Genomic DNA, 288,358 nt, shown 5'->3' with positions numbered 1-288,358 from the left:
TTGCGTTGACCTAGAGCACCCCAGTAAAATGTTTAGTGAATCTTGCTGTACAGTATCAAACTTTTCTCATGTAACAACTTAGAGGCAGAAGTTGCTGGGTCAACTTCATTAGACATTATTTTTGTAATAAGACCAATTCATCTTTGCACAGTGAGGTGCTGAACTACGTACAAGGTGATCTGTTGCTTTTTTCTGGTCAGCAAATACACCTGACCACAGACATTTAGATTAGTGAGCACAGCCAGAGCAGCTAACTACAAGTAAAACTGAGGTACTTCAGATGACAACATTAGGGACCAAGACCATTAACCAACCCAACAAACCTCCCTGATCACTGCGTTTAACCAAAATGTGATTTTTTTTTTTTTAAAACACATTATAATACATTATAATACAAAATGTTAAGAAAAAAATCATGTAAAAGACAATAAACATAAGACAAGCAAAACTGTGTGTACATAAAATAAAAGTAGATAAAAATCCAAATAAAATATATATTAAAATCTAAGTCATTTCATGTTACTGTGCCTTGTTGCTTCATTAATAATAGTTGAGTGCACCGCTGGGGGCGGGGGGAGATGGTGGGGGAGCCCAAATAAGAGCACAGCAAAAAGCCAACATTTGGGGGTATATTTACTAAACTGCGGGTTTGAAAAAAATGGAGAGTTGCCAGTAGCAACCAATCAGATTCTAGCTGTTATCTTGTAGAATGCACTAAATAAATGATAACTAAAATCTGATTGGTTGCCATGGGCAATATCTCCACTGTTTCAAACCCGCAGTTTAGTAAATATACCCCTTGGAGAGAAAAAGCACAAGATATTCCTACTCAAGTTGTCAAAGTAGATAACTTTTAGTTGGTTTGAACAGCTTCATAACATTAGTCTGTACAGTTACGTCTAAGGACTCCAAGTATAAACCCCATTTCTTATGGAACTTTTCTTCCCTTTCTTCAATATCAGGAAGGGTGGCCCTCCTGTTTAGGTATAGCATGCAGTAAGTCAGTTTGAGAAGTGGTGGAGACAAGGATGTTCATTGCTGCATGATCAAATGTTTGGGCAACAGTGACAATCACTGTCAATAAAGGGTATATCACATTTGACAGTAGATTACTTTCCAATTATCAAAATTGGCTAGTAAAAGGACCTCTATATTTTTAGTAACATGGGCACAAAAAGTTGTGTTGATAAAAGTGATAACTTTATTCCAAAATTTTGTGATTTTTCGGCAAGTTATGCATAAAATCCACCTGCTACTACTTAAAGTTAGGGCACATCCCTGTCTCCTCCCCAGCCAAATGTCGGTGTGAAATTTGGATATATAAGCCCTTTTAAGTATCTAAAGATTGGCCGCTTGTAGCCATGAGAGGTAAGAGATTTCCATGTAGATTCAAAGCATTTTTAAAAAGGATCATGGCAAGTCAAAAGTGAAACATCTTCATCAGCATGTACTGCATATAAATATTGTATCCAAAATGTATTGGATCTCAAAAAGTCAAGTAGAGAATCTAATTTATCTGTGGATTTTGGCATTAAGTCAGTTGCAAGTCATGAAGAAATATAACAATGCAACTGTAGAAACATGTAGAAGTATTAGGAATGTCGAACATCTCCCAAAACTGAAAACTATACAGATTGTCGCCTGGATCAAACACATCTTTTATGGCCGAACTACAGAGGCCTGAGTGTTCAGTTAAGCTAATGCTAGGCTGGCCACTATATGGAGTTTACACAGAAATAATGCATTTGTAAAACAACAATACTGAAGGCATAACAGAAGGCGTCCCTTCATCTTTCAAGTGTGCCCAGCCAGTCCAACCTAACCCTGACACCTCTGGTGCACAATCGTGGCCCTGCCCCCTATGAAAAGGGGTTTTTAAATGACGCCACAGGAATTGACAGAATAATCTTGTACAAGTATGGAGGTCAAATTTAGTGAGGGTGAGTGGGAAAATCTGAAGGGGATAGGACAATTTAGGAAAGATTACACTTTTGATTACAGCGTTGCCACCAAAAGTGATAAAGACAAGTTTGTCCAATTTAACAAGAGTAACAATTTTATAGATGTGATTGGGGGATAATTACATTTATATAGTTTGTAGATCCTAGCGGGGATATAGATTCCCAGGTATTTAATTTTTGGGTTAAAGAAATAGTAAACTGGGAGGTCATTTCTGGACTATGTAAAATATAATCAGTTGCCGAAAGGGGCATCAATTCAGATTTGCTGAGATTGATCTTATTAACTGCAAAAAAACCCATGCATGAATGAGATAAAAAAATAGCTGGAAAAGACTTTTTTTGGATCAAAAACCATAAGGAGAATGTTGTCTGCGAAGAATGTGAGTCTATTCTTGCATCCTCACAGACGAATAGCTTGAAAGGTCAGATTATCTGTTAGGGCCACAGTGTTGGGACTCTGATCCTAATTTGTAACTGGCCTGCAGTACCTCTATGCTACCAGAGGTGCTGCTGTTTTGCGCTGAACATTTCCACTTCTCCTGCAGAAGTTAGGCTGTGCACACGCTACAGACAATTTCTCCCGATGCAATTTCGTTAACGATTTTACCAATATCTGAAAGCCCCAATCAGCATGCCGATTCATGTGTACACGATATACACATTTTACAAGATTTACCTTCAGATCTGTGCTCTTTATCTGTCATAACTATCATCCCAAAAGATCGTGACTTTGTAAACTTTATGTAGATCTGCCTACACTGCTGGTCGTGAGTGAATACACACTGCAGAATTGGAACATTTATAAAATCAAATCAAATGATACGATGTACTTTGGAACAATAATTGTTGGAGCATACATACTAATGCGATATCAGGCTGAACAGTTGTTTATCATGTGATTGGCCCAATAATCAGCTAAAAAACCTGTAGTGTTTACTCAACCTTAACCTTCTTCCCTGATCACCACCTGCACCTGTTCCACTGCCTTATATACCCACCCCAAACATTGCACCTTGCAGTTCATTAATTGTTTGCTGCTGTTCCTGTCAGTACTCCTGTGCTATTGTGCCTGTTGTGACCTGTGTTCAAGAAAAAGGACACTCCGTTTGCAGTAACTATCAATACTTTCCATTGCCAATAAGATTAGAGCCTGTAGATTGCACGCTCCTGCTTTTGAACTAGGGTCCCTACTATGTTGGACCATGAACTCAATGGTTGGTCACCCTGAGACCATATCTGAAATTCTTCAATTTCAAATGCTTCAAATTGACATACTACAACTCCGCTCTCAATTACCACAGGTGTATATATAGTATTACAAGAGTTGCTTAAAAAGCTTCCGATTTCCATCCTGTGTGGCTAATGCTCAAATACCAGTTCTGGAGCAACAAAATCCTTTATCAGAGAAAACGTGTTGACCGCAGTACATCCTTTACTTTTTCATAAAGACTCTAATGGTAATGCATCAGTTCTTATACCTGTGGTACCTGCCACTGAGTACTCCTAACTGGCAGGCCACCCAAGTCCCTCTTTGTCTGAATAGAATCCCACACACAGAAAGGTCAGCCATCTATTTCTCTAATGTTCCAGCCCAGAACATTTCCTTGTGCAATGCCCACTGCGCAGACCCAAGTCACCTCCCAATTACCCCAAGGGTTTTGGACTCTGAAAGCCATTGTATCTTGGGATTGTTTTCTAAACCCGCTTTAAACACCCTGTCCTTCCAGCCTGCTTTAGAGAGGGCCCTGTCCCTCCAGCTTGCTCTAGAGAGGGCCCTGTCCCTCCAGATTGCCCAGTCAGAGATGCCTTATAGTACATACAGTCAGAGATGCCTTACTGTACCATCCAGTCAGAGACACCTTACCATACAATTCCGCCAGAAACTCCTTACTGTACTGTTCAGTCAGAGACACCTTACAATACTGTTCATCCAGAGATGCCTCATGGCTCTATCTGGTAAAAGGTGCCTCAAAGTGCTGTTCGGTCAGAGGTGCCTCATAGTGCTGTACATTCCGAGCTGTGTGCCATGTCCATGCCTTCTGCTGAGTTGCGGTGCTAAAAGAGTTTTGCCCATCACAAATCTTTGCATTGCTTGAGGAAACTTCTTTTCTTGTGACCACATCTGATCATGAGGTCCTTTTAGGAAAGAACAAGTGAAAAAAGAAGAAGGATGAAAAAAGCCTGAATTTTGAGACTTTGGGTGCATCTGACATCCGCTCCGTAAATGGGGACTATATTAGGACTCTGATCCTAATTTGTATCTGACCTGCAGTACCTCTATGCTGCCAGAGGTGCTGCTGTTTTAGGTTAGTACTCTGATCTTAATTTGTGTCTGTCCTGTAGTACCTCTATGTTACCAGAGGTGCTGCTGTTTTGCCACTGGACATTTTAACCTCACCTACAGGAATTAAATTCCTTCCCTGATCATCACCTGCACCTGTTCCACTGCCTTATATACCAATCCCAAAATATTTCTCTTACAGTTCATAAATTGTTTGCTGCTTCTGGTCGCTGTCATTACTCCTGTTTTGTTGTGCCTATTGTTCTCTTGATTATCTGACTTCTGCCTGTTCCATTGTTTTGCCCCTTTGTGTTTGACCCAAGACCCCAGCTTCGTTTGACCTTTCTTCTGCGTACTAGTAACATTGTGGATCTTCCGGCTTCTGAACCATGGCTTGCTTGACCCTCTTTTGCCTGATTTTCCTGTTGATCATCTGGTGCCTCCTGTCAACCCTTACCTCCTGGTAACCTGCATCTGCATGTCCCCATTTGTGCCTGATGTCAAATGCCTCATGCCTCCCGACTAAGCTGGTATTCAGTCTCCTTGTGCCTGTAATGCATATGTATACCTGGACAATAGTTGCTGCTGAACCTGGTAACCTGCATCTGCACTTCACCATTTGTACCTGATATCTAGTGTCTCCCTATACCTACACTCCATCTACTACACCTGGACACCAGTATCTGCTGCTCCAGTGGTTAAAACAGGTAATTCAGTCTTCTTCTACATGCACTCCCTCTGTTATACTAGATGCCAGAATTACCAAATCTTTAACTCCTGTTTGAACCAGTATACCTTTTTTTATCGTTTCCTGATTCTGCCAAATTCTTTCTTGTTGCTTACTACCAGCTGCCGTGAGCTTCCCTCTCCATCAACCCCTGCCTGTCTGACTCTGAGTTCTGAATTACATCTCACAAGCATTACCTGTTGTGCCTATGGACTTGTGATACCTATATTAACATTGACTGCATTTTGATATTACCTGTGTGACCTGTGTTTAAAATAGACATTCCAGGCCTGAGTCATTAAGGATAGCACATCATAAAAAAGTAGTAACTTTGCACCTGGACAAAACCATATTGCATTGGAGGGGAGGTAAATTTAAAATGTGGTGACATATGTATAGTTTGGTTAAATATTTCAGTGTAAAAATAAAGCTATCAAGTATTTGTGTCCTAGATAAATAAGCAGTCATTATTTGTGTTATGTGCAAAAAAATAAACTAATTTGCACCCCTTGAAATTTATGGTTTGTCCTAGAAAATATTTATTCCATTTTTTGCCTTACTTTCCTTAAGGACTCAGGCCCTCCGTTTGCAGTAATTACAATACTTTCTATTGCATTCATACTGGGAGCTTGAACACACCATTAAAAGTTCAAGGACTACTGTAAACAGAAAAAGGGGAAAGCGGGCACCTCTGTCTCTCCATAGTGAATGGAGAAGTCCATGTCCATTGGCCAATACACGGGTAGTGGATGAAGTATAACTGATATTTAGAAAATTCATATAATCTTCCGGGAGGGTCTCAAGGTCAATCTCCTTTTAGGCATCAAGAGATAGTAGCAAGGTAGAATCATCCATTCCAGAAACCTTGAAAGCCTAGAGAAGCGTTACAACTTTCCTCACATTAATAATCAAGTGTCTCCCCCAAATAAACACTGTTTGATCATTGGCAATGATGTTAGGTAACAATACTTTTATTCCCTCCGCAATGATTTTAGTAAATAATTTAATCTAGAAGGGAAATTGATCGATACGACAACGGCAATTAAGGGTTCCTACTGGGTTTGGGGAGTACCTTAATTACATCAGTGTTAAAGTGAGCTGGGAGTTGGTTCTCAAAATATCGGTGACTTGTTTTTGTAGAATCCTATAGAACTCACCGCCGAATCAGTCAGGGTCTGGAGCCTTAATTGATTTCAAGATTTTAATTACCCTAAGAAAGCTTTCAGTGGTAATGGGTAAAGTTAGAGATTCAGCCTGTAATCTCATAATAGGTAAAGTGACCAAATCCCAGAAGGACTGTTGAAGATCATAATCTATTCAATCCTGTTTATTATCATAGAAATCCCATTAAATATTAATTATGGCAGTACCTGAAAGATGTAACACTACCTGCCCATCCAACAAGGGTATGATAGCTGCATTTTACCTACTACCATTTAATAAGAGTAATCTGCCGGATTTATTACTGAATATATAAATTGTAAATCTCCGTGCCATTATTTGTTTACTCCATTGATGTTGTATTACATTATCAAAGTAAAGTTTCTTGCTAAATGAAAAGATTTATTCTGAGGCATGGGTCACAATTTAAATTTTGTAAAAGTTTAGCTCAATTCCCGTTGGGCAACTAAATATGCTTCCATTTGAGTCTTCTTATATTTAGACATGAAGGAAATTCTATCCCCCCTAATAACGGCCTTAGCCATTTGCAAAAAAGTAGCCGCTCATCTGTATGTTGTTGATTATCAAGTACATAAGTAGCACAAACACCTCCAGCATTCTGCAAAATTGAAGCGAATTGGAAAGACTAGTGGGAAATCTCCATTGCTGATGACCATGATACTGGGTCTGTCCCTCCTGAGTCAACCCTATCAAGGCACTGTCAGAGATTCTTATAGGTTGAATGTCATTTTAACTACACGAGAATGGGAGACAAAAAATAATCTAGGCATGATAATGTATTGTGAGCTGCCGAAAGACGAAAGAGAGAAGAAGAGAAGAGAAGAAAAATATTAGCACTCAAGTAGTGACCCAGTAAAGGAGAAGAGCGGGATGGAATCATGTAAAACATGAAAATTAAACATTAAACATAAAACATACGATCTATCTAAGGACAGGGACAAGACCCAATCAAGACCATATAATGGCATGAGAAGTGAAAAGTACATAAACAGAAATTGAATAGACATGGCAGAAACTTAGGAGGCATAACAGTAGCAAAAACACAATATCAAACATCAAAGAGATGAAAGTGAAAGATCAAGAAAAGGTATATCTACATGACTGGATGTCAGTTGAGAATAACAGGATCCAAGAGAAAACATAGGATCAGGCAAAGGAATGTCCATCCAGGAATCAGTTCAGGGTGGAGGAAGAATCTCTGATTACATGTCAGCGTCTGCATTAAATGCCTGAGCATCATTCACTGTCATGAAATCTTATTGATCATTGTCATCAAAAATCTGCAGGTGTGCAGGATACAAGAGACACTAGGGAGAATACCTTCTTGACTTTGTGACTTCCGCATAGTAGTTCATAAAAACTAGAAGCCAGCGATCCTCCCAAATAATTCTAGGAATCTTTTTTGCAAAGGCAGTCTTGTAGGCATAGTTAAAAATGGCTGCTCACGGTATGTTTCTCATGTTATCTCTCATTGGACAGAGTAGATACACCCTCTCAATCTCAATGGAATATATGTCTCCTTTGATTCACAATAGCTTAGGCAGATTACTGGGCAAGAATGGTAGCAAGACTGAGCCTTTATTAGTTTCTGGAAAACCATTTAGGTGAAGATTATTTCTCCATGATCAATTTTCCAAACCATTCAATTTATTTAACATTTGTTGTTGAGTTTCGAGTAAGGAGGCAATGACACTCTTCTGCTGTTCCAGTTCATGCAGATTTTCTCCTATGTGTAATTAACCTGCACTTGCTAAGCATTTTGAGAGATTATGTAACCGCTTATGCATCAGCAATCAACCCCGCTCACAAGATCAGAGGGTAAATATATCAAGCTGGGAGTTTCCAGCGGGTTTGAAAAGTGAAGATGTTGCCTATAGCAACCAATCAGATTTTAGTTAGCATTTATTTAGCATTGTACAAAATAGTTTGTTAGTATCTGACAAGCTACTATAGGCAACATCTCCACTTTTCAATCCCCCAGGAAACATGCAGATTGATACATTTACCCCCTGTTTTTTTATTTCCTGGATAGCTGCCATGAGCGTGGTCACTTTCTAATGAATAAACGATTTCATAGTTTCCGTAATTGCTCAGATGGGTTCTTTGGATGTAGACTGAGAAGATACTAAATTTTCTTCCAAAACATTATAAAAGTCTAGGAAGTCTTTGTCTTGAGTCTTTCCGGATGTAAAGTTGGAATGATCACCACGTTTACATTCTCCTTTGGCACGTTGGACCTTTGAAGGAGTTAGGTTGTTAACAAACTTGTCCATCTTGAATATGGTTGTAACAATACTGGTGGTATTATCTGAAGCCCAATAGCCTAGTAGATATCCAGTGAGTAGTCAGACGTTCAGTACACAAAAGGGTAGTCAGATGTTTGTCGGGTCGGTACACAAGCGGGTAGTCAGGCGTTTGCCGGGTCGGTACACAAGCAGGTATTCACAGATGCAAGGAAGTGTAGCAAGTAGCAAGAGCTGAGCAAGCTGAATACTAAAGCACATGTCTGATCTGATCCTATTATAGGCCCAAACAGGAAACAGGATCCAAGATGGTTTCTTCTTGATGCAATTCTGGCCATCTTGGATAAGGGCAAATCTAAAGGCTTTACAAATACAGAGACCTCTAGTGGTCGGAGGTGCAAATATCAGAGTAATTCCTTACAATGGCATAGACTGATATGGACATATCAAGTCATAGGTATTGCATATCAATCCCAGCAATAGTAGGATGGGTAGAGTGAGTATCCTGGATAAGTACATTGCAAAAGTTGTGAGCAAACAAGATATAGTATAGCAATCTGCTTTAGGATGACACTTCACAGTCACAGTGTGAATTTCAAATTCTTAAATTCTGCAGATGAGCAGGGTACAGTGTTCAGTGTAAAAGTTGTATTGCAGAAGTTATGATCTGTTGCTGACACTGGTAATGTATGATATACACAGTATAATAACAGTACAGGGGTTAATGAAAAATGAAAAGCACAGCTGTCTATGTGACCATATATGTCTACTGCAATCTATATGGCTCTGATTGGAATCAGAAAGAGGCAATAATTTACTTGGGGTGGTACATTACAGATGGGTGCTGTCACGATCTGCCTCCGGCTGCTCTGCAGCATCTTTCACATGGATGCTGCTTGCCTCCTGCAGCTCCTGTCTGCCAAGATCTATATGGACTTTGCCATTATATGTATCCAGCTTGCAGTATCACTGTTCCACCAAAGGAGCCAATGTGATGCTTGAAATCTTATGGTAATTGCTAGAGTTCAGCTCATTACTCTGAGATGCTTAATACCTGTTTCTAGGCTTTAAAAGACTGACTGTCCCAGCAGTTTTTGCCAGTTCATTGGTTGCCATTACCTCTGCTAATTTTTCTGTGTGTTATCCTTGATTGATCTCCTGGTATTAACCTCTGCTTGTCCCTCCATTTTTGCTCCACTTCCTGTGACCCCTGACTCAGCATTGTTGTGACTTAATACGTGCTTCTTCCTGGTGTCGTGGTGGACCATCTGGCTTTGATCCCAGGCTTGATTGAGTCTTCTGTGTCACTGTATCTGCAGTGCATTGCTCCCCACTATCTGGCTCCCGTGTCTGATCCAGTCTCCAGGTTGTCTGCCCTCCTAAACTCCCGAGTACACCGCCCTGCAGATCACTACACTTTCGCTGTCCGTGACTCCTCCGATGCCTCGTGTCTCCTGAAAAACCTGAGCCCTGACATCCGTGAGTTATCTGGTACCTTGTGTCTCCTGAGTTTCCTGAGTCCTGACACCCGTGACTCTTCCTGTGCCTCAAGCCGCCTACCGTGACTTATCCGGGGCATCGTGCCTCTTGAGTTGTCCAGGTATCTTGACAATCTTGATTTAACCTGCTTCTTCAGCTTCAGAATCAGACATGTCATCCGGCCTCTCAGCACTGACTCTTTGAACTATATTATTGTCCATTCTCTGCATCTGTGGCTTACTGAATTATCTTTGCTATTACTGCCATACCGTGATGACTTGCACTTACCACTTTATCATTTATTGCATCCTGAAACCTGTGTAACCTCTGTTAAATAAAAACCACTTTGTTCCACTTATGCGCTCTCAGTGGTCTTTATACTGGGGATCCTGACAGGTGCACTGAGTGTGTAGAGGTAAAGCAGAATATTACCCCAGACTGTGCAGGTGTGTTATGGGGTCTCTGGAGTGCTGTTCTAGAGACAGAACACTGTTTCAGTTATTTTGGTCTGTGAAGCCTCAGCCATGGACATCATTCCAAGGTCTTGAAAGGGGAGACAGACAGGGAAGATCTTCTGAAACCCGAAAGATACTGGTAGCCACATGGCACAGATACACGCACCAAGCAAAGGCTCTGGGGGAAAGGAGAGCAGGCGGCAGGATTGCCTCAAGGTCGATATAGTAGGTGATGGTCTGCTTTGTTGGAGCAGCAACACCTCTGTTCATTCATGAGCAAGTTGGTGACCCATGTTTAGTCAAATAAGATCCTGCATGGTAAGCACTGGGGCTCCTATGAACAACATCCAGCCAACTTGACTCCAGCCATACCTCCCCAAAATTTGAATATTTTTATATGTTATTATGCTTCCTTAAGGCTCCTGACTTCTCAGTAAAAGCTACAAATAATTATATTTTGGACTTCTGGGGAAATTAATCTTACCTTACTTTAACACCGGAACACTTGTTTAGAGCAGAACCACCATGCTAATGTGAAACGCCTACTGGTCTGGTGTTTGGCGGTCACTTACTTGGGAACCATGATGTCTGGTGGTAAGCCACTCACTGTTGCTTTCCTCTTCTGCTCTGGCTATGGTGTGGTTGGGCAACCATGAACAGACCTCTTCAATACATCCCAAAAGCCATGGACTCTTCCTCACTTGATATAACACTTACTCAACCAGAGTACTCCATCTAGCTCTTTCTGTGGGACTTCTTTCCTCCAGAGCAGCCTGCTACTTAGATGCAGTGACTGCCCACTCTTGTTATCAGGGTACTTTGCAAGGTGTCTCCCCTAAAGGAGAAATCCTCCCCTAATTCAACTCTTTCTAGCTAGCTGCCTCTGCAGCAACCCCTCTCACAGTATGGGGGTTGTTACAAGGTGGCTCTACACAGGTACATCTCCCATATCACATGTGGCTTCTAGCTAATCACACTCACCCCTTCCAAGAGTTTCTCTCTCCATCCATGCCTCTCCTCCAGGCAAACTTTTCCAGAAACATTTAATAATAATAATAATAATAATAATAATAATAATAATGTTATTTTATTTCCTCACTGTTGTTAGGGTCTCTCTCCCTCTTCCCTATATGCGGCACCCATACACTAATACACATTCACAATTTCAACACTGATACCCCCTGTGTGCAAACTCTAGCCCTCTTTATGCGGCTTGTACAAAATTGGGGCCTGTAACCCTCTCACACACCTTCTCAGGGGCACTTAATAAATTGGGCTCTTTTTATATTTCCACTTACTGGGGACTGTTAAGCTGCATCTTTATAGACTCTGATCAGTGAATTGTATACTTTAAAGAAAAGGTGGATTTTAAAGGAAGGTTTACAGCTTTGCAGGCAGGCGGCTATCTGATAGTGTGAGGGAGGGGTGGCACAGGAGAAATCTTGGAGGTGGAAGTGGGAGGTAGTTACCAGAGACAAGCTGGGAGATGGATAGGGTTAGAGATGTAGGAAGGGTGAGGGAGCTTTGTAGGTGAGTGTGAGGACTTTGAATTGGATTTTCTAAGGGACAAGGAGAGGGGGCCAGTTTAGGGTTTGGCAAAAAGGCAAAGCAGAAGTGGACCAGGCAGAGAGGAAATTCAATGTGAGCATATTTAAAGAAAGAGGTGCCGGTGGAGATTGAGAGGTTAAAGAAGTGGGTGAGGAGGATCCAGGAGTTGGGGGAGTGAGAGCAGAGGAGGTGAGAGGTAATGAGACCCAGTTGGCAAGAAAAGGAGAATGAAAAGAGCATGTACTTTGAAGAAGAACACAGGGAGTGACTGAAGGTAATAAGGGAGGAAAAGTCAGCTGCAGCGCAGGAGGAGGGGAGGAGGGCAGAAGAATTGAAGTGAGAAAGAGGTAGAGGGTGTTAAGAGACTTGAAGAGGGATTGACTAGAAAGAGAGAGGGCAGAGCTGTAGGATGAAAGAATGAATATGAAGTGGAAGAAGTCAGTAAGGGAGTGAGATTTCCTCCATTGGCATTCAGTGATGCAAGAACATTTTTTAGGAACCAGGTTTACTTGGAGTGCCAAGGCTTAGGTTTGAAGCTTCAGAGGTTGACCATAATGGCAGGGACTGCAAAATCAGGGGAGGAAGTGAGGGTGTGGTTAGAGAAAGAATGCTTGGTTGGGACATTCCAGAGTAGATAATAGGGAGATGAGTGTTTCTATGAAGGAAGAGAACATTTCAAGTTTGAAAATATTGAGACTATGCTTAGTGAGGGAGGATTTGGAAGAAAGGAGGGTGCAGAAGGCAAGGACAAGTTAAAGTAGAGGAAGTGGTGTCCAAAGAATGAGATGGGTGTATAAGAGTAGAGGTGGGAAAAGACGAGATCAAGTGAGGGAACAAGACATGGAAATGAATTGAGTAGAAGAGAAAGATGTGATGGACATTGAAGGATGAGAAAGAAAGAGAGAGCTTAGGGAGAATGACACAGAATGTCACAAGTTGACTTCAGCCTTCTGCCACTGTCTGAGTTTTGGAGGGGTGATTGTGAATCAGGAAACCCCTCTCAGATGATTGGTCTAAGAAGAAGAATTTTGACCTGCACCATGGTTACATTCTGGAAAACCTCATATTCTGTGGATACAGCCGTTCCTCTCCAATTGCGAAGGTCATATTGAAGTAAGGAGGGTCTGCTCCCTTGAGCACCAATTGGCTGAGACTAAACCAGGGGATAGATCTTGTGCTATGTTAATTAGGCCCAGGGTTGGCACAGAGTTTGGGCCTTAAACTGATAATCCGACTGAACCTACCCGTTCACTGCTGGGCTCTCTATAATGGTCTGCTGTGATGTTCTGGCATATTCAGGCATTAAGACACAACCAGATAGCAGCAAAGCGAGTTTGGAATGTTGAGCCCTCGCTAGGTCTACATGTTCAAGGCATGACAGCTGGTGGTATATGCAGAAACAGGGAGTTGGAGAGGCACAATATGACTCATTTTGTTCCTTCGGTGCTCCGGGGACAATGGTGCAAAAGACACACAAATATGGGTGCGGAGGACCCTGATCTTTAGGGGTGGTAGATGGGTCTATTCAGGAGCTCCGTAGGATGCATGTCATCCTTAGATCCCTTCCCCAAGCTATGTGGGTGACAGTCTAGTAGTGAACCAGAGTGCAGCTGAATAATTTTGATTTGTTGCCAGTTTATCAATCTCAACAGTGTTCCCATGCAGTTAAAAATCCGGCCCAGGGTGTGATCCAGAGAAGCCGAACACCCCCACTTGTAAACTGGTCACCAGATTAAATTTTCTAGTTCCATAGTAACCTGGTAACCGGATTTTGTCAAGCCCTGGTATACATTCTTGTGATGTTTCTCTTTATAATGTCATTTCATTAGATTTGTATTGTTTTTATTTTAGCCTTTCTATATATGTCCACCATTCCTGGATGGAGGTATGGTGGACAGGTTATCTGTGTAATAATTTTTATGGCTCCATGTTATGTAAATGTTAAGAGTTTTGCTAAAACAATATAATTGCAATATAATATATCAGTGGCATAAATACTCGTAATTATAGCTGTAAAATATATTGTTATCTTTAAAAGTTTCTGGTGTCACTTGCAATCAAAGATAACAATGTCTTTCACTACTGTGTTTAAGTTATCTAATCTATAGTTAAAAAATAATATTATAGTAGTTAAAAAACAGTTTTTTATACCTAATTTTATGAGCATATATTTACATAATATATTCATAATAGTAATACTTGTAAAAATACACCAATTTGGCCTATGTTCTAATTACAATTCCGGGCACATTGTAAGATACACTGTTCAGTAGAGTCCATCTAATATGTAGCTGAAACCAAAGAAATTCTTCATTGGAGTGGACACTCTCTGCAAATGGACAGACTACATAACTATGATGACATCAGTAGGTTTGAAATGTACAGTGTGAAAAAAATTATTGGGGAGAATTCTATGGATCAAGCAAACTCTTTAAAATTCATCCAATACTAGATTTATATTTGGGGGTAATTATCCATTACACATATTTACTATTGCAAAATATAGCATTGAAGCCTAAATACTTATGCTAATTAATATGAATGATATTAAAAATAACTGTATTATTTTGTTTATTACAGCTTGGTGTTATATAAAAAGTATGCTACATAGTCTCTTTGCAAGTATACAATACAGCGAGATAGTTTAGGACATAATAAAATATAGAAAACGCAAGGTCAGGTCACATAGATAACAGATAAGGGGGTAAATGTATCTCATAGTGCGGGTTGTACAAGTCGCCGGAAATCGTCGAGATGACAGCTTAAATTTAAAGCGGCGCTGCCTTGTAAAGGGAAACTTCCCTTTACAAGGCAGCGCCGCTTTAAATTTAAGCTGTCATCTCGCCGATTTCCGGCGACTTGTACAACCCGCACTATGATACGTTTACCCCAAGATATAAGTATGTTAGCTATAAATGACATTTTTGGAAAACATTAACAGGTTAATTTTATACCTGTTATAATGTTATAATGACTAATGTTAAACATACATTTGTGAGTACACTTGTAGGCTAATAAGGACTTGTGGTGCTATTTTTTTTCTCAGAAAACACCTATTCACTTTATCTTTGGCCATGAGGACATCCTACATTATTTAAAATATTGCTTCTGACCCTATTCATTGTAAATAGTCATTTTTTGTGGAATTACTTTACATTTCATTGTGAATAATTAAAACTGCTGTTAAATTTTACAAGAGACATCAGAGGGACATCAGGCTACTATCCACAATGTACCATACTTGCCAACCTTTTAAGAGGTCTTTCCAGGAGATCCCAGACAGGGGGGAGTGGTGGGGGGCAGGAGGGGCGGGACGCAGTGAATTGCGGTCAATCACGTCATTTTGGCCCCGCCCCCACAACAAAATGCCGTTTTTGTCGTGGGGGGCAGGGCCAAAATGAAACGATTCACCATGGATCGCGTCATTTTGATGGCAAGAGGCCGTTTGTGGGATATTTGCCTGCCCTCCCGGGAATCTACCCGAGACATTCCGGGAGAGTTGGCAAATATGCAATGTACAGAAAATGATAAAGAGAAGAAAAGTAGTATATGTGTATATATATATATATATATATATATATATATATATATATATATATACATATATATATAGATATATATATATATATTTATAGAAAAAGGGAGTAGTCGCGCACAATAGTTTAGTATTTAAGAGTATGATTCAAAGATGCTTTGGATGAAATTAATGTGTATGCCTGCCAGACTGTTAGAATTTTCGGACATTTCAGAGCCTGATTCCCAAACATTCAGGATCATCCAGATTAGGTCTCATGACATACACCCAGAATAAAACAGAATAACCAGAGATAATGTTTTATCTTTTTAGCAAAACAGTGCACACCATTCCCACTCCAGTGTGCAACTGCGTACCAAATAAAAATGTGCACAAGCTTATCTGTATATGATTCAGTAGTCTGTCTAATATCCGCTGCTCCTTGTACCCAAACATCAGTTGTGTACCTCTCTTTTCTTTCTTGTTGGATATTTGGTTTATAACATATAGGTTAAGAAGACCTAAACTGAGCAATGATTTTTTTTAGGAGATGCAGATTCTAACAGCTTCAATTTTGATTTCAGCTTATTTCTTTCAAAGAAGTACGAAAGCCACTGATCCATTTCACATATCAGGAATTGGGATGGTGGCTCCCTTTTTCTGCATCTCTAGCCATTTTCCAGTGACACCATCTGGCTTATTGGAATTGGCTGCCACCTGCACATTGCAAAGTGTAAGTTAAGACTGTAGACATATATATATATATATATATATATATATATATATATATATATATATATATATATATATAAATATATATAGTATCTATATCATATATATACAGAAGACAAGTGACATTTCCAATCCTTGCTGATGGGCTTATTTACATTACATGTACTGCAATTGGCCTGATTCTCCAGGTAGTGTAAGTTATTTAGTAGTAGAGTGAGCAGCCTGCTACTCCGCAATCAGTTCCTTCCTTCTCCATCCTGAAATTCATTGTGTGAGGAAAAAAAGCTATAAAAATGCTCACTGAAAGCTTCAAGGATCTATTGCTCTAGGTACATGCCCAGTAGTGCCTATATGTTAAGGTCATGCAGAAATTAACAATTTCCAAGAAATCCTTATGTATTCAAATGTTTTGCCTAAAACAACTCGCTACAGCTGTTGTTTAAATATTTAAAAAATATAATTCTATAAAAACGCAATTAAAATAATACCTGCAAAGCAAAGTTTGTGAGATCCCCAATATTGAGATAAGGTTTTAAGTGTTATAATGATAACAAATACGCCGAAAGTTAAATAAAGGATTGATTACTTAGTGAATCATAAGTAACAATTTCAATGAACAATCTCTAGTTTATTAGATGAATAAAAATATCCAATTCAACAAATAGACCTGCACATATTAAAGTCTAACCAACAGTTAGTGGATTATTGGATTCATTTAAGGGGACATTATAATTGTAAAAATTATAAATATATATGCTTATTAAGTGTACAATTATAGTTAAAGGACAGCAATACATGCCTAATTTACTGGTCTTAATGCATTGGACCTGACTGGGTGTGAACTTCTTAACTTTGAACCAGATTGGATGGAACATGTACACTATGAACCACACTTGATCACCAGTTTAATTTCAGGAGTGCAATGTAAATGTTCCCCTCTTTACTTTTTCTGTATGCTGCAATACTGAATGCAGAGAACAATTATGTCAGACCAGAGGCCACACCACATTTTCAGACACAGTTTAACTTTGCCTCATTGTACCCCAACTGTTATTCATATCTTTCATCTTGTATGGCTTAAGTTTTCCCCCTAAATGTGGCTGTTTTCCTAAGACTATTTCTTGCTCCTTTTTAACTAGTAATTTTAGTAATTTACTTGCCAACTTTGCATCAGCCCCCAAATATTCAATAATGTGTAGTTTTCTATTTTCCATCCAGAAGTGAGTACTGCATTTATCTATGTTTCATCCTTGTCAATGCAAAAGGACCCTTTCAATTTGTTGTTCATATCAATTGTTAAAAAGTTAGATATTTATCTGACAACATTGTTGTGTATAGAGTATCATTACTTATGATTTTATTAGCTATAGACTAGTATTGTTAATTGTGGCTGTTGTTTTATTGCATGGTGTGACTTGCGTAAAATGTTTTCATATGGATGGGCGTTAAGTGAATGTTTTGTTGTCCTTTACCAAATTCAAACCTCTACTTGGTTTGTCTTCATTAAAAAATGATCCCATTCAGGGGCAAATGCAGGATTTGTAGAGGGGGTTTCCACACCACGCCACCAGTGGGCATGACCAGCATGCATTGGGACATTGCTATAATTATAGACAGTGCTTGGCTGCTCTCCAACTCTTCCTATCCCCATAATATACATAGGCATTGCTGCGTGGACTACTGTTAGGTGCACGCAGCTCTCCTTTTTCAAGCAGAGCCATGTGAAGCAGGGGCAGGGTCCAGACACCTCAATTATACAGTGCCCCAGGCTTGGAGGGGGGTTTCCAAGCACTAGGAAACCCCCTCGGTTTGCCTATGTGATATAAATTGTTACATTGTGTCAATTTCTGACATTCACACAAATTGTTGTGCTCACGTATGGTCACTGCATGTGTTTCCACAGTATAGTATGGCAGTTAGTGCAAAATCTGCTGATTCAATTTGGGCACAGTGTGACCATTTTTCCCCTTTTCTCCAAGGTATTATGTTACTGCTCAAAGTCTAGTAAACACTACATCTATGTGTTCAATTTGTCTTTTGTTATTTCATTTTTCTTTAATAAAAATAAAGTCAGAATACTATTAGTAAAACATGTGTGTTTGTATGTGTGTGTGTGTTTCTTTGCTTATATTTAGGTACTGTACAGTGCAATGATGCAGGTGAGGCTTTGTGCCTGTTTTGGTACTACAAGTTGCAGCAAAGTCTTGCCAGGACCATTGTACTTCATCACACAACAGGATGTGGTGAGGGGGTAATAACACAAGGACAACAGAAATGGTACACAGAATATTTAATCTAAATTTAATATAGGAATATTTCACGTCTGGGGTTTGCCCCTATCTTCACACCATAATAGTCAATATAATCAGTTTTAATACCTTTGTTGCAACATTCAAGTAGTAGATGCATAGAAAATTCTATCAATCATTGTGCTGTATATCTTAATGTCCAGGTAACACCTGGTCATACCATAGTAGGAGTACATGTCCAGAATGACTCTTAACACACTTTTTCATGAACATCTGTATTGAAACCCACCCTTTCCCCAATAGTGTCTGAGTATCCAACTAATTACAATTAATGTAGCACACCAGTTATATTGATATAATGCATATAGTACATTACGTGTTTTGATCCTTATGCATGCCACAAGTTCTCAGGGCTGTGAGCCCATTGTAGACCTCCAGTAATGATGCATCTGCTGGACTATACAGGTATATGGAAATATGAACTTTAAAGAAAATGCCTTCATATTTCATGTTTTGGGAAATCTGTGTGCCACTTCTTACTGAGGGGGCAAAAGCATTATCAGGGTTGTGAATTACATTTACCTGGGAACAGGTGTAGTCACATGTCTTTGGGAAAGGTATGTCATATTGTTATAATTCCATAATGTATGTGTAGGAAATTATGACCGGTTTATTGACCGGGGAGTTATGTCTCTGGGATTCTGGGATATATCTGAGAAACGTTAAGACAGATCAAAACTTAGGAATAGTTTTGAACAAACCCTAAATGACACCCAGGGGAAATTGTCACACTCACCTTAGCATCCACACTGCCCCTGTGAATGCCGTCCCATTTGATTTTTCTTAAAAACCTGTGTTGAGAAGGGACAAATTGTCAGTCTTTTGGGAAATCATTCATCAATGATAAGCTGTTCATGTTCAAGCCAATTTCCCTTGGCGCAGAATATACCACTATCTGTAAGTTATACTCTGAATTAAATCCCTTTATTTTAAATCTGTTTTGCTCTTCTATGTATGTTAGTTGTTTATTAATTGTTTTTATAACTTGTAAGCATTGTACTTTTTATATATTAAATCTAAAAATTAATAAGTGATGTCCTTGTTGCTCTAAACAAATTCACTGTCTGTTTAGAGGAGAGAGCTTGCTTAACTCTTTAGATACCAGTGTGTGAAGTGTTAACAGTTTAGCTACCAGAGCATAGAGTGTGCACAATTGGTTAATTAAGTCATAGGTTTGCTACGGGCCTTATACGTAGCTAGTGGCAGTTGCGGAGAAGCATGTGCCTGTGTTGGGAATGGGACCAGGTAAATCTGTATTCTGAGAAAATGGTGAGTGTGAGATTTAGGCTGGAACCCTGTGTGTTCCCTTACAGTAAGCTTCCAAGTCACGAGTGAGCAGAGTGCGGTTTGTGACTAGTAAACGTAGTTAGGAGAGGTTTCTTGACAAAATAGAGGTGATATATTGTTTGACTTTGGGAGTATGTGATACAGTATTAAATCAGGAAGTGGCTAGGGGTGACTATTCCTGACAATATAGTACTGTAAAGTAAACTTGTGGAAAGGAAATAAGCACTGCCTGATAGCGAAATACTGTGCTGTACAAAAATAAGTAACATTCCCCAATTACCATGCAAAATTTACAAAAGTGACACATGTCCCAATGTCCCTTTATGATTAATCTAAGACATGAATCAGGCTTGATTGAACAGCATTTTAGAAGAATAACAGAAAATGAATGAAGATGTTCCTAAAGTGGCAGTAGGACTTGGAAGCAGTAGGACTTGGAAGTAGCATTTTCACATTGTATATTTTCAGGTGGAACCACAATCTCAAAAACTAGTCACAGATTAATGTCCAGACCTGAGCCAGACGGCCAGTGCAAAGCAATACTAATAAATCATTGCAAAATGGATCTAATTATAACTGCTGTAGTGATTACTTTTTGATCCGCTTTGCATATATACATATATATTATATTATATCTGGAATTTGAGTCTAATATTCAGAAAAAGTGTATTTTTCTGTATTTTTTTTATTTTCTCCTGATCTAACTATCAAGTGAAAAAATATTTATTTAAATACATTACCAAATTAATCTTCTGAAAAAGAAACATGTATTGCATATTGAGTTAGAAGCAAAATTTTATTCAAAAGAGAATACAGCAGAAAAATGCAAAACCTGTTCAAGCTGTTATCGTACAAAGAAATTTTGGTCATTAAGGGTTTAATGCAGCCTACATGTGACCTAATTGAAATAATGCCATACTATATTTCATATGTGTCCTAGCTGATTTGTTAAACATAGTCAAACAGGCGCATTAATCATAATGTCTGATCGGAAATGTGTAAAGAGGAGCAGATGAATACATTAAATTAGAGAGGAGCATGAGGTCATTAAAGGTCAGGTCTTTCATCCTGTTATAATTGACATACTGCAGGCTGCACTGCATACTAGCACTGCATGCATTGGTTCTTAGGTTCCACTGTAAAAGGTCACATTCAGTTCCAGTAAAATCTCTACTGACTTACACTACGTGGGTAAAGTAACAAAACAGTGGACAAAGTGGGCTGATATACTGTGGTATGCCATACCGCCACTGCTCATACCGCCTTCATTGTAAAACTATCAAGTTCCTTTCACATAGTTTTTCTTACCGCCACTTCTAAATTTCCACTTCGACCACTGTAGCAAAATATTTCAATAGTGATATAATTTAAAACAATACATCGTAATCCAATTCAGAAAAATACTATGGCTGCCAAAGGTCTGTAAGCAGAAATGGCAACACTTTTATGTTCACATATGAGTATCCATGCACTAGAGTAGAGTGTAGAGCAGTTGGGCAGGCAAAGTTATAAAATTGAAAGAGGAGGGTGGTAGCAGTGTTCAACAAAGTGACATTCAGGAGAGATCCATTGATAATTCTCATTGCAGAAAAATACAAATAATAGTGCTTACAGGGTTGATGTAATTCTGCAGTCCAATTCTACTGTGTTATATAGGTAATACACATAAAGGAGAGCTTCTGTGTTAAATCTCATCGCAGAAAAATACAAATAACAGTGCTTACAGGGTTGATGTAATTCTGCAGTCCAAATCTACTGTGTTATATAGGTAACACAAACAGGAAAGCTGCGTTGCTAATTGTCATTGCTGAAATACAAATACAAGTCCTTGCAGACTTTTCTTCTGAATTTGCACCAAAAAGGGTACGGTGTTATATACACCCAAAGACAAGAGCTCCATTGCTCAATTGCAAATTGTCATTGCTGAAATACAAATACTAGTCCTTGCAGGCTTTTCTTCTGAATTTGCACCAAAAAGGGTACGGTGTTATATACACCCAAAGACAAGAGCTCCATTGCACCATTGCTTATTGTCATTGCTGAAATACAAATACTAGGCCTGGCAGGCTTTTCTTCTAAATTTGCAGACAAAGTGTACGGTGTTATCAAAATGGATTCACAGCAGTACACAGAAGAGCAGGAGCACCAAGCAGCTGCTGCCACCAGTCATGTTGATAGTAATCCCTGTACGTCATCTGGTAAAGCCTATGTAAAAGTACATAGTGTATTTAAGTCAGGCAAACAAAAATGAAAAAAAAACACCTTTTACCTTAGAGCTGGAATCCAGGCAAAGTTATCTGCAGAAAAAACTAAAATTGCCAACATGCCATTCTACACATGCAGTGGCAAAGAATTACAATGGCTCTTTTTAGTGCATTGTCTGGCACCCGGGATTGGTGTGGGTCTTATAAAAGCATGCATCCCGGGGGGGGAGTCAGTGGTCGTTGCCATGTATTAGCTGTAGAATTACCTCACTTATACAAGAAACAGGTGGAGCGATCAAATGAACCATAACTGGTTTCATGATCAAAGGACAATTCCATCTTGCCCCACTTTTCTTTTCTGCCACTGTTGTGTGCCAATGTGTCCTAGATGTGCTAGGAACTGCCGTGTGTTTGAGTCATTGCTCTGTCGCTTAGCCTCCAGGCAGGTCGCTGCAGTATTTGTCCGAAAATGTATGAAAATAATAATGTCACCTGTGAAAATTGACTGCAAATTACTTTAAATTAGTGTTAGTGAGGTTAATAATAATGTAGGATCAAAAAAAGAGCAAAATTATGTGATTTTAGCATCTTTTAGCAATTTTTAAAAAAAAATACAGATCCAAAACCAAAACCAAAACGCACGAGGGTGGTTTTGCCAAAACCAAAACCAAAACACAAAGCTAATTCAGCTCCAAAACCAAAACCACTTCACGGTGGTCAGTGAGCATCTCTATTTCTTTATCACTCCTTAAAAATTTTTTAGACAAAGTTCTTTGCTTTTTCAAAGTATGTGGTGCATTCCTTAAATTAGATCTATTTGTAAGGCTTGCCTGCGTGGCTCCTCCTTTAAGTTGCCTCCTATGAAACAGGCATTGACTGAAGCAGAATGCAGCTCAGATAGGGCTTTTAAAATGAATTATTGATCCCAGTGCCGTAACTAGACATCTTGGTGCCCTGGGCGAGACAAGGCACCGGCGCCCCCCATCTAAGTGGGAGTGGCATTTGACAAGTGGGTGTGGCAAACATAATGTGTGGGTGTGGCTAGCACTTTACTGAAACAATTCTTATATATATATATATATATATATATATATATATATATATAATATGACCATTTAAAGTATGCAAAAAATATGTAGCGATAGGTATTCTAATTTTTATGCACTTAATATTGAAATAAGAGCAGCAAAACTGTGTCTTAAGGAATTGTAGACTGTAAGCCCCAATGGGGCAGGGAGTGATGAGAGGGAGTGATGAGAGAGAGAGGGAGGGAGGGAGAGATAGATAGATAGATAGAGTTCTGTTGCCCTTTACAATTGTTAATTTATAAAGCAGCAAAGATGCTGAAAACAAGCTTAAAGAGATCATGAAATACTGGTTTGCTATCGCTCATGTGAATACTGAAAACAAAACACTGAGGTGTTCTTTTAAAACTACAGACAAGGATAAAGGGCAACAAGAAAGACTGAATGGTGCATTTATATTTGGCATCTCCACATTAAATCACTTTAGCGTAGTTAAAATAAGGATTTGTGTAGTTGGTTTGCGCTATAAATCCAAAGAGACCATCTTTGTTTTCAGACTGCACGAGTGTCCATTAAAATGATCCCCTCTCTCTTTTTTTATACAGAATGCATCTGGCATTAAGGCAGGGGTCTCAGCAAGAGAAACGGTGGGATTATTGTACAATTATAACAGTAAATAACTAAAGAAAAGTAAGCACTTAGGAAAAAAAATTCAAAGTGTGTTTCCAACTTAAAATGACTATCCCCTGTTTCGTACGTGCCGATCTATGTTTACGAGTATATTCCTTTGTCTTTCTTACGTCCATCTGTGTTTTCAGTCTTTTATAGTATCCAGTCTGTGGGTCTGCGAGAAAGAAGAGCTTGGTGCTTCTGCCCACAGTGGAACGCAAACTTGCGTTCCAAATGATGAACTTCCTGTCGGTGGAATGCACATGCGTTCCACTGCGGAACTTAAGGGCAGAAGCACCAAGCTCTTGTAAGTTAGTCTCTCTCTCTTCAAGGTATGGAGGCAGGTACCGGGCGGCAGCTGCGCCCTCTTGGCCTTGCGCCCTGGGCAACGGCACCGCCTGCACCACCCTCGTTACGGCCCTGTGTGGGGGAGAATACGCCTAGCACTTTACAAGTACTGGACTGGTCTCCAATCCTGTACAACTTTCTCGTACCTGTTCTTGTAGTTTGACCACATGGAGCTGCTGCTGTTATCTTCCGCTCACTTGCTGCTTGGCCGGATCCTGCTGGGGCCCTGTTTGGAAAAATATTTTTAATATTCACCACAAGGAAAGGAAAGCAAAGCAACAAGTGAATAGTCCAGGCCTCCTTCCTCTCACCAGCCCTGACATTAAATAAAAGTACCCATGTTTTATAATCAGGTCACCTTCTCGAAATTACATTAAAAAAGGCATATTTCCTGTCTTACCAACCAACATTAAATTAAGAGCACTCCCATTTCACAAATAGGCCCTATTCAACACCAACTCTGTTCCACAATCAATTAAAACACACCCTAAAATCCCCAGTAATAAATTAAATTAATACCCCCCACCACCACAATCATCCCACAAGTATAAGAATAGCTCCACCAATAAATTAATAACCCTATTTCCCATTAAATTTATAGTCACCAATAAATGAATAGTCCTACTCCTGTTAAATTAATAGACACACAGGCTGAGGGGGGGGGGCATGGGGAAGAGGAGACACACAGGCCGAGGTGGGGGGGCAGGGGGAAGAGGAGACACACAGGCTGGGCTGAGGGGGGGGCAGGGGGAAGAGGAGACACACAGGCTGAGAGGGGGGCAGGGGGAAGAGGAGACACACAGGCTGAGGGGGGGGGCAGGGGGAAGAGGAGACACACAGGCTGAGGGGGGGGGGCAGGGGGAAGAGGAGACACACAGGCTGAGGGGGGGAGACACACACTGGCTCAGGGGGAGGGAGACACACACTGGCTCAGGGGGGGAGACACACACTGGCTCAGGGGGGGGACACACACTGGCTCAGGGGGGGGGACACACACTGGCTCAGGGGGGGACACACACTGGCTCAGGGGGGGGAGACACACAATGGCTCAGGGGGGGAGACACACACTGGCTTCAGGGGGGGGAGACACACACTGGCTCAGGGGGGGAGACACACACACACAGGCTGAGGGGGAGACACACACACACACACACACAGGCTGAGGGGGAGACACACACACAGGCTGAGGCGGAGAGAGAGAGATTCAAATACAAAGAGAGAGACAGGGTAAGAAACACATGCTGATTATTACTTACCTACATAGCTGGAGTACAGGCTGGTGTAAAATGCAACAGAAGCTTGTGGGCTGTCCAGGGGGCAGAGGGTCCACTGCTGAGCAGTCACAATACTTGTAGCAGGCAGCTTGCTGTGCTGGACAAGCTGAAGGGCTGACCACGGGGGAGGGGCGCCTCTTTCAGCTTGCTGTCACTCAACAAAAAGTGGGCGGGCAGATCGGCTTCTTGTTGGAGCGTCCTGTGTTGAACTGCACAGGAGCTCCCTAGTGTATTTTGACTGTAAGGTGGCAATAGAGGCTGGAGTGCCTCCCTCCAACCTCCCCGCACTGCTTATATCGCGATCTGCAGCGCTGACTCTGCATCAGCCCCAGATGTGTACCTGGGGCTGTGACTTGTTTAATAACAGGGGGGGCTGTGGTGCCCCCCTAGACTTTGCGCCCTGGGCGGCCGCACCACCCTCGCTACGGCTCTGATTGATCCCAACGAAGTATAGACAAAAAACGAAAAAATGTACAAGATGCTTTTATGCTCTGTCAAGCATCCTTTCAGCATCGTCCCCAAATAACTTTGTGAATGGCCCTTAAAAATTGTGTAGATTTAACAATCACTGATTTCTCCAAGTTCTGTTAAGTGAGTTGAATCAAATATAATCTATTTATTCTTTGGATTATTTAAGATAAAGTTACCAAACAAGTGTATAACCTATTGGTTTGGCTGTTTGATTTGCTGATATTTTATTGACCAAGCTGGTAAAAGTGAACATAAATGTAGGATATTTATCCTCATAATCAAATGGTATGAAAAGAGGCACAGTTTATGGCCTAAACATGCATTAAGTATGTAATCTTCTTTGTGCTTTTATTTCACACTGATGCCTATGGCTTTAGAATTATCTAAGTGCTGTTCATACACTATCATATTTTGCAAACACATACAAAACTAATAGATATTTTAAGTTTAACATTTTAATTTACGGTTTACTGTATAGCTTTATGACAAGACACATTGTAGCATTTGCTTATGTGCTGCTTAAAAGAGAAAAAACGTTTTATTTGGATTTACCTTGTAATCAGCAAGGTAAATTAAACCATGGATGTTGGTAACATAAAATTACACCTTTGGTTGATACAAAAGACTACGGTACAGGCACAAAGCTGAAACACAAGCATAGAAGGTAATAACGGGGGCCATTTATTAATTAACAGGGTTAATTATCATCTGTCATTGCAAAAATGACAGATGATTTTTCGTAAACATTTATTAAAAAATCATCCCGGGACAGTGCGTCTGATGGGAGGCTGTCTCGGAGATGATTTCACTTACCCTAAAACTCTGCATGTTTGACCTAAGGTGGAGGGAAGAGCAGATAAGCTGCGGTGAGGGATGCAAAGATCCCTCTTCTGCAATGTTCTCTGCATAGGATTCAATGACAAAGTTAGCCATTGCGGACAAGTTAAAAAGCTTAGCTTTTTGGAACTTGATAAAATTGCCCAAACTGCAGTCCCCATTGACTATTACAGAGACTGAGTTTTTTTTGGAGACTACATTTTTTTTGCTTAATGCAGCAGATATCTCCTGCGTTAGGCTTTTCTTAAATAACAATTTTACTTAACAATGCCTAAACCATATGGAAAAAACAGTCTCTGTATGGTTTAGGGCTTCATAAATAGGTCCCAAAGCGAGGTTACAATCCAAAAACCAGATTAGGTAGTATAGAGCACACACAAAGGTGATGATTCACTTGGATGCCACATGATGATTTTCTGCAATCAAAACAACATATTCAAGGATGTTACTAAGTTAAAATTGTTTATTTTTACTACATAAATGAAATGTGTAATTATAGACTGAAATACTTTTTTTTAGCAATACTCAGTATATGAGAATCAGTTGTCCCAACACATTACAAGCGGTGGTTGAAATGGGCTGGCAAACAATGGTGTGCCAAACAGCTACTTCTCCTACTGCCTTCATTGTAAAATTATTAAATTTCATTAATTTACATTTTTCGTACGTCCACTTCTAAATAGCCACTTTAACCACTGATTATAAGTATATGAATCAAATAAATACATTTCCTAAATTTCATCTTCTCTAATATAAGCAAGGTCAATTTGAAGAAGCCTTCAACACTGAACTATTATTTAATTACCATGTCTGAAATATTTAAATTTCCATAATGTTTATGAACTATGTATTGTGGTTTTCACATGTTGTTAGGTGAGGCAATAACAGTGAATACAAAAGTGTCTCTACTGGAGAGATTCTCTGTCTTATAAAATAAACTAGAAGTTTAATTTGCATTTGACGAATATTAATAATAGAATGGCTTGGTAAAATATTCCTAACACCCTGATTCTGACTATACCCAAGGTTTATAGAATGCAGAAAGGTTGTACCTGTATGATATTGTATTTTGGTCAAACAAAAGTAGGTAAAAGCTATAGTTAAAAATAATATAAATATATTTTGTCTGTGCTACACTACAGCATCTTCTCCATAGATGCTGCTTTGCATTCTGCAGATCCTGACTGCAAAGGGTTAACTCCTCATTGTTGTGCATGGATCCCAGTCACCTGTCTTTCCCTGCCACCTGAGCCAGATCTTCAAGTTTCTCTGCAATTGCTGATCTCTTTGGTAAACTCCTGTGCTCTGATCCTGACTGACTCCCTGATCATCTCACGTGCCTGGCATCCTACTATGAGCATTCCAGCTAAGCTGAATATCCGTGCTACCTGTGCCTTCTTACTATGTCGCGCTTCACTGTGTACTGCTCGTGAAGACAAAACTGTGTGCACCTAACAGTAGTGCATACAGTATTGTCTGTGTATTTATCTAAAATGATAACCACGCTACATCATAGGGGGTTACCCTGTCTAAAGTGCCCAGGCCCCCCAGAGCCTTAATCCAGCTTTGAGCCTGGGCATAAAAAATATATATAATTAAGCAACACTAAAATAGCCTCTTTGTATATAGATAAATATATATTGTACCAAAAACCACCCTTTAAGGATGGGCCGCTACTTATGGGCCAGTGTTGTGTGCTTGTCCGCTGAGTGGGGTCCCCCTGCCATAGTGGCAAACTGCCCCTAGGCTTATCAGCAGTGGGCTGAATTCCCTAGGGGGATTGGGCCTGCAAAAAAAAATGTGGGCCCTTCCTACGTATAACTAGCCCCATGCTGAAATGCACTTCACTTTACCCAGACCACTGGTGCAATGGGTGTTGAGTAATTGTACCAAAAATACGTAAGATAAGCCATTTTGCCAAAGGTGCACTAGAGGTCACAGTATGCCCAGATCTAGGCAAATCACAGCCTGGATTTTCTGAAATCAAAATTATTTTGGGCAAAATTATTCTGAGCAGTCATAGATAGACAAATATTCTTCCCTTCTCTACATGTGTTTGGTAGGTGTTTTCAATGTCATTTGTTCCCTGTTTTTGTGCTCTGTATTACATAACAATCGCAATCTACCTATCACGTTTGTTAGGGAATAAACATATTTTCATAAGCAGTGCATATTATCTCTTTATATGCACTGACAAAGGAAAATAAATGGCTCTTCCCTAGAGCGTCAGTTTTATTATTGCCACAGTCATTTGCTTTCATCCTCTATTTATTAATGTTTATTTGAGAAAGAAAGTGACATTTTCAAATATGTCAAAAAATATGTGTTATAATGGTTCATTTAGAAAAAGAATCTGCTGCACTAAAAACTGCTTAGTGATATCATGTACCTATTTGTTTTCAAGTTGTGCATTATTTTGTCACATACAGTGATACAAAAGGGCAGCAGCTGTGAAACAGAAATATATATATTTTTTTTTATTGAAAGCCTGGGAACGTGCAATCAAAAATCCAAAAGTGTCCAAAAAAGGTGCAAAACCATAAAAAAGTGCACTAAGGGATGCGGAACTTGGCCCTTGCTTTAAAAAAGAAAGGGCTCTGGTCCCCGAACCCCAGAACCAAAAAGTCCCTTAGGGGGCAAGGATCTTCAGACCGCCTTCGCTGCAAGGCTAGGGGGTCCCTTTAGCCCCTGGGATCCACCAAAGCTTCACCCAGGGCTCAACAACTAGTCCACCCCCAAAGGGGAGGACCTTTGAGTGGTTTCAGAGGGACTGGAGCCTCAGGGCCGCACAGTTCCCCCTAGATCTTCTCGGGGACAGGAGCCCAAAAGGGCCTACCGGCACCCCAAAAAAAATCCATGAAACGTGAAAACATAAAAGTGAAAGTGACAAAAGTGGAGAAAAATAAATAGTGCCGAGTGGATACAGTCCCAGCCTAATGGCTGGGCTGGTTGTGAAAATTTTCTCGCCCAGCCAAAAGGCCAGGGCAAAGAATGTAGCGAGTGCTTAAAAGAAAGTGGTCAAAGTGCATGGGTGCCAACAAAATCACGTGATATCTGTTTCAAGGCCTTCTAGCCCCTGATTTATGGCACCCCCGTGGTCGCCACTCCCAGAGGCACATTTGTCCCAGGCTTTCAAAGCAGCATACCAGGCCCCTGGCCAGAGGACCAAGCGCAGCTCTGCCACAACTGCACTTGATGTTAGCCAAAAGGCAGAGAAGCGTGAAACAGAAATATATATACATTTACAGTCAAGTCACTGCATAAATTCCTTTTTTGGTGGTAATATGTACCTAGATGTATGCTGAAGCACATTCACTTGTGGATATAATGGTATTTACAGAGAGGCAAGGATTTGTCACTTGGAGGAGTTGGGGTGTCTCTTGCTAGCCACAGTGGTGCACCTAGTTTTTCAAAGTAGTTGTCAGGCGCCGTCTCCGCACTGACACTAGCAGGGGGGCGCTATCTCTGCTCACCTGTCTGCAGCCAGCATGTGTTACCGCCAAAATCTCCCTAACCCTATCAGGAGGCACCTTAGGGTATATAAAGCAGCCTCTGACACATGTCTAGTGCCAGAGTATTTGGTCTTCAGCCTTGCTCCAGCATTTGTTCCTGTGTTGCTGTTACTTGGATTCTGACCCGGATTGTTCCTGACTTCTCCTTCGGTTCCTGATTCTGGCTTAGACTGATATTTGGTATTGACCCGGCTTTCTGACCATTCTCCTGCTTTTGATTTGGCTATATCCGTTCCTCTGGTTGTGACCCGGCTTGTTGACTACTCTTCTATCCTGCATCCTGGTAGGTTGTCACGGCTGCCTCAATTGTTACCTCGCCAGCTGACTGATACTGAGGGCCGTGACCTGCGCGTCGCTTGCAGCAAAGTCCATACCTCCTTGCGGGGGTTCCTGGTGAAAACCAGGGGCGTGTTAGACTCCGCGCCTCAGTACTCAATAGCACCAACTGCTGGCAGGTATCATCAATTTCACAGAGTAATTCTGACAGTATACTCTGGCCATGTCAAATGCCGAATGCACCGGTGACCTCCTGCAGCACCTGACTCGCCGAGTTGATCAACAAGAGGTTAATCAGACTCAGCTCCTGCAGTGCCTTCAGGGATTGGCTACACACATGGATATCCTCCAGAGAACCCCGACTCCGCACAGAGTATATGTTGCTCCCATACCTCCCGCTGTCGGCTCTCCTGCTTCAGCTGCACCTAATCCTACTGGAGAGATTCACATCCCACCTCCCGACAAATTCGGTGGTGATCCGAGAAAGTGCAGAGGGTTTCTCAACCAATGTGCTATCCAGTTCGCACTATCACCAGGAAATTTTTCTTCAGAACAAGCCAAGGTGGCATATTGTCATGGGCACTAGGAGTTTTACCCAGAATTCACCAGGTGGAATTTCACTTTACCAAAGGCACGGAGTCTAACACAGTGGCTGGTCTTCTCCAGGAACTCCCGCAAGGGAGTAGGGTTTTAGTGGCTGCCACTGTGCAGGTCGCGGCCCTCTGGGAAGTGTGGTGAATATACGGAACTGTACAACTGAATAGGAAAGGGAATGTCAATGATATAAATGCAGAGTCTCTGAACAATGGAAACAATGGTAACACGGTAGACTGATGAGCAGTAATAAAAGGAGGAGAAAGTTCCAAAGTGCATTAGCACACAGATAGCATACAGCAGACAAATATATGACAACTGGATAAAGTCTATGGAAGGACCAATCAATAATGCAGCAGGAGAGTCAGCGACTCGCAGCTATACTTCAGAGGCACTATAGGCTTTTAGTCCTAATAACAGGTACCATGCAAAATAGTAGAGTAAGCTGCTCCTGACATATGTTCCCGCTGGTAAATGTAAAGACTTGTGCAGATGCTGGTATAATACTAGATAGAGTGGAGCGCTCTGCGGCGAGCAAGTTGTACCACTAATATGGAGAGAAGACTTGTCCGGGTGCAGGTATGTTACAAGGTAGCGTGAAGTGGTCTGCGGCTAGCAAGTTGTACCACTGATATGGAGAGAAGACTTGTCCGGGTGCAGGTATGTTACAAGGTAGCGTGAAGTGGTCTGCGGCTAGCAAGTTGTACCACTGATATGGAGAGAAGACTTGTCCGGGTGCAGGTATGTTATAAGGTAGCGTGAAGTGTTCTGCGGCTAGCAAGTTGTACCACTGATATGGAGAGACGACTTGTCCAGGTGCAGGTATGTTATCAGGTAGCGTAGAGTGGTCTGCGACTAGCAAGTTGTACCACTATATGGAGAGAAGGCTTGTCCAGGTGCAGGTGTGTAACAAGGTAGCGTGGAGTGGTCTGTGGCTGACAAGTTGTACCACGATATGGAGAGAAGGCTTGTCCAGGTGCAGATGTGTAACAAGGTAGCGTGGAGTGGTCTGTGGCTGACAAGTTGTACCACGATATGGAGAGAAGGCTTGTCCAGGTGCAGGTATGTAACAAGGCAACGTAGAGTGGTCTGCGGCTGGCAAGTTGTACCACGATATGGAGAGAAGGCTTGTCCAGGCGCAGGTATGTTACACAGCAAACAGAGAGCACGAGTAGAAACCGGAAACACCTCGGAGTCACAAGGGAATGACAACCAAAGAACAGGCAATGGTAATAGAGTAACAGGTGCCTTAAGTAGTGAGAGGTGATTGATTGACCAATGAGACAATGAGCAAGGTTTTAACAGTTCGTGGCTTCTGCACATGCGCAATCCTTGGTCAAGATGGCGGATGGCTGCGGCGGCGAACAGGCGCCGGCAAGAGAGAGAGAGACCCATATCCCAAACCAGAGGCACTAACCGTCCGGTGAGTGACAGTACCCTCCCTTTTAAAGGTGGGCACAGAACACTTGGAACCGGGTTTGCCCGGATATTTGGTATAAAACTTTTTTAGAAGTGCTGGAGCATTAGGGTCATCCACACGTATCCAAGAGCGCTCCTCCGGACCAAAGCCTTTCCAATGCACCAAAAAACGAAGAACTCCTCTAGAAATTTTAGAATCAAGTGTATTAGTAATCTCAAACTCCTCCTCTTGTTGAACTTGAACGGGGCGAGGTGCTGAAGAAGGAACAGAGAATCGGTTGATGATAAGAGGCTTGAGTAATGAAACGTGGAAAGAGTTGGAGATACGAAGGTTCTTAGGCAATAACAGCTTAAAACAAACAGGATTTATCACCTGAATGATTTTATATGGACCAATAAAACGTGGAGCAAACTTCATAGAAGGAACCTTTAGGCAAATATTCTTGGTAGAGAGCCATACACGATTTCCAATTTTGAGTGCTGGAATAGCTCGCCTCTATTTATCGGCAAAGAATTTATATCTCGAAGATGCCTTCTTCAGAGAGGATTTAACCTGAGCCCAAATGGATTTAAACTTTTGACATAATACATTAACAGCAGGAACTTGGGTGGGAGGGAGGGAAGGAAATTCTGGGAGAGACGGATGGTGACCGTATACCACAAAGAATGGTGTTTTAGAAGATGATTCATAATACATGTTATTATGGGCAAAATCAGCCCATGGAAGCAAGTCTACCCAATTGTCCTGATTGGCTGAAGAAAAAATTCTAATGAAAGTCTCTAGGTCTTGGTTGACTCTCTCGGTCTGTCCATTCGATTGAGGATGGTATGAGGATGATAATGACAATCGAATAATTAAGGTCTTGCAAAGGGCTCGCCAAAATCTGGAGACAAACTGTACTCCTCTATCCAAAACAATTTCAGACGGACATCCATGAAGTCGAAATATTTCTTTGATAAAATGATCAGCCAATGTAAAGGAAGAAGGTAACCCTATCAAAGGGATGAAATGAGCCATCTTAGAGAATCTATTGACTACCACCCAAATGGTATTACATTTTTTGCTGAGAGGAAGATCAGTAAAAAAATCCATACTTATATGGGTCCATGATTTGGAAGGGATAGGTAGTGGTTGAAGTTTTCCCGCCGGTGTTCTACTGGAAGACCTAAATTGGGAACAAACATCACAAGCGGCTACAAACTCCTTGACATCTTTCCTAATAGATGGCCACTAGTAACTCCGAGAGAGAATCTCTAATGTTTTTCATACTCCAGAATGCCCAGCAAAACGAGAGGAATGATACCATGACAGAATCTTTTTTCGAAGAAGTGGTGGCACATAGGTTTTTCCAAACGGTAGAACATTAGTGGAAGAAGCAGCTAAACTCACACATTTAGGATCAAGTATAGGACGATCAAAACAATCTTCAATATCGGAGGAAGGAGCAACCACCCGAGACAATGCATCCGCTTTTTTATTCTTGGAAGCAGGTTTGAAGGTTATATTTAAATCAAAACGAGAAAAAAAGTGACCATCTTGCTTGTCGGAGGTTCATACATTGAGCTGACTGCAGATAGAGAAGATTTTTGTGGTGAGTAAATATAGTCACGGGGTGACGAGCACCCTCCAGCAGGTATCTCCATTCCTCCAAAGCCACTTTTATGGCCAATAGCTCCTTATCCCCGATAGTATAATTCTTCTCAGCAGGTAATAGACTTCGAGAATAAAAAGCACAAGGATGGAATTTCTTTTGTACCGATCTCTGAGATAGAATGGCCCCTAGTCCAACATTAGAGGCATCCACCTCCAGGAAGAATGGAAGAGTCACATCAGGTTGTCGAACAATAGGAGGAGTTGAGAACGCCTTCTTGAGGAACTGAAATGCTTGAAGAGCCTCAGGAGGCCATTGCTTGGTATTAGCAGCCTTATGGGTAAGAGCCACTATAGAAGAGACAATGGAAGAAAATCTTTGAATGAAACGTTGATAATAGTTAGCAAATCCTAAAAAGCATTGAATAGCTCTGAGTATAGTTGGCTGGGGCCAATGTAAAACTGCATTCACTTTCTCCGGATCCATTTCTAGGCCTACTCCAGACACAATATATCCTAAGAAAGGAATCTGGGATAATTCAAAGGAACATTTCTCCATCTTACAAAATAGTAAATTTCTCCGAAGTCTAGAAAGAACCTCTGCCACGTGCTGTCGATGAGATGATGAAATATCTTGAGAAAATATCAATATGTCTTCTAGGTAGACAAACATATAACAAGTCCCGGAAAATCTTATTCACAAATCCCTGGAAGACAGCTGGGGCATTACATAACCCAAATGGCATGACAAAATATTCATAGTGTCCATCCCTGGTGTTAAAAGCTGTCTTCCATTCATCTCCGGCCTTAATCCGAATTAAGTTGTAAGCACCACGAAAATCCAGCTTGGTGAATATCCGATCTCCCTTGATGCGGTCAAAAAGTTCAGTAATTAACGGAATAGGGTAACGTTTTTTGATGGTTATGGCATTCAGACCTCGATAATCTATACAAGGCCTTAATGACCCGTCCTTCTTCTTAACGAAAAAGAAACCCGCTCCAGCGGGGAAAATGGACGGCCGAATAAACCCACGATGGAGATTTTCCTTGACATAGTCGGACATCGCTTGAGTCTCTGGTAACGAGAGAGGGTAAACACGACCCCTTGGAGGATTTTTACCAGGTTGTAAGTCTATTGGACAATCCCAAGCCCGATGAGGCGGAAGACGTTCTGACTGGGCTTTATCAAATACATCAGCAAATGAAGCATACTGTGGAGGAAGACCAGGCAAACAAGGTGCTATAGAGGATTTATTTATTTTCACGGGAACAACTTGAGTCAGACATCTATGATGACAAGCTGGACCCCAGGAAATAACTTGCGGAATGTTACAATCAATTTGTGGAGAATGGAGTTGAAGCCACGGAAGGCCAAGTACAATAGGACTAGTGGTAACAGGGAGAATCAAAAAAGAAATTTGCTCTTGGTGTAAGACCCCGATTTGAAGGGTTAAAGGAATAGTACGTTGAGTAATAATTCCATTTATAATTCGTGAACTATCTATGACCGTGATGGCAATAGCTGTTTTTAAAGGAGTCACTGGTAAGGACCACTGACACACTAGGGAACTTGAAATAAAACTTCCAGCGGCTCCAGAGTCCAGAAGTGCTTGAGTTGTAAAAGACCTAGTGAAAGTAGAAATAGTAACAGCAAACAAACATGTTTTAGAATCCATATGACATGGAGAGGATTCCAGGGACCCCAACCTTACCTCTCCAGAACAGGTTAGGGCCTCGCGTTTCCTGACTTTTTAGGACAAAAGTTCAGCATATGATTAGGATCAGCACAATAGATACAGAGTTTATTCTTTAATCGTCGTTTCCTCTCCTCTGGAGTCAATCTAGCACGTCCCACCTCCATGGGTACTATTGGTGGTGAGGAATGATGAAATCGGGATGCCAAGCGGACAGGTATTTTAGATAAAGACTCCCTTTCAGAATTTCTTTCTCGGAATCTTATGTCCACTCGGTTACACCCAGATATCAAAGCATCCAAAGAAGAAGGTAACTCTTGTGAGGCCAGTACATCTTTAATTTTGTCAGCAAGGCCCTGCCAGAAGGCAGCTATCAATGCCTCATTGTTCCATTGGAGTTCAGAGGCAAGTGTGCGGAATTGGATTACACACTGTGCTACTGAACGAGATCCTTGGCGTAATCGAAGAATGCTAGAGGCAGCAGATATAACACGACCAGGTTCATCAAAAATTCTTCGGAAAGTAGAAATAAACATGGCACTATCCTCCAATAGAGGGTGATCTCTTTCCCTCAGAGGGGAGGCCCATGCCAGAGCCTGTCCAGAAAACAAAGAAATTAGATAGGCCACTTTAGAACGATGAGCAGGGAAATTTTGAGGTTGGAGCTCGAAATGAATGGAGCACTGATTGAGAAAGCCCCTACAAGCTTTCGGTTCTCCATCAAATTTTGAAGGAGTAGGCAGGTGTAGAGCAGAAGCAGTAGATGCCTGGGATGGCACTGGGAGCGAAGAAGACACTGGATGATTAACAGTAGAGAATACATTTTTCACAGGGTCTCCCCGAGAAACTAGAGACTGGAAACATTGAAGTAATTGTTTCTGACAAACATCTTGTTGTTCAATCTGAGTAACCAAGTGCTGCAACATGTCCTTAGCTGTTGGTTCCGATCCTGGGTCTGTCATGTCCTGTTCTTACTGTCACAGGCACTAGGAGATTTACCCAGAATTCACCAGGTGGAATTTCACTTTACCAAAGGCACGGAGTCTAACACAGTGGCTGGTCTTCTCCAGGAACTCCCGCAAGGGAGTAGGGTTTTAGTGGCTGCCACTGTGCAGGTCGCGGCCCTCTGGGAAGTGTGTTGAATATACGGAACTGTACAACTGAATAGGAAAGGGAATGTCAATGATAAACAATGGTAACACGGTAGATTGATGAGCAGTAATAAAAGGAGGAGAAAGTTCCAAAGTGCATTAGCACACAGATAGCATACAGCAGACCAATATATGACTACTGGATAAAGTCTATGGAAGGACCAATCAATAATGCAGCAGGAGAGTCAGCGACTCGCAGCTATACTTCAGAGGCACTATAGGCTTTTAGACCTAATAACAGGTACCATGCAAAATAGTAGGGTAAGCTGCTCCTGACATAAGTGTTCCCGCTGGTAAATGTAAAGACTTGTGCAGATGCTGGTATAATACTAGATAGCGTGGAGCAGTCTGCGGATAGCAAGTTGTACCACTAATATGGAGAGAAGACTTGTCCGGGTGCAGGTATGTTACAAGGTAGCGTGAAGTGGTCTGTGGCTAGCAAGTTGTACCACTGATATGGAGAGAAGACTTGTCCGGGTGCAGGTATGTTATAAGGTAGCGTGAAGTGGTCTGCGGCTAGCAAGTTGTACCACTGATATGGAGAGACGACTTGTCCAGGTGCAGGTATGTTATCAGGTAGCGTAAAGTGGTCTGCGACTAGCAAGTTGTACCACGATATGGAGAGAAGGCTTGCCCAGGTGCAGGTATGTAACAAGGTAGCGTGGAGTGGTCTGCGGCTGGCAAGTTGTACCACGATATGGAGAGAAGGCTTGCCCAGGTGCAGGTATGTAACAAGGTAGCGTGGAGTGGTCTGCGGCTGGCAAGTTGTACCACGATATGGAGAGAAGGCTTGTCCAGGTGCAGGTATGTAACAAGGTAGCGTGGAGTGGTCTGCAGCTGGCAAGTTGTACCACGATATGGAGAGAAGGCTTGTCCAGGTGCAGGTATGTAACAAGGTAGCGTGGAGTGGTCTGCGGCTGGCAAGTTGTACCACGATATGGAGAGAAGGCTTGTCCAGGCGCAGGTATGTTCCACAGCAAACAGAGAGCACGAGTAGAAACCGGAAACACCTCGGAGTCACAAGGGAATGAGAACCAAAGAACAGGCAATGGTAATAGAGTAACAGGTGCCTTAAGTAGTGAGAGGTGATTGATTAACTAATGAGACTATGAGCAAGGTTTTAACAGTTCATGGTTTCTGCACATGCGCAATCCTTGGTCAAGATGGCGGACGGCCGCGGCGCCGAACAGGCGCCGGCAAGAGAGAGAGAGACCCATGTCCCAAACCAGAGGCACTAACCATCTGGTGAGTGACACGTATATTATTTCGCTACTCACGGATCAAGGGCTTGCCTGGGCCTCTCCTCTCTGGGAGCATGATGACCCCCTGTTACAAAATTCGTCTTCCTTCATACAAACCTTCAGAAAAGTATTCGATGAGCCTGGTCGAGTTGCTTCTGCAGCCTTCAGCATTCCAAAGCTACGTCAGGGAAACCTTCCCGTGGGTCAGTACGCGGTTCAGTTCAGGACTCTCGCCTCAGAACTAAACTGGAATAATGAGGCCCTTGTAGCTTCCTTCTGGCAGGGGCTGACAGATCGGATCAAGGACGAGTTGGTCTCCAGGGATTTACCAGCTACCCTAGATGATCTGATCTCCTTATGCATCAAGGTCAATATCTGGTTTCTGGAGCGTAATCAGGAACGTGAACAATCTCACCGGGCTAGTTCACGCTTGGCTCCCACTTTTCAGAACCCACCAATTCTGCCTGAGGAGCCCATGCAGATCGGGCTTTCTCGCCTAACTGTGGAAGAACGGGAATGAAGGGTTAAAAACCATCTATGCCTCAACTGCGCTGACCCTCTCACATTCTATCACAGTGTCCCAAGAGACCGTGAAACGCCAGATCCTAGTCGGTGCCGGGAAGGCCGGTCTAGGGCTGAGTAGATCTTCCCCCAATTCTCCAGACAAAACTGACGTTTTGATGCCCATCATCATCCATGCTTTTCAGGGTCTGGTCTCCCTTCAGGCCTTCGTGGATTCGGGGACAGCTGGAAACTTTATTTCTGCATCCTTTGCAGCTAACCTTCATCTACCCCTGGAATCATTATTGCAACCCTTGGTTCTGACAGCGTTGGATGGTAACAGAGTGGCCAATGGATCTATCTCTCAGGCCACCCAGCCGATCCATCTGCAAGTTGGTCTCCTCCATTTTGAATTTATCTCATTTCTAGTCCTTCCACAGACTGTTAATCCAGGAATATTAGGACTACCCTGGTTAAGGGACCATTCACCCCAATTTGATTGGCAACGTGCTCAAGTTACTTCCTGGGGTCTGCTCTGCGCTGATCGATGCCTCAAGACCCTGCCTATTAGGAGTCACGATCTCACACCCAGTCTTGGGTCGCCATCTGAATACGCTGCTTTCGTGGATGTCTTCAGTAAAACTGCCGCTGAGACGCTTCCACCCCACCGTCCTTGTGATTGTGCCATTAAACTTATTCCTGGAGAGAAAATTCCTCGTGGTAGAAAGTACTTTCTTTCCCTTCCTGAGACTCGAGACATGACCGAGTATGTATCTGAAAACCTTGAACGAGGATTTATTAGAAAATCTTCCTCACCTGCCGGCACAGGATTTTTTTTTGTAAAGAAGAAGGATGGTTCTCTAAGACCATGCATCGACTACAGACTGCTCAATGCCATTACCGTGAAGAACAGGTACCCCATACCCCTGGTTCTGAGTTATTCGATCGGATCAAAGGTGCCACAATTTTCACCAAATTAGACCTCAGGGGCGCCTATAATTTGATTAGGATTCGTGAGGGCGATGAATGAAAGACTGCTTTTAACACTCGGAATGGCCACTATGAATACCTGGTGATGCCTTTTGGCCTTTGCAATGCCCCAGCGGTCTTCCAGGAGTTCATTAATGACATCTTCCGAGACCTACTCTATCTCTCAGTCGTTGTCTATCTGGACGACATACTTATATTCTCCAGGGACTTAGAATGCCATCGAGGTCACGTCAAGAAGGTTCTCTCTCGACTACGTTCCAACCACATTTACTGCAAGCTGGAGAAGTGTGTCTTTGAAGCATCTCAGGTCCACTTCCTGGGATATATTGTGTCCGGTGCTGGTCTTTCCATGGATCCTGGGAAAGTGGCTGCCATTCTCAATTTTCCACAACCATTGGGTCTCAAGGCTATCCAACGTTTATTATTATCGGCACTTTATCTAGGACTTCTCGACTCTCATTTCTCCCATTACTGCTCTCACCCGCAAGGGAGCAGCAAAATCATGGTCTGCCGAAGGCCTCATTGCCTTTCAGTCATTAAAGAGGGCATTCTCCTCCGCCCCTATTTTGCTACAACCTGACTTGTCTCGGCCGTTCTTTGTTGAAGTTGATGCATCCTCCATTGGCATAGGAGCCATTCTTTCACAGAAAGATTCTGATGGAAAGTTTCATCCCTTTGGTTTCTGCTCCAGAAGATTTTCCCCCAGTGAATTAAACTACGGTATCGGGGATAAAGAATTATTGGCCATCAAAACAGCACTAGAGGAGTGGAGACATTTGCTTGAGGGAGCTGAGCATCCTGTTACTGTCTACACGGACCACAAGAACTTAACGTACTTGCAAACAGCTCAGTGTCTGAACCCACGTCAGGCCCGCTGGTCCTTGTTTTTTGCCTGTTTTAATCTCATTTTGACCTTTCGACCTGGGGTAAGGAATATCAGGGCAGATGCTCTCTCCCGGTCATTTGTTGATAGAGATCTTCAAAAAGCCCCCACCCCCAGAACCATCTTGGACCCTACTACCATTGTGGCCCTCACTAGAACCTCAACCAATGTTCCTCCTCGGGGTCGCTCCTTTCTCTTTTCCAGGCTTCGGCCTAAGGCTCTCAACTGGGCCCATGATTCTCTGTTTGCCGGGCAAGCGGGTGTCAGAAGACCTTCTCGTTGATTTCTAGGCATTATTGGTGGCCCTCTATCCGGGCGGACGTTAAGGCCTATGTTGCCGCTTGTGGAATCTGTGCCAGACACAAGACAACTAGGCAGTCTCCTTCAGGACCCTTGGTACCACTTCCTATTCCAGAGAGACAGTGGACTAGTATTTCTATGGATTTCGTCACCAATTTACCAGCTAGCCATGTATTCAATACTATCTGGGTGGTAGTGGATAGATTTTCCAAGTTGGCACATTTCATACCTCTCAAGGGACTTCCTTCGGCTTCTATCCTTGCTAACCTCTTCATCAAGGAGATTTTCCGTCTTCTCGGCTGTCCCCAGCATATTATCTCGGATAGAGGAGTACAGTTTGTGTCCAAGTTCTGGAGATCATTCTGCAAAGAGTTGGGGGTCAATCTAAAATTTTCCTCAGGGTACCACCCTCAAACCAACGGCCAAATGGAGAGGGTCAACCAAGACTTGGAACAATTTCTCAGGACCTACTCTCCGGGTAATCAGGTTGAATGGAGTCGTTTCTTGTGTTGGGCAGAATTTGCTCATAATAACCAGGTGCATGTATCTACTGATTCGTCTCCATTTTTTCTTACCTTCACCCTCTCCTTCCTGAACTTTCCCAACCTGGTTTAGCGCTTCCGGCCGTGCAGAATCTCATTCAGGACTTTTCTCAAATATGGTCTCAGGGGAAGTCCAAAATATTGGAATCATCCCAACGCTACAAGGCTAGTGCAGATCGTCACCGTAGACCAGTTCCCAGACTTCGAGTTGGGAACAAAGTGTGGTTATCCACAAGGAATTTAAGACTGCGAGTTCCCACCATGAAGCTCGCACCCAGTTATATAGGACCTTTTCAAATCACTCAAGTTATAAATCCCGTGACATTCAAACTCCTTCTTCCTCCACCACTTAAGATTCACAATGTGTTTCATATTGCTCTACTTAAACCCCTCGTTCTCAACAGATTTGTCAAAAGAACCACACCCCCGGTCCCAGTAAAGACTGATCATGGGGAGGAATATGAGATCAGTCAGATTCTGGATTTCCGGATCTCCAGGGGTCGCCACCAATATCTTGTTGACTGGAAGGGTTATGGTCCCGAGGAGAGATCTTGGATCGATGTACAAGAGATACCTGCCCCTCGCTTATTGGCCAAATTCAAGAAGGAGAGAGAGGCGACCTTGCAAGCCCTGAAAAAGAAGAAAGGGGAGAGTACTGTCAGGCGCCGTCTCCGCACTGACACTTGGTGCAGGAGACAGACGCCTCCATCTTCTCAGCAACCACGTCCCGTTGCCTAGCAGCGGGACGCTATCTCTGCTCACCTGTCTGCAGCCAGCATGTTTTACCGCCAAAATCTCCCTAACCCTATCAGGAGGCACCTTAGGGTATATAAAGCAGCCTCTGACACATGTCTAGTGCCAGAGTATTTGGTCTTCAGCCTTGCTCCAGCATTTGTTCCTGTGTTGCTGTTACTTGGATTCTGACCCGGCTTGTTCCTGACTTCTCCTTCGGTTCCTGATTCTGGCTTAGACCGATATTTTGTATTGACCCGGCTTCCTGAGCATTCTCCTGCTTTTGATTTGGCTATATCCGTTCCTCTGGTTGTGACCCGGCTTGTTGACTGATCTTTTATCCTGCATCCTGGTGGGCTGTCACCGCTGTCTCAATTGTTACCTCGCCAGCTAACTGATACTGAGGGCCGCGACCTGCGCGTCCCTTGCAGCAAAGTCCATACCTCCTTGCGGGGGTTCCTGGTGAAAACCAGGGGCGTGTTAGACTCTGCGCCTCAGTACTCAGTAGCGCCAACTGCTGGCAGGTATCATCAATTCCACAATAGTTCTGACAGTAATTCTGACAGTAGTGCAAAAATGAAATTTTGCAGAATATTAATTTGAGGTGTAGGGGTGCAATAGGCACAGTTTTAGGAATGTTACTTGCTGTTCAGAGAGAAGCACAACCATTTCCACTCTTCAAAATGGACTTATTGTACTAGCTTGGGTTTGGTACTATATGTCAGTCTTAGCCATAGTACAATAAGGACATATTAATGCTCCTTACGTATTATGTAGAGTAGGAAGCAATGCAGATACACCTATAGAAGGCATCTCTGTTGTGGGTGAGTGCAGGTGTGCCCCTACCTTAGAAAACCAAAGCAACCATAGTGCTGACAGGTTAATATTGTCAAAATTGAGGAGCCAAAAAGTATAGCCTCCCCCTAAGAAAAAATTACCAGAAGTAGCACTAGGGTTTTCCAGAAAGATCTGGTGGCATTATAGTAGGGAAATCCACAATGCGGGGTCCCCATGCTTATAGAGACAACCAGAAAGCATAATTTTGAGTGTTGTGCACTACAGTAATCAGCATACCAAGGCCACCAATAAATGGTGGGCATGCTGGTGGCGGTAATATTACATGCAGCAGCATACCCATGGTTGCCAGGGAATCATCATCATCAGCTATTTATATAGCGCCACTAATTTCACAGTGCTGTACAGAGAACGCACTCACATCAGTCACTGCCTTGGAGCTTACAGTCTAAATACACAAACACAGACTAAGAAAGACTAAGGTCAATTTTAATATCAGCCAATTAACCTGACTGAGCACCTAGAGGAAACCCGCGCAAACACAGGGAGAACATATAATGCCATGGTCTGGAATAGAACTCATGACCCCAGTGCTGTGAGGCAGAAGTACTAACCACTAAGCCACCATTATGTCCCAGGGAATATAGGCACTTGTTGAACCACAAGTGCCAGCATGTCCTGGCACCTAGATCCCGCTGTAGTGTTCCAGGGAGCAATGGAAATAAAACACACACACACGCTGTAAAAATATTTTAATTGAAATAAATAGACCATCTGAATGGACTGCTTATTGAGGAAGCATTGATGAGTTAAGATAAGCTGCTTGTTATCTATCTGTACACACATCAACTTTTTTTATATGTTGTGAAAGTTTATATTTAATATATTACACTGTAGGCTTGGCTTTTTCCTGTTTGTATTCTTCCCTGTTTAAGTTTTTTTTCCATATATCCAATCACGGAAAAGAATCAACTAAGACTCAAAGAGTTTTCAGATAAGCCTGTTCTTCTCATTACTTGGTACGCTGCTAATTTGCACTTGTTTATTTAAGCATATACAGGGCCTGAGTCCAGAGCCGTAACTTAGAATTCTATGCTTGTTTTGTGCGTATCGTTTGCAAAAATCACGCTGAGCATGTTTAGAACCAGACGATATGTAACAAAATGCAGCCAGGTCCAAGTCAGCTTTGAGCGCGCAAATGACACTTACTACAGCCAAAAATTTAGGGGGGTGAACAGGGTGGGGAATGGGTAGTTTCACATAGGCATAATACAATAAGGGCGTTCCATGCAACTACATCCAAGTCAAACTCGGGCACACACAGAAGTGCGCTGGTTTTCTACCGTATATCTCTTACTCCAACTGGGTGGGTAGTTTACGTTCCGAATACTAGTGCTGACGGCTGAGTATGCACGCGAAAAGATATGTTTGCATTCAGGAGCAACTGTAAAAATGTATTTTATGTACAGTAGACATTAAGGACAGCCTAATAAATGTTCCTTCAAGGGAAAAAAAGATATAATTATTATTTTTATATTGTTAACATTTCCATATATAATCATAAATTACTATATTAATGTCAGTTAAAATTAATTGCTTAATATTTTTCTGAGATTTTATATTCCACATAAGTATTGTGCGCGTCCTGCAGTGTCTGGTTTAGTAGAGCAAAGTAAACCTACAACCATAGTCAACACCACAAGTATCTTTACATCCACTCCTTGCTGACGTTGGAAGTTTGCAGTGCTGATTTACGTGCAGTTTAACACAATCACATGATGCACTCAGTATGCGTGCCTCAATGACTCAGGCTCAGAGACTGATCTCTCTGTGTCATCTTGATTTAATTCAGCTATCTGGGGTTTGTCTTAAGTGAGTAATGTCCATTCCTCATACAGATTAGGGTCTCAGGAGATGTGCAATTGCTTATCAACGTCAATTGGTTGGAAAAAAGAATACACTAATCAGCTGCACTACCTCCTGTAAAATGTGCATATTTTAATGGCTGTGAGCTTTACTCATGAATGTGCTCTATTATGAACACAAGTATTATTTATGAAGAGTACATCTAGACTGGTGCTATTTGTATCACAAGTATGGTCAGTTTTATGTAGTAATAAAGCCTTGCATGAAGGAATATTTTAGACTACATCTCTTTCTGTCAGTTTCAACAATTTGATTGCAGTTTGCATATACTAGGAAGGAAATGTGTCAATGCTCAGTAAAATGTTAATTTACAGTATATTTCTAAAACTTCCAATAATCCTATGGCATATTGCATCCTTCAACATACCAGAAAATGAAGCAATCCAATAATGTTCTGCAATGCCTTAGGACTTTTGGGACAAACACGGGACATTAATAATAAAATGGTGCATGCTTTGCATAATTGAGAAAGTAAACATTATATATATATATATATATATATATATATATATATATATATAAATTAGTTTTTTGCTCTGATAAAAAAACACACTTCCCTGCTAACTGCTTGTGTAGTCCTACAAGTAGTCAGTTTTCACATCCCATTCAGTATTTACTTTTCCATGTATTCATAGACATACTGTATGTACATACGTCAACAGAATTTGTTATGGGATTTTTATTATGGAGACCATTTATTCTGGAGGTCACATTGGTACATATGATGTTATTATACATTCATGGTAAAGAGATCTAACACACTGCAAGTCACTTTTTAACTATATATATATATATATATATATATATATATATATATATATATATGAATATTTGTGATACTATTTATTATGGTTTCTAGCTTAATAAATAATTTTTTTCTTTTTATTTTAATATTTGTTGTTTAACTTTGGCTCATTCTCTTTTTTATTGTTTTTTATATTTGATGGTCTTCATACATTGGGGCATATTCAATTAGGATTCGTGCCTGCGATTACGCGTGGCTGCATGGGTCCAGGTACCGCAACATTGCGGGTGCACACGGAAATCCGCAATGTTGCGGTACCGTAACGACACTTTACACGTGCAACCTCATATAATCGCGGGCATGAATCCTAATTGAACATAACCCAAAGTCTTACAGACAATTCCTGAACGTGCATGATAGGCAGCCACAAACAGGCATATGCTAGTTATAGATTTGAGCACCAAGAACCAGGATCACTTTGGTAGCACAAATATACCTGATAGCCAAATGTCAAGAGATCCAGTCTTTCCATGCTTGGATTCAGTCACCAAGTCACCTCTAACTCCACTAGGGCCTGTAAACATTGTATAGGATCGTTGGCAGGCATCACACTCATTTGCAGGATTTTCATCTTCTGAATTAATTTATTTTGGGATACTGCATAAAAAACCTTGCTAAATTCTAAGTTTATCTTTTTCTTTTTTATATATTCTATTAAGTTCCTTAATATTGATGGGAAACTCACAGATTTATAGTTATCATATTCTTCCCTACTGAAATCTACCTTTTTTTGTAGTGGAGCTATAGTTGGCATTCTACAATCACTTGGAGTTATACTTGTCTGCAACAATTGGTGATCTCTTCTGGTTCCTTCCTTAAAGAGCATTTGCAAGTACCAAACAGTAAAATAGGTCATGGGCATTTAAATATAATCATGTAAAGAGCAGTATATAATGCACAGGGCAACTATGGTTGCATAAATCAGCAGATAATGGTGTAAGGTGTCAGTTGCATACAATTAGGCCCCTCAAAGCATTATGGGCCACATCCCCTGTAATTATATCCCTAATTACCTACAATAATAATTCCCTCCTTTCCCATCTGCATTTCATTACTGCTTGTAAAATGTTGCATTGTTTGAGTTACATATATGCCATATATTCAAATAGTTCTCTTGGATAAGGAAAGTCTCAGAAAAGCTTCAAGCCCTCAGTATATTGTGGGTCAAATACTGTGGCTCTTTTAGTGTGAAAGCAACAGCCAAGTCTCGTGTAGCTTATGAGACATAGGTAAATTATAGTTTATATATAGCCTTTAATGTGTTGAGCTCTTATTAGATAAAATAGAACCAATGTAGCATTGAAATCAGTTTGTCAGTAACAGAACTTAGCAGTTTAGTGTATTATCCACAAGTGATTAAGACAGTTGTAGAAGTACTGTTGTCCTTGCCTTTTGTTGTTGTTGTTGTTGTTGTTGTTGTTGTTGTTGTTGCAGAGACCAGCTGTGAATGATGTAAAAGTCATTTTAAGTGAGAATTTTGGAGACAGCATCTGTTGTTACTTCCTGCTCCTTAAAAAAGTGTATACATAAAAAACAAAATCTATATAGTTATTATTCTTTATATTTATACATATTATTTTTGCATTACACATGTTTATTTTCAATCTTTAACTTGTAATCTTTAACAAGCACGTACTGCACTGAAAATTAAATTGGCATGTTACATTTAAATTGTGTTTTAAAAGTGCAATCTACATTTGCTCTCAGGACAAACCAAATATGACTTTGTTTAGACAAGACCAGGAAGCGTGACCTGTTCATCATGTTGTCTGGGATGGCTGTGAAACCAGATTGACTTTTCTTGCTTACATCACTTCCTTTGATTTCGCTTGGTGTGATTCACTGTGTCTTACAAAAATCATTCAGGCAAATGCTGTGGTTTAGACGTTGCAACTGTAAAAAAACAGTGAGTATCTGATTGGGAATATGTGAAACAAACCTAGAATTACCTTCTTACTCTTTTACACATCTGGCACATAATTGGGATGTCACAACTTTCATGCCTGCAGAGAATACTGTATACAGTTCAGGATTGTTTAAACCTGTAAAACAAAATAGCACACAAGGTAAAATTACACAAATGTATGGACCATATTCTTTTTTAGCATTTTACAGTTTATTTTTATTCAGTTCTGTAATACATCAGTATATTGTTATCCAAATGTGAAATGTTTGTATTGTGACAATGGGATGCATTTGATTTACTTTTTTGGTAATATTTGGTTCATAGAGGTGTTTGCTTTTCAATGAGTATTCTGCAAAGCTAGGACAATATAATAGCATCAGATTTGTCAATGGAGCACAATGTTGTATACGTGTGTAAATGGTCCTTTTAATACTAACTAATGAGAAGATATAGCAAGTCCTGAAAACCAAGGACCTTTGTGTTTTGGTAATATAAAATATAGAATAGAAATTGGTGGGCTATAGCACCAAATTATATTACTGTGTGAAAACCTGAGCACAGATAGAGAACAGATCGCAGGTTATAGTGAGCCGAATATAAATCACAGCAAATCAAGAAATAGGTGTTACAAAAATGTGTTTAGTATATGTTTTTTTGATTTAACAACTATTCAAAATGTCTTATGCTTCTGTTTGCCCATTTGTTCGGTGCCATTTAAAAGATAGAACCGATTATTTTCATGATTACATGAGTGTCAGCCTTTGAGATTTAGCATTTTAAATATGCCTTATGTAGTGAAGAAGGATTGCTGACCACCAGTTAGAGAGAAGCTTATTGTGAGGTATGGTTTTTCCTTTTACAGTTTTTTTTCCTTCTGCTTTTGATGTAGAGTAAAACTATTTGACATTCTAAACTGGATTTCCTGATGTTTTTCACTGCACCAAGAACCTCCTATCAGCCAGTACAAGTATTACAATTGCAGCTTTCCAGCGACACTTTGCTCATAAGTCGCTGCATCCATATACATTAGGGCTTGTAGCTCTATAATCCCCATCATGTTTTGTTTACTGAGTTTTATAATATCTTTTGCATTATAAATACCCCTCTCCTCTTCAATTTCTATTATTAACTTCTAAAGCCTAGAAAATAATAAACCCCTACTGTGTATTTGGCCAGTACTAAAAAAATTGCAAAAATTGGGAGTGCCCCTAGAAATTAGGGACAATTGGAAACTATACATACAATATTCATATGCAGAGATGTCAGCATAATCCATTTCATCTGAGATATTTGTCTGCTCCTATTTACCACCAACTGATTAAAAAGGGGCTCAATTCATTAATCACTTATCTCAGACAAGACGTTCATGTCAATTAATTAATGAATTAATTAATCCAGTCCCAGGATTGTAGTTAGTCATTCAGTGGTAAATATTGGTGCATGTAAATATCTCCAATATGAAATGAGTCAGGTTGACGTCCACATAAATGGCAATATGCTTAAAACTTTTTCCCAAAGTCATTTTTAATGTATCAAAAGTTATCACAAATGTCTTGTTTAATAATTGATATTTTGTCTGTATGTTAAAGTTCCAATTGATTCTAACAGCTTTTCTGTGGTTTTGGTAGAGACCTGTTTACTTTTCAATAGCAGTTCAATCTTCTGTTTAACATTTAGGAAATAATGTATTTTAAACAGTTAGCTCATATAGGCCAAAATAATGAAAACATACATTTTTATACATTTCTAATATCATTTTATACATGTTTTGGAGGCTATATAGGTATCATTAGCAACCTGTTAATCTATTCAACGTGGTTACACAGTAAAGTATTAATGAGCTCTTTTCTGGCTCAAAAAGGTCTATACTGAATTAGAAATATTTGTAAACATTATTTTCATTATTGTTTATAAAGGTAAAATATACCTCACAATACTTCAAAGTGTAAAATCAGAACAAAATAAATCCTGCCGCCAATCCACCCAAACTCTGCTCTGAACCATTTAAACATAGATTCTTGAGTTCTTCTCTAATTTGCATAATTATATGAGTGGACAGGTCACTGCCTCCCACAAGACCATCTCATTAGTTGTAAATGTAGCTTGACATCTCTGCATTATATGTCATGTGCTTATGAGCAAAAGTTATTTTTCCTGAAACTGCATTGAAATGTTAGAAAATATACATAAGTCTCGCCAGCTCTAAAGTTAAATTAATTAATTAATTAATTAATTAATGGATTTTGTTGTCACAAGCGGTTTCTAGGCTGCATGAAATTCTGACTTCTGATTCAATCATTGGATCACCTTCTGGCATTATGGTTTGAGTTAAATTGCAAAATGTAGTATGAAGCTTTGTTAAAATAAATCACTGGATTGACAGCTTTATAACTTTTAGCATATTTGGTAAAAGTCATGTATTGTTATCAACTAATATATTATTATTATAATATTTGCAAATTAGCCAATTAGGATGTGATTAAGAGTTGAACGTAAAAGTTGCTTGTTTGCGTATATACAAATATGCATCTGCACACTCAAGTTTTTATGTCTGTATTTTATATTACACACGTCTCATGTTTTGCGTATATGCAGAATATTACTTGGTAAGGTACATACTTAAAAAAACAACACATAACTCAAAATTAGACACACCTGAAAGGGAATGCTTTACTTGTGTCCGCATACCCTTACTGTACTTCATTTGCACGAGAACGCCTTTGATCTGCCTATAAAAGTGCAATCAAGTGTTAGAAACATGTGGCTGAAATTACTGGTGCGAGTGCACAGTGTGACTAGTTTTACAAGATATGCAAAAAATTGAATACGCAAATGCACATGCGTCCAGCTCTAAATCAACCCCTTGAAGTCTATTTTAAACATTTAAACCATAAAAAAGTCCACAAAGTCAACCTTATTAGGTAACATACATGTAGCTAAATTTAAACCTAAAAACCAATACTTATGGATCCACCACGTACCCACAGCTGTATACAGGGCCTGATCAACCAATAGGCTGATCAGGCTGCAGTCTAGGGCGCTGGAGACTGGGGGGGCAGCGTTGCCAGGATTTTTTTTTCCCTAAAGGTGGCGACTTGACTGTCACTGTTACATGACAGGCAGTCTGGCAGCGATTGTTGCTAGCTGCCTGTCAGTGTGGCCGCAGGCGTTTCTTACTCTGGTCACGTGAGATCAGAACTTCTACATCTCACGTTATCAGAGTAAGAAGCGCCCGCGGCCACACTGACAGGCAGATAGCAGCAATTGCTGCCAAACTGCCTGTCATGTATAGCGCTGAAGAGAAGACTGCTGCGACAGAGCAACAGCAGGTAAAAAAGTCCTAAGGTCTGGGGGATGGGAGCTGGGCAGGTGAGAACGCTGAAGGAGCCATGGGGTAGCACCATGCTTGCCAACTCTCCCGGAATGTCCGGGAGACTCCCACATTTTGAGAGAGTCTCCCGGACTCCCGGGCGAGTGTGGCAATCTCCCGAATTCTGCCCACTTCACTAGGAAGTGCCCCACTTCCTAGTGAAGTGGGCAGAATTAGATCCCAAATGCCGCGATTCCCGGTGAATCGCGGCATTTGGCCCCACCCCCGCTTTCAAATGACGCGTTTGCGTCATGAGGTCACAGAGGGCGGGGCCAAAATGATGCGATTTTGGCCGTCCCGCCCCCCTCATTCCCCGCTCCACTGGCTGGCTCCCGGAAGGGAGCTGAAGAAAGTTGGCAAGTATGGGTAACACAAAGGGGGCATGTGAAAATACCAAGAGGGCAAGTGATAACACTAAGGGGGCATGTGATTACACTAGTGGGACATGTGAAAATACTAATGAGGCATGTAACAATGCTAAGGGGGCATGTGATTATGCCAGGGGGGCATGTGAAAACACTAAGGGGGCAGGTGAAAACACTAAGGGGAAGGTGAAAACGCTAAAGGTAGCAGAAGAAGGGGGCTGATGAAATTGCTGAGGGGGGTGGCTGAAGGGGCAACTTAAATGACTGAGGGGGGTATTTAAAAATAAAGTGCAGCTTTGGAAGGGCATGATCTTTTTATTGTGTGGCAGTTATGTGGATGCTCTCTGTGGTGTCTAGTGTCACTAAAGTGTTAAATATTAGTCAGGTGGGGCTTATAGAGGTATGTATTTGATTATAGCTCTTTGACAACAATTTTCATATATTTTATTGCCTACATATGCCTGTGATATGGGGTAGTTTTATTTGGCCATAATTGACTATTATGTTTGGACTTTAGAGCCTAATCATTCAGGGTTTGTTAACATTTTGCATTATAATGCAATTGCTGCATATTTTCAAAACAGGATCCCAACTTTCCACAAGCCAGCTAGCTAACAACAAAGCTGCAAGAACAGGTAAGAGAGAAGAGCAAGAACTGGTAAGGGAGAATTCACAATCTGTCTAAATTTGAATGCTGGAGAATGCTCCTGAATATTCTTATTCAGGAGTATTCCTATGCGCCTATATTGGAGGGAAGGAGTGGGGGGTGCTAAGGCTGTAATAGCCTAGGGCGGCCGGAAACCCTTAATCAGGCCCTGGCTGTATAGACACATTCCAGAGATTCATTCTGACCTGGTCCTGGACGGGCCCAGGGAAAGGTATTCCTGAGTCTCACCGAGTTTAAAAAGTTCCAAGCTAAGTTAGTTTGACTATACATGGCTGGTCTCTGTGTTGGTGTGACTTGCAGTTTACAGAACGGGTGAGAGACAGGCTGACAAGCAGCAGGGAGCCGTGCACACTTCCTCCCTCCCTGCCAGAATCCAGAGAGGTGCCTAGGCTGGCTAAGCTGTGTTAATTGGAGGCTGAGCAATTGAAGCTGCAGTCTACAAGTGGGCCGGACTAGAACTCACAATCAGGTGGCTCTGGAAGAATCAGGAGGCTACCGAGGTAGGAATGGTAGGAGATTTTCCAGAGTTAAAGTAAGTAATATGAGGGGGTGGTGTAATAGTTATGCTGAAGGTGGTAAGTGATTATTCTGATGGGGCAGAATTAATGATAATGCTGATGGCGAATTGCTGATTATGCTTGCAGTGGAGGGATTTATGCTGATGGGGTTAAGGATTATACTAATGGGAGTAAATAATTATGTTGATGGGTGTGATTATACTGATGGGAGTGATTACCTTGCTGGATGTTAATGATTATGTTATGCTAATTGGGACACTTAATGTTTATTCTAATAGGGGTTAATGATTGATGTTGATGGGGGTTGATTATGTGTTAAACGTTTTACCACCATAAATTAACCTGTTCCTCATCATTGTCTTAATCAATTCCTAAGGAAAGAGAAAGGGAGTCTAGCACTCCCAATACACTAGGTACGACCAATGTGTTGGTCATACCCCCTTGTTTTACTGGCAATAGGAGAGGATACCTTAGTAGATGCCTGACCCAGGTGCCAGTGACTCCTTGCTACACTCCTGAGTGAACTGAACACTTTGGTGCTAATATCCAGACATCTGTCTGGGAGCAGGATGGCATAGGGGCTCAGGGATCACTGTGCTGCTGCTATTGTCCCTGTCAAGGGTACCAGAGTTTAGTGGACAGCCACATTTATTCATTCATTCTTGCAGCAAAGTGCAATCAAGTGTTATCTGTGCTGTGTTCCCCATATCCTGGCACCACTGTCATTTTCCATTCTGTGGAGGTGGAGGTTATTAAAAAGACATAAATTCATCAGTATGATTGAAAAATGTTAAGCACCGTCAAAATCAAGTAATTGGTAACCACCTCTAGAATTCCGGTGCTATCCCCTTGCCTGCCCCCCATTACCTAGCAATCGCACTTTGGCCAGTACAGAAAATAAGGTGGTACTCCAGAATTACTCCAAATAGTCTTGTCAGAGCTACTTCCTGGTACTTATAGTTTTTTGTGGAGGGGCCCAAGAACTCCTTCTGCAAACAGGCCCACTAAATTCATAAAACAACCCCAGGAAAACACTTGATGTGTATCATCAATTTTGATGTGGCATATTATTTTTAATACAAATTAAATTACAAATTATTTAATTATTTTGCAGGAAATAAAGTGTATTTTTATTTCTGATTAGCAATTTTATTCCAGCACATTATGCCTCTAAAAGAACACAGTTGAAGTAATCTGCCCCTTGTTTGTATTGGCTGAGTTTTAAGTTTGATCACTTTTGTCAGCACACCCATTTTTGATATGATAGTTCTTGTAATACCAGTTTTACAATAAATACATGTGGTTGACAAATTTTCTCCTTCATACAATAATTTCTTATTGGAGGAGATATCATGGAAAAATTTACTGAAGAACATGTTTCTAAAAGGGAAATGACTCTTTTTTATCTGGATAACAAAAATTATGTTATGAATACTAGAATTATTACAAGACCTGGGTTTCCCATATTTTGTACAGTTTTTGTTACTGATTAACACAAAGCATTATCCATGTCTAAGAAATACAGGGCTTGATTCATTAAGGAAATAAAAGCAAAATAAATGAGTATCTTTGAACCTTGGCAAAACCATGTTGCATTGGAGGGGGAGATAAACTTAAAATATGAGGACAGATTTATAATTGGGGTAGAGCATGTCCTAGTTCAACTTTTAATGTCAGTGTAAACATAAAGCTATCAAGTATTTGCATCCTACATGAAAAAACAGCCAGTATTTTCTTTAAGTGCAAAAAAATAAACTCATTTGCACTCCTTGCATTGCAAGATGGTTTTGCCAAGGTTCAAAGTTACTCATTTTCTTGCTTTACTTTCCTTTAAGAATCAGGCCCGCTATGTTTAGTTTTTTTACACTCATGACAATAAATGTATAAGAGGATATATTTTGGCCACTTCCACAGTTAGATGCTTATGCTGCAAGTGTCAATATATGTTTCCTTAAATTAGGCCTCAAAAGACATTTTAACAAATCAAGGATTGTTAATGCACTTGACAATCCCATAGTTCATTTGTTAAAAATAAAAAGTAAAAATTATAATATAATTGTGTCCCATCACAAGCAGGTTATATAGGAAAATGTTCTAATTGCAAAGATTTTCAAATATTTGACTTAAAACGTCACTGGCAATGCCACTATTGTTTACAGAGCTTTTATCTTAACTAGCAAACTACTTCAGAACTGCCCCAGAGTGATGAAACATAGAGAAGCTTGGCTCACTTAAGTATCTTTTAAATATGACAGCTATTAACAGAGGTATGGGACAGTTTGCTTGGTGTACTGTACAGACTTAGGTCAGTAAAATTACTTTAGCTCAGTTAAAGCATCTTAGGCACAATATTTATTTCTAGACTTTGGAGCTAGACTTTGCAATGCATACCTAGTAAACTGATCCTTTTCACAGTGTCTTAAAATACTTGTCCTATTGTTGTCACTTGCTATTCAATTACAATAACCTGGGCTAATTTAATTTTTTTTTTCTTATTATGTTAGCTAATTCATTCCACCCATATTATTGCAACAGTAAAGCTAATACTAAACGCAGAACCACAGTTTCCACATATTGTGAAATATACTAGCTTGGCAAATAAGGTGGTTTTACTTGTTTTTTGATAACTGTATATTAAACAAACATGTACAGACAGCATTCATAAATAAACTACATGTATACAGAATATAATTCTAAGTATTTGTTTCACTTTTCTAGCAACCATATAAACTAAGGTTATTTGGCATCACTGGAAATGTAGAAAACCCATTTAAATATTAATATAAAATTAATTACTAACTTTTGGTTGTAGGCAGGACCAGTTCTAGCATGTCTGGCGCCCCCCTACAAAAAATAAATTTGTGCCCTCCTGTTTTATAAATTACTTGTTCATTCAATAAAAATTTTCTTCATTTAATACAAATCATATAATAAACTTTAATAAAGAGAGTAACACAAATAGATACATTAAACAGCGAACATTTATTGAATAATATAAATGAAGAATATGTATTCTTTGTAATAATATTTTACATTTTTGCCAAATTAATTTGGTGAGAAGTATAGGAGACAAAAAATGCTCCCTCCTTCGTCACACTGTGCCCCTTTCATCATCCTACCGTGCCTTCCTTCATCCTTACACTGTACCCTCCTTCATCACACTGTGCCCTCATTTATGCCAATGTGCCCTCATTTATTTCTTAACTGTGCCCTCCTTCATAATTCCACTGTGCTCTCCTTTATAATTCCACTGTGCCCTCCTTTATTCTTCCACTGTGCCCTCCTTTATTCTTCCACTGTGCCCTCCTTTATTCTTCCAGGTGGGGGAAGCACCTCTCCGGCATGGTGCCTTCCCCGCCTTGCTTACCCCGCTTACCGCGTTCCACCGGCCCTGATTGTAGGACTTCTCACTAGTTATTAGTATGTTATTTGATAAGGCATTTAATGGTTTTAGAATATTACCAAATATTGGATGTAATACATGGAGTAATTTAAACTCTAGGCAAAATATATGTTTAATAACTGTGGACAAAGGCATTGGTCTGTCTAAGTTTAACGATCTGGAAAATAAGCTTAATTCAGGCGCCACTCCCTAAAATTGTCTTAAGAATCTGCTTTTTAGTGCAATTCTGAACAATGGGTTTTACTCTGTTGCAGATCACTCAGCTTAGAAGAAACAGAGGATACAAACTCCTTTCAAAATGCCTTAAACATTCAAAACTGACCTTAAACTTTCATTATGTATGTTTACAAATATTTTAGACAGAGGTTGTATATGAAGTGATGTTCTTTTTGCTTTCATTATTAACCAGAATTCACTATTATATAAGAAAGGTACAAGCAATATCTATATATTCCATGTGGAGCAGTATAGAAAGCTTGTCAGTACTGAAGATATTATAAATGAGGCTATAATCATTTGTTGTGTTTTGCCATCTTCTTAACAGCAATTCCTATTGAACCCCACCATGGCAGCTCAGGAACTAACTCAGGTAACCTATGGTGCAACAGGATTTTGGTGAGGGTTTTGGTGACATAGGACTCTACTGGACATTGGTGGCCAGTGGGCGGCAGTCATATTCATCTTGTATGGCTGCATACCACACACAATGTCCTGCCATTTGGATGTAGGGCTCATTGGTGAGTCCTGGCGAACCACCCCCACCGCTTCCAAACTAAGTGAATCCTCCTTCATTGGCAACCTAGCTCTGCCAGCAAATAGAGTATCTGACCCTAGTGGCCACTGCGCATGCGTGGCTGAAGTCCATTTGAATTTATTAAAAAAGTAACCTAAAGCCATCTTGAGATGCTGTTGGTTTTTAAGGTTGTCGGTGTAAAACTTAGCTATTTTCTCCATTCTCTTTAGAAAAGAGCTGTTTTCTCCCGATTTTTGGTTCTCCGGACAGTAATTTTTTTAGTTCTTCTATCATGTCAATGATCCCACTTGGATTAAAAATGTCTATGCTCACTACAATCTATTATTAACTCTGATTGGCTGGAGACAAAGTGCTAAGGTTGCTTTGTATTGTGGCCTTTATATATAATTTATTTCTTGGGGCATGAATGCCATAGAATGGTTCTGTTTGTGTTGGCAGGTAAGGTCCCCTGAGGAATAAAATAATGATGACTGAAATTAAAAATCCTACAACTAGCTTGAAGTTTGCAGGAATCTATCATAGGTGTATATAGTCACTGAAAAAGTATGAGCAAAAATAATGTGTGCATATATCTATTTGAATGATAATTTTTTATTTAATCATTTAATTTGTATTTTATTGACCCTTAAAATATGTGATATGCATTTTTGTTCTGTGAAATTGTCAGATGAAAAGTGTTGAAATTTAATGTCATTCCAGCTCTGCAGGTAGCAAAATGTTTAAGTTATAACAATGTGAATGAAATATGTCATCAAAGTTTTGTATTTTATGAGAAGTCATTAAATACATGATTCTAAGATAATTCAGTAGCTCAATGTATATGGCAAGTATCATACAGATGTAAGGGAGTTATTTACGTGTCAAATGACTCCAAAGTTCAATATTTCTGTGATATAATGTGTATTTGCTTACGCATGTTAAAATGCAGAATTTAATATATGTGACATGGCTGTAGACTTTGACCAAGTAAATGTAAGTCACAACAGTTACACAGTCAACACTAAGAGATCACCGGAGAGTTGTGGCAATATTTTTTTTACAGTGGAAAAGATCACTCCACCAAGGTACAAAGTTCTTGCAACACAATCTCTAAGTTCCTCTCTTGATTCGCCTTTCAACAAAATATAATTTTGCTCTGTATTTGGAAACTCATATTTTGCAGAATTTATAGTCTATGAATATGGCAAGTGTGGCGGAATCTGATATTTATTCTATTTTCCATATAACTTTTAATATATATATATATATCTATATGGATCTATCTTATATAACTCTCATATATGTCTTCAAATATATTATGTCAGGCTTACAATTGATTGGCTTATAACTAAAGGGCGAAATTACTAACTAGTTCAATCACACATTTATATAAACACATTCCAACGTATGTGTGCGTGTAGCTCGTGTTTTAAAAAGGAATTACTGTTTATCGCTACAGTCCAAGGAATATATCTATGTGATAATAAATAAACTATATATAAACATATATTATCTTGGCTCATTGATTATACAGAAAATATTTGTCCAACCTTGCAGCCTGATACATATATGCAGTTTTAACCTATTTATCTATATCTATAGCTTTATATTTATAGCTTTAGCGATTCCAAAGTAAGTTAAAGACGTGAAAACTCAGCTCTATTTCACTAATGTATTTATTGTAAGTCATAAAAATACAAGATAAGCAAACACAATGGTAATAAGTCTTCTAATTATTTACACTTCCTTAACTACCTATATAACAAAAACACAAAGCTATATTACATAATGTACGATACAATGTTGAATGTCATTTCATCCATAATTATCTTCTGGGTTAGCTTTGATGTGCCAAATAAGTATTTTGCTTCGGGTCCCTAATGTAATTATCAGTGACCACTTGGTGGTAGCTAATTGCAAACCCGTTATAATTAAAATACCTATTCTGATTCCAGCTCCTAATCTCAATACCCATTAGTATATGCAAGGACTACTTGTTGCAAGACACACAATGACTATATACATATATACAAGTTAACCCGTGCATGATACTCATGCATTCTAGTCAAATCAAGCTACTTAAGGTCTTAAAAAGGTTCTTGTCATGCATTTGGGCCTAGCCCAGGCCTCCTCAGGGGAAGAGCTTTACTTCCCGACGCAAGCGCCCTTTTTAATGTGTGTTCATGAGGTAAAATTACCTCACGAAAATGAGTTTGAGCCCTCAACTCGTAAATTTAGCCTTTTCTACCCCTCCCACGGGGGAAGGGGGGATGATGGAAGTTAACTGACTTCACTATTCTAATTTTTTTGTCAAATAATGTTAGTATACCAAATTTCAGGTCAATTGGATGAGCCCTTTCTGAGAAAATAGTTTTTTCCACACACACACACACACACACACACACACTAACACACGCCGCTAGGCTTTTACTTTTATATATTAGATAATGCTAAGAATTTAGTAGGTCTGTGTCTAACTCCGCCCAGCAGGTGGCGCTGCAGCTTGTTTTTTTTTTCACACACAGACTAACACACGCCGCTAGGCTTTTATATTATACATATATATATATATATATATATATATATATATATATATATATAACAAAATAAGCGGGAGGGGGCGCCACATAGTATAATACTGCATATGACAATAGAGGATAATGTGCCAAAAAGCAAAATATAGGTCACCAAGTGGGTATAGACACACAAATATTGTAGGTCAATCAATGAAGAAAGTGCACTCTGGAACACCAACACCAAGCCAATATGTTATGCGTACCAGATATAAAAACTTTGGGGCTTATAATAGTTTGGCAAGGAGACACTCAATCTCTCATGTTATATTTGCTGTTTCTATTTGTTACATAAGCCTATCCAGTTTGTATATATTGATGCTATGTTTTTTGGGGCTTGTTGATAATGTCAATATATATATATTATGAATTTGGAACACCAAGTCTATTTTTGACAACTAATGACAACAGTTATAGAACTTATTATATATCACATATGTGTATGCCGCTCTGCAGCGCTATTGCTGCCTAGCAACAAAAGTTTGCTCTGCTTGTCTCTAAAATATGTTGTGCATAAAGTTGGTTGATTGATGAAAAAATGATCAGACTAGACGTCTCAGACATCCCCACGCTCAGCGCCTAGAGACGCCACTTGTGCGCATGCGCAAGATGGCGCGGCGCACACTATATATTTCTGTGACATAGGTAGTCACATACTCTTATTCCTCTTGATGAAGTCTTTATCTAACTAGATGAAACACGTTGAGGACTGTATCTTATGAGCCTACTGACTCCATATCCAGCAGCATGTTGGTGAGCCTCCATTTTTGACTCTAACGGTTTGGCTTTGTATAAAGATACCCAGATAAGCTCATTTTAAAGTGTTTTATGTAAGTGTACATCTGTATTGTTTTTTACAAATAAATGTGTGGATATACAGTATCACACTATGTGAGTTTCTTCCATCCTATAACCCTGGCTATTACTGAGGGTATATGAAGTGTCAGCTTTGAACCCTACTTGCTGAGTGAAGCATCCCATTGTTCTGAAGGAGAACCTGAACTCATCCCGACGCATGAAGATACCAGCTACTTTTACAGATAAGCCCCAAAGTTTTTATATCTGGTACGCATAACATATTGGCTTGGTGTCGGTGTTCCAGAGTGCACTTTCTTCATTGATTGACCTACAATATCTGTGTGTCTATACCCACTTGGTGACCTATATTTTGCTTTTTGGCACATTATCCTGTATTGTTATATGCAGTATTATACTATGTGGCGCCCCCTCCCGCTTATTTTGTTTTAGATTTATTCCAGTCCACCATCTGGCTTTGTGGGGATTTGGCAGCCGCCTGAACATAGGATTACCAATTGCCCAAAGGGACATTATTTGAACTTGTTCATCTCCTCAGAGTTACGTGCTGCATTATCTATTGTTTTTGTTTATATATATATATATATATATATATATATATATATATAAAATCTATTATCAATAATATTTCAAACAATTTCTCCTTAATCATCATCATCATCATTTATTTATGTAGCGCCACTAATTCTGCAGCACTGTACAGTGAACTCACTCACATCAGTCCCTGCCCCATTGGATCTTACAGTCTAAATTACCTAATATAGACACACACTCACACACAGACATAGACAGACAGACAGAGGGAGAGACTAGGGTCAATTTTGACTACTACCAACTAAATTATATTTTATTTAATTTAAACAATTGCCTATTTGTTAACACGAGGACAACAACTGTCAATTAGTTATGCTGTGTAGTGTGGTTGAGGTAGGACTCAAAAAACTTAAGGCTACATTCAGCTGCCGAAAAAGTGCTGAAAAGTGCTAAAATTTGTGGGGTTAAAATGGGTAGTGAAGTGAATATTAATTTTTGTGTAACAGTTTTGAAAATGTGAGAAAAAACAAGCCTGCGCTCGGTATATCCCACATTATATATGGTACCAGATGCTTGGCAATAAGCCCGCGCTCAGTATATTCCAAATTGTATGTGGTACCAGCTGCGTGGCAATATAAATGCCCATATATTTATACAAAACAAAAAGACAGTTGTCAGCACTTATCCTTCACACTGCATATCTGTGTGTGTCTAGCAAAATGAAAACATGAGGTATTAGTTCCTATTTTGATCAAAACATTTAAGCCTGCATCCCAGCGTCAAGCGCTTTTGAAAATGTAGCTAATTCCAAAGTATCCAAAATTATTTAACGTCTTTATAATTTTACGTCTTTATAATTCTTTCATTTTGTGGCAATATGCATTTAACTGTTTAGCAGCTTATTTTCTCTCTATATTGAGCACAGGATATTTAAAATAAATAATTTCCATTAGAGGCGCACATACACCTATGGAGTCTGTTGATCATGCTGTGTTTAATAGCACAAAATAATTACAGTTGACTTTGCCAGACAGTACCATGTAAAATATCTGTTACATAGAGAAGGGGAATTTCAAAAAAAGAAAGTGTAGAAAAAATTAGATCAATTATGAACTTGTTGCAAAAAAAGTGAAATTGGGTTTTAAAAATACATTGTGGCCTACAGAATTAAGTTTAAACTTCTCTCTCTCACCTACAAAGCTCTCAATCAATCATCTCTCCCCCTCAAATATATCCATAGAGGTTGAATATGAAAAGTCGACAGTCAAAATGTCGACCGTGAAAATATCTGCACAGTCATAGTGTCTACACAGTTAAAAGGTTGAGAATTCTCCTTCTACTATTCCATCACCCTCTGTACCCGTAGGCCTGCTTCCCTAGCCCTGTTTTCTTGAGCCCAGGCCTACTTCACTATGGACATTGCATTACTCTCACTTACTGTCCCATAAATAACTTCATCTGCATTACTGAGTTATCTGTGTATTATTTGTTTCATTAGTAGAGCTCTGGTCTTTGTATTATTTTGGCTTTCATGTATTATATAATGCAGTGGTTCCCAAACTGTGTTCCACGGCTCCCTGAGGTGCCACAGAGATCTCACAGTGGTGCAGCGGCCAGTGCCGGTGGTAAGCAAGGTGGGGGAATACTTGGTATTTAATTTGACTTATGGGTGCCTTGAAAAAATTATTGAGACCCTAGGGGTGCCTTGAACTGAGAAAGTTTGGGATTCACTGATATAATGTGTTATAAATTCTTGCTGTTTGTTTATTGTATACTATTGCAAATGTCATGCACGGCTCTGCAAACCTTTTGTGGCACCTTATAAATTAAAGATAATAATAAAAATTAAAAAAAAAACATCCAACACTTTTTTAGACCAGTCTTCGTGTTTTACTAGCAATTCTATCTTAGGAGGAGTTGACATGGAGAGCAGTATTGGGGCATTTGTAAAAAATAATGGATAGTGTGGGTAAAGAAAGTGGCCAGAGACATGAGAGCGCTAGTAGTATTAGCAGGATGAATGGGCATAGGGAGTAGATCAAGTGGCTTATTGGAGATCGTAAATGGGAAGTAAAAAATATTGGAAATTTGTGGCTGGGTCCTTCTCTGCACACATAACGGGGGAATCCTTTTAAATATATTGCTGGTTTACTATTGGGTCAGGTAATGGTGACAGTATTAAACTAGATTTGATTGATATATTGCAAATTAGCAAATAAAAGCAAATGTCTGATTGGTTGCTGTGGGTTATTCCAAATGTGATTTTTGGTTTGTAAATTAGCTTGCTGGGATTACTTTCCAAGTTGTTCAGGTTCAGTAGTATTTCTTTCCTGGATTAGGCTAACATATTTAGTGGGGTCTCCTCCTCAGAAAGGGCATCAGCACTCTCATTTATAAAATGCTGAAGTTTGTTCTCTCTGTGGCTCAAATCTGTAAAATACTTGCTACGTCTGGAAAAAACAGTGTCTAAATCTCTGAGATGCTGTCCTTTATTTGAGGAATAGCTGGAGGTAGTAGAGATTAAGCCAGGAGAGGTATAGGTGAGCCTGAATAGGAGATCAGGTATGGAGTCTTTGTGGGGATAATAGGGGTCATTTTTACCTTAATGTAGTATATTTTATGCAGAACACCCATATGGAAAACTATGAAAATCCCTAATCTGAATAATCCAAGGATGCTCAATAACAGATGCTATAAAAACACTATGATTTCTAAAGAGAAATTGTTTTAAAATTATTTCTGTCAAAAAAGTTTGTGCTAGTACACATTAATTTCTGGAAATTAATATTAATTTATTTATACACACATATATAGGTAGGGGATTTGCTACCTAGAATGCTTCAGTCTTTGGATTTTCCATATAAGAGATTTGTTTCTGTAATTTGGAGAACTATGTTTAAAATATACTAGATTACATTTAAAAATTACCTTTGCATTTCCCCATACTTACCCTGACAACCCATACATTACATTGTTTGGCAGTGCTCTTCACAGTGACACAGAAAGAAGCTGTGGATGATGTCTGTTTCTATGGCATAATCATCAACCGCAGCAATGATTTACTTTTAATGTTTTTTCTGATTTTCGTATACTTCTCCATTAAGTATTACTGGATAATAAAAAACTTTGAAGGGATGTTGAATAAAAGAGTGTGTATGAGCCCAAAATGACCAGCAATCTTCAGGTGTATTGGATATCGACTGGGGCTGCTAGGTGAATAAATGTGGACATGTCATCTTCAATCAAGATATATGTATGTGGCCATCTGCTGGAAGCATTAATTAGGTCTAATGGGATTAGTTTGCTCAACATGAGCATCAAGTGGCTGATGCCATACAGGTAGTACCCACATTAGGTTGTGCCTAGGGGAGGCAGAGACTGAAAGGAGGCTTTTATTCTGCACAATGTGTCTTTATTTTGCTTGGCTCTTTTCTTTTCTGTGCGGATAGGATTCTGAAATAGGCTAAAACTTTAACTCAAGACTGAAGCTTCATTATTTCAATCAGAACTGAAAAATGTGCTGAAGACTGAGGAATATCAATAAATATGCATTTAACTATATTGGGTAATGTCAATACATTCTGCTCTGTGCAAATGTTCTGTGTCAGCTGGAGTATTTAAAAGGGGTGTGACTAGTTGATGTGGTGTGGTTCCAAATCGTGTGTCTATAGGCTCTAATGAAGTAAATGGATGATTACATAGGACACAGGTCACATATGTGTTTACCTTTATGGTGATATAATACCCAGACTTTCTAACCTTCAATTTAGTTTTCAGATTACTAAGCAGCTTGGCTCCTTAAAGAGATAAAGCTTATCCAACACTATGGTTATAAATCATTTGCAGCAGAAGCAATTGCTACTTGTATGCATATATAGCTTACTGTTGTTAGCTTCTTTGTTCTATGGGTAATGTAGCTGCATAAGTACAAAGGTTTAATATCCTATAATAACCCGCTTTTAGCAATAGCTTTCATTGGATTAGTGCAAGGTACTCTAATAAAAGCAAATGTCTAGGGTTTTTTTTCCATCACTTATGTATTATCATAACTATTAACTTAGTTATGTAGTTTAACACCAGCACGTATGTTAAACAGGTCTATACTTACCGACATTCCCAATTTAATTTTACATCAAAATCTCAAATATGAACAAGTTATTTTGTCTACATTGCACGTGCTTGTAACTTTACTTTTCAACCAATGTTAGCCACAATGCTTTTTTCTACTACTATTCAATATCATTACAGTGTATTTTAATATAGACAATATTTTTTAAAATATAATAGGTAGACTGTTCACTCCAAACAATTTCCTTATTATCCTATCTTGTAGCTTATAGGAAAAAGATAAATCAACCTACAGTGAAGTGAAATAGTTACATTTCTAAACTTGTGGCACACTTAACTAATAAATTCAAGTAGCAGAGAACACCTTGAGTCACTTTGGGAAACCAAAACCTCAATTACACATTAGTGATATGATTCTAAAACACACAGCAATTATACCAGCCACCTGTTTTTCAAGATGGTAGGTGAATTCCTAGGAGACATCACTTATGGCAACGTTTTCCAAACGCAAGCCAAGAGGAGCACCTGGGGAGATGGCATTAGCTTAAGAAGTGGATTTATGTACATTGCACAAAGGCGCTGTGGTATGTTACTTACCTTGTGGTTTGATTGTTATTAATCCATTATAGCTGCATTCCAGTACAATACTGGTACCACAGTCATTTTAGATGAGCAGTCATATAGCTTAAATTATTTTTCAAATAAAAGAAAATCTGATTAAGATTTTTTGTCAAATTAGAGCATGTACAAATCTAAACATTAAAGAAAAATAAAACTGCCATCTCCTGAAATTATAATGAGGAGGAGAATATCCTGACAATGCATTTAGAGATGGGTCATTTTTAAATGTAATTTAGTAGATTATGTAAAATATAAGAATATTAGAAGTCACCTCGGGTTTCTATGACATGTATAAAACAATTGGCATGTGACAATTTTTTTATATGGTCACCAAGCAGCTCAGTGTATTCTAATATTGATAAGATAAATTATGATTAAAGTCAATTTTAGTATAGATCCAAAACTTTACGCACACTATTAATGATCGTAAGCATAGTACAGCTTGAACATGAGTAAAAATCTGAAACATCCCACCTCTTTAGGGAATTTTGAAATTCATTGGAAGAATTCACTTTACAAATTATGTCCTTTCACATACCAATATGCTTCGAAAATTTGGCACTGAGCATTTTTATATATTTTTATATATTTGAAATAATAACTATGTAACTGTAAGAAAATGCTGTTGTCACAGCAATAGATCACCAGTTAACAACTTTAAAATTAAGTTAATTAGCCTACAATGCAATCAGGTCCGATTTACAGGTATGAATGTTATGCATATATGTATGTGACGTTATACCTCTGTGAATTGGCCTGTTCTGTGGTGAAACTTGTCGAACGCAAATAGTCTGTGGTTACTCTCAACTTGTATTGCATCAGGATAACAGTTTTATTCATTCAGTGAATATGTTATTGGTTTAATTGTTTCAACCAAATCAAATGATATGAATAACTGATATAAGTGACTCACAAATGTAAAAACAAGCCAATGGCTCAGTTTTTATTTTAAATACTTTATTTGTAAAATTTTTGTCACACATGTTATAAAGTTTTGATATAATTCATTAAATACTTAATTAAATAACATCTTAAAATGTAATAGAAATAAAAAGAACAATCCTAAATGGGGTGATAATATATTTATAGACAAGATATAATAATTGAAAGTTATTAATAAGTTATGTTAAAAGATATGAGGGAGTGTGACTATAAATAAGGTAATAAATGGGGGAGGTAAGGGGAGAATAATGGGGGGTTCGTGTTGAGACCTAATCTGGGAGCTAATCTGGCATTCCCAGTGGAGAGGATATTTTGGAATATGATTCTGTGTTCATCCATGTTCAACTTTATTCATGAAACCAAACTATAACTATTACTACTACTACTACTATTACTACTACTACTACTGTATTTAGCATTTTTATATACAGACATTTTATTTTTATCTGTGGTTGATGCTATCCTGTAGTGATCAAGCATATTATGTGCTACATACATGTTACACTAAGATCTCAGAAGCACGGAGGTATTTTTTTTAGAGAAAAATATTCAGACATCCTGATAAGAACATTTAAAAACTATACCAATTTTTAAATGCACCTTTTCGAATCCCTTGCCATCATCAGTGGATAATGAGTCTTCTGTCTATGGCTTGATCCCTCTACCATATCATCTTGCCTAACTATCAATGCATTTTCTAATATGCGTTGCTTGTTTTCATCCCATCTTTCCGGTTTGCTCACACTTGTTTTTATGGTACTTTTTTTTTCAAGTAAAATAATGCAATTTCGTCAAAAACTAATCTCTTCTGCCTCACAGCAATGGGGTCATGAGTTCAATTCTCGACTATGGCCTTATCTGTGTGGAGTTTGTATGTTCTCCCCGTGTTGGCGTGAGTTTCCTCCGGGTGCTCCGGTTATCTCCCACACTCCAAAAACATACTAGTAGGTTAATTAGCTGCTATCAAATTGACCTCAGTCTCTCTTGGTCTGTGTGTATGTTAGGGAACTTAGACTGTAAGCTCCAATGGGGCAGGGACTGATGTGAGTGAGTTCTCTGTACAGCACTGCAGAATTAGTGACACTATATAAATAAATAAATGATGATGATGATAAGGATTTCTCTGACAATTATCTTCCATGAGGAAAATCTGCATTGAACCTACAATAAAATATAGTGTGTGAAATCAATGACACACCTCAATGTGACTGCAAATGTGGGAACAGAGGTGCAAATAAATGTCTATACCCTGGGCATGGACATTTTAGGTCATCCCCCAATGCACCATGTCTTGCCCCTGCTATACCATGCTATGTAACCCAAGGTTATGACAGCTATTGTGTAATGTAAAATGTAAATTATTGCAGTGTCACTATGTAGTAGTCCATATACACTTAATAAAACAGCATTGCTATCTCCTTTGTCAGCCATCATGCACAGACCGCCATTGCAATGTTTTAATTGTATTTCTGTTAATTTAATTATTTCCCCTCCTCCACCTGATATTTTATTGTTTCCATTATGATATTGCACCCTCTCTACAACTTGTTTTGTCTGCACCTTGGGCCCTGTTCCCTTGATGTGTACTAAAGTTACACTTCTAATGGAAACAATCCTTTGTAATCAGTTTTCATCCAGTTTTCATGTGGGATATGTGCGTAAAATGTAGATGACCAAATGCAATGTTTGTTGAACCCTTAAGAGTCATCCACTTTTGTAACAGCGTCAATAAAATCCATTCATATGCATCATGTACTATCAAATCTGTCTCTCCTCATATTATATTATAGAATCAGGGCCATATACACAAACTAAACACATAGACCAAAACTAAATGGTTAATTTATTGGTTACCTTTTATGAATCCTTCCCTTTGAATTTTTTTTGTTTTTCTAATTTTTTTTTTTCAGTTACCCATGCTCCCTGTAAAAATGGAGGACAGTGTTGAAAATATGGGTATTGTCACACACCAGGCTCTTAGGTTCTGTCACTTACCTCTTCGCTGCCTTTCCAAGTTGTCCCTGCGGTCCTCAGGCTCTGCAGATTTCAGACCTCTCTGTAACATGCTGACCAGTCTGTCTCCACTCCAGAGAGTCCTCTAGAATCAGAGTATGGGCGAGGCCATCTTGGATTCAGTCACATGATTTCTCTCAGCCAATCAGGTGATAAAAGCCTCCATTTCAGATTCCCTCCAAAGCCAGTTCATGGGAGCTGTCATCTTGGATATAGTCACCTAATCCATCTCAGCAACTCAGAGTGCTGGTTCTGCCCAGCTGACTGCAGTCTCCAATCAGGAACCAACAACAACTATAAAAGGACTTCCTGGGGCCATACCTATTGCCAGTGCAACGTTGTATTTCAGACGTCAACCTGGTTCCAACAGTTTGCAGTCTTGCTATCTATCTTGCTACAGTCTTGTTATTGATCCTGCTCTGAAAGTGCAGTCTGCATTCTAGCTCCAGTCCGATTCCAGCACTCTGGTTCCATCCACTCTGGTTCCATTCCATTTACAGCATTCCGCTCCATTCTGGTTACAGCATTCCCGTTTTAGTCCGGTTACAGCATTCTGGTTCCAGTCCGGTTTCAGCAATCCTCTTCCAGCATTCCGATTACAGCATTCTGGATACAGCATTCCGATTCCAGTCCAGATACTGCAATCCTCTTTCAGCATTCTGGTTACAGTCTGGTCCAACAATCCATTTCCTGTTTGCTCTCCTCTGCTAGTGTAATCACAATCTGTACTAGTCCATTCACTACAGTTATATTATCAGGCCACTAGGCTTTGTTCACATAGTCACCAGTCCAGCTCCAGAGACACAACCCAGTCTGGGTACAAACAGATCCTCAGGCATGACAGATTTCACTGGCCTATTGTATCCCGCTTGTAATCTGCCCCAATGCAAAGCCTGGTGAATCTGCTCGTGAGCCAGGAAAACGTACAGGAACAAATCATGCAGATTCTTCAAGAATTGTCCTCCCGACCTGGATATCATTCAAACTACTCTCAGTTCAGGTCACTCCTCTGTTTCTGTACAAGCTCAACCTGTTCAAGTTCCTGCAATGGCTTCTCGTCTTATTCTGCCAACTCCTACCAAGTTTGATGGTGATCCAAAACTGTTCCTGAATCAATGTGAGATCCATTTTGAGCTACTGCCCAACAATCTCCCCACGGAGAAAACAAAAGTTGTATACATTATCTCCCTCCTATCATGACAAGCATTAGCCTGGGCATCTCCATTGTGGGAAAGAGCAGATCCCCAGATTTCCTCTTGTTTTGTATTCACAGCAGCCTCCCATCGGATTTTTGACGAGCCTGGCAGAACCACATCGACATCCTTAGAAATTGTACGCCTTTGACAAGGCTATTGTCCTGTGTGCCAGTACCTGGTTCAATTACAAATGTTAGCTTCTGAGTTGAAGTGGAATGATGAGGCCCTGATTGCGGCTTTCTGGAGTGGCTTGTCCGATAAAATTAAGGATGAGCTATCTACTCATGTTCTGCCTTCTACACTTGATGGGCTAATTTTCCTGTGTACTAAAGTTGATTTGTGCTTTCGGGAACATGCCCTGGAGAAAGGAAAGGGTGAAAGGGTTAAGCCGCATAACCAACTTCGGTCCCGGCAGTCCTCATCGCCAAGCGATGAGCCCATGCAGGTGAACCGCTCTCGTTTAACCAAAGAGGAGCATCCACCCTTAGCTTACAGGGACTTCTCAGATGTCTTCAGTAAAGCTGGTGCTGACTCCTTACCACCACATAGAGAGTGAGATTTTCCAATCGATTTGATGCCAGGGAAAACACCCCCTAGGGGGCATACCTATCCGGTCTCTCTTCCTGAGACTAAATCAATGTCTGAATACATCCAGGAAAACCTTGAGAAGGGATTTATCCATCCATCTTCCTCACCTGTCGAAGTGTTATGATTCCTAGTGAATTCAGGAAGCGGACACGGAAGTATAGAAACCAAGTACCTTTATTTAGGCAACATATGCAAACAAGGATTCAGTTCATGGGATATGCAGATTTTCAGGTAGCAGCATAAACAGGCATAACTCCAATACACAAATATGAACAGGTGTGATAAATGGCAGGAAAGTCCGCAGAGCAACAGGCTCCAAGTAATGACAGATACAGTTAAAATGCAGGAACAAGTATATAGAGTTACCCTATTGCCAGGATGCACGAGTCTGTCCAGGGAAGCAAACAGAGTAGATGAGTCCAGTGACCAGGCAGATGTCTGGGCAACAAGAGTTCAAGATGAAACCATGATACAGGCAGAGTTCAGGGTCACAAGCAAACAAACATAAACTGGTAATCAGGCCGAGGTCAGAGCAACAAAAGTTCAAGCAGTATTCAGTATCCAGGCAGAGTTCCGGGTCACAAGCGAATCAGAATAAACTGGTAATCAGGCCAAGGTCACAACGGGGATCAAACAGCAGTAGAACAAACACTGGAACAGGGAGAAACAAGCAGCAGCCAGGGATTAACGATGAACTGCACAGAGCACAGATCGAGGCAGTTATTTGAAGCTGTGAGCCAGTGCAATTCTAATCAGGGAAAGAGATTAACTCCTACAGGCAAGGCGTAAACTTCAGGAGCAGAACAGCAGCACCTATGGTAGAATTTAGGTACTGCTGCCACATACAAAGTATAGGCAGATTCGTAACCGGGAGCAGGTTTCTTTTTTGTGAAGAAAAGAGGGCAGTCTCACCCTTGCATTGACTATAGAGGTTTGAATGATATTACCATCAAGAATCGTTATCCTTTGTCCCTAATCACGGAATTGTTTGATCGTGTCTCAAGATATAGAATTAATAATGTATCTTATAACAGCATATTGTACATACATGTGACATACAGCATTTGATATTAGGCCCTATAAAGATTTAATATACAGGGTAAATTTAATATTTATTACTTTTGGTCAAGACATGTTTTGCGGTAAATATGAAATATCTGGGCTCACTTATTTAATTTATAATAATCCTTTCTTAAATTACTACCTTTATAATATATAGCAAGGAACATATCTATTTTAAATAAACTGGTCATCAAGGTGTAGACCACACATGCTATTTAGGGTTCCATTTAATTTAAATTGATATAAATCATTTTAATTAGCAAAATTTTGGCCTATTTCTACTAAAAATGTACTAAAAATCACTTTTGGCGGTAGTTTGTAACCACCGCTCATTGCCACAGTTTTTTTAGAGCTCCAAACCGTGGCATTTACTGTTGGGCAGTTTCATGCATCAATATTAAACCAACGTTAATTTTCAGCGGTTTTGATTACAAAGTCGTCAGTTGATGTTACAAGCGCAAAATTTAAATAGCACCCTTTCTCTAGACAATTTACTATTGGATAGTTTACCAGTCAGGAGATTATGCATCACTAGCACTATAAAATCCTGGGCACTTCCCCATTAACTTTGATAGGATTGTGAGGAACTAATTGACAGGAGCTATCTGGTGAATAATGTGCTTGGTGTGCGAGTAGTCACTTAGCCATCTGCATTTGTTTTCCTTTAAAATGTTCCTAATAGGCTGCTGATTCAAGTTTTGCCCCCCAGTCCAAAATTTGCCAGCTCTTCCCTGGCTGTGGGGCCCTTAAAGAGCTCTGTGTTCCATTGTAGAAAGATCTTCTCAGACTTAACGAGAAGACTAAAAGAAACAATGGCTGAGGAGAGGAGGGCTGCAGCAGGCACAGGTGGTATTCCACTTTATATGAGAAGTAAACGGGGTCAAATCCTTTCCCCTGTAATAATTGAGGGGTTGAATATGCAGGACACTGATGCCCCTCCTTTACAACAGTAATCTGGTGAGTGTTTTGCAAATATATATATTTTATTAAAAATGCAAATGCCACGTACCATGATATTTTTATTTTTTTATTTTTTTATATTTACAACAACATATTTAAATGCTGATAGATACAACGTGTGTCCTTAAGCAGCTTTCGTCACTGCTCACACAGAGTTTGCATGTGTTCAAAAATATTTTTTTCAAAAACATTGCTCCTGTAGTACAGTCAGCAGAAAGAATAAATCCTCCTCCTTCAATCAGGCATGTCGCCCAGGAAGAGCAAGCTGGTGAGGTTAACCTGGTGGTAGAAATATAATGCTTAGGATTTGTTCAAGTAGCCAATTTTTTCATCTGCATTTGCATATAGCAAATAAATGCAAAGTTTTAATATTGTGACGTATTGTGTACGGCTGGCCTGCACAGAAATTCACATACATTCACACTCCACCCTCTTCCCGATATATTTTTGTTACCTCCCCAGTAAAAAAAAGTTTATGGTTGTTGCTGGCAATGTGCGACATCATTAACTTTTGGGTTTTTTTTCATTATCACTTCTCTTATAAGAGGCAAATGTGGCTGTGGATTATATAGCCATCAATCTGATTTACTGTTGTTATGTTGTTGTAAAGCCAGATTATGCAGTAGACAATATTGGACAGCTTTGCAGGGTGTAGAAAAGCACACGACCAGATTTATCAAGGCACCTGAATCTGGTCTTCAATAGTCCAAAGGTACGTTCTATCACACCTCTAGCGGCTATGTGCTCCTCTTTATAATTGTGCTGGGCAGGAGAGGAGTCTTCAGCCAGGAGTGACACCCATATTCTGAATCAGCTGAAATAATACACATAAGTTGACTTTTGCATATCCAAATGCCATCCCTCCGGCATTTCACCTTTCTCAAACTTGGCATAAAGGACTGGCTGCCTCAGAATATACGCATCATGATATGGCCAAGGAAAGCCAGCCAAAACACTATAACACTATTATATGCAAATTAACATCACAGACCTCATGCACATTCAAGGAGTGGTAGTAGTAGTGATTAATGAAAACCTCTGCCCTGTGGTGAGGTGGTCTCAGACTAATATGAGTGCAATCTATAGCTTCCAAGACATTAGGTAGTCCTGAGAGCCTATAGAAAGCTACCTTTAGCTCATGCCACTGTGATTCCTGGCTTGGGAAGCAGATAGATGTATGAGAAAAGTGCCTGGAAAATGTTGCCTGTTATGGCAAGAATTAATAAATTCTATTATTGACTATTCATTGACTCATGAGGTCACAGACTAAAAGGAGCCTGAGGTCATAAAGTGGACAACACACAATAATTTGTGCAGCCCAGACACTGCATGGTAGCGGGATGTTTCAGGCTCCAAATCAATTCTCATCTGCTCATAAAGCCTCAAGAGGTTAGCACTTTTTGTGGACGGCATATCTTCCATTGAACCTGGGGCTGGTGTTCATCATCATCCTCCTCCCTCCTTTCTGTCTCCATCACATGCAAAACTGTATATATGTCAATTGATTGTGATTTCTTCAATCTCGCCTCCCACAACCACAACTTTTATTTTGGCCGTTTGGATTGTGCTTTTGCAAACGCCAGCTTAGCAAGTCCGGCTATTTGTATATTCATAATTGTTAAAATCGGGATGGCGATCTGTAAAGTGTTGGACGTTTTTAATGGTGGTTTCCCCTTTAGTAAATGCAGTGGCTTTGATACCGCTGGCAAAACCGCAGAAATCCGCTCTTTAGTAACTCTAGCCCTTTATGTTTAACTGTAATTTTTTTTTAACTTTCATAAAGTTACTTTTAAAATATTACATTTTTCTTTTGCCAGCAATGCTGTTTTCGGGAAAATAAAAGAAACTGTCAATGTGAAGCTCTGATTAGGTAATTTTATTTTCTGTGACTTCTATTCCAGTCTGGAACATTCAGTAGTTTATTAGGAACACAGACTTGGCTGACCTTCTGACAAGGGCATAACAATTATAACCAGCATTAGAAAATTCTAAAGCACAGGTGAATTTCCACAGCCAATGGTTGGATCATCTTTTTTAAACATACATATAGATTGCTTGTATATACAAACTGAAATGCAAATTGCATTTATTCACTACCATTGATTGTAAATAGCATTTATAAAACCTTGAAAATATGCTCTTAAACATCTTAGAAAAAACATTTACTGCAACAGTAAACATCACTGACACTGCAAACAGTAATTTAAAAGTACTGTCCTAAGGATAAATGTATGTTTCCTTTATGTAGGGTGCACTCAAAATGTAATTATTTTGGACCTAATCACCCATCTCTTGTTCTATCAGATTGGCTCCCTTCAGTGTCTCCCATAGATATTTGGGTTGCTGCCACATTTATAATACCTTAAGATCAAACCCATAGATTATAAAATGTGTAATAATTAATCATCTGGGGTGTTTCTAGAACACGGCCCTCATACTCTGCTTTGAGTACTAATTTATATTTTCCTTCAAATAGAACACCTTCAGTATGGTATTGGTTCTGTAATGTATACTCTTCAACCATAAGGATACTGAACTAGAAGAATACAAACAATTATTGAAGAGTACCTGGCTCTTTATTGCTTGGGAGACCCTATAAGCTGCCAACTTTTTCTGTGACCATGATCCAAGGACTCAACAACAGCACAGTGTAATATGCAGATAAATTACTTAAACTTTTCCTATCTGTTGGGGAAAGTATCTAACATCAACTGACATAGTATCACAGGCTGTGACTTTCTTGTAAACATTCCAGGAGGGCTTAGACACCACTCCTTCTTTTTAAGCAACTACTGTATTTTTTGGGCAGTCACCCAGCTTCCTCCTGGCAGGATAACCAGCACATTCCAAGTGGTTTACTCTGGAAGTCCTAACACACCCAACCCTTTCAATTGTTCATTAGCCATTGACTTTCCATTGATGACAGCAAAAAAACAAGCACCATGTCCCTCCCCAAGCAGATCTCAGTACAAGCAGACTATTGAACATATAAACCAATAAGGAATTCAAACAAAGCCTCCAATTGTGTTTGGAAAATGGGTAGTTGATAAAGTTTATGTAGAGAAAAGGGAAAACTAGTTGATAAAAGTAAATAAAATTAGCATAAAGCTATACTGCATATGCTGCCCTGCTGTAAGGGCAACCCTATGCATATACCTAGGCCAGGGGTAGGCAACCTGCGGCTCTCCAGGTGTTGTGAAACTACAAATCCCAGCATGCCTTGCCACCTATCTGCTGGTTATCTACTGGCAAAGCATGCTAGGACTTTTAGTTTCACAACACCTGGAGAGCCGCAGGTTGACCACCCCTGACCTAGGCAATCTATATTGTAAATGCAACAATGGGCACATCTTATTTTTTAAATAGTCTTCATGAACTTCAACTATGGGTATTCCAATAGTCAATAGGTTTTGGTATCATGTGACTTGTTGTATTAGCAGTACTGGTGTTTCCATCCCTTTGTACACCCCTCGAGTGTCTCTATTTGGACTAAAGGTGAAAATGGACAAGTGGTCCCATCAATACCTGCTGAATTTACTTTCATTTGCCGGAGTGGCAATACCAAGGTCATGGATGGCTAAGGAGTGTCCAAACTTTCATAATAGAGTAGGCCTGGTAAACTAAAGTTACAAATGGCATGTATACCTCACTAGAGACTGGGAAATAAAACTTTAGTTATCCTATGCTATTTTCATATGCTGACAAATAGTATTCTGCAATACCTGCATGAATTGCATCCATGACAATTTAATGTACCTTTATGTTGTTTGCATAACACTCTCATTTTAAGGAAGAAAACATATCAGTGTATTATACCCATTATTTCTGAAATATTCTTGATACCTAATGAGGTTATGCAAGATTATTGTTATTCTAAATGTTGGGAGACTTTATTGTGTATTTGTTTTGCTTTGCACGGTGGATGTTGTTTTTTTCTTTATTTTACTTGAAATAATTTAATAAACGTACTTGATCTTGATCACATTACATTTATACTTGAAATTAAAATTAATAAATGCAAGTGATGCCTGCTTTGCTAAACCAGATACTTACTTAGTGGTAACAGCAAATTATAGGTACAATTATCAGGTCAGCTGTCACATCTCTAACATATATCCTTGGGAACATAAAAGTGATGTTTCAAGTGACCAAACTACGGTCATCAATATGAGCCCACTGTACTGCACTGTAAACACATAGATGTGAGCTTTCTCATTTAAAGTCCCCACTTTTTTTCTCTAAAATAGATTTGTGTAGCAGCTATGTGAACTATGTGAATGTTTTCTCCATGAACTTCGTATTCAACCTGATTAGGTAAACTTTTAACTTGCTGTTTATTTCAATATATTTTTTTAAAATGAAAGATTATTAACAAAGAAGCATTATCTATGGCAACATTTTTCCAAGTTAATGATTTTTTTTATCATTAATTTTACAGATATATTATCACTGACTGATTGTCTAGCACATACCACTGTAAAAAAACATTAAATGGCCTCAGGAGTATAAAAAGGTTGTGTCTTAAGTTGAAAGTTCTCTTCACTTGGTTGCGCAACAGAAAGGAAGAGAGGAGATTGGTAAATCAAGGTTAGTACATTGTCTATAGTATACTAATGCTGTATTTACTTTGAATAGCAAGTAATGTGACTTTAGAAATAGACTATATGAAAAGCTAATAGTGCAGCAAAATATAGATAAGTTTCCTTAATTTTTTTTGAGTCAAAAATGTAAAACAATTTAACAAAACAGCACTTATTATTTAAGTATCTACATATTACACGGTGCAGGTACAGGTTAACCATGCAAAACTTTAGTCACAACCCAAATTATAAATTTATTGTTTGTAAAAAAGTGGAATTTTGCACAGATCAGATTTTGCAGCTGAACAGGTTGTTTTGCAGAGGTGTGAAGTTTTGGTGATACAATTTTTGAGTTCCACCTTTGCTTTTACCTCTTTGCGGTCATTTCACACTGTATTTGGAAACTTACATTTTGTGGAATTTACTGCCTATGAGTTGAGGTGGGACAATGTAGGTCAATTGATTCAGCAGTTTGGTATGGTTGGAATAGGACTGGTTACACTTAAGGCCATATTCAACCAGTGAGACGTGCAACATTTTGTAGTCAAATGGGGAATGAGGTGATTATTTCATGGAACCTTTTTGAGTCTCTATATTACATTAAGCCCCTAGCTAACAGTGAGGAGTGCCTAGTTCACAAAACACAAATGACTACGCATTTAAAAACTGAAACGCACACAGCAACAGGCCACTTCTCAGGCTGACTCCCAGGTTGAGAGGCCTGACCAGCAGACCATCACATGCTTTTTTTACAGCAGAGCTGTAGATGCTGAGTCCTCGGGTACAAGCCCACAGCTTGGAAACTCACATAATTTCTCTGTTACCTGGTTCTCCATCCCAGACAATATGGTGGAGACACATGGACAGATGAACACATGGTTCTATCAAGACAACAATTTAAACAGTGTATTTCAAACTACAATAGACTAAAAATATGAGAAAACTAATATCAGTGGTCAGTACTGCAGTTTGATGAATCTTGACCATATTGTTTAATCAATGTTTGATATGTTTCTACCTCTGGGCTCTTTGCAACGTCCAAATGTTGCATGCAGCTATTCAATATATTGAGCAATATGTTTTAATTCAATACATGGATTATCTAAATTACCAATGCTAGCTGTTTTTTGAATGTTTACTGTTAAATTTAAATGCATAAGCAACTGCATGATTCACCAATTATAAATAAGAATATTGCACATTAAAACAATGGGATTGGACAATGGAATTCAGACCAGTGACTTAATTAACAATGCAAATCATTTGTAAATTCATTTTGTGTGGTCTATCAGGTTTGAAAGGTCTATGCTTACAATAAGTCCTAGTTATATATTACTTTCAGTGCTGTTAAAATGTGGTTCTATTTCACCTGTCATATTGCATTGCTTTGATGTCAGTTATCATTTTGCAGGTACTATAATACATAAAATAGTGACAAATAGAAGTTTTACAACACATATCATATTGGGTTCAGCAGAAGTTACTGTACAGTACAAAGGGAAAAGCTTGATTTTGATAAAAGTTGATGTAAAATACTATGGATAAGAAGAAGTGATGAACTACGTTGTAGCAAAATGTTGTGCAAAGTGACTTTCACATTAGAATAGGTTGCTTTGCAGAGTTGCAGAGATACATTGATGCAATTTTCAAATTTCACTTTTGCTTTGGTGTTTTGTCCAGTGCCATTCTGCTCTGTATTTGTAAGTTTGCATTCTGCACAATTTGTAATGTAACATGGTTATTTGAGTAACCCTTTTCATGGGAGATAATGGTTCTCCCAGTAAAAAACAAAAAAGCTTTTTCTTTGCCCTAATTCAACTGCCTGACTTTCATTTTTGCAAAGGAGAAAAATAGTCTTTTTGCATGCATTTCAAAAGCATTGACTGCACGGGAGAAAGCCTATTCAATAAATTGTATGCGATGCCTCCTCTCACCAGCAGGTAACTTCTCCAGAAACCCGCTAACCATCTGAGGCTGGTGAGTAAATTGTCACCAACTGTAACATAGTGGGATTCAAGCTCAAATGTATTTTAACTCCACTATATTCTATATAAAATCAGGCAGCGTGTACTTGCACTGCCAAATCCACAACAAGCCCTAGTCTTCAACAAGGCTGTGGTCAGGGGGGTAGGAACGAAAATTTTCATGGAGGGGAAAAGGCCAAGGACTATTATAGGGCTTTTTCTTGCGTTTGGTATCTTGTTTTACGACAGTTTTAACAGTGACTGTAGATATACAAAGACTCCTATCCTATCCTATGTTAATTTTTGTCAGTGTTTCCGAGGTTGGCCAACCCTAGTTTTATTGTTTATTTCACTATAAAAATGTATTTATACATTATTAAACACATATTATTATTATTAACATTAACTACCAATTAGTACAATAGCTGATAGAAAGATAGATAAATTCAATCATCTTAAAAATGAAAAATTTTCATAGTCTTTCACCTAGGGCCTGATTTATTAAGGATCTTAACTTGAGAAACTTCTTATTTCAGTCTCCTTGACAAATCCATGTTACAATGCAAGGGGTGCAAATTAGTATTCTGTTTTGCACATAAGTTAAATACTGACTGTTTTTTCATGTAGCACACAAACACTTGATAGCTTATTTGTACACTGAAATTTAAAGTTGATATTTGTGTGCTACATGAAAAAACAGTCAGTATTTTAACTTATGTGCAAAACAGAAAACTAATTTGCACCCCTTGCATTGTAACATGGTTTTGTCCAGGAGACTGAAATAAGAAGTTTCTCAAGTTAAGATCCTTAATGAATCAGACCCCTAGTGTTTATTCAGGTTTCATTGGCAGCCTAATCTCATTTGATTGGGAGTATTTTTAAATATATAGTCACTGGTTATGGTATGTGCTATAAATTTAAATTGCTATAGCACAAAATTCAGGGTAAAAGTAAAGTGAATAGTTGTTCATCATCTGGGGCAGCACGATGGCTTAGTGGTTAGCACTGTTGCCTCACAGCACTGGGGTCATGAGTTCGATTCCTGGACATGGCCTTATCTGTGTGGAGTTTGTTTGCTCTCCCTGTGTTTGTGTGGGTTTCCTCCAGGTGCTCCGGTTTCCTCCCACACTCCCAAAACATAATAGAAGGTTAATTGGCTACTATCAAGTTGACCCTAGTCTGTGTTTCTGTCTTTGTGTGTTAGGAAATTTAGACTGTAAGCTCCAATGGGGCAGGAACTGATGTGAGTGATTTCTCTGTACAGCGCTACGGAAATAGTGGCGATATATAAATGATGATCATCATCAATACAGGTTATTTATTAAATGTTTATGAACGGACACTTAGAGTTTTTTAAATAGACAAATCAATCAATCTGTATTAAATGTTTATAAAAGAACATTTGTTAGTTATACTAAGACAATTTATAATTTAAAAAGTTTCACAAGTTTAGAGCAGATACTACGACTTCATCCCCATTTTCATTTCATTCATCCCCATTCACTTTTTGGTAGAAGTTCATGGTGGGGCAAAACACAGTCTTTACCCACCTAACATAAATCATGGGGGGGAAATACACCCTCTCCCCCCCCCAAGTCCTACACCCTTGGCTGTGGTCTATGGTGCTATGGACTGCACATTCTCAGAAAAGGTCCTGAGAAAAGAAGGGGGCTGGGTAATAAGAATAGCATTGTCATGATCCTGCGCACAATTTGCTATGTTGGCCCTGATCCAGCATATCAAAATATGCAAGACCTGACAAGATGGCAGTTCCACAAACACAAATGAACATTTCAATTATACATGTAGAGCTTTGTCCTCGCTAATGGTGATGGTAAGCTGATTATTATGAACGAGTTGATCATTCTGTGACTGAAGCTGCACCTGGTAACAATCGCTAAGTAAAATTGTAAATTCTCAGTCATAATTTTGTAATAATTTAATGAAATTCCAAGCAAACCATAGCTATAGCTATTATTATCTAGTTTCTTCCACTATCAAATGTTCAAAAAGATATGCACACTCAATAATCACTCCGTTTTGTGTACATGTTGTTTTTTAATTGACCGTGAAAGTGGATTAAGGATTACCTAAACCAGATACTAGATCCCGGACAATTCTAGTTGAACAGAGGCAGAGTTAGTTGACTCGTTAAATTTGATTGTGTTCATATTTTTTACAGTAATACAGTGAGTGACCTAGAAAGACCTTGAAGTATCAGCAACTGATAGTCTTACAATCTCTAATATTGCTGCTAATTACAGTTTAGATTCAAGGGTTAGTTACTTTACAATGTAAGCTTCTCAATTTTAAAGCCAAATGTCATTTATCTTCTATTTTTAAACACAATTAAATATGCACTTTAGAAATATAGATTTCACTAGTAATTGATGTTAATTCCCTAGTTTTTATTTACGGTATACACATGATAAAATGTAAAAAAAAATAATGAAAAGCTATTTTGTAATGATTGACTAGGTGAGAAAAATGTATGTAAATGTATGTAATTAATTTGTTGTAAGATGCCTCATTCAAATGTTACAGAGGAACCCTGATTTATTGGGAGGAGGTTAGTGATAGGTTGCAGTGAGGAGGAAGTTAGGGATAGGTTGCAAGGTGGGGGATGTAAGACTTAGGTAACAAAGAGGGGGTAAGGTTTAGGCTACAGTGAACAGAAGGTTGAGTTAGGCTTAGGTGATGGTGTGGTTATAGATTGGCTAAGAGGAGGAGGAAGTAGGTAGAATTAGGCTGTGGGGCAGGCTTGGGTTAGTCTGTATGAAGAGGGAAGTTAGAAGTAGGTTTCAGGGTGTTAAGATTAGGCTACAGAAGCCGTAAAAAATTAGGTTTATAAGAAGCGGATGAGGTGTTTAGGTAAAGGGGCGTAGTATTTACCTGCAGAATGGAGACTTTTTCTACATTTCAGCAATAGCTTGCAGAACTAATGTGACTAGACTTATAATTATGAAGAATTTAGTTTGAAACATTAAAAACCAAGTGTAGGGGTTCCATATGTCCCATGTTTTCCCCAGGGCAGTCCCTGCTTTTAGCACAAAATACTTCTATTCCTTTAGTGTAGGTCTGTTTTCTGGGGTTATATTGAGGGACCAAAGATGAACAGTGTGCTTACACATTCCAAGCTCTGGGTTTTCATCATATTTACCTATTCATATACTTATAAAGTGTGTGTGTAACTTAAATTAACTTGCTTAAAATGTCAAATTTGAATGCATTCCTGTATTTGAAACCTGAAATGGGTGATTTCTATTCCCATGTGATAAGTTTGTATAACAACATATAAATTGTGATAGAGGTTTATTGCATATGACATATAGCTACTCATTTTATTCATTTCTTTTATACATTCATTTATACATTTTGTCATGTATAGGATACACTATACAGACCTTTTTGTTTAATCCTCAGTACTTAAAAGAAATCACCATAAACTGTAATGTGTATTAATGTGCCAATTATATTGTTTAAATTACCTTGTAGTTTATTTCTGCATAGATGGTGAATTAGGTTTATTTTTCTGTATGTACTTGCATTTTGTCATCTAGAATCCTTTTAAACCAATGTAAGATGCAATTACTGCACTAGGGTATTGATCTGGAAAGCAGAGATTAGTTTTAATGAATTTTGTTGCTGGTGTACAGTTAAACAGTAATGGTGCCATGTTGTACTTTACACAAGATTGAGCAGTTGGCTATACAGGACCTTGCACTGTTTGTCAGCCATGGCATGTTTCCTAAGTTTAGTAAGCATCCTGTGTCTCTGGGGATTATGCTAGAAATGAACAGCTGGTGTACTTATCATTTTAAATCACATACTAAAAAGATCAGATTTAAATGCTAGAACATTAATACAGATGCTAAAAATAAACATTTATCAAAATTGATAGGCAGCTGAGCATCAAATAATATATTTTGAGTTTTCATATATAATGTTAAAACATACAGTTGTAAATAGATGATATGTTATATGCATTTTAATAAGTCAAAGGGGGTAGTCTGTATAAATGTAAGTGGCCTAAACATCGAGGGGTTCATTGAGGTGAATGGAATGCATGTAGAAAAAGATGCATGCAAGTAAAACGTGTATATGTTGAGTTGGACACATCTCAAGAAGTTTCCAGGGCAAAGTAACATGTGCTTCAAACATAGTGTAGAGTTGTGGCATGACACTGCTAGTAGTAAATGCTAAAAAAAAGCATGCAAGAGTCTGTTTGGTTCGAGCTTAATAGCTACATTGTATTGCATTTTAACAGGTTTCTAATGTGAACACTGAACCTCAAATGCACATGGCAAACCTTGAATTCCAGCACATTAATGTTTGAAAGGCACAATCACACCTGCTCAAATTCAAAACCATACCATGAGCAAATTTGAGGTCCTTGAACAGTCAAAGCTGATTGAACTTTGAACCGTTTAAAATTATTCAAGTTTGGAAGAGTGGGGAGGGGAGGGAGTCAGGCCCTGTATACTCGTCATTCATAAGGCAGGGCTCTGTCCCCTGCTCAGCATAAGTTTGCCTAATGATCAACATCACTAATTTCTGAGTGCTGATGTGGATGGGTGGATGATGGGACAGGGCTGGAATGATTGGTGAGAAAGAGTGATGTCCCGTGAGCAAATAGCATATTACACATTCTGATTAGCATGCTGCTCCCTCTAGTATCCCTATCTAGTTTCTACCTATAATAGTAGCAATATCATAAATGTTACAAAACAATATTTATATTAGAGATGTTCACTGACCCCCGTATTTTGGTTTTGGTTTTGGATCTGGATTAAGTTCGTGTTTTGGTTTTGGTTTTGGCAAAACCACCCTCGCGTGTTTTGGTTTTGGATCCCAATCTTTTTCTAAACTCCCTATTTTTTTTTGCTAAAATCACATAATTTGGCTCTTTTTTTATTCCTACATTATTATTAACCTCAATAACATTAATTTCCAATCATTTCCAGTAAATTTTTGTAAGTGACAAAAATACTGCTATCCCTACTGTTTCTGTATGAGTAATGGTACTGAGCAATGGCACTGGAGACTGGAGAGTGACAAGAACACTGCTACCCCTGTTCTATGTGAGCCAAAGGCGCTGGATCTCCTGGGGAGGGATGTACTTATGGAATCCAAAACCCGCAAGATCCGACAACGCAACAATGACGTTTTCCCTCGATTCAGATCCGAGGATGCTCGGAGATACCGAGTCGGCTCGCGAGCATACTCGGATCCTCTACTTTCAGGTGGGCTCGGTTTTCTGAGCATCTCTAAAATGATCTTGCAGTGTTCAGCACAATATAGACTATATACTGTAACACACTTCACAGGTGAGCACCCAACGTGAGCAATTAGTATGGATTGAATTTAGTTTTGTGACAAGTACTTTGCACCACTACTCTGCATGATAGAAGGCAAACAAAATCATACAAAGTCAGTTACAGGTAGTGGTAACAATGAACTTTTAACTTTAATATTAATATTATAGGACTTTTAAGTAATGTTTGATTTTAGTGGTCATTCCGCAATGTCTTTTGATGCAAATCAAAACTAATGTTCTTTATTGCTTAAACGATCAAATGTTCTATTTAGTTTATAAATGATCAGGGACTGTTCGCCATATTTATAAATACACTAGAGCATTTCATTGCATTTAAAGGTACATTTAAGTGTTTAAAATGTTTACTGACAGAATGCCTTTAAGTTCAAAATAAATTAATTGTATGCACAGTGCTTGTGGAAAGATTCATCCACTAACAATGCAAAATGAAATTTCATGAACAATGACAGCGGTAAGATGCTAAATCAGCTGTAAATTTCTTCTAATTTAACTGCTTTTGTAGCACTGATGATGAAGGTGTCAAATACAGTAATGGGCTTCTACCATGATACAAAAATTGGCTAAGACTTCTGTGTCTCAGTTTTAGTAGGAGTATGGCAAAGCATGTTGCAATTGTATTAAGAAAAACATAATAATAAATGAGATGGACAAATAATGTAGAATTTCCAGATAAATAAGTTTAACAAGCAGAGTAGAGCAGTTTGGTTGATTATTGTTATGCCATTGTTTTCTATCACATTGAGTCAACTTGATTCCCACCATGGCATGTAAAATAAAAATCAATAAAAAAAACTTTTTGAAAAAACATCAATTTAGTAACTTTGGTTAACATACATGTTAGGTTGCCTTACTATGAAAGTTAATTTAAGGTAATGCATAAGAACACTATTGCACGCCTTTAATATGGTTAATACCAGTTGGCCATAGATGCAGATTAACTGATGGAGACATTTACTTAAATGGCACAGACGGTTATAATGTACTGGGAGAATAAAACAGTGCATCATTAACAGTAGGATTGTATAGAACCCCTGAAATTATGATTTCTATGATTAAATTAATTTCAACATAAGATTTGCAAATGTAATGATGACTATTCACTCCATTGTGTTTTAAACATAACACTTGCTTGACTAGATGTTAACAGAGGAGGGGACACTACCCGTAGCTAGATCTCCAGTTGTTTAGGTAAACAAAGATAGTTTCTGTTAAACAATAGTCTGGTCTACCTGATAATATAGTTATTGATGTATTTTTCTGCATACCTAGAATACACATATTATTATTATTATTATTATCATTATCTTTGACTTATAAGGCACCACAAAGGGTCCGCAGCGCCGTACATTACATATACAGAAAACAGAACCAAGACACAACATGATACAAAAATATATACAAACACAGGTGACAGGGTAAAGCAAATCAGATTTTTTCTGGGACAGATAGTGACAGGGATGGTAGAAATCAGCGAGAAGAAGGTTGAAGCTTAGGAACCAGGGCTAGCGAAGCAGGCCAAGAGGTACAGAGGGTGATGGAATAGTAGAAGGAGCACACAAGGAAAGAGGGCACTGCTCATGAGAGCTTACATCCTAAAGGGAAGGGGGAGACACAAATAAGGTGGTACTAACTTGGGGAGAGAGCCAGGACAAGGAAGTTAGGAGGAGGACTGATAGACGTGAATAAAAAAATGAGTATTAAGGGCACGCTTAAAGCCTTTGAGAGTAGATGCTACCCTGATGGAACGTGGAAGATCGTTCCACAGCAGGGGAGCAGCCCGGGCAAAGTCCTGAAGATGAGAGTGAGAGGAGGTGATCAGTGAAGTAGAGAGGCAGCGGTCACAGGCAGAGTGGAGGGAGTGGGTAGGAGTGTAGGTAGAGACGAGACTGGAGGTGTAGGGAGGGGAAGATTAACTAAGAGCTTTAAAGGTAAGGGTGAGATGTTTAAATTTAATTCTGTAGGGTATGGGGAGTCAATGAGACTGTTGGAGGGAGACTGCAGAGACAGAGCGGCAGGAGAGAAAAATGAGGCGGGCAGCAGCATTGAGGATAGACTTAAGAAGGTCAAGGCGAGAATCAGGTAGGCTAGAGAGAGGGAGTTTACAGTAGTCAAGGCGAGACATAACAAGCGAGTGAACAAGAGTTTTCGTAGCTTCCGTGGTGAGAAAGGGACGTATCTTAGATATATTCCGAAGGTGGAAGTAGCAGGATTTTGAGAGGGATAGAATGTGAGGCTTGAATGAGAGGGAGGAATCAAGTATGACCCCAAGGCATCGGACTTGGGGGACAGAAACGAGGGTAGTGCTATTAACAGAAATAGAGAGGGGTGAGGTGGGAGAGTCCTGAAAGGGGGGAAGACTATAAGCTCGGTCTTGGAAATATTGAGGTTAAGGAAGCATTGGGACATCCAAGATGAGATGGTCGAGAGAAAGGAGGAGACACGAGACAGAAGGGAAGGGGAGAGGTCAGGGGGTGAAAGATAAATTTGGGTATCATCAGCATAGAGGAGGTACTGGAGGCCAAAGGAGCGGATGAGGACACCAAGGGAGGAGGTGTAGAGGGAGAAAAGCAGGGGGCCAACAATTGGAGCCTTGAGGAACGCCAACAGGTAAGGGAAGAGGGGGTGATGTAGAATCATGAGTAGAGACTGAGAAAGAGCGGTTGGTGAGGTAAGAGGAAAACCAGGAGAGGACAGTGTTACATAGGCCTATAGATTTGAGAGTTTGCAAAAAGAGTGCGTGGTCAACGGTGTCGAAGGCAGCAGAGAGGTCAAGAAGGATAAGAAGTGAGTAGTGTCTATTGGATTTAGCAAAGAGAAGGTCATTAGTGACCTTAGTGAGGGCAGTTTCAGTGGAGTGGAGGGGGCGAAAACCAGATTGGAGCGGGTCAAGGAGTGAGTGAGAGGAGAGAAAGGAGGTGAGACATTTGTAGACAACCCATTCAAGGAGTTTGGAGGCAAAAGGAAGAAGCAAAATAGGGCGGTAATTAGAGAGAGAGGCGGGATCAAGGGACGGTTTCTTGAGTATAGGGAAGACAAGAGCATGTTTAAAAGAGGAGGGGAAGATTCCAGAGGAGAGGGATAGGTTGAGAAGGTGTGCAAGGTGGAAACAGGCTTCAAGAGAGAGGGTGCAGAGGAGGTGGAAGGGGATTGGGTCCTGTGTGCAAGTGGAGCAGGGAGAGGAAGAGATAATGGTATGGACTTCATCTACAGATACCGGAGTGAAGGAAGAGAAGGAGGGTGAGCTAGCAGGAGGGGAGGGGAGAAAGGAGATAGCAGCAGCAGAGGAGGTTGAGAAGGGACTGCTGGGAGATGTCATGACGTATAGACTCAATCTTGAAGGTGAAGTGGGTAGCAATGTCAACAGCAGAGAGTGTGGGGGGAGTAGGAGAGGGGGAGGGGAGGGAGTTGAAGGTGGGAAAAAGCTGACGGGGGTTGGAGGATTGGGATGAAATGAGAGCTTTAAAGTAGGAGTCAGGGAATATGAAGCAGTGAGGACAGAAGAGATACCAGATGGGTGTGTTTAAAAAAAAACACAGTTAGATGAGACAGTGACGTCAGGCATGCTTGGAAGGCAATAGTATAACATAAGGCATAATACAAGGTGCATTGAGCTGTTCAAGCTCAAGCTAAGTGGAGCAACAGTGGGGATTAAAAGTGGGAAGTCATAATACTGCAGCAGGCCTGAATAAGTGTGAGAAACAGTTCAGCAGGGAGTGTCCAGGCAGTTAACAATCCAGGTGGTGAAGGATATCAGAGCTCAGGGCTGACTGTTGAATGTTGTCCTCATGTAGCAGTGTTTGCAGGTAAAAGGTTCCTTTCCTGTTCCCCTCCTGTTCTCCTCTTTTATATCTCTAACTGTACTAAATAAATTAGTTAATACACTTGTAAGAATCTCACTTAGAAGAATTCTCAATAGCTAACAGCCTCATAGGCTTAAACAGCCTAAGACTGCTGTTTAAATAGGTTCAAATAGCCATGTGACCACTTTCATGAGTTAACTCCCACTAATCACACACTACAAACAAAGTAATAAAATACTTAAACAAACAAATAGAGGGTAACCATGCCATATAACTTCAATATCTGCACAATTGATCTTTTACAGATAGCTTGAGCAGTGGCTGAATGAGATATTCACCATATATCTACAATATCTTCACAATTGATCTTTAACAGATAGCTTGAGCAGTGGCTGAATGAGATATTTACCATATAACTACAATATCTGCACAATTGATCTTTTACAGGTAGCTTGAGCAGTGGCTGAATGAGATATTTATCTGTGGATGAGAGAGAGGAGAGATTAGAATACTCAAATAATACACTCTTATCAGATGTAGAATATCTCTTGTTTATCTCTAACTGTACTAACTAAATTAGTTAATACATTTGTAAGAATCTCACTTAGAAGAACTCTCACTAGCTAACAGCCTCAAGACTTACTCTTTTGGCATAAGTAAACAATAGGAAGCCCTAGTAATAGCATGAATACCTCATCTACAGTGTAATAGATAATATGACACAATCTCATATATTACCAATCTTAAAGCTAATTTTCAAACAAAGTGTGGGGGTGAGCTCAGACATGCTATGGGAATGAAACCACACATACTGAATACACAGTCATAATGTGTGCTAGGGCAGACACTCTAGGGGGACATGGGGATAAAAAGTACATGTTCAACAGTATCATGACATACAGTATGCATGAGACATAATTGACCTTTTTTAGTGCCTCTGTCACTAAAGTGGGTGTGGTACGGCTTAACAGTGTTTACTACACTGACAGCACTTACCACGGCATCTTCAGTCTGGGCGGCTGAAGATGTTCAAAATCAAGCAAAGAAGACTTCTAAATATGTGTGTATCTCACACCTGGCAGACATTTAAATTTTGAATGATGTATCAGTTAAAATTTACTAAACACAGAGGGTCTAACCCACTGTTTCCCAACTCCAGTCCTCTGGGACCCCTAACAGTGCAGGTTTTCCAGATCACAAGTGAAATAATTATTACAACTGTGGATCTTTCAAAATGTGTCAGTTAGTAATGAATACACCTGAGCTCCAGCAAAGATATATGGAAAATATGCACTGTTAGGGGTCCCTGAGGACTGGAGTTGGGAAACACTGGTCTAACTTGTGCTTAGCAAATTTTTATTTAAAATTGTTGGGGATTTGTGGTCCTCTCAGAGGTTGAAGTGCAAAACATTCCTTGCTGTTTTCAGGAGCAAACATTTCCTCATAGGCTAATCTCTGATATCCCTACCCAGTTAAAGTGATTGGTGCTAGATCTACCTATAGATAGACCGCTGGTAGTAACTAGTACTGGTCTTTGGCTGCATAAGAAGAGCAAGGCACATAGTTCTTCACTTAGTGGTTCCTTTTGCAGGGCTGGTGCTAGGGTCCTTGGCGCCCTAGGCACATTTTCAAAATCGGCGCCCCCTGCCCCATTTTCAAAATCGGTGCCCCCCCTCCGGCTTTTCTTACCTTAACTTGCCTCCTCTCTGCTCCGTCTGCTCCCCTCCACTCACTGACACTGTCGGGCTATGATGATGATGTCACGGCCCGACAGTCAGTAAGTGGAGGGGAGGAGACGGAGCAGAGAGGCGGCGGTGATGATCAATAGTCTCTCCCCCCCTCCCTGTGGATGTATCTGAAGCTGTGCAGTGGCCGTGAAAGGTATGGTCAGCGGTCGCCGCACAGTTTTAAAGAAATGTTTAATCTGTGGCGCCCTCCAGGCGCCCTCCAGAGCCCGGCGCCCTAGGCAACTGCCTAACCTTGCCTAATGGGAGCACCGGGCCTGTCCTTTTGATAACAAATGTAGGTTATTATAAAATCTGGCTATGCCCCAGAAGCTTGACTTGGAAAGTGTCTTTTGTTTTAAGTATAATGAAAAGAGCACTTATTGCTACACAGTGAAGGTAGCCATTCTGTGGGCTGAGCCAATATTTATGATAATGTAGTCTCTCATTTCACTATTGACATCACTGCAGTGCTTAATGATAAATATTCACTGATTCACTGATTGATACAATGCATTCCAGTCCAGCCCACAAAAAAGGGCTTCCTTTGCATTGTGTATGTGACAGATGGGCTGATGTATCATCATTCTTTCCTATCACTGAATTGATATATGTCAGATGAAATCTCCAGCTCACCATTAGATAGGTTGGAAAAAATATTTGTTCATATTTTCAGAAGAGAACAGAGAACAGTTAATTACAATATTTTTTATCATATTTTTACTATCAATTGTGGGTAATCATTCAAGTTACACTAAATTTTGCAGCTAAGAGTTCCACATTAATACAGAAATACAATTATTTTCAGTGGTATAAATTTTTGCTTCCTTTTAAGGGCAGAGTAGTTTTGCCAGTAGTCAGTTCATACTAATGTCTGGATTACCCACTACAAATTACTTCTCATCGATGCCAAGTTATCAAATTGTGGACCTTTTTGCTTATGTGTCTATGAATATAATGTTCAATAATGACACATGTTTATACATGATATTTTTTTGCTTTATTATATTAGTAACTGTTTTAAATAACAATCAAATATGTATTTAATTATGGTCAATACCGGTATGATCATGATGTTTTAAATAAATATTATAATATTAATATAAAATCTAAAACTGCATTACTGGTATGTATGAATTGGGGCAAATCTAGACATTTATGGGCCCCATATGCAAGATTTGTAAAGACCCAAATGTACCTCCCAAGAATGGAAAAAAACAAGTACACATGGGGAACAGCAGGGGGTCTCATAGCAGCTGCGCCCCCTGCTACTTTGATAGTTATGTCTTTTTGTATGAATATGAATTAATAGGCAGATAAAGTGTACTTGACATTCAAGAATTTGACCGTCTACCAAGAAGTGCCAGTATGGCTTATCTGGAGCACAAATCACACAGTGCTGGCTGTAAAGTTTCAACCTTCATTATGAATTTGATCTTAGTATCAATCTTGTCTCAATTCACAATTCAATAAGCTGTCTTTCTTGATTCAGCAATCTTGTTTTGGATTTCTAGTTTTATGTATGAGACATCACTAAAACTTTTCTTTTTTTTTCTTTCCTCTTTCCTTTTAGATGGGGAGAAAACGAAAATTTAGTTCTTTGGAGATATCACTCATTGTGATGTTTATTTTAGTCTCAATTATAACAATAGTTTTTGCAACAGGAGAACCAGGAGTCAAGCAAATGGGTAATGAACTGTCTGAAGCAGAATAGCTATTGTGCATGCAAACTAATGACATGAACTTTTCTACACACTGTTAGAAATTTACAATCAAGAAACTTGCTGTGCTTCCTTTTGATTTTCTTTGCTGATTTATATTAATTTAAATGTTTAATACACAGCAGCATTTTCATTTTTGTTGGCATAGTAGCAATATGACGCCAAAATAATTGAGAGCCAACCATGGTGTATTTTATCTATTACTAACTGAAGATTGGTGAAATAATACATAGGGTATAAAATTTCAATGCCCCCATTGCAAGCTTCCCATTTGCCATGAAGTTACAGTATAGCCTTGCATCGAGGGTTTCCTAAGGATAGAAATTCAATAACTTGTCTGAGAAAGGTTAGTTTTGAACTGGTTCTTTAAATCGACCGTAAAGTTTAAAAATTTAGAAAGTTAGGAAATTCTCAAACTAAAAGTCTTGACCTTGTTTGAGCTGGTTCCATCATGTACGAGCCAGTTTAAATATATTAATGCATAATGGCTACATTGTATAGTATCTTCAACAGTTATCCATGTTCGGTTTTCTGTTCAATTGAAACACTGTTAAAATGCTATCAAACAAAGCCACATTAGCGTGAAAAGCCACAACAACTTTTTAAGAACTATGAACTACAAACAGTGAGCAAGAACTTAGAAAGAACTTAGAACTTAGAAATTCAAACCTTAAATTTCAAACTCAAACACAGCAATATTTGCTGTTCAAATTGAAAAACTATTAAAAGTACTATAAAACAGCCATTTTAGCATATTTTAAGACACAAACACTACGATCATGAGTTGCAAACTTACAACAGCAAAAATTAGCTGGTTCGAATTCACGATCGTACTGTGAAAAATTCAAGACCCTCAAACCTGCCAAATCTGAATTAATTTCGAATTGGCTCAATTATACAAATATCTGTACCTGTGGATCCTAGATAACATATAGTGTACCAAAATGTATTGACAAGTTTTCATTTTATTTTCATTTCAAATCATTGAGAACATAGGGTTGTATTTATTTAATGGCTAAAATCACTAAGGTTGGCAGTGTTTTGGCTGGTGATAAGGCTTCACTCTATACATCACTGGGGTACCACTGGTGGTAATTAGATTTGCTGGGTCTCACCAACGATAGCTTCCCAAGGCAAAACAGGAAGAAGCCTATTTAACCAGTAACGTGGCGGCACGAATACCGCAGCAATCCTTGTTCTGTTATCACCATAATTATTATTATTATCTTTTATTTACACAAGGCTTCCACAGCAATGTACATAAGGGATAGAACATACTTTTTTGGAAAAAAAAATGACATAAGTGCATACAGATGATAACAATAGGTACAGATAAGCAGAATAATAAACACATGGATGCAATTAACAGAACAAATCGCATGTCATACTAAAACAATTCAGCATAAATCAGAGACATATCAGGCGAGCAGGGTCACATACTAGCATATCGTAAGTTAACTTTTAACAATCCGCACTATTATTGCTGAGACAGCTGACTATCGCTCAGCTGTTCCAACTATATTTTATTGATAAATCATGGCGACAGGTGATTTTCTATTGCTGCACATTAATAAAAAGGTCCCATAGATTTACATTTTTTTCTGTATTTGACTCCACAAACTTTTTTAAAAATGACAAAACTTTCTTTATCTCCATGCAAATAAAATTTCCTCCTGAATTAAACAGATGTCAAGGGTCACTAAAGGTAATATAAGGCAATATGTGTAGTAAACCAAATATTCACATAGCTTAAATTGTGAATGAGGAGAGAGCTGATAACTCACAACCATAGGGAGTTTCTTAACCCTTGTTTTCAAACACAATGCCCACATATTCATTTTTAAATGTCTTCTAACATTTAGACATGAATTAATTCTATATTCTTAGAAATGTAGACATTTAGACTTCCATTGTCTAGACACTTCCTTTAGAGCAAGATAGCGGCATTTATGGAAGAGTAAATGTATGCACAGATAGGGAGGAGTATTTCAGTGGACTAAAGGCGCAATTCTAACCATGAACACTGTATTGTTTACTATTCAAGTAATAATAATGTTCACACAATTGTTTTTCCCTCTATTCACTACATTTTTTAAATTATTTAAAACTATTCCTTAGATAGTGTTAAAAATAAAAATATGAAAAAAAAAACAATTTTTAGGGCAAATGGCGAACATGAACTGTAAGCCTCTAAGGTGAACCTCAAATGCTAATGGGGAATGCGATTTGCGAACAGTGAGTGCAGAGGATGAGTATAAATGTTTGCACTTTAACTATTGGGTATGGTGGGATGCACAAGCATGCAATTAACATATGTATGTTACAGCAACATTTCAATAAATAATTAAATAATGCTAACTAAATTTTAGTAAAAGCTATAACCTTAAGATGCAATTACTAATATAACTAATATCATTATATAAATGTCCAAATGCACCCCCTCCCACCCCCCTAGAGCAAATGATAAATAAATATATTTGTTAATACTTTAACTTGTAGAAAATTTTTCCTTAATTATTTTTCCCTGATGCAGATTTACAAGATAATTTTTAATCATCTCTGTTCCCCCTTATGCTAAGTGTGTGGTTTAAATAAAACAGTGAACGTCTCCCTGTTGTTTCTATTTTTTGATGTGATTAAGTTAATAAATTAGTAGCTCAGAGGGTAGAACTCTTATCTCCTGATACAGTCTGCTTCTTTACTATCAGCTTTCTTGAAATATTTCTGTTGAAGCTAAGAAAACAAGTAGGTTCTAACTGAAATGTAATAATTAAGTTTAATTTATATCTGTTTTTTTATTTGCTTAGTAATAGAAAAAAACCCGCTTGAACCACAGTGCCCGACTATAGATATCAATAACAGGATAGACTGCTATCCAGAACAAGGTGCTTCTGAGGTAAGCATTTCTTTAAGTGATGGCTATCGACTTTCCTATTTGTACTATAGCATTCTGAATTCAGACATTTCCAGATTGATTTGCTTCAGTGGCGGTGAAAACCAGGCAAATTAGTGCCTGGTTTTTGGTGACAGGGCAAACAACAGAAAACTTGTGGTGTCCTACAACCTAAAAGGCAGGGCCACATGGCCTACTGCAACCCTTATTCAATACATATTACTTCATTTTCAATGCGCACAGGGAGGCTGATGCAGAGTTGGTCACAAAATAGGAGTAAATTAAAAAGAACACTGAAAACTTCTTGAGAGAGGTCTCTTCCAAGTAGAACTGTGCCTAGGATGGAAGGGAGGTGGTAAAATTACTAACCTACTAATACTTTAGAACCACCCTTTCAATAAAACAAACTTGACTATTTTTCTACAAAAATACTGCTTAGTTTATTTATGGATAAATAAGTTGTGAGAGTAAGGGGATGTTGGGACTGCCTTTATTACATGTTGCTTTTTGTCTGTTTAAACATTTTCATTTTATTGCTTGGAGTATGCCTAGAAATGCACTTTTCCACAGAAATGCAAAGGAAGGTACTGCCAATCTGGTGAAGGGTATATAGTGGAACTCCATTCTCTGGTGGCTAGTGTAATGCAGACCTCCAAACTGGTGACTTGTGTACTGCAGACCTTATAACCCACCCCATGAACTATATTAATTCCCCATGTTGTACTCACCATCCTCCCTGCTCTGTTGCTTGCTCGTTGCTAGGGTGAAGAGCTGCCAGAAGCTCTCAGTAATAGTTAGCAGACTGCTCTCTGTACTGATTTGTTCATAATATCAAACAGGAAACTGAAAGGTTGTCATACTGACATCATTTTCTTATAGTCTTTTCCAGGCAATGTATATCATAGATGTCTGTGCAATCAGCATACATGGCATAGATTTCAATGCTGTGCTATTCCTCAGACAGTATTATTATATTGCATTTCTTTAGTGGGCAAGCCCTATAGTGAGTGACTGTTACTGTGTGGATTTACACTGTCCTGTCACAAGGTTTAGAAAATGGGAAAAAACATAACAAAAGACAGTAATTGAGGACCTGATTAGACAGATACAATTAAGGATAACTGTATACATGTTTTTGTTACAAATGCAGATATACAGAAATGCAAGAAACCTTAAAAATATCCAATACTATTTGTGATAAAGCACGGCATTCACTGGAGTCTCACAGAGCTTTGCTGACCTGTTTTACTGTTTATTGGCAGTTTACAGGATGGCTTAAACAGTTTCAGTGGTGTTTACAGCAGATATATCCAGTAAAACATCAGAATTCACCCGCAACCCTACGTCTTGCAATACAGAAGTTCCCTCACTACCAGTCGGCCACTAACTGGCATCGGTTGCCTCGCCAGCAATTTCAAACAGTATTTTTATCCTCCACCCCAGCACTACAAAGCAATTACCACACAACAAACCAATTGATACACCCATGTGCTACACCTGTGTGTGTGTGGTAGCAGAAGTACCCAGAGGGAATTTATCCCTGTCTGCAGTCTGCTCCTGCAGACTAGCTGGATTTTTACCTGTTTCCTTCTAGCAGTGATGTGATAAATAAGACCCTTTGCGACATATTATAAAATATTTTAGTGTCCATCTATTCCCTGTCCGGTTCTTTGTGTGTTAAATACATCCCTAGTATATATTAGAGATGTTCACTGATCTCCATGTTTGGTTTTGGTTTTGGCAAAACCGCCCTCGCGTGTTTTGGATTTGGTTTTGGATCTGTATTTTTTAGAAAAATAGCTAAAATATGCTAAAATAATAATTTTGCTCTTTTTTTGTTCCTACATTATTATTAACCTCAATAACACTAATTGCCATTAATTTCCAGTCAATTTTGACCACCTCAGAGGTCACAATATTATTTTCATCAACTTTTGGACAAAGACTGCAGCAAGCTGGCTGGATGCTAAGCGACAGAGTAAAGACACAAACACACGGCAGTTTATAGCACATCTAGGAAACTTTGCCACACAGCAGTGGCAAAAATGAAAAGTGGTGCAAGATGGAATTGTCTTTTGCTTCACAGATGACTACTTTGAATCGTTGCAGCACCTTGCACAGCATGGAAAGTATTCTCCACTGCGCTGGACTAAAATACATTCACCACCTTTTCCAATGTCATGACTTGTGGAGTAAGCATGGATGACTTTTCGATGTTCCTCCATCCTCACAAGCATATCAAGTGTGGAATTCCACCTTGTTACCACCTCTTGTTTCAGTTGGTGGCTGGGCAAAATAAAATATTCTTGCAGCTGCTGCAATTGTCTACATGCTGTTGCAGAATGCTAAAAATGTACAGAATTTTTTTGGGCCACAGACAGCATCTCCTGCAAATCCCTGTCATTTTTCAAAAAGCTCTGTACCACCAAGTAGATTGTGTGAACAAATCAGGGAATGTGATGGATTTTATCCAGCTATAGTGCTCTCACAAAATTGGTGGTGTTGTCATAAATGACATATCCTCAGGTGAGTCCAAATGGGATAAGCCATGTTGCAATGTCACCCCTTAGTTTTTCAAACAGGTTGTCATCGGTATGCCTCTTAGTGAAGCCGCTGATACACAGCGTAGCCTGCATCAGAATAATATGGCGTTGTTGGGTACATGCTGCTGCAATTCACCAATCCAGTGGGCTGTCACAGTCATATAATCTTTTTTTGCCCAGTTCCGCTTGTCCACATATCTGTGTAAGAGTACAGTGGTTAGAAGGGAATTTTGTAGCCAATAATTACATTTTATGGACCCTTCTTGCAGAGGTGAGGAATTGCTTTTCTAGTAAAATGGTGTCATAATCGAATTTGGTAGCGGGGACACAGGACCTCAATTAACTGTCTGAAACCAGCTACATTAATTGTGGATATTGGACGCAGATCTAATACTAGCATAGTCACCCTGGCGTCTGTGATCCGCTTTGTAACTGGGTGAGAGCTTTCATACTTGCTTCCTCTTGCAAACGATTGTTTAACAGTTAATTGTTGTAAACTACTAGTAGTCTTCTTCTTGGTCTACTTCTGGGTTGAAGATCCACCCCCAGCAGCAGCAGCAGCGGGACTACCACTCAAGAAATCTTCAAAGTAATACTGGATAGGGGAAAAGTCATCTAGTCTTAGCAACTTGGATGCAGGACTAACTTCGATCTCTAGTGAAGATATTGATGAGGAAGGTGTTGTCGGTGTGGCTTTACAAACGCTACAAATGTCTAGACAACTGTTGTCAGGATTGGGTAAAAATAATTGCACGCATAAGAGGTGTATATTTTGGCCTTATACCCAGGCATGACAATGGCCTTCATCTAATCACTGGCAAGAACTGCTTCCACTGGTGCAGGACTTACACATAAACATCATCCTCATCATTATCTTCATCAACATCCTCATTAGTGCCGTCGTCAACTAAACAAATGTCCCCCTCATCCTGTTGCAAATACAAGTAGTATCCTACATTTGTGTATCACCGGCTACACTAAGGGGCATTTCGCTGACAACCTGTTTAAAAAACTAAGGGATGTCAATGCAACATGGCTTATCCCACTTGGACTCTCCTGAGGATATGTCATTTGTGATAATGTCACCAATATTGTGAGAGCATTACAGTGGGGAGAATGCCATAACATTCCCTGTTTTGTTCACACAATCAACTTGGTGGTGCAGAGATTTTTAAAGATTAACAGTGACATGCAGGAGATGCTGTCTGTGTCCCAAAATAATTTGGGTTATTTTCCTCATTCTGCAGCAGAATGTAGGAGAGTTCAGACACTGTTAGCTTGAGTCAAGTGATTCCCCTAATTAGACTTTTGGAAATGCAGCTAGAGAAGTTGAAGGAAGAGATGAAACTAAGCAATTCTGCTAACTATGTACGATTTGTAGATCAAGTACTTTATTCGCTTCGCCAGGATCCGAGAGTTATCAACATCTTGAAATTGGATCACTTCATTTTGGCAACTGTGCATGTCTTCTCTTTCTTTCCAGCTGACCCAGATCTCTAGAGATGCGATGAGCTTCTAGTCAGCAAACTGACAGCTCAAGTGGTACATGACACAACGACTCATCCTTCCTCAGATTCTTTGGCAACTGCTGCTAGGAAAATCTTAGCTTTCCAAAGACATACAGTGGTGATGCAGATGAGTCAGCACAACATTTCGACAGTTGATCTGGTCTAAAGAATTGGCCAAAAATCGTGACATCTCTGTTGTAAAATGAACTACAAATTCCACGTGAAAGGCCATTACCGGCAATTACATCAAAGTACAGAGACTTCTGTAATGGTGGATTCCAGCGGGGATGAGTTAGTATTGTGTGATGATGATGTATACACTCATGCTGGTGAGGATGACGACAGTGTAGATTGCAGGTGCTGAAATCTAGCTGAGAGAAGGGAGCTAGCTGATGCTTTTATGCTTGGTAATATTTTGGGTAGAATGGCATGTTGGCAATTTTAAGTTTTTCTACAGTAAACTTTCTGACTTAAAAACACTGTGCACTTTGCATTTTTCTTGTGTTTGGAAGATGAAAAGGGATCATCATTTCGTGTATTTCTAATGAACAGCAATGCAATGGGCAAGTATTAGAAATAATATCAATAGTTTAGTATCTGTTATCTGTGGTCTGCTGTGTTTATTTAATATTTTTTGATACAACATATACCAAATTGCACTGCTTCTTATCTCCCCAACCTCATCTTTACTCATACTCCTTCTCGCCCTCTACCGTCTTCCAATGACTGCCGCCTCACCTCACACCTGATCACCACCTCTTACTCACGCATTCAAAAATTTCTCCCGTGCTACCCCCATTCTCTGGAACAATGTCTCCAGTTCCATTAGTCTTTCCCCCAGCCTGCCTAACTTCAAATGCTCCCTCAAAGCCTATCTGTTCAGATTAGCCTATCCTTCCTCCATCTAATCCTTTTCACTATCCTTCCAAACTCACCATACTCTGTCTCCGCCTAACTCTTCCTCCGCTCCTTCTCTCTCACAATTATCTCTTCCCTTTCAATATTTGTCCACATCCTATCTTCCCTCTCTGTGTCTTTTGTCAGTGTCCCTTAGATTGTAAGCTTCCTTGAGCAGGGCCCTCCATCCTCATGTCCTCTTTCTCCTGTTTACCTTTGCCCTGCCCCCCCCCCCTATTTTCTCCTTTTCGTCACTCTACTCCTGCCTCTGTCTCTCCTTTTCTCCGTTGCCTTTACTTCTCTATCTCTGCCCTGATCCTTTTTGTGATGCCCACACTTGTGGGCACAGGTACAGCCTCCTTTCTTCAATCTCCATCTCCCTCCCTACTCTATCTGTGCACTGGTAGTCACTTTTACCTCTGTGCCTGTGTACCTGCTCTCTGCTAAGTTTGTAATTTTGTACTTTTTGTACTTATTGCACGTTGTCTTTGTACTGCCCGTATTGCTGTGTACTGTTACCCTGTGTTGTTGTTGTCTCTCTCTGTGCGGCCCTTTGTGGTGCCTCATAAGTAATCAATAATAAAAATAATAAGGCTTCTGTAGGTGCACGCCCATACTGTACATTGCCTACATGTGTTCACCCCTTCCCCACCCCGTTCCCTCCCTGAAATCTTAAGCTGTTGTAAGTGTCCTTTGCGCTCGAAGGTGAATCATATGCTACTGTATTCTGTGGTGTATGGTTCAGTTCTGGGCATGTACAGAATAATTGTGTTATACGCAAAACATCGCCAGTTAAGCTCCTTAATGAATCAGGCCCATGATGTACATAATTGCCAAGTGCCTTCTCCTACAGTCACTGTGAGGAGCACTGCAAAATTATTTAATTAGGGAGGGAAAGCCAGGCGCAATGTTAGGAAAGACAGGGATCGTTTTTAAATGTAATGTAATACCCTAAGTATCAAGCATTCCTTAGAATAGATCTCATACACTAAACAAAAACAGACTAAGTTCCTTTTCAGGAGAACTGGTCTTGATATGTTTATATACTAGAGATGCTCGGGCTCGGTTCTTCGAGAACACCCGAACTTTGCCGATCCGAGTACCGAGCCAAGCCGACTGGGTACTTTCGCACGCCCTCGGTAGTGAAAACTAAGCAAAGCGACATTGTTGCGTCGCCGGATCTCGCAAATTTCACAGAAAGACACAGAAGGGATAGAACGGTTCTTGGCAGTCTCTAGTGCAGTTGGACAGCATCATATCTAAAACAGAAAGAGGAGGGGTGGCAGTTTTCTTAAAAGTCTCCAGTGACATTCTACTGAGTTATAGTTCAGACAGAAAGAGTAGAGGTCCATTGCTCTATTGCTAATTGTCTTTGCTGAAATAATAGGGCTGTCAGTGTTCATCACAGTCTGCAGTCACATTGTACTGTATTATTATAGCTCACACTGAAACAGGAGAGGTCCCAGTTTTGGTGCCAGTTTACACTCTACGCTGCATTGCTCCATTGCTAATTGTCTTTGCTTAAATAGAAAAAATAGGGCTGCCAGTGTTCTTAAAACTCTGCAGTCACATTCTATTGTGCCATAGCTCATACAGAAACAGGAGGGGTGGCAGTGTCCTTGTCACTCTCCAGTCTCCAGTCACATTGTTCTTGTCACTCTCCAGCATTCAGTAACATTGTTCTTGTAACTCTCCAGTCTCAGTTTTTGTTTAGTGTATGAGATCTATTCTAAGGAATGCTTGATACTTAGGGTATTACATTACATTTAAAAACTATCCCTGTCTTTCCTAACATTGCGCCTGGCTTTCCCTCCCTAATTAAATAATTTTGCAGTGCTCCTCACAGTGACTGTAGGAGAAGGCACTTGGCAATTATGTACATCATGGGCCTGATTCATTAAGGAGCTTAACTGGCGATGTTTTGCGTATAACACAATTATTCTGTACATGCCCAGAACTGAACCATACACCACAGAATACAGTAGCATACGATTCACCTTTGAGCGCAAAGGACACTTACTACAGCTTAGGATTTCAGGGAGGGAACGGGGTGGGGAAGGGGTGAACACATGTAGGCAATGTACAGTATGGGCGTGCACATACAGAAGCCTTATTATTTTTATTATTGATTACTTATGAGGCACCACAAAGGGCCGCACAGAGAGAGACAACAACAACACAGGGTAACAGTACACAGCAATACGGGCAGTACAAAGACAACATGCAATAAGTACAAAAAGTACAAAATTACAAACTTAGCAGAGAGCAGGTACACAGGCACAGAGGTAAAAGTGACTACCAGTGCACAGATAGAGTAGGGAGGAAGATGGAGATTGAAGAAAGGAGGCTGTACCTGTGCCCACAAGTGTGGGCATCACAAACAGGATCAGGGCAGAGATAGAGAAGTAAAGGCAACGGAGAAAAGGAGAGACAGAGACAGGAGTAGAGTGACGAAAAGGAGAAAATGGGGGGGGGCAGGGCAAAGGTAAACAGGAGAAAGAGGACATGAGGATGGAGGGCCCTGCTCAAGGAAGCTTACAATCTAAGGGACACTGACAAAAGGACACTGACAAAAGACACAGAGAGGGAAGATAGGATGTGGACAAATATTGAAAGGGAAGAGATGAATGTGAGCGGAGGAAGAGTTAGGCGGAGACAGAGTGTGGTGAGTTAGGAAGAATAGTGAAAAGGGTTAGATGGAGGAAGGATAGGCTAATCTGAACAGATAGGCTTTGAGGGAGCATTTGAAGTTAGGCAGGCTGGGGGAAAGACTAATGGAACTGGAGACATTGTTCCAGAGAATGGGGGTAGCACGGGAGAAATTTTTGAATGCGTGAGTAAGAGGTGGTGATCAGGTGTGAGGTGAGGCGGCAGTCATTGGAAGACGGTAGAGGGCGAGAAGGAGTATGAGTAAAGATGAGGTTGGGGAGATAAGCAGTGCAGTTAGAGAGAGCGTTGTAGGTGAGGGTGAGGACTTTGAAGAGGATTCAAAGTGGAGGGAGAGCCAGTGTAGAGTTTGGCAGAGAGGGGAGGCAGATGAGGACTGGTGAGAAAGGAAGATAAGTCGGGCTGCAGAGTTCAGTACAGATTGAAAAGGAGTGAGACGGGTGTGGGGGAGGCCGGTAAGGAGGAGGTTGCAGTAATCAGATTTGGTGGCATCAGTGGAGAGGAAGGGTCAGATCCAGGAAATATTTTGGTGATATTAGTGGCAGTATTGGGCAAGGGATTTTATGTAAAGGGGTGAAGGAGAGGGAGGTGTTGAGAGTGACCCCCAGGCAACGAACTTGGGGTGAAAGGGAGCTGATGGTAATACCAATGGTGATGGAGAGGGCAGGAACGGAGGAGTCTCTGGGGGGGGTATGAGTTCTGATTCGGCCATATTGAGCTTGAGGAAATGATGGAACATCCAGGAAAAAATGGCAGGGAGGCAAGAGGACACCTTGTTGAGGATAAAAGGAAAGAGGACAGAAAAAGAGAGGTATATTTGGGTGTGGTCAGCATAGAGGTGATACTGGAGGCTGAAGGAGCTGATAAGATCACCCAGTGAAGATGTGTACAAAGAAAAGAGGAGAGGGCCAAGGTTGGAGCCCTGCGGGGCTCCTACGGGTAGTGGGGAAGGGGAGGAAGAGACATAGAAGGAGTGGGTAGTGGGTAGAGAGATAGGAAGTCTACCAGAAGAGGACAGTGTCAGTAAGGCCAAAGAAGCAAAGGGTGTCAAGCATAAGAGGGTGATCAACTGTATCAAAGACTGCAGAAAAGTCAAAGAGGATGAGAAAGGAGCAGTGACCTTTAGATTTGGCAGATAAAAGGTCATTAGTGACTTTAGCTAGGGCAGTTTCTGTGGAATGAATGCATCCGATTCAAGGTCTGGGCATCTCTAAGGTACTTGTTTTTCAGTCTTATCTTTTGTTCCAGCTACATGTCTAGTCTAAGTGCCGATTACTAGTGATGACGGCTGAGTATGTATACTAGAACATGTGTTTGCAATTAGGAACAACTGTTAAAAGTCATTTTATGTACAGTAGGCATTAATTACATCCTAATAATGTTTTCTTATTTTTTAATGTTTTGTCATTAATGACTATTTTATTAACAGGTGACATTAATTGAATAGGTTTTTTTCTGCGCATTCTTTTGTGATTTCATATTCTTCCTATGTGTTGGATGTATCCTGCAATGACTTGTCTAGTAGAGCAGAGAAGACCTATACCCATATTCATTACCGCACATATCTACAGAACCGCTCCTTGTTGAATATAGAGAAGCGTATATCGGCAGGCCATATGTGTTTATTGTTTTCCAACCAAAGAGCAACAATAATCGAGCTCTTTATTCTTTCTTTTTGGAACAGATCTTTATAATGGGTTCCCACAAAAAAGTGGAGCATAATGAAAAAGATTTTATACATGTCACAATTAAAAATACCGTAAAGGCAAAACAAAACAACAACATAAGCAACAAAACATTTAATAAATTACTGGGTCTTCTTAATACTTTAGGTGTTTCTTTGTGTTTTTTGTTTGCCCATCTAAATGAATTTTTATAAATTAGGAGCTCTTCCTGATGTACAGCCCTGTTGTTTATAAGAATACTGTATGCAATGTCCATGATATTGATATTTACTTTTATTTCATCATGTGCTTTTCTTTTATTTATGATGTTCTATAACTTTCTTAAACAGGCTGCCTGCAAACAACGAGGATGTTGCTGGATGCCTTATAATGAATACAATGCACCTTGGTGTTTCTATACAAACAGCCATGGATATGAAGTTGTTGGTGGCAAGATGTCTACCTCAAAAGGTAAAAGCTGGTATCTTGAAATACTACAAACCATTAAGGGCACAAGATATATTTTAGTGAGTAATCTCACCTATGTTTTTCTATAATATTATCAAGGTATGTTCAGTTTGTTTTTCTATTCGTGGCAGTGATCCAGATCATGATGGCACTGCAAATTACACTATTGCTTTAAAAGATAACAACAAAGATAGCATTTCTATAGTTTGGGTGTCAGTGAATTTGATAACAAAACTGTGGAAATTATGCAGTGATTACTGAGGTGACGTATTTGCTTGAGCAGTGCACAAACCATTCTCATTGCCTTAAAGAATATATGTTACTTATATGCAGGATTTGATGCTCATCTGAAAAGACTGCCTGCTCCAAATGTGTATGAGAAAGAAATACAGGAGCTATACCTTTCTACGGAAATACAGTCTAAAAATCGGTTTAGATTCAAGGTTTGTTTTTCTTTCACAAAATTTGAAAATGAATTATGCTGTGTGTAGTACTAAATCATCCCTTTTTATATTTATGTACTATGAAATTGCATAGATATCTACTTTGTTGGTTTACAACAGGGGTGCCCAAATTTTGTCTGAGAAGAGCTTCTATACAGACGCCACAGATTTTGTCACTGTAGAACAGACAATTCTAGCCATCACTTTAAATAAAGATTAATAATAATAACAATAATAATAACTACTCTTAAGGTTGCCCAAAAATAAATTTCTAGGACACACCTGGTGCTGCCCCTCCTTCTGTTGGCTGTTCATTGGACAGTTGGTTACCTGCTCAGATTAGGTAGAGCTGGCTTTGAGGAGGATGGGTTGCTCTATTCCATAGTGATTTGGGGCAGGCGACTGAGATGAAGCTAAGGCGGAAGAGTAAGGGAGCGGACATAGTTTCGTGGACAGAGTGGGGTGCTTAAATCATAAAGACATGGCAAAGGAAAAGAAATGTGTATCGGTGCAATCTGAGGACCATACGTTAAAATATATTCAAAACTTTATTGATATACACTAGAAATTTCAGTGTATGTCAATCATAAAAATTACTAACCCCCGATAACCTGTTGAGCACGAGTAATGTCAGTATTAAAGAGGGAGGTTAAGGAAGGCACACGGAGAATGCCCTGTATACTTACCAGAGTTGTGGGCATTTTTGCCTGTAATAGGGTTCCTCATACTGATCATTGCTGTTTGCAGCAGCATGGTTATACTTGACAAAATAACACATAGTGTTGTGCCTTTGTAGAGTCAGAATCTGATGATAATGCTATTATAAAGAGATTATCCTAATCTCACTTTGGCACATTGGAGGATGGAATAAGGGTCCTGCTACCAATATATTAAAAGCAGTGACTCCTAGTCCTACTTTCTATGGTTCTATCCCATATTGATTACAGTGTATTCAAGTAATTAGGGGTGCCGGTGGTGCGTCATAGCAGATTGTATCTGCTAGTTTTAACAGTTATGCTTTTGATTTTTCACTACTACTACATGTTTTAAATTTCGCTAATTGTCTCAATCTCCATGTGTGAACACACTGATATTGAATATGTTTTTAGTGTATATCAATAAAGTTTTGAATATATTTTAATGTATGGTCCTCGGAGTGCCCCGATACACATTTATTTTCCTTTGGCCTGTCTTTATGATCTATGATTCATATGTCTGGGTGCACCAATCCTATCATGGCTGTTGGATCATAGGTAGATATCTAACCTTATAATGTTCGAGAATAGCTGACCATCTAGGATTAGTTAGGTCCACCTGGTGTGATATATTTCTCTTGAAAGTGGGATTCTTGCAAGTTGCCTATATCATGTTGTGTTGGTCTAGGGTGGGTGACTGAGTACCAACCAATGTGCAATGAGGGTGTGAGCAAAGCTTGAGATATCTGTTAGTAATACCTTTCCAGATGCAGCCTTTACTGTACAAAGAATTCCCTTTTGACTGGATAAGGAGGGGATTTAGACATGAAGGTGGCCTTCTTACTGTGACCCATGAACTCTTGATCTGTGAATTCCCTTTCCCTATCTAGTGTCAGCTAGTGAACCCCAGTGAATTCACATAATATTTGAGTGTAAGAATACACTTGCAAATGCATAAACCATGCCTGAATTTGCATAATCCACACTCATACTACTGTAGTTTTGGAGCTGGCTCTGTCCCAATAGAGGTCTGTGGCCAATCATACAAAAAGATTTAATACCCCTGCAGTACAACATACCCCTGTCCCTTCCATCCTCTGCATTGTTCTGGTTTGAAACTGCTTTTGGGATTAGAGATTAGCTTTGAAACATGTTTGTGTTTAAATTAGGACTGTGACTCAACATAAATTATTATTTCAAAAAAAGAAATGTATTTTCTTTCAATTTCCTTATTAATATTAAATGCATTTTTTTATTTATAGATCACAGACCCCAAAGAAAAAAGATTTGAAGTCCCGCATGAGCATGTAAAAAGTTTTACTGGAACAGCAGAACTAAACCCAAATTATAATGTTGAATTGGTAGAGAAGCCTTTTGGCATTAAGGTTGTGAGGAAAACTCCAGATGTCAGAGTCCTGTAAGCAATATATATTTACCTCCTTTTTAGAATTATAAAAAAATGTACATTAACACTCATAAAATTTGTTAAATCTAATCTCATCAGACAAATAACACGTAACAGATTTTACTTTATCATTATTTATTAAACAAAATATAAGCCATCATGAAGAGGTAATATGTGAAAAAGGACTTGAGGAGGACTAGGGGGTATATTTACTAAACTGCGGGTTTGAAAAAGTGGAGATGTTGCCTATAGCAACCAATCAGATTCTAGCTGTCATTTATTTAGTACATTCTACAAAATGATAGCTAGAATCTGATTGGTTGCTATAGGCAACATCTCCACTTTGTCAAACCCGTAGTTTAGTAAATATACCCCCAGATGATTGTTATTATGTCCTGATATGTAAAAATAGAAATGCCATATATACATAAATATGCAACATTAATAGTAAATATATAGTATCTCAGCCTTGGTGCTGCTCCATTACTGTCTGTAATGAAATATTTTGCTACCATTATCTAGAATAAACTCTGCATATAATGTTAATGTTTTAACTGTGTTCACTTCTACATCATATTATCTTTTGAATTAACGTAGTTTTAGCCTTTTACGTGTTTATTCATTTATTTTACAACAGACCACATTTTATTTTAACAATCTATATTTTATATTAACCAGTTCCTTAGATAAACGGTGAAGTCTTTTAGTTTTGAACTTTGTATCAGCCTACATTTTTGAATACAAATAACATAACATTTTATATATTTTGTGCTTCACCAGGTTTGACACTACCATAGGACCACTTCGGTATGCTGACCAGTACTTACAGCTGTCCATTAAACTACCTACTGGAAATATATATGGTTTGGGGGAACAAGTTCACCGGCAGTATAAGCATGATATAAACTGGAGAAAGTGGTCTATATTTACCAGAGATGCGTTTCCCAATGGAGTAAGTACTTATTATTATAATCCCTTATTTAATGATTAGAAGCTCATTACACACTGTGTTTACAGTATATCAGGTTTACATGTAAGTAGCTTGCAGTTAGTAATTATAAGCAAAGCAATGTACCTGAATGAGTCTACAAATGTGCTGCTTTCAATAAGTAATTATAAACAAGTCTAAGCAGGGCTTACTGTACCTTAAAGCTTGTTAAAGTATTATAGGATGAATTATATATTTCTAATTTGTGCATATCGTAATTAATACACTAAAGTTTAGAGCAATAATTCTGTAAGCCTAATTAAATAAAGTGTATCATGCAGAGGGTTAGGTAATTTAGGATTACACAACATTTCAGTTGTGAAACGAAAGTTTGGCTTTCCATGTTAGAGCCTTATTAAATAATACAAATAAAGAAAGCATTGCTTTTTTATGTCACATGAAAAGGCTCCAGAACTTTCCTTTATTTACTAAAACCCTCAGTATAGTTATTAGAGGATCACCCAGTAGTCCCCAAACTTAATATGGACAATAAAACATGTTCAACACAAAGAAAATATGATGTTACATTAATATATTTTAACTATGCAGTTGGTCTTTGTGACAGTTTTTTTTTATTTCACACAAGTTCTAAATTATCACTTAATCTAAAACATGAGTAGCCTTACATCAAAGAGCTACTAATAACATTCAGTTTTAACAGCAATTTAAAAATACATTGACAGCTGCATAGATTGTACAGTATCTGAAGTAAATGATCATGAAAACTTCCTCCATATGGCAGGGTCTTGATTAATAGACCAATACTTGCTTTTATTTGCATTCTGAACACTATTCCAACTATTTTTGGTAATCCATGAATTTTGGAGCAATTGTCATTCCAGTTTACAGGTTTTCAAAGAAACAAAATGAGGACTTTTCTATGTATAAGTATTAAATGAATCCTTCCCTCACTCAGTCACTTTAACTGAAGCCTGTTTTACCTCCATGCAGAGCTGGAAATACACGATTGGAGCATTTAGCAACAGCTCTTTTATACACGACATTATGTAGTTCCAATGAACCTGTCATAGAAAGAGAGTGATAAGACTAAATTTATATTGTGCAGTAAAGATTAGGGGGTAAATTGATCAAGTTTCGAGTTTCCGGCGGGTTTTAAAAGTGGAGATGTTGTTTATAGCAACCAATCAGATTCTAGTTATCATATGTTTTGTGCATTCAAACCCATCGGATACTCGCAGCTCGATAAATTTACCTCTAGGAAGTTACTGCAAAATTTAGCAGAAGCTGAATTGTGTTGTAGAGTAGGCTGTTTTGCAGAAGTGCAATGCAATTGTTAAGCTCCACTTTATAAATGTTTTGGAATGCCACTTGGCACTGTGGGTCTCATGAAGAGTTGGATGTAAGTTTAACTCTGCCGCACACTATGCACTTATCTGTAAGGTGGTGTATGTCTTAGTCTGTATACAGACTTAGACTTATCTGTCCGTTGCACCTCTTTATGCACAGAGAGGCAGATGGGGTGGCTTGAGTAACCCGAGTACTGGAAGGGTGTTACACGTACTTTATGTACTATGAAGAGGAGGGAGCAGGCACAAATATGCCTTTTAGGCCCCCTGGTGCAAGATCCATTCAGACAATGATGATCCTCAGCACAGACCATGCCCCAACTGTAAATTAAATAAATTGTGGGTAAAAACGAGCACCCCCTAAAAGAGGCCAATTATACTCTAGCACTGCCAGCCTAGGCTGATATCTGCAAAATCAGGGGGACAAAAAGCATAGGTAACCCCTGAAAATGCCAATACCATCAGTATACCAAGTTCCACGGCTGAAACATGCATTTTTTTTTGATGACTAGTGCAGAATAAGGCGAATATTCTGTGGAATAGTTTTGAAAGAGTACATTATGTCAGCATATGACACTTCTGTCTGCATTAAAGATGTGCCTCTCCCTCAACTACTTCCTGTCTTTGCCCCTGCCTTCAAATTTGTAAACTATTTGCCCACTATAGTGTTATCACTACCAGATTCACCTCACTAGCTGAACATGATCTATGCTGCATTTTTCTGGCATTGCCATGGAATTGCCACATTTGCTACATCTTATTCTAAAAGGCAGAATAGTGTAACTGATGCAGCAGAGAATTAAATTGTTGTATGTAATTAAAAACTGTATGACACTACTAATGTTATTTATTCCACAGGATGGAAGTAACTTATATGGTGCACAGACATTTTTCTTGTGTTTGGAAGATGAAAAGGGATCATCATTTGGTGTATTTCTAATGAACAGCAATGCAATGGGCAAGTATTAGAAATAATATCAATAGTTTAGTGTCTGTTATCTGTGGTCTGCTGTGTTTGTCCAATATTTTTTGATACAACATATGCCAAATTGCATATAATTCATTAAACTACTGTTCATTAAATGCATGTAAAATAATAATAATAATAGTATACAAATATAGGGCCCCGTTTAGCGTAAGGAGTACTAAAAGGTACAATTTTGCACCTTGGCAGAACTATGTTGCACTGCAGCGAGGCAAACTTAAAATTGTTATAATTTAAATATTTTACCTAATTCTCAATGTTTTCCAATAAATAACTTATTTCCTACACTATTCTCCCCAAGCCAATGTATTAGTCTTATAAATTCCTCTTGTTCCAGCCTACAACTGGTTGATAGATCTTTGAAAAGTGATGGTAAAGAAATTCAATATAAAAAATCTTATGATTCATGACATTCGAAACACTTGAGAAATCTTTAAAATATTCCCCAAGACTCTAATCCTGATGCATGAGAAATAGGTTCATAGGTAATTTTTTAATTATTGTGTAAAATAGGCATACAATCTCAGAAGGTTGATTTTGTGTTATTAGGATTGAAACATCTTAATGCTTCTCATTTAGTTATCAATAAATAACTTGGGTGTACAATTTCTTTCTACAGAAGTGATCATTCAGCCGGCTCCAGCAATTACATATCGAACAATTGGAGGAATCCTGGACTTTTATGTTTTTGTTGGCAACACTCCAGAAGAAGTGGTTATGGAATACCTAGAGGTATATTGTTGCTTTAGGAGATCCAAAAGATTTTAGCTTCAAGGGATCTTTTCCCAAGTGATTACTAGAGGAGAATACTATTGCTGGATATGTAAAATACTCACATTATAAGCAGTGAGAAACAACACATCAATTTCCAGGTTCTTCTGTGGGCACTTATGTTAATGATGGGGAAACTTTTGCTAACTGTAATTCTAAGGAGCATATTTCTCATAGGGTGAAAAAAGCCTTATGGCCGGCAAAAACAGTTTCACTATATATACTGTGATTAGCCGGGCTTCCCCAGAGATAAGCTTCCCCACACTGCAACCCATCTTCTGTTGTCTCCATCTCAGGATGGCGATTTCAGAAGAAAATCACTGTAAAAATGCTATAATCTTTGAAGAGACTATTGTAACACTCAACAGAATAATAACATACGAGCAGGGGATAAAATTAGTGTTTAAAGCTGTTCTTCCACCTAGAAAACGGTGGCAGTTCTGAACCTTCTCTCCCTAGCAGTAGTTATCAATATAACTTGATAGTTACTACATGCAGCCAGGTTTCTCTGGGCTTCAACTTGGAGAATGGGGGAGACACAGTTGGATCTGTACAACCATCTTTTCCTATAAGGCAGTGCAGCTTTAAACAACAGTTTCGACTTGTTAAACTAGATTTTGCAAAGACATATACAGGAATTGTGACTGGCACATATATGGTCTTGTCAAATTTTAAAATAACAAAGTATGTTTAATGCAGTGACCAATCATCCTTCAAAACGTTCCATTACCACATATTATTTGAATTAATGTGTTGGGATTTTTCCCAACACATGCTTACATCTTCCTTGCAATGGAAGTCTTGTCTTATTTTTCAAAGACATGAAAATGATCATGTGTCAACTACAATGTCCTAATGCCTCCTATACAAAAATGTTACGCTCACAGTCTAGATTATATGGTTCTCTATTCTATAAATCAATATGCTACTCTTGTAATACATTTTGACAAGTTATTTGAGATGTCATGCATATGAACTGATGTAAATCTACATTTGTCTTTTGGTTCTAGTTTATTGGAAAGCCATACATGCCGGCATACTGGACTCTTGGATTTCATATAAGCCGGTGGGGATACCAATCTCTTGATGAGGTGAAAGAAGTGGTTGAAAGAAACAGAGCCATTGACATACCATATGTAAGTAGAACACATACACCTAGGCATAAGTACACACATACTCATACACACACATGCACACATATACACAGATTTCCGCTGTTTAGCCCATGGGCCCGTTGATGCTCTGCACCATCTCCCCTTCATGTTGCAAGGCTCAATGGAACAGACATCCATCATGTTTAATCTGGATGTCATAGATACATCTATTGTACCATTAATTAAATTGATAATGGATTTTAAGTATTTTTAGTACAGTAGGACTTGTAAAAAAAATAAATGTTGAATTACAGGAACTTAGCAAAAAAAAAATGATGAGACAAGGGGCAACTTTCCACAATGCAGTTATGAAACTCTAAGCCCAGGCCACTCAATAAACCCAGGCCAGCATACATAGATACATACACAAAGCACATGAGTATTATTTGCTTATCAAGAACTACATATCACATTCACTAGGGTATGTATGACTACTTTTGCATGGATACATGGCCATAAAAGGTACTGTAACACATAGTAGCCAATAGAAAACCTTTTATTTTGTTAAAAATTATACATAGGATGTGATATTATTTTGATTTTCCGCACTGTCTTAATACAGTTATTTGTGCACCTGTTTTCAAAAATGCTCTCTTTGTATTTTATTTTATAACAGTTCAATGATTAGTAAATTAATTTTATTTTCACTTTGTTTATGTTTGTTAAAATCATTACAACTCAGTAACCCCATACATGAAGACTCTTGCATCCTCTGAAGAGAACATATGCTCAGATATCAAAATGATCATATAAGTTCAAAATGTATAAAATATACAAAATATTATAATTGTGACCCCATATTTATACAGTACAATGTTCCATTATATTTTTAACCATCTAAAACAATAGTAAACATATGAGTGCAAAGTATAAGTCAGGAATATGAAGATATAAAAAAAATGGAGTTTAAAAGGCGGTTGTCTATACTTACATTCGTACCATATAATCCCTTGATGGATGTACTGTAATTGCATACAAGGGAGGTGAAACATTAGAAAATTTGTAATACGCAATATTTTTATTATTTTTAGGACGTACAATTTACTGATATTGACTACATGGAAAATAGAAAAGATTTCACCTACGACAAAATAAAGTTTGCTGATCTTCCTCAGTTTGCTGATGATCTACATGCCAATGGTCAAAAATATATTATCATTTTGGTAAGTTTAAAGTAGTACAACTTGCTCTGATATTTAAGTGCTGCACATGAGTTAACATTGCTCTTATTCAGAATATTGCATGACTAAATTGTGATAGATTCACCCTAGTCTTCCATGTAGTGTAATACAAGACTGAGTGACACATTGTTTATTATATGATAGGTATTATTTTTGGTGTCCTTTAGTATAACAGACATTTTGCAATTAGGTGTGTTGGTTAACTTTCTGGCACACAAACCCTTGTGGCCCTCTTTAATTTGCTGACTTTTTAAGATCTATTTATGATGCACCAATAATTGGCTCCCAGAGGGTCTCTGTGTCTCCTGCATTAATATAATGATACCTGACTTTTTTCTATTGTAAATTATAGTTTACTGCTTTATTTTACAAACCTTTTAAGCTGAGGTTTACACTGCTATGTGCTTGTGCTTATGTTTATATTGGTACCTACCTACCTGGGCATATGTTTGGTATATTACCGTTTTTATGTTTGCAAGGCTATGTGCCTGTGCTTATGTTTGTTTAAATGACTTGCTGCAATTGCAAATATAGATACAAAATAACTGCTATTTTCGCTTTGTATGCACTTGTATTAAGCAACAGTGCTGGAAACTTCCTTGGATTTGGATTTCGAGTATGTATTCTTCCATGCTATGCTGAAGTCTAAGGGGTAGAATTACTAAAAATTGTGTTTGGTGGCAGTTTTAAACTGCCGCACATAGTCGGTGGTTTAGTGCAGTCACATTTACTATACGGTGGTTTGAGGCTGGGATGTTAAATGGCTGACGATTGAAAACAGTTAACCTGTTGGCGGTTTAGTCAAAACCAGCAAGAAAAGTTTATTTTTACCTGTTTCTGATTGGCAAGTTAGCTCAATCATGTTGTTTGAGCTAGCTTGCCCTTCAGAACATGAGAGGAGACACCATTGACTTTATACATTATATACTACTTAACATTTATTCTATTCTTTCAGGATCCAGCTATTGCCAATACTCCACTAATAAATGGCCCTTATGAGGCATATGAAAGAGGACAAAATCTAGGTGTGTGGGTAAATCAATCAGATGGGGAAACCCCCCTTATTGGAGAGGTACAGTATTTTATTACTATAATATAAACAATGTCTAAACACACATAAAGCAATTTAAAGGACATATGACTTGAGTCATATAATTCATGTAGCAATATTAACCACATTTAAAGCAGTGAGAGTTGTTTATGAAGTAAGAAAATGTAAAGCCACATTGCAACAGTCGTTTCTTCCTCTTTGTGATTTTATCTACCTGTTTTTGTATGCTTGTGTCTATTTATTATAGATACAGTAATGGTGAAGTCTAGTGCTGCCAATGTTCTGTTTTTTTTATACTTTATCTATGCACCTTCAAACCTAATCTCTCTATATAATGTGTCCAATGGGATGCACAGGAGATGAAAATGGTGATTGAAACATATGTCCACTTTTTTGCAGACATTTCCATGAAGTAAAGTTTATATAGAGCAGTACACTTTAATCACTAACAAAATGGCAGCCATTTACAATACAAAACTTATAAATCGTAAATTCCCTAGTGCTGCTTACTGTCTAAATGACCCAGCCTTCTACAGCTGCATCACTTTTACCCCTTTCATGGTGGCCCTGCCTACTGCTAGCAAGCTGTACTCCCACCCACCCGCATATAATCTTGCAAAGCTGGTGACCTCTGGCAGAAAGTGATAGGATGTACTTCACATTAAATTTATAACTTAGCAACTGATGTTCTGGTCTAGGCATATATCTTATATTAAGCAGACTATTAATAAGAATATATTCATCCCTATCATGGCAATGCCCATTACCATTCTCAACTCTACTCTGTAATGGTAGATTAATGCCCAGGGATTAGTTATCTTGGCTCAGATGCGGCATCCACTCTTTTTAGAGCACTGAGGTGGTGTCGGATGGGGGGCCCGGGCTCCCTCGTCTCAAGGCCCTGTAACGGCAGCACCCCCTTCTTCCAAGGTAGTTTTGCCACTGTGAAATATATACATATTTCAATTGTCCTCCCTTATTATCATCATCATCATCACCATTTATTTATATAGCGCCACCATTTCCGCAGCGCTATACAGAGAACTCACTACATCAGTCCCTGTCCCATTGGGGCTTACAGTCTAAATTCCCTAACACACACACACACACACAGAGACTAAGGTCAATTTGTTAGCAGCCAATTAACCTACCAGTTTGTTTTTGGTGTGTGGGAGGAAACCGGATAACTTGGAGGAAACCCACGCAAACACGGGGAGAACATACAAACTCCTCACAGACAAGGCCATGGTCGGGAATTGAACTCATGACCCAGTGCTGTAAGGCAGAAGTGCTAACCACTTAGCCACCGTGCTGCCCAAAATTATGCTCCATGTATTTATTTAGACACATCTTAAATATGTAAAACATCTTTCTGTAAAATTAAAAATTGCTCTTCTGAATTACTTGGACAGGTATTATTATTATTATTATTATTATTATTATTATTTGTTATTATTATTATCATCATTGTTATTATTAGTTACTATGATAATCTGCATTAATGTTATATTTCCCAAACCTAGATATGCAATTTACACATTTATAATGTGCACACATCTTAACAGGAAGTATGGAAATTGAAAAAATAAATATGGGGCATGATGTTAGAAAGGAGGAAAAAAAGAGAGTAGGAAATGAGGATGAAGATACATTATTGAGAGCATCAAATAATATTTAATTTTCTATTGTATAGGTCTGGCCTGGAATTACAGTATTTCCTGATTATACTAATGATGTCTGTACACAGTGGTGGATTGACGAATGCCTGAGATTTTATCAGGAAGTGAAGTATGACGGCATATGGATTGTGAGTAAAATATTAAATGTGTATTTAATTTGATAGTTACAATAATTAGATTTACTGCAAAACACGAAGTTACATTCAGTGCTTGTAGCATTATAGTCCTTTGTGTGACAATATACTTGTTTATTTATGTACAATCCCATATGGAGACTACTGACAGAACTGGCCTGTGTATGGCAGTTGCATAAGTCTTGATCATATTTACCAGGGATGCAGTTTGATCTATTACAGCCATGACTGAATTGAACATCTGGGACAGAAATCAAAATAAAAAGTGTTCTGCACTAGATATGTTTGGATAAATGTAATAAAAGAAGAACAAGTTACTTGTTAAGAGAGCAGATTGAAATTCATTGACTATCTTCCCCCAAGTTAACATTTTATTACACTGTTATGGTGCTTGTTTCTTTTCAGGGGTTGTGTAGATGGTTTCCATGCTAGAAGTAACTGTTTAACATAATAAATCACTGTTGTCAACTGTAAATTGCCTTTAAAAATGTAAAATGGGAGATTGATTGCATTACAAACACCACAAACATGACACTTTAAATCACGGCCCTGTTGTTCCACTAATAGTAATGAAGGGGCGTCTGTGCTCTGAAAGCTACTAAATATAATCATTTCTTTTGGTTAGCCAATAAAGGTATCACTCCTATAACACTTTTGTCTTTTTGACACATAAGTATTTTACATCACATTTAACATCACATACTTTTGTTAAAGAACTGTTAAACAGTTCTTTAACAAACAAAAAAAAGCATAAATGTGACTTTGCACCATTTTTCATTGTGTCTAGTGTACTGCAGAAAAAGACTATGGGCAAGCAAAACTATTGGGCAAATAGACAAATTTATCCACATTGAAGGCATAAACATAGGTTATTGCTTTGCACCATAACGAGTAGTACAGGAGACGCGCACTGTGCTGCTGTACCGAAAACTATATGATCTCCACAGACTTAGTGCTGGGACTTCAACCAAAGTCTAACCAGAACTGCAAATATGCAGATAATTTGGAAACTTGACTTTCTAGCCCTATATTTTCATACTTGCATAGAGAAATTGTCCTTGCTTACTACTGACACGGAAGTACCTTTGTTGTCTTTAAAGTCAATATTTTTTTATATATTTTTAAACAGGATATGAATGAAGTCTCCAACTTTGTGAGAGGGTCAAAAGATGGCTGTGATGTTAACAATTTAAACTATCCCCCATATACACCTGGTAAGATAATGTAAAAAATTAGAAGAAACATTTAATAATAATGAAATTATTGCAATTAAAAGACAATAAGAGTTTGTTTTATTGATACAGTCCTCATTCACATATTAATCCTGTGTATGAAATAGCTTAATTAAATGTCATAAACAAGTATTTTCTGTCTTTCATTCACAAGTGATAGCTGTAGACCCTTAATTAATTCTAGGATTGCTATAGATTTTTCTTTAGTCATATACGGAATCCTAATTAGCATAACTAAATTGAAATGCTAATTATTTTTTTCGGTCTTATTAACTTGTCATTTCATTGTTAATCATTTTATGAAATCTGTTTCAGAAATTATTATTGTTTTTCAAATTGCTCAGTGTTAGTTTAAAGCTATTATGCATCTTACATGTTATCTCTTGTTTACTAATAAGAAGTAAAGGTTGAATGGAATTTTTAGAGCAAGAAGAAGGTAGGGAGATTGTAGAATAGTGTTCGGAAATGTAGCATACTAGACATACCTGAATACTAGTGACATGAACTATAATGACAATGTGGACAATTTATTTTAAAAAGAGCACTAAGCCTAAAACACAGGTTGCCTTAAACAGACCTTAACATGATCCTGTTCTACCTGGTAAGTGCTCCCCACTTAATTAACTATCAAAATGACCTAGTCTGAATTAATTAATTGATGCTAAAATAAACCCTTCGCATCATGTAATTATTAACTTTATTATTATTATTAGTAATTTATATAGTGCCAATCATACTATGCAGCGCTGTACAGATAATGTGTAATCATTCACATAAGTCCCTTCCCCATTGGAGCTTACAATCTAAATTCCCTACCAAACACACAGACACACAGGTTCCTTTTATCAGAAGCCAATTAAACTATCAGTATGTTTTTGGATTATGGGAGGAAACTGGAGCACCCGGAGCAAACCTTTACAAACGCAGTGAAACCATACCAACTCTACACAGATAGGGTCTAGGTCGTGTATGGTAAATGAAGTGTTACGTGCACATTATGTACTGGTTAAAATTTAGGAGGGTCAACTTGTATAAAAGGGCTAGTACAAACATTTACAAATATATCTGTAAAAGTCCCATACTGTATCTTGGCAGAACATGTCTCTAATATTTTACCTTATTATAAGCCAACTTACTGCATACAATGTTTGCATATTTACATATAATCAATTACTTAGTAATACGCTATGTGTTATAATAAATGTATAATAAATAAAGTAATAATAAATGTGTTGCTAATGTTGAGGTGACTGTATTGTGTTCCCAGTATCAGCCTTTTTAGTCTTACCAGGTTCCAATTAATCCCTCCCTTCTTGTGGTGCCAACTTGTATTGTGAACAGTGTAAATACCCTTCATGTTGTTGGCACAGATGGACTCGGCTTCCACAACCCAGGGCAAAGGAGTGATATACAGAAATATGATTGTGCACATAAACTCAAATGTATCAATATGGCACAGAACAATGGCAAATATGTATTTTATAACTGAGCGAGGCTGGCTCATTGATGTCTAAAATAGACAAAAGACATGTTTATAAGGGTTTACAACCATGGCATCTTAGAATCTATTTAACTAGTAAAAGTACGGATAGGGAAAAGGGAGGTAGTCGCACCAATTGTTATAGAGTAATTGTACCCTTCTAATATAAGATTAATTCAGGATAAGAATATTATTCCTTAATATATTAAACCTGAAGGGGTGCACCAAACCTCTAGTATTGTCATGGGAAGAAGGGGAGAAAGAAAATGGGTTTGTAAAGAGGCACTAATTACTCCATTATACTAAATATTATAGGGAACTAAAGACATAAAACTTAACTTTTTTTGTGATATTTAATAAAATTCTCTAAAACAGCGAAATATGGAACAGAATAAAATAGAAAAATGAGATTGTAAATATAAAAGCTGACCACGTCTCATGTATTGTCTAGTCTTCAAACGTAACAGACAATGATAATTCCGTACTCATTATATAGTGATTATTAATACCCTATACGAAATATAATAGCAGTCAAAATCTTCGGCATATATATGCCTGTGGGGCAAGAAGTAGACTTGTAAAGTCCGATATTAAAAGGATTAAGTGTCAACTGAGTATAACTAATAAGGTGTCAAGTATATTACAAAGTGCTGCTAGATTCGTATATTGTAGCATTAGATATCTCATAAATGATTTGCAACATAGGAATAGAAATATTATGACAATACAGATCTCGAGTATGTGTCCGCGGTCTCTCTATATCTAATGTCTAATATCTAATGCTACAATATACGAATCTAGCAGCACTTTGTAATATACTTGAAACCTTTGCGCCATATTAGTTATACTCAGTCAGTGCCGTAACTAGACATTTTAGTGCCCTGGGCGAGACAGGGCACCGGCGCCCCGCTTCTTAGTGGGAGTGACCTTTGTTGAGTGGGTGTGGCCAACCTACTGTGGGGGTGTGGCTAGCACTTTTCCTTCTATGTGTCTCGCTGATATTCTTGAAAGCTGTAAAGAACCCCAACAATGGTGAAAAAACTTGTATCTAAACCTATACACACTATGCAATATATATATATATATATATATATATATATATATATATAACACATACCAGGAAAGGCACTCACGTTTGTAGATATTTCTCCAGCATGGGTGCAGGAACTCCAATAACATGAATGTAAAAAATAGTATAATTAGGAGGCACTCACAGGACTTTTCCAGAATATTAAAGTATTTATTCCATTAAAAATTGGTCAACGTTTCGGGCTCCAAACAGCCCTTTATCAAGACACACACACACACAAAAACTAATAATTTGACTTACTGCCCTTCTCTCAGTGATGGGGTGCAAATGAAAAAACTGGCCTGTCCACTGTACCCTGAGACAGGTCAGGTAGCATGTTTCTCCTTCTCTAGGTGTTGTACCTGGGCCTGGTCTGGGACACAGGTGTAAGCCGCTCTAGTTAGGAGTTACAAAAAATTGGCTTAAAACAAAAATAAAAGTAATATAGCAATTTCAGCCAGTGTAGCCTTTTCCTGTACATACTACCCTCCCAATCCCAAACAAAATGTACAAACAACACTCTTGGCAGAGTGAAAGGTGATGGTGTATTGGGAGAGGTACAACTCATTTAATGGTGATATCAGCCATATATTTTCCTGCATATTAAAAATATATAAAAAACATGCTTGAGATATATATAGGGATATCCTTACAAAGAACTAAGGATCAAATAAGGTTTGAGGTTACCATAGGGCAGACTAGATGGGCCAAGTGGTTCTTATCTGCTGTCAAATTCTGTGTTTCTATGGAGAGATGCTAGCACGGTGTAGAATATTAAATGATTTGGTGTGCTGGGAATATAACAGAAGCATGTGGGGAAAAAGCACAGATTGTATTATTAAAGTGACTTTGTCTTCCAGATTTTGCATATCATTATCATCATCATCACCATTTATTTATATAGCGCCACTAATTCCGCAGCGCTGTACAGAGAGCTCACTTACATCAGTCCCTGCCCCATTGGAGCTAACAGTCTAAATTTGCATATGTGACTGTGAACAATTTATTGCTTCATATTTACCTTCTCGTCTATACGTCTGTATTCTTCTTTGCTATTCTTCTTCTATATTCTGCTGTCTGAAGACAGTCCTCTTCTACCTTCCCAGTCCAGCCGCCGCTGTAGCTCCTGGCTCTTCTCGGCTCCTCTGAATCCACTAGCAGCATCGTGATGGGGATAGAGGGCAGAGTTCAGAAGCCAGGAGGAGTCGGGTCACCCCCTCTACACAAATGCCAGCCATACTGTGACATGCGGGAAGGGGGGGGGGAAAGGAGGGGAGACAAACGATTTCACTTGCATGGGGGGTGGCAGAGACTGTTACACACAAAGGGGAGGGGGGCAGAGGTTAACACATGAACACACACACAGAGGGAGGGGGCAGAGGCTCACACATACAAAGACACATATGAAGGGGGCAGAGGCTGGCACACACACTGGGAGGGGGCCAGAGGCTGACACATACACATACACACACAGAGGGAGGGGGCAGAGGCTGGCACACACTGACACTCACACACAGGGAGGGGGCCAGAGGCTGACACACACACATACACAGATGGAGGGGGCAGAGGCTGACACATACACATACACAGATGGAGGGGCCAGAGGCTGACACACACACATACACAGATGGAGGGGGCAGAGGCTGACAGACACACACACACAGGGAGGGGGCCAGAGGCTGGCAGACACACACAAACTGGGAGGGGGGCAGAGGATTACAAATACACACACACACTCACAAGGGGAGGGGGGACAGAGGCTCTCCCAAGCAGAGAAGGAAAGGGGAGGAGACAGAAGTTGTGACACACAGGGGGATGTGTTACAGAGACAGAAGATGTACAGAGGTGAAGCTCCGCCCACTTTTGGATAAGCTCCACCCCCTCCGAAGTCCGTGAAACTGGAGGTATGCCGCTGTCTGTCACACACAGAGATAGGGCCAATTTAAGGGAGAGAGACTGTCCCAGGGGAGGCTAGAAGAGGAGGCTCACTTCATTAGTTTCCACGGGTGGATCCTGAACAGCATGGGCTCGCCGGCACTCTGCAGCCTGCATTCACAGAGCCAGGACACAGAGGCAGGTAGCGGACAGCTGCTGCGCCCCCTCAGGCTTGCGCCCTGGGCGACGGCACCGCCCGCACCACCCTAGTTACGGCTCTGTACTCAGTAATCACTTAATCCTTTTAATATCGGACTTTACATGTCTACTTCTTGCCTCACAGGCATATATATGCTGAAGATTTTGACTGCTATTATATTTTGTATAGGGTATTAATAATCACTATAAAATGAGTACGGAATTATCATTGTCCCTTACGTTTGAAGACTAAACAATACATGAGACGTGGCCAGCTTTTATATTTACAATCTTATTTTTCTATTTTATTCTGTTCCATATTTCGCTGTTTTAGAGAATTTTATTAAATATCACAATAAAAGTTAAGTTTTATGTCTTTAGTTCCCTATATTATTTAGTATAATGGAGTAATTAGTGCCTCTTTACAAACCCATTTTCTTTCTCCCCTTCTTCTCTTGACAATTTATTTAACTACACAACCTAATAATAATAAATATCAGAGTTTATGGCTGTGAACTCTGATTTCATACTAGCCATGGGTCATTGTGATTTTTAAAATATATATTGAGGTGTGTGAACAACTGCATTATGGATAAAAATGACAGTCAGTAAAGGTAGCTAAGACTGTTTATATAACTGTGAATACATTTTTTCAGTATTGACAATGTATAATCACACGTACAGGGTCGCATTTAGAGTTAAGAGCAAAGCAAATAAAGAAGCAATTTTGCACCTTTGGCAAAACCATGTTGCTGTACGGGGGGGGGATTTAAAATATGCTGACAGATTTAGAGTTGGGATGGGGTGTGTCCTAGCTCAATTCTAAATTATAGTGTAAAAATAAGACTGTCTAGTATTTGTGTGCTTTATGCAAAAGCAGCCAGTGTTCTCCCTGCATTAAATAATGAGCATTAAAACACATCATCCACATCATCCAGCATAAAAAATGTATTGCCACTTTTCCTAAACTGATCTATATTAAGATCTAAATTCCCATTTTATATTCCTTAATTGATATTTACTTGTAAGTCTATTAAGCAAAATAGAAACTAAGCACTAATTATCATGTCACCTGAAAAGTGTTTCCAAAATATTTGTAAAGGTTAATGGCAGAGTTTGTCTGCAGATTGGCTTATTGATCACTGAGAACGATGATGTTCATTTAATAGCCTAAGTGAAATCTGCAGCTCTATGTATCAAGGAATTAACACACTTAAAATTCAGTCTTTTGAGAGAAGAGTATTTGTGGGATTTAGACCAAAAAAAATGTTCTTAAAGTTTTGTACGTGACAAATGTTCTTAAAGGTTTGTACATGACACATATCTTTGTCTTTTTTCTAAAGCAATACTGGATCGGATAATGTATTCCAAGACCCTCTGCATGGATGCAAAACAAACTTGGGGAAACCATTACGATGTCCATAATTTGTATGGATATGCAATGTGTCTTTCTACAGATGAGTAAGAACTGTTTTATTTTGCTGCTCAAGTTTATAAAATATTTTCATAGATGATTAATGAGACATTATGCTGAAACATCACTTTGCTTAAAAACAATATTATTTTATATATTAAGTTTTCAGAGATTATTATGCAGAATAGAAAGTGATGTGCCAATGGCTGAAACATCCTACCTTGAAAATGTATTGCATGTAGAGATGGTCACTGACCCCCGTGTTTTGGTTTTGGATTCGGCTTTGGATCTTGATTACAGTCGTATTTTGGTTTTGGTTTTGTTTTTGCAAAACCGCCACTGCGTGTTTTGGTTTTGGTTTTGTTTGGTTTTGTTTTGCTATTTTGTTGGAAAATCAATGTTTTTGGGCCTAAAATAACCCAATTTAGTGCTCCAACTGTTTTAGAGATAAGTAATCTAATTGTAGAGGTAATAAAACTCCCAAAAAACAGTTTAATTCTTCGTTAGTAGGCCTTCATTTATTCTACACACAAAACAGATTGTCTTCCTCTCCATCTATGCATATTGGCAATGCAGCCATCGTCTTTGGATGTATATTACACCCTACACGTATAGTTAAATATGTAAAAAAATGGAAAAAGGCAGTTTGCTTTCTGTCTCTATAGGCCCCCTCCACTTGTTTAAAAAACCCAAAAATTCAGCCGTTATATACTGTACAATATTAATTGAAATGGACAAAGCCAGTTTGGTTTCTGGCTCTATAGGCCCCCCTGCACTTGTTGAAAATACAAAAAAATTCAGCCGTTATAGACTGTACAATATTAATTGAAATGGACAAAGCCAGTTTGGTTTCTGGCTCTATAGGCTCCCCTGCACTTGTCGAAAATACAAAAAAATTCAGCCGTTATAGACTGTACAATATTAATTGAAATGGACAAAGCCAGTTTGGTTTCTGGCTCTATAGGCCCCCCTGCACTTGTCGAAAATACAAAAAAATTCAGCCGTTATAGACTGTACAATATTAATTGAAATGGACAAAGCCAGTTTGGTTTCTGGCTCTATAGGCCCCCCTGCACTTGTCGAAAATACAAAAAAATTCAGCCGTTATAGACTGTACAATATTAATTTAGATGGAGAAAGCCAGTTTGGTTTCTGTCTCTCTAGGCTCCCCTCCACTTGTATAAAATACAAAAAAATTCAGCCGTTATATACTGTACAATATTAATTGAAATGGACAAAGCCAGTTTGGTTTCTGGCTCTATAGGCCCCCCTGCACTTGTTGAAAATACAAAAAAATTCAGCCGTTATAGACTGTACAATATTAATTGAAATGGACAAAGCCAGTTTGGTTTCTGGCTCTATAGGCTCCCCTGCACTTGTCGAAAATACAAAAAAATTCAGCCGTTATAGACTGTACAATATTAATTGAAATGGACAAAGCCAGTTTGGTTTCTGGCTCTATAGGCCCCCCTGCACTTGTCGAAAATACAAAAAAATTCAGCCGTTATAGACTGTACAATATTAATTGAAATGGACAAAGCCAGTTTGGTTTCTGGCTCTATAGGCCCCCCTGCACTTGTCGAAAATACAAAAAAATTCAGCCGTTATAGACTGTACAATATTAATTTAGATGGAGAAAGCCAGTTTGGTTTCTGTCTCTCTAGGCTCCCCTCCACTTGTATAAAATACAAAAAAATTCAGCCGTTATATACTGTACAATATTAATTGAAATGGACAAAGCCAGTTTGGTTTCTGGCTCTATAGGCCCCCCTGCACTTGTTGAAAATACAAAAAAATTCAGCCGTTATAGACTGTACAATATTAATTGAAATGGACAAAGCCAGTTTGGTTTCTGGCTCTATAGGCCCCCCTGCACTTGTCGAAAATACAAAAAAATTCAGCCGTTATAGACTGTACAATATTAATTTAGATGGAGAAAGCCAGTTTGGTTTCTGTCTCTCTAGGCTCCCCTCCACTTGTATAAAATACAAAAAAATTCAGCCATTATAGACTGTACAATATTAAGAGAAATGGACAAAGCCAGTTTGGGGTCACTCTGTCTATGACACCCTACCCTTGAGGAGAAATTGCCAAAATAGCAGCCTTTCAAGATGGTACGTGATATGGAAATGCCACAAGTCCCTTTCCTCTTTGAGGGTAGATTGCACCCTACACTTACATAGAAAGTTTTAAAAAGATGTTATCGTCATCATCTTCATCTTCATCCTCACCCTCATCAGTGTGTACATCATCATCACAGACTATCAATTCATCGCCGCTTAAATCCGCCATTAGAGAACAGTCAGTGCTTGGATGTCTTGGATGGTGAAGGCCTTACTCGTGGAAGATGTAGTTCATTTTTATAAACATCATTTTCTCCACATTTTTGGGAAGTAACCTTCTACGGTGATCACTGACTAAGTTCCCTGCTGTGCTGAACACTCGTTCAGAGTACACACTGGAGGGTGGGCAGCTTAGGTATTGCAAAGCAAGTTTGTAGATGGGTTTCCAAATGGCCTGCTTTTCTTCCCAGTAAGGAAAGGGACTGTCTGACATTTCCATATCAACTACCTCTTGAAAGTAATCCTCCACCATCCTTTGCATGTTTATACTCGTATTGGATAGAGTTATGGGCAAAGTGACACATTTTTTTGAAAAATCCTTCAAACCAGCCCAGATGTTAAATTGTTCTGATCTGCCCCCTGCGTCTTCCCTGCTTCTTTTTGGGAAATTTAATTTTTTACGAGCAGCAGCAGATTGAGAAAGTGAAGGAGGACACGTTGTCAAGCCGAGGCCAAGTTCAGCGGCCAACTTGCTGAGCAATAGCTCCTTGCAAAAGTTCACATCTCGCTCATTTACAAGTAAAGACTTAATGTAGGTTTTAAACCTTGGATCAAGGTCAGTGGCCAAAATGTACTGATCCGAGTTCAAGATCTTAATAACTCGAGGATCATTGTGAAGCGAATTAAGCACTTGATCGACAAGGCCAACATACTTTGCTGAATTGCTTGCTTTCAGCTCCTCCTTCATTTTCTCAAGCTGCTTTTCCAATAGTCTAATTAAAGGAATGACTTGGCTCAAACTAGCAGAGTCTGCACTGACCTCACATGTCACAACTTCCAATGGTTTCAGCACCTTGCACAGGACTGAAAGGATTCCCCACTGTGCAAGTGTGAAATACATCCCCCCTCCTTTCCCAATGTCATGGCTTGTGCAATATGCTTGGATGGCTTTGCGCTGTTCCTCCATCCTCTGAAGCATGTACAGGGTGGAATTCCACCTAGTTACCACCTCTTGCTTAAGTTGGTGGCAGGGCAAGTTAAACTGCTCTTGGAGCTGCTGTAATCTCCTACATGCTGTGGCCGAATGCCTGAAATGGCCTGAAATTTTACGGGCCACCGAAAGCATCTACTGCACATCACTGTTATTTCGTAGGAAGCTCTGCACCACCAAGTTGATGATGTGAGCAAAACAGGGAATATGTTGGAAATCACCCAGCTGTAATGCTCGCACTATATTGTTGGCGTTATCAGAAATGACATACCCTGGGGAGAGTCCGAGTGGTAGCCATGCATCAATCACATCTCTCAGTTTGCGTAACAAATTGTCAGCCGTATGCCTGTTAGTAAAGCCGGTGATACAAAGAGTGGCCTGCCTGTGACAAATGTTATGTAGTGGTGTACATGCTGCTGTTGTTCCTGCTGGTGAAGGTGAATGACCAACTCAGTGGGCTGTCACAGTCATATAGTCTTTGGTTTGGCCACTTCCACTTATCCACATATCTGTGGTTAAGTGGACAGTGGGCAGAATGACATTTTTCAGTGCAATCTCTACATTTTTACACACTTTTTGGTATAGTTGTGGAATTGCTTTACGGGAGAAATGGTGTAGCGATGGAATTCTGTAACGCGGACACAAAACCTCAATTAACTGTGAAAAACCAGCTGCGTTTATTGTGGAGATTGGAAGCAGATCTAACACTAACATTGCAGCCATGGCGTCTGTGATTCGCTTGGCGACTGGGTGACTGCTGTCATATTTGCTTCCCCTCGCAAATGATTGTTTCACAGTTAATTGCTGAAATGTAGCACTGCTCATTTTCTTGACCTGCCTCTGGAATGACGATTCACCCCCAGCAGCAGCAACAGCAGCAGCAGTGGGACTAACACTTTCTTCAGAGGAATCAATAATAGTGCAGGAGTCATCCAGCCTTAAGTGGGATGCCGGGCTAACTCCGAGCGCTACTGAGGATATTGATGAGGATGGTGTGGTGGGTGTATTTTGTAGCCGTCGGGATGGCAGTGAGCGGAGGGTCTAAGCTGATGATGGAGTGCTTGTATTTTTTAGGGAAAAACTTTCAGCTTTTTTCCAACACTTTGCCATAAACTCTCATTAAATGGCGTAACATAGACGAGGTTCCAAGATGGTTAAGTTCCCTCCCTCGACTGACTGTGGCTTGACATACACTACAAATAGCTATACAATTGTTGTCTGGATTTGGGTAGAAATAATTCCACACATAAGAAGTAGATTTTTTTGTTTTATTCCCAGGCATGACAATGGCCTTTTTCTTGTCACGTGCCAGAACTGCTGCCACTGGTGCAGGATTTGCACAAACAACCTCATCCTCATCAACATCCTCATTAGCGCCCTCATCGCCTACACAAATCTCCCCCTCATCCTCTTCTAATTCCAAAGTGGCATCCTCAATTTGGGTATCACCGGCTACACTCGGGCTATTAAGGCACACATCAGCAGAATGCTCACGATTAGACATCCCACTGTTGGATGGACTCTCCACAGGGATTGTTGTCATTTGTGAATCAGAGCAAACATTATCCTCTAATGCCTTACTGTTGTCTTGCAGTTTGGCTTTGACGCGTAACAGTAGTTGTGCACGAACTGTAGGCTCGGTGACTTTTTGGGATCTGCCACTAATAGCCAAAGGTGAAGGCCTCATTCTCTCTTTGCCACTGCGTGTGTAGAATGGCATGTTGGCAATTTTTTTTTATCGGCACTTAACTTTTGCTCAGTAACACTTCTTTTTCGCTTCAACACAGTAAAAAAAAATAATTATTTTGTTTTTTGGACTGATTTCGAAACACTCTGCAGTTTGACATCGCCTTGCCCAGATGACGTACTGGGAACACTAACATCAGGACTGGTGACAGAACCTGGTTGCTCATTCTGATCAAATGTGGACTGCTTTGAATCCATTCAAAATTATTTGGTAGATACTGCTGACAGATATGATTTTTAACAGCCAGAAATATTTATGCACAATTATGGGGGACCCCCTAAAAGCACTGAGGAGTGCTAAAAATTATTTGGTAGATACTGCTGACAGATATGACTTTTGACAGCCAGAAATATTTATGCACAATTATGGGGGACACCCCAAAAGCACTGAGGAGTGCTAAAAATTATTTGGTAGATACTGCTGACAGATATGACTTTTGACAGCCAGAAATATTTATGCACAATTATGGGGAACACCCCAAAAGCACTGAGTGCTAAAAATTATTTGGTAGATACTGCTGACAGATATGACTTTTGACAGCCAGAAATATTTATGCACAATTATGGGGGACACCCCAAAAGCACGGAGGAGTGCTAAAAATTATTTGGTAGATACTGCTGACAGATATGATTTTTGCCAGCCAGAAATATTTATGCACAATTATGGGGGGCACCCCAAAAGCACTGGGGAGTGCCAAATCTTACAAAAATAAAATAAACCTCTATCCTCCTCTCTTCTCTAGCGATTTTTGTTACAGCATAAGAATATTGTATTCTCTGTCCCTGCTTTAATTAGCCTGTGACTACACCCTGCTCTCTCCCTTTGTCAAATGGCGATGGATTGCTGTGGAGGCAGGTATTTATAATCTTGAAGTATCGCGGATATATTCCAACTTATATTCATCAATGTGCCACCGTGCTGTCATATACTTTAATTTTTTTCTCTCTCCATTTTTCATTTCACACATCACAATATTATCTGATCCCATGACATACTTTAAAAAATAATATCTAAATACATGATAATATATTGTGCACTATTAAGAAAAAGAAACTCCTTCAATGTAGTTATTATTATTATTATTATTATTAGCATAGATTTGTAAGGCGCCACAGTGCTCGGCTGCGCCATACAGTAGGGAAAACAGGACATACATAAAACAGGGACATACATAGTAGACAAAATAAATGCAGACATGAAAACAAAGGGTATGGAGGACACTGCTTCTTAGAGAGCTTACATTCTAAGGGGAAGAGGGCACAGGTAAAACAAGAGGAGCAAATGTGGCTCAGAGTGGAGATTGGGATAGGTTTGAGGGTGCATTAGTGTGAATAGTATAATCGGGGATAAGGTAAGCTCTTACAAAGAGAAAGGTTGTCAGAGAATGTCTAAAGTTTGGAAGGTTGTGGGAAAGTCTGATTGGGCGTGGTAGGAAATTCTTTAAGTAGGGAGCACCACAGGAGAAGTCTTGTAGACGGAAGTGTCTGGTGGGTGTCAGAGATGAGACAAGGAGGTACATCTACGAGGGCAGGAGGGAGAGTATTTTGATATGAGATTTGAAATGTGTGAAGATACCGGGTTTTTCTGACCCAATGCTACCCACTTCATGCTGGCTGGCCACCCACGGGTGCCTTCCTATGCCAGGGAAGTCTGCCAAGTACCTTATAGGGTTCTCAGTCACTCAGGCAAATGCAGTTAGAAAGTAAAGCAATACATTTATTGTAATAAAAACAATCACTAGATTATTATATACACACAGTAAATAAATGCCAGACAGGTTTACCACATTATCTGTCCCTTACCCCACTAGCTTAAGGAGTTACAGTCACCTGTCTATCCGGACTTGACGACCCATGGATCTGCCTATGTATTTCACTGGTAGAGAACGGTAACTCTAAAAATCAGCCACCCTGCAGCTTCCAGTCCCAGAATGAATATATTGGATTCTGGAGGACATAGGGAGCCAGTGTAGGAATTTGCAAAATGGTGCAGCAGATGTGGAGCAGTGAGAGAGGACATTCAGTCTTGCAGCAGCATTTAGGTGTGGATACATGGGTGGCAGAAATGCCAGATTGCAGGAGGTTGCAATAGTCAAGACGGGAAATGATGAGAGAATGGATAAGAGTTTCGGTAGCATGTAAGGAGTAAGGAAAGGACGTATTCTGGCAATGTCTTTAAGGTGGTCAACAGAACTAGGAGAGAATCTGGATGTGAAGAATAAAGAAGAGGGCAAGAGTCAAGTGTAACACCAAGGCAGCGGGTTTGGGATAGTGGAAACTGTGGTGTTATTGACAGTGAGGGAGATTTAAGGGGAGCTGGTGACTTTGGCAGGAGGGAATATAATAACTTTTGTTTTGGACATGTTGTGCTTTAGGTAGCGTTGGGACATCCAAGCGGAGATAGCAGAAAGAAAATTGGTTACATAAGATAGTACAGAAAGGGTGAGGTCATCGTAAGAGATATAGATTTTGGTGTCATCAGCTTAGATCTGGTACTGGAGGCCGAATGAGCAAATTATTGCCCAAAGAGTAGCAGTGTACAATGAGGAAAAGTAAAGGAACTTGAACAGAGCCTTGTGGGATGCCAACAGATAGAGGGAGTGGAGGGGAGGATGTGCCAGAGGTAGAAACACTAAAATAGAGGTTCATAAGGTAGGAAGTGAATCAGAACTTTGTTATGAAGGCAAATGGAGTGAATGGTGTGTAGGAAGAGAGGGTGATCAACAGTGTCAAAAGCAGCAGAGAGATCCAGGAGAATGAATTTGGAGAAATTACTCTTAGACTTTGCAGTAAGTAGATTATTGATCAGTTTTGTGAGAGCAGTTTCAGTAGAATGTTGGGGGCGGAAGCTTGATTGCAGAGAGTGAAGAATGGAGTGAGAGGAAATAATGTGAGACAGGGCTTTCTACACTAATCTCTCAAGTAGTGTGGAGGCAAAGGGAAGGAGAGTAATAGGGCGGTAGTTGGAGATAGAGGCTGGATGGAGAGATGTTTTTTTTTTAATTGGTGAGATGAGCGCCTGTGTAAAGGAGAATGAAAATGTGTCAGTGGAGGGAGACAGGTTGAAGAGGTGAGTTAGAGGTGGGCATGCAGTGGATTGGAGTGAGCTGAGAAGTTGGGAGGGAATAGTGTCAAGGGGACAGATTGTAGGGTGAGATGAGTGCAGAATATTCATTTTCAGTTACTGGAGAGAATGAATTAAGGGTGGATTGGGGAGTGTAGGTGGGTAGAGTGGGTGAAGTGAGTGGAATCTGGCATGAGGAAATATCTTGTCAAATGAGGCAATTTTGTCTTTGAAATATGTGGCAAAATCATGGGCTGTGAAGGAGGAAAGGGCAGATAAGTGAGTTGAAAGCGGCAAAGAGGCGACATGGGTTAGAAGACTGGGTGGATATTAGAGATTTGAAGAATATTTGTTTGGCAACTGAAATGACTGTACTGTAAGATGAAAGGATGAATTTATAGTGGAGGTAATCAGGATAGGAAAGAGATTTCCTCCAGTGGTGCTCTGCAGTGCGGAAGCCCTTTTTCACATAGTTGGTCTGCTGGTGTGCCATGGTTGGGTTTTGGATCATCGGAGACTGTATGTGGTAGATGGAGCTGCATTGTCTAGGGCTGAAGTGAGTGTTTTGTTGTAGAAAGAGGCATCCTGATTTTGGCAGGACAATGCAGTCATAGGAGAAAATATTTGTTTTACTGTTAATATGAAGTGGATTGGGTTAAGAGTACTTAGGTTTCATTGAGTACCTGAGGATTTGGGTGCACGGGGAGGACAAAATGTTAGGTGAAGTTAAAGGAAAGGAGGTTGTGGTCAAAGAGTGGGAAGGCTAAGTTGGATAAACTAGAAATGGACCAATAGCGGGAGAAGACAAGTACCAAAGGAGGAAGTAAGTGAAAGAAGTTTAGTGAAGAAGAGACAGTGGAATTATCAATGGGAATGTTGAAATCACCTAGTATGAGAGTAGACAGGTCATAGGATAGGAAATAAGTGTGTCAGGATGAAATGTTATCAGGGAATTGGGAAACTGGACCTGGGGGGCAATAAATGACAGCAATACAAAGGTAGAGAAGATAAAATAGACGGATAGTGTGTACTTCAAAGAAAGAGAATGAGAGGGAGGTTTCAGAGGGTATTACTTGAAAGATGCAGCTTGGACAAAGTAGAATGCCTACTCCACTCCACTACTCTGTTTCTGGGTCTAGGATTATGAATGAGTGAGAGTCCCCCATAGGAGAGAGCTGCAGGAATGTAGTGTCAGAGGAGGTGAGGCAAGTTTCTGTAATGGTGAGGAATTTAAGGGACTTAGAAATGAATAGATCATGAATGGATGCCAGTTTGTTGCAATTAGATCTTGCATTCCTGTAGTGTACAGGAGAAGGGAAGATTTGGTGGGATTGTAGAGGGTGAATGGAAAGGTTTCGGGGGAGTGAGGGGCATGAACCGATAGTGGGGATAGTACGGGGCCCAGGGTTAGGTGAGATGTCACCAGTAGCCATTAGAACGAGCATGGTGAGAAAGAGGACATGCAAAGAGGATTTGTGGGTGTGACATTTTTACTTCTGTTTATGTAGGCTCACAAGTGTGGTGGGTGCAGGAGACAAAATAGTTCATGTGTACAGACTATCAATGAGGGAAGTAGTGAAGGGGAAATCATAATAGGGTAGGGAGAAAAAGGTTGATGCAGAAAAAAGAGGAGTTTGAAGGAGTTTGAAGAGAAGTGTGGTGACAGTGAATAGGAAAGAGTAGGTGCATGATGGAGAGGTGTGAGAGATGTGAATGAATGTGTATTAGCTGGGGTAATGGGAGAGTAGAAAGGATCAATTGATCCAAATTGTGCAAGGCAATGGAAGACGTGAAGGATTCTTTACCGCCCCCATGGCTGGGGTTAATAGAGTAGACAGTTTCTGCAGCACTGACATGACGAGGTCCAGGAGGATGCTGACAGCTGAGTGCAGAGGGTCCAGCAGCCAAACAGAGATGGCAACAGCAATCACAATTGAGCTCAGTGGGCAGCTGAACAGATGCTGAAACAGCAATGACAGTTGAACTCTGTGGATCCCACAGCTGAACAGACATGGTTCAGTAGATCCTTAAACAGCCTTGTTTTTTGGTATGAAGTTGATACTCAGTGCTGCTGTGACATTTGCCAACAGTATTCAGAAATATCTAATGCTTTATATTTGTGAGAATAAGGAAAAGCAGCAGAATCAGCAAAGAGTTGACCAGTGTACAGATTACTCCAACTGCCGTCCGCATTAAAAATATATTTTACTATTGTTTAATGTGATTCTCCTCATCTATCAGTATACTGCCCAATGCCTTCTTGTAGTCTGCAAGCATCGGTATGACTATTTGCAGAATATTTATTATATGTCTAAAACCAGTGCATACACACTTACTCACTGAAGGTGGGTTTATAGTCAAGGAATAAAATAAACAATGTTGATGCTTTTCATAATGGCAAAGTTTCATTTAATTGTACACAAAAATGCATTCTCACGTTAATTTTCTTTGACATGGTTTCTTCAAATTCCCTTCCATCCAGCCAAGAAGCGAAATAGGGTGTTGGACTATTGCAACATTAGACAAGGTGCCATGAAATTGGATCAGAGCAGCAGGGGCGCATGCAGGGGGGGTTTCTGGTTCTCCAGAAAGCCCCCCTCTCCTCTGCTAATGAAGTGCCCTACATAGCGGCACTGTACTATACAGCAGCCGCGTCGCTGTCAAAGAAGCATCCGCAGCGGTGCTGTATACACGCTTCTTTGACAGCGCCGCGGCTGCTGTATAGTACAGTGCTGCTGAAACGGAGCTGCTGCGCATGTGCGGGCACATGCTCGGCAGCTATCCCTTTTTTTTTTTTTTGGGTGGAGGGGAAACTTCCCCTTAAAAATCCTCTGTGCACCCCTGAACAGGGGATGATCAATCCCCACCCTAAATATAGCAGTCAGGCATTATAAAAGGAGTGTGTATAAATACTTCAAAATAATCAGCACTGTGGCAACTGCTTCTTAGTTCATAAAGGTAGCATTTCTTATTTAGTACAGAAACTCCAGCTAAACTACAGTTTAGTGCAGTTTTTGTTACAGAAACTACAGTTAGAATTTGAAGCTAGATAGATTATACAAATGATAGCTACTATACTGTTGTGGTCCCACTACTGTGTGCACTAATATGTATTATAAGCATTCCCCAAATATCCATTGCATATATATATATATATTGCCATTTTGGTTGAATTATTCAATCAGGTATAATATACATTGTTAAGAAGTGTTTGAAAAGCTAGAGGGATGTATACTATAAAAGTAAACTGGATTACATTTTGTCCATAAATCTGTAAAGCAAGTGTAGCACTGAAAGACATTTTTGTACACGTATAAATTGATAGCTTTGTAAAGATTTATTGAAAGTAAGGCATCATTGTAGCATAAATGTAATTAGGCAAATAATTGCAGGAAACTACACTGTTCTAATGGTTTTTCAATTTCAGAGCCATCAAAGCTGTTTTCCCTGGAAAAAGGAGCATCATTTTTTCTCGATCTACTTTTGCTGGAGCAGGCAAATACTCAGGACATTGGCTTGGAGATAATGCTGCCAATTGGAATGATATTAAATGGGCTATACCAGGAATGTTTGAGTTCAATCTTTTTGGAATACCTTATGTAAGCTCATTACATGAATAAGCCTGCAAAACAAATGGTCATCTATGGGAATTAGCACTAAATTGTGTTTATATTTGTAGAACAACACGATCCCTTTTATTGCCAATTGGATGTTTCTGTGATAGTCACCGCTGAGAGCAGCATGGAAATAGGCAGAGATTACAGTACAGCTAAATATTTCAGTTCTATAACTGCATTGACAGAGTAGAGTCAATAGTAGTACTGTGGGCTGATACCAATGCACATAATACTGATGAATGAACAAAATAAAAATACAAATAGATATCAACACTTACTTAAAATAGGACTTATAAATATAACCAGTACTATATATTACTGTCAACAATTATTTGTACCTACTTCACCTGTTTACATCACACTTCTTGTAATTAATAAAAACAATATATATATATTTAGCTTGCAGAACTAATTTAAGTGCCCATTTTCACCATTGAATGTATGAAGATAACCATATTGGACCTTATTCAGAGTCGGACGCAAAGTCCTTTCAAGAAGTGTAGGAGTGGGAGTGTGCCGCAGCTTGGTAGCGTACTGCGAGTGGAAAGCAAACCCAGTTGCATCCCACTCTTAATACCCTATCGAGCTGTGAGCAGTTCCTGCAGCTAGCTAACGCTTGCGCCACCTAATTCCTGCCGCACAGCTTTAGCCCTGTTTTGACGTGTGTTGCGTCTGCGCCTCACTGCGACTAGGATATTTACATGGTCACGCCTTCACCATTCCGCGTTCCTCCTATTCTCTCGTAGTGAGTCGCAAGCTGTCGCAAGTGTTAATTGCTTCCAAGATGCAGGCGGATTTGGGGCTTTCTGCACATGCGTGATAGTGGTTTTTTGTTGGCTGCGCCTAAAACAGACTTTGCGTCCGACTCTAAATGAGGTCCATTATCTGCAGTTTGCTCTGGACATAAAATACAAATTATACTACTATTGTGAGTTACTCTATGACTATATATCCTGCTAATTTGGGTGCTTCAGGGTATGGAATTATGGAAAATTAATATTATGAGTTAAGAAGTTAAATGTAAAAACTGGACTGCCTTGGGAAAATGTGGACACATGGGAGTTCTATACACAATATTATATAGCATATTATACAATGTTTTGTAGCAAATAATAATACCTTTGGTATAATCACCATCATTATTCCTCTTTAGATTGGTGCAGACATCTGTGGCTTTTTTGAGGATTGCTCTGAAGAGCTGTGCAGGAGATGGATGCAAGTTGGGGCTTTTTATCCATTTTCTAGAAACCACAATGCTGAGACATTCAAGGTAATATCTATTTAAGATTTATTACTAAACATAAGCAAGATAGGTTTCTGCAGGTTGTCAAACAGAGCTGCTAGCAATATATACTATATTATAATACAATAATAAAACATTTAGTATTACGATACAATTGTAATCTCTGTATATGTATGCAGTGATCATTTTTACTTGAACTAACAAACAGTTCATTTTCCAGGAAAAGCTTTTGAGAGATATTCTTCTCTCTTTAGGGCAGCCAGAGCTCAAAAAGTCCCAAAGAAGGGAAAAATCCTCATAGCTTTACTAGAAAAACCAAGGAATTGTATTACAAGTTGAATAACTGCTATACACAGTTAATTAAAAAGTACTTTACATTTTATCTCAGCCACAAGATCCCGCTTCCTACGGTGCAGATTCCCTTCTTGTGACTTCGTCGAGGCATTATTTAAACATCCGTTATACCCTGCTGCCTTATCTTTATACTCTGTTCTACAAAGCACACACTAGAGGAGAAACTGTGGTGAGGCCCCTACTTCATGAGTAAGTCTTTAAAAATTGGTTCATCTTTATAACTCCTAAAAGGAAATACTGTCATATTAGTGAGGTTTAAAGAATATGTCATAAAAACTGTGTTTTGGACAAAGGTAAACTTTTTTTTTAACAGATTACATGTTATGTAGGTAGATTGTAGGCAGATTTAAGAGAACTAAAGGATTGAATCTTGCTTTGTACAGTATACACTTATTAATTACATTTTGTGATATATACTAATAATAATAATACAAAATAATATAATATATTATAATCTAATAATAAAAAAATGCTTGATCCATTAACCCTCAACTTTTATTTAAATCCTGAAAACCTCTGTTTACCTTTGTAGATTTTATTCTGATCCAGAAACATGGGCAATAGATCAGCAATTTTTATGGGGATCTGGTCTTCTAATTACACCTATTCTAAATCCGGTATGTAAATAATTTTTTAATGAAACTAGCAATTTGAATCTTTTGGTTTAACATTGTAGTAGTTATTGTTTTACAATTATTATTACTAGTATCTGCAGCATATACTTGGTGGTCAGAAAGCTTGTATTTGTTAAGGGTTACATTTTTATCCTAGATACTACGTATTCTTGGAGAAATGGATTTCTCAACAGAATTATTTAAATAATGGTCACTGACATTAAATCTTATGCTACAAAAGAAATGGATAATTTGTGCAATGATTACATTCTTACATATGGAGGGATATATTTCTCCAGATAATATAAAGACCCCCAGAACAGTAGCTCCCAGTGCTTTGCAACAATGAACTTTTTCATAAGGGGTGAACAGTATCATAGTTTTCTAGAGCTTCAGAAATAGCCAATAATCTAATAAAGATTGTATAATCAAACACACATAGTGTTACAGCTGCTGTGCTAAAGCTGGGTACACACTACAGAATTTTCCAGCAACTTTTTATGCCGATCGATCTTACATGCGATAGCTGGTCCGATCGCTCGGTCCTTGGACTACATACACACTAGCCTTGTTTTAGACGATAAAGGGAAGAGCAGCTGTTCCGTTAGCGACTTTTTACAGCTATGTTGTCGCGAGCAATGACTGTAATTTCCTACTCACTGTTGTGAATCGGTCGGAAGTTTATACACACTGCACAACGGAAACGAGATTGGAACGAAAATATTAAATGGTACGTCCAACCAAATAAGGCGACAATCGTCGATTTGGGCTAGAGATGGTCACTGACCCCCGTGTTTTGGTTTTGGATTCGGTTTTGGATCTGGATTACCGTCGTGTTTTGGTTTTGGTTTTGGTTTTGCAAAACCGCCATTGCATGTTTTGGTTTTGGTTTTGTTTGGTTTTGTTTTGCTATTTTGTTGGAAAATACATGTTTTTGTGCCTAAAATAACCCAATTTAGTGCTCCAACTGTTTTAGAGATAAGTAATCTAATTGTTGAGGTAATAAATCATCCAAAAAAACAGTTTAATTCTTCGTTTGTAGGCCTTCATTTATTCTACACACAAAACAGATTGTCTTCCTCTCCATCTATGCATATTGGCAATGCAGCCATCGTCTTTGAATCTATATTACACCCTACACTTATAGTTAAATATGTAAAGAAATGGAAAAAGACAGTTTGCTTTCTGTCTCTATAGGCCCCCCTCCACTTTTTTAAAAAAACAAAAAATTCAGCCATTATAGACTGTACAATATTAATTGACATGGAGAAAGCCAGTTTGGTTTCTGTCTCTCTAGGCCCCCCTCCACTTGTATAAAATACCAAAAAATCCAGCCGTTATAGACTGTACAATATTAATTGACATGGAGAAAGCCAGTTTGGTTTCTGTCTCTCTAGGCCCCCCTCCACTTGTCGAAAATACTAATAAATTCAGCCGTTATATACTGTACAATATAAATTGAAATGGACAAAGGCAGTTTGGTATCTGTCTGCATCAGATCCTCTCTCCACTAGGAGTAAAATAGAAAACTATTCAGCCGTTATATAATCTAGAATATAAATAGAAATTGAGAAAGGCAATTTGGTATCTGTCTGCATCATAATCATCAACAGCATCATTAGCGCCCTCGTCGCATACACAAATCTCCCCCTCATCCTCTTCTAATTCCAAAGTGGCATCCTCAATTTGGGTATCACCGGCTACACTCGGGCTATTAAGGCACACATCAGCAGAATGCTCACGATTAGACATCCCACTGTTGGATGGACTCTCCACAGGGATTGTTGTCATTTGTGAATCAGAGCAAATATTCTCCTGTAATGCCTCACTGTTATCTTGCAGCTCGGCTTTGACGCGTAACAGTAGTTGTGCACCAATTGTAGGCTGGGTAACTTTTTGGGATCTGCCACTAATAGCCAAAGGTGAAGGCCTCATTCTCTCTTTGCCACTGCGTGTGTAGAATGGCATGCTTGCAATTTTTTTTTTATCGTCACTTAACTTTTGCTCAGTTACACTTCTTTTTCGCTTCAATACAGTAAATTTTTTGGGGGGTTTTGTTTTTTGCACTAATTTGAAAACACTCTGTTGTTTGACATCGCCTTGGCCAGATGACGTACTGGGAACACTAACATCAGGACTGGTGACAGAACCTGGTTGCTCATTCAGATCATATGTGGACTGCTTTGAATCCATTCTGAGCGCAAACCACTGGGGAGTGCTAAAAATTATTTAGTAGATACTGCTGACAGATATGACTTTTGACAGCCAGAAATATTAATGCACAATTAGGGAGGACACCCCAAAAGCACTGAGGAGTGCTAAAAATTATTTAGTAGATACTGCTGACAGATATGACTTTTGACAGCCAGAAATATTAATGCACAATTAGGGAGGACACCCCAAAAGCACTGAGGTGTGCTAAAAATTATTTAGTAGATACTGCTGACAGATATGACTTTTGACAGCCAGAAATATTAATGCACAATTAGGGAGGACACCCCAAAAACACTGAGGAGTGCTAAAAATTATTTAGTAGATACTGCTGACAGATATGACTTTTGACAGCCAGAAATATTAATGCACAATTAGGGAGGACACCCCAAAAACACTGAGGAGTGCTAAAAATTATTTAGTAGATACTGCTGACAGATATGACTTTTGACAGCCAGAAATATTAATGCACAATTAGGGAGGACACCCCAAAAGCACTGAGGAGTGCTACAAATTATTTAGTAGATACTGCTGACAGATATGACTTTTGACAGCCAGAAATATTAATGCACAATTAGGGAGGACACCCCAAAAACACTGAGGAGTGCTAAAAATTATTTAGTAGATACTGCTGACAGATATGACTTTTGACAGCCAGAAATATTAATGCACAATTATGGGGGACACCCCAAAAGCGCTGGGGAGTGCCAAATATGAAGAAAAAATAATAAACCTCTATCCTCCTCTCTGCACTAGCGATTTTGGTTAGAGCAATTGCAAGAACAATATTGTATTCTCTGTCCCTGCTCTAATTAGCCTATGACTACACCCTGCTCTCTCCCTCTGTCAAATGGCGATGGATTGCTGTGGAGGCGTGTATTTATAAAGTTGAAGTATCGCGAGAACCGAGTCCCGAGATCCGACGACGTCACAATGACGTTCGGCCTCGATTTGGATTCGGAATGGGCGGGAGAGTACCGAGCTGCTCAGCTCGGTACTCGGATACCCAAAGTTCGGGTGGGTTCGGTTCTCGGAGAACCGGACCCGCCCATCTCTAATTTGGGCAGACTTTCGACCATCGTGTCACTGCACACACTGACCCGACTTTTGAACGAGCGGTCGTATGTCGGCTGATTTAGCCGATTATTGGATGAAAACTGTGTAGTGTGTACCTAGCTTAAGCACAGCAATTATAACACTATGTGTGTTTGAATATACAATATTTATTAGGGTAGGTTTTGTCGATTTTTTACTATGACCCTGTACACAGCATTATTCATTTGGGCGCATGGGGACTCCTTAGATTTATCTTTGGTTGTGTTATTTCTTCCCTGGAGGGTGGGATCCCCTCCTTTTACACTCCCCATTTCCGTGGCAGCCATTTCAGATTCACTGGTGAGAAGCGCAGTTACTCATTTCCATTTTCTGAAGGCAATCACTTCAGAAATAGCTGTTTGTCTAACAAAGGTAAAGGGATTAACTATGCAGAAAAGCAGATCATGTCATTAAATCAAAGTACCAACATTGAGGGCCTCATGTAGAGTCGAATGTCCTAATTGTAAAAAGCACTTTTTCAAACTGTGCAAGCGTTGTAGGCAAAGATACGTCTCAGTCTCCTCTCAGACTTACATATCAGACACTTTTAATGCAGGAAATGCTTTAAGTGTATCTTAGGAAGTGTACGCAAGTTGCGTACTATCTGAAGTCACATGTACAGATACGCGCCGCTCGGAATACTAACTAGAGAACAGAATACAATTTACACTTATGCTGTAAGCATTCATTGCGTCCAACTCTACAGTAAGTTAGTCTATTTTATGGCTAATCAAGCTTATTATAAGCTCATCCAATTACAGACTAACCTGCTACATAGTTTGTATGGCTACTTTGTGCATACTCTGTGGTATCATGTGACCCCTTGCAGGCTCCATATTGTGTGACACAGCATCAAAAACAATCAATAACTGTGTGCTGTTTTGTAAAACAAAATCTGTTTCTTTATTAATCTAGAATTCTGAACATGCGGATGCATACATTCCTGATGCTGTGTGGTATGATTATGAAACAGTAAGTGAATACTTTTTTTGCGTTCATAACTTTCTGTGGAGGCTTTGGTTTCTACAACTTTTATATTTCTAAGCTATTTTAATATGGTCAGACATATTTTCTATATTACTAAGCAAATGTCACAAAACATTGTATGTGTCCATTGTGTTTTTAGGCCTTGCTTTGCATATGCATGACTACAATCTGTGATAAGATAGTACTTTAGATGTTGTATTTGTGCAAGAACTATGTGTTTATGCACTAACGTACATAGAGCTCTAGTGCTCTGTTTTTTGTGCAGAGCAGTGCCATATATGACACTGAGGTATTTCATATAACGCAACTATGCTCCAAAATGTGGCACGTTGGATTTTGCACAGGGAGGAGGGGAGGGAGCAGTGTAACAGGCCACGGGTTGGATAAGGAATGTCAACAGACAAAATGACGACAGTCATAATGTCGACACAGTTATAATGTTGATAGTCATAATGGGCCTGAGTCATTAAGGAAAGTAAGGCAAAATAAGGAATAAATGTTCTCCTGGACAAACCATGTTACAATGCAAGGGGTGCAAATTAGTTTATTGTTTTGCACATAAGTTAAATAGTGGCTGTTTTTTTCATGTAGCACACAAATACTTGATAGCTTTACTTTTACACTGAAATTTAAAGTTGATCTAGGACATGCCCTTCCCCAACTATAAATCTGTCCCAACATTTTAAATTTGCCTCCCCCTCCAATGCAACATGGATTTGCCCAGATGCAATGTTACTCATATTTTATGCTTTGCTATTCTTAATGACTGAGGCCCAATGTGTACATGTTTCCCATGGCTTGAAGTCAAGCCTTGGGAAATCCTCATGGTAGATATATGACAACTACCGCTATGAGCTCATTTGCGCCTTGAGCACTGAGGAGCTAGTATTGCGTCACAAGGAATTTTTATTTTGGCAAGCCAAGGTTCCATGGATTTATTACAGATGAAGAGCCTGGATCTAGATGAGAAATAAAGAGGGTCAATGAGGGTAGTGTAGGGGTGTTTTTATTTAAATTACAATCATTGTTACATTTGTGTCTGTCTATTATTTTCATTTTTCCTTCTTTACTACAGGTCCCAGCAGTCCTTAAGTGTCAGGCCCTGGCAGCCTTGGGTATGCTGGTGCTTGTAGTACTACAAGCACAAGCATGCCAAAACATTTAATGGCAGCGTGGGCATGCTGGGAGTTGTAGCCCACCATGGCCAAAATTGATTTATACATGTAATTTATCATTATTACCCCACACCCTACTGCTACAGGTGTGTGTAAAGAGCCCTAGTACTATCAGCACAGGTCTGATTAAACCTAGGGGGCAATGTTCACATTATTTTTTTGCTGACCCGATCTCTCTGGGGAATACAGCCCAGTGCTGACCAGCCTGGGGCTGGTTTGGCATTGTGGCAGGGGGAATTCATGCTGTGTGTTTCCCTGCTATAGATAGTGACACCAGCCCAGACTGGCAAAGCCTAGTATCCCAAATATAGGGAATCTGTAGGGCCCTCAAGGTGGAGTCTAAAAGAGCGGGAGGTTTTCATCAGCGACCCCGCAAGGAGGTAGCTTCTCCCACCCCTCAGGTCATGGCCCCCTAAGTTGTTATCCAGCAAGACCAGGTGGAGAATGCTAGAGTCTGAGATGGCAGGGTGGAATGTAAGATCATGGAGGCCCAGAGGAGCCAGCGACTCAAGGTCAAGAGTACCGAGACATGTAGTTATCTACAGGTAACTGGTACTCAGAGGTCCAGGAGAGCTGAGCAGCCCCGGGATCGCTTGGAAGTGTAATGGTCTGCAGATAAAAGGATGCAGAGGTCCAGGTATGCTGATGAGACTAACATCTGTCACACATGGAGGTGCAACGGTCGGCAGGTGAGTGGTACACGGACTTCCAGGAGAGCTAGGAAGTCTCTTGTCTGGATCATTTGTTGGTGTAACGATCTTCCAGTGGAAAGGTCACAGGGGTCCAGGTATGCTGATGAGATTAGTGTATGAAACACACGGAGGTGAATTGGTCTGCAGGTGAGTGGTGCACAGAAGGCCAGGAGAGCTGGGAAGCCCCGGGTCTGGATCACTTGTTAGTGTAACGATCTGCAGGTGGAAAGGACACAGGGGTCCAGGGTCCAGGTATGCTGTTGAGGTTAGAGTCTGGAACACACAGAGATGCAACTGTCTGTAGATGAGTGGTTCACGGAGGTCCAGGAGAGATGGAAAGCCCCAGATCTGGATCACCTGCTGTCTGCAGGTGGACAGGACACAGGGGTCAGGTATCCTGGTGAGATTAGTGTCTGAAAGACATGGAGGTGCAATGGTCTGCAGGTGAATGGTACACGGAGGTCCAGGAGAGCTGGGAAGCCCTGGGTTTGGATCACTTGATGGTGTAACGATCTGCTGGTGGAAAGAACACAGGGGTCCAAGTATGCTAGTAAGGAATACAGATAACAACAGTCTGCAAGCATAAAAACAACAGGAGTCAGAAGGAAACACGTCCTCACAGGTAGGGAGACCTGAAGATCTGGCATTTAAGCATAGCATCAGGTGCTTTAAATAGACTGGATCAGCAGGTTAGTTAACCAATGAAATGAATGATATGAATTTTCAAAAAGCATGCGTTGACCCGAAGATGGCGCCCGTCAGGGAGAGCCACGGCACCCAGCGCTGGAGAGGGGAGCAGATGCAATCGGGCAGGTAGGAGCGTCGGACCCCAACTGTGTGGTCAATGGGTCTGGTGCATGATACCTAGAGCTGAAAATAGTAAAATCAGGGGGAACCCAGGCTTTTTCTCTAGTGTTGGTTAAGCTGTTTGGGAGGAGGGCACGCCGTTTTTTTTTTCATTTATTGCCGTCTTTTTTAACAGCCATTTCTGTTTTCTGTATATTTATGTCAACATTTTGAATGTCGACTTTACAACACTGTCCATCTTTTACATGTCAACATTTTAACTGTGTCGAAATTATGAACATTTATGCGTTATGACTGTCGGCATTATAAGTGTGTCAACATCATGACTGTCAACATTATGGTGCCAACATTTTTACTGTCGACATTTCAACTACATCCCCAGGCCGCATAGTAATGATTATTATTGGCCGAAAGAAAGACGTAATAATGGCACAGTATATGTCATAGCTACGGCCTCATCTAAAATACTGTGTTCAATTCTAGAGGCCATATCTCCAGAAGTATATAAATACAGTGCATTAGAGACTGTACAAAGAAGGTCAACTAAAATGGTGCATGGCCTACATCACAAAACATACCTCGGTAGATTAAAAGATCTTAAAAGATCTTTAAAGCAGAGAAGTGAAATGGGGGATATGGCAGAAACTTTCAAATGTATCAACGGTTTTAACAAGGTACAGGAGGGAAACATTCTTCAAAGGAGGAAAAGTATTAGAACACGAGGACGTGCACTAAAACTGGAAGGAGGTAGATTTAGAGGAAAATTGAGGAAAAACTGCTTCACAGAAAGGGTAGTGGATAAGTGAATAGTCTTCCATCAGAGTTGGTAGAGGCTAATACAGTAGAGCAATTTATACACGCTTGGGATAGACATAAGGAAGTCCTTAAATAGAAATAAGAATTAAATAGGGGCAGAGGTTACAATAGGTGAAAAACTGGGTAGAATAGATGGGGCCCACTGGTTCTTATCTACAGTCAATTTCTATGTTTTTATGACTACATCTCCACGCCGTTCATGGACAACCAAGCAAAAAGTGGTCACCTCAAGGCAAATATAAATGTAAGAGTGGGAATACACCACTCATTCCTCAATGTTTGCCTTGATACACGCACACCTCTGCTCTTAGCAGTATTGAATCTTGTACTAATATAAGAGCCACTCATTGTGTCTTCACTCAGTTAATGAATATATTTTATATAAAAAATAAAAAAAATCAACTAGCACTAAATAATGCTGAAAAAGAAACCAACATTTATCAGTAAAATAATAACAATTATTTTTTAATACTAAGCATGAATATTTTAAATTCCACCTGTTCTTTAATTGTACACAAAGTCAAAAGCAGAAGATTTGATACAAAATAGATGCATGCATATTGTTATAATGAAATCCTAATCCTCATCACAGGGTAGAAAATCTGCGTTTAGAAAGCAGCGTGTTTCCATGTACCTACCAGCAGACAAACTTGGACTTCATCTCAGGGGTGGTTGCATATTACCCACTCAGAAGCCAGCTCGCACTACTGAATACAGGTATGAATAACAAGCTTGATTGGCATTTGAAACAGTGACAAATATTGGCAGCACATGGCAGCAACAGCAGTCCTATTACATAACCCAGCATTTGTACTTTGAAATTACTATGTGTTGTAATTGTGCACCTGCAGCATGAAGGCTACAGACTGGCTTCTTATGCCAGATTTTCTGTTTTCTATCCTCACATAACCTGTCTCAATCGTTATAATCACAGACGATTGTTGTGAGACTGTGGCTGATTCCAATCCCTAAATGATTGCATCTGTTTAAAAAAGAAAATGCACTATATAACTTATATTATTTCAAATATTGTCTGGATTTTTATGTTTTTAATTTCTAAAACTTCATATCATACCAACATATTGAAGCAATTAAGTTTGAGCTACCAGCATAGAGAGAAGATCTGGGAGCGAATGTTTCTCCAAGCAGGGCATGTGGTCAGCCCAGACTAGCACTTAAAGCAACAGCACCATTATTTTCAGTGAAACATGCGATTAGGTATAATTAAAATCAATGTTTACTCTCTGGCAAACAAATATGCAAGTTTTAGGAAAAATAAGTAAACATATAAAACATACAATACCCTTGTTGAACAAGTGTGTACAACCCTAAACTAATACTTGCATTATCACCTTTAGATTTTATTATAGCATTGAGTTACCTGCAATTATATCTAAGTCTTCCCCACACAAAAGTTCAAGTTTCTTGTAACTGAGAGAGGATCACCTGTTCAGAGACTTCTTTAGGTCATTCCACAGGCTTTCAGTGGGAATGAGGTCTGGTCTCTGACAAGGCCATTCCAAGACTTTTGGCCTGAATCATGAAGGAACGTAAATGCAGATTTTGTGTGTATAAACCGCAAATTTAATCTGCGCATGCCCATGTATCGCATGTATCTTGGACGCAATTTACACTTGCGACAGCTTGCGGCTTACTACGCGGTAAGGGTGGAACGCGGAACTGTGAAGGCGTGAACTTGTATAATACAGACACATGGGGGTGTGTACCCCGTAGGTAAATCCTGGACGCAGACACAACACACGTCAAAAAATGGCTAAAACTGTGAGGCAGGAATAAGGTGGCGCAAGTAGTTAGCTAGCTGCACGAACTGTTCGCAGCTCGGTAGGGTATTACGAGTAGCATGCAACCGCAATGAGGCTGAGATGGTAGCCCTCAAATCCGTTGATAAGTATAATGGTTGGCCCAAGTTTGATGGGCCAAGAATGATTGCTTATTTTACCTCTTTATTAAAATTGCTCTGATGTTACATTGTTTATGTTTTCTTAAATTGCTGCCAGTGAATTGTTAATCAACTACTTCAGCTAAGGTAAAAGAAACTGACATTTTGGAAACCTTTGCCTGCCTTTATAAAAATGGATTCATATTATCAACACCATTCGTGCGTAGTGGAAGTTAGGGCCATAGAGCTTTACAGCAATGTAAGGGGAGATGGGTATGCTGAGCAAAAGTGGCCTATGGGGCCAAATATTTAAATATGGGCCATATGACCACCCTGAAAATTACCCTTGTCTGTAACCTATTAAAATCAGCATACAACATTATTAGATACTTCTCTTTAAAGATGCTTTATTTTTCATAAAAGATCCAAGTGATTGTGTAATAAAGAACTTAAAAAAGGATGATTCAGACGTATTACAAATTCTCTCCTCAATAGTTAGCAGAACAATAATTGCATTCTATCAGTAATTATGGTAAGAGGATTATTCCCTTTACGGTTGTATAAAATATTGCTTTAAGCATTCAGATGGACATAACATTATGCATTATGTCAACATCTCAGCAATAAACACTGGTTTTCATGCAAAATCTGATTTCAAGCAGTCTGACATTATTTCTCCCTAGAGGTCTGTTAGGCATCTGTAAATATGAAGAGCTACAAGATGAAAAATGAAAGAAAAAAGTTTTGCTGAGATAAAAGAAAAGAATCTCTATTCTGGTGTTGCTTGTGCAACTAAACTTGATCCCACATAATCCCAAAACACACCGCCAATAAAAAGAAAGTTACGCTTCAAGCCTGACATTTGGTCAGAGTTAAATGACTTTGAAAAAGGTGTACAGTTCCATTATCCCATCATAGCCATAATGGAAAACTATCTGCAGTTCATGAAACAATAAGAATTAAGTGTGATTCTACGAAGAATTGGTTTAGTAATAGGAAGATTTGGAAGCCATTGCGGGCATATGCCACTATTTTATATGAGCAATACTGGTAAATGGTATTTTGTTAGAAATAACAATATTGTTTCATCTTACCTGAAAAACTGGGATATACTGTAACACAGAAACATTACTGGGCGATAAATGAACAAGCAGAGCTATCATCAAATTGTATTTTGTGTAAAACCATAAAAGATCAGCAGTTTATTATAAAAGTACTAAAACATAGTCTAGTGTAGCCACATAGGCAGGTAATATAACCAAAATAAATGAAATACTGACATAAAGTGTACTAACCCATTTGCTGCCAGCAATTGGGCTAAAACTGTGCCTCAGGAGTTCTCACCATTTATCTCATTTTTGTGCTGCGTTCGATTTGCTAGAAATCTGTTTTGTACATGTGCCTTAAAGCAACTAAATAGTATGGGTCTGATTCATTAAGGAAAGGAAAGCAAAAAAACTGATAACTTTGCACCTTGGTAAAGCCATGTTGCATTGGAGGGCGAGGCAAACTTAAAATGTGATGGCAGATTTATAGTTAGAGTAAGGCATGTTCTAGATCAACTTTAAATTTCAGTGTACAAATAAAGCTATTAAGTATTTGTGTGTAACATGAAAAAACAGCCAGTATTTAACGTATGTGTAAAATAATAAACTAATTTGCACCCCTTGCATTGTAACATGGTTTTGTCCAGGAGAAAATGTACTCATAATTTTGCCTTAATTTTCTTATCGAATCAGGCCCTATATGTTTATGAACAGATATGGCTGTGTTTTGATTCCCTTGTCAAGTAAATATATTTTTAATTTATAGGCATATACAGGGAAAATAAGGTGCAAGCTTTAAAAAAAACTTTATAATTTTTTTTATTGTTCCCTTAGCTAATTTCACAAAATTAATTCAACCCACAAATTGTACCCCTTATTTTTTGTGCATCTTATAACATTTCCAGGGGTATCAACAGTGTGCATTTTATATGAGCTTTGGTGAATGCATTGAGCTATGTAAATAATTGTTATCACTTTTTTTTTTCAGTCTTTTACATTAAAAGTGATGGGTTAACATGCAATTCCAGAATATGTCAGTGCTTGGAAACATATGTTCTTGGGGCACTGTGGCAGAGATGATCTGGATCTTACTGCCTGTCACTTTAGTGCTTTGTGAGGCATCTATTTCCCCTTGAGTCTTAGTAGTGACAGGTGTCTAAAATGTTTTGGGTGGAGAGTGACACCATTCTAAAATGAGTTTTACCAGCTGGTGTGTTGTTAATGATCGTGGTAAACGCTGTCTCAGGCAAAGCTCAGAAATCTCTTTTATCCATAGTTGCCCATAGCTGCTAATGATTTTCCGTTCAGATTCCAGTGTCAACATCAACTTAGCCATTGTTTTCTGTGGAACATCAACTTTTGAGCAGTTTCATCACTAAAGGGCACCAAAGTCATCACTCTCTGAAATGTATTGATGTCTCATCCACTAGTCATGTTACATAAAATATTGGAAATCTTGGTCTGGTCTCTAAGAATGAGGAAAAGGGTAATGGCTTAATCCAGAAGTCAGATCTGCATTCAATATACTTTTCAATTCCTCACTTGCTGAAATGTTTTCTTTATTTTGGTACTTATCAGTACATATTTTAATGTCAATGTTACTCTTGCAATGTAAAATGTGTCAATGACTAAAAAAGAACTTAATGAATCACAGTGACATCTGCAGGCTAATATACTGCACTACAATCTTTAATAAAATGCCTAATGATTTCTTGTTCTGTGTTTTATGTAATAGTATATTGTACGAGTCAGTTTTCCTTGTATTATGCACAGCTAATGACTATTTGGTCATTTTAAAATAAATGGCAATATTTATTTTACCAAAAGTGGTACCAGATAAATCAGTTTTAATTTAAATACGCTAGATGCTAATTCATCACTTAAGTTCAGAACTAAATATGCTAATTTTAATATTCTATAGCTTGCTAACTTGCATTCTGATTTAATGTGCAAATTATATAAACAACTTTTTACTATCAATTTGTTTCAGTCGGAAAAATCCTCTTGGAATTATAATTGCGTTGGATGATGCGCTCTCTGCCAAAGGAGAATTCTACTGGGATGATCTAGAATCTAGAGGTGATGGAAATAATTGTTAATGTTCCTTCTAGCACCGAGAATAAAGTTGTCCTTTTTGATTTGTTTTTTATTTCAATGCAGTGAGACTTCCCCAAATAATTAATGTATTAATTTGTACATGTATTAAATGTTTCATCAGTAATTTTAATATAAAGTTGCTTTGTGGCTACAAAAAACATTGTACTTGTGGTAATGTAGACCAGAATGTGAAAAGTTTTTCCATATGAGATTCTGACAAATTTCATCCTACATTTAGCTTCATCTATTGGCCATAGATCTCCATAATGGCACCTTAATGAGTTTTTAATTTGCATACCCATACTGTTAATCAAAATAGCCAGATGGCAATATCTAGCAATTCTTTATAAGTACTTCAAAGATACAGTTAACACTAAACTGTAAAGCAGTTGTGAAAATGTGTATGTGAGAAAAGGTGGTGCTAATTAAGCATACATGAAAAAGACTCCAAAAAGTGTATTTAAATGCTTTTATTCTGTGTTTTAAAAGACTCAGACAATATATATGCACAGTAGGTAAAAAGATATATAAGCAAAAAGATAAACTAAAACACACAGTAAATTTGTTAAACTGGGTACACACTACAGAAATTTCTACCAACTTTTTATGCCGAGCGATTTTACATGCGATCGATGTTCCGATCGCTCGGTCCATGGACTGCATACACACTAGCCTTGTTTAGGACGATAATGGGAAGAGCGGACGTCCCTTTAGCAACTTTTTACAGCCATGTTGTCGTGAGCAATGGCTGTAATTTCGTACTCACTGTGGTGGATCGGTCGGAAGTTTATACACACTACACAGCGGGAACGAGATTGGAACGAAAATATTAAACGGTACGACCAACCAAATGAGGTGACAGTCGTCCATTTGGGCAGACTTTCGACCATCGTGTCACTGCACACACTGACCTGACTTTTGAACGAGCGGTCGTATGTCGGCTGTTTGCTGATTATTGGACGAAAACTGTGTAGTGTGTACCCAGCTTAAGTCTTGCTCTAAAATAACTTACAACTCACTACAAGTGTCTTCAACAGTATAATGAATCCATTCTGGAAGATTGGTTAACCACTGTATTGTACAAGTGATATTGATTTTTTTAAAGGGCACCTGTACGGTCTCATGCCATGTTGTTTAGCGTAAAATATGTAAATTTTTACTGCACATGCACTCAAACAAAAGCATACACCTACGTCATTATGCAGATTTGACATTTGCTCATCCTTACATATGGAGGGGCAGGGTGGGGGAGGGAAAGAGAGGACAAATGCAGTCCAGTAGTACAGTAATGAATTGTTTATTTAATTGTGACTGAGGCAAACCAACACGGAGACACAAATACGCCTGTTAGTAGCCATATCACTTGCCGGTGCCTGAGCGCTGGTGCAAATACACTCTGATGGTGAACAGCTAGTCACTTCTGATTGTAGATTGAACTCTGAAGCAGATAGCGCTATCTTCATTGAACTTGCCTATATTACATGATTTTGTGTCCATAATTTATAATGAATTCTTTGCTACTTTCATTCATACTGAAGAAGATTATAAATGTTGTTGTTTTTCTTTAAATCAATCCTAATAGCGAATCTGTATTTCGCTATCAAAACAAAGGTTAAAAAACTAGGTTGATTGATTCCGATGTACACCTGATATAAACTTGGTGTGTATGCTATTGGTGCAGAGAGGGATGCATCTTGAGATGCCATATGGATGTAGATACGCTATTTTTACATGCATTTGTTTTGAGCTTTTTTTCTCTTTTGTGCATTTAACTCAGCATCAGGCCTTTTATCTTCTACAAAAAATGTTATCTAACTGGGCAAGTCCATTCACAGCAGCATATATTTATGGGCATCATCACAAAATTATTTTTGCTTTTCATCAAGCTACCTTTAAAGGTTGTAAATGACCCTCACTGAGGAAATATTCAATATTACATACAATGCAAAAATTAAACTAAAATAAGTTAGCATAAATTAATAAGTATTCATGATTGTCAAAGGACTAGGTTAATGAATATAACATTAACTATCTAAGACTTTCTATTTTATTGGATATTTATTGGGCATTTTTGACTGTTTGCATTCATACTTTTGAAAAAACAACTTTTCCCAGGATTAATTTGAACATATTTAGTTGCAAAGGGTCTTAGAGTTTTAGAGCTTGTATATAGTCCTGTTTAGGTATGTTTTCAGTAATGTCTATTCACACTACAGAAAAGAATAATTGAATTGTTTTTATTAAATGATAACAAATGCTGCTTTGTGGTGCCATGTTTATTTCTCCCTTCAGGTAGGAAAATGATACACTTTTTTATTAAATTCACTAGTAGACATATTAGGGGGGGAAAAACCTATATTAGAATACTAACAGCCCACAAGATGTTAATAGTATGGAAAATAGAAGGCAAATCCATAACAATAATTGGATGATAACATATATAAAAATGATTTGGTATATTATTGTATGGATCGTCGCACACTAATTTTTCTGTTTTTGTTTTTTTTTACCTTCCTAGGTGTCATAGAATCAGGCAACTATATTTTATATAGTTTCTCTGTTTCCAATGTAAGTATTTATCTATTAATAATATGAAAATGATGTGGCGGAAACTAGAGCATCAAAAACCTATTTGAGCTTCGATCAACTGCGATTTGGCCAAAATATAAAATATGGAATTATTGCATCTCTAGAAAAAACAGAATAGGGGAGACATGTTTAAACTGGAATAGTACATAAAGAAAGAAAAACTGAATAAAGTATTACATTTAACTTAATAAAGTTAACTGAGACAATTTGAAAGACATTGGCCATTGTTCGACATAAGAGTTAATTACATGCCATGTAAATATAACACTCTCCTAAGCCAAATAAAACTGTACAATAAAACATTATAAATGCCAATCTGCACAGGACAAGAATAAGAACATGAAAATACTTTGCCAACATAAAATATGCAATGAACTGGTTAGTTTAATGCCTCTCATAATCAGTGCTCCTTTTAGAATGATTATTGTATGTTTATATTTCAGAATATTCTAACCATGGAAGCAACAAGAGCAGCATACACTGACCCCAACAATCTAAAGTTTGAAGAAATAAAAATACTTGGACTTCCCCGAGGTAGTAAAACTGTCACAGTAAAGAAAGCTGGTGTTGTTCAATCTTCAAGTCATTCGTTTAAACGTGATCATTACCAGGTAGGTAAACATCAGCCACTGCTTTTTTTTATGTCAAAGTATCCCACTTTTTTTATTTCTGTTCTTCCTCCCTTGTCCCCTCCTTTTCCAGCTTCAGTTTCCTTTTCAAACGTTCAACCTAACAAACACTGTCCCATGGGCATGGCTGCCATCAGAAACTGTGGTGCACAGTATTAATTAATCTGGCAGGACCCCACCCCCCCATACATGTGCCCCCCTTCCTCTTTGCCATACATGCGACCCCCACTCCCTCATCACAGTAAATATTCCCCTCCCCCTAAAGTAAATGTTCCCTTTTCCCCCTCCCTATCACAGTAAATGTCCCCGCCTCCCCTCCCCGCAATCACAGTTAATGTCCCCCTCTCCCCCCCCAATCACAGTTAAGGTCTAGGTTCTGGAGGCGGCTGAGTGGAACTTGGGATATTAGGAGATTTCTTTCCATGTTGGGCATACAAAATAAATATTCTGAATGAAGTTGAACTTTAGACTAAAAATGACTATATGTAACTCTGAAACTAGGCAAACTTTTAAATGTACCCCCCTCTCTCCCCCCAAAAATGAATACCTAATTAACTTACCTCTCCTCCGCGATGCTGCAGCTCCCGGTCACTGATACACTGGGATAGCGGCGCTCAGTGATGACGTCACTGCGCCGCTCTCCCAGCCTATCAGAGCCGGGGAGGCGGAGCTGCAGCATTACGGAGAAGAAGGTAAGAAGAAGGGGCAGCATGGTCGGTAGGACTGAGGGGCCCGGGCAGTCCAGGGAGTCCGGACAGACGAAGACGTCTGTCTGGGCCACCTAGTCTGTCCGGGCCCCTCACACCAGTACTGGCCGTACCCCCCTGATGGCGGCCCTGACCATGGGGGATGTACTAAATGGATGATCACAGAAAGGGATGATCGGTATGACTGCCTGCAGTTCACCTTCATAACACTGGATGGCAGTATCTTTTATATTCATTTCAGATGTTACAAACTATATCAAACATTTCAATATAGATAATAATAAAAATAATTGAAAGATCCGAAATGGGCCTTATGAATAGAACCTGCCCTTCTATCTTCGCTCATAATCCCAGAGACCCTTACACCGGCTTTTCCTACAGCCGAAAACAATGTTTGGGATGCTCTTTCCTAAACACAAACAATCTCCTTGGGCTTTTAAAACACATATGACAGAAACCTACATACGTATTTGCCATTTACCACTTTCCCGATGCGTCTCTCACAGTGCGTTTAACTTTAATTGCTTTTTATATGCCTCTTCCATTTAAGTGTGTCTGGCTAACATCAACACTGAAAGAAAGCCGGATTACTAAAAACAAGCATTTGTCTTAAACAAGAAAATAGTCTCTTTTTTTGCAAACATGTTTAATATAAACTCAATGGAGTTTGTATGCAATTTTCCATGCAATGACAAATGTATTGCAAATGCCAGTGTGTACTGTATGCAGCCTTAAGGCTATAATACCAGCTGTTATGAGCTATAAAGGATTTCTTGAAAACTTTTGCAAGATATAACAGCAGGAGGCTGAAGCCAAAAATACGATGACAGATAGTTTATGAGTGACTCTGTTGCCAAAAAAAAAAAAAAAAATCTCACAAAAAACTTATTTGCTAAAATTGCCAGTGTGACATCTCTAGTGGGAATTGGTGTTTGCTATGCTTGCTCGTGTGGCATACTTTTTAATGTTACTATAGCAAATATTCACCATACAAGAATAGGTTCATGAAGAACCATACATGCCCATGAAATATTGGATAAAAAAAGCAAAACACAAACAATACTGACAAATTGAAACAAAGCCAATGTAGGAAAGTGCATTAAAACAGGAAGTCATAATGAGGTTTTATGGCAGCTGAGGGTGAATTGGGCCTTTAAATTTTGAATGTGTTTTATGGCAAAATAGTGTACCCATGCAACGATAATTAAACATTTTTCAGTAGTACAATAAAAATGCATTGCATCTGTTTCCTTCTTATCTATGGTTTTGATGTGGAAGCCAACCTGATTGACACAATATTGACTCTTGTGCTTGAGAAGTGTCCACATCTGATGTAAATGCAATAAAGACTTCATACTTACTTCAGAAGACTTTGAAAAATGCTTTTTGCTTTATCAGTTTGCTCAAATGCAAATGGAAAAACATAGAAGAGACAGTACTTAACAATACTCCTTACAGATTTGTAAAGACTAATAAAAAGATAGCTACAAAAGTTGCTTTCATGAGTCTGACTATCTCAAGGCAGACAAATCTACACACATCTACCATTGTATCACTTTTCAATGTGTTCTAAGTTTAAGTGAAAAAGGCTACAGAGATAACAGGGGTTCCACCAAGTACAATAACAACTGGTCAAATCCTTCCTTATCTGTGAATTACTGAAAATGTATTAAAATATTGAGATTTTGGGTAAAACTTACTTTCTAATTACCTTTGATAAACAATAATTTGTGTGGCATATTCATTTCAGCATCACCTGGTTATTTTATTTACAGCAACTTAAGAGTTCATACCACTCTTTCCATATCTGATTGGAAATCAAAGCCTAGAGAAAGGTGAAAGCTAAACTAACAATATACAACACAATTCATTACTGGTTAAGCATACAAGTCCAGTTCTTGCAGATGTTTCAATCCATCTTAAGGTAATGTTTAAAAAAATGTTTCCATGAGACATTTAACTCAGCAGTAATTGCACTGAGGACAGGGCCGTCTTTCCAACTGGGCATGATGGGCAGGTGCCTGGGTGCCTAGCGGACAAGGCGGCCTGAGGCAGGACTCCTATAAAAAAACAAAACAAAATAAAAACTAAAAAACTTACCTTTTGCGGTCCCCTCTTCCCTGCTGTGCTTGCAGTGAATGTCGGACATGATGACTTTATCCCGCCCGACATTCATTGCGACCACAGCACGAAGGACCGCAGAACAGGGGTTTGGCACATATATATATATATGGTTAGCCATAATGTCAATTCTTCTACTGCTTTGATTGTAAAACCATAGAATTCCATCCACTTACATTTTTGGTACCACCACTACTAAATTTTCACTTCAACCACTGTGTGTGTGTGTGTGTGTGTGTGTGTGTATAAATATATATATTTAATTATTTCTTATTTTATCACGGTAATATCATGATAATATTAATAGCAATGGGACCAACAAGTAAACATTCATGTTATGCCATACAATAGTGCCCCCAGTTAATATTATGCCACAGTAATACTCCCAATTAATTTTATGCCACACAGAAATCACCACAATCCATGTTATGCCACATAGATGTGCCCCCAATCCTTATTATGCCACATAGTTGTGCCCCCAATTTAAAGTATGCCACACAGTTGCCTCCAAATCAAAGTATGCCACATAGTTGCCCCCAATTCAAAATATGCCACACAGTTAACCTCAATTCAAAATATGCCGCACAGTTGCTCCCCAAATCAAAGTATGCCACACGGTTGCCCCAATTCAAAATATGCCACACAGTTGCCCCAATTTAAAATATGCCACACAGTTAACCTCAATTCAAAATATGCCGCACAGTTGCTCCCCAAATCAAAGTATGCCACACGGTTGCCCCAATTCAAAATATGCCACACAGTTGCCCCAATTCAAAATATGCCACACAGTTGCCCCAATTCAAAATATGCCACACAGTTGCCTTCCAAATCAAAGTATGCCACACAGTTGCCACCCAAATCAAAATATGCCACACAGTTACCCCAAATCAAAATATGCCACACAGTTGCCCCAATTCAAAATAAGCCACACAGTTGCCCCAAATCAAAATATGCCACACAGTTACCCCAAATCGAAATATTCCACACAGTTGCCCCCCAATTCATTTTATGCCTCACATAAGTGCCCCCAGTTAATTGTATGCCACAGCAATGCCCCCAATACCTTTTATGCCACAGTAATGCCCCCAATACCTTTTATGCCACAGTAATGCCCCCTTCTCTTCACACTTCAAAGTGCCTCAAAATATTTTTTGGTTACAGAAAAAATGCCCCCAATGACTCTTATGGCCTCAGAATTGCATAACAATTTTTTTTAGGACACTAATAAATTAATAAAAATTGATATCATTTTATACTTACCTCTTCCAGGCGTGATCCGGTCTGCAAAGATGCTTGGGAGGAACTGCGCAGCCGACACTGAACTGCAGATCAGCTCTTCTCCGGCTGTCATTTTTGATAAATGACAGCCGGAGAAGTGCTGCAGTTCAGTGACGGAGAAGGAATGACAGCCGGAGAAGAGCTGAACATTCAGCTCTCTCCGGCTGTCATTTAGAATGTTTGAACGGCGTGCCAGAACTCAGGGGGCTGCGTGCCGGGGGTTGCTGACCCCTGCACTAGTAGGTTAATTGGCTGCTATCAAAAATTGACCCTACTCTCTCTGTCTGAATGTCTGTCTGTCTGTGTGTGTATGTTAGGGAATTTAGACTGTAAGCTCCAACGGGGCAGGGGCTGAGTTCTCTGTACAGTGCTGCGGAATCAGTGGCGTTATATAAATAAATGGTGATGATGATATGTAGTGGGCAAATAGACATGTTTGGAATTTGGGAAACTACATCATGCTATCAGAGGGAACTGTAACCACCATATCTATCACACCTCCACACTATTAAAGGTGGTGGTAGGCTGTTGGCAGCTTCCCATCCTACCTTTAGAGCTTGGACAAACAAACCAGGGATGCCATCACCCAGGCTCCGGGTCTCCACCGACATCACTTCTGGTTTGTGTCCTTTGCACAATCTCCAAACCCCAGATCCTACTTATGTATTCTAACTATGAATATCACACCCCCTCCAGCTATTGTATGTCTGACTGGATAGCTACTACCGAACATATATTTTTATTTAGACTATAATTCCAATTATTTTCAGCCAATTATGTCCTCCTTAGAATAAAATCTCTCATATCCTGTAAATCAGACACTCACTTGTTGTGTAATTATAAATTCCATATATTCCATCTTTGCTTCTATGGCATGACATGAGTTGTACTCCTCACATTAAGTCAAAAGCATGATTTTCAAAAATGGACTTGGTAAAAAAATGGGACGCCAATTTGACTAGCTATTTGTTCGAACCATAAAATCTATGAATTAAAGCTTTCAAAACTATTCCATAAAATTATCACCTCATTACAGTGTGCCAAGCAAATTTGGACAATCCTACTCCAAAACACACAAATCCTAATTAATTGACCATCATTGCCTCAATTTTATTCATATCGAAAATTAAACCTTTGCTTTCACTCTTCACTACTTTTAGGTCACAAATAAACATGAGCAAAACTGCAGCAAAAGTTTATGCAAATTGAACTTTGCGTGAGAACAGGTTCTTGTGCAATGGTTTAAATTTGCAGTAATACAGCCACTGAGTACCTTTTTTTTGTCAAATTCCATTTCACACTTTTATTTGTGACATCAGTGACTGCAGTCATGAAGATCATTGGGACAATGATGGTGTAATGATTCTGCTGCTGCGTGGTGTGGTTGGGGTTTGACTCGTAACACTTCAAATTCCGCAGGCAAAACATTCAAAAGTTTATGGTCAACTGTCAAATATTTTGAAAAAAAAAAGTGAAATATGTTGCTCATCTCATCAAATAAGTTAAAAAGTTTTTATATTCTACTTACTCTGTTTGTTTCTGTGCAACAGAAGCTTTGCAAAATAAGCATTGTGAGATTTTGGGAAGAGAAAGGGGAACTCCTGGGATAATTAGAAGCTAAATGGGAGCCCAATCTGAAATGCATCTGCTGCTTTCTTACAGTCTGACTTGGAATGTTAGGCCTAATAGTATACACACTTGGGGCTCATTTCGAGGTAAACATACATCAATTATTTTTATACAAGATACATATTTCAGTATTGGGCACGCACACAAAATGTATATGTTTATATATAGTTTTTCTTATATATCATTGTCTTTTGTCTCTTTACGTATATAGAGGCAGATCTTAGACTGATAGATGTTGGCAAGTTTAGGCAGAGTACAGTAAGAGCGATTTCATGTAATTGTGGCACAATTTGAGGAGGATACTTTTTAAGAGACATATCTCTTGTGCGTGCTGGAAGGCTGGTTCTGTGATACACAATGAGGATGATGACTATCAGCAGCACTATCTAGCTGCCTCTGATTGACTGCTGGCGTATTGACCCCTCCAGCTAGTAATACTTAAATCGTTAGAGCTGAAAGAGATGTTTCCTTTTAATTTAATTTCTATTAAGTTTTATATTGAAAATGTGGATTTTGCATTCATCATCATCATCATCAACATTTATTTATATAGCGCCAGCAAATTCCGTAGCGCTTTACAATTGGGAGCAAACATTAATATAACAATACTGGGTAATACATACAGACAGAGAGGTAAGAGAACCCTGCTCGCAAGCTGCAATCTATGCATTTATTACTAACTCCCTCTTCTTTAGAATTCTGTTTAGCAAAACCAGTTTTCCTGGTTACTTGCACAAACATATTTTAATTACAATCCCATCCTGTACTGGGACGCCCCCTACCTTTAGGGTCCCGGTACAGGATGTACATGCAGTCATTCTCTTCATAAGCTGGACACTAGCTGCTTTTATCTCCATTCCACACCATGGACAAGAAAAGAGAAGGATGTTTTCATTGGGCTCTCTGGGCTGTGGTAATATCTAATCACCAATATATTATTTAATGATTAATTATGCTTAAATGTTCAGTATTTAGAATACTTTTTAGCACTCTAAGTAAATAGTTTGGCAGTTGCGCACACAGGGGGGTTACTGATTCTCCAGAACCCCCTGCACTAACTTAGTGCCCACCATAGCGGCACTGTCCTATACAGCAGCCGCGGCGCTGTCAAAGAAGCGTCCGCCACGGACGCTTCTTTGTCAGCACCGCGGCTGCTGTATAGGACAGAGCTGCTAAAACGGAGCTGCTGCGCATGCGCAGCAGCTCTCTCTCGTTTTTTTGGGTAGTTTTTTTCGGGTCGGGGGACGACGACCCCCCCCCCCTGACAATCCTGCGTGCGCCCCTGTTTGTAAGTGAGAAAATGGTTGTTTTACATTGTTTGTAAGTGAGAAAATGATTGATTGGAAATTGCTGCTTAGATGGGAAAGATCACATAGCACTTGTAATGGAAGGTAGTAATGTTCTCACTTAGAAAGTGATTAGAATGGTCTTGTAAAGGTAGTTAGCAGAATGTGTGTCTTTGGTTTGCAGATGTTAGAATTTGAGATTAGGGATTTGTAAATTATCTGTGTTTTAATGGTATAGGTTTCATGTGAGTTAGGTGTAATGAGAACCATGTAAATTAAAGCTGCTATTCAAAGAGATGTGTGTTGTGGACTTGTAGTAATATAATGTATTGATGGTATTGCTGTTGTAGTTAAGAACTGGTCTTGTTGCTATAGTTACAAAGGTTGAATAGTATTATTGGAGTTTTAGTAATAATATTGCTAACACTGACTGTATTGTTGAATATGGACTTTAGTGGGTCATATGCTTGTTACACAGTTTTGTGTATATTAGGATTAAGATATCTCTATTAACATATACATATAGGCACAAGAACACTGAGTAGACATCTTTCACTTACATCCATTATTTCCACACTCGCATAATCATACATGCATATACATGTACAATTTAACCCGTGCATGATACTCATGCATTCTAGTCAAATCAAGCTACTTAAGGTCTTCTTGTCATGCATTTGGGCCTAGCCCAGGCCTCCTCAGGGGAAGAGCGTTACTTCCCAACGCAAGCGGCCTTTTTAATGTGTGTTCATGAGGTAAAATTACCTCACGAAAATGAGTTTGACCCCTCAACTCGTAAATTTAGCCTTTACTACCCCTCCCATGGGGGGAAGGGGGGATGATGGAAGTTAACTGACTTGACTATTCTAATTTTTTTGTCAAATAATGTCAGTATACCAAATTTCAGGTCAATTGGATGAGCCCTTTCTGAGAAAATAGTTTTTTCCACACACACACTAACGCACGCCTCTACACATGTGTGTTCATGAGGTAAAATTACCTCACGAAAATGAGTTTGAGCCCTACCAAATTTCAGCTCTTTTTGAATTTTTTTTCCCACACACATTAAGAATTTAGTAGGTCAGTGTATAACTCTGCCCAGCAGGTGGCGCTGCAGCTCAGTTTTATTTTTTCCACACACACACAGACAGACGCCACTAGACATTTATATATTAGATAGTACTACTATTGTAAATAGGTGACTAAATGATATAAGACACATTCACACCTCGATAAACTGTTGAAGTCGGCAATTCATTGTATTTGATGTAAATATATTATGTATTCTACTCTGTGTTATTATATGCAGGGCCGGATTAACCCTAGGGCTAACTGGGCTACAGCCCAGGGGCCTCGGGTATCCAGGGGGCCCTTGAAAGTGCTCAGCAGCAGTATTGATCGGTCGGGGTCGGGGGCGTCCCCGACGCAATCAATGCTGCTGAGCACTTTCACTGCGGTCCTTCCCCGGCGCGCTGTAATCTCCTTACTGAGGAGATCTCGTGAGTCTCACTCACGAGATCTCCTCAGTAAAGAGCGTACAGCGCACCGGGGAAGGACCGCAATGCCAGGAGAAGTAAGTAAGTTCCTTAGGGGCGGCTCGGAACACAGGGGGGGCCCTCACGGGGGAATGGAGGCCCCCTTAGCCCAGGGGCCTCCATTCCATTAATCCGGCCCTGATTATATGTATAAAGACTCTTACTGAAATACCTATTGATGGATTTAACTAGTAACATTAGTTCTACAAGGAAACTAAGTAATGTGATAAGCGGGTTAACAATGGCTATATAATTTGTATCTGTAGGTTCTACACATAACAGGTCTCCAGCTGGCACTAGGAGAATCTTACACTGTGGAATGGGACCAGCTTGGCGCAGGGAGTCTGAGTGATTCAGAGAAGTTTGACTGCCATCCTGAGCCTGATGCTAATGAAAGCAAATGTATCAACCGTGGCTGCATCTGGCTGGTGTGTATAGTAATATAAAGTTCTGAATTATACTGTAATATAATACAAAAGTGATAATATTATGTGTATACATTCTTGTATAAATGATGATTTCTGATGTCAGTGCTTACAGTCAGTAAATTCTGATGTCATCACTTCAGTGTTCATTAGGAAAACTTGTGTATTGTAAGGAACAACCCCCCCTACACTGTGGGCCTTTAACTTCATTTGGTCAAGGAACTCTTGAGTGACTTCTAATATTCTTATATTTGACAGCTGGGAGTAGAAGGTAATAAAAACTCACACTGGAAAGAGGGTGCAAAAGTACAAAAACAAAGTGATTTGTTAATATTCTTGTTAGCATAGAAAAATTACCTAAAATTTTGGGTTTATCATACTATTTCTTTACAGTATACTCCACTTAAGTCTTACTAATACATAACAATTATTATTTATATTATTATTTTAGCACTACTAATAAAACAAAATCTCCAAAGAAGATGCTCTCCGGGAAAGATGTTTATTATTATTGCATTTACAGTACATGTTAGACCCTCAAAACATTGTCACATCGTTTTATAATCAACTACATGATGACAGATCGGAATCAACGCATTACATACTATAAATAACCACAAGACTACAAACAACGCTAATAACACATAAACAATTGTGCAAGTGAAATCACAATGGATAAAGTTTGAACATGTGCAGTGATGCCTGAACTGTTCAGGCTTTAGAAAACTAAGACCACTGAATTTAAAACGAGACAGCTTATTTTCTCAGAGATGTCTTGGAAAATGAAATTGCATGTATTATATTTTTAACATATTAAATAATCCTTAGCATCCTTAGCACATTGGCTCACAACTCATCCTTAGGACATCTAGGGCAGACATTCAGGATTTATTTCAGGAAATACAACTCTACAACATCCTTTCTGTAGGATTTTTTTAAAAAAAAATGTTAAAATGTAGCTACAGTAGAAAAGACATAAGAAGGAGTTCTAAATCACCTGCTTGCACTGGACCCGAAAGCATTTAATATCATTTTCATTGACAACAAGTTTTAGGAATAGCCATACCTGAGCAAATATTGGTTAATTAATATACATGGTACTGCTCTCTAAGTTGTCTCTTTAAATCCGGAAGTGTATATATTCACACAATCAGGTGCACCAGATTCTATGCACAACTCACACAGACACTATGCTCTTTAACATCACATTCCAATAAGCATGATTCAATTATTAAAAAAAGATCAGAATTGCTATTAGGACAATATATCTGGCACAATAAAATGTGATCTATTAGTACAAAATTTTAGGGTACTTTTTTCTCGCGAGATATACACACATATTTAGGGGCATATTTAATTGTCGGCGGCAACGCCGAAAATCTCGCGATCTGCGCATTATTACCGTTACTACGGTAATAATGCGCGGAAAAAACGTTATTATGGTATTTTTCTCGCTGGATTTCATCTCGCAGCTCAGGGAGCTGCGAACTGAAATCCAGCTAACTACTACCGTAATAACGATAGTAGTTTTAGCGTGCCACGGAAACGGCACAATTGAATATGCCCCTTATACATTAAAAAATCCACAGCCATCACACAAAGCATTTGTACAGCTGGGCTATGAGATTGCTGTTTGGGACATATCCTCTACTCTTTTTCAAACACACACACACACACACACACACACACACACACATATATACATACACACACATATCTAGAGCAGTTTATGCCTTTAAAAAATGGATATAGTCATTCTATACAAAACAAATGTTTACTTGGAAAGTTACTTGTCTCTTACCATATTTCACATTTATATGTTTCAGGAGTCCAGCACTCCTGGAGTACCATATTGCTTCTATCCTGAAGACTTTGGTTACGTTGTTGAGAATGAACAGGCCACAGCTACAGGTATCACCGTGGATATCTCGTTGGGTTCCAGAATGGTACCACGTTACAGTAAAGCCACCTCTATCAACAAGCTGCGTGTTGCAGTAACATTTCATGAAAACCATATGCTTCAGTTCAAGGTAACTGACATTGTCAAATATTTGGTGGTGGCTGAGGGGCTTAAGATATAGCATTCTATCTGTCCCATATCTTCTATATGGAAATTTTATTTTTCTACTTTTTCATTATATTCCTGGTTCAATTACATTGACAGAATAAGAAACAATAATTTCAGATGACTTTTTCTTTACCATTTTTTAACACCTAAAATGATTCAAGGGGTGATTTTTATGGACAGATCCAGAGGCTGGCTGGCACAATTTAGCCTGGTACGCAAGCACACACAACTGGCCCATAAGTATTGGCACATACTTAAAGAGTGGTTTTCTGTACAATATACATATATTTATCTATATATATTGCATATTATTTCCTTATGTTCCTTCCCCCTACAACACCTTGGGGAAGGGGGGTATATAGTTATATTATATTATATTATAGCAATAGATTATATAATATTGTTATATTAAAGTACTGAACACAGGGGCTGTGCTTTAAAAAAATTACATTTTTGCCAGCAAAAGGGCTTGAACAGAGCACTGGGTGTAAATCTAACACCCTGGAACAGAGCTGGATTAAGGCTCTGGGGGGTCTCGAGCACTTAAGACAGGCATGCCATTATTCTGTAACATAGTTATCATTTTAGATACATTTTAGACAAATACACAGACAATACTGTGTGCACTACTGTTAGGTGCCTCTCCCCAGCCCCAACATTAAAATAATAGTTTTCACATTTCATAAATAGGTATATTTCCCTCCAACCAGCCCTGACATTGAATTAATAGCATACACATTTAATAAATAGACCTATTTTCGTCCAACCAGCCCCAATATTATATTAATAGTATTCCCAATTTATAAACAAACATATTTCCCTCCCTCCAAACAGCCCCAGCAATAAATTAAACTTCAGCCCTACATTTAATTAATAGCCCCAAACAACCCCATCATTAAATTAAATGTCCCATCACCCATCTTAAATTGATAGGCTCCACTATTAAATTAAATAGCCCCACCAATTAATGAAATTGCCCCAACATTCACCCCACAAATAAAATATCACCCATTAAATTATTAGCCCCCACCTACACTCCACCATTAAATTAATAGCCTACCTCCCACATTATATTAAGAACCCCAACTCACTTCCGCACACATTGTATTAAAAAAAGCACTCCATTCCCTCACACATTATATTAACAAACCCCTCTTCCCTCACACATTATATTAACATACCCCCCTCCTTTGCCACTCTTGCTGTTCTGCACACATGGCACTGTGCCTGTCATGTATTGCACTTCCAGTGTGACATTGGGTCTTTTATCCATATAGGAGGCAGCCACACATAGGGGGAGGGAGGCAGGGAAGGACGGATTATAAGATTTGCGGCCAAATAATGGAAGGTGGCTGGTCCCGGAGGAAGGGCAAACCACCAAGTACTATTCTGTCCATGCACCGGCACAAAATGGTTTTTGGCTGTACAGTTCAGCCCGCCCCTGGACAGAGCAACCTTCGTGTCACATGCATATTCTGGTTTTCTGTTCAAAAATATGAGTCCTACATATAAGAATTACTAGAACTTAAAATAATACATACATCGTACTTTTAATTACATTTATGATGCAGTCAATTCAGACATGTTACTTATCTGTCCAATTTAAGTACACTAGACATTTTATACTTAGCATGGACAAACACCCTGGACTAAATCTTTAAGTTTGAAATTGACAGAATTGAAAAGATTAATTCATACTATTTTGTTAAGTGAAACTCCAGAGGAAAGCTGTTGAAAAACAATTTTAGACTGATTGACAAGCACATTGCCCTTACCCATTACCGAGAAAGATTGCCATCCTGTCTCCTCATTTCATAGTGTTTACTGCTCTGGATATTTATGCAAAAAAGAAAGCATGAGTAATAGTTTAACATTATTGTTACCTTTCCATAGATCTTTGATCCTAACAACAAAAGATATGAAGTCCCTGTACCATTGAATACACCCAACAGTCCAAGTAGTACAGAGCAAGAGCGGCTTTATGAAGTTGTTGTTGTTAAAGATGGGAAATTTGGACTTCGTATTATCCGGAAAAGCAATCGTGCTGTTGTGTAAGTAAAAATGATTGGCCAACTCCCATGTGTCCCAGTTTTCCAAGGACAGTTTTAGTTCCAAGAAAAGATTTTACCACCAAAAATTCCTTCTTTTTATTTATGTTGAACTTCATTTTGCATCTAAAACGTATTTTTGCGTGGCATTGACACTGTGACCATAGTTCATATAACGTTTATTTCTCAGTTTTGTGCAGCTTACTGATAGCAAAAGTACAGCCCTGGCTAAAGAGGGTACTTCTCATGCGTCTTATGGGGGTGTTACTGCTTGGACCAATAGGAAACCACAAGGTCTGTGTTCCACTTGGTCACACCCCTGTCTGTCAGACCTATTTGGTTAATTAACACTATTAAAAACAGCTGAACAAGTTCTGATTCATTACCAGAAACAGAGGAGCCACAGGAAAACTTGTTTCGGCAGCAGTTCCCTGGAATTTGCTAATGGGAAAGAACATTTTATTGGGAGCCCCACATATGCAAAGATTGGACATGTGGCAAAAAAATATTACAACAATATGTGATAGTGGAGGACAAAAAAATATAGGACAGTCAGTCACTGCCTGCTGTAGTGCATGTGATCACCATTTCCTAGCACACTATATATATAAAGCAAAGAAACACCAAATATGGTAGTTGGAACTGATCGGTGCAGCGATCACTGTCAATAGAAAAATACAATTGGAATAGCACAGAAAACATATGTACCAATAACATGTATAAAGATTAATAAGTTCAAAAATGTAAGCATGAGGGCAGCAATATAACAGCGCCAGAATATGGAGTCATTTATATGGATGTCATGATAGAGTGCATAGAATCCTGTCATAGGAGGCAAATATAGTATGGGCAGCCGGCATGTCAACGAAAGCATTGAATGTCATAAGTGCTATCTCAAGGAAAAAGATTGTATGTGAGGAAGAAAGGCGCAATCCATGATGCAAGCCAGAGAAGTTTTGCAATGGCACACATGCGCTTGTTGCATTGTGTATCATTTCTAGTTTTTTTCCACTTAATATTTCCTAAACTTACTTGGTTGTATATGACCACTTGCAATGTAGTTCTAGCCACTAGTGCCTGCACGTTCTGGTGGTGGAATATATGCAGGTATGATTAGAGCTCATCTTTTCTCTAATGCACTGCCTCCATCCGAGTCAGACTCTTATTCTTTATGATTGCACCTCTTAGGGGGTTGATTAAGGAAACCATTGTCCGACTTAAAGTTAATGACTGGTGATTACAATGACAGCACTTGCAAATTCTTTCTGCTTAAGTTGGATCATCTATCTATCTTATCAAAATGTGGCATCATTATCATGTTAAAATTCACACTGACTGCTAAGATGACAGGTTACATGTGGTCTTAAAGAGGGTTATAATCTAAAATACACATACAGGCACACAATTGTGCCATAGGTGTATTTGCAACAATTATTATGAAAGAGATAATCATAAGGAATCGTAATAAAACATCTCCTGTTATTGAAGACAATGAAGAATATAACTATTACTCTGGAGAAGATAATGGGCGTCATAGTCACAATAATAAAATATATGAGGATGAAAATAATGATGTGAGTAGTATTCCAGCATATGTAATACTTGGCAAGAAGATAGTGATAAAGGTAATGTCAACTGAACAAGAATATAAACAAATAAGTGCAATATGATAAGAGGAGTAGTAGCCCTGTCAGTGTGGGGGCAGCCTAAGGCTTGAATAGGCCATAATACTGATGATTATTGCCATGAGTGGTGCTGTGCAGTATATAATTGGCTACGCATGCTTGTCGTGGACACTCACCAGTTCTGGAAACCTGAAGGGCTCTTTAAACATATAGAAAAGGAGTGGATGATTCACCAGTGTCCCTCCTCTATAGGTTATAATGTAGTAGTAGTATAAGTAACATCAGCAGCATCTAGAACAATGGAAATGGAGCAGAATACTCTGCAACTTTAACACATGTGGAATTCCTTTGCACCTCTGGACTGGACCTGGACATTCAGACTGGACTTGGACTACCTTGCAGCTGTCTCTAAGGGGTTGGCATATCCTATAGTCTCTATGCTTTGTTGCCCTCTATGGTGCTGGTGCAGAGTGAGACATATGCCTGTTTTTGCAGCATAATATATGCACATGGGGTATAACCACTATAAATTGTATAGCTGAAATGTAATTCATTGATACATTCAATGAATTACATTATTCTAGCTGCATACGCAGCAACATACAAGACTCCTTCCTCTGTTACACTCCCTCGCTTCTCCTCTCTCCTTTGTACCAATTTGCCTCTCCCTGGCGTGCTCTGATGTCACTTCCTGTTTTGCTCCTCAGCCAAGCTGGGAGACATAGATTGTAAGCTTGCGAGCAGGACTGTCTTACCTCTCTGTCTGTATGTGTTACCCAGTATTGTTTTATTACTGTTTGTTTCTAATTGGAAAGTGGGAGCTATATAAATAAATGAGGATGATGGTGATGATGATAGTCTCCAGTGCCAGTGGATACACTGAACTGACATTTTTGGGCGCAATAACAAGATTTTGTAAGGCCCCTCATGTACCGTCTAAGGGTGAAAACAACACTTATAAACATGGGGCTTTGAAAGGAAAGGCAGACCCTCACAGCTTTGGGCCGTGTAGAAACTGCACCCTTGCTACTGTGGTAGTTACACCTTTGCTGTCAAGCCATGTGTTTATTTTTGTTGCCCTGGGGCATAACACATAGCTGGTATCTTGACACAATTGTATCCAATGCAGAGATCACAGCAGAGATGTGCCATTGACCAGGGCAACAAAACTCATCATCATCATCAGCAGCAGCAGCTGTATATAGAGCGCCACTAATTCTGCAGCGCTATACAGAATAAACAAGATATAGGCATGATGATTTAAATACACGCCTGGTAATATAAAGAAAGATAAAGGTAATCATTTTGTACAAGTTGATGCATAGCATATAGAAGCCTTTAAACTAAAATAATCTCAAGGTAGACAATGAGTTTACTGGAAAACTATACTCCCAAAAATTGCTCACTGCCACCAACTAGAACTATTAGTTTGGGATCTACTTGTGTTGTGCAAACTGAGTGAACATTAAGCAATGTAATGTCATTTTTTTGCTACAACTAATTGCAATAAACTGCTGCGTGTTGTTCAGTCAGCTACAATGGATCTGGAAGCTCAAAGCAAGCTTCTAGTTCCACACATGCTCAGTACGGCAGAGTGGGGATTATCAACATCATCACCATTTATTTATATAGCGCCACTAATTCCACAGTGCTGTACAGAGAACTCACTCACATCAGTTTCTGCTCCATTGGAGCTTACAGTCTAAACCCTAACACACACACATACAGACAGACAGAGAGAGACTGCTAGCAGCCAATTTACCTACTAGTATGTTTTTGGAGTGTGGGAGGAAACTGGAGCACCCGGAGGAAACCCATGCAAACACGAGGAGAACATACAAACTACGCACAGATAAGGCATTGCCGGGAATTGAACTCATGACCCCAGTGCTGTGAGGCAGAAGTGCTAACCACTAAGCCACCGGGCATGATAAGAAAGAAACACTGGGGATCATTTTGCAGTACTAACCAGTACTACCGCTGAGCTGCCATGGCATTAAATAATTTAATGCATACTTGCCAACTTTCCCGGAACGTCCGGGAGACTCCTGCATTTTGCGTGAGTCTCCCGGACTCCCAAGAGAGTGTGGCAATCTCCCTGATCTGCCCAGAAGTGGGCAGAATACGGTTCAAACTCCGCGATTCACCGAGAATCGCAGTGTTTGGCCCCGCCCCCACTGTAAAATGACGCGATTTGCGTCATTACGTAACGGGGACGGGGCTAAAATGACGCGATTTTCGGGGCCCCGCCCCCTACACACCTACCTTCTACTAGCAGCTCCCGGAAAAAAAAAATGAAATGTTGGCAAGTATGATTTAATGTAAATCACTGCAATAAGTATTATTTCAATAAATAGGCCCCTAGTCCTAGAGAAGCATCAGGTGCATGCATAGACATTGTATCTCCAAGCAGCAGAGGTCCCAGAGAAGGAATCACAATGGTTTGGCTGATTATGAGCAGAATGCATGTAAAAAAAAACTGATTTACATGAAGATGTCCTTTAATCCAGTAAGACACAGGCAATGAGTTACACTGAATTAATATCTAGTGGTCAGTGTACATGCAGTTTGAATCTGTAGCAAACATAAACTGGATTTATTAAAGGTTTACTGTTTAATATGACAAATAGCAGTCTGGTAATACATAGTAGCTGTGAATGACTTTGTGAATTCATTTTAACACTTATTTGTTACATATTTTGGAGGTTATAAATCAGAATACTCACAGTCAGGTAAACGTGTTTTGTTAAGTAAATTAATTAAGCTACTTCTTTTTGGAGAGGTCTGTTATTTTTAGGGGACCATTAGTGAGCCAGAGGGAATATCTTCAAGCACTTCCTCAGAAACCCATTTGTGCTTTGAAAGCAATTGATTCCTCTGTAAAATGTCAGGCTCTCTCTCCTAATCAAATTCAGAACAAAAAGAAATTAGACTTCCGTCCAGGGGGATTAATGCTTGTATCATCTGTCCTTTGAGTCTGGAATGTTTGAGACACTCGGATTAAAGATGTTGATGGAAATGCTTAGAGCTGATATACTTTAAGAAATAGTCTTTTTAGCAAAGTCTAAGCAGATGAATCACAGACATGTTTTGAACAACATTTAATGTGGTATAAAATAAATGGAAGCAAGAAACTATAGGAATTTTTTTTCAATGGTTTTCTTGGTAGCAAAATTGGAAAAAAACATGCATACCTGTATTTCCATATCACTACTTACATTTATATTTTGCATCTGTTCTGGTTTATGATTGCATTTATGTGATAATAATTTTGCAAAGGAATGAGGGGGCTTCAGTGCACTGTATTGAGCTCTGTGCTTAAAGACTTAAGGGAAAGTCAACTCCTGTCCCCAGTATTGTATTTTATGTACAGAGAGTTTATAAAATGATAAGCAGTGGCATAATCCTAGAGTCCATTTAAGAGGGCCCTTGTCACACTAAGCCATCTATTGAGTCACAGCTTCAGATTAACTTCTCCTGCAACCCACCAATTAGCAATTATTAATTTGTTTTCCTCCTTGTTTCAGGTTCCAGAGTAGTTCCATGTGAGGAATTCCTTCCCAGTTCCCTACATTTTTTATTTTTATTCTTTTTTGTTTTTGATATGGAGACAAACTTTGAGAATACAGTTCTTATAATATGATAATCATTAAGTCAAGCAAATGAATTGGAAATCTAATTTCAGTTAGCCAAATAATTCTAAGCAGCTGGAGACATTACAAAAGGGAGAGCTATTAGTAGGAAATAAATTGTGCTTAAAGCGATTAACCTCATCATACCTAGTGCAGGCACAAATAGCGGAAACAATATTTAGGAAGGGGCAAAATCCCCTTTTAATTAGGCTTATTGTAACATCGGGACAAACAGACCAACTTGTTTAAATGATTTGTGGCAGGGGCATTCTTCTTGTGACACAGGCCCCACGCAGACATCAGTCACATACAACTTCTTGTTGACTTGCACTTTTATTGTTTCATCACAATAAACAGCATACTTCGTCAGGGTGACATCAGGCAACCTATCACTCGCTAGACATAGCCTTCCTCTCTAGACACTGGCCACTTCTTGGCATAGGTCAACATGCACAAATGCACAGTGCAGGTTTTTATACGTGACACTCCTCTCACAAGTCTGGCTTTACAGACAGGTGACACTCCCCCTTTGCTTTTAAAGGGAGTTCCCTGCAGATGCTCTGTAAACACTCTTGATTGCAGACAAACCTTGTCAGCTTTGCTGTTAGTTGTGGAAAAGGCACTGTGAAAGCATGTAAGTAAAGTCACATATTATACTTTTACTTTCTCACATGTCTTACACCTGTATATCTTTGAGCCTAGGTCCACTGCTGTACCTGTGTGTAACCTAGTCCCTAGTCTTTATTTGCAGACTGTCAGCTGCATAGCTGATTCATCTCTTAGAGGCCAGTGGCAAGCCACTCCCTTTGTCACAGCACGTATTGGCACCAAAAAACACATAATATGTAATGTCACTGTCCTGCAACTGCTGAATTAATACAATACTTGGTGCACCTACAGTAAAGCTCAAGGGCTTAAATACACGTCTCCATTTAATTGACAGTACAAACTCCAAAAGGATGCAATAGTTGTCTGACAAGACAGTTCAGAACTATAATACTGGCACAGTGGTTAACATTGCTGCCTTACAACGCTTGTGTCATGGGTTCATTTTCAACATAGGCCCTATCTTTATGGAGTTTATACATTTTCCCAATGATTGAGTGGGTTTCCTCCAGGTGATCCCATTTACTCCCACACTCCAAAAACATACTGGTAGGTTTACTGGCTTCTGACAAAATGGACCAGAGAGTATGTGAGTGTGTGTGATAGGGAATGTAGACAGTAAGCTCCAATGGCAAAGGGACCAATGGGAATGATTACATATTCTTTGTAATGCGTAATACGAATGGTGCTATATAAATAAACAAGGATAATAATAATAATAATATGTATACCTGGTGGATGGTCAGAAGCAGATATGTTCTATTTTCATAAACTGATAAGAAACTTAATATTTTTGGCTCAGTAATATTCTGAGAAAAGTTTCAAAAATTTGCATCCTTTGTAATAACAGCAATGACAGGCCTAGCCATTGTACAGTTTCTGTTGATCTAAGCGGTCCTATACTCGTAGCAAAGCAGCATCCCAGCATCCAGGAGGCAATTGCATCTCTGCCATCTAGGCCAGCAAATTTTCATCCTGATGCAGTTGCTCTAAGAAACTACAAGTAAAGTTCTCATTCATCAGTAGAACCAGTATATAATAACTGTGGATCTACATGTGCTTACATGTAAAAAAAAAGTGTAATGTTTAATCTGCTTACTTTCATCAGCTGGGATTCTTATTTGCCTGGAATGATCTTCGAAGACATGTTTCTTCAGATTTTCACCCGTCTTCCCTCAGATTATGTCTTCGGACTTGGGGAAACTGAACATAAAACCTTCCGACATGAAATGAAACGCAGACCTATAGGACTATTTGCTAAAGACCAGCCTCCAGCAGTAAGTATATACTAGACATTATTGGTATTATTATTAATATTGCATGTTTGTAAGGCGCCACGGTGCTCTACAGCGCCGTATAGTAGGGAAAACAGGATATACAAAAATAGGGACATACAGTGTAGACAAAATAAATGCAAACATGACAACAAAGGGTGTGGAGGGCCCGGCTCATTAGAAAGCTTACATTCTAAGTGGAAGAGGGCACATCTGAAACAAGAGGAGCGAGTGTGGCTCAGAGTGGAGATTGGGACAGTTGTGAGGGTGCATTAGTGCTAGTAGAATCATTGGGTATAATCTTAGCTCTAAAAAAGAGATGGATTTTCAGAGAGCATCTAAAGATTTGAATGCTCTGGGAAAGCCCAATCGGGTGTGGTAGAGAAAGTAGGTAGAAGTACGGGAGAAGTCTTTTAGGTGGAAGTGAGAGGTGGTTACCAGAGACGAGACAAGGCACAGGTCAGAGGTACATCTAAGAGGGAGGGAGAGTATTTTGATATGAGATTTGAAATATATGAAGGTGTGGTGTTGTTGAGGGCTTTGTAGGTAAGGGTGAGTAATTTGAATTGGATTCTGGAGAACACAGGGTGACAGTGCAAGAATATGCAAAGTGGTGCAGCAGTTGTGCATATGTGAGAGAGTAGCATCAGTTTTGCAACAGCATTTAGGATGGAATGAAGTGAGGATACACAGGTGTCGGGAATGCAAGATAGCAGGAGGTTGCAGTAGTCAAGATGGGAGATGATGAGAAAATGGATATGAGTTTTGGTAGCATGTTGATTAAGAAAAGGGAGTATTCTGGCAATGTTTTTAAGGTGGATTCGACAGGACTGGTAGAGAGTCTGGATGTGAGGAATAAAGCAAAGCTCAGAGTCAAGTGTGACACCAAGGCAGCAGACTTGGGAGACTGAGGAAATTGTGGTGTTATTGACAGTGAGGGAGTTTTAAGGGGAGGAGTTGACTCTGTTAGGGACATCTATGTGGAGATAGTTGGAAGACAGTTGGTTACACGATATAATAATGAAGTGGAGAGTTTTGGTAAGAGATATAGATTTGGGATTCGCCAGAGTAGAGCTGGTACTGGAGGCCAAATGAGCGCTGTACAGTGAAAACAGTAAAGGGCCAAGAACAGATCCTTGCGGAACCCCAACAGATAGTGGGAGTAGAGGGGATGATGTGCCAGAGGTGGAAAACTAAATGATCGGTTCGATAGTTAGTAAGTGAATCAGTAAAGAACTGTGTCATGAAGGCCAATGGAGTGAAGGGTGTGTAGGAGAAGAGATTGATCAACAGTGTCAAAAGCAGCAGAGAGGTTCAGGAGAATTACTATGGAGAAATGACACTTAGACTTTGCAGTAAGTAGATCATTGATCACTTTTGTGAGTAGCAGTGCTAGTGGAATGTTGGGGGCGAAAACCTGATTTCAGAGCGTGGAGAATGGAGAGAGAGTGAGAGCAATTGTACAGTAATTACTCAAGTAGTTTGGAGGCAAAAAGGAGAAGAGGAATAGAATGGTAGTTACAGAGATAGGCTGGATCAAGAGATGGTTTCTTTAGAATTGGGGAGATGAGTGCATGTTTAAATGTGGATGGAAATATGCCAGTGGAGAGAGACAGGTTGAAGAGGTGAGTTAGAGTTGGGATTGCAGTGGGGGTGAGGGAGTGGATAAGTTAGAAGGGAATACGGTCAAGGGGACAGCTGTAGGTTGAGATGATGATGTGAGTGCAGTTAAAACATTTGATTTATGAATGTAACTAAAATAACATTCATATAACTACTTTCAGGGTTAATTAAATTTACTATTGCAATTCTAGTTATTTACACAAGGCTGAGTGTGATTATATAAATAGTTTACAGTGGGTATTTTGCAATTTCTCTAATATTATAGGTCATTGATGTATTGCAAAATATTGGATTGCAAAGCATATCCTTTGCACCTAATTGTCCACCCTTCTTAGAACATGGAACATGCTCACATTCCAGTGTGTGTAGCTGCCACTACAAAAACGCTCTTTGACTACTTTAGTGATATTGTGGGTTGAGCTTTAAATGTGCATGGTGGAATCAGTAAAAACTTCACTTCACAAGTCCATTCTACTACCACTTTAGGAGAGCCCCTTCATTAATTTCAACATTTCTATTTTGTGTCTGGAATGTGCAAAAGGTGTTCTATTGAAATGATAGGCTGATGACAGGTTTCAAGCACCTATCTGAGCATTTGAAAACAAATAATCCTGCAGTACTTTTTTTTTGAGAGAAGCATGCTCTACGGCTACCTGAGAACTAGCAAACCCCCCGGTAAATGGACCCTTGCGAACACCCTTACCAACTTACCAACTGAATTCTCATTTAAGTAACTTGTTCCACAAAATTTCAAATATTAATGCAAAGTGAGGCACATAAGTGCACCTAGTCTGCGTTTGGCTGAACTTCTCTGACCTGCACAGGTCTTGCTTTCAAATCTTAAAATGTAACACCCCTGCAGGTGCAGCCATATTGATATGCAAATCCATGTGCTTCCCATGAAAATGGGTGCATTCACAAAATAAGCACATGACATCACAAAACTTTCATAGATAGCTCTTATTGAGTGAACACAGTAGCATGTAGCCAACATATCAAGCAGTTTCGATTGACACAAGCTGCATCTATATGCGTTTCAATGGGCTTGCTGTAATCCCAAATACAGCAATACTTAGTAAGTTACAGTGCTGATAAACAATTTATGTCAGTGAACTCAATTGCAAGCAATCCATGTTCAAATGTAAATGACACTTCCGACTGCCAACAAGTTGAAGGGCGGAACGTGGGTGGGAAGGGACGGATGCACATAGGCAATGTACAGTAAGGGCGTGTCAAGGTCGAGCGCACTCACATTAGTAAAATTCAAGCTTTGATGGGACTTGATATTGCACATATGCATTGTGCGTATCCTGAAGGGTGTTTTGTCTGTTTGCATATGGCAAGTAGCATATAGTCTGAGCGTACTTATAGCCATATTCAAATGGAAACATTTCTTGAGATCTGCTTGTACTTGAATATGTGTGTACATGCATGCAAGTTATGTCTGATTTTTTCAAACGCAAGTTGCATTCACATTGCATTTGAAAATGAGTCAGGTCTTTAAATTCTAATGCTGTTTCAAATCACTCATGTAAATGTTATTTGTTATATTCTTTCAGGATCATATCAATTCATATGGTGTTCATCCATTTTATATGGGGCTGGATAATGATGGCAATGCACATGGAGTACTTCTGCTGAATAGCAATGCTATGGGTAAACACTTCATGATTAACTTTTTACTTTTCTGAATCTTTGGATGTATTATGCAGAAAGAGCCAAATGGAATGAAGATTCTAGACATAAAAGGATGGAAGAAATTATATCAAAATAAATAAAGGCGTTGGGAGGAGAGGTGTTTAGTAGATAACTGAGGGAGAGTAAGTGATGAGCTAAAGAAACTATTACACCGGGCTAGTGATTTTGATAACAGTTGACAGGTAGTCATGGTGAAGCAGAAAGAGTAAGATCCACACAGTGTTGACATACCCCCAAGAAAGGACACTTTTGGGTCTATTTATCAAAGTGAGAAAAGCCCTATCCCCGTCAAAAATGGCAATAGCATGAGGAAGCTTATTTAAAAAGTATTGAGGTCGTCAAGAAGGTGATAGCAGAAGGAATTACATGAAAAAATGCTTATTTAAATGAAGCATCTTTTCATTTGGGGATTATGTTAAAGAATATTTTATGTTAAATGTCTACTCTTGCTCATTCATAGTTCAACATTGGAGAACAATTGAAAATAATGTATAAAGATCAATAATGATAAGATAATTATGTTATAATGTAGGCATTGCCGCACCAGACTACAAGAGGGAGCTGTTAGATTTTCCATCTGTATTTCAAGGTTTAATCTAGCCATCAGGGGCTGCCTGGGCTGGGAGGCAGGGGGGCATATGCCCCCCAGGCCAGTACCATAGTGGGCTGCCTTGGGTCACTGGGCCACCTGCATATTTTTATTTTAAAATATTCCTAATAGACTGCTGAGTCGAGTCTTGTTCCCCGGATTAAAATCTGTCAGCCCTGCCCTGCTGGCCGGTAACTGGTGCTGGGGCTGGTGCTGTGTCTCTCACCACTATGTTTATAGCCTGTTAACTTGTGTGAAGCTGACAAGTAAATGTGCTGGTCCTCAAGAACTCTAATTTACATTATAACATATATCTTTTTAGCTAAAAGACAGTGCTATCACAGACGACTAGCAGATATGGAATGACTACAGGTATAGATGATCCTGGTGCACAATTAAGAATAGACATGAGAAGAGAGTCTGGTCTAAATGTCAGTTTAAACAAGGTTACAGTAGTCAATGTGGGATGGTAGAAGAGAGTATATTAGTTGTTGAGTGAAAAATACAAGACGAGATAAGCAAACCCCCCAAAAAAATGCAGTGAAAAATGTTATTATTTTATTATCAATGTTTTGGGTCATCACAGAACCTCTTTTTCAAGACCACATTTTTATTGTGTAATTGAATTCTGATTGAAAACTTTACGTCATTTAATGCAAAATGCAGGGAAGAGGACATTACAAACAATTGTCTATTAAACTGTTACTAGCCAGGGCTGAGCAAGTGACAATAGAATAGGCACAGAAATTGAAGGAAATTAGTTTTCATTAGCTAGAATAGGGTTTTGTTACTGTAAAAGTGGTCAGGTTTTGGAATTCTCTACAAATGACTGATGATGGCAGACACACTAACTGTATTTACAGATGCCTTTCTTGAAATAATGGCATCAGTATCTATTAATAAATAACATTATGATGGTATCTGATTCGGGGAATTAAACTTGCCATTTATGAAGTCAATTTGTTTGCTTATTTATCAGGTGATTGATTTACCACTTCTGGATCAACATAAGTAGAAATTAGAAAAATCTGAACATATCTTAGAGAGATGATATTTCACTTTCACCATCAATTTTACTACTGTGTGCATATGGGATAACTCTACTTATAGCTCTGATGAAACTGTACTCAAAATCTATATGTACTGTATAATGTAAGCACTGTGGTGCCTTATAATGGCAAAGGCATAAAAGAGAAATGTTTCTGTGATACACTAATTTGTCATTGCAAGATAAGGTTACTTGAGTATGTTTAGAGACTGTTACATAATTTAGCTGTTTCAATCCAATTTATCATGATTGAGTCAGATGTTGGATCATTGAAAATACTGATATTACTTATTCAATAGTTTATTGTTTTCACACATAACATGTATATTTTCAGATCTGACGTTACAGGAAACACCAGCATTAATTTATCGCACTACTGGCGGGATTTTGGACTTTTATGTAGTAATGGGTCCCACACCGGAGATTGTTGTCCAACAATATACAGGAGTAAGATGCTGTTCATTAAAACTTTTCAGCTTATCTGTGCCTTATATTACCTCAGTTTTCTAGTGTTTTGTTTATTTTCCTTAGCTCATTGGTCGCCCTGTTATGCCAGCCTACTGGTCTCTGGGATTTCAGCTTTGTCGCTATGGGTACAAGAATGACGCCGAAATATCTGACCTGTATAATGAAATGAAACGTGCTCAGATTCCTTATGTGAGTTAAATAATTGATTGCTGTTATTTACTTCAATGGACCTAATGTATTCACCTTAAATAATTGATATGTATGCAGCGAAATATACAAAGTTCTTTTACCGATACATGCGATACTGATACTAAATACGTTTGAATATTTCACTTAAATGAACAGAAGACAAATATATATAGAAGGTCAGTTACAAAGAGCGAAATGGCTGTTATGCGGTGTTAAGACAGCTTTGTAGCTGCTGTGCGCCTTGATTTCTGTAGATGCACCTAGATATCTACTGGGGCACATAGGTCTTAGGGTTTCCTATGCCTTATACTGGGACCACTGGGGTAAAGAGTTGCCACTTTCATTAGTTACACTGGCCACCTCCTCCAAGGGGTGACCAGAAGAGTCCCAATACTTTTCAGCTCAGATTTGTAACCTCTGATGAAGGAACACATTTGGTTTGCACTTTTCCAGTCTGGGTATGGTTTTCACTATAACAGGGGCACCTCATGCTCTTGGTTTCACTTTTATACTAGAATCCAGCCCAGGCTGTTCAGCGCTGGGGCTGTTTGGGAAGGGGAGCAAGCTGGCCATTTTTTGTATTATTTTTATTAATAGTAACAGTTCACTGTGCATGGGCACTGGCTTTATCACAGGTGGCAATTTTGCATGTGAAATATTAATAATTTGCTTGATGTGCATTTTGAAGGTCCTTTCTCACTCACTGAAGACATCAGAGATCTGTTCTTTTGAATATAATTTATACAAACACCTGATAGCATAGTAAAATTTGTAGAACTTGGTTAGTTATCAACCTTTTATGGTGAGAAGCAACATTAGGCTAAAGAAACTTTGCATTTTTGAATGTATAATAGATTCTAATATTGCTTTTCTTAAAATTGTTATGCTTTCGACTATCTTACTTGTTGAAGAAGGCATCATTTTGTTTTCGCATTTCATCATCATCATTTATTTATATATCGCTACTAATTCCGCAGCGCTGTACAGAGAGTGCACTCACATCTGTCGCTGCCCCATTCGAGTTTACAGTCTAAATTCCCTAATACACACACACACACACAGATTCTAGGGTCAATTTGATAGCAGACAATTAACCTACCAGTATGTTTTTGGAGTGTGGAAGGAAACCGGAGCACCCAGAGGAAACCCATGCAAACACGGGGAGAACATACAAACTCCTCACAGCTAAGTCCATGGTCAGGAATCAAACTCATGCCAACTGCTGTGAGGCAGAAGTGCTAACCACTAAGCCACAGTGCTGCCCATATAGCTACTTAGGGAATTATATAAATAGCTGTTAATGCAGTACTTATAACATTCTTATAAGTAAACATAGATGACTATATGTATCTGTAAAACATTCCATTATAGTCCTCATCTTTATATATTGCTATACGGTAATACTTGCACCATTGCACTCAAAGGGATCACAATCACAGACTGCAGTAAATACCAGGCAATGTAGACAGTTAGAAGGTATGAACATACGAAGGTTATGAGCAAATGGTAAAAGCAAGAGTGAGAATGCAGAATAATATTGCATTCCTGTTGAAATTGGACCCCATTGATCTAAATCAAAAATGGTAATTTTCAAATCTGCATATCTTCAACAAAAAGTCATATGTTTTTTTTCTACATTTGGGTTTATTTACATAGGAATCTCTCTCTCCCTATTGGTATATTTCCATCACTATTTAAGTATGCATTTCAACTATTCTGAAAAACATAATAACAAATTTTGACCCTAACTCTCTCTCAGATTACCATCCCATCTATCAACTCCCACACCACTCAAGGCTTGCTTACATTCTCCTCACGTGCATCTCTTCCTCACACATCCTATTGGACTTGCTTCAAATAGTCATTTGTTCCCAACACTCCACAGAGACTGCACTAACTAGTAGTTAGTGCTAAATCTAAAGACCATTACTCACTTCTAATTATCCTGAATCAGTCTGCTGCATTTGACACTAATGACCATTCACTTCTCATACAAATGCTACTTTCTCTAGGCCTTCACAACTGTTTTGTCCTGGTTCTCATCCTACTTACATCCTACTTACATCCTTATTTCCTACATCCTCTATGGCTCCTCTATCAGTTAGAGTCCCAGAAGGCTCATTCTTAGGCACTCTACAATTCTCTATCTCTACCACTTCTCTTGGAAAACGAAGAAGCTCCTTTTGATTTCTGTATTATCTCTATGTGAATGGTTACCAAATGTATCTATCCTTTTCCGGATTACTCAACATCTGTGTTGACATGCATTACAGAATGTCTTTCCACCATTTAATTTTGGATATCCTTTCACCACTACAAACTTAATCTTTTAAAACCTAAGCTAATAATATTCCCACCACCCATCAGAAGCTAGTAAGCTGACATTCCTGACATTTCTGGTGACAATATAACCATCGACACTATCCCTCATGATTGTTTTCTAGGTGTCATCCTTGACTCAGAACTGTCCTTTGTTCTTCACATCTCATCTGTATCCAAATCCTGTTACATACATCTAATAAAAAAAATTCAGATCCGAATACACATATATTTCACAACAGACACTGCAAAAATCCATTATCTCCCACATTGGCTTTTGCAATTCCTTCCTTACTAGTTATCCTCGGACCAGATGTTCAATCTATTTTGAATGCAGTGGCTAGACTAATTTTCTTTGTAAAACATTGTTCTACTGCTGCTCCACTCTATCAGTCCCTACATTGGTTGCCAATATTTTACCAATATTTTACTGAACACAATGCAAAATATTTCTACTAACATACAAAGCCATAAATAAAATTGCATGAACATACATCTCTTCACTTGTTTCAAAACATCTCCAAAATCGAATCCTCTTCTCTGAACACAATCTGCAGCTCTCATCGAAACTAAATTTCTGCTTCCATTACCATTTACAGGACTGCTTTCAGGATGCAATCATTCTATATAATTCCATCCCTCACACAAAAAATCTTTCCTCTAGCCTGCAAACTGTCACGCACTGGACCCACAGAGCATTTGGATGGAGCTGGTACACTTTCCTGTGTACCCCGCTGGCCTTCTTCTCTCCAGCGCTGAGCGCCACATCTCGCTCATGGCAGGAAGCATATTAGATTGCATTTGCAGGCCCATCTTTTATTAATTTCACCCTCCAGTCATTGGTTTAATAATTAATCCTTACAGAATATTTAAGGCACCTGAGCCCCTCTAGTGGGGCCAGATCTTCAAGTCCATCTGCCTAATCAGAAATGGTTCCTTGTGGCTTCCTATATGCTGTGCCTGCAGCCTATAGCTGCCACCTGGTATCCCGCTCCATGCTTCCTAGGTTACCTGGACCTCCACGCTATCTGTGCCTGCAGATTATCACTCCATCTGATATCCAGCTCCAAGCTTCTCAGCTTACCTGGACCTCCATGTTACCTATACCTGCAGATTATCACTGCCATCTGATATCCAGCTCACAAACATCTCAGCTTTACCTGGACATCCGGGCAACACCTGAATGCAGATTATCGCTACCATCTGATATTCGGCTTACAAGCTTCCCAACTTTACCTCAACATCCGGACAACCTCTGGTAGCAGACTATCACTACTGTCTGCCATCCAGCTCATAAGCCTCCCAGCTTTACCTGGATATCCAGACAACCTCTGCCTGCAGATTATCACCACTATCAGCATACCTTCACCACCTGCTTGCTTCTAGATCCCTTTATTATGTCCAACTGGTCTCACTTGGTACCCACTTGAAGGACCACGAGCTGTAGGGCAGAATCAGTCAAGGCCAAACCTCCTTGTGGAGTTCCCCTTTGAACACGTTCCCTTCGTTAGATGCCTCGTCTCCCAGTAGGGTAGCGTTAAACCAAGAAGATCACAAGGATCCGAGAGAAACCTTATTGTGACACAAACCTTCAAACCTTCCTTGAAAACTCACTTCTTCAGGCAAGCTTAGTAAATTCCCAAACTACCCTCTTAACCTACCTAGGCTATTCTATTTGCTCATCATCCATCTACACAGTTCATAAAAAACTGTATTACATAGCCCCACTAAGCTCTTATTTTCATTGCAATCTCATTGTAATCAGGCTGGATCCATAAGCAATATGTGACATTTAACCTCATGTCCTATTTTCTTAGGCGAACAGTACCCTGTCCTGTTATTTTTACTATGTTTGTTTCCATTTGTAAAGCACTACAAATATGATGGTACTATATAAATAAATGTTAATAATCATAATAGTGATAACTTTTTATACAGATAATTCTATAGGTTTTGCAAACTTTCTCTCACCACTATGCTCTCTTTATATTATTAAATATAAAATCTAAGTAATTTAATAATTTCTTGAATCTAAAGGATGTGCAATATGCTGATATTGACTACATGGAGCGTCAAATGGACTTCACGCTTGGTGCTAACTTCGCAGGATTACCAGCTCTGGTTGACCGAATAAGATTGGAAGGAATGAAATTTATTATACTTTTGGTGAGTGATGTGTATATAAACAGAGAATGAGATGAGGGAAGGAGAGAGAAAATAATAAAGAGATAATACTACATGTTTAATGCCAAAACTGTACTATAAATCCAATATCATAATGGCTGTATGCATGGTATTTGAGCCCAAACATTTTCACTTACTAATCAATGTTTAGTAAACTGTTGGAGGATTGTGATTCAGTACTCAAATGCCTAAAGCTTACTACCAATATTAACTATTATCCAATGTTACATACTATGGGCTTGATTGATAAAGGAAAGTAAGGGAAAAAAAGGAGTAAATCTGATCTTGGACAAACCATTTTATAATACAATGGGTGCAACTTAGTTTATGGGTTTGCATGTAAGGAAAATACTGGCTACATTTTCATGTAGCACACAAATACTTGATAGATTATTTTAACACTGAAATTTAGAGTTGATCTAAGACCTAACTTACCCCAATTATAACTCCATCCCCACATTTTAAATTTGCCTCCCCCTCCAATGCAACATGGTTTTGTCAAGGTGCAAATTTACTCCATTTGTTTTGCTTTGCTCTCTTTAATGACTCAGGCCCTATATGTTTTGAACTTAGTATTTTAAACAGGTAACAAGGCTTTGGTTCCACATATCTTACATTTTCTAGAAAAGTATTTACTTTTATAACTTTTGAAAATACATTTGTGCAGAACAATTGTCAGCTCTCCATGTACACAGATTCAGACTCTCAGCCATGTAGTGAATAATATAGAATGCTAGGTTTTAGACTTCACCTTATACACTGTCCACTCTCTATATTGGGTTATAGCAACTTTTGCTGCATAAAAGTGAAAGAGCCACAATAAGTATTTACTTTTATAACTTTTGAATATACATTTGTGCAGAACAATTGTCAGCTCTCCATGTACACAGATTCAGACTCTCAGCCATGTAGTGAATAATATAGAATGCTAGGTTTTAGACTTCACCTTATACACTGTCCACTCTCTATATTGGGTTATAACAACTTTTGCTGCATAAAAGTGAAAGAGCCACAATATAAATAATTTATGGAACAATTGTGTTTGAACTGGAGATGAGCAGTTAGGTTTAGATTGGGTTCTCCCAATCTAAACCTAACTGCTCATCTCCAGTTCAAACACAATTGTCATCGGAACTGAAATTTGTGGTACAAGGTTGAACAGAGGTCTGAGTTTCGAATGAGAAAATCAGATTCTGAAAATAAGGCAAAAACATAATTTTGGGTAAATTTCAGATTTTGAGAGTTTTGAACCGAGATCTTCTATATATAGCCCTCCTTCCTGGTCTCAGCTGCCATTTTAGAATTGTTAGCAGGTGAGGATGATGTTTATTACAATTGTGAGCTCATAAATTGGGTTGTTTTGGAATTCAATCCCTCTAGTCTTCAAATCTTCAAGGGTTCTCTGACAACCCACCTCTTCAGGTTGGTTTATCAAATTCCTCAACCAGCCTCTTAATCTTACTAAAGTACCATATTACCACCCTCTACACAGTTCACATGAGACTTGTATGTGTTATTCTATACTTAAACAATCCTCTGACCCCTGACCCGGTGGTAATCGTAAAAACAATTACCGCAACCCTGACAACCAGGATACCTACAAATAAACACTGATTTGAATAAAAACCTTAATATAAACAGACTTGCCTACAAAGCGACGCTGCACATTTTCGATGAATGGATCATGCTGACTGCAAGTAATTCTGAAGACAGAGGTCTCCAGCACTTTAGTTCCACGTCACTGAACAGTGCGTCCTAGGTATCTCTTCATTTAAAGCGGCAATGTCGGAACCCTGCAGGTTAAGTGTTTCATTAAACACTGTCTTCGGAATTACTTGATGATTCACCGATCGGGCATGTGCAGCGTCGCTTTGTAGGAAAGTCTGTTTATATTGATGTAGTTTTTTTTTTTCAAATCAGTGTTTATTTATAGGTATCCTGGTTGTTGGGGTTGTGGTACTTGGAAAAACGTACCCAATCCCCCTGACTCACATTGCTGTGTGAGTGGATCATATAGCCACTAAGCACTATCTGCATTTACAATCTAACTGGATCAATATGCAATATGTCGCACTTAACCTCATGTATCAAACCTCTAATGTCATATACATTGCAAGTTTGTGAGCAGAGCCCTCTTACCTCTCTCACTGTAAAATCCAGTCTTGTTCTATTACTGTGTTGTTCTCAATTGTAAAGCACTACCCCATATGCTGGCACTATATAAATATTATTATTAATAATAATAATCATCATTCAATATTGGTTACACATATACCTGTTATTTGGCATTAAATACAAGTTTGACATTTTATCTAATAATGTTATACTAAATTACTAATTATGTGTGTTTTATCTATAGGATCCCGCCATTGCAGGAAATGAAACGAAGCCTTATCCAGCTTTTGATAGAGGTGTCAAAGATGATGTTTTTATCAAATGGGCCGATGGGAGTGGCATAGTGTGGGGGAAGGTATGTATAATTATAAATTGCTTAGACCAGGAAAGTTAGTAACATTAATTTTTGAAAATAAATAAACTTTACAAGTAAAAGACCTATCCATAACTCTTGTCTGGACAAACATCCTCACTCTATCATCCACCTTTTAATGCTTCTCACTTCAACAGGGCCGGATTTACATATTTACACCATGTGGTGGTTGCACATCCTGCCCACAGTTTCTTCCCATCCACTGGCATCTCATCTTTTATGTAGAACTTTCTATAACATTTAATGATATTACTATACAGAAATAATCCCGTTTCTAGTTAAATGGGTCCTTTATAGACTTATAGTTTTACTACCTCCGCCCAGTCTTTTTAACATTTTCCAAACTCAATTTAGCTCCCAATAGTTAAGTTTCCTTCTATCCATAAACATTTTTTTAGTGATGAATTTTTTTTTGATATTTACATTGTTCAAGAAGAAGTCACTGTGTACTTAGAAAGACCGACTGCCTCTTTTAAAACAAGTATGATTATTCTTAACCAGTGTCTAGAATTGTATCCGCATGTGGATTATTTTAAAAAAACGAGATTGAACATATTTTGATACCTTCACATGTGAAACCCTGAGTAGTTCTGCTTTTTATTTTTCTGAATTTGAGCCTGAAGCGAACACAGTCCATTGATGTTCAAACCTGCTTAATTTTAATAATATGTTAACATTTGTTCATTTTTTATCTCCTTTAAGGTTTGGCCAGATTTGCCCGACATCTATGTTGATAATTCCTTAGACTGGGATACACAAGTTAAGGTAATACAATTTTACTAACACAATAAACTTCAGCTAAACCACACAGTTAGTATTATTCATAATGCATCCAAGATATTCTACCCAGGCTCTGATTATCTGATTAGCTTAAGCTTATGCCCAGAAGTTAGTGAGAGTTGCTTTCAGAGAAAGGGATAGGGATATGTACATGGTTGCTGACAATGAATGTGATAAGTTTTGGTTTACACTGGTGACAACTGAACATGAGTCAGGAAATCACACAGTACTTATGACCTTACATAATTTTGATCTGGTATTTATGTAAAATGGGCACCTGGGGGTAAATGTATGAAGCTCCGGGTTCTTCAACACCGGCGAGTTCGGCATTTTCGGCGTTTAAATTTAAAGCTGTGCTGCCTTGTAAAGGGAAACTTCCCTTTACAAGGCAGCGCCGCTTTAAATTTAAACGCCGAAGACGCCGATCTCGCGGGTGTTGAAGAACCCGGAGCTTCATACATTTACCCCCTGGTTGGGAAAGATGTAAAAAGTAACATAAAGGGTATAAAACTGAAATATAAATTTATTATTCTTATCCTTTTTTTGTTATTATTATTATTTTAGCTTTACAGAGCTTATGCTGCATTCCCTGACTTTTTCCTTGAACGGACAGCCAAATGGTGGCACCGTGAGGTTGAAGAATACCGCCAAAAACATATTAGGTTTGATGGACTCTGGATAGTAAGTAAACCTAGTAATTTAAACTAGTAACAATAACAAAATATGGTAAAAGTGATAGTTAACACATTTTATAAAGACATTAGCTGTAATATTTATTTTAGCTTTGTTTTCTTCTAACTGGATAAAACAATAAAAGCACTTAGATTTGCGGGTCTGTGAATCTCTGTAATAAAGTCACCATATTGAGCGTTCTATATCATAAATCATAACGCCCCCACAGTAGTATGATTTCCTATAATTAGCACAATGTTCCAAGGGAGTATGAGAGTGGAGATGTACTGTAATTCTCAGATGAAAACATTCTCTGTAAACATCCCAGGAAAATGCTATTATAATAACAACAATAAAAGGACCATTGTTTTAGCAGATTAATCTTAACATTTTATGTGCCTCAGTCAGAGCTTTTATGATTAAATGTCTATTTGAAACTTGAGGGTACAGGCTTGCAAAATTTGCATATAAAGCATTAGCGTGGCACATAATTAACATTCCACACACATTATATTATTGCTAGCTGTTTGTTTATGTTAAATGCATAGATAATTGTGTCAATATTTACAAACTAATTTATTGTAAATGTGTTTTATATCTAATGTTACTCTTTATTGGCATATGCATTATTTATCCATATTCATGAGTTAGGACTGGTAGTGACAGATAGGCAGATACATATTCACACAGAGAATATAAGGAGCATAAGATATGCTATACTCTAAAAACATTTGTAGTTCTTATATTTCAAAATGTTAAAGAAACATATTTACTTCCACACAAAGTATGTAATATGAGATAGAGATGTCCACTCTAATTATTTGTATACACACAACGATTTAGACCATTAGTTTGGTCAATTTTCGACCAAATAACCACGCTGATGATGGTGATGTGACTATGTACCAGGGATATCGACTGATCTAGACATGCACTGACAACCTGACATGCATATCTCATGCAAAATAGGGGACCTCTTAATAAGTTGATTGTAGGAGCTGATTTTCATAGTATATTTGTGGTGACCGGAATCCTAAGAGTAACACTGGAATGCACAGATATTTCTGTATATAGATAAATAGTTACCTTTGGGGTTTGGACTTATAAGTTTCAATTTGGTTCACTTGACCACTCTTGACTGGTCATTTCTCTTGACCTAGCTTATTGGCTTGACCTATCGATACTGCAATGACACCCCCCCCCCCACCTCCCCCGGAAGAGAGGCAAAGACCCAATTCACAAACAAAAATGGTGACTCAAGGAATCGACATTTTGAAGAAATACTATCACGTTTTATGAAATAGTTATGGGATTTAGTACTGCAGTCAAAAAGGGTATTATTAATGAATTGAAAAGGACTTATCTTCCATTATGCACCTCAATAACTTACTATAACATTACGTTACTTCATCTATAATACCAATCAATAAGTTTCAATAAGTATGTAATTTGAAAGCTATTCACCAATACTTTTGTTAATAGATATTGTAATGGTAATATAACTGATTATGTACTATGTGTGTGAGAAAACAATAATTACTAAACCGATTTACTATCAATACTTTAAGACTATTGCGTAACGTAAGGAAATACCTTCAATAAATAACTGTAACTCATTTGTAATTGTATTATAGTTGTTAGATATTTATTAATAAAGAAAATACAGTATATAGTTCCACAAACTAGTACCATATTTGCGGTGATGCACATATATTCATCTAGCATTATTGTGGCCGGTTGCTATTTATTAGGAAGATAACAAATATCACAAATTGCTACAAAGGCAAGTCAATTTAGTGTGAACGTAGAAGCGTGCCCATTTTTGTATTGGTTTCTGATTGATGTATCGCAGCAGTCGATTCATTTGAGAATTTATTGACAAAGTTTGGTCATTGGTCCAGAAAAAAACAAAAAACAAAAAGGAAACACTGTTCCCCTATTACAGTAGAGCTTTGACGCTAATTTATATAAGTAGTCTCTGATCAGGTAAAGCAGACGTTGCTAGGCTATGATAGAACACTCAGGCAGCAGCAGAAAGTCAGGTTCTACTGTGGGTGACAGCAGTTCAAAAACAAAATGACAATTACTGTACCTAACAGAGCTTTCACTTTGACTTCACTGACACTGGTCCTAAGAGCAGGTTTTTATCCTCACACATGCCAGTATGTTTAACTTGGAGTCTCTCCCCTCTCTCTCTCTCTCTCCCTCTCCCTCTCCTCAGCAGTTGCATCACACTAACTGCACTGACTTCTCTCCTAAACTACTTGCCTTCCTCACATCTCTCTTGCTTTTGCCTATCTGTCAAAACTGTTCCTTTTTGCTGGCTTACTCTGCTTGTAACCGAGCTCCACTCCCTTTTACTTACAAATCTGAGCAGAGTCACACGATCACAATCCATTACAGGGACACAGGGTTATTTTAAACAAACTATAGCTCTATACTTAGCACATACATAGCAGCAGTAATTTGTCCAGTAATAATATGTACAGAATTATTAATATGTTCAGCAGTAGTAGTACACCTAGACATTGTACTGTACTGTGCCCTGTAAGAGGTGGAACAAAATAAATGTGGCCAGTAACACAACTAACTTTCGGGGATGTTACATATTTAGATTTGTTTCCATTATTTTATTGTGTTTAATCTCTGAGATTACGGTACATGCACATTTTCACTTGAAAACAAATTGTAATAAATATGTTAAAATTGTATTTATTGTTGTTCTTTATATTAGGATATGAATGAGCCAGCCAGCTTTGTACATGGATCTGTTCATGGTTGCAGAGACGAGGCCTTGAATAAGCCTGCATATATGCCAGGTAGCAATTTATTAGTTATACTTTCATCAAACTTTTAGAAAATATGATACATTTTGTTGGAAGCACTGCTCGAAGTTGGCTGGAGTGTGCCTATCATTACATATTGGCACTTCTTCTCCCCACTTTGGCTGAAGCTGTTCACATGCTCTACAAGCTTATGCTTACAGAGCATGCTTCCTTATCTGTCCATAGTGTAGGAGAGTGGTGGCCATTTTCTTGCAGTGCACCTGTAAGTAGTAATCCACGTTCTTGAGACTGGTGGCCATTTTCTTGTAGTACAGATTTTTGTCTTGTTAGATAAATACATCACTGAATCTACTTATTAAATTATGTGTACAGGAAAATTGGAGAGCTCAGAATTGCCTATCTACGTCTTTATACTGATAATTACAATGTTATTTGGTTTAGGGTATAATATTTTGTTTATACTACTATTTAACTCCAAAATGTAAACCACGTACTTTGTTTGATATGTGGTATAATATAGGCTAGCAGGGAATAAGATTATGGTGTGGGCATAGTGCCACTTATTACTGACATAACCCCAGGCAGTTTGACAGTAATTAGAAATTCTGTTTTATTATTTAGTCCTTATAAGTCCTGGCCATTTGCGTCAAATTTCTATCCCAGCACTTTTTAATTCCCACTATGACCACAAATTACAAGTGTATCAACTTTAAGAATTAACCTTTGCTTATGTGGAACTGTCAGGATAAATTAACATAAATATGTTATTGGCAATTTCAAGCAGACCTTGTCCTGCTAATTTTATTTGAAAATATCAGCCAAATAACCACACTGGTTTTCTAAAATGTCCTTGCCTCTTCCAAACATTTTTTTTGATACTCAAGAAAGAAGGCTTTGTGGTTATCGCTAGTTGTAGATTCAGTAGATGCATTTTGATTTAAGGTATATATCATTATTTTTTTAGCCTTGGAATCAAGAAGTATGGGATTATCGCACAAGACTTTATGTATGGATAGTCAACAAATCCTTCCTGATGGAACAAAAGTTAAACATTATGATGTCCACAATTTATATGGATGGTCCCACTCTAAACCAACTTTTGAGTGAGTTTTTTTACTTGTTAAAACTTACATTTAAATAAGTTATGTTAGTTGCATTTAATTTTGCTAGTTTTTATTGAGCAATTTTATTATCATAATACTATTGATTAAAAGGAAATATGTACAGGCACTCAGATTTTATATGCAAAGCATAGGTGTAAGGTATCCCACATTAAAAAAATTCACAAGAAATAAAGAGCATCCAAGATGGGGGACTAGTAACTGTGTGTAATGTGTATGGCTGATGCAGATATAAGTATGCACAACAAAACACAGTGGGCCTGAGTCATTAAGGCACACATACCAAGTGCATCATGAATTTGTTCTAAACCGCACGTAAATTGGCTCTCTGTGCTCCTGAAGTCAATAAGGAACAGATCTAAAGATATGTGTGCTGTAGACTACAGTATACCTATGTGGAATATAAAATCTCAAAAGAACACACAGAAAAAAGCAATGTATGTTACCTGTCAATAATATAGTCATTTATGAAATGGCAATTTAATATATATATATATATATATATATATATATATATATATATATATATACTCCCTTGGATATACCTAACAGACATTTTTACAGTTGCTCCTCATTGCAAACACATGTTATAGCATGTATACTGACATCAGAAGGACTCAGGTCTTAGACTAGCCCTATAGCTGATGCAAGACGTACAGCAGAAAAACAAGTAACTTTGTGAAGTCCAGAGTTTGATTTGGACGTGGCTGCGTACGCCCAAGGTTGGCACGCCCTCAATGTACAGCCAACTACAGCCAAACACCCCTTCCCCGCTCTGTTCACTCACTGAAATCGTAGGCTGAATTAAGTATCCTTTGGATTTGAAGATGGAGCGGAGAGGGCTGCATTTACGGACATATCTCCCAGTTTTGGGCATGCGCAGAGAGATTTTGTGTATGATACACTCAAAATCAGCATATACGTGCCTTAATGACTCAGGCCCAGTGTGTAAATTATATAATAATGGATAATAGTGCATCATTTTGAACTTCTGCCACTTACGGTGTCTGATGTATTGTGGCTGGCCACCTAATAGTCTAGGTAGAGTAGGAAGTCGGCTTTTTAGAGGTCATGATTCTCAACATTCCAAATAAATTCAGCAGCGCTGTCAGTGCCACTATTCTCTATAATGTCTTTTACATGTTTTTGCTCCAACGTGTTTTATTGCACTGATGGCAACTTCCTCAGGGAATGTTTGCAAAGTCACTGCTTCATCTGGGGGGCTGGAGATAGAGTGCATGCTGTTGGAGGCTATTTACTTTTAATCTGCCATCAATCACTAGTACGTAGGTGAGGAAAAGGTTTATTCACAAATTGTGGTGGCATCTGCTGTCCCATAGATAATAATAAAATTGTGCTTTCATTACAGGTTTGTAACCCAAACTTTTAATTTCCTCACACAGGGACCAAACTACTCTGTGATTCAATGCAATTTCAGGGTTTATTCTGCGGTACAGCTAGGGGAAAATAGGTTTCTGAGCATGCTAAAAGACCATTACATGTCCCAATTAGTTGAGGAACCAACTAGGAACCGGACTATACTGGACCTAGTAATAACAAACAATGTAGACGTAATATCAAATATTCAAGTAAAGAAGCACTTGGGAAACAGTGATCATAATATGGTCTCATTTGAAATTAGTTTCCAGAAACAACAGTATAAGGGATCAACTAGGACTTTAAACTTTAAAAAGGCAAATTTTAATATGCTAAAGGAGTCTATAAAGAGCATAGACTGGGACAAAGCCTTTGAAGGAAAAAATACGGAAGAAATGTGGGCTGTCTTTAAAATGTTGTTGGAAACATACACGTATAAGTTCATTCCTATGGGAAATAAATGTAAAAGAATTAAGTCTAAACCAATGTGGCTAAATAAAAAGGTACGGGAAGAAATGCAAAGGAAGAAGCGTGCATTTAAATTGTTTAAGTCTGAAGGGTCAGAGGAGTCCTTCCGTAGGTACAAGGAATGTAATAAAACATGCAAAAAGGAAATTAGATTGGCTAAATTAGAAAATGAAAGGCACGTTGCAAAAGAAAGTAAGACAAACCCCAAAAAGTTTTTTAAGTATATAAATGGCAAAAGGATTAAAAAAGATAATATAGGACCCCTAAGAAGTGAGATGGGTGAATTGATAAATGATACTAAGGAAAAAGCAGAGATATTAAACACGTTCTTTTCTTCAGTATTTACCAGAGAGAAACAAATGGCAGGAGTAATACATAAAAATGGAAATGAAACCATGCCATTAATTAATACTTGGTTGTCAGAGGAAGAAGTCCAAAGGCGACTGAAGAATATTAAGATAAATAAAGCTCCAGGTCCAGATGGCATACACCCAAGGGTCCTTATGGAGTTAAACTCAGAAATAGCTAGACCGCTATTCTTAATTTTCAGAGATTCAATCTTATCAGGCTCAGTACCAAGGGATTGGCGAATAGCAGATGTGGTGCCGTTGTTTAAAAAGGGGACGAGATCACAACCAGAGAATTATAGACCTGTAAGCCTGACATCAATAGTGGGGAAACTACTGGAAGGTATTTTAAGGGACAGTATTCAGGATTACTTGGTACGCAATAAAATTATTAGTGGGAATCAACATGGATTTGTGAGGGATAGGTCATGTCAAACTAATCTAATTAGTTTCTACGAGGAAGTTAGTGGGAACTTAGACCAGGGCAGGACAGTAGATGTGGTCTACTTAGATTTTGCAAAGGCCTTTGATACAGTGCCACACAAGTGGTTGGTTTACAAAATAAGGGAACTGGGTCTAGAAATCTAAATTTGTACTTGGATCGAAAACTGGTTAGAGAATAGGGAACAGAGAGTTGTGATAAATGGAACATTTTCTAATTGGTCAGAGGTCTTAAGTGGAGTACCTCAAGGTTCCGTGCTGGGACCACTCCTTTTTAATATATTTATTAATGACCTTGGTGATGGTTTAGAGAGTAAAGTTTCTATTTTTGCAGATGACACTAAACTCTGTAAGGTAATAAAATCAGAGCAAGATGTAGCTTCTCTACAGAGGGACTTAAATAAACTGGAGGATTGGGCGGCTAAATGGAATATGAGGTTTAACACAGATAAATGTAAGGTTATGCATTCAGGGATCAAAAACAAGAACGCAATCTATAAATTAAATGGAATTAATTTGGGAGAATCTATAATGGAAAAGGATTTGGGAGTGCTCGTAGACAGTAGACTTAGCAATAGTGCTCAATGTCAAGCAGCAGCTGCAAGGGCAAACAAAGTATTGGCATGCATAAAAAGGGGCATAGATGCAAGGGAAGACAGTGTATTTTGCCACTGTATAAATCGTTGGTAAGACCTCATCTTGAATATGCAGTACAGTTCTGGGCACCACTTTATAAAAAAGATAATTTGGAACTAGAAAGGGTTCAGAGAAGGGCGACAAAATTGATAAAGGGTATGGAGTCATTAAGTTATGAGGAAAGGTTAGCCAGTTTAGGCATGTTTACTTTAGAAAAGAGGCGTCTAAGGGGAGATATGATTACTATGTACAAATACATTAGGGGTCAATACAGAGAGCTTTCATGGGAACTTTTTACCCCAAGGATCATACACAGGACACGTGGTCATCCCCTAAGGTTAGAGGAGAGGAAATTTCACAACCAGCAAAGGAAGGGGTTCTTTACAGTAAGGGCAGTCAAGATATGGAATTCATTGCCAGGGAAGGTTGTGATGGCAGATTCAATAGATATGTTTAAGAAAGGGTTAGACAAATTTTTAGCGGAAAGGTGTATCCAGGGATACGACCGTTAATTTAAAATAAAGGATAGTAGTGGATATAGGGTAAAAATTGGATTGCAATATTGAGTCTGGGGGGATTTTCAAAATTGAAACAGATGGGCGGTTGCCTACTCTGGATTAATTTCAAATATAAGTGCAGGATCGCAGAAGATCCAAAATAGGTTGAACTTGATGGACTGGTGTCTTTTTTCAACCTCATCAACTATGTTACTATGTTACTATATTGTGATGCAGTGACTATTCAATGTAATGTAGCATAGTAAGAGGATACCTATAAGTTCACGAATCAGATGCTATTCCAAAATCACTGACTGTCCTGCATTCAGTACACAAAATCTTCACTAAGATAATTTTTACAAATATTGACTAAAATGCATATTTTCTAGTGCTCTGCGAAAAATTACAGGAGAACGTGGAATAGTTATCTCTCGTTCTACATATCCATCTTCAGGACAGTGGGTAGGACACTGGCTTGGTGACAACACTGCCGCTTGGGATCAAGTTGGTAAATCTATTATTGGTAAGTCATATGTCCTACTGAGAAAACATTTTCTAAGAAAGGGCTCAAAAGTTTATACTTCTGACTGTAAAATAATAAAACTTGTTGGATGGCCCGGTTCAGTATCAGTTAGTTTGGCTGTTTGCAGTTGTTTTACTTCTCTGTTTTATCAACAACAACAACAACAGCATTTTACGATTGCGAGTTCCAATGCAGGTAACAAAATCCGTATAATGAGAATGCAATTTTCTAAAGAATTTACCAAGCACTTGATTAAATAATACTTCTAAAACAATAAAACCTACAATGGCAACACATTAAAGATAAATGTTTTATTTTTACTTGCAGGCATGATGGATTTCAGTCTTTTTGGCATTTCATATGTAAGTAATAAGTCAAACAACCAAACAATTGTTGTTATTCATGATCAGGAATTGTGTTTAAGTGCCTCCTTGCTCCTCACTCAGTGACAATGAGCAATAAGTTTGCTCTGATCATTTTGCGTGCCCATGGCGCTTTCTGATCTCCAACTTTAATATGTGCAGAGTGACAAAAGGTAAAACAGATAGATGAAAGCATGTTCTATTTGTGTCACGAGCCGTGGCTCGCTTTCTGTGTGCCCCAGCGTCCCGGCCGTCACCATGACGACCGGGAGGTCACTTCCTCCTAACCCCCTGCCTTTGCCAAGGCAACAGTCGGACGCTTTGCAAGGCAGCGCCGCGTCCCGGCAACAAGGGGACAGTCGGGCGCGTGCGCAGAGGTCTGTAATAGCCTTATGGCTATTAAGTATTTAATGTTCATTAGCTGCAGCAATGTTTAATTAACAGGCATTAGCCTGCAACTGTCTCCCTCATGGATTAGCCCTGATTAGCCTGTTGGTATGGCAGGCAATTAGTCTGCAGCTGTGTATCTCCCACGGGCAAGCCCTGATTGGTCTGTGTCTGTATTTAAGGCAGTGAGGTCTGCAGCATCACTGCCGGTTATAGCTTCTGTATCCAGTCTGCTGACCTGCTCTGTGCCTTGCTCCTGCCTGTGTACTTTCTGCTGATTACCCGTGTATGACCCTTTCCCTGGAATTGGACTTTGCTTGTGTATACCGTGACCCTGACCTCTGGCTTGAATACCAACCTCCCTGTCTGCTCGTGACCCCTGACCTCAGCTTGTTTATTGGTACTGCTATCTGCTGCCGGCCCTTGACCTCTGCTTGGACTCCACTCCGCTTGCCTGGGTTCTCCCCAGCCGGTACACACTTCACGACCCTCTGTCAGTCTGTAGCCCAGCTTGTCCCCAACATTAGGGGCTCCAGTGAACACCTGACTGGCAGAGTAGACTCCGGGTTGTGTTGTGCCGGCTGGAGGGGTTCCTAACAATTTGCCCATTTTTACTTACTCTTTATTAAATTGAATGTTTCACGTTTTCATCTTGTTAAGATATTAAGTTATTATGACAAGTGGACATGTCAGCTGTCATTATTAGAAGTGCAACATAACATGAGATAGTGTTTTCTTGGTCCCTATGTTAAACTTATGCACTCATCTGAAAGTTTCTGATATATTAACCCCCTATGTGATGTCAAAATTAAATCATTTGTAAGCACCAACCTTTTTGTGGATACATAAATAGTGGATCTTTAAAATAAAATAATTATTTATTTAATACTCTAATACAGTGTTTCCCAACTCCAGTCCTCAGGGACCCCTAACAGTGCAGATTTTCCAGGTCACAAGTGAAATAATTAGTACCACCTGCGGATCTTTCAAAATGTGTCAGTTAGTAATGAATACACCTGTGCTCCAGCAAAGAGATATGGAAAACATGGACTGTTAGGGGTCTCTGAGGACTGGAGTTGGGAACCAGTGCCCTAATACTTTCTGTGAGGATGTGGGGTACGTTATATCACTTGGTCTAACACCAAATATAAATTCAAAGATATTTATTTAAGTGTCGAAGATACACTTAGGGGGGTATTCAATTGTTAGCGAGTGCCGCTAAATACTCGCGCTCTAAAAATATTACCGTTAATACGGTAATATCTCCCTGAGCTGCGAGCTGAAATCCAGCGAGTAAATTACCGTATTAACGGTATTTACGCGCATATTACTGTATTACCGGTAATATTTTTAGAGCGCAAGTATTTAGCGGAACTCGCTAACAATTGAATACCCCCCTTAGAAGTCAGAAATATATACAGAACACACAGACAGTAAATACAGTTACCAAGGGGATAACAGAGTCCAGCAAATGGCAGATTACAGTCCCCAAAGTAAATGACTGCTAAAAGTTCCACCAGCATGCAAACTGAATGGTGTCCTGATAGACATTTTAGTTTGACCAAAGTATCACCTCCTAGGTCAGTCAAAATTAACTCACCTCTGAACTCACAGGTCTCCTTTTTATCCCCCGACCTGGGTAACCATGGGTACTGACAGCCACCCTACCCTGAGGTATCCTCTGATAGGTTAATACATGTCCCTGGCCAAACATTCCCACCTCCTCCGGGTCATAGTTCGGTCTCCTGGAAGTCTACTGAGGGACAAGGTAGGAAAATGGAACCACTGGGGATGAAACAATGGGCCAGTAATGGAGCAACACATGATTTTCACCACCTGTGCTAAACATTAATTTGTGCTTTTACTGCCTGTGGGTAGAAAAACCTCACTGATACGTCCGGTCAAGACAGTTTATATCGCCGTGTTGTTATAGATCATCCACTTGACGTAATTTAAACATAACGAGCCCTATAAACCATAACATTGTTTCTAACACGTCGCGCACTGGTGCAGTCCACACAGAGTTTATGAGAGAAGTATAATAGGGCACAGTTTCAATGACCCTGTAAGGAATGGGCATTGAATGGAATAACCGTCTCTCTTAAATCCCGGCAAACCGCTTCTCCCACACCTTTCCTAACATGTGCTAGGGTATACATATTTATGATCTAATGAATAGGAACAGTAGCTAAAAAAATCTACAGTATGTTTCAGAGGATGTATATTTATTGTGTGAAATAATAGTGGGCAGATTAATCTTTCTCTCTATAGTCCAAAATACGATACAGTTATACTGATACAAAAATATGTAAAATTAACTTGTTCTGGGCACTGAAGTACAGAATCCTGTTAGAGCTGCTGCATGATCTTACCGTTCATAGGATTTTGTTCTGTTTGTATAAAACCTCCCCATTTAAGCAGTAGTCTAATCCAGTAAGCATGTTGTATATTCCTTCATGCAATAAGTGGCAGCCTGCAACTAAATGAGTGTAATGCAGCTTCTGATTGGATGGGGTTATCATTTTTAACTGTTATTTGTAAGGCGTCACAAGGCTTCTGCATCTCTGTGGAAAGGGGGTTAGAACTGAAACAAATTACATAAGTACATACAAATAATACTAATGGATACAGATAAGCAGAATAATAGGTGCAATAAACAGAACAAATTGCACAATTATTTGTCGGAGCCTTGTTGAATGGGCTGTGTGGTGGAATTTAAGAGACTGCATATTTATATTTGAAAGTGGGTTGTTCTAGCTGGCAGTATACAGTAGTTTTGTGTACAGCTTTAGCTCAGGGTCAATCATTTAGTTCTAGAAGTGAGGGGTAGTAGGTTGTCCTATTTATTACATGCTACAGAGAATAAAAGCTGTCAGGAAGAAATAGAGAAGTGAGAAGAAACTGCAAATGTACACAATGTTTGTATACTTGGCTCCTGCTCTTATTCTATTCATACCGGAGGTACAGTAATATGGAAAAAAAACTTTAGTAAAGTAGTAGAAAAACATGTAAAAAGCTGGTAGCCTTTTCTTAATGTGCAGCCAGGTAAATGTAAGCATACACCTGAGAACTCTCCTGAATCATGAGAACATAACTACATTTACATGTTATTAGTAGAGATGGGCGGGTCCGGTTCTCCGAGAACCGAACCCACCCGAACTTTGGGTATCCGAGTACCGAGCTGAGCAGCTCGGTACTCTCCCGCCCGTTCCGAATCCAAATCGAGGCCGAACGTCATCGTGACGTCGTCGGATCTCGGGGCTCGGTTCTCGCGATACTTCAACTTCATAAATACACGCCTCCACAGCAATCCATCGCCATTTGACAGAGGGAGAGAGCAGGGTGTAGTCATAGGCTAATTAGAGCAGGGACAGAGAATACAATATTGTTCTTGCAATTGCTCTAACCAAAATCGCTAGTGCACAGAGGAGGATAGAGGTTTATTATTTTTTCTTAATATTTGGCACTCCCCAGCGCTTTTGTGGTGTCCCCCATAAGTGTGCATAAATATTTCTGGCTGTCAAAAGTCATATCTGTCAGCAGTATATACTAAATAATTTTTAGCACTCCTCAGTGCTTTTGGGGTGTCCTCCCTAATTGTGCATTAATATTTCTGGCTGTCAAAAGTCATATCTGTCAGCAGTATCTACTAAATAATTTTTAGCACTCCTCAGTGCTTTTGGGGTGTCCTCCCTAATTGTGCATTAATATTTCTGGCTGTCAAAAGTCATATCTGTCAGCAGTATCTACTAAATAATTTTTAGCACTCCTCAGTGCTTTTGGGGTGTCCCCCATAATTGTGCATAAATATTTCTGGCTGTCAAAAGTCATATCTGTCAGCAGTATCTACCAAATAATTTTTAGCACTCCTCAGTGCTTTTGGGGTGTCCCCCATAATTGTGCATAAATATTTCTGGCTGTCAAAAGTCATATCTGTCAGCAGTATCTACCAAATAATTTTTAGCACTCCTCAGTGCTTTTGGGGTGTCCTCCCTAATTGTGGATTAATATTTCTGGCTGTCAAAAGTCATATCTGTCAGCAGTATCTACTAAATAATTTTTAGCACTCCTCAGTGCTTTTGGGGTGTCCTCCCTAATTGTGCATTAATATTTCTGGCTGTCAAAAGTCATAACTGTCAGCAGTATCTACTAAATAATTTTTAGCACTCCTCAGTGCTTTTGGGGTGTCCTCCCTAATTGTGCATTAATATTTCTGGCTGTCAAAAGTCATAACTGTCAGCAGTATCTACTAAATAATTTTTAGCACTCCCCAGTGGTTTGCGCTCAGAATGAATTCAAAGCAGTCCACATATGATCTGAATGAGCAACCAGGTTCTGTCACCAGTCCTGATGTTAGTGTTCCCAGTACGTCATCTGGCCAAGGCGATGTCAAACAACAGAGTGTTTTCAAATTAGTGCAAAAAACAAAAACCCAAAAAAAATTTACTGTATTGAAGCAAAAAAAAAGTGTAACTGAGCAAAAGTTAAGTGACGATAAAAAAAAAATTGCAAGCATGCCATTCTACACACGCAGTGGCAAAGAGAGAATGAGGTCTTCACCTTTGGCTATTAGTGGCAGATCCCAAAAAGTTACCCAGCCTACAATTGGTGCACAACTACTGTTATGCGTCAAAGCCGAGCTGCAAGATAACAGTGAGGCATTACAGAAGAATATTTGCTCTGATTCACAAATGACAACAATCCCTGTGGAGAGTCCATCCAACAGTGGGATGTCTAATTGTGAGCATTCTGCTGATGTGTGCCTTAATAGCCCGAGTGTAGCCGGTGATACCCAAATTGAGGATGCCACTTTGGAATTAGAAGAGGATGAGGGGGAGAGTTGTGTAGGCGACGAGGGTGCTAATGATGATGTTGATGATTATGATGCAGACAGATACCAAATTGCCTTTCTCAATTTCTATTTATATTCTAGATTATATAACGGCTGAACAGTTTTCTATTTTACTCCTAGTGGAGAGAGGATCTGATGCAGACAGATACCAAACTGCCTTTGTCCATTTCAATTTATATTGTACAGTATATAACGGCTGAATTTATTAGTATTTTATACAAGTGGAGGGGGGCCTAGAGAGACAGAAACCAAACTGGCTTTCTCCATGTCAATTAATATTGTACAGTCTATAACGGCTGGATTTTTTGGTATTTTATACAAGTGGAGGGGGGCCTAGAGAGACAGAAACCAAACTGGCTTTCTCCATGTCAATTAATATTGTACAGTCTATAATGGCTGAATTTTTTGTTTTTTTAAAAAAGTGGAGGGGGGCCTATAGAGACAGAAAGCAAACTGTCTTTTTCCATTTCTTTACATATTTAACTATAAGTGTAGGGTGTAATATACATCCAAAGACGATGGCTGCATTGCCAGTATGCATAGAGGGATAGGAAGACAATCTGTTTTGTGTGTAGAATAAATGAAGGCCTACCAACGAAGAATTAAACAGTTTTTTTGGATGATTTATTACCTCAACAATTAGATTACTTATCTCTAAAACAGTTGGAGCACTAAATTGGGTTATTTTAGGCACAAAAACATGTATTTTCCAACAAAATAGCAAAACAAAACCAAACAAAACCAAAACCAAAACCAAAACACGCAATGGCGGTTTTGCAAAACCAAAACCAAAACCAAAACATGACGGTAATCCAAATCCAAAACCGAATCCAAAACCAAAACACGGGGGTCAGTGACCATCTCTAGTTATTAGACTGTAGAGATATCATTGTATATTATAGATCTTTTCCTTAACAGATTGACGAGAGCCAGAATCAGAGTGACCAAGACTATGCAATTCATAAAATTTATGCCAAAACTAACTAAAATATAAAAAAGGGATTTTTGTGTATGACCAGATTTATAAAATAGAGATGCAATATTTATTTAATCATTTTCAAAATATATAATTATTTATTATCATAAGTTGAAGAAAAAAAATAACTGGTTCCTATTTTTTATTTAGACTGGAGCAGACATTTGTGGATTCTTCCAAGATACCACTTATGAATTATGTGCCCGTTGGATGCAGCTTGGAGCATTTTACCCATTTTCAAGGAATCACAATGGACTAGGATGGAAGGTACATTATACAAACATTAATAAATATTCATCATGTACTTATAGAACATGCTGAACCACATTTAGGGCCTGATTCATCTTAGGACAAAAGTCCATTTGCATGGCATATCTTGTGTGAAATAACTCTGCGCATTCGCCAGGACAAGACTTACGTCAATGAACACAATTGCATGTAAATCATGTTCTAACTCAAATGACACTTAGGGCTAGATTTACTAAGCTGCGGGTTTGAAAAAGTGGGGATGTTGCCTATAGCAACCAATCAGATTCTAGCTTTTATTTATTTAGTACCTTCTACAAAATGACAGCTAGAATCTGATTGGTTGCTATAGGCAACATCCCCACTTTTTCAAACCCGCAGCTTAGTAAATCTAGCCCTTAGACACTTACACTTCCTATGACTTGAAGGGCGGAACATGAGAGGGAAAGGGCAGATCATCATCATCATCATTTATTTATATAGCGCCACTGATTCCGCAGCGCTGTACAGAGAACTCATTCACATCAGTCCCTGCCCCATTGGAGCTTACAGTCTAAATTCCCTAACATACACACACACACGGGTCAGTTTGATAGCAGCCAATTAACCTACTAGTATGTTTTTGGAGTTTGGAGAACATACAAACTCCACACAGATAAGGCCATGGTCGGGAATTGAACTCATAACCCCAGTGCTGTGAGGCAGAAGTGCTAACTACTTAGCCACCGTGCTGCCCTATCCTAGACAATGTACAGTGAGGTCATGCAGAGAGCGTGCCAACGCAGATGCACCTGATTTAAGTTATGGGTTTCTCCTATGTATGTGTTTTGTAACCGTATCATTTGCACCAGCTGGTGCAAGTGCCAAATGATAGTCATGACTAACATAGCATTGTCTCCGTTTTAAAAACTACGCATATGCTTTCCACTAGATAGCACAGAACATGTGTATGCAAGTAAGAGAAACTATACAAATGGATCGTATGTACAGTACACATTAAGAAACATCCTGATATATGTATTTAATGTATAAAACAAATTCAAGCACATATGTTTATTAATGATTATAGTATTATGAGTTGTTCATTTATTTTATTTTCTAAAAAACATTTTTGCATTCAGATGGTACTTTATATTGCCCATATGTATGTGCTAATCCTGCACTGTGTTCTGTCTGTTTACATACAGCAAGTCATTTTTAGTTAAAGCGCATGTATACCTACATTCAAACGAAAATGCTTATATTTGAATACGGACAAACGTAAACTCAAGTTCCGTGCTCATTTATAAAATGCTACTTTTGTGCAGGTTTTGTTTGATTAATCAGGCCTTTTATGTCCTCAGGAAAAGAGTTGTTGATGCTCAGAAGGCTGGAAAGGGTTTCACAACTATTACTAAAGCAAAAGTCTGTGTATTAAATAATTATTTAGTTTATGTTTATATAAGCTTTACAAGTTAGAAAATGATCAGGTTACATTTTAGGTAAAGAATAATGTATGTATACAGATCACTTGTATGATTCATAGATTATCACTGTCATACAGATGATCCTTCAATATGCTGTTGTAATCAGTGGCTAATGTAATACAACCCATAATGCAGCTTGATGCTTCTGTGCTTCCTGCTTGACAACAGGGTTGCTATAAATACTCTGGCCAATTTTATGATACCCAGGTGTAGTGCCATTACTAATGTTATTACACATTTTCTTTTTATTGTAGAGACAAGATCCAGTAAGCTTTGATGCAGCATTTGAAGGCTTATCAAGAAATGTCCTGAATATTAGATATACCCTTTTACCTTACTTGTACACCTTATTATTTGATGCTCATACAAAAGGTTCCACTGTAGTGAGACCACTGCTACATGAGTAAGTAGCTGATTTAATTGTATATAGTATTATTAAACACCTAGGTACTGTATAAGCTACCATTTAAAATTCTGGGACATTTACCATATATAATTTGAGATATGTGGCGCTTTGTCAATTGAAACAACAGCTTGAAATAAATAGAATTACTGAGTTCCCCAAAGTCCTTGAGTTTATATGTGGTAGACTTGTATTATATTGCACTTTAGCCTGTATTATTTAGACTTACTATTTGTAATAGCATTTTTCGAAGCATTATTCAGTACCTGAATTGGTACTCAATAGCTTCTGCATTTGTGTTACTACTGCAACTAAAATATTTTTCAATATTTTTCAGTGTGATAAAAGTGTATATTTCATGTTTTTGTCCATAATTGCATTATTCTCATGTGAATGTGTTTGTAGCACAGCATCACTTGTAGTAGAAAACAGATTTGAATGTCCGTCCAGAAAGTAGGTTCTTTCAGTTGATGAAGAATAGTATGTGTCAAACAGGTTTTAGTCCTGTTAATAAAGCAAAATGTATATCATTTTTTTTGGGAACCATGTTATCTTTCTTCATTGGTCTCTGGGGTTTAAAGGTAGCAGACGTCATTACTGGAAAAGTTAACAAAGTTGAGGCCAGTGGTGATTTAGTTCTTTCTAGCACATGAAACAAGTAGGTTTCCTTCTAGTCATATACTTTCTAAAGGTTTAACAAGCCACATGAGACTTAGGGCTAGATTTACTAAGCTGCGGGTTTGAAAAAGTGGGGATGTTGCCTATAGCAACCAATCAGATTCTAGCTTTCATTTATTTAGTACCTTCTACAAAATGACAGCTAGAATCTGATTGGTTGCTATAGGCAACATCCCCACTTTTTCAAACCCGCAGCTTAGTAAATCTAGCCCTTATTGATCTCATGATTCAGCCTCAGCTAAAGTACAGTTTTTACAAGGAGATCTCTGGCCAAAAACAATTGCAACACTGTACTTAAGTATATAAGAACTATAACTTCAACATACTATCATTGAAATTTAAAAAAGCAAGGTTAGCCTTTTATGAGTGTTTTAAAAAGGATTTGGCAAATTCTTCTAATTAACAAACAATAGACAGATTAAATGATCACATGATACGCAGTTTTCATTATTGAAGTGAAAAAAGTGAACGTGGACAAATTAACATGTTACTTAACAAATTGTTTACTGACAAATGTACTAAAATTGCTTGATGATGATAATATGTTTTTTTATTTTACTTTTTCAAAAATAATAAATATTTCACAAAACTTAATTCACTTAAATTTAATTCATAAATTAAATGTTAATAAGAGGTTTTTAAGAAGAAAATTTAGAATTTTCCATGAAGAGATGAATGTGAATTATATATATCTACATGTACATGTTGTAAACTTATAGAACAAAAAAAAAGTTAGATTTTTTTTTTACTCTTGTTTCTAATAACTTCTCTTTAAAATACTTTTTTAGTTTGCCTGTAATCTGTAGTTTTCTTTGCCTACAAATCAGGAGAATTTTTCACTTTTTCACCTCAGCAAACTTTTATTATCAAGAGTTTTCACCACACCATTGAACTACAAGGTTATTTAGTTGATTTGGTTCAACAATGTAGCCTATATTATACAAAAGTTTACATTTAAGCTTTCTACCAACCTCATCCTCTACAAATTTAAGATTAGCTCAATCTTAGTGTATCATGGACATTGTAGATATGCAGGCTAATTCTGACATGCTGACCAAATCTTTGGAACTCCCTACTCCACTTGACTCAAATCTTCCCCAATCTTCAGTCCTTGAAGTTCTCACTCAAAACTCACAGTTTCCAGCTCATCATTCCTACCACTTCATGACCATGTTATTTATCACCTTCTCTTCCTTCGCCTGCTATCTCCATTTTCTCCCAGTTGTTCCCTTTGTCTCTCACCACCCCTCCATCTAGAATCTAAACTCTCACAAACAGGGTCCTCTCTACCTATTGTCCCATGTCTGTCTACTGTCTGCCTGCCTTGTACATCCTTTTATGTATTTTGCTGCACTCTGTATGAGTCCCCATAGCATTAATCACACTCATTTGTGTTACTTATGTGTATTACTTAATCTATTTGTTACTTGCTTCTGTATCCAGCACTACGAAACCTGTGGCACCTAATAAACAAATAAATAATAATAATAATAATAATAATAATAATAATAATAATAATAATAATAATATTATGAATAAAAGAAGTGTTTTTCCTAAATCAGGCACGCTCATAGCAGATATACAGGTATAGGTTGCCCATTTTAAAAAGATCAATTGAGGTTGTAAAAGCAATAGAATGAAGTAAGCACAATGCTCTTTTTTATCTGCTGCCTGTCTCAATAAATATGGCACCACCAGTATCCCCAAATTTATTTTTATATCAAAATATAAATATAGTTATTTGCAAGTATAGGTGTTGACTAGAACATTAGGAACTAACATATTTTGGTATAGACATAATGATAATATCTTTGATATATATCATGCAAAAAGCCAAATCCAGTTATGAGGTCTCTGATTTTATGAAAGGTCTCGCTTTAATTTCACAAATTTTTTCTCTACAGTTGACAACATAAAGAACACAGAAGAGGTCTTATTGTTGTATTCGGATAACATAAAAACACATAAAATGTGTTGGAATTATAAAATAAAGTAAAATAAAAGTGGTATGTCAAATCAACCACCCCCAGAAAATGGATATCAGGGTGACAATAGGTCAATTGCCTTCATACCACCCCATGTGATTGCACTCACGTTATAAATATGTATTTGCATCTTTAAGAAATGTTGTGAAAAGGCGATCTTCTGTAATTATTCTTAGACGCCCCCATATGCAGATCTATAAACAAATCAAGTCTCCCAAACCACATTGTAGGATATCAAATTTATACAGAAAGGAAAAGACAACAAAACAATTGAGGTTGTAGGTTGAAGACTTTTATACTCCAGCATAAATTTCAGCTCTAGTTACTGTTGTTATTTGGTTTACTCTATTTAAATATGAAATCACAATAACCAATTATTTTACTTTTAGATTCGTTGAAGACAAAAATACATGGGATGTGTATAAACAATTCTTGTGGGGACCAGCGTTCATGATCAGTGCTGTGCTTGAAAAAGTGAGTCAAGTTTTACATTCCATATAAACGTTTAAGCTTGATATGAAGTAGTCTGATTGTTCCAGTCAATTTAAATTAACATAACAAAAGCTTTTCTTCAGCACTACTTTTTAATTGTATTTATTTAGATATTTTATAATTTATAAATTATTGTTTATTTAAGTAAGTTTGAAATCCAGTACAAGTTTTCAGATCCTACTTGGCTTGGCATGTGTGCACCATTTATCATTTCACCTTGGTTTTTGACAAGCTGTAAAGATTTGGACTGAGATAGCAAAAATCTTTCTAGTTCCTATGGTGACTGTACAGAGATACTTCTTCCTCTTCTCTGTATTTATTCATTAATTATAATATTTAAGTGACATTAATTTATGTACCATGCAACAGTTAAAAGTGTATATTTTCACTGTGTGGTATTGTTAGTATTGTATTTGTGTTTGATTGATAACACATTTGTTTGCACCCCCCCTACCTAGAATGATTATGTTAATGAAAAAAAAACCCCAATAAAAACCAGTACCTGCTTTAAGTCAGCAAGGTGCTTTAGAGTTTATTGCCCCTGGGAGAGCAGGCAGATCCTCATCATACACTAACACTGCAGAAGCTGCTATTACACTCCATATACAGCCAATTAATCTAACTCTCATGCAATTTACCTATTGAGATATTTCTGGCACTGAAATGCTTGTTTGTCTCTTCTGACAGTATATAATCCAATACATTATATGTCCACATACATTATCTAGAGATTACAGCAAATAAACTAATATATGTAAAAAATCACTTATGTGTGTCTCTTTTTAATCCTAGGACGCATTAAGTGTAAATGCCTATTTCCCAAATACAGTTTGGTATGATTATCACACGGTAAGTATGTTTGTGAATACACCTAAAATATTTATTCATTAAAACAAGGACAATTATCACAGTATGCATATAACATAGACACATGATTTGCTACTAAGTTGCCAAAAAAGGTTAGGTAGTCCTCTGTGATGAAATGACCTAGACCAGGGGTGTCCAACCATTTAGTTTCCCTGGGCCACATTGGAAGATGACAAGTTGGTTTGGGACGCACATAAAATACACTAACGATAGCTGATCATCCAAAAAAACATAGAAAACATAGTTAACATATAAGACTTACTTGGAAATGAAATTAGCGTTACTTGGAAATGAAGTTACCACGCGGGCCGCGGGTTGGACAAGCCTGACCTAGACCTTGGAATCTCACAGTTGGATCATCAGCTACAAGAAGACCAACCTGACTCCTTCCCAGCAGATGGTCTTCCAGGGACTGCTGTTTAACAGCCAGCAGAGGGAGTTCTTGCCAAATAAAAAATCCTCTTATTACTTAAATTTGTGAAGTCCATTTTAGCTTGCAGACTGGTCTTGGGCTCACCTTTGCATAAAAGTCATATGCTGATGATGCTCTCCACTTTTAAAGCAGTGCAATTTGCACGGGTTCATTTGAGGGAGTCCAGAATAAACTCATTTAGAAATGGAACAAATCTTAACATGGGGTTTGATTCATTAAGGATCTTAACAGTCAGTATTTGATTTATGTGCAAAACAGAATGCTAATTTGCACCCCTTGCATTGTAACATGGTTTTGTCCAGGAGACTGAAATAAGAAGTTTCTCAAGTTAAGATCCTTAATGAATCAGGCCCATAGTCTAACCAGACAGTTTATCAAACTGTCTCCATGACTGCACCAGTTTCTCCTCTGGCGTCTGACAAGTGACATCCTCAACAGAGGATGCTCCTTCGCCATTTGGGAATGAATATTGGTGACTACAGACGCATGCCTTCTTCTTTTGGGGCTGTCACTCTTCAGTGCCTTTTCCATGTTCTTTGGGTCCCAGAGGAGTCAAAGCTTTTAATAAATGTTCTGGAACCCAGAGCGCCCTAGTCAGAGCATGCCCATTCTTGTGAAGAAGGAGAAGAATGACATGCTATTGGCATACCTCCAAGAGTGCTCTGTGCATGAGAGAAACCAGCAGGCTCACACAATGGGCCAAGTGAAACATTCTGCGGTGTGTTCATCCCAGTGGTGGAGAACTGGGAAGCAGACCTTATCAGTAGTTAGACACTTAATCTCATGAAATGATCCCTTCACCCATAAATCTTCTGGCAGATAGTAGTCAGGTGGGGTCAACCAGATGTTCATATGATGGCATTGCAGATAAACCACAAGGTGGAGCGCTTCAGGTGAATGGATCAAAAAGTGTTATTGGTAGATGTCATGTCGATACCTTAGGACTTCTGTCTGATTTAACTATTCCTTCAGGAAGCTATACCTCTCTAAGTGCTAAAGGAGGTAAAAAGAGGTTACTCTGATGGCATGAACTGGCCGATAAGATGTGGTATTCAGACATTCTCAGCAGAGAACCTGTTGTGCTGTTTGCATCTAAGACCATACCTACTAATTCAGGGACATTTGCTTAATCAAAGTTTACCTGGGCTGGCTTTAGCAACATGTCTGTTGAAGCCATGATTCTTACAGTTATTGGGCTTCCTGGACAATATTATTCAGAGTATGGTCAAGCCCAGAAGGCTGGATTCTGCTAAAAGTTATCACAAGATCAGAAAGATGTACATCTCCTGGTGTAATCTGGCTACGTCACAGCAAGGAGAGTTTCATCAACATAGAAAGAGGTTCTTTACTGTAATGGCAGTTAAGCTGTGAAACTAACAGAATTAATAAATGGGTTGGATGCCTTACAAGAAATGGTATAAAGCTATAATCAGCAGAGGATATTAAAGGGGTAACTGATCCAGGGAATTTATCTGACAAATACTTTTGCAGTCTGGAATATACTTTTTTTTATGTCCCAGGTGAGGCTAAATTGGCAAATGTTACACTTGTTTAGTTTTGCAATCCTCTGGATGTTATCTTTTTCAACCTTATCATCAGCTTCATCATCATTTAGTTATATGGCGCAGGCAGGGCCGGTGCAAGGGTTCTCAGCGATCTAGGCAAAATGTCAAAATACCGCCTCCGTCCCCTCCGCGAACACACTAAATACCTGCCTTACAGACCCTTACATACTTGACGTGCTTTTGTGTTTTTAAAAAAACAAAAAAGATAAGCTTTACCTCCCCCAGCGGTCCAGATGCAGTGATGTTTGATGCAGAACGCTGTCCAGACTCCACTGCAGACACAGGATTTCTAGAGGGGAGATTTCCAGGTGTTAGATTTCAGAACAAAAAAACTTGACACAATAAGCCTATGAATTGTGCACTTGTTAAAGGCAATGGACGGCCCTAACATGTCCCTTCATCAAACATATGTTCCTTCATCACACCACTGCACCCGTCTCTGCTTTACACCCCTGCACCCCCCTCTGCATCACACCACTGCACCTCACTCTGAACCACACCACTGCACCCGTCTCTGCATCACACCACTGCACCACCCTCTGCATCACTTGCAAATAATGGTGTAGAAATTGTACACCAAAGTTTGCTAGTTAAATATAGAGCATGAGGTGCCAAAAAAAGTCATTTTACCCCCACGTACTTTGCAAGTCAAATATAGAACATGGGGTGACAAATAATAATCATCCCCCCCTTTTTTTTTTAACCTCCCTACTTCCTAGATTGGACTTTGGGCACCCTCTTTTTAAAAAATTAAATAAATAATTAGATTGTATTTACTCGCTCTTTTTTCTCTTGAAGTTTGTTCAGCAGATGCAGGGGGCTCTTCAAACTTCTTCTCTCTTCTCTCTTCTCCAATGGCTGCCCAAATGCTCCTCGGCTTCTTCACACAGAAGAGGGGGGGTGGAACGGAGTGGTGCATGCTGGAAGGGGTATCGGGAAATAACTTTACTCACACTGTCTGTCACTGACAGTTTGAGAACATGGGCAGAGGCGCAGCTGAAGAGAGAGATCACATGATCACTGACTGCCGTCAGTGATCATGTGAGAGTGCGGCCATTGCAAATCAGCCGGTGCCACGCCGTTGCGGCACCTCTGCCCCCAACCCGCTGACTAGATTAGAAAATCTAGTCAGTGGAGCCCTGCAGGTCCCGACACCCTAGGCAACTGCCTAATGCAAGCGCCGGGCCTGAGCGCAAGCAAATTCGGTAGCACTTTACAAATGGAAACAAAAACAGTAATAAAACAATACTGGGTATTACGGACAGAAAGTGAGGTAAGAAGGTCCTGCCCGCAAGCTTACAATCCACCTTAATCTGTAACTTAATATAATTAAATTTTCTTTTTTTCCACAGAGTATTTTCATTTAAAAAAAAAAGTATAAGTCATTGAACAAGCAATGTGGAAAATGTGTCAGCAATGTTCATTTATTTTTAGGGTATTAAAGTTGATAAACGTAGAGATTGGAAAGTGCTGCCAGCACCAATTAACCATATTAATCTTCATGTACGGGGTGGCTACATTTTACCGCAACAAGCTCCTGCCTTCAACACACAGTTTAGGTATGTACTAGATTTGCTTAAAAAGCTATAAAAACACAACTTTCACCTATTTCTTAAAAAATAAAATCCCAAATACTGTATAAGGAGGGTATATACATGGAGTTGCACTGCTTGGTCACTTAAACGTTTTCAGTACAAATTAATGTAAAAAAGTCATATTTTGCTGCTGTCTGTTTCCTGTTTTTGACCTTGGCCGCAATTGAGCCAGTGTAGCTAGAAGTGAAGTATGTGCTCAAAGTTTCAATGAGCCAGACAGCATATATTTTTAAAAGCTACCTGGTTTCAAAGGTCAGGGCAGTACATATGGAACAAGGTATATTTAATCGTGTCCATATAGACCTTGATCTAATTAATCACGTGCCTGCCAGATGACAATTTAGTTGTACAAATGGTCAAATTGAATTAATCCAAATGTTCAAGCACAAGGCTGAACATACAGATTACCATGCAAAAATATGCACCCATACTTCTGTGACCGCACACAGTGAAATTTGTTTGCTTTGTCATCAGGGGAGGGCTGGCAAATTTTAGCTCGGGGGGCAAGTCTCGACTCAGTAGCCTATTTTAAAGAAACAAAAATGCAAGTGGACTGTGAACAGCCCAAGTTAGCACACTAAAGGACCAACCCAGGGGGTGTATGCCCCCCCTCCAGCCCAGCCTGCCCTTGTTTGTCATAAAACCCAATAAAATCTAATTTTATATGAATGGCTTAGTATCATGAGCATTTATAATTTTTCAGCTCGTCCACAGTACAGTAGTTGGTCAGTTTTTGTTAAACATTATCAAATTGTCCAACCAAATTAAACCAGCTAGTTGTCAGCTTAATACTCAATTCCTCTTTTTTTAATAACTTCTTTATTATTTTGCCTATTTTTTTAATAGTCGTTTGAATCCAATGAAGCTTTTGGTTGCTTTGGATGACAATCAAAATGCTGATGGACATCTTTTCTGGGATGATGGTAAAAGCATTGGTAAGCTCCCATACTTTGCAATATTATCATTTAATCACATTTTTGTTTAAAATTAGATCAGTGCATTGAGTAGTATATGAATATGGAATACATATGCCAAATGAAGGGTATGGAATAAGTTAAGTTCAAAGTGAAAGATGTCCCATAAAGAAGCAAATCGTAGAGTTGGCCACAAAAAAATGTGAGCCAAAATATGACATCAAATTTGTGGTTGTTCAAGTGTATTTTGAGTTAGGACATGTGACACTTGTAATCTAGGTTATAGATGCGTCCATCACCGTCATCGTCAATATAAAAAATTACACAATGCCTTAGGGACGTAAAATCACACGCATCCTAAATGTGTATATAAAGAAGTAAGAGCATCTCTAAGGGGCATGGTTGACTTGGTCTACATTAAGGATGAGCGGGCTCGAATTCCGCTAATCCTAGCCCACCCGAACAGTACGGATCAGACGGGTATTTCCGGCGCAAAAAAAATGAAAGTGAGGCTCTGACGTCCAAGTCTCGCATCGGATCTCGCGAGACTCGGATGTCATAAATTCCCCGCTTGCGGCCGCCATCTTCATTTGGGCTGAGATCAGGGAAGAGGGTGGTTGGGTTTAACAACATTAAACTGGGAAGGGATGGAAAGAAATTGGAGTGTACGTGGGACAAGCATCTTGCTCAGAGGTGTTAGACAAAGATGTCTAGGCAGCAGCCTAAACATTGGGACATAAGTTAAGCATATTATTATATTTCTACAGCTATTACGAGCAATAATGTATATTTCTGCAGATTGAATGTAATGATTACTAATTATTATTATGCCATTTCACAGGAAGAGAAATCATTATGTAGGTATATTGTCAACAACTGTATACTGTATTCCATAACATAGTTATCAAGCACTACTATAAGTGACATATGGAAGGAAAACCATTGTGGCACTAGGACAAATAAAGATCATCAGTGATATATTCATATCAAGAGCTCTCACAAATGTAGCTTGTGAGTTCATTAACCAAATACTGAACATAGTTACATCTTTTTATTTAAATCGATTTTTATTTGAATTTTACAGATTTATCAAGGTATGAGGGTACAGAAAAAGAATTTGGCAGTGGAATGGTGTGGTATACTTAACATAAAATGGATTCTTAGATAAACAATTAAAACAGTGTTATATATGAAGTAAGCCACAAATTTAGAAAGGGATAAAATGTATTATAACCATTCTAGAAACTTGGTTGAGAGGGGTTGGAGAAAGCAAAAGAAGGAAAAACATAGGGATGTCATTATAGGGACAGGGGAGGAAAGAAGAGAGGGAAACTGGGCTCTCTGTCGGCTTTAGAACCAAATAGTTGTAGGTGGAAAGTCTTTTATGTGTGTGAGGTTGAGCTAGGTTCATAATATTGTGAGGTGTTCAGAATAGACTGGAAATTAGTGGAAATGAATGTTATTGAGGTTAATAATAGTGTAGGAGTGAAAAAAAATAAAATATGGATTTTAGCACTTTTTATGCTTTTTTTAAAAAAAAATCAGAACCAAAAACCCAAAATCAGAACCAAAACCTTTCGTGGGGTGTTTTGGCAAAACAAATCAGAACCCAAAACCTCAAGCTAATCAGAACCCAAAACCCAAAACACCAAAAGTGGCCGGTGCACACCCTTAGTCTACATGCCCTCAACTTATATGTGAATGCCCTCCTGAAAACACATTGGGAGGGATCATTTTACTTTTAACTTTAGTAGAGTGGTTAAAATATATTTTGAGGACAAACAGCATGATATATTTTAAACTCAATCAATAATCAAGTTGCTGCTTGACGATTATATACTATTTTCTTGTACAGTTTGGCTAATTCAAAATATTTTGCTGTACACACCAAAATGTTTGACAAATATAGCCATCCTCAGTTAAAAATACATCACATATTTACTAATCCTCTTTTTATTTTGGCAGTAATCTACAAATGTATTTATTTTTCTATTTAAATTTCTTACAATAAAATTAATTCCGAATGCTAACCAATCACTTTTTTATGCATATTTGTATAGCCCCCCGATTGTCTATGAAGAATGCTGCAAGCCCCAAATGATACATACTCTATACTAGTTCATTATAATGTCTGAGTGTGTCAATGAAAGATAAATATTTGTAGGACATTCATGATAGTGTTATAATCCACTATACCTTTTTTCAAGATTCAATTGAACGAGGCATCTATATTTTGTATGAATTCCATGCAAGCAATGTAAGTATATATATATTGTTTATTACTAAAGAACTGCAATGTAGCTGTAAAAGTTAACCATGATGTAATCCTGAAATAGTAGCAGACAGAAAGAATGACAAACTGACACAAAATATGTGTAAGAACATAAGTTAACAAAAATATAAAAAATATGTTTACTTAGCTTCAATAAAGTTGATAACACATAAATGATTCTTCAGAATCACCACATGGAGAATCAACTTTCAGTGAGCAGCCTCCAGGTTGAATCATGCATCCTAGGATTATTATGGGGGAAATTAGCAAGGTGTTCTCCTGGGTGTGGTAGGGTTTTCCGGCTGAAATAAATCTGACACTGTACAGCCCGACAAAAAAATAGTGATGACTACAACCCCGGTAATGGCCAAATTGCGACTTACATTGTGACTGACAAGTGCTATTTGCGGCTGCTTGAATTCTCTCCACCTCGAAAAAACGGCCTTGCAAAACCTGGACGGTAACAAATGACGTCATTTGTAATGATCCGAAATGGAAACTGCGGTTTTTAAGCGGCAATGCCTGTACCCACAGCATGGATAATGTAATCCGGGGTTGTAGTCATCACTATGTTTTTGTCGGGCTGTAGAATGTCGGATTTATTTCAGGCGGAAAAATGACTACCACCGGTTCTCCTATTAGAGAACTGTGAAAAAAAATAATATCTTCACAGTGCCCTCCTTTTATAGGTATTTGCTTAAATGAGAATAAATGTTGATGCAAAATGAACTTTAAAAAGTAGATGGCAGTATAGCACTCCATATACTGTTTGTATGATATATATTAAATATAAATAATGTATTTGTTGTTTTAAATTCAATAGTACTTTGTAATACCAAACATCCCTTATTTGTTGCCTTAGATTGCAAAATATTAGTCTAGTGCCATAGGTGGAAAATTCCTAGACTTGCTACATATAAGCTTGATCTCACTTTAATCATAATTTATAGTGATTTTTTTATAATATAAATCCATCCTGTCACAAAGCATTATGAAAGACTGATAACTACAAGCAAAAAGTAGCTATAAACAATCAGAAAAAAGGCTACAACTTTGAGTTAAACAATTTATAACAAGAAACAAAGGGGGTATTAGCTAACAGTTCAAACCATGCACAAATCCCAATGCAACCACTGGCATCTCCCGTCACCAGCTCACAGACCCACAATATTCATACCACAGACTACTGCAATAACCTGCCCTACTCTGAGATCCCTAATTATCTTCCAAACCTCCTTAGATGCAATAAGCAAACCTTTAATTGATGACATGACCTCCAAATGTGCTGTGACTCTAATGTGTATATACACAGGTCTGCTCTTTATATGCAGTATTCCCCAAAGCTTTTTTCCCATGAAACAGAAGGCCACTCCTGTTATTCTGCAGGACTGAACCCTCTGAATTATGTGCTGGGGTGCTGAAATACTGAATATGCTGTATGCCAGGCACTCCTTTCATTCACAGTGCAGGTGTCAGTTAGTGTTGCAAATGCCCTGGATATCACCTACATGCTATATTTCGCTGCAATCTAATATATAAAGCACTTGTAGCACTGACACTTGTACCATTAGGAAAAGCCTGGCATTTAATGATTCCAAAATACTGTGCACCTCCCACACAGCATCGAGCATTGAGAATCTATGGCCATAGGACCACATGTTCTCCTTTCAAATGTATGTGAACAAAGGCAGCTAAATTTTGCATGTAAGGAACTAGGGATACCAGTGGCATAAGAGCCAGCCGAATATACAGATGTATCAGTATCATCACCGGAGAGAAAGTACCAGAGATTAACCTATGCATTCAAAAAGAGAGGTAAATCATTATATATCTGTATGTGTAAATTAGATGGTACGTATTTGTGTTAAAGTATATATATGTCTAATATATACACTTATACACTATGTCTAGGGCTTAGTGTGCATATGTCTGTGGGCATAAGAATACAAGGGTGACTATGTTAAAAACTGCAGCCTGCCAGTGGAATTCTATAGCTGGTCGTGGATGTGAGTTCTTATTTGGCTATGAAAACATCCAGTGTCAGAGTGGCCCACCGGGACACCAGGGAAATCTTTCTGAATCAAACCTTCTAAAAGGAAAAATTGAGACGTTGCCTTTAGCAATCATTAAGATTCTAGCTATCATTTATCTAGTACATTCTAGAAAACAATAGCTAGAAACCGATTGGTTGCTATGAGCAACACCTTCATTTTTTCTTTTTCGAAGGTTTGATAAGTCTACAATCTTACCCCAAATGTTTATTAACTGCTTTTAGAGATACATATATCATTGACATACAAGATTGGTTTTAATCTGTTAACGATATTTCTCTCTCAATGATGAATGGTCCCAGAAAAGCTATGCAACTGAGTCCAGTTAAAACCAAAACTAAGTAATGGTAGTGATCTGCTCTCTCTAGCATTATAGCATAAATTACCTGTGATAGTTAAAGTTTTCTTATATTTCTCTGGAGCATAATACTTACCTTAATTGTTACCATGTTAATGATTCTGGGGCAGCAATGTAAGCCTATAAGTGTACAGGGTGGATTATACCAGTATGCCACCTTGCAATTGTTGTGGCTATTTGTGTGCCAGGCTAAGAAAAGTGGGTGATCTCCAGAAAAGGATTATTTTTGTAGTGAAAACACTATTTTTGTGTTAACCAGTGAAATCATATACCTAGAAAATCTTTTCTAGATAATTCCCTAAAAACAAATCACATGTACTTGCTAGTAAACAAAAAAGATGTCCGAAAAAGCTGTAAAAGTGTAATAAACACTTTTAAAACTGCTATTGTCTTTCTGTTTATGTGATAACAATTTTGAACTGTAATCTATTGAGCTGTAACTGTAAACTGTAATCTATTGATAGAACAAAAATCAGAAGCCTGACTAATGTTATCTGTATGTATTCATTTCAGGGTGCCATTACCTTGAAAGTAACACATGCCAACTACAAGGACCCAAATAATCTGATATTTGATGAAATTAAAATATTTGGCTTGTCAAAATCTCTCACAAATCTAATTGTGAAAAAAGATGGCGTAATACAACCGTCCTCCCATCAACTTTCATACGATAACTTTAACAAGGTAAATATAACATGTCCAGCAAAAGATGGGGCAGATCTATCTGAATGGCTGTGAATTTACCTTTGTTGTTTAATAAATATTAAGAATTAATCTATGGTACAATACAGAACATTATACGCACATATATTCTGACACGCAAAAGAGTAACTAAACCCTACAGTGTCTAAAAGGGGAGTGTTTATAAGAAACTGATGTCTGTTGTTTCAACTAGCCTGCCCCTGTTCATTTAGATTTGTTCAGCAAGTTTGATTCAAATTCTTTACAATTGACCTGGTGGAAACACTACATGGTAGATGAAAAAGACAAAAACTCAATTAAAAGGATAGTTTGGGTACCTTGGTCAGGTAGTCAGAAGATTTGGACAGCTTGCTGAAAATAGTATGAGGCTGTTGGAATTGGCCTCTGTAAATGTACCCATGGATGGTCCTAATGTATATTATGGTGACAATGTCTTGGTGCAGAAACTAAAGGTCAGTCACAGATCCTAAGGAAAAATGTTGAAAGTGTTGGTCTTTGGAGTTATAAATAGCATAAAAGAGCACCTAGCTGAGCTTACGGTTACTCATTCATTCAGGCTGAGCCCATGTTTAGAGGGAAAACATTACTCCAGGTGGGGAAAACTGCTGCTAAGAAAGATGCATACACAAAATATCTGAGTCTGTTGAAGAGACTTTAACATCAAATAAATAGTTCTACATATCTTTATGTAATCTAGAATTTCATTTGTTGACAGCTAATAACGGGTATGCATCCACATCTAGACTTTATTCTAGATTGCAAGATCTCAGGAGCAAGATTCACCAACTATTTTATCTGACGTTGAACTATAGTTTCTGTTAGTTAGTGATAGCTAAATAAACAATACCAATAATTGATAGCATTAACCTGATGTATTACTACTTTGAAAACAAGCTAAAAAAATGTGTTGATTATGCTCTCCCCCACTGCAGATTGGTCATGTAACTGGTCTTAAACTACTGTTTGGAGAATCATACTCTCTGGAATTCAATGATAATAACAGATTTGACTGTCATCCTGAGGAAAATGCAAGCCCGGAATCTTGTGGAAAACGTGGATGCCTCTGGATTGTATGTACTTCAATGTTTTTTCAGAACTGAAATAATATAAGTTTAGGGAATGATTAATAGGAAACTGTTAAACTTATCAACTTCATCTTGTCACAGAGAACTTTTAATTATTTTGTCCTCTTTATAGTTATTCCTACTAATTAATCCTTTCAATTATTATATGTTTAACCTTTATTCTTTACCCGGCCTACTACTTTTAGTTTCACTTTAAGCCCTGCTTATTCTCTGTTCCATTTTATTCTCTCACAAGTTTAATTTGGAATAAATAGTTTCTCTAACTTATGAATGCACTTCCAATGTATGTTTTTTTAATTTACATTAATAAGTTTACTTTACCATTGACCTACAACATTTTACCATAGAGGATAGAACTGTTATAGCTTGTATGGACACTCAACTGTCACCAAAAATAAAAACAAAAGACAAACAAAAGTTCAGGTATTAGGAAAATATTCTTGGAATGTAACCATAGAATAAACCAAAATAAATATTTGTTAAGTTGTTATTTTCTCTATAGCAATAAATTCATAATTTTCGAAGGCCAGACAAAGTTCTTAAAAAACCATGGTACAGAGCACACCCATAGTCCTTCAGTAGATACTGTATTCTGCTGAGATTATTTCAGAAAAAGGTATACTACTATTAGATACAATTCATTGCTATGTATATCTCTATGACAATGTAATGTTTATTATCACATATCCAATGTCATCATGATATTTAAAGATAATAAACATACACCTTTGTTTAAATGTTCAATCTGCTGGAAGTTGTTTCAGATTACTTAACACAAGAAGATCCGAGTGTGTTTCTGTTCCTTCTGGTCCCCACTCAAGTTACTGTTTTATGTTTAATAGAATAACCTGTGCATTCATTAGTTTGATAGACATATTTAAAGTTATTAAGGGTCATTTACTGACAAAATGCAAAGATGTGAAACCCCATAGCAACCAGATATTTGCTGTTACTGTCTATCTTGCTCTAGTTCACTCAATGACAGCTGCTAATTGGCTGCTCTGGCGTTTCTCTACATTTGCAAGTTGTAAGTTGTTAAATAAATAACTGTGATATATTAATACTAAATTGCCTTTTTGTGCACAAGATGTACCTTATATCTTCTTAATAGTAGATTAATGTTGCTCTATTGATGTTGTAAAAATAGAATGTTGCCACTTCCTTTTTTATTTCTACTAGCAGTAAAAAATATTATGCTTTTGGAAAATCTTATTATTTCTTTAAAACATATTTCTTTACTTTTTCCTTTGTTTTAACTGTTTTGCTTTGGTTTACAGGCTACCACAACTTCTAATGTTCCGTACTGCTTCTATCCGAGCACTTTCGGTTATACTGCCAGCAATGTGCAAAGCACAGCTACTACTATAACAGCACAGCTACAAAATGCACAGTCATTTGTACGTTATGACATCTCTCCACCAATAAACAACCTTCAACTTACAGTTATATATCATGAAAATAATATGCTACAATTTAAGGTAAAACTTTCTTTGAATTGATTATTTTTTAGATTTTATAACAGCATACAAATGTCAAACACATAATCCATGTTCTACTTTCGCAATACAATTATTGCATATTTCATTTGTTTTTTACCATGCCTTCAAATCCCAGATACCGTACAGGTGGAGTAGCGTTCATTTCAGTGAACAGTGCAAAATGGTTAATGACTGTGAAGAATCTGTGTTGTCTAAAAACAAATCATGGATTATGTTAGTAGTGAATAGCTTGAAATATTCATAGTAACTGAAAACATGTTTTATACCATTGAGCACCAGTTACTGTCAAAAATTCTACCCTATCTGTACATAGACAAACCGAACCCCCCTCCAAGCCTGGGGCACTGTATAATTGAGGCGGCTGGACCCTGCCCCCGCTTCACACAGCTCTGCTTGAAGGGGGAGAGTTGTGTGCACCTAACAGTAGTCCACGCAGCGTTGCTTATGTATATTATAGGGATAGTAAGAGTTGGAGAGCAGCCAAGCACTGTCTAATATTATAGCCATGCCCCATGCATGCTGGTCACACCCACTAGTATCGTGGTGTGAAACCCCCCTCTACAAATCCTGCATTTGCCCCTGCTGTATGGCATAATGAAACAAACAGAGGTAAAGTTATTGAAGCCTAGTTTGAAGAGAAAGCCAAATCATTGTTTTATAATATATATCAAAGCATGTGTATTACTAAGTATGGCAACCTATACTCTTTTTATCCCTGTGCAGAAAATTGCTATGTTGGGGGGGGGGGGGGGGTAATTAGCTATCTAAGCAGGCAGAGAATGACTGAGAGCTTGCCATGCTTGCTTTGCAGAAATGCCCTGTTTACATGTTTATATAGATGAATCGACACAGGTGCAATGTCAGTGATATCACAGCAGCTCAACTGATTGTTGCCTGTATTTACCTGTACTAGATCTCATTAGGACACTATGCTAAAGATATGAATTGTATCATTTAGACATGCTTTTGGATGAATGGTCCCTTGTATAAATAGATGCTGCTCATGATGATGATGATGGTGTGTCCCTATTTTCCAAGAACAGTTATGTTTTGACTTTGGAATTCTTTATCTCAGAATGTTTATTTTATATAAATAAGAATGTGTATCTGGTAAATCTGGTTATCAGGAGTATTGGATATAAGTACATTTGAGCCCAAGAGGAATCAATAGGTGACAGTTATAGACTGATAACCCATTCATACTGCACCAAAAACCCCGGTTTTTGCAGAGGCACGCTGAAAAACCCGGGTCTTGGTGCAGTATGAATAGTCCAACCACAAAATCCCGGGTCTAAAATCCCGGGACTTAGACCCGGGATTTTGCGAGGGGTAATTCCCAGGTTGGACCCCGCTCGCCTGCAGTATGAATGGTGCAACCCGTGTAATTCCCGGATCTCACCATTCATACTGTGAAAAAAAAAAAATTGCAAAGTAAAAAAAAATTATTTTAATTAATAAAAAATACATAACAAATGTTTACTTAACTTATTTTCAGCCAGCGGTGTCTCCGGTGCGTTGCCGGCTGTCAGGGGGACCTCTGGGTACTAAAATGACGTCATTTCTAATGGACTAGAAATTACGTCATTTTACGTCATTTTAGTACCCAGACACTTCATGCCTCAATGTGTGCCCTAGATTTTTACATAACAAATGTGAGTTATATGTACATTAAACATTCCTATTATTTGCTCAGTCATTTACATGCATCCATAATAATTAGCTGTTTACCATGACTTATATGTATCACTATTAAATCATCATTTACCCTTTTAAAAGTTTTCTAGATCCAATCATACATATTAGATACATTAATATAATAATTTAAAACTTGAAATTGAGAAGGGCTGTTTCTTTATGTAAATTATGACATTTTTAAAACACAAACTGCTGGAAAACACATTACAATATTTCCTATGTGTGTACCATACACAGTATATATAGATGTGCTGTGTGTGCAGTCCTGTTCTTCTTAAATGAGCTCAAATCACTGCTTCAGTTTAAATTACTTAAATGAAAATCAATGCAAGAAATCAGTGGCTGCAAACAGTACAAAGTTAGTATACAGCATTTTCGAATATTGTGAACTAACATAAGTAAAACCAAACTGTAAGCATTAAACATGATGCTCAATCTTTCAATTAGTGCTCACACATTTATGTGTCTAACATAACGTTTCCGTACATAGATATATGATCCAAACAATGAACGATATGAAGTTCCAGTACCAATAAATACACCAAGCAGTCCATCAAGTACAGAGCAACAGAGAATGTATGATGTTGAGGTTGTAAATAATCCTTTTGGAATTCGAATTAAAAGGAGGAGTACTGGGACAGTCATGTAAGTAATGGTATCTGGTTTGCAGAAACTATTTATACACCGTAACATTTCACTATGTAAACTATGTACTCATAAAGCAAACTACTCAATGTTATGATGCATTATAACATATCATTCTCTTAAACTCTCCTAAACTCCTGTATTCTGTTGCTATGTTGTGGTCAACCTGAAGTATTGCTATGGAAGGGAGACATTATCTCTGCACATAAGGAGACATTTTCAATGCATATTGTAAATATTGATAGGCAGATGTATATATAGTTTAGTATTTGAAAACCTCACATAACAAATAAACGTATTAACTTGCAATTTGCTGAACCTACAAAACATTGACTATATAACACTGTAAAACTCTAATGCCATGGTTTAGTATATTTTCAGTGTTTCATAGTTTCATATTGACATATTAATGTTGATTTGTTCATGAAATCTGAAGATTGGCATGTTTTGAATCATGTAGCATAACTCCAAGGGTAGGCTGGCCTGGGGGGCAGGGGGAGGCATTTGCCTCCAGGGTCGGTTCCATTGTGGTCTACCCTGGGTTGGGTGACCTGCATTTTTTTCCCTTTGTTCCCAATAGGCTGCTGAGTCGAGTCTAACCCCCTGGGCTAACATTTGCCAGCCGTCCCGTGCTTAACCCCATCTTTTAAAAAAATATACATTTAAATCTCTTGCACCCTGATGCTGGCCACACATTTTGATATCATAGTTTATGTCCCCATAAATACTGCAGTGAAAATGATCAGATCATTCTATAAATCTGACATTACTATAAATGTGTATGGTAGATAATCATTATCCGCCTGTATGTATGGTCATGTTCTGACCGCAATTATAAACCATGTGAAGTCAAATGAAAAATCAACATTGAACACTTGGTCAGACTGTCAGGATTGTCCCTATGTATGACCACTAGTAAGGATAATTTATATAAAAGATGACCTACCTGACTGCCTTTGTTGGTGACATACACTTTCTATTAGATTGTTTCTAAATGGCACTTGTCTCCCCGCTTGTTTAAAATAAAATGCCTTCCTTGATACATCCTTCGTCATGTGACAATTATGGTCACTTATATCAGACATGCCTAGAATTTGCTCATTGGCCAAGATGCAATTTTTAACAGCTATTAACATACATGTTCATATGTGAGTGATTTGCCAGAATGCTAGGTTGTAAAGTATACATCCCATCTAGGATTGTACTGTATGGCTATGCACATTAAAAACAATTCAATGACTAAATATTTTCTGTACAATGAATAATGACTGCTTTCATATGTTATTGTTCCTTTCTGGCACGTTTTCAGACTTATATGATAAAACTCTCATATACAAAAAACATTTTTAATAAACAAAAACCTCATGACTGTATAACATGTTGAACAAAAACATATCCATACAATTTGTATGAATTTCTTATATTCTCCAGCTGGAATTCTCAAGTTCCTGGATTCACCTTCTCAGACATGTTTATTCAGATTTCCAATCTACTGCCCTCAGCTTATTTATATGGACTTGGAGAGACTGAACACCCCACATTCCGTCTTGACCTCAACTGGAACACCTGGGGATATTTTGCAAAAGACCAGCCTCCTGGAGTAAGTAATCAAATAAAAACACCATATATATGTAACTCCCTGTTACTGTGTGGTATTGTAGTGCATGGGTAAGTAGTGCACCTCTTTTTTTTGCTCCTGCATCCAACATATGCAAACATTCAAAAAACTAAAACATTTCCCTCATTCAGGGTCAGCTTCTCTTCACTTTTGTGTGCAGCTCTGACACCTTCTTGTGTACATCCTGTTCTGCAGGGATGATATCACACATATGACTTTGCATAGTATAGACTCTGAAACTCTCCTGTGTACTCTTAGATTTAACTCACCCCTCTATGGGGTCAGTATCCCTTGGGCTCTGGCACTTCCAGCGTGTGTTCTCAACAATGGGCTCTGGCACGCTTTCCTGGTGCAACTCTCAGCACCTCCTGGGTCACTATTATACAAATACTGACTAAATGCTTCTTGCAGTGATCCTCTTTTCTCTAGGGTCTTCCTCAGCAAATTCTTTAATCTCTAATGTTGTCTTTTCTTTAGGCAGGATTTTGTAATATGGCCACGGTGCCACATGCAGCAATTCCTCCTTCTATCTCTGTGATCTTTCTCTAGAAAGGGGCTGCTTCCCATCACTAAAGGCAGTCACACTGCTTTGGAAGCACCCCACTCTAACTTGGGGTATTACCCCTAATTTGAGGATTTTTTTGGGTATGCAGGCTCTCTCCTAGCAGCTTAGTGACAATTAGCCACAGCTCTGCACCCTAGAATTCCAGGGGTCTAAATAATGCCTGTGGAAACAGTGTGTTCTGAGATAATTTCTTGAGTTCTGATCTCATCACTGCAGTTGTTCATTAGCATATCTTGTATATTTCAAGGAATAATGCACCCCTACTACTGTAAATTGTTGTGAATATTAGAAGTCCCATAGGATTTCTGTATTCTATATTCTGTAGAAAGACACTCAGCCTATAGCTCTGTGCTATTATATGGTCACATAACTCTTCAGTTTTTTTAATATCCATATATATCAGGGGCGCATGCAGGATTGTCAGGGGGGGGGCTTCCCCCCCCCCCCTGACCAAAAAAACAAAAAAAAAAACACTAGAGGGAGCAGCTCAGTTTCGACAGCGCTATCCTATACAGCAGCCGCGGCGCTGTCAAATAAGCATCCACGGCGGTGCTGTATACAATACAGCACCGCCGCGGACGCTTCTTTGACAGTGCCGCGGCTGCTGTATAGGACAGTGCCGCTATGGTGGCCACTTAGCGCAGGGGGGTTTCTGGAGACTCAGAAACCCCCCTGCGTGCGTCACTGTATATATATATATATATATATATATATATATATATAAATATATATATATAATTTTACTTCCTATTCCTAAGCTTTCCTGGCTTAGAAATTTAGATTCTATAATGGTTGGATGATGAATATCACCTGCAGAACACAAATGGTGAGTTGCAGCACATTTCAAATCAAGATGAAATTTATAGAATATTTTTTTCTACATACCCGTCCCCAACTGCAGATTTCTCCTGGCAATGGATGGAAAGTGCAATTTTTGTGATCTCAGAATTAGCACACCACATTTCAATGACTCCAATCCACCCCATTATATGTATATATGTACATATATATATATATATATATATATATATATATATATATATATATATATATATATATATATATATATATAACAAAAACAGACACAGGTCCTCTGCACTCACCATGTACAGACTGGGGTACAAGAGGGGTTTGCCCACATTGTATAGACCAGAAAACAGGGATACTCTGCACTCTCCAAACACATAATTAATGCTATGTCAAGTACTGTTCTATGTTAAAAACAGGGAATGTTAGTTCCACATATTGCAATATATGTTAAGCTGACCAACTCACGCCAAAGTCTTCCCATTCTGGTCAGTCCTAACATGATCAAATGCTATGCTATTTTATCTGGGCTTAAGGCTTACCTGCACACAGCTTTTAAAGGCAAGTCTTTCCCTAGCACTAGCAACCATGGGAGACCTGGGACTCACCTGACACAAGTTGGAATTAATTACTGTAAAGAATGTGGTGCAAGAGTACATGTATATATATATATGTATGTACATGATATCTCAAAGATGTTTAGGTACACAAAAGGGTCTTTACCCACTAAACTTAGGCTTTTGAAATATAACTGAGCTTTAATTATCAGGAACCTTACAGCAGAATAACATATATTTTAACATAAATGGCTTCAAGAAAATAAAAAAAAACTAGCCCCCATCCAGCACATTAGTTCACTTATTGGCCGCTCATTAACCAGTGGGCAGTTAGGCTACTTACCTGAACACAAATATACAGCCCTTGTATTTCTGAGTTCCCTACTTAGGCATTGTGATCAAACCTTCCTGTCTTCAACTAGTTCTTCAACTGATGTCTCAGACTTTCTGAAGGATACACAACAGCCTCACATTTGAACCTTCTTCTGAGCTACTCAATGAGTCTTCTCCTCAGTCCCTCACTGGGCTATCTAAGCCCTTTATTGAGTTCTAGGCGGGTGTGGTCACAAACCTTTCCAGATCCTGGAGCAGTGTGCTTTGCTTTAAGTTCTCTTCTTTAGGGGGAGGTGTCACTTTTTTATTGCATACTACTAGTAGAAATGTTTCCTAACAACAGATGCTTGTTTACTGATGGATTTACCATTTCTCACATTATTTAATTGAGCTTAAGACCCTCATTCACTGTGGGCTAAATGTTTTACAAGAAGACTGAATTCTATATTTCCCTAACATACGTTATTACAGTTGCTAAAAGCACAATGATTGTTTGCAATTTACATTGGAATGTATCTTCTGGATTGGCTCTGCTGCACTTCACAACGCACATAACTTTTAGCTATAGAAAAAACTGTCAAATGTGTTGTGAGATAAAAGGGAGAAATGCAATTTAAGTCCAGTTCTTTTCCGAAGTCATAAGGGCATATCCTTTGTGATTTGATACTGAGCAGATGTTTCCAGTTGACAGCAATGGAGATGTCATTGGAAGACATTATTCTTGATGTTTCTGAGATTGCAGAATATGGCATGTGCTGATATTCTATGTCATTGCTTGTGCAATATTTTTAGACATGTGGCCTTCCTTGAAAGTCAGTATGAAATTTTCTCATAAGCACATGTCATATTGTGGTCAAACTAAACGCACAACAGCTCTCGTCAACATCCTACTGAAAAATGCAATGGCATTTCTTTGCTAAACCTGGTATTTCAAATTTTCCTTATTTAGATCAATCTTATGTCAATCCATCACTTTTAGGTTTTACTGTCTGTTTCCCACAAAAACAAATATGCTAGATTTTGAGACAAAAAATATAGCAAAACATTTGTTACAGTTTTGCTGTATTAAATGAAAGTACTGAGTAAATCTTAAGAACATGTCTTAGTAAATGTTTTATCATAAGGGAGCTGATAATACCAGGATAAGTGTACAATGTCTATTTTTGAATCTACAAATCAATATGACTGCAAACTGATAGTCACAGTTAGATTTACGTAGCAAATCATTTTAATAATAGATGTTCTAGGCACTAATAGATTTAAAACAAAATGACATTATAGTTTCCAGCAATTGTTACCAACATATAGTTATATGCAGTATTTTACAATGGAATGTATACTAAAGATCACAGTTTTTGTACCCTACAATAATGTGCAGAATTGTACAATTATTTTTGCTCAGTATAGATAAATAGAGGCAGAACCTGTCCATTACTGTTAACTAGGGAATTCACACTGGACTACAAACCTAAGGCCTCATACTCACTGATTTTTTTTATTTTTTTTGCATTAATAAATGCTAGTAAATGCAAATGAAACGCATTTGACATGAGTTTAATTTATATATGGTTTACATACATTTAGAGGCATTTACAAATGGGTTTATTCTGTGTTTGTTAACCTGCGTTTTATGGCAAAACAGGAATCTTTCCTTTTCCTTTAACCAAACACATGTGCGTATTACATCTGTATACAGATGGGTATGCTGACAGTTATTATTATTAATTTTGAATCACACTAAAACCAAAATAGGTTTCCTGGTTGACCCCTGTCTGACATTGTACAAATAGATCAAAATAATTTGCTATGGATCTCGTGTTAAACAAAGATCATATGATGTTCCACAGATTTCTAGATTTAAAGGGTAAGCTCAATTTACATTGCGTTACTTGATGCCTTTATTTTCAGTACAAAGACAACTCATATGGAGTGCACCCCTTTTACATGGGACTTGAAGACGATGGCAATGCTCATGGAGTTTTCCTGCTAAACAGCAATGCAATGGGTAAGTTCAATGTGGTGTATTCCATCACTTTCATACATATGATAACATAATTGCAAACTATGGTAGTAGTGTATTTACTAATCATTGTAGCTATTATCCTTATTCCAAATGTTCTTAACAGCTTTTAGTTAGGAACCATTTTGATATGTTGTCAATTATTTTTGTTATGTATTGCTCAGATTTTTATTAATAATATACTTCCGTTAAATTACTTTTATGTTGGCTACAAATTAAAAGTATAACAGGCTAAAGAAAATATTGCAATGTGTTAGTAGTTGTTAACTTTAGTGGCAAGACACAATGGGCCTGATACAGCTTTGGACATAAGTCCCTTTGTGCACAGAATCTTGTGTGAAATAGATCTACACATGCTGAGGAACGGACCTTGCGCCAATGAACACAGATGAATGCAATTCTTGTGTGAGCGCAAATGACATGACTGCCTACAACTTGAAGGGTGGAACGGGGTAGGGAGAGGGGCAGATGAATGTAGGCAATGTACGTTAAGGACGTACCAACGCAGACGTGGCCGAAGCAAGTGTTTTTTGTAAGTGCATGTTTATTAACCGTATCATTTACACCAGTTACAGGGCAGGCGTAAGCGCCTACTGATAGTGATGACTGTAATGGCATAGTCTTTATTTTAAAAAAATACATGTATGCATGCCAGTAGATAGCAAAGAACCTTTGTATGCAAGGAAGAAAGAATATAAAAAATGCATTGTATGTATAGTACACATTAAAAACATCTTGATTTATTTATTTACTGTTAAAATGCCCAAAACATATTTTTTTACAAATATTTCTGATAAGGATTATAGTATTAAAAGTTTTTCAATTATTTTATAAATATTTTTTTTTTGCATGTGTTCTGATGGGACTGTATAATGCACATATTAATGTGGGTATTCTGCATTCTGCTCTGTCTGACTACATACAACAAGTAACATTTAGCCAGAGCATACTTATAGCTAGATTCAAAAGGAAACGCTTGGATACTATTGGAACTACGCTCAAGTTCCCTGTTTGGTTTTTATAAATGCAAGTTCAATGCAGGTTGCGTCCGAAGATGATCAGGTCCAATGAGTTTTCAGCATAGATGTGAGTGGGCTTTCACCAGAAAGTGTGTGTGGTTTTCTCAGAAAGGAAACATTACTGGAAAGATTTGGGCTGGGTTTGTACAGAATAGTGCATGGCTTATTTTGACCTGATTTTACCTGGACAAATGTTGGATGGTTTGTTAAATGAAAAAACATGTTTTGGGTTGCATTTACAATTTCTACCCTAGTCTGTGTAAAAGTGCCTAAATACAGTATATAGATATACAAATATAGAAATACATAATACAATATTTACATTTTCATTTTTGGTGACCCAAGTTGTTAAATACTTACATATCTCGTATCTGTCCTGATTTAGGCAGAACAGTCACGATTTGAGGGGACCTATCCCACATGTTGGAAATTTTGTCCCAATTAGGTGACAGTTGGGAGATTACATAATTTAGTGAAGACATTTATATATAATATTTATATAAGCTATTATATTAATTTACAATTCCCCTATACAAATTATCTGGAAAAACTTTAAAAATGGGGTCTTTATACTTTCGTTATTATTTTGTTATTATTTATCCAGCAGCACCAGGCTTTACAGCTCAGCTCACAACATATTATAGGCAGCACTGTGGTTTTTTACAAAGGAAAGTACTGGTAACATTTTTTTACAGCCATAATATTATGTAGTACAAACATTATCTCTTCATTCAAAACTAAAATAATGACAAAATAAAAACTCTGTTAAGAGGGAAGCAAAGCTCAGATGTGGGAATTAAAAGATACATAACTCAACACTGTAAAAAAACATTTCTCTGTCACCTGCTGTGTTCAATATTAGTAATGGTTTCAGGAGAAAATAATAATTTTTACTGATCTATATATTTTTTAATGGTACATGCATTTTTTTTCTATTTTTATTGACAGCTTGTACATTACTGACATCTGTCAACATTGACTCCAGATAATCCTGTCAGAATCTTGACAAGACTAACTTACTTATACATCCATATGACACTGACACATATCAGTAAACATATTGACAGAAAAACAGTCTCCACAGATTACTTGCTGTGCATACATATGACCAGTCAGCAGTACAAACATTATAGTATTCTTTGTGTGGTAGGATTCTTTACTTGTGTCATATCAGCAGGTAAAGTTCAGTTTTTATGTTTACCTGGTTGTTTACTGAGAAGAGACAGCCATTTTGTGGATTGAACCAAAATTGATTTCACTGGTTGCTAGCGAATAGATAAGGGACGTATTTTGAATAATGGTTGCTTCCGTTTTGTGTAGAAATTGCTACATTTTAACACTCTACTGCTGCCAATCACAATATGGAAGTATGATGGCTTGTTGCCATACTGTTTTCACAAATTTTATTTTTATGGATGTTATATATATTCCATTTCAGATATAACACTGCAGCCAACCCCAGCTCTAACATATCGTACAATTGGTGGAATTTTAGACTTTTTCGTCGTACTGGGTCCAACACCAGAGATGGTTGTTCAGCAGTACACTAAAGTGAGCCTGTTAATTTTCACAATAGTTACACTACTTTATAGCTTTATAAGGTCCTAATTGTTTCTACTTTCATTTCAGCTTATAGGTCGCTCTGTTATACCAGCTTATTGGTCCCTTGGATTCCAGTTATGTCGTTATGGGTATAAGAATGATGGTGAAATTGAACAAGTGTATAATGACATGGTCTCAGCGCAAATTCCATATGTAAGTCACTATATAGAAAGCATGGATAGAAAGGAATAACAAGTTATATAAAAATAATCTCACAATAAGCTAATTATATTTTTATTTTATCTCACCAGCTGTATGTGCATCAGAGTTCAATGAAGATCAGTAAAGATAACTAAAATGTGATTACAAAAAGTTTCATGGCCACTTATAACACTACTCAAGCACATGCTTGGTCGAGTAGTTTTGCTGGGCAGCGAAGATATAGGCTTTCTAAAACAGAACATATAGCTATTGTTTGTTATATATAGTTAGGGTCATTTAAGAAAGTGCAAATAATAACAGTCAAATAATATGTGAACCTATTTTTGTGCAAATGTTTTCAGTTTTGAACACCATTCATAGTTTTTACCAATGAAAAGAGTTGGGGAAATGGGGCATTCCGCATAGGATTATATTAATGATGATTTGAAGAGTGCAGGATGTGCATCATCTCATCCTACCCATCAGTGCACCATGTTCCGTACATGATAACATGAATCTCAACTTGCATCAGTAGATAGGGAGTGATACCGTGATAGATATCACTGCAGTTCTCCACCGCTGAGCAAGTAGTGTAGAGTTGGCATGTATGTTCTAAAGTTTAGTTTAAGACAGTTTGCAAGATATACTTGTAAACTACACATGCAGTGATTGATGTCAGCCTCTTCAGGGGAGCACGCAGGGGGGGGTTCTGATTCTCCAGAAACCCCTCCCCTCTGCGAACGAATGGGCATTAAACATTGCCCTGTACTGTACAGCAGTCGCGGCGCTGTCACAGAAGCATCCGCGGCAGTGCTGTATTGATACAGCACTGCCACGGACGCTTCTTTGACAGCGCCGCGGCTGCTGTACAGTACATCATCGCCTAAATGGAGCTGCTGCGCATGCGCGGCTGCATGCGCAGCAGCTCTCTCTCTCTATGTATTTTTGTTTGGGGGGGGGCAACCCCCCCTTAAAAAATCCTGTGTTTGCCCCTGCTCTTTAGTGAATATAATACAGCATATGGCATCACATATGGATATATATGTTACCTGGACACAGGGCTAGAACAGTGTGGCCTCATGCTTTGTATATTGTATGTGGTGGTACTATAATTTGTGGGCACATAATTGGTATGTAATGTGTTTAGTGACAAATAGGTGCTATTTAATATGTATAGGTACAGGCTGGTACAATAATGTATGGGCATATTATGGAAGTGGATCACTGGATCAGTGGATGACTAATGTGTTTTAAGGGCAAATGACTGGTATTTTATATGTAAGGATACTGGTTGATATAATATTCTGTGTGCATAAGACTGGTATGCTATACGTTTGGGGACATATGGAACATTGCTGGTAGAATATAATGGTCATTTGTGCCTGTAAAATATAGAATTGTTGAAAGCTTTAATGCAACTCTTTTAAATTACATAATTGCTGGCCTCTAAAATTTTACCTTTTTTTATATACTTTGACTATACAGGATTGTATAATAGAAGCAGCTGAATGTGCTCATATTAATGATCTTACCAATATCATATAAGTATGTGAGAAAAATATTCAAACACATAAAGTGACACATTTAATAAAGAAAAATCTGATATCTCTATAATTTCATGGTGAATATATGACATAAATGAGAACCAGTATTTTAAGAAAAAAATAATAAAAACGTTGACAAAAATAAAGGGATAATAGGCTGTTCTTGAAAATGTTCCCTTTATACTTTCCACCACATGCATATCTAGCTAGATGCACAATCATGCAAAAGTGGACACAGTCCCAATTTGCAGTTCTCAAAGTGGAGAGTAGACATGCACTCAGTTGTAGCAATTTAGTAAATCAGGTTCAGTATGCATTGGTATTCCTTTTATGTGAATTGAATTCCTTGTAAAGTATGTTGTAATATATACTTTGTAATTTAATGGCCTTATATTATTTAAATTACATATTACTGTGCACTAAGTATGTATTCTCTTCTCATAGGATGTGCAGTATGCTGACATTGATTATATGGAGAGACAAATGGATTTCACTTTGGGCAAAAACTTTGCAAGACTCCCTGACATATTTGATAGAATCAGATTAGATGGAATGAGAGTTATCATCATGCTGGTATGACATATGTGTAGTATTGGTAGTTTAGTTATATTAGAATTGTAATATTATTTGAACAAGCTTATGCTATGCAGGAATCTACAAATAACTGTGTATTTCCACATCAGAGCAATCTGGTTTACATACAATATGCAAGGTCATCTCACTGAAGCACAGCAATGACAGTGATTATGCATTGTAGCTTCAGGACTATATCTTTAACTTTCAGTTATCAAAACGTATGACGGGTCTATTTTTACTTGTTTTTTTTTTTACATTTCTTAGCTCTCTTCTGCCATAATGGTGCAATGTTAGCAATTAAAACAGCATATTTACATCACTTCAATGTAACAAATGTTCAAGAAATGTTGGTAATTCTTAGAACAAAGCACATGCACAACCAATTTTATACATAAAGCAAGAGACAGTGGCTTAGTCACTTTAGTGTATGTATCGTGTACAGCTGAATATATAATTAATATGGGCTGGTTGTTCAAACCCCTTCCCAATTCATTCCAATTTCTAGCCAATGGGTATGGAAAAATCATATGGCTGTATTATTTTATTCAAAATGAAGTGACTGCATAGGGGAGCAGTAAAGAGCACTTCTCTTCCTCCATCAGCTATTTTATTTTTTTATTTTGTATTATTTTTTCAAATCTCCTTTTACGTTTCCTACTATTCCACAATTTCAAAGGGAATAATTATATTGCAGATTCACTGCCATATCATCACCAAAACCTCACATCACACAGCAAACAAATGGAAAGCGGATCTTTTCACTCAGTGCTGACATAATCTGCTTGTGCAATGTTAATGTATAGTGCTAAAGAATAGGTTTTAAATCAGAATTTATAGATTAAAAATAAAATCAATAATTAAAAGTAACAAATTAAAGCTTTGTTCCATATATAATTTATGTTTAACGTTTTTCTAGGATCCAGCAATTGCAGGAAATGAAACGGAACCATATCCGGCTTTCACTAGAGGAAGGGATGAGGACGTGTTTATTAAATGGGATGATAAAAGTGGAATTGTATGGGGCAAGGTAAGTATGAATTTCAAGGAGAAAAGCAGCATCTAAAAATGTGTATACTGTATATACATATGTACATATATAGTGTATACTGTTATAAAAATGTCTACTGCCTTTAAGTAAACTGTTTCCAATTAAATCCTGTAGATTTTAGTCAAAATATATCATACATCAAATGAGCTTGAAAAGATAGTTGACTGGGCTGTAATACTTGTCTCCTTTCCCTGTTCAGTACAATTCTTTATTATTTTAAATTTATTGATATAATGTTGCAACCCTATCTAAAACAGTTAAGTCCAACGTGAACATATGCTTTTATTCAGTCAGCAGAACAATGAGTAAAAAGTGTATTGTCTGTACTGAAAGTGGTGAGCATATATCACTTCTGTTTTGTATCTAAAAAGCCCATGGGTCACTAGGTAATACATCGTAGAGGTTATAGCAAAAATTTGAGTACAGATAGAGGTTATAGCAAAAATTTGAGTACAGATAGAACAATTTTTGTGTCATTTACTGCTTCTGGCATAATGTAAATATTATTGATTGGTTGTATGTGAGCATAGGGACTATGGCTGGAGGTAGGTTTCTGCTCACATCAGGGCTCTTGCAAATTTAGGCATGTTCCCTTTCCCCCTCTCTTTGATCATACAGTGGTAAAGACACACAGAAGTAACTCAAAGAGAGAGAGAGAGTTGGGCACTGCAGACACATCTCTTGATGCACTTAACTCAAAGAGGGTAGTACTTATTGCCTGGCATACCAGTGTGGGTGTGTACACCTGATAAAGTCATAACATGTGCAAGTGATAGGTGTATGTTTTAGTACATAATGCAGAAATGGCATCACCCTTCTCAAAATGTTTGAATACATTTGTACAAGTATGGTAAAGAAATAAGATACACAAGAGAGATACACATTTTTACATATACAAGAGAAATTAAATAAATCCACATTCTTTGTTTGTCCTTTTAAGAATTAAAGGGTAATTGGTTCTCTTTCCTACAGCAGACTGTATGGAAATGGATATTAAGTAATGTGAATGGATGGCAGCTAATTAATTTCATTATTTGCTCTAAGCTTACCAAAATGCTAATCAATGTAATGTTATTTGCTGGAGGTCAATCCGCAAACAGCCAATCAAAAGCAGCTAGATAGTGCTGTTGATAGTCATCATCAGCATCACCAACACATATTTTGCACCAGATCTCCAGCATCTGCAAGAGATACATCTCTTGGCAGGGATATCTGTGCCATATATAATTAAATTTCAATTATATGTGTCGCATATGTACATGCCCTCCCCTGTATCACCTCTCCTAAGCAATCATAAATTCAAGATGCGCAATAAACGTGATGTGAATGTATGCATATGTTTTGTTGTGTGTGCATGTGCAGTATGAAAATTCCTATTGTACACTTTTGTGTGTCCAACTCTACATGGTTCCTACTGTTTATGTAAGATATTATTGATCCATCTGTATTTAAATGATATAATGTATGATAAAGCATATTAAGTTGAGCAGAGTGTTCAGAAATAGCAGTTAACAGTAATCAGGCCACCTGATATTATTAAACATTATAACATTATTAATTATGATTTTTTTTTATGTCAGGTCTGGCCAGATTTGCCTAATATAGAGGTTGATAACTCACTTGATTGGGACTCACAAGTCGCTGTAAGTATTGTAAGCGTTTTTCACTGTATAATGCACAGAAGTTCTAAATTTGAGTTGTAAGAATATATTTCAGCACCATTAACAGTACTTAAGAAAATAAAAATACTTCTACAGGTAATTGAGGAAGTAGTTAGCCCTAAATAAACGCACACACAGGCAAATCAGACTTTTGGCCTGAGTGCTGAACACTTTGATCTGTGTATAATTTGGTCACCATGCTCGTGACCAAATTGGATTAGTCTGTTCCAGCAATGCTGTAGCTGCATCACTGGGTTAAATTGGACCCAGTTGTTGGGACTCCATGCACTACCTGATGGTGGTAAATTGGTAAATATATGTTTCTCTAGCCGAGAAGGCTATCTGATTGATCCTGATCCGATATGGATCAGGATCGCTAACCAGTTTGGTGACAATTTGGTAGAAACAACTAAACTGGCCATCTAAATTGCTGCATGCACAGCAGTACAGTTTTATGTTCTCTGTGTTTCGCATTAAGCTTCAACATAAAGTAATATTTTACTATTATTGACTAATCTGTGCCCATCGCAACAATATCTACCAAAGATGTGGACACTATTTGTAGTATACTTATTTATCTCCATCATAAATGTACAGCAAAGGTGAGAGACAAAGCAAAGCAAAGTCATAATCTTTCATTTAAAATTCAATGAAGGCATACCTGTCATATTAATTTTATATGCTTTGACAAACAGTTACAAACAGTTGTCAAACATTTAAAATAAAATGAATCAATATTCCAAGTTTAAAGGTTAGGCTACGTGAGCCAGAATTGCTCACTTATCAAAACTGCATGAAATGTACCTGATAAAAAATGTGACTATTGGCCCTACATTGCTGGCCAACATGTTGCAGGCCCCTGCAACAGTTAATAATGATGAAAGTTCATAATGATTGCTTCAGGCAAAAAAGACCGCAACATGTTGATTGTGACTGATGAGTCACATGGGATTTTGATCCGCGGTTGTCTGTGGCTCAAAACTATTGAAACAGTAGAGTGACATTAAAATGATAACTAAGAAAGGGACATAGCTTTATTAATTCAAGAATACATATCTAAGATGTTCACGTGCCTGGATAAACATTTTAATCAATTGTTTGCACATATCTATTTGTTTTTAGAAATTCAGAGCTTATGTGGCATTTCCAGATTTTTTCAAGAATGAGACAGCTGAATGGTGGAAGCAAGTAGTGAAAGACTTTAGACAAAAGTTTATTCGGTTTGACGGTATTTGGATTGTAAGTGTTGCTTTTATTTGTCCTATATTGAAATCAAGTGTTAATTGTGCATATTTAAAGCCTACATATATATAATCAAGTTTTAAGTATTATAAATTATATAAAATGATTTAGCTGTTTAAATTTGAGTACAAATAATGAAATTCTACTTGAATACAAATAAATCCTCAGTGATTTAATTTTCTTAAATTATTGTTACCCGCTACTTGTAATGCTGTGTTTCATGGCATAGCTTGCAGACAGTATTTTACTCTCAGATTTCCCTTTTCTATTTTTAAATCTCTGTTTTTACATGCAAAATATTTATCGTATATAGTTTATATATAGTTATGTAATAGTGCCAGGCCAAAAGAATCATAAAACCTAGAATGTTGACAGCCTATTTTACTGTAAACCAAGACCACTTAAAATATCTACAATATATAGCTAGAAAAAAATGTACTTTCTTAACGTGTGGTGCTGCATTCTATTTTAGGTGTATGTTACGTTATGTCTTTTTACCTTTTACAAAGCTAGTGTGAGTTTCTCTTGTAATAGAAACCACTATTAGGCAATACCACTGCTGTAATTGTTATGAAAATACCATGTATTTTACATTCTAGGATATGAATGAGCCTGCAAATTTTGTACATGGATCAGTCAATGGCTGTAGAAACCAGAACCTGAACTATCCTCCCTACATGCCATGTAAGTTATAAGGTTTATAATCATTTTTGACACGATTTTTGTCTGTTTAACTATTGACATATTCATAAATTAAGATATACATATTGTAAAATATTCTCATGATTAAAATATCTATGAAACCATGATATATAGAGGATATTATTGAATTAATACATAATAATTTAAAAAAATATAGAAAATATATAGAAAACATTTCTGTTTCACAAAGCCATAGTATGCATATATCTAAAAATTTAATAAACATAACATTTTTCCTTAAAAATGATTTACATTACTAATAATACAAAATAAGTTATAAATATATTGATATTATTAAAATATAAATATACACACATACATACAGTGGTCAAAGTGGAAATTTAGTGGTGGAAGTATGGAAAATATTATGGGGATGTAAATGAATATAATAAAATTAAATCAGTAAGAGAAGTGGCGGTATAGCACACCACTATATACACCTCCATTTCGACCACTAAGGGGCATGATGTACTGAAACGATCATTGGGCAGGGCATGATTTGTCATGTATAATTTTCTTCTTTCATTAAAATGTTAAAGATTTTTTTCATCACTGGTCTGTTATAATGTACAGAACAATCGTGGATCTGTTTTTTTGTTTTTGTCAATATGGTCTTTGAATATTTGAACTGTGCAATAATAATAATTATATATATATATATATATATATATATATATATATATATATAGTGGAAAAAGGGCCTATTTTCCACACCCCTCCTGTATAGGGACAGATGAGGTCCCAGAGAATCTGGAGGGGAAAGCTGTGTGCATGGTTAAGCTCTTACAAACCAAGGACCCTAGATTTAATACACACATGTGGAGAATAAGGTCTTACTAGTGTCATCTTGACAAGTCTGAATGCTGCTATTGTGATGCAAACAATAAAGCACCATTGCATTTGAAGCAAGAAGTTATTTGTGTATGAACAGACTGGCACTTAAGGGTGTCAGTGTTGCAAGGTGTCAGAATTTCTACAAGTGGTATCATTGTGGGATCTGTAAAGGACAGCCAAAAAACAGCTGTCCACTCCTGCCTGTCTCTGCCTGTGAAAAGACAGACAGGAGTAATATTACTGTGAACTGTTCAGCACCTGATTTTTTTTTCCAAAGAAAGCAAATGATTTGAAAATTGCTGGGCATTGTAGTGCCATACCAGTTGATTCACTGAGCTGTGAATTTTGTGTGGTCTAGAAAAGTTTGCTATTTGCCTGTGTGGAAAGCTAAAGTAATTGTGTGTTGTTTTTTCAAAGAAAGCAAAAGTTTAAAAAATTGCTGAGCATTGTAATACCACACCTTGGTAATTCACTGAGCTGTGAGTTGGGTGTGGTCCACAGAAATCTGCTGTTTTAACTGTTTTGGAGGCTGATTGCCTGTGGAAAGTGCTGAATATGTGTGAAGACCAACTTTGGCTGCAATAGAAATCAAGAGTAATTGCTACCAGTATAAATTTCCTTTACTTTAGCCAATATCGTTAAAAGAAAGAATAAAATATGTCAAAAAGAAAGTTTACAAACAGGTTGTCTGAAATAGAGTCTCAGCAGAAAATCTTGGGAAAATCTGCAGGGGAGTTTGCAGAGTGGAGATGTAGTTGGAGAATCTCATGTTTTCTGCACAAACCTGGTATTAACTTGGTCAGATTATGTGGCAAGGGAAGAGTATGATTGCTCGGAGAAAACTCTCATAGAAGATTGTGTGGGTATGGCAGAGTATGATCACATGGAGAAAAGTTTCAGAGCAGAAATCTCCTGGCTTGAAAATGAGATGAGGGACTCAAAGCAGCAGTGTGTTGAAAAGGTAAAAGCCCAAGAAGTTGTTTTTGAGTCTTGCAAGAGTTATATGCAGTAAAAGGAAAACCAGTAGAAACTCTTAAAGACACTGCAGAGAAATTGCAGCAGAGAGAGCATGAAATGTGGTCTTTGAATCCATGAAAGAGTAGTTTAAAGAGTTGTAGACATTGTATGAAGAAAGAGAAAAAAACAAAAGTTGCTCTTAAAGAGATAGCAGCAGAGAAAACCAAGAAATTGCTCTTTTAATGCAAAAGCTTGTCATGGTTCAGAAAGAGGTGCACACATCAAGAGTCTGTAAAGGAACTTGTAGAGTGCAAATTAGAGAGGCTTCATCTGGTTGCAGAACATGAAAAGCTTAAATGTTTGTTCGTATGCCGAGCAACATAACAAAGCTGCGTCATTGGCATCCTCTTCTAGTAAACTATGGAAGAGAGCATCCAATTGTACAAACCTAAAGGGTCCCAGGACCCAAGGAGGTGTCCCCCAGCACTGTTCAACCCGAGGTGTCACCCAGCACTATTCAGCCCGAGGTGTCACCCAGCATTGTTATCCCAAAGAGTCCAACAGCACTGTTCAGCTTGGGGTGTTCCCCAGGGCTGTTCAGTCAGCATGCCTCATAGTGCTGTTTTGTAAGAGATGCTTTGTGCTGCTGTTACTGGTCGGGATCCAGCTGTGAAGTTGTCGGACCAGTGGTGTTTTAAGTGTGGAAAACTTGGACAAATTAAAGCCAAGTGTGCTAGTCAACACAATTGGAAGGAGGTCTGCTGTGAGCGGGCCTGGTCAGACAAGCCGGCAACTAAGTCACTGGTCGGAAGCTCGGTCTTAAAGGACCTGCCAGGGAACTCTCAGTATGTGGATCTCAATTGTGGGGTGCTGCAATCCCGGAATGTTATCCTGGGAGTCACAGCAGGACTTCCACAAAGGTCTTATAATTCAGGCAAACCTAGACAGATGAAAACAAGTTGGCTGGTGACATCGCGGCTGAGCCATCCCTGTCTGTTTGTGAAGGTATAGACTGGTCTGATTATCTAGAATTGTTGCAGGACAGGACAACCACCATTCGAAAGAGCTCATGAGCATCCTGTTACAAAAATAAGGGGCAATGAGTGGAGAGAAAACAGGCTGTTTCAGAACAGGGTTCTCAGGTGTTAAAAAGATAAGGTCCCCGTTAGTGCACTGATAGACTTGGTAAATAGGACACTTGAGGTGGCAAAGAAGGCTCTCTTTCACCAAGGTTTGTGACGCTAAAGGAAAGGGTATGTGTCAAAGAGGCCTATTTGCCACACCTCTCCTGTATAGGGACAGGTAAGGTCCTGTGAAATCTGCAAGGGGAAGTTTTTACAGACCAAGAACCCTAGGTTTAATACACACATGTGGAGAATAGGATCTAATGTGGTAATTAGACCAAAGGGAGGAGCTTTGTGTATTTAAGCCTGTCTTTCCATTATACAATGTGACTGATGCTGATCAAGTTGGCCAGTTAGTAGATAGCCGGACTGGGTATACAAAGGATTAGGGTCACCAGGAGTTGTAGGCAGTTGTATATATAATCTACTTTTACAAAACCATATTATATTATCTCATCCCTGTTAATGTGGATAGACCAGTATTCACCGGTAGGAGTGAAGAATTAAAGTAGGAATAGTGGTTGCTATGTAGGGTACAGGGCATATAGTGGGTATGGGTATGTGGACTCAAGCACTGTGTGTTAAATACAGAAATAAAGGACACAAGGCTGATATGCTGGGCACTGGCATTATTTGGTAGGTTTAGATTACTGTACTGGGCACCGTGCCTTGAGAGCTACACTACATAATGGGTAAAATTACAGATGAATCAAACTTTAAATTGACATTTAATGTATCACATGCCATTCAATTAAATGTTAAGTTATGCTACATCAATAATTTTCTCCATTTTTGCAATGCCACTTCTGAGTTCTGAGGAAGGTCCTCTTTTGTTAGTTTATATCCTATTCTAAGAGAAAATTCCCTCCCTCAGTTCACGTTTCAGAATTTCCCTTAATGTAAATCAGGTAATCCAGTTCTAATTCATTCAAGTTATGTCATTTTGTAGAAATAATTTCTAGTGGATTTTTTGGCTACAGAGCTCTCTGTTAATGTGGAGGTGCAGAATGGAATAGCAAAAGTAGTTTAAGGGGGAAAAAAGTATGTTTGGGCCTGCTAATCATTTTGTTTAGAATTCAGTATGAATATATTTTGCAATTTACAATATTTAACTAGAATTAATGTATACATATCCAATAATTTCCATCAATAGAGAGGTTTGGTTGATTAAAATCTCTCCACTGAAAACATTACCAATTGTGGCATTCCATAAATAAGAAATGTACAGATTTGATAATTATTTTATCATGTATTTATCTATCTGTAGTGAACTACTATATTCTATGTGCCTGGTAGAGTTCTACAACATAATGTAAGATTGTTTTATCTTATATTAAATATGTGTCCACATGCATAAAAGATACATAATTTCAATAGAATTAATGCATTTATTGTAAGACCAGGCAACAAAATAACAGTAATATTTATCAATATTTCCTTTTTCCAGTCTTGAATTCAAAAAACATGGGATTGCATCACAAGACTATATGCATGGACAGTCAACAATTCCTTTCAGATGGCACCCCAGTGAGACACTATGATGTCCACAATCTGTATGGTTGGTCCCACGCTAAGCCAACATTTGAGTAAGTCTAGTTATTGTAATTATATTTTTGTAATAGAACACAGGCAATTTAACATGTGTTGCAGATAAGTGTGCTTAATAATGCTGAGATATTTTAGAATTTGGGAACATCACATCAAGTACAGTGCTTTATCTTTGTTCTCTTTTCACCATAACTGTGCACAATCTCTGCTTTTACAACAACTATGTGGTTGAGTAGCTGTTTACTGGGTCTGATTGGCCCATAAGCCTTTAGAAGAGAAATTAGGTACATTCAGTATTATCATGCTTTAGGACAGTGTTTCTCAACTCCAGTCCTCAGGACCCCCTAGCAGTACATGTTTTCCATATGTCCTTGCTGGAGCACAGGTGTATTCATTACTGACTGACACAGTGTAGCAGGTGGTACAATTATTTCAGTGGTCATCTGGCAATCCTGCACTGTTAGTGGGTCCTGAGGACTGGAGTTGAGAAACACTGCTTTGGGGCAACACCTCATTATAATTTGCTACTCCTTCACATAATAACCTGTAACACTGCACTGTGATGCATACCTTTGTGGTATCTTATAAATAAAATAATATTAATAACATTGACTTACTATACTTGTTACTCATCCAAGGCTATATGTAGCCAGCTCTCCTTTGTACAGTTAGAAAAGACTCAAACAACTGTGAATTGACTGGATAAGTGGCAAAAGGGTCATTTGAAAATCACCCTTTTCTAAGGTGGAGATGTATTTATAGTGTTGGGAATATTTCATTTTCAGTACCGCTATTCTTTTTTGTCATTGAAAAATGCTACTTTTTTATCCACTGCTGTTTAAAGGGGTCTTTTTGTCTGTTTCATACATATGAGAAGCAGCAGATACAAATTGAAGGCTTTTAGTCTATATAAGCTATTCACTAAATTAGGAAAAGGGATAACTTGTGCATCTCAGATGCTGCATGGTAGTTCCTCAAATCAGATAATTACCCTTACAAATAACTTGTGATCTTCACGTATCTCTAACCTGATATAGTGCTTGCATTTCCAGTCTGAACACCATAAACTAGTACTGCATGTACCAAAGACATTTGCTTCTCCTGCCTATTTTTAGTCTACCCTGGTAACATGACATCTGATGTCCCTTAGAGCATGACAAAAGCATGGAGCTGATGAGATGAAGACAAGGAGATTGAGTGAATGTAGTAGTGTAGTGCTCTTTAATTCATCACAGTTCTCTGCATACATAAAATATCCAAAAAACAAGACATCACATTGTCTAGAATATATTAATTTCTGCTTTGAATACAAGTTACAGTATTATATCTCAGCTTTGTTTGCTCAATCTCAACACAGTAAATCCCGTCAACCTGTGTTAATAAGAGAATTACATGATGACACAAGTACTTGGTCATAATGTCTCATATCACATTTTAAAGTCACAACTTTCATCTAAATATTGGTGTTCTTAGAGCGCTTTTCTGCTAGAATTACCTGCTGATTACCTTCTGATTACTTCAAGTAATCAAAACAATTCATCTAAAACATTTTGCCTCAGGTACAGTGATAATTAGAAACATTAATAATAAAAGGTATTTTCTACCAAACAGCTGAAGTGCTGGTTGGCTTACATAGCATTTTTATATTAGCAGCTACAAGCTTAATATTGCCAAAAATAAAAGCACACTTTGTCTTGCAACTGCTGTATGCACATAGGCATACATTGCACAGTGATTCATTCATTTTCTTAATTCTAAAGGAAACTTGAATCTATGCTAATTGTCCTTTTTAAAAACAGTATTTTGGCAGTTAATGTAAGATGTAATGACAGTACATTAGGGATGTTTAATTTTCACTTCATTGAGCAAGAAAGGAAAAAGTAAGATAAAGCATTTTATGGGTATCTATGACCTGAAAATCCTTGCTAATTTAAATATAACTGCAATGAAAGAAAATATCAAGGTCACTTCCCTTTTTGATTGAAAGTAGGATATATTTGGCAGAGAACAAATATTTCATTATTAACCAAGATTTGAAAATTGTGAGAGTGCAATAACTAACCTCATTATTTCACTCATAAATGGATATTAAGTTATGTTAAGTTTGTGACTGATCTGGTAAGATAGAGGCTAAAACAAGTTTATTTCCATTGGGGTGTAATACGTGCAAGTAGAGCAAAATGCTGCTTCTTTCAATAACCATACCTTTTAACTACAGTATAGTTTATTTGGTAAACTACTTAGTGGTGATACAGTTTGATACTCCTTGAAACAGTAGCACAGCCATGGTATGCCAATTCAAAATCGGGGGATGCATTGAAGCCAATGATGATGTGATACAGTCAGGACTGAGGAACACATTTTTGATAAACAGAGTCAATAGCAAATCAGACAAGTTAGAGGCATAGATAGTTCACTGCCAAACAATAATCAATGTAGTAAGGAAAGTAGACATAGTAATAGCTAAATTGAAGCAGTTGTAGGCAACAGTGATTCAGAGAGTGGTTGGTATTCAATGGGAAATCCCAGAGGGTGAGTAGTAGGCTAGAGAGAGCGGAAGATATTCTCCTTTCTCAACAAGGAAGTCATCATCAAGCTCCTGAAATCATCAGTTAAAGTAGTCTGTTGATGATAGGAAAATGATATGTCCATTACTTTATTGTCAACAAGTTTTGATGGATGACTTTGAGTTAATTTACTTATTACTTTCTCTCATCCATTCCCCCTTGGGTCATCTCTTTCACCATGTACACAAGGGAATAATTTGTGATGATAACAGGGTCATCAAAATACTTACTCCGTTCCTGATCTTGTTTAGTAACTTGCACTTCTTCATGAAAATATTGTACATTGCTAACAAATATCTAAATAGAAGTGTGGATTTATTTAGAACATATTAAAGCAAAATAAAAACAGAATAAAATATTTAAACTTCTACTTGACAGTTACTTGCTTTATAAGTATAATTATTTGTTACATTCTCTATCCTAAAAGTGCTTTGCGCGACATAACTGGAAAGAGAGGAATTGTTGTCGGTCGCTCTACGTATCCAACAGTTGGGCAGTGGATAGGACATTGGCTTGGAGATAACACGGCTGCCTGGAACCAGATTGATAAATCTATTATTGGTAAGCAACTTTTTAAAATATGTGATTTATGTAAAATAATCATTGCTGAGTTACTTGTGTCTTATTATATAAGTAGTAATGCAGCTTTGTCTGTTGGAATATTAGCATCTATGAGCTATAAATCCCTGACGGTGGACATGTAAGCCACACTCCTGATTTTTGTTTTCCTTCATGACTAGTAATGTTAGAAATTGCACTGCCTCATATGTAATTAAGACTTATATTTATTTGTTTAGCATAAGTCACACTAGACATGTGTCTAAGGGCAGTACAGGCTGGGAGTCTTCTCCCTGCACTAAGTATATGTCAAGTTGTATTATCTCAGAGAAAATTAACTTAAGGATTGAGGAAAAATCTGAATGTAAATGATGTGGGGACAAATTTTGGGGGAAGGTTTTAATGAGGAACTCAACTTAACTGGAGAGGGAAGGAATAATGCAGGCTCTTAATATTACATGATTATTTAAGACAGGAATTGGCTGGGCTAAGGAAAGCTCTGTGTAAAAGACTTACATGTAGTAGATGGGGTAGGGGGTTAAGACACCAAAGGTTGTATGCCACATGCTCTGTAAATAAGAGATAGCTAACCCATGACTAGCTCTTAATGAACCAGAAAGGCATGCTGACAGTTGTATGTCCATAACAGTCACAGGTTACCTAAGCCTTGGAAAGTTGTCATATTTTGTATTGTTTAACTGGTAAAAAAATCAATGTTGTAACTGCATCATGTTAAATGACACAACAGTATACAGTTAAAACGATATTTGCATATTTTCTCTAAAATAAATGTATCCTTATTTTACAGGTATGATGGAGTTTAGTCTTTTTGGAATGGCATATGTAAGCAAACATTTTTTTTTCTTTTACATATACACAGCTTTATTGTAAACAACATTGACTAATACATGCATTGTGTTAATTTGTGTAGACTGGTGCAGACATTTGTGGCTTCTTCGGGGACACTACGTATGAACTTTGTGCTCGCTGGATGGAGCTGGGAGCATTCTACCCTTATGCTAGAAATCACAATGGAAAAGGCTACATTGTATGTTACTTCAGCATGGACAAGTTGTAATAAAAGGCCCAAATAGAATAGTGATGTAGCACTAAACAGTAACTTTCTAATGATAACTTCTGAAGTGCACCTCATGTTATTCTAAACACTGAAAGGGATGGTAATATCAACAATTTGTAAAATTTAGATTTATGTGCTAATATTGTTGTAATTGGGGTCTATTGAGTAAGTGTTGTAGACAAAACTTAAATATTAGTTAACTGTTGAAATTTATTTTGTTATTTTTATTACTTGTTTCCTACCATCTCTGTATCATTTCCCTGTGCTGCAAACAATAGATGCATTATCTGGATTATCACTAATTATCTGATAATCTCTCTGTAGCCTTGGAACTGAGGAAAAATACTTCCCAGTCATTTTAAGGCTCTTCTAGAGACACAGTGGGTATTCACACCATGATTACAAATGAATAAAATAGATGCAAAAACATTAATTTGATATTTTATTCTTGCAATATTGGTATTGGTATCAGAGGACCTTACCATATATATTTAACATGTCCTTAATTTATTTGGCATAAGCAATATAACAGGTTCTTGCTGTTATAAGAGCCAGATGAAGTCCATTTTGTATAGGCGTAGCACCCTTAAAAGACTCTGGTCCAGATATTACTATTGAAAAGCCCAGGCCTGACTATTCCCAAAGTTACTGCACCAAGCATATTTTGCTTCAACATCAGTTACAGAGAAAGACCTAAAATGTAGCATGATTCAGATATTTACAGATAATTAACATGATTATTTTTATTATTTATGATTTGCAGTTTAAACCAGATTACAGTACCTTACGAGATTTTATTATATGACTTCAAATAACATGTTAATAATATAATATATTAATGCACCTACATTTCTATTTCTTTAGAGACAAGATCCTGTTAGTTTTGATGAAAACTTTAAAACCCTTTCTAGAAATGTTATTAACATCAGATACAAACTTTTGCCATATCTTTACACCTTGATGTTTGAAGCACACACATTGGGAACCACTGTTGTCCGCCCCTTGTTACACGAGTAAGTGCTTGTGTTTTTACTTTATAATGTTTTTACTGTTTATTCTATTTTTACTGTTCAATTTCTTATGTTTAGTTATTCATTAATTTGCTTTATGATTGGATTAACAGTTAACTAACAGTGGTTGTCTATCAATCTGATTTACCGGCTGACTGAAAATGATACAATTGAATTTTGAAAGGAAAGGTCATTAGATTGGCTTTATATGGAAAAGTGATGGGAATATGGGAAAAGGGATAGGAATACTAATATTATATGGTACATTTAAAGGTAAAGAGTAATAAAATATATAAGAGTTAATCATGGGTGTCAGTATATCACCAATGTGCCTTGTAAGTGGTGCTATAGCTTTGAGATACCTAGCAAATTCCGTAGCGGTTTATAATTCGGAACAAACAGTAATAAATGAATACTGGTTAATACATATAGACAGAGAGGTAAGAGTGGCCTGCCCAATAAGTCACTTTTTGCGGCTACAGACTTTTAGAGTACTTCTGGGGGTGAGAATAAATAAAAAGCATCTGTGCAACATGTGTTATTACTGACTGTTTACTTACTATTATTTTAAGCTTGCTTCTATTTAGTGAGTATTTTCATAGTATAGAATGCATGTTTGAGGATATGTTCTCTTTAAGTGCTTCTCATATAGCGCCTGATTCATTAAGAAAAGTAAGGCAAAAAAAATGAGTAAGTTTTCTCCTGGACAAAACCATGTTAAAATGCAAGGGGTGCATATTACTTTATTATTTTGCACATAAGATGAATACTGTTTGTGTTTTCATGTAGGACACAAATACTTGACAGCTCATTTGTGCACTGAAATTTAAAATTGATCTAGGACATGCTCTACCCCAATTATTAATCTGTCCTCACATTTTAAATTTACCCCCACCCCCTCCAAAACAACATGGTAATGTCAAGGTTCATAGTTACTCCATTTTTTTGCTTTACGTTCCTTAATGAATCATTACAATAACATTTAAATTATTGCCTTTTAAGACTACCTATATTTACCCATATTAGTATCTCAATAAAATAATATATTTTTATTATGTTACCAGATTTATCTCTGATAAAGTAACATGGGATATCTACAAACAGTTCCTATGGGGCCCAGCACTTCTGATCAGTCCAGTTCTTGAGGATGTGAGTAAATTTAGATTCACAGTGTAATTTTACATAATTATGCTTTACTCTAAAAACATGAGGCTGATGTACATTAGAAAAAATAATGTAACAATGACAGATAAAGGTAAAATAGACTAACCACTTTAACAAATGGTCGTGTTTGATGTTTTTGTTTTTTTTAAATTAGGTGCAGGTAGTTCATTATAATTAGAACATTACCAAGAAATGAAATGGTGTATAAACTAGAAAGGAAATATGCAACATATAAATTAGAGCTAAACCTGAAACAATATGTTTTGCTGTGCGCTAGAAGATAGTGTAGTGTTCTGTCTTCCTTCAATGTTACAACAATAGATCATCAAAATACTTCAGAAGTTGTTCGCTGCTCAGTCATTTACTTCTCTAAAAACTGTGTTTCCCCCTCAGCAAGATTAGAGAATGTAGCAGAACTGAATTAATATACCCATGTATCCTATTCACATCTATAAACAGACGTCTGTAGACAACTTTGCATGGAGCTTTTAGTTTTAGCACCATGTTTGGGTAATGGAAAAACTTGGCATGAAAGGAGAAAGCTCAAAGGTAAATGCACAGGGAAATTGCACGTCTTTACTTTCTCCCATTTAAAGAAAAAATCCTCAAACTGTTAGTTGCAACAAAATTCCTGTTATATTATATTCCTGGCATTTTTGTTTTCTTTTGTATAGAATTCACTCCTGTGGCTACCAATAAGTGTCAGCCTTCATGTGGTAGTCAAGTAGTTAAGTGATAATAACAAAGAAGCATCTAACACATGTACACAGTGCTTTTGGTCCTTGTACAATATTTGTGTGGATGCAGTATGGTGAGACATTGTTAATTTATCTTGACCCAGTCTAAGGCCACTGTGGATGAGGATGAGGCTGAAGATAATATCATTTCATTTGTCAAATGCAAGTCAGGACTAGTAGTGTGAGCACAGTGCAGAGTCGTTGATTTGTTGTGTGAAAATCCTTAGTTCATATTATTGGAACCTTACAATATAAATAATGTTATTTTGAAGTAAGTGTACAATACCTTTTTCACACTTTATTACCCACATTTCATGCTGCTTTTCTATTTTATTTAAGAAAAAAAGATCAGTGGATGCATATATACCAAATACTCGTTGGTATGACTATCACACGGTAAGATTTTTAAGTTGACTCATTCAGAATCTAAGTGTATGTTTAAGTAAATATTCCTAAATCATAACTTTTTGTATGAACATAGAATATTTAAAAGTATCTAATATACTGGTGTTTAAATGTAGCTGCTGCTATTGTCCCTTCCTTTATGAAACAAATGCAAATGTTATAATGCAGAAAACACTTAATATACATATATTTAATAATGGTATCAATCTCTTAAGACCTTCCCACAATTGAAAGACAGCAAAGTGTTAAGCTGGGTACACACTACAGAAATTTCGACCAACTTTTTATGCAGAGCAATTTTACATGCGATCGATGATCCGATCGCTCGGTCCATGGACTGCATACACACTAGCCTTGTTTAGGACGATAAAGGGAAGAGCGGACGTCCCTTTAGCGACTTTTTACAGCCATGTTGTCGTGAGCAATGACTGTAATTTCGTACTCACTGTTGTGGATCAGTCGGAAGTTTATACACACTGCACAGCGGAAACGAGATTGGACCGAAAATATTAAACGGTACGACCAACCAAATAAGGCGATAATTGTCCATTTGGGCAGTCTTTCGACCATCGTGTCACTGCACACACTGACCCGCCTTTTAAACGAGCAGTCGTATGTCGGCTGTTTGAGCCGATTATTGGATGAAAACAGTGTAGTGTGTACCCAGGTTTACTGAGTTAGAGTAACTGTAATTAGTGTTATGTCCAGATCATGTTAGTCAGGATAGGGCTGCATGTAACAAAGGCACACCCATGATGTGTGGAGGGGAATGTAGGCAAGTGGGAAGCCACAGACTTACAGTTAGATAGTGGAAAGAGCAGGATCCCCGACAGAACAGAGTAGTGATGTGAAGTGATGTCTACTTTTAAACATATGTAGGGATATTATGTGGTTTAAAACGTTACTATATGACACAAAGCTCAAACATCTAACTTATTTACAGTATAATCTCCCTTTAAATCTTTATTCTTATTCTATTGCAGGGGCATGTAGTTACTGAAAGAGGTAAATGGATGAATTTGGCAGCCCCCCTTGAGTTCATTAATCTTCATGTTAGAGGTGGACATATCATACCCTGGCAGGAGTCAGCTAATAATACTTTTTACAGGTAAGTACAAAACATATACATATATTACTAATTTCAGTATGTGTCTTATCTGATTAGATTGTACGCTCCTCTGAGCAGGGTCATCTCTCCTCCTGTCCTCACCACTCTTAACTGGGCTCTCCAGCTACCTAGCCCTCCTCCTCGAGGACCCTCTTCCCCTCCCCCCATCCCCACTCGCTCCTTCCTCTCCCCTCTGAAGGTTTCCCTGTCATCCGGGCCCTCCCTCTCGGGCTCAGTCATATGCAGGACCTTCCCCTCTCCCCTCACCCGCCCCTCTAGCTGTGCTTTGAGCTCACCGAGTTACTGTGCTTATTGTTTACTGTACTGTGCTGTCTCACCTTGTATTGTAACTTTGTTTGTCCCTGTACGGCGCTACGGACGCCTAGTGGCACCCTATAAATAAAAATTAATAATAATAATATCCTTACATGGCATAATATTATTAAACCTTTATGAATGTTAAAAATGTACATTTTATAGTTACCAGTAATTTTTGTGAATTAATCGGTAGATTAACCCCTGATCTCAGTGTTGATAATGACTTCACAGGAACGGAGCTGATTTAGATAATTTAAAAAATGGGTATCATGCCTTCCCCAAATTCTAAGCTAACCCAAGTGCTAGATAATCTGGACTGGTTTTCACTATAACAGGAAGACCACAGAAGTTAGGTACACCTGCCATTTCAAAAATCAACCTTAAACTTCATGGGTTTGTAGCATATAAAAATCAGCATGTTTTCCCCCTTCCTAACGTGTTCCAGCCCTGTGTTGAAAAGCACTGAGCCTCTTTGTGGTGCCACTGGGCATTAGGAATGGGGTAATTAACATGGCTGGGACCCCTAAAGTTGTAACTTTGACACCCCAGTCTTCTAAGTATAATGAACAGGAATCCTTAATTGCATTGTACATTATACCAAAAAATTTAAAGACTCCCCAAACACTACAAACACCACACAGATAGGGGCCTGAAATGCTAACTACTGTGGCACCCTGATGCCCATACTTATTTTCTTAGTATATAGTTGACAATCTACAGTAGGATCTATTTTGTATCATTGTTTACCATTGGCATTTAGCTTTATGTATGTCAAGGGGCTTTTAAGAAAAAAAAATGGGGGAGATGTGGCAAAACTATTGAATCAAAAAACATTATCAATAATTGTGGCATAGTTCAATCACATTAGTGACAATGTCCGGAACTTTGATCTTATTATCAATAAGAAACACAAGTTTAAAGCGTAGAGTAGAGTATGATATTCATTTAATATGAGCTTGTTGTATTTGCAGCCGTAAGAAATTTATGGGACTTCTGGTTGCCCTGGATGATGAAGGCAAAGCTCATGGCAATCTTTTCTGGGATGATGGAGAAAGCATAGGTGGGTTAAACTGCTTAAATCAAAATAAAATTAAAAAATATGTATTTAAATACTAAGCAAACACAAGTAATGTTTTTTTCACTCGACTGTATGAGTTAAAACAGCAAGTTATTGTGAAGTTAAGCAAATCAGAACCAAATGAGGTAATACAAAGGCAAGATCTATAATACTATAATATATGCCGACATTGCTACTAATAATTTCTTTTGCAGATTCAATAGAAAAGCAGAATTATTTCCTGGGAACATTCAGTGCTGATAAGGTATGTACTGTTCATATTGCTAGAAAATTATTTCTTACTTCAGTACAATTTGCAGCATAAAGGTACATTTTTCTGTTCTAGTTAAAGATCTATTAACCAGAATTCTTGGGGCTATATAAATAATGTTCCTGTAATTTGGAACAAATAATCATAAAATTTACCAAAACACATTTAAATAATTCACCAATTGTTTAAAATAAGTTCAGCATAGTAATTATAATACTTTGTTTATGAGTAACAAACTGTAGCAATAGATTACTTTTATACTTTCAGTATTTTGGATCTTTCTGGATAATGTTGTAAAGAGATCCTATGCCTGAAATGCATTTACATACGTTTATTCAACAAATTGTATGGCAAACCCAAAATCTTTCCCTAGCAAACATATACTGTAATATAGGATTTGAGACCTTTCCTTCTAAGCTTTCAAGACAAGTTATTATTAATTGAATTGAATTGAATAACTCTTTCGATCTACACATTGACATATGTGTCATTTAAGTAGGAAACTGTAAGATCCGCTATCACATCTCAATGCTGATCGCTATTCATCTTAGTCAAATTTATCCTGCTAGAGCTCCTCATATAATGGGAGGAGGGGAATAAGAGTGAGTTATTCATGTAGTGGAGGTTAGAAAAAATAAATAATACTTTTATGATGAGTGGTCCTTTAATCCGTCAGTGTATTGTCATAAGCAGCATTGCTAAGGACTAGAACTGCTAAGTGTCTTTTACAAAACATTGTACAGATGCTGAAGATGGCATGCTTAAATTACCGTATTTCCCCATGTATAAAGCGCTCCCATGTATAAGATGCACCTTACTTTTGGCCCCGAAATTTGGAAAAAAATATTACGGTAGCTGTCAAAAAAGGCAATCGCTGCCACTGTGCCTCTGTCCCCCTCCTCCTGGATCCCCGCTGACACTCTCAACCTGTCCTTGCCTGCTGGATCCCCGCTGACACTCTGCCTTCTGCAATCCCCGCTGACACGCTGCCTGTCCCCGCCTGCTGGATCGCGCTGACACTCTGCCTTCTGCATCCCCGCTGCCTGTCCCCGCCTGCTGGATCGCGCTGACACTCTGCCTTCTGCATCCCCGCTGTCTGTCCCCGCCTGCTGGATCGCGCTGACACGCTGCCTGTCCCCCTCCTACTGGATTACCCCCCCTCCGCTGCCCCTGTAACGCTACCCCTGTATCGCTACCCCTGTATAAGACGCACACAGGTTTTGGACCCAAAATTTTGGGGAAAAGGGTGCGTCTTATACATGGGGAAATACGGTATGTTGTTGTACTAAGTCTTACCAGCTGGGAGGCTTTTCCGTCCTCTTGTAACTTTTTCTGTAACAACAAATAAAAATCCTTAAAAAAAGTTTGTATGAACCTGGCACACTCCATAATAATTCTATGTAGTTGTGGTATATAAGTGAAGTGCACTAACAGTGCTTTATCATCCCTTTTGTTTGAATTAAACCCTATACTATATCTTTATAACCCACTCCTGCCCAGCACACAAATGAAAAACATTGCAATATAGACATTCAAAGTTATCCACATGAGGGAAAGCAAAGATATTCAAAGTATTCAAAAATGAGCCTCATATGCGTACGATAGTGGGCATATTGTTGGGCAGTTTTGCTTTCAGTTCAACAAAAATAGGTCAAAAATGTATTTAATTGTGACAATAATGGGACCAGCAACAGCACTACAGACACCAGCTCATTACACTTATATTGGGGTAGCTACATTGCATCCGTAACCATAATCATGAAACTAGAGAAGACACACACCACTCCCTTTTATTGGCCCTAACAAGTCCTTACTATCAACACCTTTTTGTTTCGCCCATGACCCCGCTTCCCACACAGGGGTGTACTTTCTCTGTGGCTGCTGAGTTCTATAAGCAACATTTTGCCCACTGTAGGGCCACCATCCGCACACCTCAAAGTAACAGACAGCTCCTTCACTGGGTACGGAATGGTGGGAGTTGTTCTAATTGACTGGCCAACAAAGAAATAGACTCCTTAAGTCAGATGTGCCTACTTAAAATAACAATAAGGTTTTCTCATGTTTTTCAATGTGTATTGTGTGTGCTGATGACCACAAGACATGACACCGTTTTCAGTTAAATAATATAATGGCTAGAGTTACTCTGTATGTTTAAAAAACTGTATTGAATACTTAATTTATATCTTTCCTCCCTAACCAAATGTTCCCACAGTATACTGTAACAAACACAATATCTATGAATAATTACTTATCTCAGTCAAATCCTCTACATCTTGGACATGTTTACATTTGGGGCCCTGGAACAAATGCAAAAAGTGTTTCTGTCACGTATAATGGTAATACAGATGTGATTACTCATTTTACAGCAGCTAATGAGGTAAGTAAAGAGCAAGACCTTTAGAATAACATAAATAGTTAAATATTAGTACACTTAATAATAAAATGAGTCAATAGAAGGTTAAAAAGTAACTTTTAGAAGACACAGGCCCTCATATATAGAAATAATGCTAGATCTGAACTGACATTTCGGGAGGGGATGCAAGATAATATACCATCTTGGGGAGGGCCTTTGTCCTGCCTTCAGATTATTTATTTTGCCAGCTCATTTCTAGAGCTTGTGCTTGCAGCTGTAGTTGTTAATGACAGACCTTTTATTTTATTGCCACTGCCAGCTTATTGCTACAGTTAAAAAAGGAGCCATCGACTATATGTATTTTAATACATAGGTAGTGGATTGCCCATGAGTCTGACGAGACTCATTAGCTGCATGTATATAATGTATTATTTATATGGTGGGCATTAGCCTGTGGTGGGCATAAGACTGATAAGTTAGGCATATGACTGTATATAATATGTTTTTGGCATGGGACTGTGGTGAGTAGAAGTTTGATATGTTGGGTGCAGTTTGAATTATGGTTGAGATAGTTTTATGTACAGTTCTAACTATAAAGGGCCCTAATCTTGATGCATGGCCCTGTTACTGATTTTACTGTTCATTATATTTGATTATATATTAGTGATACAGCTCACTATTACATTCAGTTTATTAGTGAATCCAAGCTTTGTACAGTGCTGATAGTTGTGGCTATTAGTGAAGGTAGAATTGCAACTGCTGGTGGTGCACATACCTGGAATCTGTGTGCCACAGAGTTGGAAAAGTCCAAGTGAATCTTTAGAGCTTGTATGCACACACTTCTCATGGTCATTATAGCAATAGCAATTATGACCCCTTATTTTTTGCAGGTCATTGCTTAGTTATTTACATTCTAACCCTGATTTTGAGTGTGCAGCTACATTTGAGAGAGCTTACCATGTAACGTTCAACCTGAACGTGATTCATATTATGGCGACCATTTAGTGCAGTCGGACAATTACTACACACATTGCCAGATCACTGTCATTGTCTGATCATATTTTCCATTGGCGCTTAACCTCCGTGTAGGTAATGTGGAAAAAATATAGCCTTCTAGACACCAGTTAACAGTATGATATATCCAGTGCCATGTCATGCCACCTAGCCAATTCAGTGAATTTGCAAAATAAAGCCATCGTTTGCCATCTACACAGCATATCACAATTCTAAGCCTGTAAAAGCAGTGATGATGTTAGTTGGTTAGAGAGTTACAATGATAGAACAAGTGAATGTGCATGTAAGTATATTAGCAGTACATACTGGAAAGTGTAATACAATTTCTTTTTTTCCAGGTTTTAGAAATCAATCTAACAGACAAGCAGTATAATTTGGCTCAACTTTTTACAGTTGCATGGCTGATCTAAGTCAAAAGATTTCCCATTTCTGAAAGTCTTCACTTGAATAGGATGCCCCAGAAAATGGCATTTCATAACTAATCTCTGCTTTGACAGCTTTTTTTATACTAGTAATAATTTTCTAATATTCTCTTTGACAAAATATGTATTGCTTAACATCCTGTTCAATAGAAATAATATTTTAATAAATGTACTTGACTATAAATTTCTTGAGTTTTTGTAGTTATTGTAAGTACAGTTTGTATATAACATGTGTAGCATCAGAAAAACATTTCTACATTTTTTAGCTCATGAAAACAGTTAATTTGCTTCATATACTATGTAACTGTAGTTCATTAGATATACCAAACATATCTGATCTATTACCACTAAATCCTGTTAGATCTTGATGTCTACAGTCCTCTTATATGTTTCAACAAACACATTAGTTTATTTGCAATTAATATATATTTCAAATAGCTGTATTATATTTATGTGTACTATAAACCCTATCCATGACTAATACAAGCTGGGCAGTGATACAGAGGATTTCACTCTGAAGCGTTACTATTTAATGCTATCTTTCATGCTATAATTCACTAGTAACCTGATGTCCTGTCTATTACAAGGGAGACACACACAGTGTGTAATAATATAAATAAAATAGTATAATATTTTGTAATGGCAAGGATAAAGATATAGGATGTATCCAGGGGAATTGCAAATATAAATATTTATTTCTCAATCTCAAATAAAATATAAGCACAAATAAAACCATAATACAGAAAATCAATCCTCCACAATAATATAAAATTGCTAAATATTAATAAATAATGACTATTTCACATATATTGTAATTAATCAATATGTATTATTCCAATGTGACGCTGTAAGCTGAATCCTCTTTTAAGATGTTTTAATGTATTGGGACTCCTCAGGTCCAAAAATCGTAATAACAATAGTGTCTCTTAATATAGAGCCAAGTCAAATTCTCTCATATGAACATCACAGAGTATTATAGTTCACGTAGAACAATCGTACTGACAGATTTCCAATGACAGATCAGATAAAATTACAGGTTGGAAGGGATTTTAGCAAACTTCTTGCACTTACAGTCTCCACATGGTAGACACCCAGCCTAATTTCTCTGTCTCCACTGTCGCTAAACTTGTGGATGATTTTTAGTACACAGAGTGAGGTGCGCACCTTTCAATTGTCCGGGTAACATCAAGAGATGGTAAGCATAAGTTCTGCGTGAATAATTCTCTTCTGCCCTTCTGACTTGGAATGTTAGCACTTCAAAAGGGATTCCAATTTGCTTAACAGGTCAGAATCTAATTACACTGGCTAAGTTCACAATAAATTAAGTACACCTGATAATAAATTAAAATAATAAAACTTACTTTATACTAACTATAAAAAGTAATTAGAATAATTCCCTAACCAGTTAATGATCATTGACTGGTTAGGAGTTAGTTGCTAAAATTGTGGAATCAAACCTCATTATTATTGTCATGAAGCTCTAATGTACTGTATATATCATTATAGTTGAGGTGAGGGCATTTAGTCAAAAACGTTGCTGATTTGTCCAATCAGAATGATTCACAAAGTGATTTGTTTGGAATCTGAACATCATTACCCGACTTTTGTTATTCAGGTTCTATACAAAGCAAAAAAGTAAATTAGTACCATAATAATATTGCAATTTCCACCTATCATCATCTAATTATATAGCTCCTCTAATTCTGCAGCGCTGTACAAAGAACTCACTCACATCAGTCCATGCCCCATTGGAGCTTACACTCTAAATTCCCTAACACACACACAAACAGAGACAGATTAGGGTCAATTTGTTAGCAGCCAATTAACCTACCAGTATGTTTTTGGAGTGTGGGAGGAAACCGGAGCACCCAGAGGAAACCCACGCAAACACAGGGAGAACATACAAACTCCTCAAAGATAAGGCCATGATCAGGAGTTCAACTCATGACCCCAGTGCTGTAAGGCACAAGTGCTAACCACTATGCCACTGTATGCAGTGAACGTAATGCTTTTGATTTGCGGGAAACATTCTGAAAACTCAGCTACTGTCCAGTCTGTATTCAACTTTCTTTGTTGTGGGAGGAAAGAGCCAAACTGCAGACTGAGGTATGTAGAATGTCTGTATCCTTGAGACCACCACTGCCTCAGAGAACCCCTAGAATCATTCTGCATGGACTACTGGAAGCTCTGAAAGGGGGAAATATCCAGAGGGACACAGAAATAGTCCACAAGCTGTGACATTGCAATACTCATATGCTGCTCTTGCAGAGCTGGAATGTAAAAATAAGATCTCCAAAAAGGACTACACTTCTTTTGGGGGATTCCATCATAAGAAGCATACATCTGAGAAAAGCTACTGATTTAGAGAAACAAGTAAGGTGCTTACCTGGAGCCACAGCTTCAAGGGATAAAGAGCGCATGTTAAGAATTGTGAAAGCAGCACGAAAATCTAGGGAGGTGGATGTCATTGTCCACCTAGGGACAAACGGCCAAGCTAATGCTGAAGTCATGGCAGTAAAAGATGAATTTAGAAAGTTAGGGACTGCCATAAAGCAGGTGGCAACCACTCTAACTTTTTCAGCAGTATTGCCAGTATACAGAGGTGAAGACAGAACTCACTGCATCAGAACCTTCAATGTGTGGCTGAAGAGGTGGTGTTATGAAAAGAGATTTGGATTAATAGACCACAGTCATGCCATCTGACAAGATAGAAGCCTATACAAAAGGGACAGCATGCACCCATCTTCAAGGGGAACCAGAATACTAAAGCTAGGTACACACTAAAGAATTTTCCACCAACTTTTTATGCCGATCGATTTTACATGCGATCGATGTTCCGATTGCTCGGTCCATGGACTGCATACACACTAGCCTTGTTTAGGACGATAAAGGATAAAGAGCGGATGTCATGAGCAATGACTGTAATTTCGTACTCACTGTTGTGGATCGGTCAGAAGTTTATACACACTACACAACGAAAACGAGATAGGAACGAAAATATTAAACGGTACGACCAACCAAATGAGGTGACAATCGTCCATTTGGGCAGACTTTCGACCATCGTGTCACTACACACACTGATCCGACATTTGAACGAGCGGTCATATGTCGGCTGATTGAGCTGATTATTGGACAAGAACCGTGTAGTGTGTACCCAGCTCTTTAGTGAGCAGTTTGGAAGCTTCATCAGAAACTATTTAAACTAGCAGTGGGGGGCAGTGAACTAAACAGGAATAAAACAACCAAGAAGTATTGTTTCTGCAGGCTAATATTACAGGAAACATATCCACAGCAACAGAAGACAATGCAGATCAAAACAAAAAAAACATAGAGAGAGAGATAAACATAGAAGATAGGAACAGAAAATACACAAACAAAGCTCTTAGAGCTATGTGTGCTAATGCTAGAAGCTTTGGAAATAAAATCCCAGAACTAATTGCTTTAATGACAAGGCATGACCTGGATACTGTGGCTATTACGGAGTCAAGGTGCAATGAAAATCATGACTGGGATATAGCTATACCAGAATATACTTTATTCAGGAAGGACAGAGTGGGAGGTATTGGAGGACGAGTAGCAATGTATGTGAAAAAAAAGCATAAATACTACTTTAATACAAAGTATTGAAGAAAAAAACTGAGGCCCTTTGGGTGACCATAGAAAGAGGGACAAGGCTATACTTCGTACTAGGGTGATCTATAGACCACCAGATCAGAAAGAAGAATTGGACAGGTACTTACTGCAGGACATAAATAAAATAGCATTAAAAGGAGAGGCAATAATCATGGAAGACTTTAGTCTACCTGCTGTGAACTGGGAGGGGTCTTTTGCAAGTTCCACTAGAAGTAGGGACATTCTGAATTCCTTGCAGGGAGCATCCCTTAAGGAAATGGTGAGGGAGCACACTCACAAAGACGCAATACTAGACTTAATTCTTACAAATGGTGACAGAATATCTGATGTAAATGTGGGTGAGAACCTAGGATGCAGTGATCATCAAGCAGTTTGGTTTAGTATAAAAACAGAGACCGACTCATACCACACAAAAACAAAGGTGTTAGATTTTAGGAAGGCTGACTTTGTAGAGATGGGAAAATGTGTAAGAGACTCTTTGGCAGTGTGGAAAAACTTGAAAGGAGTGCAGGAGAGGTGGGAAAAATTTAAAACTGCAATACTTAAAGCAGCAGACCTTTGTATCAAAATGGCTAAGAAAAGTACAAGGTAAAGGAAACCAGAGTGGTTTGCAAAAGAAGTAGCAAGTATTCTGAAAGAAAAAAAGATGGCCTTCAGGAAATATAAGCAGACTCAGAATAATTAAGACAAAGAGGTGTATCTTGCTAGACAGAAGGAGGCTAAGAAGGTAATCAGAAGTGCAAAGAGGGGGCAAAACTTTTTTTATGTTTATAAATGAAAGGAGAAAAACAAAAGGAGGAATAATAAGACTAAAGAGAGAGAGAGTGAGAGTCTTGTTGAGGGAGACAAGATAATAGCAGAACGTCTTAATAATTAATTGTGCTCAGTGTTCATTACAGAAAGAGCGGGAAAGGGACCACAGTTAAGTTGCAAGTATACTCATAAAAATGAGGTAGATACAAGTACATTTACAGAGGAGAAAGTCCTAACAGAGCTCTCAAAACTGAAAGTGGATAAATCAATGGGGCCAGATGGGATACATCCAAGAATACTAAAAGAGCTTAAGGGGTGCTGGCAACACCATTAACAACTTATTCAATCCATCACTAGCTACAGGAGTAATTCCAGAGGACTGTAAAAAAGCAAATGTAGTCCCACTGCACAAAAGTGGAAGCAAGGAAGAGGTGAGTAACTACAGACCAGTGAGTCTTACATCAGTAGTAAGGAAAGTGATGGAAACACTCTTAAAATAAAGAGTTGTAGAATATCTCAAATTCAGTAATTTACAGGATCCCAAACAGCATGGATTTACTGGGGGAAGATAATGTCAAACAAGTCTTATTGACTTTTTGACTTGGTGACTAAAGTAATAGATCAAAGGGGGGCTGTAGATGTAGCATATCTAGATATTAGTAAGGCTTTTAACACTGTCTCATATTGCAGACTGTTAAATAAACTTGAAAGCTTGGGATTGAATTCTAAGATGGTTGAATGGATAAGATCTTGGTTACCGGATAGAAAACAGAGAGTTATAGTAAATGTAGTGCATTCACAGGAGGAAAGGTTACCAAGGATTTTACTTGGACAGTGCCTTTAATATCTTTATTGGAGACATTGCAAATGGTTTTCAATGGAAATGATGCGCTTTTGCAGACAACACAAAGATATGCAACATGGTAGAGACACCCGAAGGGGTAAAACAAATGATTGATGACCTAGATAGACTAGAGGAATGGTCAAGAGAGTGGCAACTACAGCTTAATGCCCAAAAAATGAAAAATCATGCACTTGGATCTCAAAAATCCAAAGGCTAAATATAGTATTAATGGCATAAAAATGGAAACTACTGAAGAGAAAAGGGATCTAGGAGTTACTATTTCAGGTGACTTAAAGGCAGGTAAACAATTTAACAAAGCAATGAGGAAGGCAAGTCAGATGCTTGGTTGCATAGTGAGAGGAATCAATAGCAGAAAGAAGGAAGTACTAATGCCATTGTATAGGTCATTGGTACATCCTCATCTAGAATAGTGTGCTCAGTTCTGGAGACCATATCTCCAGAAGGATATAAATACATTAGAGACTGTACAAAGAAGGGCAACTAAAATGGTGCGTGACCTACAGCAGAAGACTTACCCGGAAAGACTCAAGATCTTAATATGTATAGTTTGAAGGGAAAGGGGGGACATGATAGAAACTTTCAAAAATATCATGGGTTGAACCAAGGTACATGAGGGAAACATTCTTCAAAGAAAGGGAAGTACTAGAACACGAGGACATGCACTGAAACTAGATGGAAGTAGGCTCAGAGGAAATTTGAGGAAAAACTACTTCACAGAAAGGGTAGTGAATAAATGGAATAGCCTCCCATCACAGGTGGTAGAGTCTAATACAGTAGAGCAATTTAAACATGCTTGGATAGCATAAGAATATCCTTACAAAGCATAAATGATCAAATAGGGTTTAAGGTACTATAGTTTAATAAAAAAATCGCCAGACTAGATGGGCCAAATGTGAAAGAGAATAGTTAATACAAATCAGCAAATCGATCCATCTGAATTGCTTGTGGTCTCTTTAGTGGATCCTGTGTCTCTTACAAGGCCATGCCTATTGAAAAAGTATCACTGCTAACTCACAAATCTGTTACACTGCTGAGTGTGTCAATAGTGTAAATAATACCTTTCCTTTATAGGTATTGTGACAGCTTTGCCACTTTGCCGCATGTTTAACAAATGTTTTGCAGTTTTGCTTACAGTCAGTAAGCTTTCATTACTGACCCCTCCTTCTAATTCCCCTTGGCCACTAGATACTCACCTATTATAAGTGTCACTTGTACATATACATGGAGAATAGTTGTGCACTACCATATACCTTCATCGGTACGAGGAATCACTTGTTTCTGATTAATATGGATCAGGACTGTTTGGCAGCAAACAGCGTGTTGACTCAGGATTCTGGGCTTAACAAAGGATAGCCAGGGGATGAATTATAGTGCTAGCTACTATCTGCAGGGCACAGGAGTACAACAGGTATAGGTATCTCACAGTAACAGAGCAGGTTTTTTCGTAATAGTGATGTTTATTACTCAGAGATAGCACTTAATAGAGCTGTTACTCACACACTAACACTTGAAGACAGTGAATATACATCTAATTTCTCTCTAGCTATCCAACATATAGATAATAGGTGAAATGAAAATCTGTAAAACAGTTCCTGCAAACACCCTCTATAACATCCTACAGAGGACAACAGTAGACAAATGTATTAACCATACACACAGCAGCATTTTAAGGGTTAGCATGGTTGAATAAGATGAGGATCAATAGTTATACAACTATGCTGAATTCTACTACAGCTTGAGAAACACCTATATGGGGTACTTTATCCTTAATGTTACCAAAAATCCCACTGTGGTACTTGTGGTATTTGACTGTCAAATTCCAATTTGTGTCCAATCCATTGGCAAAACTCAACAGTGTAATCCAACAAAGAGTCTGATCCCTGGCAGTGATCGGATGAAAACAATGTGGCAGCTCTGTGAGCATCATCAAACCCCTTGCTGAAAGTTTGGAAAAACAGCAGTAGAAAAACTAACATATGATGTTGTTTCTTTAAGAGTGGAATGGCCTAGGCCAAAGATTATTCCTTAAGCAGGATGAGAATCATGTCCAACTTTAAAGAATTTGTAGAATATTTGCAAGATCACAAATGAAAAATTAAGCAACATTGTGCATTGAATTGGTGGAACTGAGTATGGTCACAATCATATTTCTCAAGTAGTTTTACCATAACTTCAGATTTCACAGCAGCTGGAAAATGTTACTGTGAGGGTGCTAGAGCAATTGGTGTAGTTTGCAATTCATTGAAGCACCCCTGGAGAGTCTAAATCACTTGAATCAGGGCAAGATCAGTAAAAATCCATTGAGTTGACCTGAATATTCTTTCATGAACCTGAGAGCAGTGACACAGAATTGGACAGTAAAGTTTAGCTAAGTATCCCAATAGCTGGTAATTAAAAGAGTGTAACAGAGATGAAGACAGAAACAAGCCGGAGATACAAGAACCAGAAGAGAGATCCAGGGACAAAATCAGGAACAAGCTAGGTATATGGAAGCTGGACAGACAAAGTCAGAGTTCAGAATCCAGGTAATTGGTCAGCAAAAAGGCAATAAGGAAGAGCTGCACTATGCGTCAAAGCACAATAAACAGGCAAAATTTGAATTTGCAGCTTGTTTCCAGCCTTATATCCCCAGAATGCAAAGGATTGATTTGACATGGGCAGAGAGCATGATTCTACGCCATGTTTCCTATGCACACATATGAGGTATAACTTCTAGACATATCTCTGATAAATCACTCCTGCTGTGCCTCACCTGGTTGAACTGCTATTACCAAGTCCAGACATCCTAAGATCAAGGTAGTGAGTACAGGGGAATCCGATGCCAGGTGGAAACTGCTCCTGAAAGGCTTGTGGGACTGTGAGGCAATGGGGCCGGCACCTGCTGATATTATCTCATAGTGATGGTGCTCCTTACCTGCCTGTTATGTGCTTAATAGTAGAAGAGACCACCCTCATAGGGATCAGAGAGAAATTTTAAAACTGGACATTGGAATGTTTTTATATTTTTTTATATATTGGGAAAAATAAGAATATTTGTTTACTTTTTAAGTAAATCACACAATTGCTGCTTTACTTGTTTATGAACCCAATCTGTGGAATGATAAGCAAAATGAAATACAAAGATGTTTGGTTCATCTATAAAAAGTAAATATCTTCTATAAAGTCAGACCTCTTTAAGAAAGGAAAGAAAAGGAATGTTACACTTGTGGATGAGAACATTTATAAGTGATATAATTGGATTATATCTGCTGTGAAGTTTAAACCAGAAGAAAGATTGCAGTTGTTTAGGTTCAAGAGTTAGCACTATGACCTTTTTTATTTGTTTGTTTCTTTATATGTAACACTGGAGGAAAAAGAGGATGTGATACACCTTTATTAAGAAGAAAGCACGTATCACTTTAAAAGGACATTGTGCTGATATATGCCTACAGCCACATCACCCTGAATAAGCCCAATCTTATCTGATCTTGGAAGCTAAGCAGGGTTGGGTCAGGTTGGTATTTGGATGGGAGACTACCTGGGAATAGCAGGTGCTGAAGTATAATGAATGAAATTCTATTTTTATTGTATAAAGTACCAATAGCGCACAGCACGCTTTGTTTTTTTGTAATATTGGTTAGATTGGGTGTTAAATTAAGGTGCAAATCGCTGCAATTGCAGGTAGCTCAAGAAAATCTAAAACATTTATTTGTTGATCCTAAGATCAAGTCCCACAAAGTGCAACTGTGCTTTTTTTGTGAGAGCATGACACTCTATTCGTAAACCCCTAGATCACCGAGGTGACCCATAATAATTAATTACATTGCCTGTGGTCTCACACTGTCTTTCTGTGTACTGGAGAATAGGTTTGGCTGTTCAAGGATGCCGTAAGGTTCAGTAGACAGCTTCCTGCACTCTGGTTGATAATTCCAGCTAAACATTCACCAATCAGTGTGTGGAGATCTCCTGACACTGATTGGTGATTGGCCAGCTCCATCCACCAATCAGAATGCAAAAAAACATCTATTGCATATAAGAGCATACCCAGTAACTGTACAGTCACATAGTTCATGGTCAGCAGTTGGCGGGATGAAAATGTAGACAAAGCATACTCTGCCGCTATTTTAATTCTGTTTATAACAAACACAATTGGTCTCATGCCTGCCCTGAACTTTGCAGATCAAGCAGGCAGGCCAAAATCTGTACCACCTCAGGGACAACTGCTTAGCCCCATTTGCATCCATCGACAACTCTGATGCTGCTCATTCTCTGTCTTTACTAGTTAGTTGAATGTCTCTATAGTTTGAAGAGTTTTTATAATTTTGCTCACCTGAAAGGATAGGCTGTAAGGTATTTTCAAGTTCAGATGGGTCCCCTCTTTAGAAATATGGTGTGCATGGCCTTCCACCACACCTCTATTTTAGCCATTAGGTTGGTCTAGCATGTTATGTTTTTCAACAGGAATAGTGTTTTTTAAATTACCTATGTCTGCAGAGCCAATCTTAGGCTGCCACCATCTTGGTTTGAGCTCTAAATTTGAGCAAGTTTCTCTAGAGTGTCATGGTTTTTTTTTTTTAAGGGTGTCGTAGTATTTTAGACTTAGAGGTGCTACATCTGAAATATGTAAAGTTATAATGCCCCATGTTATAAGATGTCATTAGAATGAAGCATCTAAAAAACACATATCTGTAAGAGTTGCTGTGGAATGTCTTTCTATATGTACATCTTTAATATTCAATATTTTCTCTGTAATATAAATTCAGCATATATTTGTGTTTTGTCAATATAGTAATGGGTTAAAGCACATGGAATATGCAGCTTTATTTGGCAAGATTCTCTAAAATCACCCAATTGGAAAAATATGACAGCTACCCTGTGGGAGAAGATGAGTTGTGGCCTATATCCAGTTTTTTATACACTAATTCATGTGATGGTTATTTAATAAGTTGTGATATTTTAGCTTGGAGTTTGGACATAAGCATATTTTTAAATCCCTACAATATATTAAATTATTAGGTTACATCAAAGTAATCCTTAGAAATTGTCTAGGGTTGTAAAAGTTGTATAAAAAATTATTATTATAATCTGAGTAGCATTATTTGCATTTTAAAATTGGTATATATTAAAAACACAGTCCTGTTGACATGTAAGAATACATTTGCCAAACACAGCATAATCTGCAGCTCTTGACTTTTTGGAATCATTTACTTCTGTGTTGTTATTGGATATAAGCCAATGTCTGTAGTAAAAAAATCTGCCTTGAAGCCATGTGTGGGCAGCCAGCTATACATGTGACACTTTGCAAATTGGCCAGCGAATCAGGTGCCTTCTGCAAATTGCATTCAAAGCCTTCCATATTAATAATTATGTACTGCTTCTCTACTGGAACAAGATGTTTGTTTGTTTTTAAAGGTTACAATAAGATTCATGATATTGTGATCACCAAGAAAAGGCACTGATCAAGATTAAAATGACATGTGACCACAAATCTTCTTGTTTGTGGTCAAAATGCGTAGCTCATCAATCTAATAATTTAGTTGTTTATCTCATGATTGATTTCTGTTTTCTACCTTCTTGTCATATATTGCTTTGACTGCTTTATATGTAATAAGTCATAGCATACATTGATAGCTTGAGCCATTTAATGAAGGATGCAAACAAGAGCGCTGCTGTAACTCAACTTTAGAGATACAAAATACTGCTATTTTTAATTATCTTCCAGTTCTATGGATCTGTGGTATTTGATTTTTTTTGCATGGATAAATGTTGTTAGCTGGATTATTTTAAGCAAATATGTTATCCCAGGAAGTCCTAATAAATATGGAGGACTAAAAAGCTCCCTGGATGAAGTCATCTATGTAATGCAGATTGTATAACTAATGCCTGGGTAAAGAAGAACTTCACTAGATTTTTTTCCATCATTAAACTCCCTTTCCAACAAGCAAAGCTGCCAGTGCTCAAGCTTCACATTAGTCACATCAACAAAAGGCATCTGGAAATGGATCAGTTGGCATGAACATGTCATCATCATCATCATCATCAACATTTATTTATATAGCGCCAGCAAATTCCGTAGCGCTTCACACATGGTGATGGATCCCAGTCCACCCACTTGATGTCCCACTGTATATTTCTATGTTAGAATCACCACAACCATTGCAAGCTTAAATCCATAATTGAGTTAGCAAGTTCACAAACGTATAGATGTGCTACCTGCTATACCGAAAATGCTTTGGCTAATATGATCTTGCAATTGTGTTCATTCCCCACTATATATCCTTCACCCTTCTTCATTTCCTGTGTATTCTCTATCCCCCTATTTTGCTTTCTGTTTCCCTTAAATTTGATACAAGTTTAATAAAAATATTGATGTTAAAAAGCAAACAAAAGGCAGCACGGTGGCATAGTGGTTAGCACCTCTGCCTTAAAGCACTGGGATCATGAGTTCAATTCCCGACCATGGCCATATCTGTGAAGAGTTTGTATGTTCTCCCTGTGTTTGCGTGGGTTTCCTCTGGGTGCTCCGGTTTCCTCCCACACTCCAAAAACATACTGGTAGGTTAATTGGCTGCTAACAAATTGACCCTAATCTGTCTCTGTCTGTGTATGTGTTAGGGAATTTAGAGTGTAAGCTCCAATTGGGCAGGGACTGATGTGAGTGAGTTCTCTGTACAGCGCTGAAGAATTAGAGGCGCTATATAATTAGATGATGATAGGTGGAAATTGCAATATTATTATGGTACTAATTTACTTTTTGCTTTGCATAGAACCTGAATAACAAAAGTCGGGTAATGATGTTCAGATTCCAAACAAATCACTTTGTGAATCATTCTGATTGGACAAATCAGCAACGTTTTTGACTAAATGCCCTCACCTCAACTATAATGATATATACAGTACATTAGAGCTTTATGACAATAATAATAAGGAGGTTTGATTCCACAATTTTAGCAACTAACTCCTAACCAGTCAAAGGCAGCACGGTGGCATAGTGGTTAGCACCTCTGCCTTACAGCACTGGGATCATGAGTTCAATTCCCGACCATGGCCATATCTGTGAAGAGTTTGTATGTTCTCCCCGTGTTTCCTCCGGGTGCTCCGTTTTCCTCCCACACGCCAAAAACATACTGGTAGGTTAATTGGCTGCCAACAAATTGACCCTAGTCTCTGTGTGTGTGTGTGTTAGGGAATTTAGACTGTAAGCCCCAATGGGGCAGAGACTGATGTGAGTTTTCTTTACAGCGCTGCGGTATTAGTGGTGCTATATAAATAAATGGTGATGATGATGCTATCTGCAATAGTTTCCTTTTGAACTACAGCTGTGAACCCTAGAGTATCAAGGCACTTCATGCATAGGCAAAATGTTTCTTCCAGTCTTGGGGAAGAGGGTAACTTAAAGTCAACCACTGTATTGGAATTAACTATAGGATCAGACATATGCTAACTGCGATGTTGTCATTTGTAGATGAATAAATGGCTTAAGTTATGTTTTGTCTCTGCTGTTGAAAATGTTGGACTTTAATAAAAGTTCTACCAAAAAGCTCAGTTCTTTGATTATGCATTTAAAATTGTGACATAAAGGCTGATCCCTTACGGGGCTAGCAATTACAAGAGATGCAATTGCATGCTAAATAAACGTTTGCACTATCTAACTTAAGTCTGTGAAATGGGCATGGGAAGAGATGAGCCTTCCCTTTACAGTGCACCTGTCATCTACACATAGTGAAGACTGCCATTTTTTGGCTAATATTCATAAGTATTCAGTTTATACATTTTCTAGGAACTAGTATATGAATATAATTCAGGCCTTGTGAATATTAGGTAGTGTGTAACTGTCTGACCCTTCGCTGCAATTAGTCCTTACAGGTGCAGTGCTGTATGTGTCTTGGAAGCAGCTGAGCTACCTCACTCATCTGTAGTTGGTAATGCTGATGACTACCCTATAAATACTAACTTCTTGCAATCGGACCTTGTAGTACTTGGCTTCCTATTCCTGGTACCCAGTTCCAGTATTCCAGCATCTTGTGATACCTCGCTTTTGACTTTGGCTCTTCCTGACCTGATTTTCTGGTACCCCGACTTATGGCTATCTTGACCATCGTGCATTTCTAGAATCCTAACTCTGGCAAGTTTAAATGACTTTGGATATTTATGTTCATTTTGGACTTTCTGTTTCCTGTCTTGCCTGGCCCTTCAGCCATTGAGACCCTACCCTGCTAGAAGTAAACAATAAATATTACTTTAGTTCCCCATAATACCCCATTCATACTGCACCAAAATCCCGGGTTTTTGCCGGGGCAAGCTCAAACGACCCGGGTCTTGGTGCAGTTTGAATGGTACAAGTCCAAAATCCCGGGTCTAAAAACCCGGGTCTTCAACCCGGGATTTATCGAGGGGTCGGACCCGGGTTGCCTGCACTATGAATGGTGCAACCCGGGTTTTTCAACCCGGGTTGCACAAAAAACATGCTGATTGGCTGTCTGCCTGTCTCTGGAGGATGATGTCATCGGTGGAAGCCCGTGGGAGATTGTAGAAGCTTTTTAGGAGAGATAATGGATGGTGTACTCAACATCAAGCTGAAGCAGAAACGTTTTTTTTGGGAGAAAATTGCTTTTATTATTTTTTATTATTTATTTACAGCAATTATGACACACTGGATGGAGGAAGAGGTGCGTGAGCTGCTGAATGTCAGAGGGGAGGAAGAAATTAGAAGGCAAGTGACTGGGACTGTGAAGGATGCCACAGTGTACTACAATATCGCCAAAATACTCACACAACGTGTCATAAAGAGGACACAGCAACAAGTCCTGAACAAATTGAAGTCCCTGAGGAAGCAGTACACTAAAGTCCATGACCACAACAGGCGCAAAAGTGGCGCTGAAAGAATGGACTGGCCCTTTTATGACCAGTGCAATATGGTCTTTGGACATTCTCCTCTGACAAATCCAATTGCGCTGTCATCTTCTAGCAATGTGGATGCGGCTATACCAACACCACCAGAGAGCACACAGACAAGCGAGGCCGCAACGGTAATAATAGAAGATTCTATTGAAGACACCCCAGAACTGGAGTGCTCTGCCACAACAGATAACACCAACATTTCTTGGGAGGAATTGAACGATTCACAGCCATTCCCTGCTGCGCAAGTCGTTACAGATACTTCGCAAGAAACGCAGTCAGAACCAGTGCCGGTGTCAAAGTCTACGCCAGGTCCCAGTTTACGCTCCAACAGTAAGTATCTTTAATAATCTCACATAATAACCAACTATATATACATACCAATATATCTACATAATTGAAAAAAAAAATGAACTGTATAAACATAACTGACAAAAACAGAGAACTATATCAACAGAAATGCAAGCCAAATACCAATAAATATATCTACATAACTTTAAAAAAAAAAATGTTTGAACATAACTGGCAAAAAAAATGAAGTATATCAACATAAATGCAAACCAAATACCAATATATTTACATAACTTAAAAAAGAGAACTATATCAACAAAAAGCCCAAAAGACAAATATAATACACTCCAAAGTATTAGAACATTAACACGCATATGTTGCAGTGCAAAACTACTGGGCAAGAGGGAGGAGGCCTCAAGCACATATCAGCTTACAACACTGCTTTTTTGTTCTGCCATATTATATATTCTAATGTATGTTTTACTGTGTTTTTTTCTACGTACAGTTTACAACGTTCCTAAAAAACGCAAAAGGCCCAACAAAATGGAGCAAGCAATTAAAACAATGACAACTGTCATGATGGATCAACTGCGGGAGAGCAACATGAGGGAACACGAGAATACACAACTGCAGCGTTTCATGGACAATGAGCGGGATCTCCAGGACTCTTTCCTCATGCAAATCATGAACATGTAGGAACGCGTGTTACGCAAAAATCGTGAGTGTATGATGGGATTCATGGACAGACTCCTCTCACGGGTGCAGGCACCTCCTCCAAGTCCTTACTTTTATGACAGACATTATCCTATGTACCAGCGGGGGCAACCCATGTTAGGCAACAATAACCCTCCAAACCCGGTACAGAATACACAACATGCTCAACCTATAGGTAACCCCAACATAGAATACCCACCTGATAACCAAACCACTCCACAACCAGAAATGCCACAATATCGGCAATTGTAATAATCATGTTTTATGGACAAATGTTTAATAGTTAATTGTTATCATGTATGTTACGTGTGATCTGGAAACACGCCGTTAGCTTCACATATTACGTGAAAAGCAAATTTGCACTTACTGTTTGGGCACATTTGTGTCTTCTGTTTACTACTTGTGTATATATATATTTTTTTCCACATGCAAGTAAGCACTTTTGTATTGTGTCATTTTATATTTTTGTGAAGAGACATATAAGGAAATATGTTCAAAACAAAATACAATATGTGAAATAAACATTTTTTTTTTACTTTTACATTTGTGTGGTACATTCAAACAAGTGAGGTCAAATTGGCAGTGAGGGTGGTCCTAATAAGTTCAGCAGAGGTATTGGTGCGCTCTCCTTCAAAAGTACTGGAGTCCACTGACAGCACTGGCATTTCAGATTCCTGCACATTCCAGAAATTGCTCTTTTTGTATTTCGCAAATGTTATGTAAAATACAGCAAGCAGCAACCACGTGGGGCACAAGCTTGGTGTCAATGTCATTGCGCTTCAATAGACAGCGCCAACGTCCTTTCAAGCGCCCAAAAGCATTTTCCACCACCATCCGAGCCGAGCTGAGGGTATGTGTAAACCGGATCTGTTCCTGAGACAGGTGATGTTGCTGAGTGAACCCCTTCATCAGCCAGCGCCTCAAAGGGTAAGCAGCATCCCCAATGATGTGTACCGGTATCTCCACACCATCAACAAACGTAGATTTCTGTAAATAAAAACATGCAGTTTCACGTCACCATGTTAAAAATATTGGTCACATAACGCAGTACACTTTGTACTATATGGTGAAAATGCAAGTGGTACATCTATATATAAAAAGCGGCAGTAAATACATACAATATTGATAGCAAACAATAGTATATAAGCTTCAATTACAAAAACATCATACAACATTACACCTATATTTACCTCTCTAGGGAACAGCCAGCCATCTTGTCTTTCCTCAGCAATTTGGTAAAGGTCTGAATTTGCTAGAACTCTGGCTTCATGGGAACGTCCAGGCCAGCCGATGAAAACATCTGTGAAACTGACATAAAAAAATGCATATAGCAATGTTTTACAATACGCATTACACATGGCACAGTCACATAAAAAAAAACCATAAAAAATGCTTACCAATAGTTGTGGTCAACCACAGCCTGCAGAATGATGGAATGCCAGCTTTTGCGGTTGTAGTAATCCGCATGGTTGTCTGTGGGGGCAATGATGGGGATGTGTGTCCCGTCTATGGCTCCAGCACACTGTGGAAACCCACGCTTCAGGAATCCTGCAATTGTATCATCCAGGCGCTGACCTTGCGGTAAGGAGATGAAGCGATGATACAGGGCTTCCAGCAATGCTGTGGTGACTTCATGCACTAGAGTGCACACCGTGGATATCCCCACTCCAAACAAGCAGGAGATTGTCCGGTATTCTCCAGGGGTAGCATACCACCACAACACAATAGAAAGGCGCCTACATGGTGGAATAGGTTTCCCAAAGTTAGTGGCCTTCCTGGAAAGTGCTGGGTTAATAAGGTCCAGCATATAGTTAAATGTCCCACGTGACATTCTGAAGTGTTGCATCCACTGCTGTTCCTCAAACGCTTCCACAGTAGACCAGAAAGCTTCTCCGTGGCTACGCTCTCTGGCACGCATGGTTCGGTTACTGGCAGCATGAATCTCAAAATTGAGGCAATGCTGGCCCTGAGAAAAGCTCTCCTCCTGCGCATATACAGACACCGAGTTTTCTTCTGTTGTGCCATAAACTTCGCCTTCCTCCTCCTGAACTGGGACTGTGCAAGAGTGCACAGTGTCAGCAGCTGCAGCAAACTCTCATTTGCTGCATAAAACAGCAAAAACACACTAGTAAACATGAACTCTGGGCTACACAAAAGTGAGTCGTCGGCCATGATGAAAAGTAATGTGGTAAACAATCACCATCCACTTTTGCATCATCTTTATGCATCAAAAAAACAGTCACCTTTCAATGACATCACCATTTTTCAGCCAATGAAAACTGCACTGGTGATGACTCCCACAAATTGCCAGGGCACAGACTTGTGCAGTATGAATGGGGTCAACCCGGGAAATTCCCGGGTCCGAGGTGCAGTATGAATGGTATTTCTGAACTGGGACGCTCCGAGCCCCGGCAAAAACCCAGCTTGAAAAACCCGGGATATTGCCGGGGCGGCAGTATGAAAGCGGTATTACTGTTATTTCAGTGTAATATACAAGAGAACTTTGACACAGTGCCTTAGTTATATCATGGGTTCCTACCAAATCAATAGTCTGCATGCTGGTTCAGCCACCACATGTGGATGGCAGGTGCACTTTAAAGATTGCCTTCACCAGGTGAGAAATTTTAAAATGACATGTCCTCCAACCTAAGTTTTATAAATATGCTACCTGCTACAAAGGAAATGTTTTGGCTGTCCTTCCTGTCATGTCATTCACTTTCTGGCCTGGTGAGGGGAGCTGATCCTATAATGTTTCCATATCATCATCATCATCATTATCATCATCATCAACATTTATTTATATAGCGCCAGCAAATTCCGTAGCACTTTACAATTGGGAACAAACATTAATAAAACAATACTGGGTAATACATACAGACAGAGAGGTAAGAGAACCCTGCTCGCAATACAGGCATTACTGGCTGTCCAGGACAACCATCTAGAATAAGAAAATTGCTATGGCTGTAACAGATACCTATTGAAACTTACAAATAAAAAATATAGCAGTTAGGAATGGGAGTTTCTATTAGCAATGACAATAGGGAAGATTTAATAATAAAGTGTAAAAGTGTAAATGTGCAGTAACCCGTAGCAACTAACCAAACATTTCCTTCCAATGTGTAACTTGTACTGTCTCAATCAAAGCCCCAATATGTATGAAGCACAGTTCTTCAAAATTAAACTTGCAATTAGAGGCGTGAGCATTCTGAGATTTATTTTACTGTTTTCCTTACCAAAGCCCTGAGTAACTACTGTATATAACATTTGAGGCCACTCTTGAAATGAGTGTTTCATGTAGAAATAACTCACTATTTTTTTTATTTTTTTTTATGCAATCTGGTTTTATACCGAAATAGTTCTCATATGACCCAGAACTTTTATTTCATAATTTCACCATTGCATGTGCTTAAAATGAATAATGACTATTACAAATAGCAACAGCAACAACATAAACTGTCTTATAAATAACAACGTCTTTTTGTTCTATTTAAGCTCTACCTTCCAGGAATGATATAAACAATTTGGATGTTTACAAGAAATAGTTCTGCATCAATGTAATCTCTCTGCAAGATAGATTTGCTCTTTCATGTAGAGATGTGTTATCATATCAAAGGTGTACATAGCAATGATTACTTATTTACAATGACAAAATACAAAAAAAAAATAATCCTTTTAGGCGAGAAAACTGCAACTGTTTTGCAAAATCAAAGTTTTTTTCTGCCTGCAGTGCTTTCTGTCAGCAAGATGATTCCTGAACCAACACATGTTCTTGACCTAAATATGCATTAGATACGGAAATAATAGATTTAAGGAATATTTTCTTATACGCAAAAAAACAACCCTGGAAAAGTGACATTTCTGACAAATGTTTTTCCTGAAAACATTCTATCAGAAAAGATTTCGGGAAGAAAAAAATGACAGTTTCGTTCGACTAATTGACAACCAAGGGTACAAACACTTCAAAAGGAGAATGTTATGATATTTCTCTAGTGAATAAAGTCTGTAAGAAAAAGTAGTTTGCTGCTAAGTTCAAATACACATCTGCTTTAATCTAAGCCTTACATAAATGGGCACATCTGATGGAAAGCAAAAACATTGTTACAGTTTTATTGTAACTAATGACTTAGTGGACATGGTTTAGACTCGTATTCTACCAACATTTTAGAAGAATACATGGTGGGTTTGGTATAATTGTAGAAGACATAAAATGACAGCTTGCACTGGAGGAAACTCATTTTCAGACAGTTCAAACTAAAAATATTTCAACATTCTTGGCAGAAAATGACAATAGGGGATATGTAGTAACAGTATACAATTGTAAATGTGAAGTAACCTGTAGCAACAAACCAGGCATCTGATTTTAATATGAACATTGAGCTGGATTAGTCTAAGCTAATTACTAATTGACTTTTAAGGGTTACAGTATATTCATATATACTGTTTTTCATTAATAACTCCCAATAATTTAAAGACAGATTATGATTTATTGTATGATTAAAGTCATACCTGCATCCATGTGTATTTAATTTTTCCTGTAAAATCATTATAATGTCATACACAACTAACGAAAAAGAAAATTGAAACTTAGAATTTGACAGCAGTTAAGAACCACAGTGCTACCACATCTACTTTGCCCATTTTTACTTCTCAAAACCTCAGTGCCTATATGAGCAGGGCTGGATTACCTGTTAGGCGGTGTAGGTGGTCACCTAGGGGACCCGCCATCCACCCACTCACCCCCTAACTGTTTGAATTATATTTATTGTATGTTAACTGTCACGAACACGCTCCCAGCTGCCGTGACTTTGGGGTGTTTGCTGTATGAGGTCACACACGATTTCAGCCCACAGTCTTTCTCACCTATCACACAGGTTCTAGACCTACGGAATCGCCCCCAAACACAGCGCTCTCACACCCCCAGACACTTCAAGGTACAGCCACCACCTATTGGGTACGGGCAATAGGACCCCAATATACTGTCCCACACTGGCATACAGGCTTCTGTTCCACAAACTAGCAAGACTCACACCAGCACCCACAGGGTTAACTCTTCACACCTCCAGACTGTTACACAAATGTACATACAAGCACACACAGCTTGTTAATCAAATGTATCAACAAATCACACACTAGCATTCCAATGGTTAACCTGGTCTAGCGATCTCTTCTAAAAAGGCTATGGATTCTTTAGAGTATCAAGGACGCAAACTTATTAAATTTTAGATTTAATATACAAAAGGTACAGGGCATACAGATAACAAAAATAATGAATAAAGATTTGACATACAATTAAAAAATTGCAAACCGTTATAAAACAAATGGGATGAAAGTACAGAGCATTACTTACAAATAATAATCTGTATGCCTGGGGCAGGCAGGAAAGATGGACAGTCCTTCAATTAGATTGATTCCCCAAGAAGCTGACACTTTGTCCCTCCAGACACAGGTTTTTAAGCAAACTCAAATGGGACGGTATTCACAGGGGCAGCGTGAATGCTAATGTGGGGGCGGAAATGTCCCCTGGGTGTTACCTCAGGTTTGGTCAAACTATTCCTAAGTTTTGACCTGTTGGTAATTCTTCACAGATATATCTCAGAGAAATAACACCCCCTCAATAAACCGGTCATAATCTCCCGCACGTTTAAATACCAAACATAATGGAATTACAACAATATCCAATCTCATCCTGAAATACATGTGCCTAAGGCTGTTCCCTGTGTAGTTGGTATCTATCTTTCAAGACCCTTGTTTTTGGCCCCTCAGTACAGAGTGGCATCTAGATTTCCCAAAATATGAAGAATGAATTAATTTCCTTTCAAGTTCACATTTCTATATACATGTATAGGCTTTCACATGCTGTCTATCAGGATCTCCTCTAGGCATATGGTTCTCCAATTTACACCCAGGAGTTAGTTTGTGTTTACACTACCTATTGAAAGGAAGTCCATTAGCTAGGGAAATACATGATCAAATACAATGGATGTCTGTGATCTGCATATCTAAAGCTGGTCTCTTCACACAGGGTTTACCTAGCTCAATTATCTCCCCCTGGGCTCACCTTTATCTGAATTGAAGATCAGGTTAATTTAGGTATTCATGCAAAGAGTTATTTTGGGTCCTGACATCCAATATTCTATTTCAGCATATCAGATTTATGCTCTCACCCTGACATTAACTATAGTATAAACTATTCTAACAGTACAGAAGGGGCAATCCTTCTTTCAGCTCTGTCTCTAGTCACTCAGCCTCAGACATGAGAGGTGGGCATCAGGGTCAGAAGAACATGTGCTGAGCACCACATACTACTACCAAATACACTAGGAATAAAGTCACTACACTATACTACTTCTATACACAGTAACACCACCACCACCACCACCACATGCTCCTACCAAATATACCAGGAATAAAATCACTACACTATACTACTTCTATACACAGTAACACCACCACCACCGCATGCATTTACCATGCAATCCACCATACCCACATGCTACTGTCATATATAGCTCAACTTAGTACTACATGTACACTAAAAATAACAGAATGATTAGACAACCAGTCTGTCCCTATCATGCTTTTCTTCATTTCTGAAACATACAGAGGAGAAGATACTTACCTGTAGCTGTAGAGTAGTATTAGGACAAGATGTGAAGTATTACAGGACAGTCCGCTAGAATAAACACTAACACAGGATTTATGACTCAGCTCTTTCTTCTAGCAGCAGTCCCAGGAGCAGAGAGGAAACTCCAGACTGATTTTACTTAGATGTGGGCAGAGTCAAAGGCATAGCTAGTTCAAAAGCAGCTCTTCCCCATTCATATGCACGGATAGCAGTGAAACAGACTGTCAAGGAGCTGGTAAGACAACCCTAGGGGGGTATCTAGGCAATAGGAAACCCTCAAAAGTGCACACCTGAAAATAGACTGAATTTAGCTAAGATTGTGTAACCCTGGTCCAAGTTTGCTTACAGTAGATTAGTTCCAACCAGGGCTGGTGGAACACGATAACCCTGATAAGCGTGGCAGGAGGGTGCTATGTTTACCGGGGCACCCCACCAGCCTGTCCATACCAGTAAAATAATTATTTTGTGGTGCGAACACCTTCCTCCTTAGCATCTTAGTCTCCATTCTAAACAGAGCCGGGATTATAATAAGTGCCGGGTTTCGGGGGATTGGTGTATGTGCAAAATTGGACAGGAGGGTACCATAAATGTCAACATTTACCCCATACTTGCCAACTTTTCCTCGTTGGCTTCAGGGAGATCCCAGGGGAGGTGGGCGTGCGGGGTCGGGGCTTAACGAATAACATCATTTTGGCTCCGCCCTCTAAATGATTGACACAGTTTGGGCCAATTACAGCAGGAACAGAACTAAGATGATGTGATATTTGCATCATTATACCCCACCCCCCGACACTTATCTATTGCGGGGGCGAGAACTGGGAGGTTGGCCTGCTCTCCCCGGAAATGCGGGAGTCTCCCGGAGAGTAGACAATTATGCATTAAAGAAAAGCAACTAACGAATCTCTAGAGACTGAAGTGTCTTTTACATTTCTGCCTCCATTAATGAAGTCATGTTGTCTTACCTGTCAGTCTTTGATTAAATCTTGGTCACCTTGAAAATGGCCACCTCCATAGGCATCAATAAATGGACATAGAACACAATTTCTGAACTGTGTCGTCATGCCACAGATGGCAAAGCCAACCACGTCTTGTACTGGCTCAGCATCAGGGAGAATGCCAGACTCTTCAGGAAGGGAGGGTGATCACCCCTATATCAGGGAGTCTCCCTGACATTCAGGGAGAGTCTGCAAGTATGATTTACCCTGCCACAAACAATAGATTGATTTCTGAAGTTATAACTGTATTTTAAAATAGCATTCAAGCAAGTTTCCTCCCGAGTCCTACACCACACACATTTCACTTACTGCTTTGTCAAGGCATAGATAATCTGCACAAAAGCCTTAATTTATAAAGAATAATGAAACCAGTTCACAAATTACATGTCATGGTATAGGTTAACCAATCTAATTGCATCTATCTGAAGGGCAGCTATTTGTGCCAATGGTACTGAAGCAGTCCCATAGTATAATGGAAGTAACCATCCAATTGGCTTGGCTTTAGCTGGTTAATAAGTGGGAGAACCAATCACTTATTGGAATCCAAGCATGATTGTCTTAATAGTAAATAAAAAAAATTCAATGTGAGTGATTACATATTCCTATAATAAGTGGTAATTTCACTCTCATAGCTCTACAAGTGACATGTGTTGAAGTTTAATAATTGGACGTAGGTGATAATTAAATTCTGTACACTACAATCAGTTGCGATATCATTAATATGCAACATAATTATTATTATTATAACATTTAAATATGTTTAACATTTCAATTACTTTACGAGTTTGGTATCATTCTGTTTGAAATTGCATGAGAACTTTTCCGATATTATTTATGTAGCGTTCGCACACTGCAAACGCTAGTTATAAATAATATCCCTTTTCATACACCAAATAGCAAGTCCAGAGATGTCATAAAGAAACTGATAATTAGAATATAAAACATTTAAAGTGAAGGAAGCTACACCTGGCATGCAGGCTTTCCTGAAAATATAAGCATAAGCTTATAAAATAAATATTGGTTCTGCGGATTTAGAGCAAAATAGGAACTGTATTCCTTGGGTCAAACCTGAACTTCCTTTGTGAGGAGTTTGTTAATGGTAATATTTATAAATAAGTTATTAAATGGTCATTAGCATATTTGTCAGACTATTAGCCCCTTTCTCTTTAACACACGCCTTGTATTTTTTATAATGACTAGAAGTTGGGATAGCGATTTTGAATGTAGCAATTTTCCAGTGGTTTTCTATCAGTTTTACCCCAAAAAATCACCAAAAACTGACAATTTTCATAAAACCGCAGCTTAATCCACTTTCCCCAGTATGTCTTTTAACTGTAGATACGCATCCATTAAATATTTTTCTTTGGACCATGACACTATATTGCCTCCTTTATCCGATGGTTTAATTATAATGTTGTCCCAGATTCAAGTTTCTTTCAAGTTTTTTTGTTCTTAGTTATTTTTTTAAATTAGCAACTAATAGGTAAATGTACCAAGCTGCAAGTTTCCAATGGGTTTGAAAAGTGGAGATGTTGCCTATAGCAACCAATCACAATCTAGTTATCAATTATTTAGTATAATCTACAAAATTATAGCTAGAATCTGATTGGCTATAGGCAACATGTCTACTTTTCAAACCCGCCGGATACTCGCAGCTTGATACATTTACCCCTAGGTCTGATTTCATTTTATGTCCAGGATTGCCCATACCTCATGACAATAAATCAACATAATTAGCACTGTTGACAGCAAACATGAGCCAGCCAGGGACCATGATTGATTGCCTGTAATTCGTAATTTGCCACCTGAGACCTGTCCATTAGAGTTGTGCAGGACCTGGATCCCTGACATTTGAGGACAGGACTTCTTTAAGTAAAATTATATATAATGTGTTAATATTTAATACCTTCACCCCTGAGCTGAGCCTACTTTTTGGCAGACATTCTAAAGTCAATACCACTAATTTTTTTATGCAGTACCCACACAAATTATACCTTGTTTTTTGAGACTTTGAATTGTCAAAAATACCAATAGCTTATTTATACCTTGTGATACAACAAAGACAATCTACCCAAAGTGGCAAAAAAGTGTTTTTTATTGCAAGAAATTGCAAGAAAGGGAACGAAAGCAAATGTTAAGCTCCACCAAGAAATACTTTTATGTTCTTGCTTGTGCATCAATCCACCTTTCTAAAACAGCATTACGCAGGATTCTACACATAGGTTTTCATAATAAAATCTGCACTAAAATTCTAAAAATGATCATGTATTTTTTTTTGTTGCTTGTTTGCACTGTCTTCAATGAAATGCATTCAATGTGTAGGAATAATATGTCACAAAACAAAAGACAGTTGTCAGCGCTTATCCTTTAAACTGCATATCTGTGTGTGTCTAGCAAAATGAAAACATGAGATATTAGTTCATATTTTGCTCAAAACGTTTAAGCCTGCATCCCAGCGTCAAAGGCACCTCATTATATGCAAGTCCTACACTGACCTATATGCTTTAAACACCATTAAAATGCAGTTAAAATCAGATGCACTCACCTCCCAGGTACAGGGGTTTACATCTAGCAAGGGCTGGCTTGTGAGCCACACCCAAATGTGCCTTAAATATGCTTGATGGACAGCTGCTATGACAAAAAGGCAATGTTTTGAAACAAAACCATAGAAAAATGAGCCCGCTCTCAGTATATTACACATTATATATGGTACTAGCTGCTTGGCAATAAGCCTGTGCTTGGTATATCCCATATTGTATATGGTACCAGCTGCATGGCAATATAAATGCCCATATATGTATAGAAAACAAAAAGACAGTTGTCAGTGCTTATCCTTTACACTGCATATCTATGTGTGTCTAGCAAAATGAAAACTTGAGGTATTAGTTCATATATTGATCAAAAAAATTAAGCCTGCATCCCAGTGTAAAGAGCATCTCGTTATATGCAGGTCCTACACTGACTTATATGCTTTAAACACCATTAAAATTCAGTTAAAATCAGATGCACTCACCTCCCAAGTATAGGGGTTTACATCTAGCGAGGGCTGGCTTGTGAGCCACACCCAAATGTGCCTTAAATAAGCTTGATGGACAACTGCTATGACAATAAGGCAATATTTTGAAACAAAACCAGAGAAAAAACGAGCCGAATAATAACAAATAAACCAAAACAGCCTAAAACATCAAATGAAGGGATCACTGAATTTATTAATGCCAAGATGGGAAAGATTTGGGTATTACCACCCCCCACATCTGGACTTCTTAACACTTTCTATAGTGTACGGTATGATTGTCTGGTGATTAGTAGATAATAACTACAAAGGGGGCACAAAAATTTCAAAGAGAGGGCTATCCTCTTTCATGTGAGGTGTCCCAAAGTGTCTTGAAGCCAGGATCTGGGAGATCTGGGCATTACAACATCCCTCCCCCATACTGGACCCATTAATGTTTTCTGTAGTGTAGGGTGAAATTATGATCACCAAACAAAAAGAGGAAATTTACAGCTTTCAAATGAGAGTATCACTGGGTTTAATTAGATCCTCCTTAATCCCTGGTATTTCTAATAATTTCTGCAGTGTTTATCCCACATAATCACCAGACAATTACTTCTCACGGTTCCCAGAAATTGGCTTATTTATTTCTCATCAAAAGTCACTATGTTCTCTGTCCCTTTTAAACTTTATGTATCCCATGCCCAGAAAACATCAGGAGTTAATGACTTGAAATGTGTTCCAGTGTTCTTCAAGGAGCATGATATCTCTTGTGATCAGCCATGTAATGAAGTTCTTACAAACAGTCAAGCATCAATGCCAGATATAGCATGTCTTGTGTTACAAATGGATAATGAACAAAACTGGAAATATGTTTTAATTGAAAAAAGGTTTTTGCTTTAGTTCCTAGGTTAACATGATTTACCTCTTTGGGAGAGTAATGAGTTATTTGATACCCCATGTTATGGCTTTTTGCTTGGGTATCTAGAACTTATAGTCCTACTTAATCAGTTTGTTAAAAAAAACATATTAACTTGTAAGGAAGAGGCATATTTAATTACATGTGCTCAAACACAGTTGGAAAATGGATTAACCTTATGGGAGCAAATGTTGTAGACACAATAGTCCATGAACTCAAGCAGGACAATTATTATTCCATTATTGAGGACTCTACACCTGATCTTACTCATGATGACTAGCTAGCAATAGTTTTACGTTATTGGACATAGGTGCAAAAGTTGAGAGCTTTTTGGAACTTGTACCAATCAATTTTCATTATAGGAGACTAAATTGAAAGCTCTATATTATCTTTGCTTGGCAATAAAAATATTTATTTTTGCAATTGTTGAGGACAAAACTATGATAGTTACAGAAATATGTCTGTCAAATACAATGGCTTGAACAAAAGAATTTGTGCTATCAATCCTTTAATAGAATGTGTTCCTTGTTCGCTCTGTCTAGTGAGAACAAGGGCTGTTCATTCTTGTGTAAGAGCTCTATCTGTCTTTAACTTTCTAGAGTGTCTTTTACACATTTTTCTCATCATCTACTCAACTGTGAGAAAACATACTTGAAATGCTGAATACAAGAAGTAAGAGTCTACAAAAACAAATATTTTTATTGATGAAATTATGACTCTACAGTTCATTAGTAGAATATGTTAAAAATATTAGAGATTCATTTGATACTTTTAAAAATGAAGCCAAACCGACAATGTCTACTCAGAAAGCATTCAAGAAAATGAAGATGTTTCCACAATGAAACAAAAATCAATCTTGCAGACTATCAGCATAATAACTGATAGCTCAGAATTCAAAGATATTCCTATGAAATCATCAATAGGTGCTTTGCAATTCTTACAACTTCATCAATGATGGCCTTGAATGAGCTGCATAATTTAGCCAATAAATTACAAAAAGATCTATCTAGATTACCTTGAAGAGCGCTTCACAAAAAAATTTAACCACTTTCCTATCTTGATGCCTCAGGTTTCAGAAGATAATCCAATTGCAATGAGGCAGTCTATCATTAATAATATCTTCAGGATGCTGTACCAAATATGGAAACCATGCTACATATTTATTAATATTTACCTGTTTCCTAATGCAGTGGACAAAGTTCATTTTTTTATCTGAAAATAATTCCAATTGAAAGAAGAACCACCATGGGCCACAATCGTCTATCAGCTCTAGCTTAGCTTGAGGGTTTCAAGCTTGGGTTCAGATCTGTCAGACACGTGGACTTCAATGAAGTAGTGGATACTTTTTCACAGAAAATATTCATAAAATTACACTCTAGTATTGACTCTAAAATTAAAGGAAAACTATACTCATCAGTGTGTACTAAGTGTGTGATATCAGTGTGACTATGGTCTGTTTGATCAGTGTGTACTAGATGTGATACATGTGCATAGTGGTTAGTGTGTATCAGGCTTGTGCTATTGATGTTACTGTAGCCTGTGTGATCAATGTGTACTTGGTGCGTGATATTGGTTTGTCCTTTGTATAGCGATCAGTGAGTACCAGGCGTGTGATATCAGTGTGATTATTGTATTGTGATCTGTATGTATCATGTGTATGAGATCAATTTGAAATGTGTATAGTGATATGTGTGTATCAGGTGTATGATATTGTGTGACCTGTGTATAGTACTCAGTATGTATAAGGCGTGTGATTTTACTATGACCTGTGCATAGTGATCAGTGAGTATCAGGTACACAATATCAGTGCAGATTTTGTATAGTGATCAGTGAATCTATAGTGAGAAATATCGGTGTAGGGATGGGCAATAAGTGTGTTTTATAGCAAAATTTCTTAATATTGTTATTGGGGTGGAATATATGTTATCGTCCAGCTTTAGTATGAACTGGTACAAAGTTAATATAACATAATTTATGTTGTGACATCATTGTTTGCACTGTGTTTTATAATAATATAATGTATTGAAATTATCATGTGTTATGCATACAAATACAAGGACTGTCTTGTATTCATGTTTTCATGTTGAGTAAAAGCAGTCTACTTCACAATATTTTTCACAACACACTTGGAAAAATGGACGTTCATCTGCTAGCAGTTGGCGCAACTGGACAATGAGACATAAAGTTTGATATGCCCTTCCTCCCCGTATTCACCAGGGACCCCACAAAGAGGTTTGGTCTTTGCTGCATGGAAAGTGCAGGCTGCAGCCCTCAAAGTCAGTCACTAGTGAGGTAGCTGGAATCATACTGGAGAGTTATGGATTAGCCAGGTCAGCACCAGAAGGATAGTGGAAGTTCCAAGGAATAATCAGGCGATGTAACCGAGGTCAAATCTGAAGATCCAAACCGAACCGATACATGAGGCATTAAAGAGTCAGGAACAGGTCGAGTCAGAACCAGAAGATCTAATCGTATCAATATGAAAGGCGAGAAGTAGTCAGGAAACAGGCAAACCAACCAAACTAGGAGTACCAAGGGAGATGAAACACTAGGAACCACACCAGATCAGTAGAGAAGTGATCTAATACTCTGGCACTGGATCAGTGCCAGAGTCTGCCTTATGTAGACAGCCCAATTAAGTGATGTCAAACTCATCGCCAACACAAGAACCGAGAAAGTGCCCCATTGCCTAGCAAAGGGACGTGGATGTGCGAGAAAGAGGCAACAAGAATTGAACATCACGCCCACTTGCAGCCAGAGAAGACCCCAGTCCCCGCAGCAAAGGGAGTTACGGTGCCTAGCAATATTAAGGTGAAAAAAGGATAAATGTTAGAGGCATGCATAGTTTAAGAAATGAGTGGTATGGATGGATCAGAGAAGGTGGGCCCCAAACCTTTATCTTGCAAGGGTCCGCATGGATCTTAATCTGAAAATGAAAAACTCAAAGGAATAATATTAAGGGTTATTTAAACAAGTGAAAAAATGTGTGACATCATGTGCCTATTTTTGTGCAAATGCACCCTTTTATAAGTAAAAGTACATAGATTACTGTGACAAGATGTCTGTGGGGCTGCAAAATTCTGCATCTTCTGATTGAAGGAGTTCAATGGATTGGTGTATTTGGTGGATTTTCTTTTGCAATAATCAGAACAATTTGATGTGTGAGAGAGCATAAATGTAGTAAGATGTAAATAGATTCTTATGCCTAAGGCAAAGAAGCTCTCCGGCGCTGACAGGGATATAGAGGATAGAATATGATAAAATGAACACCCAATTAATGCATATAAATCTTAACTGAATAATTAATCATTACATAGCATATATATATATATATATATATATATATATATATATATATATATATATATATTTATAGGTAGATAGATAGATAGATAGATAGATAGATAGATATAGATATACATAGATATATATATATATAGAGAGATATAGAGATATATATAGCGATATATATATATATATAGATGTATAATATAAATATCTATCTATCTATCTATCTATATATATATATATATATATATATATATATATATATATATATATATATACTATATATACATACAAATAGTCAATCCTAAAGCAGCTAGTTCTTAGGGTTATTGCTCACCCTATTCATGGGTACATAACCATAGAAAGAGAAAGAACTGCGCTGTGCAGATTGATCATTAAATTAATAAATATGCAATGCACATTAATACATTTAAAGGGAAATACAAGACAAGATAGGGTCCCTAAACAAATTTTTAATCACCATATAAACATATAAAACAGTGCCAATAGGTAGTGGTGTGCAGATATAAACGAAAAGAAAAAATATATACTCCAGGCAAAGTTCCAGCGATATATCCCATATGTAGCCAATACAGTCCTTTTAGACCTTGATATAAATACAAGTTAACCCGTGCATGATACTCATGTATTCTAGTCAAATCAAGCTACTTAAGGTGTTAAAAAGGTTCTTGTCATGCATTTGGGCCATAGCCCAGGCCTCCTCAGGGGAAGAGCATTACTTCCCGACGTAAGCGCCCTTTTTTAACATGGTTTTGTCCACATGTCACCACCTCATCATTCTTCTCCATCACCTCATCCTTCATTTTCATCGCCACATCTATCCAGATGTCTATCCAGACACAGGGATCTCTCTCAGCGGTCCTGAGTATCACACTCTTCTCACTCTGTCACCCCCGGCAACCACCAACCACTCCCCACTGTCACCCCCGGCAACCACCAACCACTCCCAACTGTCACTTCTCCTTCAAGAAATATATATATATTTTTAAAATCTTTATAAACACTTTTAACAATTAACAAATTAAATTAACAAATTAAAAACATCTTAGTATACCAAATTTCAGCCCTTTCTGATTTTTTTTTTCCACACACACTAAGAATTTAGTAGGTCAGTGTATAACTCCGCCCAGCAGGTGGCGCTGCAGCTTAGTTTTATTTTTTCCACACACACACACAGACAGACAGACTAACACACGCCACTAGACATTTATATTATAGATATTTTCCTAAGGAATCCCAGTAGCACTCATAATAAGGAGAAAAAATGCAGCCCCATGCAAAATAATTGTGTGCTCAAACACATATCCCACTGATGAAATATAGCTGAGAAAACAAGGTCCTATGTAAGAACAATCCGGGCCAGATGTTGCAGACCATGTACTTCTTTCCCTTTTTATAATGGCGGTCCGAATTTGAAATGAAATACAGATACGTCTTTCATATGTCTGTCTAATAGCCAACTCTCCGGAGGCATAATTAACTTCAGCATGAATGGATACAATTCACGGCCGTAGTCTCTGTAGCGTCTCCGTAAATAACGACAAGTACATGCAGCCTATAGATCATCTGATGGTACAACACAGACCGTAAGATTAGTTCTCAGAGAAAGCCTTCCTGATACAAGTGAAACACGTCATATGGGAGCTTCAGCATGCTGGGATCCAGCTTTTCTCTGAATGCCATTATCAACTATACTTTACCCCATTCACATTTCGATCCAGACCCACAGTCCCACAAAAGTAAGAATTCAGTGTCTTTACAGGGGCAGTTTTCAAAATGTAGATGTGCAGCTA

General features: G+C 38.4%; 1 protein-coding gene, 1 long non-coding RNA gene and 1 pseudogene across 3 annotated transcripts; 2 read left to right on the top strand and 1 right to left on the bottom strand.

Moving 5' to 3' along the window:
- Window positions 1-47,304: 47,304 nt before the first annotated feature.
- Window positions 47,305-256,776, top strand: SI (sucrase-isomaltase). Of its 2 annotated transcripts, none has more exons than XM_075202075.1 (72): window positions 47,305-47,404; window positions 76,272-76,420; window positions 90,813-90,927; window positions 93,768-93,856; window positions 103,483-103,603; window positions 103,934-104,043; window positions 106,001-106,155; window positions 106,924-107,095; window positions 109,297-109,396; window positions 110,043-110,155; window positions 111,205-111,330; window positions 112,380-112,511; window positions 113,485-113,601; window positions 115,274-115,387; window positions 116,523-116,607; window positions 122,591-122,708; window positions 134,172-134,343; window positions 135,515-135,631; window positions 135,993-136,147; window positions 136,491-136,575; window positions 140,794-140,850; window positions 144,948-145,072; window positions 149,292-149,380; window positions 151,917-151,966; window positions 152,431-152,598; window positions 161,439-161,600; window positions 163,424-163,627; window positions 165,559-165,716; window positions 172,685-172,853; window positions 176,033-176,129; window positions 178,143-178,255; window positions 178,340-178,465; window positions 182,822-182,950; window positions 185,328-185,438; window positions 186,159-186,221; window positions 186,801-186,917; window positions 189,643-189,727; window positions 190,659-190,797; window positions 194,971-195,104; window positions 195,432-195,466; window positions 201,832-201,948; window positions 203,648-203,796; window positions 206,849-206,933; window positions 207,744-207,800; window positions 211,251-211,375; window positions 212,258-212,346; window positions 214,533-214,582; window positions 217,520-217,690; window positions 218,641-218,778; window positions 220,071-220,271; window positions 222,478-222,632; window positions 224,064-224,232; window positions 228,421-228,517; window positions 230,990-231,102; window positions 231,181-231,306; window positions 233,283-233,411; window positions 234,331-234,441; window positions 236,043-236,105; window positions 237,246-237,362; window positions 237,965-238,049; window positions 242,430-242,568; window positions 245,525-245,658; window positions 246,464-246,498; window positions 246,587-246,703; window positions 247,598-247,746; window positions 248,808-248,892; window positions 249,984-250,040; window positions 251,033-251,157; window positions 252,447-252,535; window positions 252,748-252,797; window positions 255,016-255,180; window positions 256,509-256,776. In XM_075202075.1, the coding sequence occupies exons 3-72, from the start codon at window positions 90,813-90,815 to the stop codon at window positions 256,578-256,580; spliced, it is 8,091 nt and encodes a 2,696-aa protein (XP_075058176.1). In that variant the 5' UTR covers window positions 47,305-47,404; window positions 76,272-76,420; the 3' UTR covers window positions 256,581-256,776. The 2 variants fall into 2 exon arrangements, with proteins under 2 accessions (XP_075058176.1, XP_075058177.1); XM_075202076.1 differs by lacking the exon at window positions 47,305-47,404 and adding an exon at window positions 76,133-76,147.
- An 8,490-nt stretch (window positions 256,777-265,266) lies between these two features.
- Window positions 265,267-265,385, top strand: LOC142146646 (5S ribosomal RNA; annotated as a pseudogene).
- A 6,853-nt stretch (window positions 265,386-272,238) lies between these two features.
- On the bottom strand, window positions 272,239-273,027 carry LOC142142728 (uncharacterized). The gene is made up of 2 exons (XR_012689301.1): window positions 272,916-273,027; window positions 272,239-272,712 (listed from the first exon to the last, which is right to left on the bottom strand). It is a non-coding gene; the product is annotated as an uncharacterized LOC142142728 (long non-coding RNA).
- Between the last annotated feature and the right edge of the window lie 15,331 nt (window positions 273,028-288,358).

Source organism: Mixophyes fleayi, chromosome 3 (genome assembly GCF_038048845.1).
Source record: "Mixophyes fleayi isolate aMixFle1 chromosome 3, aMixFle1.hap1, whole genome shotgun sequence".
Lineage (NCBI taxonomy): Eukaryota > Metazoa > Chordata > Amphibia > Anura > Limnodynastidae > Mixophyes > Mixophyes fleayi.
This window is presented reverse-complemented; position numbering and strand designations above follow the sequence as displayed.

Bases quoted from the DNA above. Each gene is read 5' to 3' on its own strand.
- SI (XM_075202075.1), top strand. From the start codon at position 90,813: ATGGGGAGAAAACGAAAATTTAGTTCTTTGGAGATATCACTCATTGTG. The intron at 161,601-163,423 runs GTGTGTATAGTA...TATATGTTTCAG, and splicing joins ACCGTGGCTGCATCTGGCTG to GAGTCCAGCACTCCTGGAGT. The intron at 255,181-256,508 runs GTAAGTAAAGAG...CTTTTTTTCCAG, and splicing joins ATTTTACAGCAGCTAATGAG to GTTTTAGAAATCAATCTAAC.